The sequence below is a fragment of the Prionailurus viverrinus genome, chromosome B1, assembly GCF_022837055.1.
Source record: "Prionailurus viverrinus isolate Anna chromosome B1, UM_Priviv_1.0, whole genome shotgun sequence".
In the NCBI taxonomy this organism is placed as follows: Eukaryota; Metazoa; Chordata; class Mammalia; order Carnivora; family Felidae; genus Prionailurus; species Prionailurus viverrinus.
In genome coordinates, this window is record NC_062564.1 from 41027959 (window position 1) to 41314001 (window position 286043).

The following is a 286043-nucleotide window of genomic DNA, read 5'->3' on the forward strand; positions in this document are numbered from 1 at the left end:
AGGCACTGATCCTCCCCTGCACTCATCCTCCCCTGCACTGATCCTCCCCTGCAGAAAACCCTTTATGGTCTGGCCTCAGGGTAGATGCTGCTGACCTGGGAAGCGTCCCCAACAAGCTCCTTCTCCAGAAAAGGGCTCCATTCCCCCTCCCTCCTTCTTCTCTCCCCCTCTCCTTTCCCCTCCTTTCTCCACCTTCTCCCCTTTCACTCCACCCCACCTTCTCCTAGAAAGAGAACCAGTGCTCCCTTTTTTCTCCTCCCCCTCGTAGAGAAGGAAATCCAATGATGCAAATCTGACTTTCCTTGGCTAGGGCCCCTGGAAGACCAGTGTTTTACCCTCAAATTTAAATATAAGAGGAAGTTAATGTCCTTAGATTTCCACCTCTTACCTCAGAGTCTTTTAGAGATGATCAGAGATGTTACTGGCCCTTCCCCTCCCCCAGGCTGTCATTGTCCTCGTCACCACCGCCACCATCACCACTCGACCAGGTCTAGCACACAGCTGGCTCTAACCTGCCATTCCTGTCAAGCTGTGTAGCCACGTCCTGGCTCTTGGATGTAAGGTTACAGTGTTGGGTTAGGGGTTCAGGGAAGGAAGGTGAGAGAGTCAAAAGGGGTGGCGCAATAATGACTCAATCTTCCATGCTGGACTCCAGGAGGCATAAATTCAGACAAACTACCAGTGGCTCACAGCCATTCTGGAGGCAATATACTATTGTGCTTACAGGGAACAGCTGCGGAGTTAGACCCAGATTCATTCACTAGCTCTGTGACCTCAGTAAGCACCGCTCCTGCCTCAGTGACTTCATCACTAAAATGGGCATTCTGACAGTGCCTACCGCACCTATTGTTGGATTAATAAGTGAATAATGGATGTGAAGTATTTGGACTGTGTCTGTTTTCTCTACCATTGTGTACGTTGTAACATGCCTGGCACATAACAGGTACTTGGTGAGTAGTGAAGGAAAGAAAGAGAGAAGAAAGAAAGGGAAGGAGGGAGGAAGGGAGGGAGGAAGGAAGGAGAGAGAGAGAGGAGGAGGGGAGAGACTAAAGAGGGAAGGAGGAAAGAAGGAAGAAGGAAAGAAATAAAGAGTGAATGAATGAATGCATACACAAGTGCGTAGTAAGTGCTTAATAAATGCTATTATTATTATGGTCAAGTATTTAATTCTTCCAGCCCTCCTCTTAAAAGGATAAGAAGTACAGTTTTATTGATGTGAATTCGATGGCTTTTTCTCATGTCTCTTGGTGGTGAGACTGTCCGACTAAGACAAAGGTCAAATGCAGGCATAAACAAGGGACTTCTGAGGCAAAGAAGGGCCTGGAAGAGCCATCAGTTGGATCACCAGCACATAAAACCATCAGAAGTGGAGACGGTGGTGGTCTGCTACCTTAGAACATTGACTTGCTGCTCTTCCTCTTCCTTTTCTTGATCTTCCTTCTGGTTTTTCCCCCTGTAGTGGAAAGAGCAGGGGACTCAAGGAACGTTGCTCTGCAACAACCCTGGACAAATCCCATTCTGTCGGGGGCTGCAGTTTCCCTTCCACAATGAGGACACAGGAGTCCTCGTCCAGTCTCTCATCCTCTGGGGCCGTGAGTCTCAGCATCAGAGAATATTTGAGTGCCGAAATCTGCAGTTTCAAAGGACTCAGGGAGCACCCCCAGGTCTTTCCAGAGGTCCTGAGGCTAAGATTGTCCTCACTCTTACTAAGATGTCATTGGCCTTTCCCGTTCATTCTCTCATGGTGGAAAGAACATAAAAAGTTCAGTCGGTTAAGCGTCCAACTTGGCTCGGGTCATGAACTCACAGTTCCTGAGATCAAGCCCCATGTGGGTCTCTGTGCTGAGAGCATGGAGCCTGCTTGGGATTCTCTCTCTCTCCCTCTTTCTCTGCCCCTCCCCTGATTTGTGTGCATGTGTGTGCGCGTACTCTCTCTCTCTCCCTCTGAAAATAAAAAAACTTTAAAAAAAAGTTCATTGATATTCGATGCGATTCACATTGCAACTAACCTTAAGAGAAGACTGACTGAGTTTTGGTGTACTAAGAATGTACACAATTAATAGAAAACACTGTGAACACACCCTGCCCTTCCCTGACTACATATCTGAGTGAGGCCAGGTCCTTCCGGTACCTCAACCAAAACAACATATTGCAACACCTTAAATGCAGAAGCAGATATGAGAATTTAGCTGTCTTTTCTTAAGGTAGGCATTAAACAGATTTGCAAAAATGTAAACCAATAATCCCCTTCTTAGTAAATTTCTGTTTTGCTTTGGAAAATGTAGTTTTTTTCATAAAAATTTTATCTATGTTAATGTGAAATGGGCTATGTGAAATGCTATGTCCAAATGAATTAGTAAATATTAGTTTTTAAAACTCTCAATTTTAACTTCTTTATATCTATATATCTTTGTAATGTTTATTTTGAGAGAGAGAGAGAGAGAGTGCACATGCACATGCGGGCAGGGGAGGGGCAGAGAGAGAGGGAGAGAGAATCCCAAGCACTGACAGTGCAGAGTCTGACACGGGGCTTGATCCCATGAACTGTGAGATCACGACCTGAACTGAAACAGAGTCAGACACTCAACCCACTGAGCCACCCAGGCACCCCAAAAGAGTGGTGCTTTTTTTTTTTTAAGTAGGCTCCATGTCCCACATGGGGCTCGAATTCACTATCCTAAGATCAAGAGTCCTATGTTCTACCCACTGAGCCAGCCAGCTGCCTGCCCATTTTAATTTCTAATATAGTAAATATTGATAAACATAGCCCACATTTACAAAAAGCTCTGTGGGGTCCTCAATTATGTTTAAGAGGTAAAGGGCTCCTAAGACCAAAACGTTTGAGAGCTACTCTCCTAAATTTACCAGAATAGGTGGGAGTCTACCATTGGGTTATCTTTTATTAACTAAGTGCTTATTATTTAACCTCTTTCACCTTTCAATTCCCCCAACTCTTCATCCTGAACTGCTTGTTTAAAATAATGAGGTTGCTTCTCTATTTTACATTTTGCCTGAATGTGAGAATTTTCAGCACTTTAGGCCAGTGCTGAGTACATAAAGATGTGTGAGGTTTAAGAGAGTGAGAACAAAGTTTTCCTAGTCTGGAATATGTTCCCCAGATATTGATCTCTTAACAAGCTTGTAGCCTGAATACATGTATAACATTAAATCCAGCAAATCAGCAACCTCCCTCCCCGATAGTCACTAACTCTTTGAAAAAGACATGAGAACTAGATGATTTTGTAGGCAGCAATGAATGCCTCTCCTAGACAAACCATTGCAGAGGACACAAAAGAAAGAAAAGCTCCCCACCCCCAGCTCATTTATGAGTTTAGTGTAGATGGTAAGACAACCAAAGACAATATAAGAAAATAAAATAATAGGCCAATGCCATAGTTTTAAAATACGTCCACAAATTCTTTGATCCGCTTCCTTTGACCAATGCCCATGCCCTCAAGTGTGGGCTGGATTTTAGTGATTTGCTTCTAGGAAATAGAATATGGTAGAAGTGATGATGTGTGATGGCTTCCAGACTAGATCATCAATAGGCTTGTGGCTTCTGTCGTGCTCTCTTGAATCACTCTGGGGGAGGCCAGCTGCCATGTTATGAAGACACCTAAGTAGCCCTATGGATAGGTCCACGAGATGAGGAATTGAAGCTTTTTGCCAATAGCCATTTGAGTGAGCCATCTGAGGACTGTGGAAGTGGAGTCTGCAGTCCCAGTGAAGCAAGCAGATGACCGCAACCCTAGCTACAGGTTGACTGCAATTTCGTGAAAGACTCAGATAAGCTGGTCCTGAATTGCTGACCCCCAGAAGCTGTGAAGTACGAAATTTGTGTGATTTTACATTTCTAAAAGATTGGAGTAATTTGTCATGCAGCAGTACCAAATTAATACAACCAGTATGATTTATGAATGCAAAAATCTTATATAAAAGTCACAACTCGGGGCGCCTGGGTGGCTCAGTCGGTTAAGCATCCAACTTCAGCTCAGGTCACGATCTTGCGGTCCGTGAGTTCGAGCCCCGCGTCAGGCTCTGGGCTGATGGCTCAGAGCCTGGAGCCTGCTTCCGATTCTGTGTCTCCCTCTCTCTCTGCCCCTCCCCCGTTCATGCTCTGTCTCTCTCTCTCCCAAAAATAAATAAACGTTAAAAAAAAATTAAAAAAAAAATAAAAGTCACAACTCTAATCAGTGGTGCTATATTAAAAGTAATATATTATGGCCAAGAAGAGTTTAACTCAGGAATACAAGGATAGTTTAGCATTAGAAGAATCTATTAATGCAATGCAACACCTTCACAGAAAAGGAAAACAAAAACTTTAATTTCAACATTCAATCCTGATTAAAAGCTTTTAATAAACTGGAACTAGAAAGTACCCTCCTTAACTAATAAATGGTATCCACAAAAACCTACACATCATCATGCTTAATGGTGAAGCTTTAAAAGCAGCCACATTTAAGTCAGTGACTAGATAAATATGCTGCCATCACTGCTTCTGTTCAACAGTGCACTGGATGTCTTACCCAATGTAATAAAACAAGAAAAGAAAATAAGGGGTATAAAAAGAGCAAAAGGGACCAAAATGTCCTCATTTATGAATAATAACTGTCTATAGAGAAAAATCAAAGAGAATTATGGACAGAAACTATTAGAACTAATAAAAGAACTCAACAAAACTGCTGGTTACAAGTTCAAGATACAAATTGATAATATTCCTATACACGGTAATAATAAAATAAAAATAGAATAAGAGATCTCACTTTTAACAGCATTAAAATGACCAGATCCCAGGGAATAAACCTGAAAAAATGAGAAATATATTTTATGGAGAAAATTATAAGACATTAAAGACTTGAATGTGTATATAGATACACAGTATACAGAATTGAAAGATTCAATATCATAAAGTCACTTCTCTTGACATTGATAAACAAATTCTATGTAGTTGAAGTCAAAATCCCTAGAGAGTTTGTGTGTGTGTGTGTGTGTGTGTGTGTGTGTGTGGCATTTTCCTAAATGTATGTAGAAGAGCAAAGGGCCAAGAGAAGCTTTGATACTTTTAAAGAGGACTAAAGCAAGAAGACATTAAGACTTATTACGAACAATATTAAACTTAAGATAAAGCAATAGCAATGAAGACAGCATGATACTGGCAATGAGATAGATGCACAGGCCAGAGGGTAATAGGAGAGAGCCCCCAACAGACCCATGTACGTGGAGACACCACCATAATGGGCATGGTGCTGCACGTCAGTGGAGAAAGGACAGGTTATTCAATAAACGGTGCTAGGATAATCAAGGCTCTATAGGGAAAAAATAGAACTCTTAATTCATATTATGCACAAAAATAAGCCATGTGAGGGATGCCTGGGTGGCTCAGTTGGTTAAGCGTCCAACTTCCGCTCAGGCCATGATCTCATGGTTTGTGAGTTCAAGCCCTGCATGGGGCTCTGTGCTGACAGCTCAGAGCCTGGAGTCTGGTTCAGATTCTGTGTCTCCCTCTCTCTCGGCCCCTCCCCTGCTCGTGCTCTGTCTCTCAAAAATAAGTAAATGTTAAAAATTAAAAAAAAAAAGCCATGTGGATTGAAAGATCTAAATGTAACAATCAAAACTATAAAATATTTACAATACAGGAAAATGTGCTTATGAGCTCAGGTTCGGGATGGAGTTCTCTCTCTCTCTCTTTTTTAATGTTTATTTATTTTTGAGAGAGAGAGCACAAGCAGGGGAGGGGCAGAGAGAGGGGGGGGCAGAAGATCCAAAGCAGGCCCTGTGCCGATGGCAGAGTACGATGCGGGGCTCCAACTCACGAACTGTGAGATTGTGACCTGAGCTGAAGTCGGACACTCAACATGACTGAGCCACTTAGCTGCCCCTAGGGTTGGGTTTCTTAAACATGACAGAAAAAGCACCAGTCACAAAGGAAATGATTGTTATATTTAATTACATTAAAATTGACAACTTCTGTTCATTAAAAGATACTATTTTAAAAAGTAAAAAGATGAGCCACACACTGGGAGAAGATATTTATATGCATGTGATTAATAAATGATTCCTATCCAGACTATAGAAAGAACTCCTCCACGTCAATAAGAGAAAGACAAACAACAGAACAGAAAAATGGGCAAAGGGCTGCTTAACAGTAATTTTGCAGAAGAGGAAAATAAGTGGCCAATACACATGTGCAAAGCTGCCCAACCACCTTAGTAATTAGGGAAATGGAAATTAAAACTGTAACGACATACCATTTTACACCTGCCAGTTTCACAAAAGTTTAAAAGGCCAACAAACTTTAGGAGCAACGGCACCACCTGCTATTAGGAGTACAAATTGAGCAGCCAGTTTCAAAAACAGCTCGGCGTTATCCAGTAAAAGTGAAGATGTATGTACATTACAGGGAAGGGATTCTGCTCCTGCCCATGTGCGCACTAGACAAATCTTGCACACGTGCAGCACGAAGCTCTTACAAGGATGCTTGTGGCGGTAATGTTTTAATAGCGAAAAGCTGAAGACAGTTCAGATTCCATTAGCAGTAAAATGGATAAATAATTCCTTGTGTTTGCATACAATGGAATACTGTACAGCAGTGAAAATTAATAAACCACTCCTGGCTGAATCTCAGGAACATCATGTTGCATAAGAAATGAAAATAGCTGGAGAAACTATTCCATAATTCCACTTATTCAAAGTCAGAAAACATGCAAAATTAAACAATACATTGTTCAGAAGGATACATACAGAGGTGGCAAAACTAGAAAGAGGAGCAAGGGACTGATGAACACAAAGTTTGGGATGGTGTTGACAACTGTCTGGGGAGTGGTGGGGACATGAGGTAAAAGGAACCAGATGAAAGACTGTATGTTTTTCAATGAGGATGTCTTATTGGTTTCATAATAAAAACCTATTAAAACCTTTTTCTATTGACTTATTTATCATCTTTGAAAAATAGAACACCAACACAAGAAGGGCGCCTGGGTTGCTCAGTCGGTTGAACATCCTACTTGTTTGGCTCAGGTCGTGAGCTCACGGTTCGTGTTTTCGAGCCCTGCCTCAGGCTTTGCACTAACAGCGCAGAGACTGCTCAGGATTTCTCAGTCTCTCTCTGCCCCTGCCCTGCTCTTGCATTCTCTCTCTCTCAAAAATAAACATTACAGGGGAGCCTGGGTGGCTCAGTCGGTTGGGCGTCCGACTTCGGCTCAGGTCATGATCTCACAGTTCGTGGGTTAGAGCCCCGCGTCTGACTCTGTGCCGACAGTTCAGAGCCTGGAACCTGTTTCAGATTCTGTGTCTCCCTCTCTCTCTGCCCGTCCCCTGTTCACACTCTGTTTCTGTCTCAAGAATAAATACACATTTTTAAAAAATTAAAAAAAAATAAACATTAAAAAATACTTGCAAAACAACAATACTTGCAACATTCAACAGTTGTTGAATTTTTATAGTATATACTTATTAGTAATGGAATGAATATGTTAGTATTAAGAAAAATTAATTAATTGATAATTAATGAACAAAATATATTAATATTGATTAGTATGAAGGAAAATGGATTGGCAAACCATGAACAAAATTAAAGTGTTGATCCTAAAGCACAATAACCCAGTTGGGCTCCAGACCCTACATTCAGACTGCCTGGGCTGGAAGCTGGCTCTGCCTGTTCTTAAGTGGGTTTTTTGATTGCTCCATGCCTCAGTTTCCTCATCTATAAACTGGGCCTACTGATAGTAAATAATTCTTCACAAATGAATTGTAAGAATTATGTAAATGAATGTCAGGTGCTTGGAACAGTGCCTGCCACACAGTAAGCACTGGATATAAAGTCGTATGTAAATATATAAACCAAACAGAGAGAAGAGGGGCTTGTGAAAGACCCGGGGCGGGGGGTGGGGGGGGAGGGTGGTGCTGAATTTTCAAGGCATCCTCCCAATCTCGAAATAGCCTGGGCTTGCACATCACGCGCTGGGACAGCTTTGTGGCTCCCTTTGAGAGACTGAAGAAAGAAAAAGGTATTACATGGCAGAGAGCTTGTGAAAGTTCTTGAGAGAAGTCTGCTGACAAGGGAGTGACAATGTCACTTCAGCCCATATCACAAAAAGCACCCATCCCTGCCTGACTGACCCAGGGAACGCTGCTCCAGGGATGAATTCGGGGGGATCACGCATGTCGTGGGTCCACTTCTTTGAGACCCAGCTGCTGGCGTGGCGGGTCCTGATTCCTTGAGCCTGTTGTTAGTTTGCCCTACATGTGCCTGGCCTTCCCCCCAGCCCTTGGGGTATCCACGAGAGAAGAACCTTGGGTTGCCTGGGGGGGATGTGGTTCTGGGATTAAATTCTGAGGTGCCCCAGCTCCCCGAGTCACTCAGCTGCTGGAGCGTAGGGCTCAGAGACCTGTGGGGGACTGTCTTGCCACAGGAAGTACCACACGAGGACCTCACACAAAGCATCAAGCCTGCCTGATGGTCTACCCTTGCCAAAGATTTGACATTTGTTTCTACTTACAGGGCATTTTCTAAATTGTGTTATACTCCATGCTTCCCTGCTGGCCTTTTTTCCTCAGGGACTGGAAACTCTGAAGAGAAAAACAGTCTTTCCTCTTCTCTGGATGGTGAAATGGCTTCTTGCTCTTATCATGCTGCTGGTGACAACCATGGATTAATTCCTGAAACCTTTACTGAGAATGTGCAATGTACCAATCCACACACGATCGATTCCAAACCCATTCCTACACCTAAGTGAGGTGCCGGGCAACACTCTGCATGGTGGACTAGGCTAGCCCAATATTTGTTGGCAAGTAAGACCATTTGCCCTGTGGTAGAGTTGGTTGAAGTCATGCCTAACATGACCGGCTTCTTTCACATCTTTTAGGCTTCTGGGCCCCTTAAAAAACAAAAGCCATTGTTTCTTATTATATGCTTCAAAAGACATCTGTAAGGACTTGTTCTGTAATGATTGTGGTGGTTATTTTTAGTCAAAATGTGGCCCAGAACCTGCTCTGCCCTCCCCACACCACGTCAGGTGCTGGTCTGCTTGGAGACCAGCCTGCACTGGGGTGCTTTCCAGCTGCTGTGGAAAACAGAGGGTCATGGAGTGGCCCTCGGTCACGTTTTCCACGGCAGCTGTGCCCTCACAACAGGACCGTTTGGATCTGCAGAAAAGCTCCTAAGCCAGATGGTTGCCTGTCAGGGGACCTGGACCAGCCTCAGTCTAGTGGGAGGCTGAGAGGCATGTGAGCGAGGACAGAGTGAGCCTTCCTGGGCAGGACGACCACAGAGGTGTCAATATGCTTTTGAGAGGAAAACCAGGATACATCTCACATACATGGCAGCCCCATCTAGGTGAAGCCACTCCCAGGCCCCAGGGAGACTGCCATTCTCCAGGCCTTACAGCTCAGCTCCAATCCTTTGGGTCATCTGTCCCCTCTGCCAGCCACCAACTGCTACTCCAGGGCACAGTGTTCTCACGAATAAAGCCACTCTGGGACGATGCCACCTCATCCCACTGTGTGATGGACGGATGCTGCAAAAGAAGCCTTCCCAAGCGTCGCCTGCAGCAGCTTGGCCTGAGATGGGCCTCGCACCGGCTCTGTGGGCAGCCCCCGCCTCTTGGAAGCTGTGGTGTGGGGAGCTGCCTTGGCCCCCCTTCCCTCTAAGCGGCTGTTTGTGGTGACTCACCTCTGGTTCCCAGAAACCTTGTTATTTTGGGCCCTGATATTATTAAGGTTGTGCCCAGATTCCCTGCAAATCAGCAATTCAGGAACACCGGGGCCGTCCAGTGAAAGCATGTTAAAAACAGAGGGCCACAGCCGCAGGCCCCTGCCCACCAGGGGCTGGTTAGCACAGAAGGCCAGCGGCTCCCCCAAAGTCCTCTGCCCATGCACGGAACGCTGCCCCCTCCTGGGGTCTTTGTCTCCTGGAGCCTCCTCTGGGAGGCCTTGCCTCTGGAAGACCCGCGCGGCCCGCCGGCCGGCCCGTGAGGGAGAAGTGGCGAGCAGATCCTACTTCGCCTCCTCCCTCCGGCGCACCTTTCGGAAGGGGCTGTCCGTCCCGCTCGCGGCCTGGTGAGCTGGGCCCGGCGCCCAGGGTGGGGGAGCGGGAGCCGGCGAGGGTGCTGCCGTAATCTGCGAGCCCCAGGCGGGCTCCTCCCCTCCGCCCGAGAGCTGAGCTCCGGGGCAGCCCGATAGGGAGCCTCTGCTGCCGATAAGGCCGTCGGAGGGCCGCGCTCTGCGGCCACCTGGCTCCAGACGGCCCAGGCCCGGCACAGGCACGGCGCGTCCCGAAGCCCCAGCTGTTCCCACAGCCGACCGCGACGGACCCCCGGAGGGATCCTGGTTAGGGACCGGCATGTCCTTAACGAGAGGCTTCCTCAAAGTGAGTGCCGCAGCTCGAAAGGGAGGAGTGGTGCTTGGGAAGGGCGGGGAGCCGGCCAGGGGGTGCCAGAGAGCAGAGCCGTCTGTGTGCTCATCTACGGGCAACCCCCTGGGCTCCAGGCTTTGTAAGAGCGTCAGCACTCATTTGCTTGGTTGCTGATGGTGTCAGGTGGCCTCTGCTTGACTCAGTTAGTCCAGTTCATATGTTTTACAGCCCGAGATTTGCTGTCAAATTGAGTTCCACCTACCTGGTTCTCTGAATTATGTTCTGCCCGCATTAGGGGTTGGGAAGAATAATCTTCAGATTATATTCCTTCTTTGGTCTATTGAGATTCTAGAAGCTTTCCTTTGACTCTGCTGAGCAGTGTCTTTCAGGTGTGTTTTCACAGGCTGTGGCCCTGAAGGACAATAGGGGCACCTGAGAATGTGGGCTGCTCTGAGGGAAGTGGGGGTGGGGTTGGGTCACCCTCCTTGGGAAGGGGGCTTGCTTGTTTTCCTCAGTGACTCACAGAAGCCAGTCACCTCATTGTCACACGTTTATTGTTCTTGAAACACTGAACTTTGGATTTGTGTTGTTAACTTACTAGAGGGAGAAAAGCCTAAGAAAGAGGGGCAAAAGGCTTCAGAGTGGTTCTGGGAGCTAGGGTCTGATAGATACTCTTTAAACGGCAATGGAGCATTACAGGGAGCTATTCCCCCCCACCTCCAATTCTCCCTGTAGTGATAGGACATATCACCATCTAACAGCATGGCAGGTCTGCTGTCTTTAACGTGTCCTGTGTCACAGTGAGGTTGTTGGTTTTAGTGGGGGATTCAGAGGCCAGAGTTGGACCCTAGGCCACATCCTCAGAGGGAGCCCAGTATAATCGTCTGGGAGAACATGTCCCCTTCTAACTTGTGTAAGAGTCTTTGGGTACAAGGAAAACCATATTAAGTGGGAATATGTTTTTAGTGGTTGAGCATCTTTACAATTTGCCTTCCTGATGATAGATTTCCTTCCCCAGGAAGGGGAGGGTCTGTGGGGAACCAGGGGACTCCCACTTAGCCTCACCAGCAGCAAGCAGAAGCCAGGCCCAGTGCATCTGAGTCTTTTCCTTTCACTGGGCAACCCTAGACCACAGTTTCAAAGTGAGTCTTGGAGGCTGTTCCATAACAGACCTCAGAGCTTGGGGAGGTGACGGTGAGTGGTACATGAGCCGCAGGAACTGTCTTCAGACCCAAATGCGAGCACGGCGTCTTGCAGGATTAAGGAATGGGTTATGAACAAATGTTTGAAGGGAGCATGACTGCTTTCACCAACCAAATAGCCTTGGGAGAGCCACATTTTCTGTGTGTGTCAGTTTCTTTCTGGCTACTGGGTGGGCTGGGCAGCTGAATGTGAAAGCAGTAGGAAAGGAAACAAAAGCCTTGAGGGTTTTTATAAGCAGGGTCACATAAACTCAGCTGACCCTGGACTTCAGTGGTCAATTATAATTAGTTTCTAAACCCAGGTTGTCACCCCTTACCCCAAAATGATGTGGCCAGTGTCTTTGCAAAATCAGCTGACTTATTCTGAGTTTCATCTAAGTGAAGCGTATTTAGAAAGACAGGGTTTTTTGTTTTTTGTTTTTTGGGTTTTTTTGGGGTTGTTGTTGTTGCTGTTACCAAAAAAATAAAAGAGAAAGTAAGAAAGACAATAGGGTGCTTCCTAAAGGTAAAGTAACTGAAAATCTTTGTCCTCAAGGTCTGTTCAACATTTAATAAGCATTCATCAAGTACCTGCTTCTGTCAGGTGCTGTTGTCGGCACTGGGAATATAGCAGGGAACAGAATAGACACAAATCCCTGCCTTGTGGAGCTTACATTCCAGCCGCACAAGGAGACAGACTGAAAACAAAATAAATGAGTACTCCTTTACTGAAAGATGAGGAGTGCACGGGACAGGAACATGCAAGGGGATAGGAAGCCTGGGGAATTCTGCTGTGTAAATAAGGTGCTCAGAGAAAGTCTCAGTGAGGTTCATTTTGGCTGTTATGTTTCAAACTTAGATTCCACATGGCCATTAATAAGGATTCTAGTTTGATGTCAAGAATCTTAAATACTAAACTTTGTTGATTATGAGAAGCTACAAATTTTTGAGTTAACATTCTCACTGTTGAGACAGATTACCTGTAGAATCCAAGAGAATTCATGATACTCGGGTATGCAGTTATCTGTGTCAGATTCTTATGGTATTGAGTTGGACACTTTTCTTTCTGGCTGGCCAAGTTGGTTTGATGACATTTGAATCAGGCCTCTGCTGTTTGTGTGGCCAGCATTTCTTGTGTCAAACTGCTGATGATTGTATTTGTCCATTATGATTTGGGGGGGAAACTTTTGTAAAATGGCTAGTTAAATGTGTTATGGGCACTGACAAACATGATACTCTTGGCTAGCAGCATTCTTGAAAATAAAAAAATATTGTTTTTTGTATGTCCTTAAAAAAAAAGTCACTTGACCAAAGAATTGAAGGAGGTGGGGGAGAGAGAGCCATTCACAACTCTGGGGGAAATAGTAAATGCAAAGGTCCTGAGGCAGGCATGTGCCATGGGAAGAACCAGGAGACCAGTGTGGCTGGGGCAGAGGGAGGAGGGCACTCTGAAGGAGTGAGGTCAGAGAGGTGATAGGAGGGAGATATTAGTGAGGGGGCAGGGGTGCAGAACACCTAGGGTCTTGTATACATTGTAAGGACCTTATTTTTACTTTGAGACAAGAAGCATTACACAATCATGGGGGTAGACAAACAGTATGATTTGACTTCTTCCCCTACCTGTGACTTCCTAACGCCTTTGAAACCAAACTCCCAGGAATGGGCTATGAAACAGAACTAGAGTGTGGCAGCGGAGTTATCACTGACCTCTAGTGCACTTGTTCTCAGCCTTTTTTCCTCTGGGATACACAGGACTGCTTGTTGACATAGTTACACATGATATATTTCACAGCCATACCTGGGTATTGATAATCCCCTTCTCCCTTACACTCTCCAATTTAATGAGAAAATAAATAGTGCCACAGATGCTCTTTACTTAAAAAATTGCCATGGGTAAAATTAAATAGAAAATGGAAGCCTCTACAAAATCACAATTCATATGCAGTACAGTAATTTGTAATCACAGCTGCTGATCCTTCCCTATTTCCTTTGGACCTCCACACGGATAAAGCAGACGGTGGTTCTGGAACACTAGCTGTCAGGAAAGCTTATCGGGTGTGAGCATGTTGAAAGCATAGTAGCCACAGAGGGGGAAGTTTGCATTTGCTCTAAGTTTTAAGAAGTATGAATGAGGGACGCCTAGGTGACTCAGTTGGTTAAGCATCTCACTCTTGATTTCAGCTCAGGTCATGATCTCACGGTTTGTGAGATGGAGCCCCGAGTCGGGCTCTGCGCTAGCAGTGCTTGGGATTCTCTCTCTCCCCCTCTCTCTGCCCCTACCCCGCTGGTGCTCACCCGCACACGCTCTATCAAAATAAATAAATAAACATTTAAAAAATAAAAATTAGGGGCGCCTGGGTGGCTCAGTCGGGTGAGCATCTGACTTCGGCTCAGGTCATGATCTCACAGTCTGTGAGTTCGAGCCCCGCATCAGGCTCTGTGCTGATGGCTCAGAGCCTGGAGCCTGCTTCCGATTCTGTGTCTCCCTCTTTCTCTGCCCCTTCCCTGCTCATGCTCTGTCTCTCTCTGTCTCAAAAATAAATAAAAACATTAAGAAAAAAAAAATTTTTTTTTTAAATAAAAATTAAAAAAAGTACAAATGGTCTTCCTCCAGGGGTCTTGCCCTCCAGGACCCACCTTTTTTTTTTTTTTTTTAAATATTTTTATTTATTTTTTTAAGTTTCAATTTAATTTCTTAAATTTTTAAAAATTTTTTTTCGGGGCCCACCCTTTACACACAACCTAGGTGATTTTGTAGAAAGGCAAATATCATCGCGTCACTCCCCTGCTTTAAATCTTCAGGGGCTTCGTGGTTTTTGGGATAGAATCCAGACTCCTTCATGAGACCCCTCCTGTCCTGGCCTGCCCATCTTTGCCACTCTGCTTCCTACCTCTGACTCCATGAGAATTGCTCCAGGCACACCAAACAGGCTGCATGTGGAAATCTTCACATGATGTTCGTAAGCTTCTCCTGAGGGGCCTTGCATTTGTCTTGTTCACTGTCGCATCCTCGGCAGGTTGCACAGCACCTGGCAAGTAGTAGGTGCTCATTAAATGTTGGTTACATTTAATTACTTGCAAAACCCCTCACAGCCGAGTCCTTCCTACTAGTGTGGTTGGTCACAAACCTGCAATCCCAAATCACTGCCCTAGTGGTTTCTGTATTGACCTTAAAAAAAATTCACAAGATCGTTTCTCCTTCCTCAGAACTCTCCTTGCACTTTCTTGGAACCTCCCTTAAGGCCCTTCTCATTTTCTCTCTCTTTACGCTTATTTACCTCTCATCCCCTACAAGTGGGGCTGCCAGGAGAGGAGGAGCAGCCCCAGCTGAGTCATGTTTGAGTCACATCTCCGACTTTCCCTGGCATCAACCATGGCCTTGAACATGGGGCTGAACTTGTCCAAACCAGGAGTATCGACTGTTAGGAATATGTTGGGTCATTTATTTGGAAAACAAATCTCCAACAGGCCCTGTGAGAAGTCGGCAGCCCCAGTCTAATGCCCCAGCTGGCCAAGCGTCCCACTTCCTGGGACTGGCCCAGTGGGGACGGAGGCCTGTGTGAATCTGCTCAGGCCACATTTGGAGTTTGTCATCATTTTCTGACAGGCAGTGACAACCAATTAGAGATCTAGTGAGAAACAGAATTGTTTTCTCCCCTGCCTCCCGCTCACCCTTGACCACACCACCCCTCTGCGGCTTGCTCTCTGGGTAGAGGCTGATTTATCTCCCGAATTGACTGTCACGGCAAAGGAAGGAAGGCGTGTTAAGGGCGGAAGCGGTCCCACAGCTAATGGGCCTGGCCAACCAGCTGCTGAAATGAGCTTGGAGTGGAAAGTGGTCAGGGAAGGAGGCAGCAGAGATTGCTAGAAGGGAGGACTTGCTTAAGGACAAATTAGTACAAACAGAACAAGTAAACAACCCCACTCTCCCGCCTGGGGCTGGAACCCGAGCCCTCTCCTGAGAAAGCTGCAGGCACCAGTTGTCACTAGGACACGGAGGAGGCGGGCAATGGGGGTGGGGGGAGCCGGTCTCGCTCTCCCCAGGAAGATCGCTGTCGGAAAACCACCTAGCCCTTTCCAGGAGTGGATTCTGAAGCATTATTTTGTAAGAGAGAGCACCTGGTTTCAATTTCCTTCCGGAAATTGCAAGTAAAAGCTGAAAAGAAACTGGCTTTGGTCCAGTCCTGTCCTCTGATGGCCCAGCCATTGATTAAGGGTGATGATGATTTGCAGACAATGGAGCGGATTTCAGCTCCTCGGAAAAGCCTCCTGGGGCCCCACTCTCTTGCCCATTCTAGCCACCTCTCCTCCCAGTGGGATGGGGTAAGGTGGGGTCATGCACCCGTGGTTTTCCTTTTCTCCAAGGGTGGGGGAGGGCTAGGGGTGTGTCACCTGCAAGCTGCACCTTGGGGCAGGTGAATGTTTCTGTCTGGTGGTATGACCCGAAGGTACCAGCAGAATCCCTGTCTTCTAACACCATCACCCCAGGTCTGCAGTGAAGCCTGAAGTTCCAGCACTGGAGATTATTCGTTAGGTTCTTAAAAGGGGTTTTGAGCTCCACACCTTTTGTGTTAATTGCATACACTTAAGCCTTTGTAATAGGATCTTGAATGGTACAGATGCAGGGGAATAATTCTTATTTTCATGGGATTAGTTGAGGATTTAGGCAACAGCAAAGAGTGGGATTGAGGGCAGGCTCATGGAACAGGGGCCTGGAGAGGGGTGAGGTGCTGGAGGAGGGGGCATGAAGGAAGAAAAAGCTCACTCTCTTGCCTAGGACAGTGACTGGGCCCTAAGATTCCTTCCTAGGTATTTGTCTATCCCAAGATCTGGATCCAGGCAAGCTGCCCGTGACAATATGGAGTGTGCGAGTTGATGAGTGCTGTCGGGCTGAAAGTGGCCGTAGGCACTGGTGATGGAGTTGCCAGATGTGAATACCTTTCTCGTGCACGCGCCATCCAGGTGGCAATGGGGTCAGCCTGGGAGCTGGCCAGGCTTCTTGGAACCGGTGCCAGGGCTGATAAAACTGTTCCCTTCCCCTCGACTTTTCAAACACTGTGTGGAATTGATGCCAAACGTGGCTGGTGAGCTCTCTAAGCAATAGAAATCGACGAGAGGCCAAAGGAGAGTTCCAGACAAGGTTTTATTGGGGTCTGTGCACAAGGGAGGGACACAAAATGTCCTCAGGCTGACTCCCCGAGGCAAGGTCAGGGAGAGTTTCTTAAACTTAGATGGGGAAAGGATGGTGTTGAAGCATGTAGAGGTGGGGTTTTTCTTGGCACTGGCGTATGTTAGAGATCATGCTTGTCCATGTATGTCTCGTTAGCATGTTAAGTCTCCACCCTAGGCATGAACTTTAGCATTTCAATAAGGGAAAGGTAACTTGAGGGTACTCCTGGCGGTCACTGTGCATACTGTAGTGTCAGCTTCTGGGTCCATCTGCTGCAGACTGGTTTGATCTGGATCTCACTAGTTCTTTTGGGCGACTGGCTCCCTCTTTTAAGTTGATGTCCTGCTTTCTGCATTCCTATAGGATTTATTGCTCAAGAAACACAGATTCATGAGTTTACTTTTAAGGGAGTTTTTTCTTTATGGCATAGTTGCATTGCATTAGGGTTTGGGGAGAGGGCCCTGAGTCCTGTCCCTTTTCTCTCTCAGAATAATATCATTTTACAATATACCAAGTATAGCACTTTCTTTACATACTTTGTCTTAATGTGATATGCATATATTTTTTTTAAGATTATTTATTCATTTTGAGAGAGAGAGAGAGAGAGCGAACACATGTACCTGCTAGTGAGTAGAGCAGGGGCAGAGAGAGAGAGAGAGAGAGAGAGAGAGAGAGAAAATCTAAAGCAGGCTTCATGCTGGCAGCATGAGGGCTCAACATGAGGCTTGATCCTGGGAACCGTGAGATCATGACCTGAACCGAAATCAAGAGTTGGACTGAGCCACCCAGGTGCCCCTTAATGTGATATTGAAGTTACCCTGCAAAGTAGGCATTATTATTGTCACTTTCCAGATGAGAAAACAGAGGCTGAGCAGCAAATTAACTGGTCCAAGCATCACAGCTGGGTTCCCAACTTTTGTCTGTCCCCTAACACTCTGTAGGTGGATGCTGACAGGTGCACATCTTTCTCACCTCAAGGACTGGTCACACTGAAATTATTGTTTTATGTGCCTGTTTCTCCACCCCCCCACACACACACCCTAATCTGTATTCCCAGTGACCAACCTACATGGTGCAGGTGGTCTCACTCAAGCAGTGCTGAAGGCCTGTGGGCTCTACAGCCAGACCACCTAGGTTTGAATCCCTATTCTGCCACTTTCTAGCTGGTCCAAGGAGGCCAGCTATGAACCCTAATGCAACATGCTAAAAACTCTGGATATTTCTAGCTGGTCCAAGGAGGCCAGCTATGGTCCTTAATGCAACATGCTAAGAACTTCCTACCTTCAACACAGCTTCAATTCAGGTCAATAGAGTTTACAGAGTAGGAAACAGGAAAGGGTAAGTGCTCATTAGTGGATACTGGAATGGGGAAGAATTAATTCTGTTTGTCAGTTGAACAAGGGAGCTTGTCAGGGAAACTTCGTAGAGGGAGAGGACTTTGAATGGCCTTGAAAAATCTGTAGAATTTCACAAAGCAGGGTTTGGGAGGATGTTGGCTGCAGAGAAAGCATGGTCAAAAGTATGGAAGGTGTGGAGATACCACGTGTGTCTGGGAAAGGTGTGTGGTCCAAGTGTTCAGAGACAGGTGGATGGTGGGAGAAGAGGATGAAAGGTGGGCAGGGGCTAGACTGAGTTTCTGAACATCAGCCTGAGACTTTGGATTTTATTCTGCAGATGTTGGGGAATCAGCAAAGGGTTTTGAGCAGGAAAGTATCATTATCAGAACACTCCCTGTGGCAGGGTTCAGGAAGACGGGTCATTGGAGTGGCAGGGAGTGGAAACCAATTAGGAAAATACTGCTGCTCTCCAGGTGAGAATTGATGACATCCTAATTAAGGGGAGTGGCAGACAATTCACATTATCGAGTAGCTTCTGTGTACCAATCACCCTGCTATATTGTTTACACCCCTCCGCTCATTTAATGCTCACAGAAGCCACATAGGAATTACCACCCATGTTACAGATAAGGAAACTGAGTCTTGTTGCAGTCAGGAGAAGAAATAAGGTTGTTGTCTGGGGGTGTCGACAGGCTGCTCATATGTGTGCCCCTGTGGTTTGGGACCTGGTCCTCAGCTTGTAGGCCAGGTTACTTGACTTTGAGGCACAATCAGAGAGGCGGGTTTGGGAACTGACTTAATGCCAGTCCGACTCGTAGGACTCTGGTGTTGACGTCAGCCTGCCAGCTTTACAACGGGAGGTATGACGTCTCTGGTCCTCTGGTGTTCTTGTGTTCTTCTTTGTGTTCTCTGGTCAGTGAACTGCATCCCATTAAGAAATTCTACCCGGCAAGTCAGTTATAACAGTATTCTGGTAAGCACCAATCAGAGAAATCAGCTGGGGGTGGGGTGGGGGTGGGGGGGGATGATCTTGAAGAATAGGTCATCAAGACTGTGTTAAGGCCTGATGAGCCATTCATACCCCACAGCCGAGAGCATCACGTTTGTTATAAATTGCTCATTAAACAACATAGGAATAGAAAATGAGTCTCGTTGCCTGTGCCGACACACCAGTGATTGGAAGCAGCTGCCTGAAATGCTGTATTCAGAAAGATTCTGAAGCCACTTGTAGGCTGATGGGCAAGAGTGTGATACATTAGCAGCCTCTGCCAGGGCGCCAAGTTGGGGGGAGGGCTGATGTATTAGTGGGAGTGTTATTGTAGCCAGTATTGTTTGTCTTCTTTATGTCTCTCTCTCTCTCTCTTTTTTTTTCCACTTGAACTGCAATCAGATAAACTATGTTCTAATAGTTATTTGAGGGATACCCAGTCTTTCAAGACTTCTGAAGCTAACTAGTGCTCTGCATTATGTGTTGATTTTACTGGCTATCCCTCAGAAGGTAATATAGTATCACATATTAGAAAGTTCCTGGGGCGCCTGGGTGGCTCAGTCGATTAAGTGTGACTCTTGAGTTTGGCTCAGGTCATGATCTCATGCTTTGTGAGTTTGAGCCCCATGTCAGTGTGGAACCTGCTTGAGATTCTCTCTCCCCTATCTCTGCCCCTCCTCTGCTTGCATGCGTGTGCTGTCTCTCTCTCTACTCAAAATAAATAAATAAACTTAAAAAAAAAAAAAAAAGGAAGTTCCCCATCTCTCCTAGCTACCACTCTCAGGTTCTAGGGGGTTAAATTCAGGTCAGTGGCAGTGTGTACATTCAGACCTAGACTTGGAGGAGTGCAGCTCCTCCTCTCACACTGAAGTAGAGGCATTGTTGCTCTTTTCTTGGCCTAATGAGTGTGAATTGCTCCTCGGTATCACCTGTTGGACTGCAGCTTCCCAGCCCAACTTCTCCAAGCTTTTAATCGAATCACCAACAAACCAGGACTGTGTGCCCCTCAGGCCGGACCTGCCCCTCCATCCCTATCTCTCTGTGCCAATCCAAACACCACCCCTCCTTTGGGCCAGAGAAGGCCCACTGTCCTCTGCAGGTGTTGGTTCCCTCTGCCCTTGGCACCCCTTAAAGTCATGACCCTCATCTAGCAGTTGGTCTATCTCTCCTTCACAATGTCTCTGGCACTAAATAAATACTGTGGAGTTAAAACAAAAAAAAGAATGACCATTGAACTCTGACTTGTGTGTGTGTGTGTGTGTGTGTGTGTGTGTGTGTGTTGAAATGTGGAAATGTGGCAAGGTTGTTGCTTTGAATGATGGGTTAAATGGATTCTGCTCCAGCCCTGCCTTTATTCTTTTCCTTATGAAATCCCTTATAGAAACAGCCTTTTATTAGAACTGCAGTTTTTCTCAGATTTGGTTAAAACACATTTGCAGATGGAATGATGAGCTGACTGGTTGGGAGGTTTGGATATTCAGTCTCCATCTAAATTGTCTTCCTTTGGGGTTTTGAAAAATCACTTGTGAATGCCCTTGCTCCTCTACCTGAAAAAATGCAGACAGTAGCACTTAACACTGGCGACCACAAGGAGTTTGGTGTTGGGTGCTGAGTTAGTATTAGCAGGTTGTTCTGAATGCCTCAGGCACGAATTGTTATTTAAACAGGTGTTCCAGGATTAGGACAACTGTGGTACCCAGTCCTGTTTCCCTAACTCCATTCATTTGCTGCATGGCTGTTAGGAATTTTGTTTCTAGCCTTTGAATAGATGGGATTTTTGGAGCAAGAAGTGCATGGTGCAGAAAAAAAAAAAAGTGCATGGTGCAGCTTTAATTTGTTAATTAAGAGTCTTTGTTTGAATCTAATTTTGTTTGCATAAAATAAAAATGCATACAGATTAGGACCATCGCCTGATAACTGAACTGGGGGCGGGTTCCTGGAAGCTCTTTCAGGGCCCAGGGGCAGCAGGAGGGCTGCTTGAAGATCCCTTCCATGTTGCCTTTCACACAGGGAGGTCTTCCTCTGAAATGTTCCTAATTCCTTTAATCCCATCATGACTTGCTTTCACTCCTGTTCCTTCAGAGTCATGCCCCAGAGCATTCTCCAAGCTGATAAGTAATTACTGAGCACCTGAGATGGGATGGTCCTGTGGGGATGCAGACGTGAAATGAATGGGCTGTGGTGGCTGCCCTTAAAGCCCTCTCAGCCGGGAAGTAGGACACAAACCACTGTGATCCCAAGGAAGAAAGGAATCTACCGCCAGGGGTACAATGCTGTGGACATTCTAGGAGAGAATATTGCAAGCAGAGGCAATCGAGGGGAGGTCCATGAACATAGTGCCTTCAAGTGGGATGTAAGGGACAGACTTGATGCAGACAGTGGAGAATGGAGGAAGAGGGGAATGTGGAAGGGCGCCCCAGAGGAAGAAGCCACCGTGGGGAAAGATCCTGAGCGGTCAGTGGGTTTTTCTGTTAACCTGGGTAGAGAAAGAAGACAGGTATGAGATCAGGCTGGGAAGTTAGCTGGAAAGTAGATGAAGAAGGGCCCGCCAGGGTGTTCAAAGGACTTGGAGAACAGTGGGGAGGAGCGGAAGTGTTCTGAGCCGCAGGATCCTGGCTGTGGTTCAGGAAGCCGGCTCTTGCGGTACCGTGTAAAGTGGATGGGAGGGAGCCTGGCAGGGCGTGCTGAGTCGTCCAGGTGAGACGTAGTGAAGTTCTGGTCTCAGTTTATTAAAATGGAAAGCCACGGATGGATGGGAGAGAGCAAACTGAAGGAAGGAAAACAAAAGAGCCTCCTGAGCCCTGTGCCGGGTCCTGTTCTAAGAACCACACAGGTATTCACTCATTTAATCACTGTGGTGACCCCCTATGAATTGTTGCGTGTCATAGGTCAGGAAACTGAGGCACGGAGAGATTTAATTTGCTCAGGGCTACGTAGCTAGGAAGTGTTGGAACTGTGATATGAAGCCAAGAAAGCTGGCCCTCAGATCCTGACTCCTTAACCCGTTCCTTTTTCTGCTCTCATATGAGGAGACTCAGGAAGAAAAGTGGAGGCTGACTTCTCTCTTCCCTGACCACGTGGTGGCATCTCATGTGGGACTCCCAGGAGCGCACTCCCCAGATGCTTCACTCGGGGGTGTATTTGGCCCTGTGGCAGGATTGTGGCAGACCCACGATCCTTCATATCATTCTACCACTCTCCCCATTCCTTCAACAAAGCCTCACCGTTCTCAGGCTCTCCCTTGTACTTTAAAAAGTACAAAGTAGAACTATGTCAGTAAGTGTGCAGACATCTAGACCCCAAAACAGACGCATCGCAGGATGTTTAATTTACAAAATTAAAATTAAAACCATTGGGTTCTGGGGGGCGCCTGGGTGGCTCAGTAGGTTGAGCGTCCGGCTGTTGATTTTGGCTCAGGTCTTGATCTTGCAGGTTCGAGTGCCACTTCGGGCTCCACACTGACAGTGCAGAGCCTGCTTGGGATCCTCTCTCTCACCCTCTCTCTCTGCCCCTCCCCCCCCAATAAATAAATAAACTTAAAAAAAAAAGCGGGTCTTACTGAAGAGGTGAAACTGTAACATACCAAAGTTCACATGTACAAAACAGGAAAATTATGGAACTGGTTAATTATATCCCAAAAAGGTATCTTTCTTTAAGAAGGAATTCACTAACTACAGTTAGCTATTGCACTGAAGTTCTTCATGGGGTGAAAAAGAGTGGAGCAGAAAACTGTGAGGAAGTCTGGAAGGCTGAACAAGCTGGAGAGCAGTCAGAGTGAGAAAGACCAGCCTGTCCTCACGTGCTGTGTGGGAAAATAAAGAATTTTAGGGTCAGATACCACTGGGTCAGATATTAGTTGGTCAGGTTTTCTCCAAGACTGTTCAGAGTTCTAACACGATCCCTTGTTTTGAAACCCTCTAAGGATAGAATTTGTGTTTCCTTGCCCAGAGCACCCTTTGCGCAGGGCGGGTGGGGGGGGTGGGTGGTGACGTTGCACAGGGCTGGTGGTTCTGGGAACACACTTTGGGAAATGTAGAATCAGGCTACATTGAGAGGGTGGTGTTCAGATTGTCATTTTAGGGGAGACCCTTGGTAATTGGAGTACATTATATAGGCAGGCAATCACCAAGGAAAAGAGTCTGGAATGGTGTCTGGGAAGCCTTGAAGGAACAAGGAACAGAAAAGAACAGAGACTGGAAGAAAGTCCCTAATTGTCACAGGTGCCACTGGCAAGAGCAGAGACTCACCCCATGGTGTTTGCAAGGTCATTACCAGGTGAAAGGTGGGGTAGAGCCACAGGAAAGCAGATTCCAATCTTCCGTGAGGAAGGACTTACCAACAGTTGGAATTCTCCAGGGAGGGAAGTGATCAGAGGCCCGTCAAAATTTTCCAAGGAAGGACAGTGGTATGGACCAGGAATAGGGCTTAGATGTCCTTGGAAAGGATAGCCTTGAATGATGTGACTGCAAGACAAACCACACAAAGAGGAAATGGGGTTTGGTGAACTGAATGTGTTGTATTCACTTCGATGCACAGTTACTTTTCTGAGGGTTGACTTACCTAAACGTTGTCTAGTTTCTTTCTCCTCCTGGGTCTGTGGGGCCTTAATAATTTGCATGGTTGGTTTAATAGCTCTCTGTGGAAATGAGAAAATGATTCAATCAGGCGAAATGGATTCTGGATGAGCAAAGGAGCTTTTTCTGGTGTGGATATTTTGGGAATGCCTATACTGTTTAGTACATACAACAGAAATCTTGGGACTTTCTGATCAGCTGGTGTCTAATGGTCAAGGCAATGAAATACTTGAAATTTTATAGGCTGAATAGGATGGAATTCTTTCGTAATTTGGGACCCAGATTTGCATCTTGTTTACTTAGATTTGCATAGGTGATTAGAGATGCCCTAACTCTAAACGTGTCAGATGGAATAAGAATTAATATATGTAATGTATTCTATTTTGATTCAAATAAAAGGCTTATTGTCTGATTCACCAAGAATCCAAGACCACCTGAGATGGTTCTCATAGGTGTCAGGAAATACCTGGGGAGCAGTGGGGCCTTACAGATATTTAGAGACAGGCCTACAGGATACTGAACTGACTCACTCAGTACGATGCCCCCACTGGATATACGGTCTCATTTTGTGGAGGTGGAAACTGGTGAACGGGATGTTAGGTGACTTGCTTGCAATCACTCACTGGTTGGTGGCAAACAGCTAGAGATTGGCAGAGGAAGCCTGAAGAAAAAAGCAGCCTTTTTTTCTCCCAGTTGGAAAAATTTACCCAAGACACGGCGGGCACATCCTCAGCCGGCACAGATGAGCTTCCCTACAACACACCCAATTCCTTTTTGGCCCTACGTCTTGGCTTTGCAAGTTTGCATGTTTGATTTCACAGCTGTCTATGGAAATATTCCTTCTTCTGTTGGGCAGTCCCATAGCAGGGGTACACAGTCCCAGAACTGGGGTGCGCTGGGGGACAAAACATTGGAAAGAAGAGGGCAGGACAGGCAGGTCCCCTTGCTGAAGGGTTCCTGTACCCTTAGGCTGGTGCTGGGGGGAGGGGTGGGGAGAAGGATGGGTAGGCAGGCATATGAACAGTCCAATCTCTCTAAACTCAGAGAGTTTAAGGTCTCAGCAAGTAGTTACTAAGCTCCTGTTTTGTACCTAGCCGTTTAAAATCCCGTTGATTTAAATCCTTGGGTTTACTAGCTGTATTCCTAGTTTGGCCAGGGATTGTTTTGACTGCTCTGCCCTTGGCCTTAATTTAGATGGAGCCAGCCACCAGCCAGCAGCGTCAGGGAGGGAGTTGCAAACAGCCATGGATCCCTCCGCCCCTACTGAATTAGCTCCTTCACCCTCAGCACTTGTTCTTACCTCCCTAACCCTGGGCTCTGAGGTCAGACTTGAAGTTGACATCTGCCTCATGGCCTTGGAGACCTTCCGCCCTCCCCTGGCCCTCCACTCTCCTTCCTCCATTGGTTCTTGCCGTCTGTGTCCAGTAGGGGCAGGGAGAAGAGGCCACCCAAGCAGACTCCAGGGATGAGCTTACAGAATATGCTGGACTAGAAGACAGAGGACTGGTCTGTGATTCTACCTCTGCCATGACCTATAACCCTGAGCCAGCCACTTCATCCTTCCAGACCTGGAGATGAGGGGTTGTTCCCAGGCCCTGAAGTCTGTGCCTTTCTGGCTGTACTCAGAGCACACAGCTCTGAGTTCAGTTTCTGATTTCAATTTCTGTTGGGTTTGGGAATGACTGCGTGCTTCTTCTTTTGCAGAAGACAGCAGCAGTGTATGAGGGGAAATTGGAAGTGGACAGAGAGGTAGGAAGGGTGGTGAGATCAGTGTCTGAGCACCCAGGGCTCAGAGAGCCTGGGAAGGTGGGCCCTACTGAGCCCTCCACACCTGTGACCCATGGGATGTGGCACCCGAGCAGAAGGCACCTTGCACAGCTGCTGTGTGGGGGTGGCTCTTATGGGATCCATCTGAAAAGGGTCCCTCTGATTGCACAACACAGTGCCTTTTCAAGTAGGGGAGAGCCATGAGGCAGGGGTCTGCGGATGGTCCAAAGCTTGCTGACCATCTAGGAAAACTGCAGACGGCAGGGAAGGTTGAGGTGGCCGAGGAGATTTAGGGGTGAGGTACGAGGTCAGATGAATCCCCCTCCTCGTCACTGACAAAACATCTGACTGGTTTTCACTTCCTGTCTCACGCTTTCCAAATAGAGCCTCCAGTTCAGACCCAAAGTGGTGACTTTTTATTCCCAAAGAGGGAGACTTTCCACAAGAAGCAGAGGGCAGAGACAGTTCTCTTTAGCCTTTCTGGTTAAGGACTTCACCAGTTTCTTAGTGAGGCATGATTGCAAGTTCAATGTCAAACCACTCTGGATTTTTTTTTTGTATGTGGCGTATTCTCTCCCCTCCCCCAACTGCCTGCACCCTCTTTAAGTACTCTGTCTGGTAAACTAGAATGTACCTGCCGGGGCGCCTGGGTGGCTCAGTTGTTTGAGTGTCTGACTTCCGCTCAGGTCATGATCTCAAAGTTCATGAGTTTGAGCCCCACATCAGGCTCTTTGCTGTCAACACAGAGCCTGCTTGGGATCCACTGTTCTCCTCTCTCTGTCCCTCACCTGCTCACTCTCTCTCTCTCTCTCTCTCTCTCTCTCTCTCTCTGTCTCTCTGAAAAATAAACAACAACAAAAAAATAGAATACACCATCCTGCAGAAAAAACAGTGCCCTCAGCTGTCCCCTGCCCTCCTAACCATCCTCTCTCCTCCCCCGCCTCCAGCCCCAGAGTCTAATGCCCTTGTGTCCATTGTTTGTCTCAGTGTCTGAAGCTGCCCACACAGGGACTGTCCATGTGCACACACACACACACGCACACACACACACGCACACACACACACACAGGCTCCCTCAGAGTGACCTGAGCGAGTTCTGAAGCCAACCAGGCTTTGGGCTCCAGGAAAACCATTACCCTGTGAGCCCAACAAGCATCAATCTGCTTGGGTGGTAAGAATCTAGAAGGAGAGGAGTCTGCTCCTCTCCCCTCCCCACTGGGTGGGGTGTAGGAGGATGTCTCATCCCCCAGGAAGAGAGGAGAATAAGCTGAATGCTATAATAATGAGTCACTCAGGTTAACTCAACAAACTCCTACAGGCATTTGAAAAATGTTAATGCTATTTATGAATTCAGTCAGAGTCCAAGAGGAAATAATTGAAAGTTACTGGTTAAAAATCAAGAGGAGGTGAACTTGGGCCTCCTATCCGGTCTGATTAGCCAGCTGTATTCCAGGGCATCCCCAGGGAGGCCCCCGGGGTCTGTTTCAGCTGTCTGTGGCTTCAGCTTCCCTGATTGGCCTCGGCACAGGGGAGGCACTTAGCAAATGCTAAATAATAATTAGAGTAAGTGGCCTGGACAAAGCACCGCTGTGGAATGCACCTCGCTGCCATTATAGAACAGAGACCTTCCCTGGCTTTCTCTCCTCTCTCTCTCAGCCAGAACTGACGTCTCGTTTATTTATGGCTTCCTCAGAGTTCCTGGGCTTTTCTATCCTTCCACAGTCTCATTGTCCACTAAAGCAGATTGCTTGCAAGAACAGGTTTGGCTCCAAATTGCTGAGTTCAAATCCTGACCCTACCACTTATATGCTGTGTGACCTTGGGCAAGTTTGTTAACCTCTCTGTGCTTCTGTTTTCCACTCATAAAATAAGGCCAGTTAGAGCATATACCTTCTAAAGTTGCTGTGAGGATTAAATGAGCTAGCACTTGTAAGATACTTAGAACGATGCTTACCACATAGTAAGCACCCCCAAATGTTACCTGTTACTGTTTCTTTCTTTTGATTCTTCTACCAGTGAATGTTTCGAACTTCTTGTCCCATGGGTGTCAAAAGATGCATAGAATCTGTTGGTATAGAACAGTGCACTCCAGACCCAGCAAGAGGCGTGCCTCGGTGGTGGCAGAGACTCGGGTAGAGCACTAGAATATTCCTTGACTGTGTCAAGTGGACCTCTCACAACCTTTGCATTTCCAGATGCCACACACTCCATCTCTGTCTGCATTCAGGCCTCTGCTCCAGCATCACCTTCTCAGAGAGGCCTCCTATGTCTAACACTGTATCCCATCTTACTCTCTGTCCGTTTCCTTGTGTGATTGTCCTTTGTGGCCCTTATCACTTCCCTGTAGGATCAATATCTTATTGCTTGTCCATCCACTTGCTCTCTCTCCAGTTAGAAAGTAAGATCGTCGAGGGCAGGACATTTGTCTCTCTGTTCAATGCTGTATCCTAAAGAGTGTCTGGCATCTAACAATCAAACAGATATATACGTTTCTTTAAATAAGCTCTACACCCAATGTGGGGCTTGAACTCACAATTCCGAGATCAAGAGTCACGCACTCTACTGACTGAGCCAGTCAGGTACCCCAATACAGATATTTAAAAAAATTTTTTTAAGTTTATTTATTCATTTTGAGAGGGAGAGAGAGAGCACAAGTGGGGAAGAGGCAGAGAGAGAGGGAGAGAGAGAACCCCAAGCAAATTCTGCACCACCAGTACAGAACCCGATGTAGGGTTCAAGCTCACAAACCATGAGATCATGACCTGAGCCAAAGTCAGATGCTTAACTGAATGAGTCACCCAGGTGCCCCTAGATGTTTTTCAAACGAATGAGTCCAATAACCATCATCTCATTTTCATGTTTGGATAAAACCTTTGTGAGAGATGGCAGCTCCCTTCAACCTCATGACAAGAGATGTTTAAAACGTTAAAAGCTGTACTATCATTTGTAATTAATTATTCTTTTACGTAATATTCATAGAGTTCCCCAGAGTACGCATATTTATTTTGTTGCCTTACTTATATATTTATATTTACAAATGTTTGTTTCTGGATCTGTGTGTTCTGTCTTCTATAACCAAACACCTAGAGCACAGGCTCCAAATTGAAATTGATCCCCATGACTTTCTAAAAACCGGCTGTCCTTATGGTTGGTTCAAGTCTCACTGCTGGACAAAAGGTTGCCCTGAGTGCTGTGGCCTCCTCTGACCTCAGCCTCTCCTTTGAACTCCTGGCACTTCTTGTTGGAACCTCTTGTTTGGTTTTAACCGTGCCATGGGGGCATCTCTTACTGAATCTTTACCCCTTTTGTTGTTCTATTTATTTTCTATATAACTATATCTTTATCTCTACTATTTTGCCATCTTCCCAAGGGTAGCAACCATGGAATATACTTAATGTGTGTCTTCCACTGGGTTCTTGGATTGCACGTGGCAATTCAACAGTTCATATCTGAATGGAAGAATAAAGGAATGAGAAGCAGACCTATCGGCACCACCAAGTCTTTTGTTGATCATTTATCTCTGTTAGCCTCACCCTAAAAGCATTTTAGGGACCAAAGGCTGATATGGATATTGGCAATGATTTTCCTCTGGATGTGTTGATTGTCATCTTTGTATCTCATTTCAGAAATCCTGGAAACGTCTCTCTCTCTCTTTCTTTCTCTAAGAGGCTAAGAACTAGCTCAGTCATTACAGAAATGATAATGGGTTTTTTAGTGATACTTGGTTCACTGCCCATTTCTCTTATTCTTTCTCCAATACCTAATGTACCTTTATTTAGCAGTTCAAGGTCAGGGGTGCTGAGAAAGGTCATCTTGAAAAGCAGTTAATAGAAGAAGAAGTCAAGGTTGATTTTAGACTAGAAGTAGGGTATTCATAAAGTCATAAAATTTTAGATATGGAAAGCACATTAATGCTTCTATAACATTTTATTTCTTTAAAAAGATATGAAGCCAAAGTTTAGAAAAGGGACCATCTAGACATGCTTCATCACTGTACAGATTAGAAATGTCCAAATGAGTGACCTACCTTGGGATTCACCTACTGTAGGTGGGGATTTCTGCAGATAAGAGAGACAGAGAGAAATGCAGATGTGGCTGATGATTTGTAACTTATTTCCTCCTCTTTTATTTAAGTAATTATAAAGGGAGTGATATAAATACTGTATGAAAATATATCTCACAGAGAAGCCAGCCAGAATTCGCAAGAGGATTAAATAGAAAGATAATGGTCTCTATTCAATTATTAAGAATAATATGATGAGCCCCGTGTGAAATATTATGTGTGGCACCTGCTCTTATTGCCTTGGTAGGAGAGAGAAAAGAGGCCCCGGGAAGTAGAAGGCAGATACCAAGGTGTTCTTCAGTGTTAACTTCTAAGTGTCCTGTTGTGAAAGGAGCTTAAGAAGATCTTGCAGGAAGCTGTCGGGTTGTGAGGAATGGCAAAATTCAGGGGATGGTAGGCAGGCCAGGTACTGGTTTAATTGGGCTTAATTGCTTTGAAGTGTTTTGGCTCTAGGAAGAGAGAAGAAACTTCTTCAGTCAGCATTTGGCCAGCTGGGTCTGCCCCTGACCATCAGCGCCCTAAGGAAGGGGAAAGAAGTCAGTGCTACAGCAGGGGGTCCCTAAGGACTCCACCATCTCATTATCCCTCCCCAGGGCTAGCTGCAGAGGCTGTTTGCACCTGCTTCCTGGTGCTGCTTGCACCTGGTTCCAAGGTGGGTATTCCTGAAGTTACTGTGATAATTCTAGAGAACTCAGTGGGAGTAGACTGGGATTGTTTCAAGACTCTCCATTTCCCCAACCTTCTGGGAGAGACCATCTTGGCTCAGTCACCTGTCATTAATCCCTTTAGGGCCTAGGTCCTATAAACATTTCTGCATTGAACGTGCCTCTGATCGGTGGCTGGCCTCCCTTCTGACCAGCGGGAATGTCCAAAATAATAAAGAGGCTCTTGGTTGCACTCAAATTTCCAAGACTGAGCCATTCTTCCTGGAGAATACTGAATTTCACTTTTTTATCTACCCTAAAAATCCCTTAGCTCATATAATCAAGCAAAAACCAGAGTGACTCTCTTCCCTCGGCTTCATGCATGGCCCAAAGCATGTAGTGCTCTTGGGTGACTTTGGGCAAATTACTAAACGTTTTTGTGCCATACCTTGCCTTCTGTGAGATGGGAATACTTCCATGGCAGCTTCTTTCTAGGGTAGTTGTGAGGATTCAATGTGTAGACATCTAAAATACTTAGAACAGCACCTAGCTCTTAAATCTGAACTGTTATTATTTTCAGATTCTTTCCCCCTCCTGCTCTTTTCTCTGTACCTCATTGTCACCAGAGTGAAGTATGATGGGCCAGAGGGCAGGGAAGCGGGGTCACAGGGCATGATCTTCCCAGGCTCCAATTCCTAGTGGAATCAACTCTGCCTCCCCCAAGCTGGGGAATCCTTGCTCCAGAGGCCAGGCAAAATTTGGGGAGCACAGGCCCCTCTGGAATCCTTTAGGCAGGTCAGGCTGGTGACAGGCTACCCATTCTGGCTTTCTCTCCTTAGGGAGAATTGTTCAAATAAGGGAAAGGCCTGAGCAGATCTACTGGTCAGCCATGTAGGGCTCTCTGAACGGGCACTTGGACATCCTTTGGAAACTGAGCCATGGGGTTCGCTGCCAATAGCCAAGCCCATGTGAGCACGTCCAAATGTGAAGTGAGTTTTTTCTCCTAAGCAGCGGGCTGCAGAGGAAGGTTTCCATAATGTGTGGGAGCACTGGACAGAGTGTAGTAAACCAGGCCATTCTGGCAGCGTGTCTCGTACATGTTTTCCAAAATGTGTGTAATTTCCGCCCTGAGTCTGGGCTCCCCAGTCAGCAGCCAGGCAATATGTTCTGAAGTGTCGGTTCTGAGCACAGCCAGAGCCCCGCACGGTGGCAAAAATGAAACATGGCAACGGGACATGGGCCAGCACACTTGATGAGGGCGATGCCTTTAGAATTATATTCATGGACCCCATGACCTGTCAACACCCTCTCACCCACAGCAGAGAGATGGGATCTGTTAAGGACCTATCTGCATGACCGCCTTGGGAGTGAGGAAGCCAACTTGCTTGTTCGACCTGAGCTGGTAGTTTTGTGCTAATGGAAATTGGGGGGGAAAGCCTGGAGGTGCACACTGGGGTGCAGGATCCTTTCCTCCTGCACAACCCAGGGCTCTTCCCCGCCTATGAAGTGACTGGTTCCAAGGCTGTTTCCACAGGGGCCATGACAGCATGTGGGGAAATGAACAATTTGGCCAACAGCTTAGAACATCTGATTTTTTTTTTCATGGATGTGACTCATTTTAAAATCTGAATTGAATGAATTTCTTTGGATTCCAGTTGAGCCAACATTTCCTGAGCCTCTGGTGTGTGGTCTGTATCATGCTAACACTCATGTATGTTGTTTTGACCCAGCCATTTGGCCCACTTGAGGAACATAATCCTGTTCCACTCGAGAGACATGTATTCGTGCTGCTTTGTGCTGGGTGTAGAGATACTGAGATGAACAAATGTGAGGGGACCCCTCATCTCATACTTTTTTCCCTGCCTGGGTAGCCCTGAGTGGGTCCAGAACTGCTCGGCAGACAAAAGCCATTTGCTTATTTTTGAGGCATCGAGTTGTTTAGGAATTCCAGTTCTATTTCTTATCCAAAAACAGAAATGGATACTGAAGTTGAAATTTGTTATTGTACATAAAACATTCTGCTCTCTTCATCTGGTTATTGGCTGAAAGACAGTGACGTTTGGATGCCTGTTTGCTTCTTACTATTGGGAAAATAATCCTGTCCCTTGTAGACTTGCCACTGGGTCCTCTCCCCTCTTTTCCCTCCAGCACAGGGGCAGGGTTTCTGGGGCACTAGGCACAGAGACCACTGGGGAGGTCGGGCTTTGTTGGTCCTTCCCTTTGGCAAACTTGGCTTTGAGTTTGTCCATGTTGGGGGGGGGGGGGCGGAGGGAGAGCTCCAGAGCACATGATTTGAAAATCAGAGAGGGAGATAACAAATATACTCAAAAGCACGTTGGTTTTTTTTTCACACCAGGAGTGGGGATATACCCAAAAAATCTCAATACTGAAAAAGCAACCCAGAGTGTAAAACCGTTTTCCAAGTTGAGGGTTCGTGAGGAGTCCGGTTCCACTGAGGCCGTGTCAGAGTGGGCTTACAGCTAAAAAGATCCCTTTGGAAGGACAGCCATTATCCAGTCCCAGGAATGAGGGGAACCCCTGTGGGTATATGAAGAGAAAATCCTAGATTCAGCTTTGCTGTCCCCCGCCTCCCCTGCAGTGATCTCGGGTTTAATGCTGGCCCTCTCTGGATTCCCTGTAGCACCTTTCTCATGGGTTTAAAAATAGACTCCGGGCCTGCCAACCCTCTTAAAAGGAACATGATAGAGATCAGTGCCAGTGCTATGGGACCTGATACCCAGCTCTGATCACCTCCCTAAATAGACCCCACACTTGGGATCCCTTGCTCCAGTGAGGGGGGGTGCCCAGGGCTATCCAGCTGGCCACTGGGTGCTCTCCACACAAAATTAAATAGCAAAACAACCCAGACTGTCTTTTCTCCTTTCCCTTTCTTCTCTCACTATTGAAAAGCTTAAGAAGGAATTACAAGGTCTGAGGGGAGTCAGACTGGACTTCTCAGTCCACCCAGTGTAATAGCTGCAGCCCGTATTCTGTAAAGTTCCTTCCCAATTAATCAGTAGGTGGAGGGGGTGGGGCTAGTGCAGGGGGGTGCAATAGTGTCTGGATGAGGAATAACATTTTCCCAGCAGTGATGCTCTTGATGGTTTACACAGTCCCCAGGGTGGTTGATGGCTGGCTCCAGCAGCGATAAACGAGCCTGCCTTTCTCAGTAAAGGGTGGAGCTCCTGCTAGGCACCCTTATCCTCTGTGCCCAGAGTCTCCAGGAGCTGAGGCACCTCCCAGCGTGCATGAGGGGCTGGACAGATAGAAGAATGGTCGAGAGCAGAGTTGTACTTGTCAGCAGGCCGTGCTGCAGCCAGCAGCCAGGAAGCCGCAGGGGGAGCTGTCAGACCTGAGGCTCGGCTGTACACACGACTCGAGACTCATTTCTTCACTGCATTGAAATGGTGCATCAGAAGCCCAACTCCAGTCGTTGTAGCAGAGTGCTGGGGGCTCTTGGGGTCCTATTCACAGCTGTGAATGTTTGACCTTGGCTAAGCTGTAACAAGGCCCTAATTTTCCAGAATAGAAACAAGATCAGCAACACTCTGGGCGGTGGGAGGGGTTAACCATTGACGGAAGCTTTAGTTGAGAAGAAGGGGAGGGGAGGAGGAAAAGAAGGGATGTTAGTTGTCACTTATTGAGTACCTGCTGTGTGTCCTTGGTGGTGCTAGGCATTTACATTATTATTTTATTTTATTATATTATTGTTATTTTTTATTTTGAGAGAGAGAGACTACATGCAAGGAGGGGAGGGGCAGAGGGACAGGGAGGGAGAGAATCTTAAGCAGACTTCATCCTCAGCTCAGAGCCTGATGTGGGGTTTGATCCCATGACCCTGGGATCATGCCCTGAGCTGAAGTCAAGACTTGGACGTTTAACCAACTGAGCCACCCAGGTGCCCCTACATTATTTTCATAATACCTGGAGACGTGAGTCAAGTTATTTTTATTTTACTGAAGAAACCAATACTCAGAAAAGTTACTTCCCTTATCAAAATTTACACAGTGCAACTGCAGAGCAGCGGGCCTACTAACTTTGAGTGTTTGAAGGCTGCCCAGAGAGGCAAATAGTGCCATTGTTACTAAGTTAGTTCCATGTCTGAGTTGGAGGGGGATTAGACCAGAGGAGCAGGAGGGGCACATCTGTCCTTGAGTTAATTGAAGGGGAGAGCAGTAGCTGCTGCCCAGGGCGTGAGGTGACAGGAGGCCTTTCTCTGGAATCCCGGGTCTGCCCTGAATGTCAGCTCTCACATTCCTTTAGACGGGAGCCAGCTTGTGTCCTGGCTGGCCGCTGCCTGAAGCTGCCTGTTCCTGTCCCCCCAAAACGTTCTGGGGGAGGCACAGTCATCTGAGAATCCCATGCACCTGGGATCCTTTGCTCCAGGCTTTTGAGCAAAGAGACGTGTTCTCCCAGTTTGTGGAAGAGCTAGATTCTTGGAGGAATTCACTGCAGGGTCCCCATAGACTGTCCTGGGCTCCCACTCCACTCAGGGATTTTCTGTATTATACAATGAATTGCTTCCCTTTCTTCTCCTGCACTGTCTCCTCCTGACATAGCTGGATGTGGCCTAGAGGACAGGCTCCACAGCGGAAGCCTCTAGCATCTCATTATGCTCATCTGCCTAGGGAACTGCAGACAGTTGGTAAAGTATTTAGCAAGATTGGAAAAAACCTGTAGACCCTATGAACCTATAGGATGGAACAAGTGGTCTTGTGTCCTTCCTGAGAACCTCTGGTTTTTTCTTTAGCTAATCAGTTCCTTTCTGTTGCTTTACTTCGGTTTCAGTGACTGTCACTGGCAGATCTCCTGATACATTCAATACCTGCAATAAAAAGTGCAGCCTTGGGGTGGCTCGGTCAGTTAAGCGTCTGACTTCAGCTCAGGTCATGATCTCATGGTTCATGGGTTCAAGCCCCACATTGGGCTCTGTGCTGACAGCTCAGAGCCTGGAGCCTGCTTCCTGCTTCCGATTCTGTGTCTCCCTCTCTCTTTGCCCCTCCCCCGCTCATGTCCTGTCTCTCTCTGTCTCTCAAAAATGAATAGAAACGTTAAAAAGAATTTAAAAAAAAAAGTGCAGCCTTCAGGTATGGAAAAAAAAGGAAACTGGCAGGGAGCAGGATGGTTATTTGTCATCTAAAGGTGTGGTGGTGATGGAGGGTGGAGAAGGGACAGTCAGCTCATGGAGAAAATAATAATCCCTTATCTTTCTGAATGCCTAGAGCCCAAAGACACCATGACAAGTCATTTAGTTTATCCTGCTTCTATATGCCATATCAAATGGTGAGTTATCTGTCTCTGCTATCCTGAAGGATTCCCAGCAAAGATTCAGCCCTTTCTGAATAATGAGTTCTATTAAGTCATATCCCCAACAGCTGGAAAGTTCTTCCTGTCTAATGCCTAATGTAAATCTTCTCTACCTCAGTTTTCAACCCCATGACTTACCCTTTCCTTATGACGGTGGGTTTGCCCTTTTCACACATTGGTAAGCAAGCATTTATTGGGCACCACTGCCCAGCACTGTGCTAATCACACAGGGGAGCAGATGGGGAAGGCGAGGGGGAGGGATTGGGAATACAGAACATTTGAACCAAGCTGCCTCTGCCTGTGAGAAGCTCATAATGGAATCATGGTCACCTGGCTACCACACTTGACAGAGGCACCATATCATTAGGCCTGTGCTGGGGTTCTAGTGCCAGAAGGAGGACTTTACATCTGAAGGGCCAAATCCTTTATTCTCCTTAGTGCCAGTCACCTCAGCTCCTTCATGTCTGACATTGTTTCCTTTCTTCTCCTCTTGGGCCTTGCCTCTTTGCATATTTAAGTTGTAAATCCTCAACCTTAATGAGGTCATAGGTAACATCAAGAATTTGTAACAATCCTGGGGCACCTGGATGGCTCAGTCGGTTGAGCGTCCGACTTTGGCTCAGGTCACAATCTTGCCGTCCGTGAGTTTGAATGCTGCATGGGGCTCTGTGCTGATAGCTCAGAGCCTGGAGCCTGCTTCCGATTTGTGTCTCCTTCTCTCTCTGCCCCTCCCCTGCTCGCACTCTGTCTCTCTCTCTCAAAATTAAATAAACATTTAAAAAAATCTTTTTAAAGAATTCTTGCCAGTCCTGATCAGTTCCTCTGATAGTACCTCAGCATCTTTCTCATTACTCTCACAATGCTATGGATTGTATTCAGCTTCTGGTCCACTATAACTATCTCGTCCTTTTTCTTTGTGGTTGTGTAAAACCCATAGCATTGGACGGTACAAGGAACACTGGACTTAGGAGCTTTAATATCTGGTTACCAAAATTAGACTGGGGATGTTTTCCTATTTTAACTTTGAATATTTCACTTTACTTGCAAGGTCTTAGTTTATCTCACTTTTAAAACAGATATTCTGGGAGCGCCTGGGTGGCTCAATCGGTTAAGCGTGCGACTTCAACTCAGGTCATGATCTCACAGTTTGTGGGTTTGAACCCCATGTCAGGCTCTGCGCTGACAGCTCGGAGCCTGGAGCCTGCTTCCAATTTTGTGTCTCCCTCTCTCTTTGCTCCTCCCCCACTTGTGCTCACCCAGAAATAAAAAAAAAATAAAATAAAGTTACTCTGTATATAAAGAACTGTCAAAACTCAATAATAAAACAACCTGACTTAGAAATGGGCAAAAGGTTTGAACAGATATGATACCAAAGAAGATATGTGGATGGCAAGTAATCCTCTGAAAAGATGTTTAACACCATTAGCTATTAGACGAGTGCAAATGAAAGCCACAGTGAAATACTACTGCACATCTACTAGGATTTCTAAATTAAGATTGGCCATACCAAGTATTGGCAGGGATGTGGACCTACTGGCACAAGGGAGGGATCATGATGTAGGAGGAAATTTTTGGAGGTGATTCTGGAGGTTCATTATCATGACTGTATCATGATGGTTTTATGGGGGTATACCTATACCAAAACTTACCAAATTGTACATTTTAAATACACTGTTTATGGTATGGCAATCAAACCTTAATATAGCTGCTAAAAAAGTGGTGTTTCATGGTGCAGTCAGTTGTATCGGTTTTTGAAAGTAGTCTGCATATTCTTTATCTTCCATTTGAGTAGGGCGTTTTCTCTCTCTCTAAATATTAATGTTGAGTGGTGCTTTAGAATCCCTTGAGATACTACACGGGGCTATGATCAGGGCTGTTCCAGTAACCATAATTTATTAATTGAAGCTCTCTATGTAGAGGATTTTAGCATATCTGAGAGACAGTTTTAAGAGGCACGGGACAAGAGACCTGTAGGGACCTGTGTGTTAACAACGTGTGCATGGGGAGAGAAGGGCTGGGGTGACTTCCTATACTCAGACACCTTGCCCTTTGGTACAGCAGTGCAGGTGTTTTCCACCCCCCTTTCAGAGGTGGCCTATCCTGAAGTTCATCCTCTAATGATGTTGAGGGCCTCAGACCTAGAAAGTTCTGATGCTGCAGTCTTCAAATACCAGTTTTTTTTCCCACTCACATGGAGAGGATTTGGTTGCATTATACACTTCAGATCCCTCTGTTTTGACAACATATGGACCTTTTCTCTTGATCTTTATTTATCCCACTTGTTTGGGACTTTTCTTTAATTGTTGAATGGCTTTGAAGAGCACTTTACTTTGGAAAACACTCTCAGAGTTTTTTTCTAACCTTCAGGAGCATGCTGCACATTATCTATTCCTGGCCCTGAGTACACTTTTGTTAGGAATCTTGCCAGTGCTGTTAATGGAAGGGCTTTGGGTCAGCTGCACCCTCCATTTACTAGTGGGGACCATGGTCCTGACTCTACCTGTCTGGGCTCAGTTCCTTTACAAGCTAAAAGCATCGTCTACCTTATGGGGTGGCTGTGAAGATTAATTAAGGTAAGGCAATATGTCCATCACCTAATAGGTGCTCAGTGTGTTAATTCCTCACCAACACACACAGCTTGGCCATACCTATGTGTCAGGGCAGGAGGGGTGGAAAAAGAGCATTTAGTGTTAGTTGAAGAGAACATGAAGCCGGGCTCATGATATAAAACATCCATGGTCTGAACAAGCAATCTTGCCCAGGGGGGCCAATTACCTGGCATTGCTTTTGCTGACCACTTCTGTCAGCACCTGTTCTTAATAATCTGGCGTAGCCCCCAAGGCTTGGCCACCTCCCCTCCCCGCCCCGCCCCCCCCCCCCCCCACAGATGTTTTTGACATCTGCCCCTGAAATGACCTCAGGAAAAGGTGAAGATGGTCCCGGAACAGAAAACTGGGAGCTTACTCCAGCCGATGTTTCATTAACACCAGCAGACTTGAGGGATGAGGGAGATAGTAATAACAGATCTGTGTACTGCCTCTCAGCTTCATTTCGCATCGCGGCTCTCTGGCAGAATCTGGAATAGGCTGATTAGCTGGTATCTCAGGACACGATGTAAGAGCTCAAAACATGCAAATTGGTTATGGGGCATAAATAGACTTTGCTGAGCTCACCCTGGCCGTCTTTGCAGGCTCCGGGGCCCGTTCACTAGGGCAGTCGGGGCGGCAGGAGGCAGGGCGGGAGCGCCATGCAGCTTGGAGCTCCTCACCTCCATTGGACGTGTGTGCCTCCCTTCTGCAGCGGCAGGACGCTCGCTCCCCGCCCGGCCGGCCGGCACCTGCAGCTCGGGCCGCACCCCCACCCGCACCCTCCACGCACCCCCTCCTCCGGGCTTGGCAGCAGGTGCCTTCTCCCCGGAGATCGCTTCGCATTAACTTTCCCACCGGACATAATAATGGAGAGAAAATGAAGAGATCCCATTAGCGGCTGGCTGGCTGGCTGGCTGGAGGGCGGCCGGGCGGCCGGGCGCAGGGTCCGGGCGCCCGAGCCCGAGCCCGAGCCCGAACCCGAACCGAGCGGAGGGAGCCTGTATTTTTAGCCAGATGCCGCGTAACTTGCTGGCGCTCCCAGCGCCGCGGAGCAGATAACGGGGGAGGGGGAGCAGGGAGCCGGGCTCGGATTTCAGCGCGGGCGCCGGACGATGGCAGCGAGACAGGGCAGGTCCGGTCCAGACTCTGCGGTGAGTGGACGGCCTGCTCGCGGCCGCTCGGGCGGGGAGCTCGGCGCGCGTTGGGCGGCCGCCGTGCGGGGTCCGGGCCGCAGCGCCCCTGGCCGCCGGCTGCGGGTCCTGCCCGGCTTGGCGGGCGCCAACTTTCGGGCGGGTGCGGGGACGCGCCCCGGTGGCTCTTCTGCTGCCTCACGCCAGCCGGGCGCCGAGGCTTCTAGCAGGATCCAGAGGAAAATTCCTTTGGCCTGGAGGCTGCCGCTGCGCAGGGGCCGGTGGCGGGAGGCGGCCCCGACCTGTGGCCGGCCGGGGCGAGGCGGCGCACGCGGGAGCGCGGGGAGGAGACCGGGGCGCGCGGAGCCCTCGCCGAGGCCGTGTCCCCTCGCCCCGGAGGACAGTCCCTCCCAGCGGGTTCTGCTGCGGGGGGCGCCTCGCTGCCCCTCGCGGGGACCCACCCGCACCCGCGGGGATGCCACGGCCCTGGCCTCGGCCGGAGAAGCGGCCCCCTCGCCCTCCACACATCTGACCCCTCAACCTTAGAAACACTAGTGCCCGGAGGTCCAGAGCCAGCGGGAAATGAATGGGGACGAGAGCAATGTTGTGTGCTGGGGAGCCCCTGCTTTCCCTGTACCCTGTCATCCTCCGGCCTCCTGGGTGGCTGTGTAACATCCTTGTTTTGGCAATGGGAAAATTGAGGTCTGGGAACTTGTGTGAGGCATAGCATCAAGTGGCAGAGTGGGGCTCACGCCAGGTCTTCCCAACATCAGGGTCCACTCTGGCTGCTCACACATCACTGCATCACCCAGGCTGTAAGGTCGGCCTTAGGAAGTGCCCAGGAATGGGCAGTGTTCTTCCCAAGGCCTGGCCGTTGTGTTGGGAGATTATAAGGGAACCAGGAGCCCCTGCTTGCACATTTTATTTCCTTAATGACACCTTTAATATGTTCATTCTATCTTTGCCAATGGCAGTCTATCTGACTGGGGCTCCTGGAGACAGTTTGTGAGACTTTACCAGCACAACTTTTTGGAAAGAAAAATGAAAAACTTAATGAAAACACGCACTGTGGTCCAGGGTTCACTTCTGATGCTCCTAGTCAGGCCCAGGGTTCACATCTGATGCTCTGTAGTCAGTGGGATAAAGGCAGGGGCCACACAGGTGTGCGCACTGGCTGGTGCTGCCTTTTCTTCCTGAGAGGCCTAACAGGGGCCTAGGACTAGCCAGGTGCTGAGTAAGAAAGAACTGTCAGATGTGGAGGGCAATCCCCGAATACGAGCAGACAGCTCTGCATCTGGAACTTGGCCTCCCTTAGTCTTCTGGATGTGCTGCAGCAACCCCAGGAAAGGATCTAGAATCTGTTCCCAGGAGTCCTGACAGTGGCCTTGTTAAAGAAACTGCATTTTGCTCAAACAAAACCCCTGGGGAACGATCCGTTATCTATATTATCTTATCAATGTTTGCTGATAGTAGCTCAGTTTCCATTCATCTTTTTAGACATGAATGTTGTACTAAAAGGCCTTGAGAAAGTAATTCATGATTTGTTCTGGGGAACCTTGGGCCATCTCCAGCCCCAGGGAAGGTATAAAGAGGCCCTGGGACTCTCTTACTTAACCTGAAACTCCACTTTGCTTGGCCTCTGGTGTTTTTGAAGCCCTCACTGCTCATGTGTTACAGGCATGCTGACATTTAGCAGTGTGCTTCCGGCCTCTCCCTCCCAGGACACTGGAGCCCCCTCGGCTACTTATCTATTGCTATATTCGTATCACCCCACTCAGGAAGTGCAAGTTTAATAATAGTCTGGGTGTCTCAGGTAACCAAGGGTTCACCTCCCTTTTCCGAGCAGCCCTTGATGAGAACTCGAGTCCCTTCCTTTCCCCTCCATTACTTCCTCTGAAGTGAGGGCCAAAGTGGGCTCTGAGTGCAGGTGGAAGGCTTCTTTCCTCCAAAGCTGAACTTGAGAGGAACATTATGAGCACTAAAAATGATTGGCCCATGGGGCAGTATAGCACAGGGGTGAAGAGAAAGACCTTAGAGTGTGGCTACTTGGATTCAACCCCTGGCCAAGCCATGTATTAGCTGTGTGACTCTGGATAAGTTACTTAACTTCTCTGTGACTCAATCACCTCACCTGTGCAAAGGAGACAATAAGTACACCTGCCTCATGGGATTATTGGGAGGAGCAAATGAATTAGTTTATGTAAAGTGTCTAAAATGTAGTAAGGCCTTTAGAAAGGCAAACTTACTTTGTTATGAAAGGAAGTTCAGGGACATCACATGGATTAACCAGCATGGATGTGGGCTAAGGGCACAACAAAAACCCCTTCCTGCCCTCAATGCAGGCATGAGCAATTTTCTCACAGGTAAAATTAGCTTGAAATGAAACTCAAGATGAGGAAGGGGTGAAGACACAGCAGGCAGGTTTAGCGGGGTGCCCAGAGTTCCTTGGTGGTGATGCTGGGTTCAGGGCCCTTGTGGACTGGTTTTCTGGAACACGGTGAACAGCTTCTGCTAGGTCCTGTATCTAGTTCCCTCGAACAGAGAGGTCTCTCCGAGGCTGCCCCACATCCCAGGGACAGGTGGGACTTGGGGAGAGCCAGGAATTGTGCTCCAATTTATCAGAGCTCAGAGACAGTCTGGTTAGTATTTGGTCATTATCGCCATCATTATTTTCCTGGTTAGTATTTACACTGGTAAACATTCTAAATGGATCGTGTTGGATTCATTTGACTCTCTTTTCTGCCCTATTGGATTACACACACTGTTCCTGGATGCACCAGGAAATTGCACCTGGGACAGGTCATTGAATTGGAGGTAATTGAATTAGATGGATGAGCAGCGTGGGCTCAGAAGAACAAGATGGTGAGAATGGGCCTCATATTCCAACCCAGGGTCATTTGCTCTATAGGTTAAATATTCTCTGGCACCTGGGAAGTGTTCACTGAATGCTAGTGGAATGAATTAGTGAGTACGTGCATGCATGCATGAATGACCCCTTTATAACTCTGTTGTTTGTTTTTCAAATCATGAGGGCAGGGACCTATATTCTTATTTTTTATTCTATTTCTCTTTGCCCTAGCAGAATCCTGGACTTGAAATAGGACCTCAGCAAATATATTGTACAATTAAACTGAGTGATACACAGAGGGAGTGACACCATTATCTATAATTCACCTGTAAGATACCCTAAGGATCCTGCTAATGTCCTGACTACTCTATGCCATAGAAGACCAAACAGAAAATGAAAAGGCCTTAGCAATTGAACTTCACCTCTAACTGTATAGGTGACTTTAGCCAGTCACTTTATTCTCACCTTTGGTTTTATTATCCCCAAAAGGAAGGACTGGGACTAGATGATCCCATCCTAGAGGCCTGTCTTGGCCTTAAAACAGCCCTCAGGGTTAGAGCTGGGGCCTGCGTGGGACCCTTCCCCTGCCATGGATTAACTGTTTGATTGGCCAAGCCATGTGGTTCCTTCCAGCCCCTACAATCTGTCAGGGCTGCCTGGACACCCCTCAGGCTTGAGATTGCTGAGAGTGCATCTCGGGATCAAGGGCAGTGGAAGGGTGTGGGCTTTCATCAGGGAGTCCTGGGCTGAATCCCCGACAGTTAATTGCAGAACTTGGGCAAGTTATTAACCTTTCCAAACCTCAGCTTCATTACCTCTTAAATGGGGATGATAATTATACATACCTCACCGGTTGTGATAAGGATGGAAAGATACCCTGTTGATAAGACGCCAGCTCAATGACTGGTGTTAATGCTATAATTTCACTATTATGTCACACAAGCTATACAAACTACTTCACCTTCCTCAGCCTCGTCTGGATTGGGCTTCCCTTCCCCTCTATTTATCTGCTTCTCTGTCTGTAATAAATATTCTGCCTCACTTCCCAGAGACAGTACTCTGAACAAACAGTGTCATTAGTGATATTGCATTGCTCTTACCCATCATGCTCAGGTTTTCATCCAAAGTGCTGTTATTCTGCTGCAGAAGATAGTTTGGGGAGGTGGGCTAGGTGGGAGATGTGTCTCTCAAACATTCTCATTCTTAGGGAGTAATTTAGTATTTTTCCTAATAGTTGAATCCAGACAGACTTTCTGATTCAGCAGGCACAAGTAGACTTCTCTCTGAGCTATTAAACCTTGAGTCTGATTTCTCTGGGAATCCAGCTTATGGGGAACCAACAGAATGATCCTCACTTCTGAAATATTTCCCCTACCACAGATGCCTAGCTGAGGAACCCTGGGGACATTAGGTGCCTTGTGTTTTGGGCCAAGGGAGATCTTGGCCTAGTAGACCATGCTTTGAAGGATTTCCAAAGAGGTATAAGATTTGGTTCCTGTCCCCAAGAAGCAAAAATTTGGCTGGGGAGACAGAGAAAGGTATATTTAAAATACATTTTTAAAATACAAAACCAAACTCCTGGGGCACTTGGGTGGCCCAGTTGGTTAAACATCTGACCTCAGCTCACATCACGATCTCAGTTTGTGAGTTTGAGCCCCACATCGGGCTATCTGCTGTCAGCACAGAGCCCGCCTCAGATCCTCTGCCCACCACTGCCCCCCTCCCCCCGTCTCTGTCTCTCTCTCTCTCTCTCAAAAATAAATAAACAAAAATTTTTTTAATCAAGCTTCTATTTCTAGATTTAAAGATGGTAAATATTGAGCATCCAAGGACAGCATCATAGAGGAGATAGGAGCTGATTTGGACCTGAATTGGAATTAGCAAACGAGAGTGTCAAAGGGCTTCAGGGTCCCACGAATAATCTGGGTGTGGGCCTGGAAGCTGACAGACTGGGAATGCCATGGGAAGACAGAGGAGAGAAGAGCAAGGGGCTCTTCTGCTGGCTATGTTGGGGGACTGTGAAATCCAAGCGTGTGTATGTTGTGAGTAGGTGAACACAGAACTTGGGTTTGAATCTATAAGGGGGTAGGGTGGGGGCATGTGGGGTCCTGGAATGTGGGAGGGTTGGCAGAAAATGGCGAGGCAGGGGTGGAGTGGGGTTGGCTGAGGGTCAGAGAAAGGAAGCAAGTCCTGGAGGCCTGAGGAGGCAAGATGGGAGGGACGGGGACAGTCCCCCAGGGTAGAGGACCAGACCTATGGTGAAGGTAGTGTCTGTAAGGGTGGAGAGTCTTTTCTGCCATGGGTGAACTGTTTAATTGGCTAAGACATAGAGCCCTGATTTGGGGAGAGGATCAAGGTTTCATTGTAGAATATTGTGTGAGATCGTATTTAGGGTGAGCTTCAGTAGTGTGTGTATCAGTGCGCTGTGGCTGCTGTAACAAATCACCATAGACTTGCTGGCTTGAGACAGGTATTTCTTCTCTGGAAGCAAGAAGTCTGAAGTCAAGCTGACACAAGGCCATCCTCCTTCTGGAAACTTTTGGGGGAAATTGCCTCTTCCAGCTTCTGCCCGTTGGTGGCTTCCTTGGCTTGTGGCCACACCATTCTGACATCTGCTTCAGTCTTTCCATCAAGTTTTCTTGTGGGCGTGTGCGTCTCCTCTTGTATCTTTTAGAAGGATACTTGTCAGTAGATTTAGGGCCAACCTAGGTAATCTAGAACAGTCTTATCTCAAGACCCGTAACTTCATTGCATCTTCATAGCCTCTTTTTCCAAATAAGGTGACATTGCCAGGTTCCAGGGATTAGGGCACAGACATATCTGTTGGGGCCACCGTTCAATCCACTACAGCATGTGCTCTGAGGAGGGAGCATGAAGGAAGGAGACAGAGTACCCCCAAATGGAGAGGAAACCATGAGGTATGGGTGGGTCTCCTGGAGGACTGGCACCACGTGCTTCATGGATGGCCTGTCATGTGACAACACTTACACAATAAATTTGACCTGAGTGTGCACCGTGTGCCAAGCACAGAGCTCAGCACTTGTGCTGATGGGATAATTATAATAATCTATAATAATCCATATTATTTCCTTTCAGCTTCACAGCAAAGGTATGAGAGAGGCTGTTGGGCTCCTGCTCTGAGCCAGCCTCTCACCTTGACAGAGCTCTTGCTCTGCACTTGTCTGCACTCACTGACTTCATTTGTCCTCACCTCTCATGCTCTCTGGCTGTCATTCATCTTTAACACAAACAAATGTTCTGGTGGCGGGGTCTTGATGTGTGTGGGGTAGGTGGCCGGGCGACGGCTATGGCGGGGAACTGCTGTACTCTCACGCAGGAGAGCTCCTGAGAGACAACTGACAGCTAAAGCCCACGTTAAGTTGACAGCAGAAAAGGAGGTCGAGCTCATAGATTTCAGAGCCAGGCTGTGCTTCTTACCTGTCGTGTGACTTGGCCCAAGTCACTTCCGCTCTCTGTGCCTCGGTTCCTCGTCTGTAAAATGGGGACCACACTACCCGTTACTTCTTGGGGTTTTCAAAAATGATGATTAAATGCATGTCAATGTGGGTATGTAAATGTATATTAAGTGTGAAGTGCTGGGAGTGGTTCTTAGCGCAGGGTAAGTAAGTGCTATGTTACTTAACCAAAACCACAGAAGAGTGCCGAAATGCATGTGTTAGGTTCCTGTGATGCCAGCATCTGTGGCTCCCTGGGGTCAGGCGCTATGTGATACAGGTTCCTCTGTGAGGACGAGGAGCCCTTGGGAACACTGACACAGGCAGTGCTGAGCCTTCGATGTTGGAACTGGGTCTCTCTCAAAGACTGGTCTGTCCTAGGTCCTAGCCAGGAGTGCTTGCTTGTAAGGATACCAAAGAGAAGGGACGGTCGCCTCGAAGGCAGCCTCACGTTCCAGATCTGAGAGCATTCCAGACAGGGACTCTAGGCCCATCTTACAGCTGGGTGCCATGGTGGGCACCAGAGTGCCGTAACAGGAGGGTGCAGTGACCTTGGCCCTTCTCGCAGCCCTGGGCTTGAATGGGATCTTCAGGTTGTTACCACAGAGCATGCTCACAGCCGGCTGTTTTTCTTCACAGGCCGATGCGGCTACCAGCTTTCTGAGAGCAGCAAGATCGGGTAACTTGGACAAAGCTTTGGATCACCTGCGGAATGGCGTAGACATTAACACCTGTAACCAGGTAAGTGGGATGGGGGCAAGCACGTGGTCTCTGGAGAGAGGCTCTTGTCTGATGCCATTTTCTGACAGCTTTAATCTGCCTCTATTAACCTTTTCCCAGTGGCCATAAAATTCCCCAAGGGCTCTGCCTGCTGAAGGCCCTGACCTTGGTGTTCACATCCCAGACGCAGTCCAGGGCCCTGCAGAGAAGGACCTGATGCCTGAACAGTGTGGGCCGGGCCCAGCCTCCATCCCCTGCTGCCTCTTCCCTCAGAAGTTGCCTTGGTCCCTGCTGTGGTCTTAGAATATGTGGCCTTTGAAAAGGGGCAGGAGGAAGGGCCTTTGAAGGATGTTGTATCAGTGGTGACATTCAATCTCCTTTGTCCACTAGCGGCCTTTGTGGGTTCTCGCTGAGCTTAGAAGGAAATAGTGATGACGCCTCCCTTGCTCTGTCAGGTGTTGATAAAAGCGAGTCTGGCTCAGGCTGAGAGCCAACGTGGCTTGAATAGATTCTCTGGAGGTTCCCAGTGCTATGCAATGGGTTTGGTTTCAGGACGGGGTAGTATGGAAACTTAATGTGTTCAGGACAGATTGGAGGGCCAAAAATCAGGTTTTGGGCCAAATATTTAGGAATTGACTGAACAGAGAAGAAAGTATGGTCTAGAAAGAGAACAGGGGTACAGCTCGGGTATGTGGATTGGATGACTTTGGTGTGGTTTGTCTGGTTTGGCCAGCCAATTAAGTTGTTGGGGTACATGTGCTAATTCAGTTTCTAATGTAGAATAAATATATCAGTTTTATATATATATATATATATATATATATATTACCATTTTAACCATTAAATTGTTTTTAATTGTGGTGAAATGCACATAACATAGAATTGACCATCTTAACCATTTTTAAATGTACAGTTCAGTGGAACTGAGTGCGTTCACCTTGTGGTACAACCATGACCACCATCCATCCCCAGAACTCTCTTCATCTTGCAGAACAGAAACTCTGTATCTGTTAAACAGTAGCTTCCCATCCCTGCCTCCCCCAGACCCTCGCAGCCATGAATCTACCTTCTGTCTCTGTGAATTTGACTGCTCTAGGTCCCCCATGGAAGTGGCATCATGTGGTATTTGTCCTTTCATGACTGGCTCATTTGGTTAGCGTCTTCGAGGCTCATCGTGTTGCAGGGGGCTAGAGATGGCTTTTACAGGCCAGCAGGGCCAATTCTCAGGAGGCAGGTTAACTTTCCCAGGCCACGTGCCCCTCTCCCCCTGCCTTCTCAGCCGTTCTTCCCTGTCCCCTCCACCCTGCTTAAAATGCCATGTACCCCTTGCTCTTTCTCTCAGGGCAAGACCCCATTTGGATTCAGTTGGTTTTCTGTGGTATAAATTCATTAGCCACAAGATCGGAGGGTATGCAGCAGGTGGTGTGTGATGGGAAGCCAAAATAGGTGTGATATGGGGCGCCTGGGTGGCTCGATTGGATGAGTGGCCGACTTTGGTTCAGGTCATGACCTCACTGTTCATGGGCTCTCTGCTGTCAGCACAGACCCCACTTCAGATCCTCTGTCCCCCACCCTTTCCCCGCTAGTTCTCTCTCTATCTCAAAATAAATAAGCAAACAAACAAAACAGTAGGTGTGATATGAAGCCCATGGCAGTGAACTTCAGAGGGGAGAGGAGCATGTGCCCTGGACTTGAGTCTGTGGATGGGGGAGGGGCAGCAAGCCCTCCCCCTCTTCTCCCATCCCTCCACCAGAGTGTACTGGCACACACTGAGGACATCGGCGGTGACTCTAACCAAACACACAGAGCCCAGGCTTGGCCTTTGGAAAACAGACTGAAACTGCGAACCCATTTCTTTCAAGGGAAGAGGATGTAGGTACAAAAGTGTGGGGGCAGGGAACACATCCTGGGATCAGAGTGGCTCAGGAGAGGGGGCCCCTGTTTCAACACCACACCCTGGAAACAGCTGTAGCTGTGTTGCCCCAGCCCCTCCCCTCCCCTCCCATGGCCGAGGGGATTGCTCTCTCTCCCCACCTGGAAAGTTCTGAGGCTTTCTCTGTTCTGGCTGCAGCAGCAGAAACACAGAGGAGGGTTTCTCCGCAGTGCAGTCCTGCCTGAGGAGCACCAAACCTTCAGAGACCTTCCAAGGGTTAAGATGCCAGCTCTCAGAGGAATCTAGCTAGCAGAAATGGGGACAACTGGATGCTCATCAGCCTTGAGCCAGGGCTCATTTTCGGTGTGAAATTGGAAGATGTTGATGACACCCAGGAAATGGCTTTGTCCTGATTGGTCTCCTGCTGGTGAGGCCCTGGGCGTAACTGGCCTGTGCCCCTGCCGTCTCTTCTCAGAGTGCCTCCTGGGTTCATCTTGGGCTCGGAGAGCAGCCGGCCCTGAGGCATTGCACTTTACGGACACTATTTCAGATGGGCTCAGTGCCAGTGACAGGTAGCGCTTAGCCCCGTGAGGACTGAAGAGAAGGTCTAGTCTCAGACTGGTGTCTGCAGTCCTGGCTGTGCCCAGCCTCCCTGTTTCAAAGAGGAACCAGCTGCAGGCATGGAAGTGAATGTCAGAGAGGAGAAAAGGGGAGGATTCGTGGTCCTGCAAAGCCCCTCTTGGCTGGCCTGTCCCCAGGGCTCCTTTCCTCACTGCCCACATCCTGGACCCAGTAGGTCTTTGTCTCCTGCTGTGTGGCTGCCACAGAGGCAGGAGGTGCAGACAGTGGTCTCTGGGAAGTGCCTGTGCTGCCAGCCTCGTTCTGGCTTTAGCAGGCAGTTCGGCCTGTGCTCCTGAGTAAAGGACAGGGAGTGGGGGAAGGATAATAGTGGCCGAACTGCCACCCTCATTAAACACATTAGTACAGCTATGGGGACAGTGCTGTTGCTTTATATTGTGCACAGGGACAGCGTCGTGATGGGACTAGAGCATTCTTCTCCTCGAAACATGCATTCATTGTTTTGAGATGATAAAACAGGCTCTTGTCCTGGGGTCATGGCTTGAGGATATGCTTTTGCTTGAATCTTTTGAGCCGGTGGACTGTGATAGCAGTAATTCATCCAATGCTAATTCTTATATAAGTAACACACTTTCAAACAGTATGTTTTGTGGAAAGAAGTGCTGCTCGCCATAATAGGAAGTAATTACGCTAAGTAGTGTAAAAAGAGGAACTGGCTTATGTAAGAGACATCTGAGTATTCAGGGCAGTTTCCTTAATGCATGGATTACATCTCCTAATTTGTATCATCATCATCATTATATTTCTAGAAAAGAACAAATTCACACGTAAGGGCACTCATGTGTGCACACACACATCAGTATCTTGAGATGAAGGCCTGATTCTTTCACTTATCCAAGCATTTAGACCCACGTGGCCAGTGTCTTCCTGTACCTCTCTACATGTGTACAGGAGTGCCAGGCTTTAGAGATTTAATAGTACAAAAAAAAAAAAAGCCCTAGTCCTCATTTTCTCTGAATTGTAGTCTACTGGTAGTGAGAGCTATTAATCAATCACATAAATAGACAGGTGTGTTCAGAACTATAGAGGAATAGGATTTTTTTGAGAATATATGAGACTAGACCTAAAGTTGGAAGTCAGAGAAGACTACCATGAGGAAGAAAAAGTTGAGCTAAGGGATGAGTAGAAGTTAATGATGTGAAGGATCGTAGTGCTCCTCTGTAGAGAACAGCCTGTGCAAAGTCCCTGAGGCAGGAAAAAACGTGGAAAGTTTAAGGAAGGCCAGAGTGGCTGCAGCGCAGAGGCAGGAGGATCCAGATGAGGCTGGAGAGGTGACATTGGGATTGTGGTGGACCTTATAGGCAGGGGCAATAATCATAATAGCCAACAACTGGGACAGTGGGTCCCAGGGCCGGAGCAGTGTGTGTGTGTGTGTGTGTGTGTGTGTGTGTGTGTGTGTGTGTTAGCCTGCTGTGCCATGCTATAGTTGCTGATTGAGGAGAAGAATCTGGGGGAAGGGACAGAGTGGCCAGAGCAGCAGTGGTGGGAGGTACTTAAGAGCTTGAGACAATGACTAGTGGAGGTATTTCAGCTAGTTGAGAGGAATGGAGGTATTTCAGCTTTTTAACAACCCGGACAGCTGTTTCTGCACGTCCCGGGAGAACGTCCACCCTACTTACAGAAGCCATGTTAAGGATTCTGATATTTATCCCAAGAGCAGAGGGAAGCGAGCCACAGATTCAAGCACAGGGGTGACGTGATCAGAGGTGTGCTTTGAAGGATCACACTGGCTACTGTACAGAAGACAGATGGAAGGGCCCAGGGATGGAGTGGGGAGGCCAGTCATGAGACTGTCACACCCTTCTGGGAGAGAAATGTGAGTAGTTGCGATAAGGGTCAGGGCTGCGGAGACGGAACAAAGTGAGCAGGCCTGGGCAGTGAATGGTGTGGTCGAAAGCAGGGAAGGAGACTTGGAGAATGACCCTCAGATGTCTGCCTTGTGCAGGGGCTGAAGGGCGGCCCTGCTCACGGAGACCAGGAACACTGGGGTGGCCTCAGTGCATGGAAATAGGGCAGGACACAAGGTCAGGGCTGTGCAGAGATCCTGCTGAGGAGTCTTTAAGGAATCTGAGTGAAGATATATAGTAAGCAATTGGATATTTAAGCCTGGAGCTCAGATAAGAGATCCAACCCAAAGATAGATATTTGGAAGTCATTCAGCCTTCGAGGAAGTCAAATTCTGGCGTTGGCTGATGTAAACAGGGACAGGGAGACATGTTGAATATAATCCCACCAGAGTCTTTGTGGGGGTTATTCCATGTGTGTTTGTTAAACACCTACTTTGTTCCAGGTGCTATTCTAGGCACTTGAACACGATAGACAAACTAGACAAAGTCTGTGCTCTTGTGACATTTATATGCTGGTTAAAAAGAGTCACTAAGCAAGAAAATGAACAAATGTAGAATGTCTGCTAATGAGAGGTACCATGGAGGAGAAAAGTAAAGGTGCCTGTTTTAGATGGGGTCGTTAAGGAAGGCCTCGCTGAGGAGATGATTTTTGAGAAATTTAAAAGAAGGAGGAGAGAGTCACGTGGTTTCTGGGAAGAGCAGTCCTGGAAGAGGGGCAAAGAGGTACAAAGGCCCTGGGGGCAAGAGTAAGCTTGGTGTCTGGGGAACAGCAAAGACTGAATCTTGAAGGGCTTGAGGCCATCTTGAGGACTTGGATTTTCCTCCAAGGATGATGGGAAGCCATTGGAAGCTATTACATGAGAGACCCTCAATCCGATTTAGGTTTTTAAATGATCACCCTGGCTCCTGGGTGGAGAATAGACTTGAGGCACAGAGACCAAAGCAGGGAGGCTGGCCGGGAGTCCCATGCAATGGACCAGGTGGATCCACATGGTGGCTTGGAATAAGGGGAAGACAGGGGAGGTGTTGAAGCCAGAGGACTTGCCTCCCTAGCCTTGTGGAGTGTGGTTGCCCTGGTTTGTGGTCTCAGCGCATCAACACAGGGGCCTGTAAGAGCCAAGGCCCACCTGCTCAGCCTAGGATCACGTGCCAATGTCAGTTTCATATGTCCAATTTCCAGAATTATTACTTACAGCAAGTCAAAACCTTTTATTATAGAGGCCATAGCAATTACAAAACATCTTTTCTGGAATGAACTAATTGACTTTACATATTTACCAGTTAGCCAAATAAAAAGAAAACAAGAGGAGAGTGAGTCAGAGTCTGTGTTCTCCTGAATTCCTAGAATTGTTGGGTGAACATAGATGTACCACTGGGAACCACAAGCTGTAATTCCATAGGCAAAAAGCCTCACTGTTTGAGTTTTCTCTTCTGTTCTTATAACTCTAACAAACACTGGCTCCGTTGGCCTTCCTGATAGGAGAGAAAGTTACATGAGACCACAGGAGAAAGTTTCACACCCAAAAGAGAAGCCTTCTTGTCCACAGCACTGGCATAAGACAGCAAAGAGGTTTCCGGGAGCATTAGAGACAGCCTCTGTCCCCTTGACCTGTTTTATTTATCCCTGCGGTACTTAGTAACACCAGACTTACTATGCATCTACATGTCTCTTCATTTTTCCCTGTTTTCTCCACTAAAATGTAGGTACTCAAGGGGAGAGGACTTTGATTTACTTGGTGCTCCTTATCAAGATTCTGCCTGGAGTATAGTATGTGCTCTATAAATTCAGCCAGTAGATGTTAAATCTGCTGTATCCAGCAATGATTCAACCTATATATTTGACACTTAGCCCATCTGACTGCTGTCACTTTTAAGAGCATTGTGAAATAGTCATTCTTAGGGATAATGACTCCCTTGCACGATGATGGTTCAGATGCTGGCACCAGCCTCAACAGTTAAGTATGTGGCGATATTTGCTGAAGGATCAGAAGCAAGACCGTCTGAATGATCACAAAAACATAAACAAGTTCTAGTTCCCAAACACAGCCAACAAAAGCATGTGAAATCATGCTAGTTCCATTGGTGTTCTCTGAATTTCCACATGTACCTTCCACATGTACAAGGCGATGTCCCATCACTGCCGGGTACTGGTTTATCATGAAGGTAAAGGGTTTTAGGCGTTTCAAATAAATGGAGCACCTATACCAATAGTTTCTGCTACAGAGTGATCATTTCTACAGTAGCCACATGCCAAGTCTTTTGATCAGGATTTGTTGGACTCTGGTGATCGTGGTGATTACTACCTTTCTAAATTAAAGGGCCTTAGAGCTAGAAGGAGGTCATGGCATTCAGCTCTCATTTTGTAACTCAGAAAGCTGGGGTCCAGAGGTTACCTGGAACATCTTCTGGGCTTTATGAGTTTCGATTTGGTGAGTTGGTGGTAAGAAGACAACTTGAAGTTTCTCTGCAACTTCATTGATTCCACAAACATGTATTGAGCACTTACAACGAGCCAAGTTCCTTGCTGGAGGCTAAATTCATTCATCCCCTTCTGTCGAAGAACTCAGAGGCAGGTAAAGAAGTCCAGCTTGTAAATAGAAGGTTATGAATTCAGGGTCCTAGGTGCCAGCCAGAACAAGCACAGGATGTTTTCATTGTTATTCATGCACTGAGCAAACCTTTATTGAGCTTCTCTAACATGCCAGGTGCTGGCTTCTCAAAGGTGAGTGAGTCCCTGTGACTGCTGTCATTGTTGCCTCTGGTCTGGGGCAGAGACTAAAGTGCCAATGAGTTGGGGCGCCTGGGTGGCTCAGTCGGTTGTGTCCAACTCTTGATTTCGTCTCAGGCCATGATCTCACAGGTTTGTGAGATCAAGCCCCGAGTCAGGCTGTGCACTGACTGTGCAGAGCCTGCTTGGGACTCCCTCTCCCTCTCTCTCTGCCCCTTCCCCACTTGTACTTTCTCACTTTTTCTCAAAATAAATAAATAAACTTAAGACCAATGAGTGAAAGAAAGGCTTCGAAGAGAGAGTAGGAGTTTGCCAGGTAGAGAAGTGGAACGGGCAGTTGCAGTGTGAAGGAACAGCCAGGCAGCGGCAGGAGCGGTGGGGGGCACAGGGCAGCAGGGAGATCGGTGATGTTGGGGTAAATGAAATGAAAGAAGGTGAGGGTGGTGGTCGATCAGGCCAAGGGGGTTATGTCTAGATCAGTGTAGATACAGAGTCTGTTACTTTTCTCTTTCATCTTTTTCTTGCATTCAACTCCACAGTCCCCCAATGCTACAAGTAATCACCCCCAGTTCACACAGAGAGCCTTCCCATATGATGGTATGGGAATATCCAGCCTCTTAAAACTTGCCGCCAGGTTGCGGCTCTGGAATAGCAATGAAGAAAGGAAGAGAATATATGATCACAGCCCCCACATGGAGAAGTGGTGTTCCGCAGTGTGTGGTTGAGCAAGAGAAGCAACCTGATTCCCCTATTCCTTCTAGAAAAGGCATTCATGAAAGACAGGACTTGAAAACCCCACTCTCTGAGTTAATTTAAACAGCTAAATTCCCTTTGCATCTCAGCAGAAAGAAGCTATTTGATGTGCATCTGGGTAATTCTAATGACTAATTTGTAGTTTTAAAGTCAGTTGATTATCTGTCATGAGTCAGAGTGACCTACAGTGTTTAATAATCCCGGATCCCAGCTCTGCTGTGTCTTTGCTTTCCCTAGCCCTTTCCAACCCAGGACCTCACTTCTCCCTTGTGGGGTGGGCAGAGAGACAAAGAGGTGGAGAGTCTTCCTGGACTAGGGCCACGGTCTCCCAGCTCCCAGCCCCGGTATCTGCCCTTGCGCTTCCCATGTGGAGCTGAGCCGTTCAGCAGGGCTGGTTACTCCTCTGGGGAGACCTTCCCTGTGCTGGTTTCATTTTTAGTTTCCCTTTAGTTAAGGAAGAGTTAACCGACCAGTGACATTAACAGGTATATCTCTGGGATCCTAGAGACTAGGAAAAAGGTGAATGGCATCATTAAGAATGATCTAGAACGTATTTTAAGGAAAGTACACCCCCAAGCTCCACTTTAGGCTTTGATTGCCATAGATTTATGACGTGAAAAACAGTCGCGATATTCTTAGTCTTGAGAAACTGAGAGAAAAATGACAGCTCTGTGTGTGTGTCAGGTTGCATGAAGGGGTGTTCGATTCCACAAACCCTACAGAGCACACGCAGTGGCCAAGGCCCCATGCTGGGACCTGTGATCCAAAGGCAGGGAAACATCAGACCTCAGAATGTCCCACTTTGAGAGACACAGACACAAGAGCAGATAAAGGCAATTCCATGGGATGAGGGCTTTGATAGATTATTGTCCAGTGCCTTAGGAACGTGGCTTATTGAACAATTCACTTCTGAAGGGTTGGAAACAGGGCATGGTGTGGCAAAGAGAAAGGGACAGGGTAAGTCACAGAGAAAAATGACATTTGATCTGGGCCTCGAAGGAGGATTTGCCTCTCTGGTTATTACAGGAAATGCTAAATACAATCCCAGTTCTTTCTCATTGGAATAGACTATGCATGTGAATTTGCCTGGGATTATTTTCCTTTGATTATGAGCTTTTTACTATAAATGTTTATGTTGTTTTTGACAACTCGTATCCCTGATTTTCGTCGTAGTGTGATTTTTAATTTAGCAATACAATGAGTTCAGGGTAGCTGTTTCAAAATTTATGCTATACAGAAATATGTGAAGCCTTCTGTGAGGCTCCCCCCCTATTTCCCCACCTCCCCCCCAATCATTGTGAACAATTAGGTGTGAATCCTGTCATTCCTTTCTCTGTGCATCTCCCTACATGCATATCTTAACTGTTTTCTGAGAGCTGTTACATTGTTTTACTGCAGAATTGCCAGTTAAGAGGAAGCCAGGGCATCAGAGCAATTCTACCATTTTGAAAATATGTAGACTGAGGCCTGCGAAGTGAGGTGACACATCAGGAGGACAGTTTAGGGCTTCAACTCCTTCTTCAGTGCTCTGGCCTCTGGCCTTCCCACCTGTCCTGCGCCACCCCCCCCCCCCCCCCCGCCCACTGCCCTTTTTTGGAAGGTCTGGCTCTTTTTAACTTTTTAAAGGAATGCCAAGGTCTCTGGCATAGAAATTCTTTCTAGTCCACAGTAGATATTCTTAGCTACTGAGCTGAATTGCAGAGTCCCTTTCTCTCATTAACTTGAGCTCACACTTCCTCCTCCAGGCTCCCAGAGGGCCTTCAGCCCCTGCAGCGGATCTGCTGCAGAGCCACAGGGCTGCTCAGCGCGGGGGCTGTTTGCCTTGTGTCCCGGGAGTAGAGAGAAGGTGATCCGGGTTGACTCATCTCCTTGCAAGGCTCTGAGTAGTGTGGGTTTCTTTCTTTTCTTTTTCTTTCCATTTTTTTTTAAGATAATGAAAACCATTCAAGTGTTTTCCCTCCTCATGAATACCTATTTCACTGGATCACAGCTACCTGGGAGGAGAGCTAAATCTAGGCTGTAATGAAGCAGAGGAGGGGAAAGTGCTCAGAGCCAGTCTTGTTCCTTTCCATCTGTGCCACCTCTTTCTGAGTGTGCACCAGCCCTCAGTTTCTACTCCTAGTCTATCTTCCCTGTCCCAGGACAAGGACAGGTTGACAAAGGACAAAGGACATGGCAGTTGCTTCAGCCCTCTTTGGCTTCTGATTGATTACATTCCAGGATCCTATATTTTTAGCAGACCTTTCCCACCAAGCAGTCTCTTGGGAACCATTCGATATCTGGGTTAGACAGAGGCATCAGGTGGGGTGGCCCTGCCGGAAGTGATGCCTGCCCTCCGGAAGAGGCTTCCCCATCAGCTGGTTCCCATGTGGGGTTGCCATGGTTTGGCAGCACTCTGGGACTTCCATCTTGGAGTAATCTCAGACCTCCAGTAAAACTTGCTCCTCTTGGGTTCTTTAGAAACAGGAGGGTGTGTGCGCTCAGCTTCTAATGCGTCCACCACCCTCTCCCACCATGGCCAGAGCCCAGAGTTCCCACTGCGCTGGTCCCTCCTCCCACAGCTTTTTTTTCTACCACTACTCCCTCCTACCTCCTGCTTTTCTTTCTGAAATTTTAAATACTTTTGAACCTGTAAAAAAAAGTTACAAGAACAATACAAAGAACTCTCACATCTCTCTCACCTAGACTCTCTATTACCATTTTACTGCATTTGTTCTTCTTGTCTGTGTCTATCTATAGTATCTACTATATATGACATAATTCCCCATCATCCTAAACATTCCAGTGTGTGCCACCCAATAGTAAGGATACTTTCCCACATAACCACCCTCCAGGCCTTCAAATCAGGAAATCAGCATGGATGCCACACAACCATCTACAGACTCCATTAAAATTTTGCTGACTGCCCTCATAAGGAGAAATTGTTTTCCCTTTCCCTCACTCTTTTTCTCACCCTCCTCCCTGCTGCCTTCCTTCCTGACTTTCCCCCAGTCTTCTTCTTTCTCTCCTTCCCTTCCCGCCTGCCCCCAGTGTTCCCCTTCTCTTTCTCTGTTCTAAGAGTCTTTCCAGACTGTATTTAGATGTCATTTCTCACCAGCCTCCTTCAGTCTGGAATGCTTCTCAAGTCCTTGCCTGTCTTGCATGTTTTCGACAGTTTCCATTCTGTAGTTTGAACCTGTGTCTGCTGGTGTTTCCTTATGGCCAGACCAGGGTGACGCATTGTTGGCAGGAGTACCATAGAAATCATCCTCCCTTTCCATCCCTGGTGATGTTAACCTTAGTCATCTCTTGGTGTCATTGATTTTTCTGTTTGCAGTTGATCAGTATTTTGTGTGTATGTGTGTGGGGGGGGAGGGATATTCTGATATAATGCCAATATCCTGTTCTTCATCAAACTTCCAGCCACCAACCTTGGCATACATTGATACCTTCTACTTGTATCAGCTACCACTATGATGGTTCCAGAGAGTGCTTCTCCATCTCTATCATTTCTTCTACATTGATTAGCTGGTATTCTACTAAAGGTTAAGCTTTTCCTCCTCCCCTACTCCCTCACTGATTCTTTCCATTCTTTGTTTATACCTGTTCATACTCATGGGCTCCTATTTTATTTGATGGGTTATATGCCGATACTCTCATGGTTTACTTTGATGTTCAAATCTAAATGAGGCCAGTAGGAGTGCTTTCAATAGGCTGGCTTCTTTGTTCTTTAACATGTCCTCATCATGTCCTTCCTTTCTGGCACCTGTTTGTCCCAGGGTGATTTTGTACATCCCCTGCCCCAACCTTGGATCAGCCATTTTTCCAAGGTTCCTTTTAGTGGAGGATGGTATTTAGACACCAAAATCTGGTCATTTGATGCACTCATTGCTACTGGTTTCATGTGTCTGTATCTATACATCTATATCTAGTTCTGCATCTATCTATGTATATATATTTTTAAATCCATGAGATCATGTCAGTACTTCCAGGTTTAGTCCAACACCTCAGACTTCTATCTAGCCCTTCCTCTTCCCATGTTTGTAAATCCCTTCAGACAGTCAGGAACATGACTGCCACTAATTCCCATCATCCTCAGTCTGTTCACTCGTTTGCTCAGTGTAACAATCTTCCAATCACTCTAGCAGCCCCCTCCTCTTTCTCAGAGCAGACATGCTGCTATCAGCACATCTGTAAGGCACCCTTCTGGTTCACCGCCCTGCTTCCTCAGACAATGACATCTCTGAGCTGGGAGGGGAGGGAAGGGAAGAGGAAGAGAAGGGAAGGTAAGAAAACTCCCGTTCACTTTTGATCTCATTTCTGTTTTGGCTGAAAATTTAATGCAGGCACTTTGGGGAAAGGAATCAAAATTTATAGTGTTCTAGTGATCTTTTTTTGCCAGCAGCTTAATTCATTTCCTCATATAGTCAGACTATAGCAATAGTCACTCCCTCTTTCCCGTTCTACCACCTCTTTTTGGTCCTCATTGTCTCTGCCTTTGGTCTCCATAGTCTGCCTTTCTTTCTTCCCTTACTTGCTTTCTTATCAGTCTCAGGATTTGGAGTAGAAATGGCAACCATTTCAATCCTTTTTTCTTTCCACAAGCCCTGTTTAGATTCTTATTTCCTGTTCTGTTTCAGGGCGGCAGACTTGCAAATATATAATGTCAGTTATCTTGCTCCACAAATGGGGACCAATAATAGAGCAAAGAGTACAGGCTTGGTGTTATTTGGAGATTTAAACTTCTGTGACATAGAGTCTGATCCTAATCTCCTCTGGACAGATGTAGCAAAATCATAGAGAACCCAGACTGAATAGGACAGTGGGACATTAAGTATAAAAACCTAAGTGTATGACCTTCTACGTATACATCCTTGTCCTTATGGGCAAGATCTTCTGATTAGTTCCTCACTGACCATAAGAGTAAAGTGGAGTGTTACAGGAAGGCAATGTTACATAGAAGCCCCTCTCGCCTACCTCTCTTTTTGTTCTGGGGCCCTCAGACTTGTTGCCTTTCTCTGCCACTGCTCTTGGCTTGTTCTTCCCAAGATTCCAGTCCTTTCCTTCGCCATCAAAACTTTCCCTGGCCAGTGCTCCATTGCCTCTGGGCCTGGCTGGATGGCAGCTAAGTAATCTGATGAGCTGAACTAGTAGGTGTTCATGAATTTTTAAAAAATCATGCTTCCTGGATAGTATACATTAGCATGTTAGCTTAAGTCCTCTAGAAACACACTGCTTGGCTCAAAGAAAGAGGATGGGGGACTGAAACAGTAAGTTTCAGAACACATGGTGGGGTGGGGGGGGAGGTGGGCCTCAAAGTCCTCAGGACACAACTTGGGGCTGCCTGCTCTGGAGGGGCAGGGTCTAGCTATGTCTGTGGGTAAAATAAACAGCTGTGAGAAAAGGAGGTAGAAGGGTTGTGTGTCCACATGGGATAGTAAGCAGCCACTTTTGAGATGTTCTTGCAGTTTTAAAGAGATACAAGATCTCAGGACCCCACAGCTTTTCTATTTGAAACCACCTTCTGCATTGGACAGGATAAGAGTTAAATTTCTTGTGACATGTCTACTGTATTTGTACATTTAGAAATCAATTAGTGTAATTGGGGCAATCAGAGATGCTAAACAGAGGAACAATTTACTGAGAACAAATGTCTGGAATTGTGTATTTTGCCAATGGAATTTCCCACAGTTGGTAAAAGAAAAATACTCCAAATTAAATCATTCAAGCTCAATGTGACTTTTTTTTTCCCTTTTTCTTCTTGTTAAAAATGTTAAAAGAAACACAGCCTGGCTGAGATCTCCTCTCCCTCCTGTTGGACAGATTGCCTCTCAGAAAAATCCTCTAAGTTGACATTTTACCTGAAAAAGAGCAAAGGCACATGAAAAACTCCAGGTGTGTGTGCTTGGCATGAATATTTTTTTACCAAACAGGATCATAAAAGGGTTGTCTGCTCTATTAGGACCATGTGAAATGAGATCATAGGGGGCCGGGTAGTCTTAGAGACTTAGTAAAGGGAGTATGTAGGATGTAAAAAGCTTCAAAAAACATTGTTCCTACTCCTACAATGAGATAATCCTGGATAATCTACAAAATTATAATTTGTCCTGAGCCCATCAGAGGGCTGAGACCACACTGTGCAACCAAGTTAACTGAATTCCAAAGAGGGATAAGCCCCTCCAAGGAAAGGGCCACCATTTTAGCTGCGGCAGAGTACGGGAGAAAAAAGCAGCACTGTACAAGCCAAATGTTAACAAATTCTTAAAGGTCAGTGTGAACTGCAGTGGGTCTGGAACCACATGCCTCCAATGGGTGCTCATGAGAAATATTGGGGAAAGTCAGGAGACCAGAGAGAGTCTCCCTCAGTGACACAGGAATACAGGAGACACTAGGTGGCTCTGGAGGCAGGGGTAGAGGCAGGAACAGACAGGTAGAGGCAGGAACAGACAGGCAGGGGTAGAGGCAAGAACAGACACCTTCCCTCAGGTGAAGCAAAAACAAACCCTCTCATCTTCAGATAATGGGCAAAAATCCATTCGTTGTGCAGAGGAATTGAAACAAACTACCTCTGCTCCTGGGGAGAGGTAAGAATATTTCCTACATCACAGACCCAGTGGTGCCACAGGAAAGGTAGAGCCCAAACCCCTGTACTCCTGGGGGGAGGGCAGGAGACCATCATCCTGGCCCAGTAACTGTCATGTGCCAATAATGAACAGAGAGGTCTATTACTGCTGAAGGAGGAGCAAGAGACTCCCACCCAAGCCCAAGTATAAAGATATGGTGTGTCTTGCTGCCACAGACAGGAGGGGAAAGAGTACTTACTTAAAACAAGAATCCTACCTTTGAGATCCAGGTACAAGAGCTTTTGAGGTATTGGTTATAAGACTGGGGCTGGGCCAAGACGAAGGAGAACTTCCCTGCTGCCTCCCTGCCCCATGACAAGGAAAAGCATATTATTGCTTGGAGGGGGGCAGGAGCATGGAGAGAGACTCCAGCTGAGGTGCAGGCATGCAGGGCTGGCTGAGAGCTGAAGGGAAATCAGGAACTCAGGAATCCCTCCAACACCCCAGCTTCTACTCTAAGCTTAAGGTGACAGCAGCCTCCATCTAGAGGAATTTGAAGGCTGTGGTGCCCTGAAGGTAACAAGACTCAGACCTAAGTCAACTTCTGACTGATTGGCTCAGATCTCCCCACCCCATACTAACAACTTCACAGTAGAGGTAGGTCCACTTGAGGACCTTGAGGCATAAATGCTATTTACTTGAGCCTCTATTGCCTTTCTACACATAATGTCTGGCATTCAATTAAAAATTGCAACACACACACACACACACACACACACACACACACACACACACGAAAGAAACAAAGCCATTGTCAAGAGGCAAAGCAATAAACAGAACCAGACTCAGAGATGATCAGATGGCCTTTACAATAACTGTGATTAATATGTTAAAGGATCTCGTAGGGAAAGTGGATAGCATTCATGAAAAGATGAGGAATTAGAGAGATGGAAACTATAAGAAAGAATCAAATGAAATGCTAGAAATTTTAAAAGCCCCAGTGTTTTTGGCAGTAAGGCATTTCTTTAATAGAGTCATCAGTAGATTGGGCACAGATGAGGAAGGAATCAAAGAACTTGAAGATAAGTCCATAGAAATGATCAAAATAGACACAGAGAAAAAAGAATAGGCAAAGAAAAAAAAGAACTGAGCAGCCAAGAGCTGTGGGAGAATCTCAGTTAATCGAATGTACATGTAATTGGAGACCAAGAAGGAGGAATCTAAGAAGAGGAGTATGGCAAGCTGGTGTTTTCCCAAGGAAGGCATGTGGTTCAAAAATGGCCACAAGATGGGGCGCCTGGGTGGCTCAGTCGGTTGAGCATCTGACTTTGGCGCAGGTCATGATCTCAGTTTGTGAGTTCAAGCCCCCTGTTGGGCTCTGTGCTGACAGCTCAGAGCCTGGAGCCTGCTTTGGATTCTGTGTCTCCCTCTCTCTCTGCCCCTCCTCCACTCATGCTCTGTCTCTCTCTCTCTCTGTGTCAAAAATAAATGAACATTAAAAAAATTTTTTTTAAATGGCCACAAGAAGTTATTGCTTTTGCAATCCAGCTTCTAATTTAATTGAGGCATTTATTCTCATACTCTTCTACCCCCTTCTTGCTTATCTTCTACACTCAGTTACTTGGAGTATGAGATACACGTTTTTCTCCATCATCCCCCTCAGCAGTCTGTCTGCCATTCTGCGTCAAGAGGAGGGGCGTAGCTAAAGTAGTGAAAAGATGCAAGGCAAGATATAGCAGCCTGCCTTTTCCTTTTAGGAAACAACTTACACTTGATGTAACTAAAATAAAACACATGGATCCTGGTTTTGAAGAGCTGGTAGATTATGGCTCATCTCTGTCCATAGTTATAGCTACGAACAAATAGCTCGCATAATTTGTACCCCTACCCCTTTTGCATTTGAGCAACAAAAATAAATCTCTTTAAAGACAAAGAGTGTGTTGAGGCGCCTGGTGACTCAGTCAGCTAAGCATCCGACTCTTGATTAGGCTCAGGTCATGATCTCACAGTTTATGGGTTCAAACCTGAGTCAGGGTGTGTAGTGACAGCACAGAGTCTGCTTGGGATTCTCTCTTTCCCTCTCTCTCCGCCCTCCCCACTTGCATGAGCTCTCTATCAAAATAAATAAAGCTAATTAAAAAAAGTGTTAAATATAGTATTTATCCAGGAAACACTCTTTTGAAATACTGGAATTGATCTATATTGGCTAGTAATGTATTTAATAAGACAGTTATACAATTCCTTAGTGTTTATGTGCCATAATTTAGTTTTCAGGCATTCAGTGACTTCAGCTGCTAGATGGTGACCAGCTATCCACCTGCTAAGGCCAGTTGCTGGAGAAAGCTTGCCTCTGTGGGTCTGGGTGTTTGTGCATCTCTTGAATTCAGTGCTTCCTGGAAGATGGAGGAAGGCACTTGATGAGAAGGGCTGGGAGAATAGTCTCTAAAATGTTAGCTCCTGTGTTTAAAATGTAAATTCAGAGACAGCTTCTCATCTTGCCATTGTCGATGAACTTGTCACCCTGCCTGTGCACAGGCTGCCTTGCAAAGGCCTTTGGGAAAGCCTCATGACCCTCTTGGCAGAGCAACTCCTTTCTCCTCTGTGCTACTTCTAATCTCATGCCTGCCGTTTGGGGCATTTTCACATTATTTTGCATTTATTTTTTAGGCATCTATTTCCTCTAGTAAATTGAGATCTTCAAGGATAAGTGTCTGTGTCTTATTCATCTCTAGTGTGGTGCCAGGTACAGAATAGGTTCCCAGTAAATTTTTCCCAATTGGATTAAGTCAATGCTTGCATTAGGTAACTGCCGTGACTCTTATGTGTACTTGAGACAAATGTTTGGTCCAGCCATGTTCCATATGTGATCTTGTTCTGCGATCAATGCTGGGCCTTCTTGCACATCATATGTGCATGCCGTAGGCACCTTGCACATGACAGCTAGGCCAAGTGGGGCTAGGTTCTGTGGCTCTGATGAGGGCTTTGAGTTCAGATCACCACAATGATAGACTTGGACATAACTTAGGGTGATTATGTTGAAAGCAAACAAACAAAGTAAAAATAGAGTCAGAAAGCTACAAAGCCATAAAGAAGAAAGAGAACATTGAACCAGGATCTGGGGTAGAATCTAAGTAAACCAATTCAAGATACAGATCTATTCAGATGATCCCTTTTATGTGGTCACCTTCTGCCAAGAGTGTAGCTTTTGGAGGGGGGGGGGTGGCTATGATGCAGGGAGGGAAGCAGAGGGACTTTGTATGGACCAGGGCAATGAATAAAATCCTGGATATCAAAATATAGTGGCCATGTCCAGACCCTTATGGGTGATTGTGACTATTAGCTCTAAGCTGCCTGGTAATCAAAAAAAGGGGGGAAATGGGGACAGCTGTTAAGTGTCCTGCTCTTGATTTTGGCTCATGTTATGATCTCATGGTTCATGGGATTCAGCCCCACACTGGGTTCTGTGCTGACAGTGTGGAGCCTGCTTGGGATTCTTTCTCTCTCTTTCTCTCTGCCCCTCCCCTGCTCATGCTCTTTCTCTCTCTCTCAAAATAAATAAACAATTTTTTTTTAAAAAAGGAGAAATGTACTTTATCATCTGATAAAAAGAAACATACTAGTTCCTAGGGGCAAAAAGAACAAAACAAAACCCAAATCCTTTTTTGGTGGCGGGGGCAAGGGAGGAATCCAGATTTGTTCTATATGTGGCTGTGCCCTAGAAAGGTTGTGTGACTCTAGCTAGTCATTTGACTACTCTGGACCTTGATTTCCTGAGCATTCAGGGATCTCTGACATCCTTTTCCACTCCAGCATTCCCCGGGCAGACAGTACTTCTAGAATCTCTCTGGATTGCGATCCTGACACTGGGTCCAAAGGGCAGGGACAGCCACCCCAGAGCATTAGCAGTAAACTTACGTGTTTTCCTTGTAGACTTGCCAACTTCCCAGATTTGAGGTGTTCAGGATCAACGAATGCTCACGGAAAGGTACTTTGCTGCCCAAGTCAGCACTAAAACCACAGCGATCAGCACCGTGCTACCCTGGCTGCTGTCACAGCTGAGTCCCCTGCGGAAAGCTGACTGCAGCAGCTGCTGAGATTCCCACAGCCGCAAACACCATCACAGTTCCCGAGTGATCACTCGGGGAACCTTCCAGACACTGCTGGGTTTTTGGGAGGGGATTGCAGACCCCAGTGCTCCGGGAGGGAGGAGGGTGCAGACCTGCCCCAGGGCAGAGCTGAGGACACAGAGCTGAAGGGCGTGGCTCCAGGCTTCCAGAGCCCCAATCACTGGACGAATTGCTTTTTAGTAAATTTGTGTTTTGTACATTGATTTGAGGGGAACTGGTTTACTGCCACCCAGTGTTCTTCTCCCTCCCCCAGATTCCTGTTCTAACAGATTGCTGTCTCCCTTTCTGTTATCAAAACTGACTGGGACCCAGTCTTTATCTGATAAGCCCATTCACACCGGGGTGTGAATAATTAACACCACTCTGGACTCTGCATTTAATGGTGTACAAAATCTGCAAGAGGAAAGCATCCAACGGTGATTTCTAGGCATTTGCATGGGGAAATGTTTCGTGAAAGGGCCCTCCCATCACCCCCCACCCACACACACAGCTTGCCAAGGCTGGCAGTGCTAACGTGCAAAGATTTGGCCTACTTTGCTCTGCATGTCTGGGGTGTGGGGAGGGTCTGATTGAATGGAGATTAGACAAAGTTCCCTTTGGAGCCCACTTTCTCTTTTTTTTTTTTTTTGAGGCCTCGGGTACCTCTTGTATTTTCCCTGTTCAAGGCTCTGATGTAGAGTTTTAGATACCTTCCATTCTCCCATCATGAGATACCTGTCTTATGTCTCATTATTCCAGTATTTCCGCCTACTGCCTCTGCTAGTTTGAGCAACGCCAACAGAACTCACCTGTTAAGGATTAATGTGCTACCACTCCCAGATGGGATATTTGTATATTTAATAGGAATCTCCTGGTACTGACTGCGGGGACTCTGGTGCTAACGTGAGCAGCTGTGTTTTTTCCGTGAACATTCGCTGGTCCTGGATGCCCTGACACACAGGGAGAGTGGGGGTTTTGGAGACCCATGGTGGAGCTGTAGAGGTGTTTGGGGAGAAGTCACACCTTCAGGGGCCAAGTGCCTCCATCATGGTGGCAACGGTCTTTTTTTATTAGCTAAAGTCTGCAGTGGCTCTGGGGCATTCCCCTGAAAGGGAACATGGTAGAACAGAGTTGACTGAAACAGGAGACAGGAAGGAATGGGACAAGAGGGAGGGGTTGTGGGTGGGCAAGGAGGAAGAGAGAAAGAGAACACAAAAGTAGGGCATGGGGAGTGCTGATTGACTAACATCATTTTCCATATGGAGCCAAGATCTGCTCATCACCAGAAGTGAAATGAGTTCCATCATATTGTCAGAATTATTTGTGGTTCTAAGTAGCACTCTTTGAAGTCCGCTTTTGCCAAAAAGTACTCAGGCATCCAAGTGCAAGGATTGGAAGACAGGATGTGCAAGAATGCAAAGTAAAACCTGAGCTAGGCAGCTTTCTCTCAAACCTCACCAGGTACAGCGTAAACTTTCTGTGGTTGGTGAGAGATCTGCTTCCGTGGACGGACGATTGGGCATGGACAGTGTTGGTTCTTTTATTTTGTTTTCCCCCTACAATTGAACTGTCAGACCAGCTTTGGTCACATTTGAAATGGCAAGGTGGCCATGGGGCTATTTTACTACTGATTCTGATGTTGAAATCTTCTAGCTGGGTGACTGGCAGTATTTAGTTCTCAGAAGACCTCATTTCAGAGTTTGTTATTCTACCAAATATGTGTCTATCCTTACAAATGTCTAGGATGTACTGGTGTTGCCTCTTTGCCTTTACTGATTGCTGCCATGAAAATTAGCTGCATTGGGGGTTGAAGCTATATCACTTCAAGGAAGTGATTTCCTAAAGCCTGGCCAAGATCTAAACTTCAAGTAAGGTCACCCACTGGCTCTGTGAGAGTGTCTCCACACTTAATATGGATATGAATCTGGGGAGTGGTGGTCTCGCTCTTGCCCTGTTGTTCTGTCATCTGATGCTTCTATAGAAGAGTGCCCGGAGAGACTGGGCCGGCCCCGCTCAGGGCCGCCCCTTTTCTTCCCTTCTGGCTCTTCACACATCTCTTCACAGGGAAGGGGTGTCTGGAACAGAATGCATAGTCTCCTAACCACACTCTTCCTGCCTCTCTGCTCTTTACAGAATGGGCTGAACGGCTTGCACCTGGCCTCTAAAGAAGGCCATGTGAAGATGGTGGTTGAACTTCTGCACAAAGAAATCATTCTAGAAACGACAACCAAGGTACGTCTCTTAGGGAACGGGGAGCTTTTCATTGATAATTCAAATGTTCAGGTCCCTCGTGTATCATTCCAGACCCTGACATGGAAACCAGCCCTTCGTGAGAGAAAGCCAAGTGTGTTTCTGAATTTCTCTTGTGTTTCCAATCACTTCCTAGTTCTCTGAGTCCCCAAAGTCACCTGAAAGGCAGAGGACCCTGTTTCCACAAAAGTCAGTGGGCTTTTACTTTATTCTCATCATTAGGTTATAAATCTAGAAAGAGAACCCTTTTCGCTATGGCTTTATGTTTTCTTAGGGTCCTTGACTTGAGTGCAGGGTCTGAGAGCTCTAGCAGTTCTACAGTCAGGTGCCTTGGGTCCGGCTCCCAGCGGAGGCAATGCACTCTGTATCTGAACAAGTTAGTTGGTGAGAACTCTCCATTTCCTCATCTATAAAATGGGGACTGTAATACTTGGTTTCAGGATTCGTATGAAAATGAACTGAGATCGTGTGTGTCAAATGCCTGGCGCGAAGGAAGGAATCGGTAAATGTCGGTGACCGTGTTGCTATTGAGGCGTAGAGAAGAGAGCCAGACCCCTCTCATTTATCCTTCCCCAGTGAGTCTTCCTTGGTCAGCCGCACACTTACCTCCTCTCCTTACCAATTACCTTGAACAGCCTTCTTTTCTCCGAGGAGGCATTTGGCCAAGACTGACGTCACACCTCCCACGCCAGCATGCTCTTCCCATAGCCATAGATTAGAAGTGCCAGTGACTTAAGTCCAGAAACCACAGTCATGAAATTATGCATCTGTAGGTTGTAAAATCAATTTTAATTCTCACATACATCCGCCTTGTTTATTTATTGAACAAGGTGTTGCCAGCATTTCAAAACAAAACTAAACCAAAAAACTCACCTCTCTCTACTAACTTGAGCACAGCATTCTCTTCTCTTCCTTCCTGGTTACTTCCCATGGTTTTCCTCTTGGCTCTGTCTCTCCAGCCTCTTTCTTTTCGTTTGCTGTTTATTCAGCATGGTCTTATACCCAGCCTCGATTTCAGTTCTGTGCTGCAAACATTGGGCCTCCTCTCCAGCAGAGAACCAGAAGAACAATAAGTAGAGATATAATATGTAGTTGTGAAGTGCATTACCAAAATATTATGAAGGGACAATCATCCCTTGAGGTAAAATTCTGTAATTTTCATGTCACTTCCCGAAGGTGAAAAGATCTTGCTGGTAAAATAGGCTGAGTTGCTCTTTCTGAATGTATGTGGGGCATTTTTTTTCCCTAACCCCATGACGAGTACCAGTGGTTTCCACCCTTCTTTGTGGATGAAGGGGATGCAATTATTTTTCCTTCTTGTGCTCTCACATACCTGGCTGCAAGCAGTGCGCCATCTGACAGGCTCCGTGTGGGCTGGGGTGGCTTTTCTTCCCCTGGCGCGTCCTCAAGAGCTGTGCAAACATGACGCTTCAGCATTTTTGCGCTCTCCGCATTTCCCCCTTTGATTGTTATTTTGCAAGCGAATGCTTGGTGTGTCTTTGTTATTTATAGACGTTTTATAAGCCAGCGTGGTTCCTGAATGCTGTACAGAGGGAGGAAAAAAGGTGAAGCAGAAACCGTGGGCTGAGCAACAGTCATAGCAGATTGGGGAATTATAATGGGTCTTGCGAGCATGAGAAAGATTAAAAAAAGAAAAGAGTAAAAAGCCAAAACCAGTAGAGTTTCCTAAATGTGCTTAAATGTTTTTAAAGCACAAAACAAAAGCATCTGTCCCCATCCTCCCTTCTCTGCCTCTTAGAGGCCTGTGATCAGCATCAACGCAGGTAGTGAGGGAGAAAGCCCTAATCTCTCTGCTTGCATCTACCGGGCTCCTGCTTCAATGAAGCCCCCTCCCCCCGCTTCCAGGAGCTCTAGGACTCCCTGCAAATTGGAGAAGGTGGGTCTTTGTGGATCAGATGTAGCTAAGAAATTTTTCTTGCTTCTTCCAGGCCATGTTCTTTCATGCAGAGGGAGGGGTAGAAAAAATAGAGGCCCCAGCTCCTTGCCCTGTGCCCCTGACCCAAGGCCAGAGGCCTTGAAGTTCGCAGCGTGTGCACATGTGTCTAGGTGTGTGTGTTGGGGGGAGCGGTCTGGCTACCAGGGTCTCCCCTTTGCTCTTACCCCTCACCAGTGCTGCCCTCAGCCCAGATGCAGAAGGTGGCTTGGGCCAGGATCCACAGCCAGGGTTCCGCACGGGTCCAGCTGCCCCCCGATGCATTTCTATGGGGGAGAGCTCTGATGGAGTGTGATTTCGAGCAGAAAGAGGCAGATGGAAAGAAACAGTTGATGTTGCTTCTTGAGGTCAAGGAGCCCGAGTCTCAATCATCTCTGTACTCCCGTGCCAGGACCGGTGCCTGACACACATGTGCTCAGTGTGTAACAAACAAACGCATGAATGGGCACAGCACACTTGCTTCTAAATAGGGAGACTTGGAGTTCTGAGTCCTGATTTCTAGAGAAGGTTCTGTTGCCAACAGCCATGTTCCACTTAGTACAGTGAGTGAGTCGGACCCAGGTGCCAAGGCCTCTAAATGTAAGCTCTTTGGACTTCTATGAAAAATGATTAATTAGCCTCTATACATTCATTTCTGGCACTTATTGTCTGATGGATACTGGAGGAAGAACCCTTTTGTTTATCAAATGGGACTTCAGGAGAAATCAAAAAGACAACTTGGGAGGCAAGAAGCAGGTTACTCCTGCCTGATACGGGCCACACTTTGGAAACAGAGACCTGAGCCCCCTGAAGCCCCCAGGAGCTTTCAGTGGGGCTTCCTCACCCACCTGTGGGTGCTTGGGACAGTGGTGGCTGGGGGGCCCAGAGCTCGGTGCCCGTGCTGCTCAGTTCCGCCTGGGTGAGGACCCTTTTCTCCCAGTGACAGATGGCCCCAGTGCATAGATGGAGTTTGAAGTCCTGACTTGTTGGGGCTTGAGTTGTCTGAGATGGATTAGCAAGTGTTTCTGTAGTTTAGGTAAATTATATACCATATGAACTGCAAAAATACTGAGTTCATTTGAGGTCTCTGCTCCTTAAGTAGCAGGGGGGACAGATGGGCCCACATGGGTCCTGTTTTCTCCCACCTGCCTTATTTGACTGAAGCTGGCAGGTGGGGCCTGTCCTGCCTGCCACTCACTGAGCTGGGGGGCCAGTGGGGTCATGTAGGTGAGTCAGATATGTGCCTGTGTTCCAGCCCCAGGATATCCGGGAGGCAGGAAGGAGCCTGGCAGGAAGGCCGGCATCCTGAACAGAAGAAGCCTGCTAGACCTGAACCCCATCTAGCAATTGTTAAATACCTGGGATGAATCTGGACAAAGAAACCTCAGTATTCCAGTCACCTCCTCACAACCTGCCTGGTTTCTTAGTCCCTATTAAGGGTTTTAGCTTTGAAAAAGTTTACTTTACAATTTTTTTAATGTTTATTTTTATTGAGAGAGAGAGAGAGAGAGAGAGAGAGAGAGAGAGAGACAGAACATGAGCAGGGCCAGGGCAGAGAGAGAGGGAGACAGAGAATCTGAAGCAGGCTCCAGGCTCTGAGCTGTCAGCACAGAGCCTGACACGGGGCTCAAACTCACAAACCCTAAGATCATGACTTGGGCCAAAGTCGGATGCTTAACCAACTGAGCCATCCAGGTGCCCAAAAAAGTTGACTTTAAAACAATTGTGTACTATTCTCTCCTCGCTTTTGTCTCCTCTCTAATCTGGAGAAGCCCTGGCTCATTATATGTATTTTACTGATTAATATGTCAAATAGTCTTTTTTTGTTTTTGTTTTTTTGTAGTAAGAATTCATTCCTATTTATTTTCCCCCTTTTAATTCCATATTCTTCTTCCCTTCCCTAGATGCATTATATAGTTCATTTTATTACCCCCCCCCCCTTTACATATTGCTACCCTTAAATCTCTTTGCCTCTGCTCCCTCCGTCCCCAGGTTAAGGGTGCTGAGTCCACAGGTCCTGCTGGCCTCCTTCCCCAGAGCTCCAGGCCTCACGGCAGGGGGCTCTGTGTCATCCTGCAGAGTTACAGCTGGATGTGAGGAGCTGGAAGTCTGAGGAGGCCGGCTCGCCTGGCAAATCTGTCAGTGTGTGTCCTGAGGAATGCTGATGGGTCTGTCAGCTGATGACAGAATGCTACGTCTGCATGCAGCAGATTAGGTGTTGAGAAGTGGTTTTTTTTATCCATTAGCGTGAGGTGGTTTTTTTTGTTTTTTGTTTTTGTTTTTGGAGAGCAAGAGTTTTCCTCCTTGGGCTTTCAGTACCATTTCAAGGTGTATAATGGGTCAGGCACACTCATGTGTGTTGTTTACCCATTTTGGGTCTAAAGAAAGCCCACTGTCCCCCACCCCAACCAGCACCCTTGTTAGTATACCTTTAACAGCGACTTTACCTTTGATGGTCACAATATTGTTGGCAGCCTGGTGGGAAATCTCTGCTTCCTCTCCCCGTGTGTTTCAGAAAGGGAACACAGCTCTGCACATCGCCGCCCTCGCAGGTCAGGATGAGGTGGTCCGGGAGCTGGTCAACTATGGCGCCAATGTCAACGCCCAGTCGCAGGTGACGGCTCTCTCCCGGGTCCTGGGCCAGAGGGCATTGCCCTTCTTTTCCACCTGTATTTCTATTATGTAGTGGGTGCACTGAATAGCTTAATCGGCAATGTGTCTCTAAGCAATAACAAAGGCATCCCTTACTATTTGTTCATGCTTCTGTTATGCATTCTAAGCACGATGTGGTTGATCATTGTGGACCCCATCTCTGTTCAGTGAAACCAGCCAAATAATATATCTAGCTATGGCTCCTTTGGGGAGAGACACTGTGTTTAGGGGTGGGTAGGACATGGGACATAGGGGGTTCACAAAGAAGGGAGTGAAAATAGAGGGGGAGTGTGTTTGTAAGAGGCTGACTTCCATAGAATGTCAACCCCCAGTTTGGTGCCCTTTTGTAATAAATCCCGCTAAGCCATTTCTTTTTATTTTTTTTTTAATTTTTAAAATGTTTGTTTATTTTAAAAACATTTTTATTTTTTATTTTTGAGAGACAGAGACAGACAGAGCATGAGTGGGAAGGGGCAGAGAGAGAGGAAGACACAGGATGGGAAGCAGGCTCCAGGCTCTGAGCTGTCAGCACAGAGCCTGACGCAGGGCTTGAACTCATGAACCTCGAGATCATGACCTAAGCGGAAGTCGGACACTTAGCCTACTGAGCCACCCAGGCACCCCATAAATGTTTATTTATTTTTGAGAGAGAGAGAGACAGACAGACAGACGGACAGACAGAACATGAGCAGGGTGTGGGCAGAGAGAGAGGGAGACACAGAATCTGAAGCAGGCTCCAGGCTCCAAGCTGTCAGCACAGAGCCTGATGTGGGGCTTGAATCAAGAACCGTGATATCATGACCTGAGCCAAGGTCAGTTGCTTGACTAAGTGAGCCACCCAGGCTCAATGCCCCCCTTCCCCCCAACTAAGTCGTTTCAAAGTCGTCCGTGAGTTTTTACAACAGGAGATACTGGTGGGGACATGGCCCTGTGGGCTAGCTGAAAATACAACGAAGAGAGAGTTGTCCTCCAGTTATGAGGATTTTGCCCCAGTTTTAGCATGTCTCCCTAATTTTGTGGGTAAATTTTAATGACGTTTTCTCTTGGTTTACAGAAAGGCTTTACACCCTTGTACATGGCAGCACAAGAGAATCACTTGGAAGTGGTTAAGTTTTTACTGGAAAATGGAGCTAATCAGAATGTAGCCACAGAAGTAAGTACCTTGGGCAAATGGCCTCACTGTGGGACATCTCCAGAGACAGGACGTTGCCGGGGGCGTGCATTCCTCGGACAAGCTTAAGATGCTTCCTCAGTCACGATCCGCGTAAAGTGTCACAGAGTGCTCTCTACCTTCTGATCACTGCACTCATCCTGGGTGCCATCGGGCTCTTCAAGGGAGTGAGGGACAAAGTCATGGGTCTTGAAGAATGCCCAGACACATACCAGAGAAATGACGTCAGAGTCAAGCTTGTCCTTCCCACATTAAGCACCACTGAAGGCTGGACCTTAATGAGAAAGGATCCTGCCATAAACCATGAGTCATTTCAGCTCTGATCCTGAGTTTTGTCATTGATGAAGTGATGAAATTGAACTAGATAGAGCCAACAATTACATGACTTTGTTCTCATTCTGCTTTGCCAGTCCACGGGGTCCTGTGCCCCTTAGCACACAACTGAGGGGATTAATGACAGTAGCTCACAGTCAAATCCTCAGTGCCTGGCATAGTTTCTAGCATTTGGTAGGTGTTAATAATACTCATGAAATGAATAAATGAGTGATCTTCTGCCATGTTGAAGGCACTGGCCTGGCACCAGTGGATCGGGTGACAGAAAGGGTAGGCAGAGAAACAGAGGGCAGTGAAAAGCCCTCGGAGCATGCAGTGAGACTGGGAGCGAGTTACAAAGGAAAATTAGTGGCTGTAGGCTCTGTGGGATTACGGAGAAAGAAAGTGGGGCCAAGAAAGGCTTTAGGGACCAGGTGGCATTTAAACTGAGCTTGACAGATGAAGAGGGCTTTGAGTTGTAAGAAAGTCGTTTCAGGCTGAGGGCCCGTCATGAGCAAGAGCCCTGAGGTGTGAAAGCGTGGGTCCTGGCTTGAGGACAGCAAGTGGTCAGATACGGTCAGAGCAAATGCATCTTTCCTCCTTTCCTCTGGCCAGGACGGCTTCACTCCTCTAGCCGTGGCTCTGCAGCAAGGCCATGAGAACGTGGTGGCACACCTCATCAACTACGGGACAAAGGGCAAGGTGCGCCTCCCTGCCCTGCACATCGCAGCCCGTAATGATGACACCCGGACAGCTGCGGTGCTTCTGCAGAATGACCCCAACCCGGACGTGCTTTCCAAGGTGAGGGCAGCCAGGCCCAGGAGGACCAGGAGAATTCTAGTACCTGGACCACGGAGCCGTATGGGTTACAGAGGCACTGTTAACTCCCAGCATCTCCCCAAGAATGAGCCGAGGCCAGAGGTGCACACTGAACACCAGCTCCCACAGGGCCTTCAGATTCCTGCTGGGACCCGTAGGAGCTACAGTGGACAGCCTCACTTTAAACCCCTGGTGAACACCAGGAGAGATGTGCTTGGTGTGGAGCAGGAATGGTTCTTGTTGCTCTAGGTCATCCAGAGGAGTGTCCAGGGCAGCTTGGGTCTCTGGCCGGAGTGAAACTTGGGAATCTAGCGGGTGGTGTTCTAGAATTATACCCCTCTTTTCCTGGTTGGCCCCCAGTGGAGGAAGGGAAGTGTCCACACATGGGGAGATGAGGACTGGGAGGGCTCCCCAGGGGCCTGGATAGCTAGCTGTCTGATGTTTTGAGGCACTACTGATCCACTATCTGTAAGTTTGGGCTGTTAATTACTTCTCTTGCAGTGGGAGTGGATTGCACTGAGCTATTCACACGGTCCCTCCAGCCCACGGTCACTGAGTTTTGTCTGAAAACTGCTGACCGGATTAGGCATGGTCTCAGGTTATAGGACAGAATAATGACAATGACCCAGAAGGGGTCCAAGGGCTGCCTTTGGCCAGCAGCTGAGTCACAACACCCCTTTAGAGGGCTGAAACAATCTCTAGAGCTCAGATCGTGGACCCCGAAGCACTTTTCATTCATTCATTCAAATCACTTTGTAAATAACCATTCACGTGAGTGGGCCCTGCAGAGTTGGAGGTCATGCTAGTGCATGGTTTGTCCACGTGAACCACAGTACAAAGAACGTGGGTCCCTCAGAGGTAGGACCTAGTTTTGAATATGACTTGCCAGAAAGCATTCCTTGATCCCTTCAGCAAATGTTCTCATCAGTCAAAATCTTTCCACATCGGGTCCTCTGGCCCTGCCAACATTTCCAGAATCCCTGTGCTGATTCTGAGATGGAAAATGACAGTGCGAGGCTTGTGACAAGTTGTTTCTCCCTCTGTCATGCTTCAGACGGGATTCACCCCCCTCCACATCGCAGCTCACTACGAGAACCTCAACGTGGCCCAGTTACTCCTCAACAGGGGCGCCAGTGTCAACTTCACGCCACAGGTAAGGTGCTCCGGCAGACCCCGCACTCAGGCCAGGGGTTTGGGCTTGTCTGGCCTCTGGGCTTCTGCCTCTCGCTTTGACACCATGGATTTCCTCCTTATGGCACAAGTGACCATGGGTGGGACCACCTGGTGTTTATTGAGGCTGCTCATTGATGGGTTTCTTTTTTTTTTTTAATGTTTATCTATTTATTTTTGAGAGAGAAAGAGAGGCAGAGAGGGGGAGAGACAGAGGATCCCAAGCAAGCTCCCCACTGTCAGCATGGGGCCCATTGCGGGGCTTGATCTCACAAACTGTGAGATCAGGACCTGAGCCAAAATCCAGAGTCGGACGCTTAACCCACTGAGTCACCCAGGTGCCCCTCATGGATGGGCACCTGCATATCAGTTTCTGTTTGCCCATTCTCGAGGTGGCAAGCCTGGAGGGCAGGGCTTTCTTCCAATCTGTTACGATGACTCTGGGAGACATGGCTCAGATTGGTGAGATTAACCACCATGCTGTCACATCCTCATAGATTTTGAAACCTTTCTTAGGTGAGAAATGGACTAATGGTAGGCTTAGTGTGGCCACTTATGTTGCTGCCGCTGTCGAGCTGAGGCTGGGATCCAGGGGGAGTGGGGAGCATAGCAGCGGCATTAGAGGGGGAGGTGCCAAACCCTCACTGGTTCCTGTTCCTCCCTTCCAGAACGGCATCACGCCACTGCACATCGCCTCCCGCAGGGGGAACGTGATCATGGTGCGGCTCCTGCTAGACCGCGGGGCCCAGATAGAAACAAGGACCAAGGTGGGTGCCAGCGAGCTCCGTGGCAAGGCCCAGGGAGGGAGTTCTGCCTTCCAGAGTCACAGCTGGAGTGGTGGCTCTCAGGGACCAGCTAGTGATGGGCCTCCAGCATCCTGGACTAGCTCGCAGTGGGAGCCAGGATGCAGCAGGAGACATAGTGAGATGTGCTAAAGTTGAGGTGGTCTTTCAGGAAGCATCCCCGCTTCTGTGGCTGCAGTGATACTGTGGGCAGTTTTCCCTCCGGTGGCTCTGATAGGTGCCTTTGGGGCTTTCTCTTTTGGACCCTGTCTTTTAAAGGATGAATTGACACCTCTCCACTGTGCAGCTCGGAATGGGCACGTGCGAATCTCAGAGATCCTGCTGGACCACGGGGCACCCATCCAAGCTAAAACCAAGGTTTGTGCTTCCCTGCTTCCCTCCCATGAGGAACATCTTTTCCCTAGGGGTCCAGGTCAGGGGGACCCAGGATCAAATCCCACCTCTGAAAAACAGAGATGCTAATACTACTCGCAGAACCAGTGATGTGTGATGTGTACCCTGATGCCTGTCACACAGGAGACACTCAGTATAGCTCTAATTATTTTTTTAATGTTTATTTGATTTTATTTTTGAGAGAGAAAGCATGAGCCAGGGAGGGGCAGAGGGGGAAAGACAGAGGGAATCCCAAGCACGCTCCACATCACCAGCACAGAGCCCGATGTGGGGGCGGAACTCACAACTGTTGAGATCATAACCTGAGCCGAAATCAAGAATCGGATGCTTAAGTGACTGAGCCACCCAGGAGCCCCAGTATAGCTCTAACTATTATCTATCTCAGGCACGGCAAACTTTTTCCCTAAAGGGCCAGATAGACTTTGCAAGCCATGATCTCTGTTGCAATGATTCCACTCCGCCATTGTTGTAGGAAAGCAGCCATGGATAATATGCAAACTAGCAGTCATGTTCCAATAAAACTTTATTTACAAAGACAGGCAGCAGACCAGATTTGACCCACGGACTGTCATTTGGCTGCTACAGCTCTAGATTAACCCTTGTGTCTTTTATCTTGGCTCCAAGAAAAGACAGACTCTAAGCACCCCAAGAAGTCTTTAGAGCCTGGGCCAGACTGAAGTGAAGTTAAAAAAGAAAACAGAATAGCTCCTCTCAAGGTCCATGAAGGGCCAGAGCAAAGGCCCCTCCTTCAGCTCTTGAGTCTTCCTGGGGCTAAAGCTGTCAGACCGCCTCGTACTGCTTATACCTCCCCTAGGCCTTCTGCCCACTTCCTTGGGGTGAATTTGGAAGGGTGTCAGAATAGAACAAGGGAGAAACCAGGCCCATTCACAGCCTCCCCAGAGGTCTTGTGTGGGCAGTTGCAGATAGCCCATAACCATGAAAGCCGTCCGTTCTGTGACAGATCATCATGGGAGTCTTTCTACACAGGTACCTGTAATTTGGGTCATGACTCACAACACCAAGCTGGCTTTGTGTGTGTACGTGTGTGTATTGGTCGGGGGCTGGGGGTGAGGCAGGATGTATCCTCTCCTAAACTAGTTTATTTCTCATTTAAACCTCCATCCATGGCTGAGTTGCTGTGTGACTTTGAGTGTGTCCCTTAGTCTGTCTCTGCCTCTGTTTCCTCATCTGTAGAGCTCTACCCGTCTCTAGAGTCGTTGGGATGATCACATGAGATAATATAAAAGTAAAAATCCTCGGGTAAGTGAAGGTAGAACTGCTACCACCGATTCTGTTGTCAGATCAGGAAATTCTCAGCGTTTTCCCACAGGGGTCTTGTGTTTAAACTTACATAAAGGTTCCTAAATTGGTAATGATTTTATATTACCCAGATTATGAGGATGGGGCTTAAAAAGGCAGTCATGAAAATTCTTCACTGAGAACTTCTGACTCTTCAACTGGGAAATAAGTTAGGACCTCCGTAAAACTCACTAAGTGGCAACGAGCTGTGTTGGTTTGCTGTCACAAAGTGCCACACGGGCGCTAGGTGGCCTGAACAACAGAGGCCCATTGCCTGACGGTTCTGGAGGCTGGAAATCTGAGATCAGTGTCAGCAGGGCTGGTACCTTTGGGAGCTGTGAAGGGGAATCTGTTCCAGGCCTGTCTCCTGGCTTCCCGTGGTTGCTCACAGTCTTTGACATTCCTTGGCTTGTAGATGCATCGCCCTGACCTCTGCCTTCAGAGGCATTCTCTCTCTGTGTGAGGGGCCGTGTGCAAATTTCCCCCTTTTAAGAGGACACCAGTCATACTGGATCAGGGCCCACACTAACGACCTTATCTTAACTAACTACATCTGCAATGACCCAATTTCCAAATAAGATCATGTTCTGAGCTCCTGGGGTTAGGACTTCAACATGTGGATTTTTCTTTTCTTTTCTTTGCTTTGCTTTGCTTTGCTTTGCTTTCTTTCTTTCTTTCTTTCTTTCTCTCTCTCTTTTTCTTTCTTTCTTTCTTTCTTTCTTTCTTTCTTTCTTTCTTTCTTTCTTTCAGTTTATTTGTTTTGAGAGAGAGAGGGAGAGAGAGAATCCCAAGCCAATTCCATGCTCAGCATAGGGCCCAACACAGAACTCAATCTCACAAATGTGATATCATGAACTGAGCTGAAATCAAGAGTTGGCCATTCAACCAACTGAGCCACCCTGGCGCCACCAACATGTGGATTTTGAGGTGACACAGGGCAACCTAGTACACAAATACAAGCTGTCCTGCAGCCTGATTGTGTATCTCCCTTGCTGAAAATCCTCTTCTTAGAACTCACATCCCAGCTCCTGAGCTCATGGATTGTCATGATCCTGCCCCTCACCCAGCTCCGAGCCCCCATCACAATTTGTCCTCCTTTGGGATTTAACTGCATTGAGCTCCCTGAGTTCCCCAAGGATGGCTGCCTCTGTGGTATAGCTCACACTGCTCCCTTCGCTGGCGGATTCTTCCCCTTTTGTCTTCCTGGCCAAGTCCTAGCTCAGGACCACCTCCTCCTGAAAGCCGTCTCTCCCCATCCTCCCTGCTGTGGACCTCTGTGCTTTGATCTTGCCTTTCCTGATGTTACCACACTGAACAGCAACAATGTATCTGTTTCCACTCTTTTACCTGACAGACTATAAGCTTCTTTAGGCCAGGGATTATGTCTGTTCTCTTTTGTTTCCTTGTCACTTAACCCATACCTGGTGTTCATTGATTGCTTAATAAATATTTGTTGAATTAATCTGTGAGTGAATGAGTGAAGAGGCTCCTCTGTCTTTAATGTTTTTTAAAATAGATTGCCACCTAAGAAACCATGAGAGTCCTTAACAAAGTTTTTTAAGTGCTACAGATTTGTTAGGGGCAAAGAACAGAGGGATTTAGATGTGAGTTCCATGTTTTGCTCACTCATTCATTCATTCGTTCATAACCACATGAATTAAGGATCACTATGTGTGTTACATGCATATATGAGGATTGTGGGGCATATGAGAGATATGAAGCATAGTCACTGGTCTTAAGAGGCTGATAAGTAAGGAGAGAAGATACACACACCTGATAAGTTAGTTATAGACACAATTCAGCATATCTTATGAGTAAGGTCTGAGTGACAGGTAAGAAAAGCCCACGGAAGTCTAGGGTAGTCAAGGAAGGCTTCCTGGGAGAGGTGGGCCTGGCTGGAGCTGGCTTGGAGGATTTGATGAGGTAGAAAGGAGAGTGTAGTCAGAGACCAGCATGACCACAGGGGCCAGAGTGAACCAAACTCACTTAGGAGCTGCCTGGGAGCATCGTGTAGGGAAGAAGTAGGAAATGAGGTTGGAATTATCTCCTTGAATTTCTGTGTTCATTTCCTTTACAACTACTTCTCTTCCCTCTTCTCCCAGAATGGCCTGTCTCCAATTCACATGGCGGCTCAGGGAGACCACCTTGACTGTGTCCGACTTCTGTTGCAATACAACGCAGAGATAGACGACATCACCCTGGACCACCTGACCCCACTCCACGTGGCAGCCCACTGCGGCCATCACAGAGTAGCCAAGGTCCTTTTGGATAAAGGAGCCAAACCAAATTCCAGAGCCCTGGTGAGTGGGAGCCTATTGGAGAAGGTGCCAGAGAGTCAAAGGCTGAGGGAGGTGGGACTGAGCTGTGTGGCGGAGCTTGGTGGGAAGGGCACCAGTTGGTGCCTGGAGGTACCCCCGAGATTCGGGGTCTGGATAGTGGCAGTGCCTGCTAGGACCCAGGAGGCAGGATGGTAACCCCCACACTCCCTGCCACATTCAGCTGGGTATCGCCTTCTGCACCCCGATGACCATGGTCCTGGTGACAGGCTGAGGTCAGGGGTGGGTTTGGGTCCTGGAGATCTGACTAAGAAGCCGTGTCCGTGGTATGTATGTGGGTTGGGGGAGCCACTCCATCTGAGACAGCCCAATGCTGAGGAACAGTGACTGCCTATAGACTGCCTGCTTTGGGTGGGGGGTGAGTGCAATGGGCTGAGCTAAGCATCCTTCCTCTGCTGACGGACTTAGAGTTTTCACAGTGCTGGTGAAAGTTCTCGCCTAAAGCCAATTGCCCCCTGGGACTATGGCTCCTCTTCCTCTTTCCCCAGGCCTGGCACTTTGAGGACACAGCATCAGGGATCTGGTGGGGCCAGAGCTCTGCACAGAGCATGGCCTTGACCACCATGTCCTCTCTGCCCACTCCCAGAGGGGAGAATTTAGAAGGCAGGAGAGCTTCCAGTCTGACAAGGATGGCTCCTTCATTCATTCAGAAAGCTTTCATGGAGCTTTTACCACATGCCAGGGACTATTTGGGGGTACTTGGGGGATTTCTGTGCTTCAGCACTATTGACATTCTGGGTCTGATATTCCTTGTTGTGGGGGGCTGGCTTGTGCCTGGTAGGATGTTTGGCAGTGTCCTTGGCCCCCACCCTCTACGTGCTAATATCCTCCTCTGGTTGTGACAACAGCAGTGTCTCCAGATGTTGCCAAGTATCCCTGGGGTGGGTGGGAAAAACTCCCCTCCCCTCCCCTTACTTTGAGAACCACTGCCTAATAGAATAAAGCACTGGAAAAACAAACAAAAATAAACAAATAAAAATCCGTGCCCTTGTGGAATTTACATCTACAGTGGAGTTGCTATATGGAGATCCATTTTACTAAAAATGATTGGTGGTTTCAGGGGAGAGGGAACATGATTTGTTTCACAAAAGTACTCTTTATTGTCAGTCTCCCCTTAAGGAAATGTTAAACAGCAGGCTCTTTTTGTGCATTCAAAAATATGATTAAAATTTTTAAAAGGGTTGATAGACAACTTGTTCAGGAACATACGTGGTGCAGAAGGCGAGAGCCGCCTGCCTCTTGCGTGGTTCACAGTCACCGACGGTCCGGCCACTGGGAAACTGATGGGTGGTCTGGGTGCTCCTTGGGCCAGTGTTGTAAGTTCCTGCTTGTCTGTCTCCCTATGTGCGGGGCTGCAGAATGGCTTTACCCCCTTGCATATCGCCTGCAAGAAGAACCACATCCGTGTCATGGAGCTGCTGCTGAAGACGGGAGCTTCGATTGATGCTGTCACCGAGGTAGGAGAATTCTGCAGATGGGCACATAGTCTCTGCCCCTGGTCTTCATCCAGAAGCTGTCTTGAGACTCGTTGTTCTTAGCCACATGTGTGTACAATCCTGGGCTTCTTGAAGGGATCAGTTGGGTGACCAAATATAAGAGAACATGTGTAGAGTTTCAGGGACCTTTCCAAGATCAGATGCAATTTTTTTTTTTTTTTGAGTTGTAAAGCAGACAGAATGACCCTGCAGTGATTTTTTCTTCTGCCAGTCATTTTCCTGGAAGCAAACCCATCTCATTTAACTCCCCTTTCTTGGAAAACCATTCTGGAGCACCTAGAAGCAAGAAAGCATTAGATTCATCTGGCTCTCTTCTTTATAGGAGCAGAAAAGGCTCCTCTGTTCTCATTCCTCTCTTGTGTGTTCCAGTCTGGCTTGACACCTCTCCACGTGGCCTCCTTCATGGGGCACCTGCCCATTGTGAAGAACCTCTTGCAGCGGGGGGCATCACCCAATGTCTCCAACGTGGTAAGCCCATGGGGAGGGCAAGGGCTCTTTCCTCTGGACCGAGAGCTCAGAGAGGAGCTTAGCTAGTGATCCTAAGATCTCCTCTCTGAGGACAGAGCTAGAATTCTCAGAATAGGAGAGACTTCAGATTTGGGAAGAACATGTGTGTATATTGATGCGTTCCCAATTAAATTTATCACACATCTGTAAGTCCTAGGAGTTTTATGTTAGGCAGTAATTTTGGAACTTCCGTGTTATCTGGAAATACATTTATAATTTTTAACATTCATTAGCTCTGGGGTTTACCTTCAATTATACCTAGAAAACACACACACACACACACACACACACACACACACACACACACACACCAGTCATCAGCAGGCTAAAGGCCAACGGAGCTGCTTGCTAGGGCAACTCCACCTTTGGACAAAAGGCCACCAAGTTACTCCAGGCTGGCATTTTGGAACCGTGCATGTGTCCTTTTGGAAACTCAGCACATATGAACATTTCTATAACTCTGTTATTTTACAGAAAGTGGAGACCCCACTGCACATGGCAGCCAGAGCTGGGCACACGGAAGTGGCCAAATATTTGCTCCAGAACAAAGCCAAAGTCAATGCCAAGGCCAAGGTGAGTTTTGGAGGTGGGAAGGATTCTGGAATGTAAGTAATTCAAGTGGATTGAAGAGAAATCCATCCTTGTTAGAGGCCTGGCTGTACTGCTTGTGGCACAAAGACTCCTTGTCATTCCCACATTGTCTGTGCTAACTGTTCAGATTCTGCTTTGCAGGGGTTCTGAGAAGACCAGACCTATGTTTCTTTTTCTTTTTTAAAAAAATGTTTATTGGGGCGCCTGGGTGGCGCAGTCGGGTAAGCGTCCGACTTCAGCCAGGTCACGATCTCGCGGTCCGTGAGTTCGAGCCCCGCGTCAGGCTCTGGGCTGATGGCTCAGAGCCTGGAGCCTGTTTCTGATTCTGTGTCTCCCTCTCTCTCTGCCCCTCCCCCGTTCATGCTCTGTCTCTCTCTGTCCCAAAAATAAATAAAAACGTTGAAAAAAAAATTTAATAAAAATGTTTATTTATTTATTTTGAGAGAAAGAAAGAGAGGGAGTGTGTGGAGGGGCAGAGAGAGGGAGAGAGAGGGAGAGAGAATCCCAAGCAGGATCTACACACAGAGCCCGACACGGGGCTCGATCCCACAAACTATGAGATCATGACCTGAGCTGAAATCAAGAATCAGACTCTCAACCGACTGAACCAGATCTATGTTTCTTTAGGATAATGAAAGTCTAAAGAACATGGCTAGGTTGCAGAGTTTTTTGGGCTGAAAGAGTTTCATGTTGGTGACAGTTGTGGCGTAAGGAAAGAAACAACTTTTTAAAAATGTTTACTTATTTAATTTTGAGAGAGAGAGAGAGAGAGAGAGAGAGAGAGAGAGTGAGCACAAGTGGGGGAGGGGCAGAGAGAAAGGGAGACACAGAATCCGAATCAGGCTCCAGGCTCCAAGCTGTCAGCGCAGAGCCCAGCTAAAACTCGCCCAAACCATGAGATCATGACCTGAGCTGAAGTCGGACACTTAACCGACTGAACCACCCAGGCACCCCGAGAAGCAACTTTTTGGAGACTATGTTGCCAATAAAAATCAGTCGGGAATTACTTGATCTAAAAATGGAAGATTCCCCCTTGTTGTAAAAGGTATTCTCAAGGAATCAGCTGAATGAGAGAAAGAATTGCTACTGAATTTGCAAGGTGATTGGCTTTGACCGAGATGGGGCTTGCCTACATCCCAGAAGACAGCGGCTGTGTTTACAGTTGGAACAGTGGTTTGTGCTTGGGCCACACGAGGAGTCTCCCAAATGGGCCCAAGAGCACAGAGACCTCACCCTTGAACCCCTTCAGTATCAGGGGAGGAGGAGGAACAGGGGTGGGAAAAGAAAGTCATCTTTCCCCTTCAGCCATTTAGACTTTCCCATGACCTCTTTCAAACAGAAAGGCAAACATCCACTCAGACATGACTTGGAAGATGGTAAGAACAAGTACAACATACTGAGTGCGTGTTTTGTGCCAAACACTGTGCAAAACATTTTCTAGGCACTACCTGCTTGATCCTCGCCATAGCCCAAGAGGTAGATATTACTGTTCCCATTTTACAGATGGGAAGGCTGAGCCTTTGGGCAATTCAGTAGAAATAACAGCTAAGTTGAAGGGTAGTTGTGAGGAGTCCACAAGAGAGCATATTTATTTCTGTAACTCAGAGACTTGATTTGAATCCCAGCTCTTCATCATACTAGCTGTGTGGCCTTGAGAAAGTCACTTACCCCCTCTGGGTCTCACCTTCCTTCTCTGTAAAGTGAGAAGTTGGATTAAGAAGCCTTCCCTGTTCTTTGGTTTCACTTTGGGTTCCAGGATGACCAGACCCCACTTCACTGTGCAGCTCGCATTGGCCACACAAACATGGTGAAGCTCCTGCTGGAAAATAACGCCAATCCCAACCTGGCCACGACCGCTGGGCACACCCCCCTGCACATTGCAGCCCGAGAGGGCCATGTGGAAACAGTCCTGGCCCTCCTGGAAAAGGAAGCGTCCCAGGCATGCATGACCAAGGTACAGCCTTCCTCCTCCTGTTCTCTGGAGGCAGCTGGCTACGGCGGGCCTGGGGTGTGGGCTGGGCGTTCCCTCCTGTTCCTCTGTGTTGCCTTGATAATGCTGAAAGCAGCCGGGAGGACCAGCACCCCCAGCCTGGCTGCCATCTGTGAGCCTGATGTGTCATCCTTCCCCAGAAAGGTGGTAAACTGTAGTTTCTCATCCACCCACCCAGCCTTCATCCCTTTATCATGAAATAGCTGTTTGGTCTGAACAAATCTGGTTCTGGAATACAAGAAGGGCTAAGGCTCAACCCCTGCCCTCAACTTGCTAGTAGTCGAATAACAACAGCACAAGGTGGTTTTATGCTCCATCACGAGAGGTGCAGGTGCAATCAGAGGAAGCCTGCTAATTTCTGGGGCCTTGGCCTCTTGAAAGGATCAGAAATTGCTGTGTCCTTTATTTGATCAGCGTTTCCACTTAAGGCGGGATACCTCCTTTGCCATGGGCCCTTTCTCTGGAGGGTGTGGGGGAGACAGCTCTGATGCCCCCTGGTTCGGACAGCCTGTGTTTCTCCTCAGAAAGGATTTACCCCTCTCCATGTGGCTGCCAAGTATGGGAAGGTTAGGGTGGCCGAGGTGCTGCTGGAACGGGACGCACATCCAAATGCTGCTGGAAAAGTGAGTTTGAACTCCACCACCGCGCCCCCCCCCCCCCCGCCCCTCTCTCACCTGAGAGGCCAGAGCAAAGGATAAACTTTGCTACTTGGGAATGACCTCTCTTACCCATGCCTATTGTGTCCATCTTTTGAATGGGCCGCCATCTTGGGGGAAGGGGTTTTGGAAAGACTGTCTTTCTGACAAAGGCCTTGTCCCCTCAGGAAAACCTGGTGGCCTCCTCTGAGCGAGTGCGTTAATTGTGCTGCCCACCAGGCCCTGCAGGAACGGGGGGGGGGGGGGGGGGGGAGGGGGGGAGGGTAGGAGGGAGGGAGGGGTAGCCCCGGGTCTGGCTGGTCTCTCGGGTGACTTCAGATCAAGACTGGCTTTGGAATGACTTTTTAACCAGATTGTAACTCTGTAAAAGAAGTGATACACATCCCAAAACGGTACCTCCTGTAGCTAAAGGGATCACTAGTAGAAAGCCAGTTGAGTGAAGGCTGTTCTCTTTGTCCATCTTGCCCCCAGCAGAATGGCTTGACCCCTCTGCACGTGGCCGTCCATCACAACCACCTGGACATCGTCAGGCTGCTGCTTCCCCGGGGCGGCTCCCCACACAGCCCCGCTTGGGTAAGCCTGTCCGGGTCCGTATACTGGGAGCCCTGGCCCCGGACCTCCTCAGAGCCTGGGCCTCTGGAAGGCAGGCTGCCTGCCTCTCCTTCAGGAAGGGCTGTTCCAGGAGCAGCTGGAGGGTTTTCGTGTTTTGCTTTTATTTTTACCTCTGAAATCTCACCTCACTTACACAAATGTTACCTGCGGTAATTGCTACTATTTGGAGATCAGGAGTGGGGTGGAAAATGGGTAACACTTCTCAGCCACAGGTTCCCTCACAGAGGTGGGATTCGTTTTACACAACAAATGTGTTCCCCAAAGTGCTGCGTGTCAACTGAGTTTTGTCAGCTGGTGGTCACAAGTCAGCATGTCCAGGAATCTCCAGGAGCGGTGAGCCTTGTCAGGTTCTCACTCCATAAGTCCAGAGTGCAGGCCCCTGAAACATGCTGCTCAGAGTGGCAGGTTCACGGCCTCTCAAGGGAACCAAGTGAGGGACACTGAGCGGGCTCGCTTATGTAAGATCAGACTGGGGTGGGGGCAGGCAGTGCAAGGTGAAGGGATCAAGCTGGAAGTGAGGATCATTTTCGGGGACAGGCTGCCTGGTGTGGGACCAGAGGGTGCACAGTGTTTGTCTGTGAGGGGAGGGGGCTGATGGCCAAGAAGGGGAGGAGGGGAAACGAGTGGGGGGAGGGGCAGGGCTCTGCTACAAAGGACAAACAAACCTATCAGGTTGCTCACTGATAGGGCAGCCAGGACTCGGAAAACAGGACCGTTTCTGAGAGAGCACACCCCGCCCGCCCGATGCTCAGCCACCCGGCAGGAGGCTCAGCGCTGCCACGGTGGAGGGAGCCACGGCAGAGGGAGCCACCAGGGCGGGTTGGTGTGTGATTATAGCTGACACCTGCTGACTGCAGCGGGAACAGAGCCGAGTCCGGGAAAATCCGTGCGGGCCTCAGTTTGTCTTCCCTCCTCAGAATGGATGCTCATCTGAATTTTACAGCCTCCCTTCCCTGGAGACACAGCGTCTCCCAGACACCTCTGTCTCCTTGGGCTCCTGTCCCTGCCGCTGTTGTAGCGAGCCCACGTCACTGTGCAGACGGAGCATGCGGCCCCGCTAAGATGTGACTTACTCCTGCCTCTAAAAATAAAAAGCTGGACTCCCCGCCTCCTCACTCCCCTCCTTATATAAAAGAAATTGGAGCCAGGTTCATGGTATTTAAAGAGAGCCTTATCCAAGCACAAACCTTGTACAGATGGGGTTTGTTTCCATGGCAAAAAATAGTTTCCCAAGTAGTCTGGCAATTTTGTAGAATTTCACATGCAAATCTCTCTGCACCCAAACCAAACCCTCCCCCTTCTCATTTTGATGCTAATGTTGTTTTAACATTTAGGCAGATTTCTCTCCAGTGTGCATTCTTTTGGATGAGCTCATTTCCTTGGGAAAAAAAAGACCTTTCCGTGGCACATACTCCTCCCTAAACACTCCACCTAGCTGCCCCTTGTCCTTGTCACCTACAGAAGGTCATTCATCCCCCCTTAGTCTTGCTTTCTGGGAAGCCCAGAGGGCTAGTCTCTGTTCCGAGACTGCCAGCTGCCCTTGTACGTCGGGTTGAACCAGGGATCACCTGGCCTGAGCTGCTGCCAAAGTACGCATGACCTTTGCGAGGACAGGGTGCTGTGTTTGCCGGTATGGATGTGCCAAGCTGCCCAGGTGACCCGTACTCCTGATTAGACTGCCATGAGTATACTTCAACTTCCCTGGTACTGTCCTTTACCTATTGGAATTCCTAATAATTGTTGCTTTCCTGCTGTGAATACCTGCTATGGCCCGGGCCCTGGCTGGGTGTTCAGTTAGGTCATCCCACCCATCCTGGGGACGGCACTGAGAAGCAGACGTTCTCTGAGGCTCCCCTTATAGAGAACCATCTCCTGTGGGGATGGCTCCAGATCCCAAGCTCCATCTAGCAAACCACACCTCTTTCTTTGCTTTCTGTTGATACAACACAAAAAGAGTTTTATTTAATTAATATTATAATCAAAGTGTTGATCTTGTTGTGGGAACACAACCTAAAGCGGATGTATTCTCATAACATATTTTTTTTAAAAGGAACCCAGAAGTGAATTATCTTACATAATTATTCAATTGAATTGAATCTTTTTATTCAATTTAATTCTCTGGGTAAATTACAACTTCTCATTTTCCCCACGATAACCACCTTCCTAATGGCTCTTTCCCTGTCCTCCAATGTTAGGACCCTGGAATGTTACTATATTGTCAGCCCCCTTTTTTCCTCTTTCCTTTTCCTGATCAGTGATCCTGGCAGAATCAGAAATGTTGGTTTCCACAGTAAGGCAGTGGCTGGCGGGGAGGTTCAGATCTCTGGGAGAGACAGAGGAATGCTGGCCAAGGTGGGGAAACCGTATGTCTTATGCCATCTGCTCCGGGACTGGCAGGCATGTGCTAGGAAGTCATGGGTCCTGCTCAGAGGCCCTGAGGCCTGGCATCTCTTTTAGTCCTGAATGTGTGGAAGCCTTGCTACTCAAAGTGTGGTCCCTGGACCAGCAGCATCAGCATCATCTGGAAACTTGTTAGAAATGCAGACTTTGGGGCCTGCCAAGAACTTCTGAGTCAGAGTATACATTTTAAGAAGATCCCGAGTGCTTTGTGTATGCACCGTGGTTTGAGAAGCAATGTTCCAGATGAAAGGACCTGGGATCTGGAGTCTGAAGGCCAGCTTGGGTTATCTGTTGTTCATTTACTAGGTGACATTAGATAAGGCCCTTAACCTTGCCGAGAATTAACTTCTTTAAGCCACAAAATGAGACAATAATAAAAATGCCTGCCTTGTTTCCTGTACAAGGGATCATGTAGGTGAAAGTGGTTTCTAACAGTGATGACCAAAGTAGGCTGTCAGCTGTCTGCAGCAGGATAAGGCACTTGCTCCATCCAACAGCTGTGAGAAAAGAACAAGTTAGATGTTATTATCCACTTTAAACGGCTTCAAAAAATATAAAAGGATGTCTCACAGACATTGAATATCTTGCCCACCGTCACACAGCTAGTTCATGTGGAAAGAGGACTTGCCTCCCTGTCCTCAAGTTCCTTGCTGGGCTTGACCCTTCTTCCACCCCCTGCCTCAGCCCACAAGCCCCGGGGAGGGTGGGGGTAACAGACAGGAGCCTTTCATTTATTTACCTAGCTTTCTAGTTCTTCTGTGAGCTGCTGGCTTTTGTGGTGACAGAGCACCTCCAGCAGAGCACTTTGTCATGCTGGCTGGGGGTGGGGTGGGGGTGGGGGGCTCCAAATCAAAGGGATTTGGTTTGTTTGTTTGTTGACTTAAATCACTCTCCTTGGTGACACCAGCTCTGCTCACTGAGTGTCGCTGAGTGTCCGGCAGGCCAAGAACCTGGCCTAACTCTCCCTCAGAGGATTTAAAATCTAAGGCATGTGTTCATATTGTCAACTCAGCATTCTTGTAACCGGGCTCCGGGTGGCTTCTTCTGTTTCAGAATGGCTACACCCCTCTGCACATTGCTGCCAAGCAGAACCAGATTGAGGTGGCCCGCAGTCTGCTGCAGTACGGGGGGTCAGCAAATGCAGAGTCGGTGCAAGGTGTGACACCCCTTCACCTGGCCGCCCAAGAGGGTCACGCAGAGATGGTGGCTCTGCTACTTTCGAAACAAGCCAATGGCAATCTGGGGAACAAGGTAAATATGGCTTCTCCAGATTTGCCCTGTAGTCGCGGTAATGTTTTAGTGGTAACTACGTAGATATTCTATCTGAATATGGAGTGCCTGCTGGGTGCTCAGGCACTGAGTTTAGGTGTGTGTCTGTGTGTGTGTGTGTGTGTGTGCACGTGCCCATGCGTGAGCATGTAATCCTTGCCACAGCCCTGTGTAGGTTTTATCTCAGTTTTATAAATGAAAAAACAGATTCAGAAAAGTTGCTTGTTCCCAGGGTTGCATGACCCTGAGCCTACCTGACGCCAAAGCCTTTTCTAGATAGATTAGCTCAAGAATCTGCAAAAAGATCAATATTAAAATCCACAGTACACTTTCCCAAATATAGGCCAGTAGGTCTACATTCAGGAATGTAGTAAGTAATTTGGTACTAAACATTTGTTTTCTGTGGCAGAATATTTTTAAATGCCCACCCATACGTTAAACTAGCAGTTCTCCATCCCGACTATTGGTGGAAGAATCTGGGTCCTTCCAAGATTGTAGACAGCATTTTGAGAGGATGGGCATATGAGTGTATTTCTAGGTGAAGTCTTCATAGTTCTCAAAGGAGCTTCTCAAAAGGAACACATGACCCAAGAAAGACCAAGAATCACTTATTTTTAAAAAATCATAGTTTTATTGAAATACAATTTACATACAATAAAATTCAGCCTTTTGAACTGTACTATTCAGTGGTTGTTAGTATATGTACAGAATTGGGCCACCATCACCACTATCTAATTTCCAGAACATTCTTATCACCCCAAAAGAAGCCTCATACCCATTAATGGCCACTTCCCATTTCCCCCAAATATCTCAGTCCCCGGCAATCACTAATCTACGGTCTCTGAATTTGCATATTCTGGATGTTTCATATAGTGAAATCAATACAAAGAGCCACTCCTTTAGATGATAAAGGAACAGTTTCAGAAAGGCAAGCATTTTAAGGATAAACAGATTTGTTAAAAGATCCATTGGTTCTTTTTTGCACAAGTGTGGACAAGTGATCCCCAGTAGGGACCTGTTAGGGCAGGACCATTATACTGAGTGGATTCTTGGTTTCTGCCTTGTGCCATTTCAAGCAGGCTCTGTGAGGAGCCATAGGGTGGTGGTGATTCTCAGTACTGGAGTCATCCTCACTCATCCCACATGGCACTACATGGGGCAAATTACTGTGTTATCCTAAGAATCAGGCGAGCGCCTGGAGGCTTGTGACGGACGTAGGACCTCTCCATGTCACAGCCTGTACTCTCCACCGCCCCACCCGCCCACCTGCTCAGGCCTTGCTGCGAGGGTTACTGCTCCTGGGCCTCTGGGCAGCCTGCTGGGAAGTGCAGAAGGCAGAGGAGGACAAGTGGAGTCCCTGGAGAGGGGACAGGCCCTGCCCCTCTGCCTCTGGCTGCAGAGGAATCACAGCTCTGTGGGTCCCACAGTTAGCAAAGCATATTGAGTAGGGGAGAGGGGAGAGAAGACTTTCCTGGCATTTTTGTGTGAGTGTGCACATATGAGATGACCCCTCCAGTGCATCACTGTCCTGAGAAAGCTGTGCTGAGAACTCCCAAGAATATGGTGCTTTCGGACCCTGAAGGATCATCCATCCTTCGACAGTGCGGCATGGGCTGTGAGGTGCTAATAACATGCTACACTGAAGTGGCACGTCATGCTTTCCAGCGTGTTTTCATCAGTGTTTTCTCAACCTTACTTTGCCCTCAAGATATGTCAGTGATAACCCCTATTTTCCAGATAAGGAAACCAGATAGGTTTAGGGTCTAGATAGGTCTAGATAAGGACTCTGAAGCTTGTCCCAAATTATGGAAATAGGGAATGTTATAAGTGGAAAGTTCCATAAAGTTTCTCTAGTTCACAGGTCAGCAAACTACGGCCCATAGGCCAAAACTGGCCCACCACTTGTTGGTGTAAATTAAGTTTTATTGGAACATAGCCATGTCCGTTTGTTTCCATGTTGGCCATAGTTGCTTTCTCATTATAACTGACAGAGTTGGGAAGCTGTGACAGAGACATAAGCCTAAAATACTGACTATCTGGCCCTTAGCAGAAAACATTGTTAACCTCTACTTTAGTTAAGCCACCTCACTTTTCAGATAAGGATAGAGGCCCAGAGCTGGAAGAGCTTTGTCCAAGGTCACACACCTGTTCGGTGGCTACACAGCTAGGGTGGGCTCCCAAACCCCAGTGCTCTTTCTCTGTGGCTTGAAAATCTTTATTGGCTACAAGATGATGAACTTCTGTTTCCTTCCAGAGCGGACTCACCCCCCTCCATCTGGTAGCACAAGAAGGCCACGTTCCAGTGGCAGATGTGCTGATCAAACACGGTGTCATGGTGGATGCCACCACCCGGGTAAGGCAGGCAGTTAGTTTGTGCTTCTGCCCATGTGTGCTTCCCCACCCTTCTCCCCTATGTGCACCCCTAGCCCAGCCCCGAAGCCCTGCTGCTTACCCATTCTCACCTCTTGCTTTTCAGATGGGTTATACCCCACTCCACGTGGCCAGTCATTATGGAAATATCAAGCTGGTAAAGTTTCTGCTACAGCACCAGGCAGATGTCAATGCCAAGACGAAGGTACAGGAACACTTGAGAGCTGACTTCTATACTGTCACTTCTTAGGTGCCAAATTAGGGTGCAGTCAGAGTTAACCCTGGGGCACTTGGGGCTGTGCCACAATTTTAAGCTTTGACCCTAGAGGCGGAAATGGGGAAAATGCCTTTTTTGTCTTGCCCATAGAAGCCAGGCTGTATAATATGTGGGCAGTTCTCTCTCTCTCATAGCTAGTTAATCCTGCCAAAATGTTACCTTGCTTTACAGCAAGGATACAGTCCCTTGCACCAGGCGGCCCAACAGGGACATACAGACATCGTGACACTGCTTCTCAAAAATGGTGCTTCCCCAAATGAGGTCAGCTCGGTAAGTACCCACCAGTTTCCCAATTTCGGAGAAGTGGTCCCGATGGGCAGTCCCGTGAGACCCCTATACACCAGAGAGGCTCGGTCTACCCTTGCTGCACATCCAGGGCCTGGACCATAAAGTCACAGCTGCGTCAGTAGCCCAGGGCATGGGTGCTGTGATTGATTTCTCTTTCTGGTGAACTCTAGGTTATCCTCTAAATATCATTTACCCTCCCTCTTTACCTTTGTTTAAATAGTGCTGTTGAAACTCTCTCTGTGCATGTGTGACGCCACTTTTAGTAATAGTACAAGTAGCAAACCAAATGTCTTGCGTGGTTCATGATGTTTCAGGGCTTCGGGGTTGTCTTGAGCAATATGCTCAATCCTGAATAGGGGCTTCCTCATTTGACGATGGGCAGGCTTTCCTAGATTTTCTCCATGGCTGCTTCCAGCTCTGAAGGCATCTGGACCTTCGTAGATGTGGCTGCTAAACCTTAACTGGTTGGAGCTGAATGTGTATGGGGCCCAGAACACATCCCTGGGACTGGAGAACTTAAAAGAAAATAAAGCCTCGATATCTCTCTACTTCCACTTAGCTCTGTCTCTTCAAATCAAAGTAGAAAATATGCCCCTCCCCTGTTTCTGGTGGTGATTTGTGATTTCTAATTGGCCTAAACAGTTAACTGAAGTGTGTATACATTATTTTGATTATTTTAGCACTCAGTAACGGATACCCAAAGAACTGGTGTTGGGAGCAGTGAGCAGCACTGCCCTCCACTTTCCTATTCCAAAATTGCATATGGTGCCTTCCTGACCCATTCCTTCCAGTTGGTTTGGTTCCCTCTTGGCAGTTCTTGACTTGTCCTGGCAAGATTTCCTCTGTTCTCATTTCAAAACTCCCACATTCGGTGCTACAGACTTAAAGTATCACTGCCCTCCTCTCTCCCATACCCCATCTTTGCAAGCATTGTTCCTAACACCTGTCTGGGCTCACAAGTGTGCAGGGGTCTTGCTCTGGGCTCTGAGGTGCAGTGTGCCCACCTACACTCTTCTAAACAATTAGAATGTGAGCTTGGTCTACATAAAGGGGGCAGTGCTTTCCCCCCAGACGCCATTCCCTTATCTGATCTCACTCTGTCTCTGCTAATTTTCCCAGAATGGAACCACACCTCTGGCAATAGCCAAGCGCTTAGGCTACATCTCTGTAACAGACGTGCTCAAGGTTGTCACGGATGAAACCAGTTTTGTGGTATGTCGGCTTCTCCGCTGCACCATCCACCCCAGATACACACAGACTGACAGGGCGCCCCTGTGGGTTACTCTGGGAAGAGGAGCACATTCTGGGATGGGATAGGAAGCACAGCACCAGTGGCCGGCTGGGGCCACAGGAAGAGGGTGTTCTCCTCTATCAGGCGGAGTTGTACTGCCACCTAGTGGTGAAAAGAGTTAGGGCTGTGACCAGACCTAAGGGGGCAAATAGCAAGCTGGGTGCTGGGCGGAGACATGGCAATAGGAAGCTGGCATTTCCTGTTTATCCCCTTGCCAGACAGCTTTCAGGCGGAAGGGCCTCTCAGCTTTGATTCTCTTCCTTTAACACAAACCTCCTTTCCCACCTCCTTCCTGCTGAATCTGTGAAAGGGCCTACTGTTCTATTTGGGTTGAATTCTCTGCTTTTTCTTTTAGTTAGCCAGTGACAAGCACCGGTTGAGTTTCCCTGAGACGGTAGATGAGATCCTGGATGTCTCTGAAGATGAAGGTAATGTCTGGGATTAACAAAAAGTCTGGGGAAAGTCAGTCTGAAGGGAGCACACCTGGGAGCCCTCTGTCCCTGGGTGCCTCCTGGCACCTGCCATAGTGCATTCAAGGGCCCTTCTTGCACACAGACACACACATGCACACACGTGTTCTGCGGGGCTGTATCAAAGTCAGAGAGAACTGCTTTTTAATGATGTTTTCCGTTATCAAAAATATTCCTTTAGTGTAATTTTAGGAGCAGGAAAAAAACCTACGTCTCAGAGTTAAAATACAAAATGCCTTGAACTTTCCTAAATATATGTGTGTTTGTCCATTATACATGGAGTATGATTCTACTCAGATCAACTCTCAGAGCTGTTGAGAACTGCAATAAAATTCTGCCTGATACTTTCCTGTGCTTTGAACAAATAACAAGCTGTTTATTTAAAATCTGTAAGAATTCTTTTTTTAATTAAGCTACTCTTCTGACCACATAGTGGGTCAGTAAGTTTTGGGGTGCAACCATTATTATGAAATCACTATAGTTTCAACTTCTGTGAGCCAGGGAGTGCTTGTAGTATATTTCTTGCCCCACATAAGCCTGTCTCCTCACTTAGGTCTGAGGGGAGCCCTTGTGATGTAAAATCACGGGGTTGGTCTGGATTATCTCTCTAGTCCCTGGTGTCTTAACCATGTCAGCGAGGTGATTAAAGCTCCTTTGTGTCCCTGTTAATAATATGCCTCTTGCATTAACTGACTTCAGTCCTGCCCTTTCTTTTTTTTTTTTAATTTTTTTAATGTTTATTTATTTTTGAGAGAGACAGAGACAGAATGCGAGTGGGTTAGGGGCAGAGAGAGAGGAAGACACAGAATCCGAAGCAGGCTCCAGGCTCTGAGCTGTCAGCACAGAGCCCAATGTGGGGCTCAAACTCACGAGCTGTGAGAACATGACCTGAGCCTAAGTCAGATGCTCAACCGACTGAGCCACCCAGGTGCCCCTAAATAAGTGTTTGGTTTTTTTCTTTAAATTTATCCTGCCCTTTCTTAAACTTGGCTCTTCTTTGCTTTCCAGGAACTGCTCATATAACTATCATGGGTATGAAACACTTTCTGTTCCCTGTGGTCCTTTCTCACGAGTGCATTTCACCCTAAGCAATCCCAGCTCTCACTAATCCATTCCTGCTTTCCACCCTCCTCCAATGGCTAACAATCTGGAGCCAGGAGCTTCACTATAACAGGAGATTTACACCCATAAGATCCACGCCTGGGCAGGTAGCTCCTGCCTGTCCATTTCCATGTCTGTGCCCATGCCACTGTGTTTGTGATCATAACTGCATGAGCTGTTGTTATTCCATTCTGTCAGCTCCAGATCACAGAACCAGGATGCTCACTGCTAAGTGACAGTAAATGACACCGCAAGGTCGAGGGCTCCCGCTCAGTTCAAGCAAGGAAAGAGAAATAAAGAGGCAGTCGGGGCTGCAGACAGTTTGAACCACTTTGTAATGGACTTAGGAAATAATAAGGTTTCAGCTGCAATGATTATAAAAAAACGCTAGAGCCCTTCAAAATGAATGGGCTCAGTCCCATTGTAGTTTACTCTTCCATAGTGTGTGGTGTGGCAAAGGACAGAAACAACTCTTTTCTTTGGCGTCTGAGTCCCCAGCAAGAGCTGTTTTGAAGTGGAGCTTGTTCAGGCCAAAGAAGTCTCTTCTGGCTGTATTTTTTGTCTTCTGCAAAGGCTGGTATAGACTAAGCTGTTGGGAGCTGGCTGGCTTGCTCTGTGCCACCGGGCTGGAGGAACGGAACGGGGCTGGCCCAAGACATTGTTAGTGGTCCCCTTGGAGCAACAAGGGCCTTGCTCTGCCCCTCAGGGGCCAGCATTGAGAGGAGGAGCAAGAAAGCACTTTTTAAATAGAAAGAGGAAACCTCCATCGTGTCACTCATGTAGACTTGTGTGGTTTCAGGGGAAGAACTCGTCTCCAAGGCTGAGAAACAGGATTCCAGGGATATCGATGAAGAGAAGGAGCTGCTGGATTTTGTGCCGAAGCTAGACCAAGTGTAAGGAGCGTGCACACCGTGGATGGGCAGGCGGGCCCCGGAGCTCAGGGTGGAGGGGTTCCCCAGCAGGGAAAAGTCACAAGAAGTCCAGGCAGAGCGTGTTCTGTGGACAGGGAGAGAATGCTGATTGGCTGGATTGTGGGCCCGGTACTTTAGGATCAGTGAGCCCTGTCCCCTGACCGCCAGGCGGGGTCACGGGGGCCTCTCTCTGCCTCTGCCAGTGTCCCTGCTCCCTCTCTGTCTCCTCACAGCCCCTCCCTCTCCTGCACTCCCTGCTTATCACCAGAAAAGTCCACTGAGGAAGATTCACATTAACAACTGTTGCCAAGCTGAGCTCATGCACTGACCATGGCTGTCTGCCAGCACGGCACCTTAGAGAAACCCACAAAGGGTTTGTGTCTGCCTGTAACACATTCCTCCCCCCACCACCTTGGGGTGCTGTGAATTATTCCCATGTGGGTACATCAGCACACAGAGAGATTTGGTGAATAAATCTAAACGTGACAATTGTAGAAACACCTAGTCCTCAGGGTTTCTGAAAAGACAAACATGTGCCATCTTAGTCCCAGGGCTCATTCAAAACAGGGCAGTGGAACAGCAGGAAGTGAAGGCCCAAGAGTATTTCACCAGTGAGTATTCACTGTATAAGATATGAATCTCCAAACTCAAAATCATTACTATTTACTGCATAGCAGTTAGAAAGAAGTACAGGACTTGGCCTCTCATAAAGAACCTACCAATTTATTTGGTGGGATCAAAACATACTCCAGGGGGTGCCTGGGTGGCTCAGTCAGTTAGCATCCAACTTTGGCTCAGGTCATGATCTCATCGTTCCTGAGTTTGAGCCCCGTGTAGGGCTCTGTGCTGACAACTCAGAGCCTGGAGCCTGTTTCAGATTCTATGTCTCCCTCTCTCTCTCTCTCTCTCTCTCTCTCTCTCTCTGCCCCCCCCCCCAATACTCTCTATGTCTTTCTCTGTCTCTCTGTCTCAAAGATACATAAACATTTAAAACAATTAAAACACACACACACACACACACACACCAAGAGGTCACAGAGCAGTGCAGGATAAGATGTTAAGGCCAGAGCGAGGATCCTATCAACAAGGGCTCTGAGGCTGAGAAGCGGGTGGTAAGTGTGAGGGAAGGCTTCATGTGGGAGGCAGCCCCTTCATCTGGCTTGTGAAGGACAGCTGGGCCCGAGGAAAGGCTTTGAGGTGAGGGGAAGAGGCTGGTCAGTGTGTGACGCTGAATTGTATTTCTTGTGTGATGTGCATGTCGGATTGTGGCAAGGGGGGCAGGTAGGTTAGGTTATTATGGGGGTACGGAGGTGTTTCATTAGGCCTCCCATGGCAGCCAGGGGCTATTTAGAAGAATCATCCCTCTGATTTCCCCATGTTCTGGGTGTCTAGGGTGGAATCTCCAGCCATCCCGAGGATCCCATGTGTCACACCTGAGACAGTGGTGATTAGATCTGAGGAGCCAGAACAGGTAAGAAGCACCTTTTGTTTTTTTGTTCCCATCTGCAGAGAGTGGGTACCCCTGGGACAACGATGGTTTTGAAATGATCCACGGTATGATAGGAACTAAGAATTAAATGCCTGTAGCATTTACCAAGCCCTTCAATCCAGGCTTCCACGTGTACTTTGCAGTCCCCTGTGCTGCCAGAGTTCTTATTATCCCAGATATTAATGATACAAGTCTCAGAGAGCCCAAGGGTGTGTGAAATACCATTATGCTAGTCTGTCCAGTCACAAATGAGGCTGAGAACTGACGCCAGAAATTCTGGCCCCAAAGCCCGTGTCCTCATGGCCACACTCCCTGTGCACAGGCTCTCTGTGTGCCCGGGACAGTGGGTCACAGTGCTGGAGAGGGAGCTGAGGTTGAGCTGCGGGCCCAGTCACTGAACTCCTTTATTTCACATCCATTAGAGAGGGGGGACAGTTTCTGCCTCCCCTTCCTCCAGGGATTATCGAGAAGTTAAAATACCAACACAGAAAGGGATGTCAGAGAGAGCTGTTCCCAGGCGGCACTCTTGCTCATCATAGTCCCCTATTTTGTGGCTTCCCTGGGTGCCATCTGAATTTGTCCCAAAAAACGGTGGGATGGTTTCAAACAAGTTAATTCTCCTTAATTTAGTTTTATGCCATCTGGCACCCCCCCCACCACTACCGCCACCAAGGGAAGGAGATTTTCTAGGATAAAAAGCAGTGTGATGTTTGGAGGTTGGAAATGATTGCCCTGAGGCCTGATAACTGAACTGGGCCTGGCCTGTTTTCCAGCTAAGGCTGGTCTTTTCCTCTGCCACCAAAGGGCTAGATGTCTGAAAGCGGCAGCCATAGCCCTGGACCCCAAGGGTGGCATGCAGGGACAAGCCAGCTGTGAAGTTGTCCAATCAGCCATCCATGCTAGTGCTGTGATACTGGAGTCACTCACTGGGAGGCCTTTGGGAGATATGGTGAAATATGGTCCTGGTACAGATGTGGCATATTCCCTGGATGCTGCCAACAACAATGAGAAAGTCACCGTGTCAACCTGTGTCCTGTTGTTCCTTGACCAACCCATTCTCTTCAGCTCCTTGCTTAAGTCATGCACTCAAGACAGTGGGCATTCCTGGGTTCTTACTGTGAGCCCTGTAGGAGGACTGTGAGACCCAAGCCTGACCCCTAAGAGCAGACGGACCAGCTGGGAAGGGTGGGCTCAGATATGTGAAGCCAGTTCTCACAGGTTGCGGAAAGAATCAATGTCCCCCATGCCAGATCATGCTGTGTGAAGCCTTCTGGATTAGAGTAGTGGGAAAGCTTCATGTAGGAGGCAAGGTGTGACGGTGGGTAGAGCAGGCCAGTGAAGGAGAAGGACAGGGGTGTCAGGACCCATGGGAGCAAGAGGGGACTTGGGAGTAAACCCAGATTCAGACCCTGCTGGCTTTCATGGGTGCTTGTGATATGCAATGCCCCATGGGAGGCAGCCCCATGGCTCCGCAGCTATAGTGTCACTGAGGGGCAAGGACCATCCCTTTTGCAGATGAGGAAGGAAGTCCCCCAAGGTTAGGGTGTGCCCCGTTCACCTCCTGTACCTCAGATACCTGCAGGACTAGTCGCTGGCCCAGAGCTAAGCAGCTAGTAGGCGATGGTGCAGGGTTCCAGTACCAAGTCTGCGAAAACTGAGCTCCCTAGAGCAGAGGTTTCACACTGGAGAGGGGCTGGAGGAAAGAGCGGGTAGGTCTGCAGTTTGTGCGGTGGATGTTGGACCTAAAAGGAGCCAAGAAGCAGCCATGATGGTAGGAAGAAGTCTATGCCTCCTTTTAGACTCCAGAAAAGCCTTGTCCAGAAAGGGTCAGTAGTGAGTGTGCAGGATTTGGGTCGCTTGCTTTCTGGCAACAAGACGCTCCTGAGCCTCCCCAGCCCAGAACGACACCAACCTGGCCAAGACTAGCTCCTGTGACCCAGGAAGTGCTGGGACAATTGGCCTTTCTCTCCTCCTCAGGCGTCTAAGGAGTATGATGAAGACTCACTCATCCCCAGCAGCCCGGCCACAGAGACCTCAGACAACATCAGCCCAGTGGCCAGCCCCGTCCACACAGGGTGAGTGACCCCATGACTCACGGGTTATGGGCGTGAGTCTCACTCTCCCTGTCTCAGAGAAGGCGTATAGAAGCCCAACATGGATCTGCCTGTGCCTTAGGTTTTTGGTGAGCTTCATGGTGGATGCCCGGGGAGGCTCCATGAGGGGGAGCCGTCACAATGGCCTGAGGGTGGTGATCCCGCCCCGGACATGTGCCGCCCCTACTCGTATCACCTGCCGCCTGGTCAAGCCCCAGAAGCTGAGCACGCCGCCCCCACTGGCCGAGGAGGAGGGCCTTGCCAGCAGGATCATCGCGCTGGGACCCGCCGGGGCCCAGTTCTTAAGGTGAGAAGTCACTCACATGGGATGCGACACATGTCCTTAACCTGCCCCTGCCCCTGCCTCTGCCCCTGCCCCTGCTGGTCCGTCGCTGCCACCTCAGCATCAACCACCCAGAACCACCCCAGCCACAGGGAAGAGGAAATGCCAAGTCCCAGGGCCCCATGCAATCTTGTTTGTCTGCTGTCCTGACAGAGTAACAGAACCAGGAACTTTTAGTCCCTGTCTCCCAGATACACTGAGGAGTCCACAGCCCCAGGGTGGAGCTTACTCCTCTCAAATCTTGTATGATACTAGAGAGGGGACTGAAAAGACTGGGCTGGCTACCTTGGGGCCTTCAAGGGCTGAATTATTTAAGCTTTAAGATGGTATTTCTAAAAGACAGCCCTACAGCATTGCCCCCAAGGACAAGATTAGTGGGCTTGAGAGTGAAGCAGAGTGGGGTTCTACCTGAGCTTTGTTGGGACAGGTGTGTCCAGGGAGGCCTGGCCTTCTTGCCTTTGTCCTCTGCCTGTCCCCACCTCTGAGCTTCCATCCACCCCTGGAAAGCAGCCTGCAGAGTGCTTTTGTGTTGCTTTTCCTTTTTTTTTTTTTTTTTTAATTTTTTAACGTTTATTCATTTTTGAGAGACAGAGAGAGATGGAGCATGAGTGGGGGAGGGGCAGAGAGAGAGGAAGACAGAATCCGAAGCAGGCTCCAGGCTCTGAGCTGTCAGCACAGAGCCCAATGCGGGGCTTGAACTCACGAACCGCAAGATCATGACCTGAGCCGAAGTCGGACGCTCAACCGACTGAGCCACCCAGGCGCCCCGATTTTCCTTTTTAAATGTAGTCATCAAAGCCTCCCTCTGAAGGAAGTGGCTTTATCACCATTGGATAGAAGAGAAAGCTAAGGCTTGGTCCCCTGCCTAGAGATATCTAGGAATGGCTGGCGGGTTCTCAGGATCAGGTCCAAGGGCTGGGTTACTCAGGTGAGCGTCCACTACATGGCCATGGCAGGAGATCCCCCTGTGAGGTGAGATTGGGTCCTGGTTGCTTACTGTTCCTCCGGGGCCTGGCAGTGAGTGAGGGACCCTCGGAGCGTCTCAGGAACTCAAGGAGGGTCTGTTCCCCATCCGGACCTGCCCCGAGGTGGGGCCTCGCTCTGGCTGCAGGATCCCATCTTTCTCCAAGCAGGGACCGACTTCCCCCCCTTTCCCTGTTCTTTCCTCCCTGTGCACAGCCACCCGCCCACAGGCACCCACGCCCACATCTACACACCTTGCCCACCATCTGCTCTGTCCCCTCAGCCCTGTGATCGTGGAGATCCCCCACTTTGCCTCCCAAGGCCGTGGGGACCGTGAACTCGTGGTGCTGCGCAGTGAAAACGGCTCCGTGTGGAAGGAACACAAGAGCCGCTATGGAGAAAGCTACCTGGATCAGATCCTCAATGGGATGGACGAAGGTAACTGAGCCCCAGGGATCCCAGAGCAGGGTGCCCTCCTTCTGGAAGGTGGGACTTGAGCTTGCAATTTTGGGTGGGTTGTTAGGACCGCCTGGAGTTTGGCGATAGATAGGCCAGATAGACTGGGGATGGCCCCATCAGGTCCAGTCCCAGGTGCCTGGGGCACCTGAGGGGTGCTGCTAGGTGCCTGGGGAGGGGACAAACATCGGGAGCCAGGGATGAGGAGGTTCTGGGGACACAGTGGTTGAGCCTGCATCTGGCACGACGGCATGACCGGGGTGGGTGGCATCATGCCATGTGATTACAGAGCTGGGGAGTCTGGAGGAGCTGGAGAAGAAGAGGGTCTGCCGCATCATCACCACCGACTTCCCCTTGTATTTCGTGATCATGTCACGGCTCTGCCAGGACTACGACACCATCGGCCCTGAAGGGGGCTTTCTGAAGAGCAAGCTGGTCCCCCTGGTGCAGGCAACGTTCCCAGAAAACGCTGTCACCAAGAGAGTGAAGCTGGCTCTGCAGGTGACACAGCCCTCCCTCCTCACCAGTTGCCCCCCCCCACTCCGTCCAACTCAGAGTTTATGGAAGGTGGGAGGAATTCAAGGCCCCCAGGAAGACTTCCCCAGCACATCCCCCACTTTTGTCCAATGCCTTAAAATCCCAGTTAGAGATGTGACCTTAAAGCTCAGAAGTTGGGTGAGTGGGGTAGGGCAGGCGCTCCCTGGTAAGTTGCAGAAAGCCCCAGATTACGCATTAAACCACGATGCCAGCATGCTCACGTGCTCGACGTGAGAGAATTCCACGGGGCATCCTGGAGAGGTAACTAATGGTGAGCAAGGGTGGTGCCATCCACGGAATGGGAGCAGCAGGAGAGGGGGAGAAAGGGCTCTGGAAAGAGAGCTGAGCAGTGATATCAGCCCCAGGATGGGCTCCATGCCCAGCAAAACAGATCTGTGTGGTGCAACAGTGGAAGGACCGCTGCACCCCCTGGGAGCCTTTGCCCTCTGTATAAACAGCCTGCTCTCCCTCTGGGGACGTGCTGGCCCTCATGAACAAGTCCCCCCTGCTGCTGGAGGCTCAGTGCCTGCCTTTGCTACCTTGCAGGCCCAGCCTGTACCAGATGAGCTTGTCACCAAACTCCTGGGCAACCAGGCCACGTTCAGCCCCATCGTCACCGTGGAGCCACGGCGCCGGAAGTTCTATCGCCCCATTGGCCTTCGGATCCCACTCCCTCCTTCCTGGACGGACAACCCGAGGGACAGCGGGGAGGGGGACACCACCAGTCTGCGCCTACTCTGCAGTGTCACTGGTGAGAGGTGCCCCTGTCCCATCTTCTGGGCAGCAGCAGCTCCTTCTGGCCACATGAAGGAGACAGAAGGGGAAGCCGGCCATCACCTTGCTTCGGCTTCCCTAGGCGATGTGCTCTTTGAAGGGAGGGAGGGGCAGTCCGTCTGACTAGAGCCTCCATGGAATAGCTCGAGGAGGGGGAGGGCATGAGAGAAGAGATGTGCTCAGGGCCACACAGATGTGCCCATCTCCGCCCTTTCATGCTCAGCCCTTGGCAGCTCGGCAAGCCGTGTGTGTGCCACCTGAACACTGTCCCCCAGCCCACCTGTGTTCCTGTTGCAGGAGGAACAGACCAAGCCCAGTGGGAAGACATAACGGGGACGACCAAGCTCGTGTATGCCAACGAGTGTGCCGCCTTCACCACCAACGTCTCTGCCAGGTGAGCCCAGAAACCCCGGGCCCTGCACCGAGTGGTCAGCGCTGCCCTGATCATGGCTTATCCCCAGGCCTTGACCTGCTCACCCCGTGCTTAGGGCCCCCCGTTTCCCCTTTCCACACAGAAGCCCCCACCCTGACCACCAGGCTTTCTAGAGCAGCCATCCCCATGGCTTATGGGCTCCTTCTGTTTGGACAGACATGAAGCGCTCCATCTGGCCCATAGAAACGTGCTTATAATCAGCCCTCTCTTTTTAGGTTTTGGCTGTCAGACTGTCCTCGCACTGCTGAAGCTGTGAACTTCGCCACCCTGCTGTACAAGGAGCTCACTGCGGTGCCCTACATGGCCAAGTTCGTCATTTTTGCCAAGATGAATGACCCCCGGGAAGGGCGTCTGCGCTGCTACTGCATGACAGACGATAAAGTGGACAAGACCCTGGAGCAGCATGAGAACTTCATTGAGGTGGCTCGGAGCAGGGACATAGAGGTACCGTGGCTGGACGTAGTGTGAAAGTGCTTGACTAGCATCATCTCCCTTGATCCTCATACCCGCGTGTGCTTTTATCATCCCCAGTTTACAGATGTGGGCACTGAGGCTGAGAGAGGTTAAGTAGTCTGCCCAAGGTCACATGACTAAGTAGAGGGTAGAGAAAAGATTTGTCCAAGTAGTCTGACACCAGAGCCCACAGTTTAACCCACTATGCCAGGGTTCTGGGGACGCCCCGATGCGGCAGGGAGGGCGGCTGGACAAATGAGGTGAGGAACAGGGACTAGATTTGAACCTATTACTGACCCTAGGAGACTCATCATGTTAAGACAAGTAAGAAGCCAGGACCTTTCCAAAAGTCTGGCCTTGGAGTCTGTTCTGAGCCTTCTTGGGGGCTGAGGGCCCAGAAGGAAAAGCACAAGGCCGGAACTATGGAGCCCTACCCCTAATCCTGATTCAAGGACAAACTAGACAAAGGACTTACTCTCTTTGGGCCTCAATTTCCTTACTTATCAAATGGCGTCATGATAACTTCTCAGTCGAAAGCATTATATACACAATAGGGATTCTTATAATAATGGGTGAGATTATGCTATAACATGGTCCTTCTAACACTTCTCATAAACTAAACGTTGCAGAACAAGTGTGAAAAGAGATTCAGCTTTTGGGGGGAAGCCATATTTTGATACTTCAGTGGAGTTCTAGAGTACTCTGATAGCAACCCTGATCAGCCACCCAGGGATAGGTAAAGATTCCTGCTTGTTGTAAAATCCTCTGAAGTAAGGGGGCACCTGGGTGGCTCAGTTGGTTGAGTGTCCAACTTTGGGTCAGGTCATGATTTCTCAGTCCATGAGTTCAATCCCCACGTCGGGCTCTGTGCTGACAGCTCAGAGCCTGGACCCTGCTTCGGATTCTGTGTCTCTCTGCCCCTCCCCCGCTCATGCTCTGCCTCTCTCTCTCTCTCTCTCTCTCAAAAATAAATAAACATTGGGGCGCCTGGGTGGCGCAGTCGGTTAAGCGTCCGACTTCAGCCAGGTCACGATCTCGCGGTCCGTGAGTTCGAGCCCCGCGTCGGGCTGTGGGCTGATGGCTCAGAGCCTGGAGCCTGTTTCCGATTCTGTGTCTCCCTCTCTCTCTGCCCCTCCCCCGTTCATGCTCTGTCTCTCTGTCCCAAAAATAAATAAAAACGTTGAGAAAAAAAAAAATTTAAAAATAAAAAAAATAAAAAATAAAAAAATAAAAAAAATAAATAAACATTTAAAAAAATTCCTCTGATGTAAGGAAGCATGCCTCCCTCATTTCAGCCTTGGGAACAAAACCTTTTTCAACGTTTATTTATTTTTGGGACAGAGAGAGACAGAGCATGAACGGACCGTGAGATCGTGACCTGGCTGAAGTCGGACGCTTAACCGACTGCGCCACCCAGGCACCCCCCGGGAACAAAACCTTTTTCAAAACAAATGGCGGGTTGTGTCTCATGCTGTAGAATGAGTATGATCTGGCAAAGAGATGACCAAAGCTGAAGGCAGGACATGACATTTGCTTTTCTCCTACAGGTTTTGGAAGGAATGCCCCTTTTCGCGGAACTCTTTGGGAACCTGGTGCCCGTCAAAAAAGCTGCCCAGCAACGGAGTTTCCTCTTCCAGTCGTTTCGGGAGAACCGTTTGGCCATACCTGTAAAGGTGCCAATCTCTCCTCTGGGTCTACAAGGTTCTGGGAGGCAGAAGTCTCTAAGCCAACCAGCCTGGTGGCCTCTGGAACAGCACCCCCCCGAATCTTGCTTTTGTGTGATTGAATTTAGGTGAGGGACAGCAGTCGAGAACCAGCAGGGTCCTTGTCATTTCTGCGCAAGGCGATGAAGTATGAGGACACCCAGCACATTCTCTGTCACCTGAACATCACCATGCCCCCCTGTACCAAGGTGAGCTGCCCTCCGATGAGGACCCTCACCAGAGATGGGGTTCCCTGAGGAGGTCCCGAAACAGACGCAAGGTCGCGTGCTTCCCAAGGACCTCTTACCATCACAAAGCAGCCTTTGAAGGCTCTTTGCCGTCTTCTGGACAGTTGACGGTGGCCTGGCAGGGAGAGTGTGCCCTGGCCCTTTCTGCAAAGCTAGGACCAGATGCCAGTGTCAGACAGTGGTCTGCATGTTCTTACTGTGGGCCTTGAGCCCTCTAGGATGTTCCTTCTCGAAGGCTAGAAGGAGCCCAAAAGATGTCTACCTGAGTACCCCTCGTCTGGGCTCTCTGAGGCTTAGAACTGGGTGTCACATTGCTCAAGGTGACCCAGCTGTTTGATAGGCTTTTTCAGGCCTCCTTTTCATATACTTGCTTATCTTCCCCAGGGTGCCAGGCCCTCAGAGAAGGGAGCCCTGGTGTCTCAGCCACTGCAAACACCCAGATTTTTGAGCTCAGCAAAAGCGTCTTGACCAAGTATGTTGATTTATCCATACCTGTAAGAGCATCCGAGTCACCACTGCGCAAGGGACTTTGGAGGGATCATATGTCTCCATGTTCTTGTTGGTGTCGTTTGGCTGCTGCCATCGTTGTAATTGTCAGCCTTCCGTGCCCAACTAGGGAGAAAGCAAGGTTACATCCATATGTCGTGGCTCGATTTCTCTTTACTGTCTGGGGAGAGTATGAGTGCACTTCTCTTTCAAAAGAGGATTTCCTGCACCCAGAGCTAGCATCTGGGTGCTTCTCTGTAGGGCTGGAGTGCTAAGCCTCGGACTGGTGCCAAAAATAGGTCTTTTGAGTATAAAGGAACCCAGAAAGAAACACTGGTTTTTAAGTTCAAACCCCAGCTCCGCCACTCATTAGCTGAGCTGCCTTGGGCAAGTTACTTAACCCCTCTAGGCCTCAGTGTCCTCATGGATGAGATGGGAATAGTAATTGTACCTGCCCAGGGGCTGTTGTGTGCATCAAACAGGGCCTGTCATGTGGTAAAGGCCACGTGAGCTTGCCATTACTATTAGTGATAAAGTGTGTGACTCTCATCACTCCCTCTGGACCCCCACCTCTTCGCACACATCTGCTCTTTGTGTTGCGGCTCCAGAGACACAGACCTACTTACTGTTGGCTGGGATTGGCGTCATGCCCACCCCATAGCCCCCGGGCTCCGAGCACCTTCCCACCAAGGGGGTAACCCCAAGCCCAAAGCACCCTTTCCTCATCTTTCTTCTGCAGGGGAGCGGAGCTGATGACAGGAAGAGGACGTTGACTCCCCTGGCCCTGAGATACAGCATTCTCAGCGAATCGTCACTGGGTATGAACCCCTTTGTGATATGTGCTCACTGCCTTCCCAGGAGGTTGTGGGTCACATCACTCCCCCTCACTCCTGCAAGAGCTCTGTGTTGATGTGATTTCCTTAGCTTGTTATGAGCACAGCATGCGGAGCCTTTGGCCCTGGTCCCCACGGAATGCTTGCAGGCCAGCATACAGAGGTCCGCCGGGGGCCAGAACATCCATCTGAGGTCATTTACCCATACCTGCCCATTCTGTGTCCTGCCAAGGCTGCTAAATGAAACCCGATGCTTCTCCCAAGGTTTTCTCAGTGGGACCGACCGAGCAGATATGAAGATGGCTATTATATCAGAGCACCTTGGCCTCAGCTGGGCGGGTAAGTCGGGGACTTGGGGGCAAAAGGCACCTTGCCAGTCTACACGTACCCCTCCAGCTTCTTGCCTCTACCTCTTCCTACTGTCCTCGGTGCATCTGATGTGTGATTGTCTTGTGCAAGTCTGTTGCCCAAGCAGTGCCTTTGGGTATACCCATTGAAAGTAAGCTCCCACCCTCCTCCATTCCTGCCCGGTTTTTCTTTTTTTTCTGCCTGGGTTTACTTTATAAGAAAGAATTAACTTTTGAAATTACGAGAGACCTTAGAATTGATCTGGTTCACCTCATTTTACAGATGGGAAAATTGAGATCCAGCTGAATAGAGTGGCTCTAATTAGTGACAGAGCCCTGGAAAACCAGCCAACAAATAAGCACAGAAACAAAAAACTATGTCTCTATGACTGCCTATCTCTTCCTCCCTGTACTCACATTGCCCTTTCTCAAAGGCTGAGGAAGGAAAGGAAGGAAAGGCTGTTGAAGGAAAGGAAGGAAGAAAAGGAGATGGCTCAAAATTGTTCACTTGTAACCTCTGGCTGTACCTGAGGTCTACCAGAAGTCCCACAACAAAAGGGTAGATCACATCTGAAGTGACACTGTGTGTGGGAAAATACAAGTGAAAGCTCAAAATGCGTTTTATTCAGTCACAGGACCTATAACTTAACCACCCCCCCCCACCTTGTTATGTTAGCTTTTATATGAATGGACTGCCTTTACTCAGTCACCCTGTGGAGAGGACTTCAGAGAAACTCAGAAGCCTTAGCAATAAGGCTTGCTGAAAGGCTCTGTGACAAAAATTTACAACAGAAATTCAGGAGCTGTTCGTTCTTAAGCCAAAAAAGAATGCCTACTGCTGCTTCTTGGGGAGTGTGTGTGTGTGTGTGTACCTGTGCATTCTGATCCTTACCATCACTGTCCCCTCTGGTCTTCCTCATCCTTGAAATTAGACTCTGAGGCTGTTCTCCCTTCCAAAGCACCTGTGAGAAATAACAATAAAAATAATAAGAGGGTGGGGCACCTGGGTGACTCAGTCGGTTGAGCGTCCGACTCAGCTCAGGTCATGACCTCATGGTCCACGGGTTTGAGCCCTGTGTCAGGCTCTGTGCTGACAGTTCTGAGCCTGGAGCCTGCTTCGGATTCTGTGTCTCCCTCTCTCCTGCCCCTCCCCCATTCATGCTCTGTCTCAGAAATAAATAAACATTAAAAAAATAATAATAACGGGAGGGAGAAAGCTAACATTCTGTGTTATTGCCTTGCATTTAGATGGGAGCTTATATTTTCATTTTAAATGTAATTAGTGCCTTTCCCTGAAGAAACGTAAATACAGAAAAGCATTCCCATGATAACTGCTTCCTGGTGGAAAGTTAGTGGCACAGACGGCACTGGAGTGGGCGTCCGCAGGCTCAGCCTGCTCCTGGCTCTGGTCTTAGCTTGTGCCATGACCTTGCATAAGCGTTAACCTTGCTGAGAGGCTCAGCCTTGTCCTCTAATAATATGTGAATTGACGAAAGAAAGGAAAGATATTCCTTCATTCGTTCATTCAATACCAAGTTTTTAAGCATTCCTATCCCTGCCCTATTTTCTGGATGTCGGAAGATGTAGGTGTCTGTGTTCCCCTAGTTGCTTCCTGGTAAGAAGGAATACCAAAACCCAGGGGGCACTGTTCCTTGATTCCCGGTACTCCCTGCCAGACGCAAGGCACAGCACCTGCTGGGGGGACCAGAGGCGGGCTCACACCCAGTCTTGCTTCTCTGCCTGCAGAGCTGGCTCGGGAGCTTCAGTTCAGCGTGGAAGACATCAACAGGATCCGTGTGGAAAACCCCAACTCCTTGCTGGAGCAGAGTGCAGCCTTGTTGAATCTCTGGGTCACCCGCGAAGGCAAAAATGCAAAGAGTCAGTACCGTTAAGCTAAGGAAGCGTCCTCTGTCCAAAGCCCATGCAGGACCTCCCCTTCACCAGAGCCTTTCTGCCTTCCAGCTCCAGTTGCTGTCTTTGCCTTGGAGCCAATCCCTTTTGCTGTCTCTGTCTCTCTGCCCCTCACACACACACCTGTCAGGGTCCTGGGGTCCTCGGGGAGTCCTATCATAAGAGGATAGGATGGTCTTGGCCTTGGCCTTTTTCCCATCCCCCGAATAAGACAAGAGCCACACCAGAACGAGATGACAGCACAGGTGTAGGGTGTGTGACTTCTCACTGAGTTTCTCAAACAAATGAGGACTGTCCTCTCAGAACAGAGCAAATCCTGCCTGATGCAGGAACATCTTTTCCTCCAACCTGGAGGGAAGATCCATCACCCTGTTTTCAGCCCTTTCTCAACTAAATTCCCATACTCAGAAACACTAAGAGGAAATTGGGTGTCTGCATTTGGATCTCAAATCAACTGGCGAGGACCAAGGATCTCAAAAGGACAGTATCCTCTTCTCCTCACTCTCATTTCTTGCAGAATTCCTCTCAGATTAGAAAAAAACAGTCTTCCCATGCTTTGCAGTTGACCACCCTTAGGGTTTGGAAAAGATCTGTCAGAGGATAACAAAAGCTTCCCTCCCACCCCCCAGAGGCAGGTAGTTTTGATTCTGACAAAGGAGGGGTGCTGAGAAAACAAATCATCCCCCACTTCCCTCCCTTCTCTACACCCCACAACATTCCCACACTGTCTATGAGGATTGGAACCCCCTTGGCCAGCACCCCTTCTTCCCTTCTCCCCCTGCAGTGGACAATCTGTATGCAGCCCTGCGCAACATTGACCGGAGTGAGATCGTGAACATGCTGGAGGGCTCTGGCAGACAGAGCCGCAATCTGAAACCCGACCGGAGACACAGGGACCGGGACTACTCTTCGTCACCCTCCCAGATGAATGGTGAGTGTCTCCTGGAAGGAGGTAGGGCTGCGCTGGGCGCCACCTTCCAGGCACTAGCACAGGACACTTCCTGAAACCATCTTTCCCTTTGGTGGGAGGTTTGGTCTCCTCGAACTCCCTCCCTGGTGGTGCTGAGAGCAGAGGCAAGCAAGAGAGACGGGAGCACTCCTGTGCAGAGAGGCTCCCGGATGCTCCCCTAGGCTCCAGGCTCCTGCTGCAGTCCAGGGAAGAGCTGGAGTCACCGCTGCATGTTGCAGAGGCTCTACATGGTTCTGTGCCACCAGTGGCCCCACCTCTTGGGGCCTGTGTCCCCATCTGTAAAACAGTCAGTGGTAGAGAAGCAAAGGGCATGGAGATTCTGGCCCAAGATCTGATGTGGTGAAGCTGGCAGGTGTTTTAGAAGTCCTATGAGGCTAAGTGGGCTTCTTTCCTTTGAGTCTAGTCTCTCTGTTTCTCTCCCTCCCTTTTTTCTCACCCCATCTCTTTCCTCTCATCCTTTTTAATGTGCTTCAGCATGGCACAGACCCCCAGTGTGACCAGGCCCTAGGGGAGGAAGCCCGGAGGCCCCTGACCTTTGCCCCCAGTACCCACACAGCAGCCTCCTGTGCACCAGTGTCCTTGCAGCAGCAGTGAAATTAGCCACCTGCATGAAGGAGAGGGGATTGGGGGTCCCCCACCCCTTCCCCCTCACCTGCCCTCTCTCCAGCCACTGGGCACAGAAACAGCAGAGGCCCCGCTCTTTGGAGCTAATCCTCTTCTTTAGAGTCAGCAGGTTAGATCAGATTCCCAAGATTCCTTACAGACCTTGAAGAAACAATTTTAAGTCTATGAACTTTCTTCTTGTGGTGCCTAAATATGTCACCCTAGGCGGCGACATCGTGCTGTCTGTGCTTCCCAAGCGGCTAGTTTACTGGCCATCCCTGGCCACACACTCACGTGCATGCTGGGCAGGTGCCCGTGGCACAGGGGGGGACCTGCCATGAGCTGGTAAGTTCTAGGTCAGTCTGGGCAGGGGGCCTCCTTTTGCCAGGTGGGGCCTGTGCATGCCAAGCCCCTTACACGTTTCTCTCTCCCGTGTCCTGTGTCTCCTGAAACATGCTGGGTGCAGGGCTCCTCTGTTGATCACGTCCTGTCATCTTTCTCTTCTGCCTCTGACCTCACCTGGACCTCTAGTCCGCTCATTCTCTTGCACTGCCTATCTCCACTGTCTCCACCTCGGCCGGGTGTTCAGGAGCCGTCCGCCTCCACAGATGCATGTCGTGAAAGACTTCTAGCCCTTCCTCCCCACCAGTCTCATGGCCGTGTGCAAGGGCGTGTGGGTGCGCGTGCACGAGGGCCTGCGAGTGCCTGAGGAGTTGTCTCTCACTCTTCAGACCTGGCATAAAGGCTTCAAGGCCGTGGTCCCCTCCCATGTCCCTTGGGGACCTGGCCGGAGCATTGTGGGGACTGCTGAGTAGACCAGCTCCCTTTCACAGAGGGAGAAAGGGAGGGCAGTTGAGGAAATGCTGAAAGCTTCAGGAAATCCAAGTGACAAAATGCGTCTCCTTTTCTCTGTGATATCTGATCACTTGGTTGGGTTTCTTAATATTCCCAGTGCTGTTTCTATGAAGTCAAATCTGCAAGTTTTTGTTTCTCTGTGCCCCGGTTATGTACCTAGAGGACACAGGCCCGTAGAATTACATGAGTCTAAACAAGGAAGTTATGAGCATTAAAAATACGTTAAGAAGGTGGATCCTCTGTTAAGTGTTCTTACTGCAGTTAAAAAAAGAATCTCCCACTGGCCACAGGACTTACAACTCCAGTCAGGCCTAGAGAGCCCAATGCCTAACCAGAGTTCAGAATCCCTCTGTGGGACTGACTGGGTCTCTACATGCTCTGTGACAGGTGGAAGGGGCTCTGTTTTAGTTGGTCTGCTCATTTAGCAAGTACTTTTTGAGCACCTACCACAGGCCAGGCGCTGGTCTAGGCAGGGGAGATAAATCAGTTCTCAAGCACACACACACAAATCTCCCTTAACGCCCTGCCCTCGTGGAACTTACCTTCTGTTTGGAGAGTCAAGCAACTGCATAACTTGTGAGGGAAGCATCTAAAGTGCTAGCAGGGGGCGGGAGCAGGAGCAGAGGTCAGAGGCCAGTTCTTACAGGCTACCCTAAGGACATTGGGTTTACTGGTAGCAAGCCGGAGAGCCACTGGAGGCCCTGGAGGGAAAGAGTAACATAATGTAACTTAAGTTTTCAAAGGATTCCTCTCCCTGCTTTGTTGATTTTTAGACCGTCACAAACTGAATGCTTCTGTGCTTCCTGGCTTCTCTGTGTGGCCCTGTCACCCCTTCAGAGACCCCCCTCCAACAGGTCTGCTGATGAACACAGGCTGTGTGCCCTGCGTGCATGCTCCCCACCATGGCCCAAGCAGACACTCATTAGCAGATGCCTAGCTCGGTCTACTCTTCCTTTTCTGGCACTAGAAATGGCTTCTATGTGTTTATCCTGCCCTCTTCTCTGTCCTGGGAAGACAGTTCTGGCCTGGAAAGAAGGAGCAGGAGGGACAAAAGGTAGAAGGGTAGGGAGGCAATAGCCTTCCATGGTTCCTCCAGTGTTCTCCTGGGCAGGGGCCCATGCTGGCTTGTCTGGGTGCCTGCCCAGCCCTCTGCACTGACGTCACAGCTGTACCTGGCCTTCTCTGCACCTGACCTCGCTTCTCTGCTTCTCTGAGCCTCCTGATGAAGCCATGGGGATGAAGGACAGTGCTTGAGTGCTCTGTGCTGTCAGGGAAACAGAAACTTGAGGTCTGTTTTCCTTCCTTCTTGACTCTTCCTGCCATATACACCTGGCTGGCCTGGTCAGAGCATAAGGGGGCTTAAGTTCAAAGGCCAGTTTTCTTCCCCTACACAAGAGGGAACTGCCCTGGGCCCTTGGGTAATATACATAAAGAAAAAAATTGCCTATAAAGCAAAAAAAAAAAAAAAAAAAAAAGAAAAAAAAAAAAAGAAAGAAAGAATGAATGAAAAAGATGTTTCTAAAAGAGAAATCAGATTTCTCATATAAAAGGAAAAAAATGGACATCTCACATCCACACTTGTCAGGTCCATTGGTTTGATAAATTGGACACATAATAATGTCTTCTTAGAAAGAAAATGTGTTTTACTTCTGTCAGCTCCTGATCACAACTAGTGAGTATGGCTTTTGTCTGAGGCCAGGTTGGCTGCCCCTCCTTGTCTAGCTGGCTACTAACATTAAATTATGAGGGTGATCATTATGTCTTGGTTAGCAGAGACCCAGCAGGATAACCTGAGATGGAGACTTAGGGAGGAACTGCTGGCCTGTGCTCTGCCCCAAAGCAGTATGTATAGTTGCCTCTTACCTGATTTCCCCAAAATGCAACTCTGGAGAGGAGAGCTCTAGACTGAAGGGTGCGCTGGTGGCTCCCATGTGGCAGAGCCACGTGTGACTGTGAGAAAGACAGGCACTTCTAAAATTCAACTAGGGGACACAGCAGACCTTATTATAGTCTGATCCATCCCAGATCTTGTGAGATAATCCTCATGACGATGTGCTCAGGCCTTATGAACATTGTTCTGACTTAATAGTAATCACCACTGGCACTGAGTATGACCATCTATGGTCTCAGATCCAAGCTTGTGAGGATGTGGATAGATCAGTGGGTGTCCTCTGGAGACTGAGAGGGAGAAGCAAGGCATACACCCTAAACATTATTACTAGAGGAGAGGCCCCAGAATAAAGAAAAGTCAGGAAGTCCTGGGAGCGGATGTGCATGCATTTTCTTCGTGGACACATTTCATTTGTGTGACATTCCATGAAGTGACCACCATGGAAGTTTTAAGGAGGATAAGTCCCAAAGGATACCCAAGAATGAGCCTCCAGTATTCTGTGGCCAGTAGAGCTACCCTCTCCTGGTCCTTATCAGGTCTTACTGAGATTCCCAAAAGTTACAGAATACTCACTTGGCTATTATTTGAGGGGCTATTTAAGATGCATTCCACTTCTGGGGTACCTGGCTGGCTCAATCAGTGGAGTGTGTGACTCTTGATCTCGGGGTCATGATTTCAAGCCCCACCGAGGGTGCTGAGGTTACTTAAATGAATTTTTAAAAAAGACGATGCATTCCACTGCTGGCCAAAATGAAGTATTAAGGACTGAATATACCCTCCTGCTTAAAACAGCCAAAAAAAAAAAAAGGGGGGGCCAAATATAGGAAATAATGGTTTTCAAGACTTTAGACACAGTAAAAAAAAGGCAGTGATCTATGGGACCTAGGAAATAATTGAGGGAAACTCTGTAATTGCTAGTTTCTAGGTCATGACATAGGGCAGAGAAATCCAAGAAGCTTCCCTGGGTTGAGGAGACATTGAGAATCCAGAGAGAAAGGAGCAGCTAGAGTTGCCAAGATATATATACAGTGCCAGAGAAAACATAGCTGCTTGAAGAATCCTGGAGCTCTTCAGAGGGTCCCCTGCAAGTTTTGGTTGAGTATTAATCAGCTATTCCTGACAGTCAGATGGATCATTCAGAAACATTGCATAGGAAACAAAAAAGGGCCTTACCTGGAAATGGAGAGTAACTAGTCCTACATTGATCAATGCTCCAGCCCTATCTAATCAACCTTGAAAGCAAACCTCAAAAGGATCAGACTGTTTCCAAGTTACTTAACTGCATAACAGAACAAAGCTCAAGAATGTTTATAGGAATACAGAAATATCCAACACCCACCAAGGTAAAATTTACAATGTCTGACATCCAGTTAAAGATTACCAGACATACAGAGAGACAGGAAAGTGTGACCCGTAATAAAGAGAAAATCAATCGACACTAACTCTAAACTGAAACAGCATACAAGAATGTTAAAACAGTTATTATAACTGTATTTAAGGTGTCCAAAAAGTTAAGGAAAGACAGAAAATATTTTTAAAAGATTCAAACCAGTCTTCTAGAGATGAAACTATAATGTGTAGGATGAAAAATACACTGAATGAGATTTGACATTACAGAAGAAAAGATTAAGGAATCTGACAACATAGCAATAAAAACTCTTCAAAATGAAACACAGAAAGAAAAGAATTTTTTTTTAATCTTTATTTTTGAGAGAAAGAGACAGAGCATGAGCAGGGGAGGGGCGGACAGAGAGGGAGACACAGAATCCAAAGCAGCTCCGGGCTCTGAGCTTTCAGCACAGAGCCCGATGTGGACCTCAAACCCACGAACCATGAGATCATGACCCGAGCCGAAGCTGGATGCTCAACCAACTGAGCCACCCAAGTGCCCCAAGAAAAAAATTTTAAAGCATCAGTGAGCTATGGGACACTTTCAAGTGGCCTTATATATGTGGAAATAGTTTCCAACAGAGAATGGGTGAAAAAACATTTGAATAAATAAGGGTTGAAAAATGTCCAAATTTGTCAAAAACTAACTAATCCAAGATTACACAAATCCAAGAAGTTCAGTGAACCACATGTACAAGAAAAATGGACACAATGATGCCAAGGCATATTTTAAGCAAATTGGTCAAACTAGTGATAGAGAAAGTCTTGAAAGCAGCCAAAGAAAAAGGGACATATGAAAGAACAAAAGATAAGGATGACATCAGTGGTGCCTGGGTGGCTCAGTCAGTTGAGCATCTGACTCTTGATTTTGACCCAGGTCATGATCTCATGTTTGTGGGATTGAGACCTGTGTTGGACTTCATGCTGATGGCTTAGAGCCTGCTTGGGATTCTCTCCCTCCCTCTCTCTCTGCCCTTTCACTGCTCGCACTCTGTCTCTCAATAAATAAACGTAAAAAAGACTTTTTAAAAAGATAAGAATGACATCAAACTTCTTGTTGGAAACAATGCAAGTGCAAAGACAGTGGAGCAACATCTTTAAAGTAGACTAAATCTTTAAAGAGCATCTCTGACCTATAACTCTACGCCTAGCAAAAGTAGCTTTCAAAAATGAAAGCAAATTCATCCCCAGGAGACCCATGCTTCAAGCAATATTAAAAAAGAAACAATAGGGGCATGTGGGTGGCTCAGTCAGTTAAGCATCCATCCAGCTCTTGATCTTAACTCCGATCTTGAGCTCAGGGTTGTGAGTTTGAGCCCCACATTGGGCTCCATCCTGGACATGAAGACTACTTTAAAAATAAATAAACAAATAAATAAATAAAATAATAAAAGTCTTTCAGGCCAAAGGAAAATGATATCAGACAGAAATATGGATCTACAAGAAGGAATTAACAATGCCAAAAACATTAACTGCAAGGATAAATACATAATTTTCTAATTAGTTACATTATTTCCTCATTATTGAAATCTCTTTAAAAGATAACTGTGTAAACAAAAATAACAATGATATAATGTTGGGTTCATAACACATGTGAAAGTGAAATGTATGACAACAATAGTACAAAAGTCAAAAAGTCAAGAGGGGAAAAATAGAAGTGTACTATTGTAAGGTGCTAATACTATATACCAAGTGGTATAATTTCACTTCAAAATAGACTATGATAGGTCAAGGATGTATATTATAAGCCTTAAAGCAACTATTTAAATAATAAAACAAAGAATTGTACCTAATAATTCATCCAAGTAGATCAGATGGAGTCATAATAAATTTCAATTAATTCAAAAAACATAAAGGAAGAAAAAAGAGAAGAACAGATGGGACAAAGAAAGTAGAAATTAGCAAGTAATAGATTTAAACCTAAACACATTTTTAAATAAAGTTTATTTATATATTTTGAGAGAGAGAACATGTGCACACAGGTGAGGGAGGGGCAGAGAGGGGGAGAAAGAGAATCCCAAGCAGGCTCCACACTGTCAGTGTAGAGCCCGACATGGGGCTTGATCTCATGAACCGCAAGATTACAACCTGAGCCACAATCAAGAGTTGGATGCATAACCAACTGAGTCACCCAGGCACCCCTAAACCTAACCATACTAACAATCTCATTAAGTGTAAATGGTCTGAATACCCCAATGAGAAGGCATAGATAGTCATAATGAATATATAAGTAAATCTCAACTATCCTCTTCAAACACAAAGTCCTTAAAAGGATGAGAAAAGATAAACTGTGCTAACACTAATCAAAAGACAACTGGAATGGCTGTATTAATATCAAACAAGTGGGTTTTAGAACAAAGAGTATTACCAGAGATGAAGAAAATAATTTCATAAGTAGTTCAAGCACATAACAATCCTAAATACTTATGTACCTAGTAAGATAGCTTTCAAATACATGAAGCAAAACCTGGGAAAACTGCAATGACAAGTAGACAAAACCACAGTTATAATGGAGACTTTAGTACCCCTGTCTTAATAATTGATAGAACAAGTAGAAAAATCAGTAAACATATAGAAGATTTGAAAAACACTACCATCCAGCATAACCTTTATTGCTGACAGTTATAAATATTCCACTCCATAACAGTAGCATGCATATTCTTTTCAGTTGCATCTGGAACTTACACTAACATGGACCATATTATAGACCATAAAGTAAGTCTTAGACTTAAAAGCATTTGAGGTATACAAAACATGTTCTCTGACCACAGTGAAATTAAATTAGAAAACAATAACAAAAAATCTGGAAAATCTTAAATATTTGGAAACCAAATAATACACTTCTAAATAACTCATGGGTCAAACAAGAGAGTAAAAGAGAAATTAGAACATATTCTGAAATGAATGTAAAGAAAAACACAAGATATCAAAATTTATAGGATTCCAGTTCTTGTGTGTTGGACTCAGCCTATCAATAGCTAATATTGTGGCTGGACCGGCCCATGTGGTTCTTGTTATGACTGCAAGATACCTGTTAGCAATAACCACCAGGAAACTTCAGGGGGAAAAAATTTATTAGTTACAGAACCTGAAAATTACACAGCATACTTAGGGCCACACAGCACAGTTGTCAGGGGAAAAAAAGAGAGAAGAGAACAAGCTCAGGGCTAGGGTTCTCTATTTAGGGGGTTGAAAGTGGAGGCCTAGGGTTTCATGGGCTCACTCTTTATTGGTAAATTTAAAACATAAGAGTGGGAATTTAAAGCATGAGAAAAGAAAAATCAAGTGGCCCAAATGGTCAGTCATTGAAATCAACTGAGGTCTCCATAACAAGGGAGATTCAGTGGGGAAGGGTGGCCTGGCCCTTTATCTAGTCATGTGGTTGGCAATGTGTTTATTTGAGGTAGCCATCTTTGAAGGGGAAATATAGGCAATCAAAGCTTAGGTCAGACACTTGCATTATAAAAAGGAAAAAAAAAAAGAAACAAAACCCACCAGTCAGGGCTTATCCTACACCAGTAAGGCAGTACTTAGGGGGGAATTTATGTCACTAACTGTCCACAAAAGAAAGGAGAAACATTCTCAAATCAATGACCTCAGCTTCTACCTTAAGACATTAGAAAGAGGGGCGCCTGGGTGGCGCAGTCGGTTAAGCGTCCGACTTCAGCCAGGTCACGATCTCGCAGTCCGTGAGTTCGAGCCCTGCGTCAGGCTCTGGGCTGATGGCTCGGAGCCTGGAGCCTGTTTCCGATTCTGTGTCTCCCTCTCTCTCTGCCCCTCCCCGTTCATGCTCTGTCTCTCTCTGTCCCAAAAATAAATAAACGTTGAAAAAAAAATTAAAAAAAAAAAGACATTAGAAAGAGAAGAACAAATTAAACCCAAAATGACCAGAAGAAAGGAAATAATAAAGGTCAGAGTAGATATCTCTGAAACTGAAAACAGAAAACAAACAAAAAACTAGGGAAAATCAATAAAATCAAACGTTGGTTCTTTGAAAAGATTGATAAAATTGACAGACCTTTAGCCAAACTGGTTAAGAAAAAGAGAAGACAAAAATTACCAATATCAGGAATAAGAGAGGTCATGTCACTACAAATTCTATAGATAGTAAAAAGATGATAAGGGATGGTTATGACAGTTTTATGCCAATAACTGAAAGCATAGATGAAATTGACAAATCTTTGAAAGATATGTTATCAAAGCTCATAGAAAGAAATAGGTGACCCTAATAGCCCTATATATATTAAACTAAATTAATACTTAAAATTTCTACAAAGAAAACAGCAAGCCTAGATGGCATCACTGGTAAAATCCACCAAACATCTAAGGAAGAAATAATTCATGTAGAAAATGTAAAAGAATATAATACTTGCCCACTCATTCTATGAGGCCAGCATTACTGTAATATTAGGGGGGGAAATATTATTAGAAAGCTATAGACCAATATCCTTCATGAACATTTATGCAAAAAATTTAAATTTTATCAAGTCAAATCCAACAGGATATGTAAAAGGATAATACATTATGACCAAGTGGGGTTTATCCAAGGAATGCAAGGGTGGTTTAACATTCTAAGATATATCAATATCTGCTTCTCCATGTAATGAGCTTGGAAGCTGCCACTCTGTATGTACTAATAAGTAAGAAGCTGAATAGACTGAAACGTCAATTCTTCTAGGATCTGTAAGAGAGGTAAGGGCACAAGGCAAATTTGCTGCCCCCAAAACTGGAGAGTCTGACGGGGGGATATGGAGAATATGAATTTACCAGAGCAGGGACTCATGAGTGGAAACCACCTCAGGAGCCCATGCTGGGGTAGGAAAACCAGAACTACAACTGACAAATTGCTGGAGGCTCAGTGTAGACAACTCTGAGAGTTTAAAAACTTCAGGGGGACTTGGTCTGGGGTGGGGGGCGGTGCATAATTTTGTGAGATTTACCTCCAGGAGTTTCAACCAGTTTCCCACAATAAATTATCAGGAAAATCCCCTTGTGCTTCCAGCAGGGGGAGGAGAAAAGGAGCTATTTTTAATTATACCAGAGCACTGTTGTTCTTAACAAGGCCTGCCTTCAGAGGAAACTACTTAAGGAGAGCTTAACACCCTGGGGTTACTCTTAGAGCCTAACTGATCTGGGGGGAGGGAACTACCCAACTCCAGTCAGCTAGCCTTCCTCTTGGAAGAAAGAAAATAAAATACCTAACTCCAGCCCATGCTAGCCATCTTTTCCCATCTAAAGGGAAATTTTTGTAATACTTGTCAAGTTCACAGTCCAGAGGCATAGGCTTACTAAAGGTCTGAGACTTAATCATAGGACTATAGAATGCTTCCCCTTCCCCCACACTTCACCACTGCATTACTAAAGGCCTATTTACAGCAGTTCCTTTATCCAGGATATCATATCTGGATTTCAAGGAAAAGGTGTAAGATGTACTAAAAGGCAAAAAAAAACACAGTTTGAAGAGACAGAGCAAGCGTTAGAACCAGACATGGCAAGGGGTGTTGGAATTACCAGACTGGGAATTTAAAACAACTATGATTGGGGTGCCTGGGTGGCTCAGTCGATTAAGTGTCTGACTTTGGCTTAGGTCATGATCTTATGGTACGTGAGTTCAAACCCTGTGTCAGGCTCTGGGCAGACAGCTCAGAGCTAGGAACCTGCTTCACATTCTGTGTCTCCCTTTCTCTCTGCCCTCCCCTGCTCATGCTCTATCTCTCTCTCAAAAAAAATAAATAAACATTTTTAAAAATAGGAAAAACCCCTGTGATGAATATGCTAGAGCTCTAATGGGTAAAGTAGACAGCATGTAGGAACAGATGGGCTGAATGATAGAAATCCTAAAAAAGAACCAGCAAGAAATACTAGAGATAGCACTGTAACAGAAATGAAGAATGCCTTTGATGGGCTTACTAGTGCACTGGACACAGCTGAGGAAAGGATCTCCGAGCTTGAGGCTCTGTCAACAGGAACCTCCAAAACCAAAAAGTAAAGAGAACAACGACAAAAAAAAAAAAAAAAGAATAGAATATACAAGGAGTTTGGGGCAACTACAGAAGGTATAACATATGTATAATGGCAATACCAGATGGGGAAGAAAGAAAGGAATGAATAAATATTTGAAAAAATAATAATGACTGAGAATTTACCCCAAATTAGTATCAGACACCAACCCACAGATCCAGAAAGCTCAGAGAATACAGTAGGATAAATGCCCAAAACTATACTTTTCAACCTCATTTTCAAATCACACAAAGTCAAAGAGAAAGGAAAAAAATTCTGAGGGGGGGGGATAGTGAAAAAAACCACCTTACCTATAAAGGAACAAAGATAATATTACATCTGACTTCTCCTAGAAGCCATGCAGACAAGAAGACAGTGGAGTGAAATATTTAGTGTTGAGAGGAAAAAACACCAACATAGAATTCTGTATCCTATAAAATTATACTTCAAAAGTGAAAGAGAAATAGACTTCCCAGACAACCAAAAATTGAGGGAATTTGTTGCCAGCAGACCTGTCTTGCAAAAAGTATTAAAAGAAGTTCTTTAGAGAGAAGGAAAACAATATAGGTGAGAAACCTGAACGTACATAAAGTTAGGAAGAGCATCAAAGAAAGATTAAGTGAAAATTAAATAAAAATTTAAGTTTTCTTGCTCTTAGTTGATCTACAGTTTGTTTAATAGCAATAATGTATTCAATTATGTATGCTTCTGTACGTATCTTATGCATGTACACATACACACACGCACATATATATGTGCTTATACATAAGTGAAATGAACAACAAGTGATAGCACAGCAATGGTAGAAGGGATGAGAGGGAGGAATTAATATCATTTTGTTGTAAGGAACTCACACTACCTGTGCTATACTGCTATTTGAAAGTGGACTATAGAAGTGTATATTGCAAATTCTAGGACAACCACTAAAAAATTTTTTAAAGAAGCATAAATAATATGCTAAGAAAGGAGAAAAGATAGAATAATATAAAATGCTCAATTAAAACCACAAAAGGCAGAAAAAGAGTAGAAGACAAAAATAGGAACAAAGAACAAGGGCAACAAATAGAAAACAGTAATATTATAGATATTAATCCAACTATCAGTAAACACTTTGAGAGTCAGTGGTCTAAGTGTACCAATTAAAATACTGTGAGAATGGATCAAAAAATACATCTTGTCTACATGAAACCCACTTTAAATATAAAGACACATGTAGATTAAAAGTAAATACATGGACAAAAATACATCATGTTAACACTAATCAAAAGAGTGTAGGAGAAGCTAGATTAATTTCATACAGAGCAGACTTCAGAGCAAAGAAAATCATCAGAGATAATGAGCATTACATAATGATAAAGGGATCAATTCTCCAAGAAGACCTAATAATCCTTAACATGTATGTGCCTAACAACAGAGCATCAAACTATGAGAGGCAAAAACTGAGAGAGCAAGAAGGAGCAATAGATGAATCCACTATCAGAGTTGGAAACTTCAACAACCCTGTATCAGAAATGGACAGACCCAGTAGGCAGAAAATTGGTCAACACCACCATCATCAGCTGGATGTAACTGGCATCTGTAGACTACTTCATCCAACAACAGCAGAATACACATTCTCCTCAAGCTCACATGGTACATTCACCAAAGTAGGCCATAATCTGGGCCATAAAACACACCTTAACAAATTTAAAAGAATATAAATGACAAATCAATGTAATTCATCAGATTAATAAACTAAAAAAGAAAAAGTATATGATTACAATAGATGCAGAAAAAGTATTTAACAATTCCAACATACATTCCTTGTTAGAAAACAAACAAAAAGCTCCTAGCAAAGTAGGAATAGAAAGGAATTCATTCAACCTGATAAATCATATCTATAAAAAACCTAAAGCTAACATTACATTAATGGTAAGAGACTCAATGCTTATGAATTGATGAACTGAATGTTACGTAGTAACAAGACAATGATGCCTACTCTCACTGCTTTTGTTCAACATTAGGGATGCTAACCTCTTTGGCCTCAGCCACAGCAACTTCTTACTAGATATGTCTCCAGAGGCAAGGGAAATAAAAGCAAACATGAACTATTGGGACCTCCTCAAGATAAAAACTTCTGCATAGCAAAGGAAATAACCAACAGAGCTAAAAGGCAACCAAATGGAAATGGGAGATGATATTTGCAAATGACATATCAGATAAAGGGTTAGTATCCAAAATCTATATAGAACTTATCAAACCCACACCTGAAAAAACAAATAATCCAGTGAAGAAATGAGCAAAAGACGGGAACAGACACTTTTCCAAAGAAGACATCCAGATGGCTCACAGACACATGAAAAGATGCTCAACATCACTCATCATCAGGAAAATACAAATCAAAACCACAATGAGATACCACCTCACACCTGTCAGAATGGCTAAAATTAACAACTCAGGAAACAACAGATGTTGGCAAGGATGCAGAGAAAGAGGAACACTTTTGCACTGCTGGTGGGAATGCAATCTAGTGCAGCCACTCTGGAAAACGGTATGGAGGTTTCTCAAAAAATTAAAAATAGAGCTTCCCTATGACTCAGCAATGGCACTACCGGGTTTTTATCCAAAAGATACAAAAATGCTGAATTGAAGGGTCATATGCATCCCAATGTTTATAGCAGTACCATCAACAATAGCCAAATTATGGAAAGAGCCCAAATTTCCATCGACTGATGAATGGATAAAGAAGATGTGGTACACACACACACACACACACACGAATATTATTTGGTGATGAAAAAAATGAAATCTTGCCATTTGCAACAATGTGGATAGAGCTAGAATGTATTATGTTAAACAAAACAAGTCAGAGAAAGATAAATATATGATTCAGAGAAATTGTATTTTTCAGACAAAAATAAATATATGTGGAATTTAAGAAACAAAATAGATGAACATAGGAGAAGGAAAGGAAAAATAATATAAAAACAAGGAGGCAAACCATAGGAGACTCTTAAAATACAAAGAACAAACTGAGGGTTGCTTGAGGGGTGTTGGGTGGGGGGATGAGATAAATGGGTGATGGACATTAAGGAGGGCATTTGTTGGGATGAGCACTGGGTATTATATGCAAGCAATGAATCACTAAATTCTACTCCTGAAACCATTATTGCACTATATGTTAACTAACTTGGATTTAAGTAAAATTTTAAAAAAATACAGATGCTAGCCAGTACAATAAGCAAGAGAAATATAAAGCAACCAGATTGGAAAGATAGAAGTAAACTGTCTCTATTCACAGACAATAAGATCACCAATATAAAAAAATCTAATGGCATCTACAAAAAGTGATTAATAAGTGTGTTTAGTAAGGTTGCAGGATACAAGTTCAGTATCTAAAATCAATTGAATTTCTATATTCTTTATCCTAGCAGTGAACAATTTTAAATTGAAATTTTGAAAAGAATATCATTTACAATAACATTGAAAACATTGAAATACTTGGAGAAAAATCTGATAAAATGAAAGACTTATGCATTGGAAACTACAAAACATTGCTGAAAGCAGTTGAAGAAGACCTAAATACATGTAGAGGTGCACCTTGTTAATGGGTCAGAAGACTTGATATTGTCAGTTCTCCTTTAACGGATCTGTATGTTTGATGCAATCCCGATCAAAACCCCTGTAGGCTTTTTTTGTAAACAGAGTCGTTCTAAAATTCGTATGTAAAGGACCTAGAATATCCAAGACAACTTTGAAAATGAACAAAATTGGAGGACTCACACTACCTGACTTCAAGACTCATTACAAAGCTACAGTAATTATTACAGTTGTGGTACTGTCATAAAGATGAATGAATTAGTGGAACAGAATGGAGTCCAGAAACAGATCCATATATATATATGAACAACTGATTTTCAACAAAAGTACAAAGGCAGTTTGGTGGATAAAGGATAATTTTTACAAGTGGGGCTGGAACAATTGGATATTCATAAGCAAAAATGAACTTGGGTTCCTACCTTGTATCAGCATATACAAAATTTAACTCAAAAAGGATGGTAGACTAAATGTAAAACTGAACATAAAAACTTCTAAAAATAAACATAGAACTATAAAACTTCTAGAAGAAAACATGAAAGAAAACCTTAGAAATCTCAGGCAAGGCAAAGATTTCTTAGCCCCAACTCCATAAGTACAATCTGTAAAAGAACAAATTGGTAAATTGGGCTTCATCAGAAACAAAAACCTCCTTTTCAAAATACACTATTGTGAAAGTGAAAAGATAAGCTACGGTTTGGGAAAAAATACTGGAAATAATCATCTGATATAAGACTTGTATCCAGAATATGTAAAGAACTCTCAAAACTCAATAATAAGAAAACAAACAACCCAGTTTTTAGCAGAGCAGATTTGAACAGTTAACCCCGAAGATACAAAGATGGCAAAGAAACACATAAAAAGGTGTTCAACACTAATACCATTAGGGAAATACAAGGAGATACCACTACACCCCTGTCAGAATGGCTAAAATGAAAAAGGTTGAGCATACCAGGTGTCACTGAGGATAGGGAGGAACTGGCACTCTCATAACATTGCTGGTGGGAATGTAAAATGAAACAGCCAATTTGGAAAGCACTTTTGTTTCTTAAGACGTTAAAGTACACCTATCATATGATCCAGCCACGCTACTCCTAGGTGTGTATCCTAAAGAAACAAAGCATATGTTCACATAGACAAGCAGCTTTATTTGTAACAGCCCCGGACTGGAAGCAACTCAAATGTCGATTAATAGGTAAATGAATAAACTGTGGTGCATCTAATGGAATACAGCTCAGCAGTAACAATGGATAAATCATCAATACATCCAACAGCAAGGATGATACCCAAATAGGCCAAGTGAAAGAAGCCAGATTAAAAAAAAAAAAGTACATACTGTCTAATTCCATTTATGTAAAGTTCTGGGAAATGCAAACTAATGTATAGTGTCAGAAAGCAGATCAGTGGTTACCTGGGAACACGGACACAGAAGGAAGGATTATAAAGCATGAAGACACCTTTCAAGGGTGATGAATATCCCTCTTTTCATTGTGGTGATGGTTTCATGAAACTCATCAAATTATCTGCTTTAAATATGCGCACTTACTGTATGTCAACTATACCTCAATAAAGCAATTTTAAAAGATACTAATGGCAAAATCTAGTAGACCAGACCACTCTTACTATGTGCCCTGAGCTAGTTGCTGTACCTCTAGTTCCCTAATCTATAAAGTAGGAGTGATATTGCCTTACTCGTAGGGTTGTTGTGACAATTAAAAATAACATATTTGATATGTTCTATACAAAATGGATGCTCAATTAGTAACTGCAATAATACGATAATGCCTTCAAGAATAAGAAGAGAATAATCATTTGACTCTAAAATGTTCGGCTCACATATATTCCAGAGAGATTACTGTGGATGGTTTGAAGGCCCTTGGCCCTGGTTTCCCAATGGGTCATGGTTTCACATACAGTCACTTTGACTTAACATGGGAAGATCTGTTCTGCCCATTTTTCCTACTTTCCCACCTCCTCTTTGTTCCTCCTCTTTTGGCCAGAGCTGAAAGGGGAGTCCTTTAGTCTTGGCAAACGCAGCCCTGCCCTCCCAGCCACCCCACCACCTGATGGTCTCTTCGTCCTCCTTCTCATTTTGGGACCTGGAATCACATAGACTTGTAGAGATCGGTCAGCGAGAGAACTCTCCTGGGAAGATTAAGGGAGGCTGTATGTCAATCACACAGCATGGCTCCTGGCTCCTGGAACACATCTTTAAGTCAGCAGTTGTGGTTTGGCTAAATATGGCTGAGGTCATCCACTCTGGCTCCTGTACCCTCCTCACACTCTGGAGCGCTCTGGCCAACGGATTCCCAAGCCTGTTCTAAGAAAGTGGGAGGAGGAGGGAGACACCACCCCTGCCCTCAAAGGGTGTACAGTCCCATGACCCACCTCAGTGAGGGAACCTAGGATGGGCTCAGAGATTGCCAAAACAAGGTGAGCTGAAGTCTCAGGGAAAACGTCATGAAAAAAGAGGATGACGGGAGCCTGTCTTGTTTGTGTGCGTTGGTGTGTTTGTAATCCTCAGCCCTTCACACGGTACCTGGCACGTAAGCGGGCCTCAGTTCACACCTTTTGGTTGAACAAGTGAGTTAATGAGGAGAGCAGCAGGTGGTATTGTGTCAAGTAGAGAAGAACTGGGAGAGCAGGAGCTGAGTTCCAGACTTGGGATAGGAGGGTCCATGTGGCCAGAAGAAAGGCCAGGCCCTGGGAAGAGCTGGATGTGGGGTGGTGAGGGGTGAATGGCGGGATGGAGAGTCAGGTTAGGGGCCTCTCTGGCACAAGGAGGTCCTTAGAGACGCTGTAGGGGCGGCCTCGCCCATCCCCAGGGGTCCTGCTCTAAACCCCGGTTCCCCAGACGAGCTGAGCTGACTGGAGAAGCTTGTGTTCCGGTCCCTTCTCCCACCCACAGATGGGTACCAGCTCTGAAGGGGAGGCAGAGGCCCTCTTTGCCCTATCCATGGACCCCCACTCCTGGCTGGAGGAGAGCAGAGGGGCCAACTGACAGAACGTGCCCTTTCAGCTCGCACTCAGATTCCTCATACACGTACACGTGCCACTCACCCAGGCTCCTAGTTGCTGCTGAACGTCAGGGAGCCAGTGCCAGAGCCAACCAGAAGACCAGCAGGGCCTCTTGTCTGAGCCAGTCTCAAGGAGCAGCCAGAGGAACAGGCTGTGGTGACCCTCAGGCCATGCATGCAGCGGCCTGAGCTGGCTGACTGCTGACCTGGAGCTGGTGTGAACTGAGCAGGGCCAGGAGCATCAGGGCAGATGTGCCGGGGCCTCCTGCTGCCCTCTGACCTGGCCTCCTATTTTGAATGCTTAGAACTCTCCCTTGTGCCACTTTAGAGCACTCAGCATTTCCAGAACCAGTCTGCAACTTGAGGAAAAGTTACTTCATCTGGAACCAAACGGTTTGCCATTTGACCAGCGCTCGGAGGGTGGGTGTTCGGTGCACCCCGTTAGACCCTCCAAGGCAGCTTGGTTATTGCCCCCAGACCTGGGTGGGCAGTACCCTCCCTTGAAGGTACATTCCTGACTGATACCCCAAGGACTGTGCTAAAGGAATGTTTCAAGCAAAGAAAGAGCAACATTTCTTTCTGCCCAGACATCAAGAAGTGGGCTTTCCTCTGGTTAGACAGATTGGAGCACAAATCCTTTGACTCAAGGCTTCTTGATCTAGCGCTCTGAACTGGACAAGAAAGAATTCCAATCTCTTCTCTTTGCCATTCAGCAAAGGATCCCTCGTCTCCACCCCCTACTTCCTGGCTGTCCCCCACAGAGCCTTGTTTCTCCTGCCCTGGTGCCCCGGGCAGCAGCCACAAGCCTGAGCATTGGACACGGAGCTTGGAAAGCCCCCTCCCCGGAATGTGCATGCATTTTCAATGGCTGTGCCTGTGTGTGTGTGTGTGTGTGTGTGCGTGTGTGTGGATTTGCAAGTAAGTGTGTGTGACAAAAATCGCTTCTGGAGCATGTTGCCCTCTGTTTGCCCATCCAGGTTACTCCTCGCTGCAGGACGAGCTGCTGTCCCCTGCCTCCCTGCAGTACGCACTTCCCTCTCCGCTGCGTGCAGACCAGTACTGGAACGAGGTGGCCGTCATAGATGCCATCCCATTGGCGGCCACGGAGCATGACACCATGCTGGAGATGTCTGACATGCAGGTGTGGTCTGCGGGCCTCACACCCTCCCTGGTCACTGCTGAGGACTCCTCTCTGGAGTGCAGCAAGGCCGAGGACTCTGACGCCACCGGCCATGAGTGGAAGCTGGAAGGGGTGCTCTCCGAGGGACCCCAGGGCCCCATGCTGGGCTCTCTGGACCTTGTGGAGGATGACACAGTGGATTCAGATGCCACAAATGGCCTTATCGATTTGCTTGACCAGGAAGAAGGTCAGAGGTCAGAAGAGAAGCTGCCAGGTCATAAGAGTCAGGAGGACTCCACAGGTGTAGGTCAAGACTCAGAGAATGAAGTGTCTCTTGTTTCAGGCCAGCAGAGGGTGCAAGCCCACATCACAGAATCCCCCAGCGTGAGTCGGGTGATGGAGACCAGCCAGGACAGGTAAGGGCCAGGCTGCCATGACAGGATACGTTTCGTCTTCCTGGGGTTCGGGTGAGATGGTGCCTGACAGTGAGTACAGAGGGAATGCTCAGGTGCTGCCGCTGACCTTGACCCTGCGCTCTAACTGCCCAGGAACAAAGCAGCTCAGCGTGGTGCCGGCTGGCCTGTGAAGTCACCCAGCCCTCGCTCAGCCCTCTGTCCTGTAGGAGTGGAGCAGTGATCTGTAAAGGCCAGTCCTCGCCCAGGACGCCCCTGGGTGTGGCCAGCAGGGGAGAGGCCGGGGCGTTGGGAACAGGGAAGGGTGCTAGGAGAGAGAGATTGTAAGGCTTGGTAGAGCCACCTCTCCAAAGTGCAGCTGAGGGTAGGTGCCCTGGGCCCTTTCTGTTGGGTGCTTGCTGTTGAAGACCATATTTAGAAACCCAGAAGCAGCAGGGCCCAGGGAAGTTATTCAGGCAGTCTCACACCCTGCATGTGACCGAGCTGATAATGGCGCCCCCTTTGAAACTGTCCCCCTTTGAAAGTGTGAGGCTGGTGGGCTTATTGGGGCAGGACGGAGCTTTCATCTACTGAGAGATGGGTGATTCTCCTGGGCTGCTCCTGTGCCTGTAGCGGGACAGCAGCTTGGATGGTTCAGGCAGAAGGGCCTTCTGCAGATGCTGTAGAAGCCACAGGCCCGACTCACATCCATGGCAGTGGGCCCACCATACCCTAGGGCTGGGCAGAATGTGGAGGGTCACTTTGGCCTTCCTGGACTGGCATAGGAACTGGGCCACAGTGGCCCTTTCCTCCATATCACTTCCTAGATTTTCCCTAAAGCAAGGAGAGAGTTCACATGCTCCCTGAAGGCTGTGCACAGCCAGGACACCCAGGTTGCTCAGGTCTGGCCAGGCCGTGGGAAATCTGTTCTCACTTCCTCTTCCCACCCACATCCCCCCTCAGACCCTCTCAGAAGCCCAGTCTGACCGGGTCCACTCAGTGTGACCCAAGTACCGACGTAGGAGGGATGAGAAAGCCATTTACAAGAGGAGACAGCAGGGATTTATTTTGTTTGGGTTTTGTTTCCTAAACGAATCCTTTGTTTAGTGGGGAGAATTAGACAGACTGAGTAGAGTGAAATACTGGCATGCCTGTGACAGAGGCCATCACCCAACAACCTGTGGTAACCATTCATTCAGCAGGCATTGAGGGCACACTATGTGCCAGCCGCTGCACCACTGTCCCAGCAGGGCCACCAAATGGGCAACCGGAAGGCCTGGTGCCAGTGCAGGGTGTGGTACAGCTTGGCTCTCTGTCCTTGGTCAGCCCTCCGGTGGGGACAAATGAATGTCATTCACTCACCCAACAGTATGTATTGCGTGCCTACTGTGTGCCAGGCACCTATAAACGTGCCTCGGTGCTGGAGATCTGGCATTGAACAAAACACAGAAAAGTCTCCCATCTGCAGAAAGTGAGTGGTCTAGTGAGGAAATGGACAATAAATGAGATAAAGCCAAATAAATGGAAAGTATTTTAAAGGGAAAAGTTAGATGATAGTGCTAAAAAGGAAAATAAAGGAGGGAAGAGTGTGGGATGCACATACCTGTGTGGAGAGGGGATGGCCAAAATGAGGGATTGGGTAGCAGGGGAGGCCTGAGTCTGTGACGTTGGAGTGAAGACCAGAAGGAATTAAGGGGTGAACCATATGAATACCAGAGGGGACATATCCAGCAGAAGACCCAGCCAGTGCAAAGGTCTTGTGGTAGAACATGCATGGCCTAGTTGAGGACCAGTGAGAAGGTCACCGATCACAGCAGAGTGATGGAAGGAGCTAATGGGGCCAGACACGTCCAGCCTTGAGTTCCTAGAAAGACTTTGGCATTCATTGGGTGGGATGGTGAGCCACTGGAGGGTTTTGAGCAGAGGGAGTGAGGTGATGTGGCAGCTGCCTTGAGAACAGCCTGACAGGGCCAGGGGTCAGGCAGAGGCAGGGAGATGAGCCAGGAGGTAAGAGTTGCTACTAGTATGGACCAAGATGGCAGCAGTGCTGGTGGTAAGAAATGATTGTGTTCAGGTTATATGCTTGAAAGTTGAACAAACAAGAGGTTTGCTGACAAATAAGACATGGAGTGTGAGAGAGAGAAGTCTAAGAGTTCCCTAGTGTCCTTGACCTGACAACTGGAAGGATGAAGAGGCTATGTAGTGCAGGGTGGGGAAGACTGGGCAGAACAGTGGGTGGGGGGGGGAGTCAGGAGTATGGATTTGATCGTGCTATCCCTGAGATGCCTGTTAGAGCCCCCCAGAGCAAAGACGTTCAGGAGGCAGCTGGGCATATACATCTGCAGCTTGAGGAAGAGATTCTGTGTGCACACCTGGGCATCATGAGGACACAGGTGGGATGTGAAGCCATGGATTGAACGAGCTCACTTAGGAAGTAGATGTAGGTAGAGATGAGGTCTGAGAACTGAGCCCTGAGGTGGCCCAGTGCTCAGAAGTCAGAGAAATTAGGAGAAACTGACAAAGGACACTGAGAAGTGGTAGCCAGAGAGAGGGGAAAACCAGGCAAATGTGGTATCCAGAAGCCATAGAAGATTGTGTTTCCATGGGGAGAGAGTGGTCGCCTTATTGGATGAGCACTGGGATAAGGACTGTGAAGTGCAGGTGGCCTGGAGGGCTGGAGGGAGGCAGAGGAGGTGATGGGCATGGAGACCTGGGTGACAGCCATCAGTGTGAGCCAAGTGCCTCAGGAGCCCAGGGTGAAGAGCCAGCCACTTAAAGGGATGGGCCAGTGGCACTGGTACCCGTGGCCCTCTCCACCTGGACAGCAGGAACGGGCCACTTGTGCCTCTCTGGACAGGGCAGTCAGCTATGTGCTGACCATGTGTAATTGCTCATGCAGTACCGTCCCTTGGGTGTGCAGTATGGGATGTGGAGCCAGCGCTCTGGAGGGGGAGGGTATCTGAGCGGCCAGAGACTGAAGGGCGACCCAGTGCCCTTTCTCTCTTCCTGGACCCCAGATTGCAGGACTGGGAGGAAGAAGGCTCCATTGTCTCATACCTACAAGATGCTGCACAAAGTTCCTGGCAAGAGGAGGTCGTACGTGGCCCACACTCATTCCAGAGTACGGTCACCACTATCAAAGAGCTGGAGCCCAGTGGGTCTCAGGAGTATGAGAAGGTCCTGATGTCTGCAACTGAGCACATTTGGGAGGAGCAACCAGAGGCTGAGAGCCTGCAGGCCGACAGGGAACGGAGACGACAAAGCCACCAGGAGTGGGTGCAGGAGGCTCGGAGCACTTTCTCCCAGATGGCAGAGGTGAGACGCCCACAGAGGCACCTGCTGACGCCTGCCAGCACTGGAGGGGCCTGAGGCCCAGGGCAGCCTCTCATTCCATCAAGCCCCGGGCCAAGCATGCTTCCTTTCTTTAAAAGTTGTGGCTGTGACTTCACTTTCTCTAGAAGCAAGGATACAAAGCCCCGGTCTCTGCTGAGGGAAGGAAGTAACATTCACGGGGCATCCCAGGCACACAGCCTATGATGTCATGCTCACACTGCCTCGGGTCTCTGTTGTCATTCCCATGTGGCAGCTGACGGTCGAGCCGCTTGTCCAAGGTCACAGGATGAGAGGCAGGCTTTGCAGTTAGGTCTGGCTGATTCCCAAGCCATGGTTTTTGTTTGTTTTCTTTTTCCGTGGTGTGTTTTAGGAAGGGTGTAGAGCAGAGAGACCTGAGTGTTAGACTGACTCTGGTCCCACCATGGTCAGTGTGGCCACGGACAAGCCACTCTCTTCTCGGCATCTGGGTTTCCTCATTGGTAAAAGAGGAGTGAATGGATTACCACCAAAGTGCACTGGCTCAGGAGTTCTGTGATCCTGTGGGGGGCTCCGCAGGTGGACCAGGAGAGGCCTGCTGGCCTTGCTCCTGACTTCTGGTCTCTGCCTACCTCAGGCCGCCCTCCTCTGTTTGGGTTTGCCCTGCTGTACTTATTATCTGTTTGCTTTAGCTTCACTCCCCTTTCACATTCTCTTGCCCCCCAACATTCCCACTCCCGTAGACATCCATTTTAATGTGTTTTTGGAAAAATTTTTTATTTTGAAAAATCGCAAATAAATACAAAAACAGAATAGCATATTAATTTCCATGCACACTCCACCCAGGCTGTACAATTACCCAGTTATGACCAATCTTGTTTCATCTATACCTTCTCCACTTTTCTCTCCCCCAACGTATTATTTTGAAACAAAATACCCAGATACCTTACTAAGCTGTGCCTTTTTAATGTATGCTCTTTTATAAAATCTGCATGGCCATTCCGTGCATATGCATTTTTAGCGTGTGCATAAATGATGTGTTCTGCGTCTCATTTGGTTTCTTATGGTTCAGTCAGCACTGTTTCCTCATTTGGGAGCCCTTTCCTCTTCTCTCTCCCCTCTGCTGCTTTCTCTTCTCTCTCTGCCCTACCTGAACCTGAGCCCTAGCAGGCACCTTGGGGCCCCCACGACCAGGTTAGCTGCACAATAGTGCTGGGCTGCTGGCTGCAAAGAACTGCTAGGAATCCAATATGGTTTTATTTAGATACTTCCCTCCAAGTATGTGACTTGGACAAGATAGGCAGCTGTGTCCATTTTTAACCCCAGACCACCCTGTGCATTCTTGGCCATCAGGCTAGCCTTTGGCACTTCTACTGCTCCTAATAGCAAGCACTGGGCTGAGAGCATGGGTGCTCTTAACCGGGTCTATGATCCTGAATCCTTGGGAAAGAGAAGGACGCCAGGAGCCTTCTTATGCATGGCCCCTCTGCAGTCAGCCTTTGGTCATGGGAGGACTGGGGAAAAAGCAAGGGCACTCTAGGGGGTCATGAGAAAAACCTTCTAGGTCATAGGGTCCAACTGCCTCATTTATCATTGAGGAAACTGAGGTTCCAGAGAAGCTTCTTCAGGGTCACACAGTGAACCAGTGTCAGGGCCAGGGGAGTCCGGATCCCGTTTCCCAGTCGGAATGAGTGGCTATGAAGGGCCCCCAGGCCTAATGCCTTCCAAATCTAGGACAGGATTGGATATTGTGGGTGAGCTGTTGTCCTCGTCATCTGATGGGACCCCAGAGATGATAATGAGGCCCATTGAAGGCAAGGGTTTCCAAAGAGCCCATTTACTAGTATTTCCAGTAAGTCTCTGGAAACACTGATAGAGAGATGCCCTCCAATTTGGAGCCAGGAAGGCAAGCCTGAGATGACTGTAGGACATTCTCCTCTGAGACCCCAGATGGAAATATCTGAAGTTGGACTCTTATCTGGGCTAACAGTGAATGCTCTCCAGTGCCCAGCTCCTTTGCATGTGCCATGGGCTTTTATTTTTTCCAGGTGCTTCCTTGTTGAAACAAGGCAGTATTGTGTAGTGATGGGAATTTGAAACTTGAGTCATTTCCTTACTCTTTGACCAGGCAAGTTATTTAACCTCTCTGTGCCTCTATTTCCTCTGTGTAAAATGGAAAAATGGCAGGGTCGTCGGAAGGCTTAACTGGGTTAGTGTATGAAATGCACGTAGAATCCTGCCTGCCAGCAGTACTCACTCCTAGTCGTCCCTGTTTTACAGAAGGAGGAAACTGAGGCCCAGAGAAGGTACCCAGGTTTCCCAAGCCCTTACAGTGAGTGAGTTGCAGGGTCAGCTGGCTGTGTCCCAGATCTTTGTTCCCTGTTACTCAAAGAGGAACAGCTTGATCCCGAAAGTGAAATTCCTTTCTGCGGCAGCTGCTGCCCGCTGCATTTGTGAATCAGCTCTGTAAAGACAAGCTTAAAGCGCATGGTTCCTGCTCGTGGGCGTTGACAGCCCGGCATGGGAAGAGCCTTTGAGGACAGGCCTTAAATAGACACACCAGTTACACGCTTACGTTTAGGGTTGCTGTGCCCGGTAAAGGGGGTGGGGAGTGCAGAGGGCCCTCGGGGCTGATGGGAACTGCAAGGGCTTCCAGGGGGCCCCACCACCAGTGTGGACCCCACTGGGCTAATTTGGCTAGGCCTGAGCAAATCACTCATCCCAGGGCTATTTTTGAAAGAAACCCCTAACTGTCTGTCCAGGGTATTAGCCAGTCCCACCCCTGCGCATGGGGGTGAACTCTGTTCTCATCACGGCAGTAACAGCCCAGGGAAACACACAAGTAGCCACATTCTCGAACAGCTTTCCTGGAGTCCCTGAAAGGGAACATGTTCCTGGGCAGCACTGCCTGTAGTTCCCATAGGCCTGGAGGGCAAGAGCACAGGGCGGGGCACCAGTCACTCACAGAGTGACTTTGACATGCGCTTTCAGTGCCCAGGACAGGCGCACCTGCCAGCTCCCTTCTAGCCCAGTTGGACAGCCCCAGCAGCTGGTTTGGGGAGCTAAAATTATCGAGGCCTGATGTCACCCAGGCGTGAGGGCAGAGCCTAGGGCAGCTCAGCAGGAGGGCACTCAGCGGGGCAGTTGTGGTGAGGGGCCGTCCAGTCTCCTGCGGAGAGAGAATGGAAGGGGCCCCAGGGACACTCAGGAGTCCCAGAGGAGAATGAGAGACTGGACCCCCACAGCGGCCGGACCCCTAGTCCTGCTAGTCCCTGGAGGGCCCAGCTGCTGAGGAGGTGAGGATGTGGACTTTCATCACCCAGCTCCTGGTCACCCTAGTACTCCTGGGCTTCTTTCTGGTCAGCTGTCAGAACGTGATGCACATTGTCAAGGGCTCCCTGTGCTTTGTGCTGAAGCACATCCACCAGGAGCTGGACAAGGAGCTGGGGGAGAGCGAGGGCGTGAGTGACGACGAGGAGACCATCTCCACCAGGGTGGTCCGGCGTCGGGTTTTCCTGAAGGTAACCACCAGGCAGGAGGCAGGGCTGAGGGCACGGTACTGCCATGTGTGCGGGCAGCAGCTGGGGGGCGGTGCGGGACCCCACGTCAGGGGACGGGTGCGGATTCTGCACAGCCCACTGCGCCGCGGTTGCACTGGAGGCTCAGCTCCCGGACTTGGGAGGCCACACTCCCACCCTCAGTGTCTGTGGAAGGGCTTTCTACACTGGAAAGTGCTGTCGAAATCGAAATTAGGTGCCTCGCTTCCCGCCTCAGGGCCTCCTCTGTAAAACTTATGTAACCAGCCCGGTTTTGCCTGCTCCCTGTTGAGGGTATCAATCTCGAAAGCTTGGGGCTCCATCCCATCTTCGGGCCCCACGGCCCCCAGGGGCACCGCTCGCGCTTGGAGCTCTCGGTTTGTGTGCCACGACTTGCTGAGTTGGAGTTTCCTGCCGCGGTGGGGATTTGTCTGTCTGTGGCTGCTGGCTCCCACTCTTTTCTTCATCCGCCACCTCTTTCCCAGACTACCTGCTTACTAATACTGAATTTTCTCCTTTTCTCCAATCCTAGGGGAATGAGTTTCAGAGTATTCCAGGGGAGCAGGTGACAGAGGAACAGTTCACAGATGAGCAGGGCAACATTGTCACCAAGAAGGTGGGTGCACAGAGTCCTCCTGTGCTGGAGAGACACAGGGGGGCTAGATGGTGCTGGACTCACCTCCCAGCTTCTCGCTGCTACCCTAACAGAGGGTAAACATGGCTACAAAGAGACAGGTTCAGGTGCCAGGAGCTCTGGTCTTCTGAGGTCCGGCATGACATTCCTCAAAGCTACTTTACTGATTCAGCCTGAATTCAGCTCCTGCTACTTGTTCCAGAAGGACCAGGCTCCATGGAACAGCCCAAACCTAGTCCAGCAACGTCTAGCCCTGAAAACAGCTGTAAGACAGAAAGGTGGTGGCCCCCGAACTACCATGGGCCTGCGAAACCAAAAGGGCTGTGGAGGTGCATTGAATGGGTAGCAGATTTTAGTTCAGTAGACCTGATTTTGCCTGTCAGGTTTTGGGCACCGTAACAGGCATGGGCAGAAGGGAGAGGAGGAGCAAAGGGAAGACCTTGTATGGGTTTCCACTGTGGTGCTGCTCCCGCTATTGAAGCAAGACCACTCAGGTGGCCATCTTTCCTCTTACAAAGTGTGCTTCATGCAGACAGGGACTGTGTCTTATTTTGTTTTCATCTCCCAGTCCCAGTACATGGGAGGTGCAGAGGAAACAGTGTTGGAATATTCAGGTGACTGAATAAGGGAACATAATTGCATGGAATACCATAGATGAAAAGGAAATACGCTTTGCCCTCAGGAGCTCACAATGCACGGAAGACAGAGTGACCTTCCAACAATATGAAGAGGCAAACTCTGATCATTAATGAAATCGGCTAAGACCCATTTGCAAATTCTAGCCCCTCTGAGGCTGCCCAGAGCCTGTTTTCCACACAGTGATGGGGGGAGGGGTGGTGGTCACAGACCAGTCCCCATTCTTGGCCACTCATGGAAGGGCACCTTAGGACAAAGGACAAAGGCTGCCTGTCCCCCAGATCTCACTCCCGGGGACCTGCTCTTCTCATCCTCTGTTTCAATGGCTTCACGGGCCTTTTCTCCCTTCCCTCTCTCTTCCAGATCATTCGCAAAGTTGTTCGGCAGATAGACTCATCTGGTGCTGATGACACCCAGGAGCATGAGGAGGTGATTGCTGATGGGCCCCTGGAGAACCCTAGTGAGATGGAAGCTGATATTGATTACTTTATGACACATGCCAAGGTACTGCGGCGGCTGCAGCCTCCCAGAGGCTCTCGCCCTTCTGAGCGCCTGTCACCTCTCCCAACTACTCACCTGTGCACCCGCCCTCTCTGGGCTCCAGTCTGCACCATGCTCACCTCCTCTGGTCTCCCCTGTGCCTCTGTCCTCCATGGCAGGCAGGGTTTCCACGGCTGCCGGAAGTGCTGTCGTTCTCATGTCTACTTTCTGCCTGTCTCTCTGTGTGATCTGTCCTGCGTTCTGTCTCTGCTGCTGTCTCCAGGTGGAACTGAGAGGGAGTAGCCTGCAGCCGGACCTGATAGAGAGCAGGAAGGGGGCTCAGATAGTGAAGCGGGCCAGCCTGAAAAGGGGCAAGCAGTGATCTCTAGCCCCTCCCCTCAAATGGCCTCTTTGGAGGTAACACCGTCTTTCTGCATCCTTTCTGCATGGCCTGGTCCTCGTGGAGTGGCTGGTCCTGAGAATGGCTGCTCACCTGCTCATGTCTCCCCCTTCAGCAGGGGAGCTCACCCCTCGGCCACCCCCAGAACAGTGGTGCTGTGGCCTTGAGACACAGATTCTCATTTCCCAACCTACTAACTGTGTCTCTGAATCCCTATCCTCCTCAAGAAAACAGCAAACAATACCATCTGCTGATTACCTCTCTGGGGGTGCAAAAAATACAGATTTGAAAAGATGCCTTGATGAGTGAAAGCACTCAGTAAATCTCAGTAGCTGATATTATCCTGAAAGCCAAGCTATGGGGATCTGGAGGAGGGGGGACAGGTCTCGGGGAGCACAGCAGAGTCTGCCTAGGCTATGCCATTTCAACGCAAGTCTGCAGGAAGAGCTCCAGCAGTGATAGACCTAGAACAACATTGACTCTTGAACCTGGAACCCGTCAAAAATCCTGTGAACCCAAGGCACCAGTTCTCTGTGATGTTTCTTGAGACACGTCGCTCTGTTGCTTTCTAGGAAAGGGTGAAGCAAACAGGCCTGGGGGGTGGATGGTGATCTCCCAGCCAGTTAGGAGGGCTGTCAGGGATGGGTGCATGGCGTGTGTGAGCATGCGTGGCCAAGGAGCAGGGGTGTGCAGTGATTTGCCATGAGGGAGGACCGTGAAGACGCTGCAGCGAAGGCTCTCCAGTGGGCCCGTGCGGTGCTGGGGGCTTCAGCGGCCAGCTCTGACCTCCGTCCTCCCTGAGGGATCCTGTACTGAGCTGCCCCGAGGCCGTTTGCTGTGCCCAGCTCGGGGCAGCTCAGTACAGGATGCATCGGGGTGGGAGTCGGCAGGAAGCAAGGAAGCATTCTGGCCCCAGCACAGCACTAACCAGCCTCTTGCCATTTCAACCCCCAGGGTGTGGTGGCTCTGGGCCAAGAGGAAAGCAGGCTCTGGCTTTCTGCATTCAGCAAAAAGCAGGGCCACTGCCTCCCAAGCTGCCAGAAGTGCTGGCTCTGGGCTTCCCAACACACCTCAGCACTTGGGCAAAAAAAGAGGACTACGGATCCAGTTATAGGATAAAATTAGACCTGACTCCTCAGCAGCTTAAGGAGGTCACAGTGTTAACCCTGGCCCTGCCAAGGGGGTCCCACCAGGCTGCTGGCTTAGTGGATTAACTGTGATGAGCCCCGGAAAGGATACAAAAGTACAAATAATTTGAAGGAGCGGAGAGTGGAAGGAAAAGTGTCCTCTTGCGCCTTGTTTTCTCTATGGTAGTGGCGGCAGCAGCGGCCTTACCTTTCAGCTTCTGTTTGGCTCCGGTTTTTAGGGGGAGGGGAGGAGCCTAAGATTTCTTCATTTCAATTTTCTGTACATGATCTGCAAGGGTGGCTGAAACTCCCAAAGGAGATACAGTTCTGTACCACTGCACGTGGGTGTCAGGAGACCCGGGCAGCCTGGCTCCAGCACAGTGCCAGGGCCTCTGCTAAGAACGGAGGGAAGTTTGGGTGGGAACAGTGGGGAGGGAGCCAGTGTGGAGGCAGGCTCCTGCCCAGGTCCCAAGTGGCCTGCAGTGCCCCGCCACCCCCCCCCCTACCCGGCCCCAGCAAGACTAGGGCTGCAGAGCAGACGTTGAAGGGCAGATGGTCCTCTGACCCTCAGTACTTACTGCCACCCACTCACATGCATGTACCGTCAGCCCTTGGGACTCGTGGATTCCACACTGGCAAATTTGCCTCCTGGCGAATATTTATGGCAACCCCCAAGCCCACAGTCATGGTGCTTTCACGGTCGCTCACAGACACACACACCGTGGCAAGAAATTGGAGTCGCCCTGGCGCACGTTCCCAGCTGAGGGCAAACAAGACTCCAGTCTGCCCCCCTAATGGAGCTCATGCTATGAACGGGTTTCCTTTTTGCAGGCTGTTGTTGAGTGCCATGTTTTTTGCATTTTTGTGCTTGTTGTTGATTTTGCTGTTTAAAATGGCTCCTAAGAGCTGTTTAAAATGGTCTTCCTAAGAGCAAGAAGGCTGCGATGTGCCCTACAGGGACAAAGACGTACGTTAGATAGGATTCACTGGCCATGAGTTAGAGCACTGTTTTGGTGGTGGGTTCAACGTTAAGGAATCAACAATATGTATTAAATAAGGTGCCTATACAGAAGCATAAATCAAGGTTACGTATTCATTGTCTAACAAAGATGTGGCCACTAGAGGTTCACAGGAACCTAACTAGGCATTTTCCTTGAGAGCGGTGGATCGGTATTGGCAACTTTCTGGAACATAACCACTGCAAATGGCAAGAACTGACTCTTTGTTTCAGAGAGAGTGAACGCTGGGACTTAGGAGTCTAGATTCACGGCCTGACTCATCCTTTTTCTCCAGATCTGATACCTTGCATTAGTCATTTGACTGTCCTGAGCCTCCACCCCGTGAGGGAGATTGCACATAGTCCCTTTCACCTCAGTAGAAAGGTTTAGAAATAGTCATGGCAACTGGGCAGGCTGTCGTGAAGGGTGAAGGACACCTGCGCTCAGTCAGCGCAGACGGGACCGTAGCATGACGTAGCAGGTCAGCCAGTCTCGCCACGCCTTGGCTTCCTTAGCCATAGCATAGTAGTGATGCCACTCTTCTCTCATAGGATGGTGACCATGATGGAGGGGGCTTTTCATGTTTGTGAAAGGTCATATACATTGTCAAATGTGCACCCAACCGTGTCTCAAAGTGTCATCGACATCCTGCGTCACCATCATCCGAGAGGCAGGTTAAAAGGCGCATTCCCAGTCCTGCCCCTGACCTACTGAATTAAAATCCTGGAACTCAGGATTCTGCGTTAAGCTTCTCAAGTAATTTTTATGTGTATGGAAGAATGAGATCTGACCAATTTTGGTGTTCCTTCCAAACCTCCTAGAGGTGATGCAGCACAGTTGTAGGTATGATATTGAAAAATGGGCCGAAAGGAATGATGGTTTATAGTTTGTTCAAAGATAGCAGAACACCCCATTCCAGGTGAGACCTGAATCAACCCCCCTTACCCGTCTGATTCCTCCCAGTCACTCCCATCTTGAGAAGGATTCTGTATCTAAGGCCTGGCAGGTGGAGGGGGCTGCTTCCTGGAGGTGGGTAAGAAGCCACAGAACTGCTGTGGAGTTAAGGCCTGACTGTGCGTGACAGTAGCAGCTAGTGGGTTTTGCTTTGTGCCCAAGTATGTAGGTCTAAGAATTGGGTGTCAGTTGTGCGAGAGCAACAGTGTGGTATGGGTGGCTGGAAGGCTGTGCGGGGGCAGCCCGTAGCACTCTGGGCTGCCCACATCCTGGGCAGGCACCGGGCCTTGGCATTCCTCTGTGTCTGTGTGGCTCTAGCTTCTGGGACTCTCAGGAAGCTGTGGCACATGGCTGCTGCTTTTTCTTGTTTTCCTTTTTTTTTTTTTTTTAAGCTTATTCATTTTTGAGAGAGTCAGCAGGGGAGGGGCAGAGAGAAAGGGAGAGAGAGAGAATCCCAGGCAGGCTCTGCACTGTCAGCACAGAGCCCGATGCAGGGCTCGAACCCACAAACAGATCATGACCAGAGCAGAAATCAAGAGTCGGATGCTTCACCGGCTGAGCCACCCAGGCTCCCCTCTTGTCTTCTTTTTTAAGAGACGCTTTCCATTCAGACACTGTGGTTGCAAGAACTTGTGTTAGCTCTGACAGTGGAGTGTTTTAGGAAGTTTAAAAGTTAAGCAATTAGTAATCTCAATGGCCAAAGGGGCAGGAAGGCAAGGGGTCATGTTTCATTTTGCTGTTTAATTTACAGTCCACCCTACTCCCTAGCCATTGCAGGGGTATGAGTCTGGGGCTGGGGAAGCTGGAGGGGAGGGCCACAGACACTGGGTAGGGTGGGGGCAGATGGACTGGGACAGGCACTGAGCAGCACTGTCACTGGGAGTGGGCAGGGGCTGTTTTCTGCGCTCTAGAAGGTGAAACCTTTCCCTGGGGCACCCCTGGAACAAGAGGTGCAGGGTAGTGGAAGGTCCAGGGCAGTCAGGAGACTTGCCTTCCAGTCCTACCGCCTGCCACCACTGGGTACTCCCACTCGCCCCCTCACTGCTCCTCCCGGAGTCTCAGTTTACCCAAAGATGAGACGAGCATTTGCCATAGAATCATCTCTAAGGCCTCACCTGTCTCCTCTGCTCTGTGTCTGGGCAGAAAAGCGGAAGTGGTAAGCTCTTTTCCCTAGGCTCAAGACTTTAAGATGTCTCTTGTTTGAGGCGTGCTTAGCACTGGGGTGATGCTAGGGGACGAACCACTGGGAAGGGTAAGGCCTGGCCTTTATCCTCAGAGTGTTTCTACCCCAGCCAGGGAGATGCTGCAGTTGTGACCCAGGAAAGAGCACGAAGACGGCAGCATTTCCAGAGAGCCTAGTCAGGGTTGACATCCACATACACTGTCCCAAGCATTTTGTAGCTCTTTGAAACATCACCACAATCTAATGAGGTACATCCTATTATTGCCCTCATTTTATAGCAGAGGAAACTGAGTCACAGAGAGTGCAAGTAACATGACCAAGGAAATTGGCAGAGACAGGATATGAACTCAGGCAGCCTGGCTGGCTTCAAAGTTCCTGCTCTTAACCACTACACCCTGTGATCTCTGAATAAAAGGTAGCAGAGGCAGCGGGGAACTTCCAGAGCTGAGGGGAGAGAAATGAGAAGGAGCTGGAGTTATCAGGGAGGCTCCCTGGAGGAGAGGTCTTGAAGGCGGTGAGCAGAGCTTCAGCAGAGAGGGAACTGGATGGCATCCATGAGCCTCGAACTAGGCAGGAAGCTGCAGGGCACTGTAGGTTTGGAAGGCTCCGAGGAGACCAGCTTGGCCGACAGGGAAGCCCAGGCAGTGATGGAAGAGTCTTGCCCTCCAGGGTGACAGCGCTTTTGAGCCACAGCATTAGAAGGCCTGCTGTTCCGCTTTGTAGCAGCCTCTGGCATGGAACCTAGCACCACCCTCCCATCCCTGGAGAACCACTCAGGGTTGAGTTCACCTTGACCGCCTCCAGCTTCCTTCCTAACCACATCACCTGTAGGGCCCAGGGCAGCTCCCTGTCTGGGGACAGCTCTGCCGCAGAATGAGTTTCTGCCTTTCTCTGTCACTTCCTACCCTGCCCAGGAGATGGTCAGCTCCACCTTATGTGTGCTCCTTTTTGCCATCCATCCCAAGGTCCCGCAGACAGAATCCTGAGTGGCCAGTCTTGGAAACACAGAGTTCTCACCCCAGGTTGGAGGAGGAGGCGCCATGGGGTGGCAGGAGTGGTGTCTCCTTGTGAATCCCGGGCTGTGGAATTGGGACTTCACTCTGCAGGCAGAGCTGCTGTCCACCAGCCTAAGATACATGATATCCTAGGGAGAACGCACCTGTTTTTTCAAAGATCTCTTTTGCCGCTGCAGAGTTGGTCCATCCAAGGGGCATGGGGAGTAGAGCCAGAGGCACCTGACAGTGAGAGCTTGTAGACTGTCGTCCCTTGGGGCCGTGAGCTCCTGAGGCTCACGTCTGCTCCATCTCTGGGTCCCCAGGACTGGCACTTACAGACATCAATGCGTGTTGGCTAAACTGAAAAAATGGAGGGCACGGCTCACTACCGTCTTTAGCAGAAGCCCTGGCTTATTAATTTGGCCCCTTTCCTAGGGACAAGGATCTACTCATGGGGATTTCTCCCCAGGCGACTGTGAGCATGGGAGCCTTCTGCCTCCTCTCCGAGGCACAGAGCACACACACAGGAGGGCTTTCTGGGGAGGTCGCCCACTTGGCAGGGGACCAGGGCAGGCTTGGGCAACCGCGCCTAAGAGGCAGCCTCTGGGCTGGGGAGTGGGAGTAGGCAGGCTGGTATTTCAGGAAGGTCAGGGGCTCTGAGCTCAATGCCTTTCACCGCATTGCCTTGCTGGGGGAGGCTGGCCGCTTCTCCTGAATCTGACCCTGCCTAAGCAGCCAGCACAATATTCAGCATTTGGGGGTTTTGCTGGGAGCTGCATCTTTACATTCTAAGTAACTCTTTCTCTCTTTGTGTCCCTCAGGATCACACCTCGACACCCAACCCTTGAACTTCACACACACTCTGCCATGCACACAAGAGGAGAGCTGGAGCAGAGGGCTGCAGGAGTGGCGCACTGTTCCTCTAGGCTAACGGCATGATCTCTGTAAGGGACTTCCTTTAGTCTCCTATTCGCATGAACGGCCGACTGTAGACGCATGACCTACAGTCCTCAATCCTGCCTCTAGCAACGATGGATCTCTGTTGGGAATCAGGACAAATGCCTCAAGAAGGGGGGGAGAGAGAGAGAGTGATAGAAAACGAGCTCGAGAGAGCACATGAACGCAAAAGTGAACAAGGGCTCTTTTGTGGCTGGGGATGATATATATTTTTAAATCATTTTAATTTTGACTTGTTACAGGGTACTTTTTTTTTTCAACCTTATCTGTAGGAAATCCATGTGGGCTTCCTGGAAAGAAAAAAAAAAAAAGGCACAAAATCAGTTTGGCACCTTAATCCCATGTCCCCACCTGCCAGCCTTCCCCACCGCCACACACCTCCATTCCATTTGTGACGTCCCCTCCGCCTCCCCAGGGGGCCGCTCCTCCCAGAAAGCTCTATATGACATTCAGGACACACACATAGGCACACGCACACACGCACACAAGCACCTCTTCCCTCTCCTCAGTATACACACAGATTTTACTGTGACGTCCGAAGCTGTATAGACTCTCCTGTGGATAAACTGGAATTTTTTTTATGTTGTCTCTCTCTCTCTCTCTGCCAGTCTCAGTATTAATCATCTTCCAATGGAAAATCATTAATTTAAGAGTGCATTCAGGGTTCCTTGTGTTAGGGACTTAAGAATCAGAGGCGAGGACCCCCAGGCTTAGCTGTAGGGCTCACAGGGAGCCAGTGCCCCATCTGCAAGGGTCTTCTCTCTCAGCTGGGGGCGGGCCGGTGGCTGTCCCAGGATTGCACCAGCATGTTCAATAGAGAGGAGGTTTTCTATATCTTCAAGCACTTATATCATAGTCTGTGTTCAAAGTGTAAACTGTACAGTAATCAGCCTTGTGTATATGAAAAACAATAAATACTATGCAAACCAATAGAAACACTTTAGCAGTATGTACAAAGCACTAACAGCTCAGCTCCTGAGGACTTCTCCAGGCTGCAGGAGAAGGAGCTACAGCCTGTCTTTCAGTGAAAGAGGAAGGGAGTAGGGCTAGTTGAATGTATCTGCCAGTTCTTAGAAGTCAGCCACCACCCCCAAGGTCTCCCAGAGCCAACTTGGTGCTCTAAGTCCAGGCAGCCCACAGGATGGGGGGCCTAGGCCGGACAGCCTCAGTGCCCCCACTCTGACCAAGCCCCTCTGCCCCACTCGGAGAGGTGGGCGAGGGGCCCACTCCTGACCACAGGCCCAGGGGGAGGAGAGCCGGAGGAGGAGAGAGCAGCTGGCCACCTGGAGGCCCCGGGCTAGAACGGAGCCCCTAGGTCAGAGCAGGAAGGAAGCAGACAGCTGGCTGTTCCTCGCCTCGGTGCCACCAGGGAAGAGCCTTAAAGATACACTAGAGCCTCTGGCAGAGCGAGGCCCGAATCAGCACAATCCGCCCCGCCCTGCGCGGCGGGCGCCCTCTAGGGCCCGGAGAGAGACTGGCAGGCTCTTCTCGCTCAGAAGAGCCTTTGTTTGTGGACGTCCTGTCACCTTCCTCCCTGCCTCTCCTCTGAGGTGTCCTCAGACACATCAAACCTTCCAAGTAGCACAGAAGCTCCCTCACGACCGAGCCCCCACGGCCCTGGTGCCTGTCACCAGCGCACAGGTCTCCCGGCGGAGGCCGCAGGCCCCACGCGCCCGGGGCCGGCCGAGGCGCTCCGCTTGGACCGGGCGGCTTGCGCTTTGCTTTCGGAAGGGGGGGTGGGGGGCGGCCCGGGCGCAGGGGGCGCCAAGCGTGCTCCGAGGGCTGTGTCCCGGGAGGCGCGGCCCCGGCCCCCCCACGCCTTTCGACCCCGCGGCAGGGCGCAGGAGCGCGGCGCTTCTCCGCGTCGGCCGGGCGCCCGCCCGCCCCGGGAAGACAGGCGCAGGGCTCGCCTCCCGTCCTCGATCCCGCGCCGTCCCCCGCAGGCCGCCGTCCCCCGTCCCCCGCCCCCCGTGGCCCCTCGTAGAGCCCAGCGTGGGCCCCGCGGCTCCAGGCTATGCTTTGGCACCTTCCGCTGCGTCTGGCATGGCTGCTTGGCCCGCCGGCCCCAGGCCCTCGGCGGCATGGCTGCGCGCTCCAGTTGCTAGTAGGAGCTGTTAGGGGAGGAGTTTGGGGTCTCCACACGATGCCTAGAGAATGCTGCAGTCTGCACATTAGACGCTTTTTAGAAGTTTTGGAATTACCTTGATTTTTTTAATTGTTATGAAAATGACTCTTTTCTTGATTCCCTCCCAAATGCTCTGTTATGGGGAGAGAACCCCCCCCCCCCTCTGATGTATAGACCATTCTCCCTACACCAGCTGAACAAATGTCAAAATTAATAAAGAAATTGACTCATGGCACAGGGCTCCATCTCTCCTTCCCGGTCGTCCTGGGGGAATTTGAGGTGCTGGGACAGGAGTGAAGCCTGGGTTGGGGCCCCGAAGGAGTCTGGGGGTGGGATCAGTCATCAGGGAGACCTGCATCTCGGGGAGGTGCCCACTCCCCGGATACCTGGGCAGCCCCTCCATCAGAACCGCCCACTCTGGGAGAAGCCCGGAGGCTTCAAACCCCTGGGGCTGAAAGAACAGAATTCTGTCTCCTAAGCATTACCCTGAGATGGGGGCAAGTCCAAGGTAGATGGAGGCGGGTACCACAAACTCCCAGGGTGCATGGCTGGCATACACTAAGGGGGACTCCCCCAGGACCCCCCTGTGAAGGGGTCTGGCCCCTGCCCTCAATGCCACCAAAGTTCAAGAGCTTTTAAGAAAATCGTCCTGTTCCTAACTAGTTCCTAACACTTCAAGCAAGGTTGGTCACCAAGCTGGCCTCAGTTTTCTCATCTGTCAAATGGGGGAATGGATTAAAAAAATTGCTAAAGTCTCTTCATTTTGTCATCCTGGGATTCCCAAACATGAAGCCTTTGGCAAGCTTGGCAGTAAATAAGGATCAAATCGTTTGCTGTAGCTTTTCTTCCTCATACGTTCCCATCATTAGGGGGTGACCAAGTCACAGTCACGGGGTCCTAGGAGCACTGCCAGCCCTCGCTCTGAATCTGTAGCTTCTCTCTCAGTATCAGAAAAGCCACCCAGGCCAAGGGACCAGCCGACTGTGCCACCGCATCATCCAGAGGGTTTTCAAAATCACATTTTCAGGATCACGGTTGTCTGGGTGGGGCCAGGCGGCAACGCTGGGAATGGGAATTAAAGTTTCCCTGAACTCCAGGCAGCTTGGTAACACAGCCAACTCAGATGAATAAGAACCTTGTTTCTTGTTTTTAGTGTAAACTTCCAGAGAAATAACCTCCACAGCCTGTGTGAGGTCTTTCTCGCATTAACCTACATCATTTACACTACAGAGAACATGGCCCAGAGCAGCCAGTTCTACCGGAGCAGATAACAGCAGCTCAGGGAGAGTGTGGCTCTGTGTGAGAGGAGAACACCACCACCCGGAGTTGGTCCAGGAAAAGGCCCTCGTAGGCAGGTCCCACCTGCCAAAGTGGGACCAGGGGGTGGTGAGAGAACCAAGGAGCCCACGGCCTGATCAGGAAAGGATTTGGAACTGCCAGGCAGAGAAGGGACAGAAGTCTAATCTATCTGGCAATCACTATTTTCCTGTCATTTTAAATGTTCAGACCAGTGGCATGTTAGTTTCTACTAAAAACAAACAAAAAACAAAACAACCACCACAAGGACCACAAGAAAGGATGCTGCCCCATACAGAAACAACTGGGTATTTACCCTGGTTTCCCTGTTTGTACAATGCATGATAGCCCCCAGTAGAGCCTTGTGTATTATAAAAATTCATTAGAATAAAAGACATATGGGTGCTCTGCAACTCAACCTAGTCCCATCCATCCAATAGTGACTGAGCACTAACAAAGTGCCTGCAACGGAGACCCGCCACTGAATCAACAGCCATCTCAGCCACCAAAGCTTTCCAACCCAGGTGCCAAGCCAGACAGAACATGGCCATAGCTCCAGCAGATGCACAGGTGATTCCTCAGAGGAGGAAGATGGGATGACAGAGGGAATCAGGGAAGGCTGCTCGGAGGCAGAGGTGGGAAGAGAATACACATGCAGTGCTGCTCCACTCCCACCGCCTTCCCCAATCTGCCTGGCAGACCCCCACTGCCAGGCTCTCAGGCGGGCCACAGAGCTTCACACCCCCACCCCCCACCACCCCAGAGCCCAGCCTCCCCACTTACCCGTTCCAGCTCAGAGGAGGGAAGAGAAGCATCCACGCTCAGACTCCACACTCCGCAGTGGCTTGGGCATCTGCATGTATAGGGGCCTGTGCACCCCAGGACAGCGACCCCTGAGCCTGGCCTCCTCACCCTCAGGGGAGCAGCTGCTGGAACTGGGATTTCCAGCTGCCTCAGGAGCCCCAGGCCCCCCACAGCCACTTTTTCCTAGAAGCTGGACTTGGGGGACCAGGAGCTGACTTGGGGGATCAGGAGCAGAAAGACCCTCTGAGAATGAACAGAGCTTCCAGAGCTCATTCTCTCTCTCTCTCTCTCTCTCTCACACACACACACACACACACACACCCTGGCTGATTTTACAGTCAATCTTTCAAAGTGCAATTTGTCTTGGAAAAGCCAATGTGAGGCCCGTGTGGGTTTCGACCAATGGCGCCGCGCCTCTCATAGCTCAGCCAGTCTCCGGTCTGTATTCTAATGGGCCATATCTTTATCAGGGAAATGTTGCTTCTCTGAACTTAAAACTTCTCATGGAGGGTCCCCAGACTCAGAGGCAGAGAAGGGGTCTGAGCTGAGGCGTGGGGAGCCGCCTTTCTCCAGGACAGACAGAGAGGGAAGGGGCGCTGGTGAGGCCTCTCACCTGCCCCAGAAGCACCTGACTTCCGAGGAGCTGACGCAGGTGCCAGGTCCCCAGGCCAGGGCTGGGCCGGATATCTTAGGTGGGAGGGCAATCTGGGGCTCGGCCGCTTTTGACCCTTCAAACCTGCCATGGGCTTCTGGGTCAGAGCTTGGGGTCTCTGGCTTTAGGGGCCTGGATTTGGGCTTCTCACCTCCCCTCACCCCAACCCGAAGATCATGGAGTCCAACCTGCAGGGCACATTCCTGCTGAACAACACGCCACTGGCCCAGTTCTCGGAGATGAAGGCCCCCGTGTGCCAGTACTCGGTGCAGAACTCCTTCTACAAGCTCAGCCCTCCGGGGCTGGGCCCCCAGCTGGCCGCCGGGACCCCCCATGGGATCACAGACATCCTGAGCAGACCTGTGGCCACGCCGAACAGCGGCCTCCTCTCCAGCTACCCTCACGTGGCAGGCTTTGGTGGACTTGGCTCCCAGGGGGTCTACTATGGACCCCAGGTGGGGAATTTTCCCAAAGCTGGCAATGAGTACCCTACCCGGACCCGGAACTGCTGGGCGGACACGGGCCAGGACTGGCGAGGCGGGCGGCAGTGCGGCAACAGTGAGTACAGGGCAAGGCTCCACCCCCACCCCGGGCAGGCAGGCGGTGGGCACTGCAGGATCAGGGCAGGAGGAGGTGTGAGCAGGGAACACTCACGGGGTGGTCCATACCTGCCGTCCACCTCTCAGCCGTCAGACACCTGGATCCACGTCCCAGCTCAGTGCAGGAATGACTTGTCCCCTCCCTGGCCCACCCCCTCCGGGCAGGTGCCACACCCCTCACCCCCCACCCTTACCAGCTGCTGTCTCAGCCGCCCTCCTAGGGAACCTGGGGGTCTCCAAGTTTGGAGAAGGCCAGATAGCCTACATTTGCCCTGTGCAGGGTCTGGCTGGTAGCTCATCTTCCTTCTCCCACTGGGAGCCCATGTCACTTCTTCATCCAAAGCAAGCAAGTGCAGTCCCCAGTGAGAAGCTGCTGCAGCATCACCTTCCCAGAGAGCCCACGCATGCCCTGACACCATTCAGGGACACAGGCTGCACTCTGACCCCATCTTGGTCTTGCCTGTGTTCAAGGAGGCCGGCTTCCCACCGTCCTCCACAGGGCTTATGTCAACAGGAGCAGCGACAACAGCCCAGACTCCAGGAACAGCCGCTGAGTCAAGCTAGACTTGGCTGTAGTTGTTGTGGGGGGTCTCCTTGCCCTGCCATCCGCAGACCTGTTTTCAGAGGACTGGTGCAGGGCCCCCGCGATGTCAGTCAGGGCCAGGAGGGGGTGGCAGGTCGTGCACAGGCAGGTGAGGCTCACCTGAGAGGCAGGGAGGGTGACGGTGGCTGAAGGAGCCATCTTTGGGCCACGGAGGCCCAGCCAGGATCAGGCAGGGGCAGAGGTGGAGGGAACCTGCACTTCTCTCTAACGCCGGGGCTGCCCCACTGCAGTAGAAGCTTGGGGCCCACCAAGGAACCCCCCTCCCCACCAAAGGGCACTGGCCTCCCCATCTGCTATGCCTCTCCAGGCGGTCACACTGCCTGACCGCCCACCGCTGACTCAACCTGAAACATGGAGAGTTCCATGCGGGCGAAGACCTCATCTCTTGGAAGTGGTTTCGGGGATACTTTAGGCCTCCGTCCCTCACACCTCCATCGTCCCCTCCCCCCACCACACACTCTCTCTCCACATCCCTACTCTTCAATCCCAAGTGCATAGCCCCACACAGGAAAATATCTGAGTCAGTGGTTGAATTAACACAAAAGAAGAGAGAACTGCAGACGATGGTCTCTTGGGAGGTCTCTTCCCCTTTTGGTGCCTCAGTTTCCCCACCTGTAACATGAGGAGACGTGACATGGGCTGTCAGGCTGCACTGAACAAGGCCTGACAGGTGGGCCTTCTGCTTCCCCTGAGCCCCGAAGCCCTCCAGCCCAGCTCCTGCCTGAACAGCTGCCCTAGCTAGGTGGGGTCAGGGGCTTGAGCCTCCTTACAAACTCTTCAGGTGTGGTTGAGGCCACATGACTTCTAGGCCTGGTAACAAGGGAGAGCAGTAACTTGGGGCTTAAGGCTTTGGTTTTCTCAGAAACCTAGAAAATGGGATCTCTAGAGCAGGGAATTAGGGAGTGAGGAATTCCCAGACCCCCTGGGGCCCGATTGTTGGTGGAAGGTGCCTGGTCTCTTTCCTGGTGTCGCTGAGACTGGGAAGAAAGTCCTATTGAGTAGTGAAAACATTACACAGCAAGGAATGAGACCAGGGCAGGTTTTAAGCTCCCTCTGTCCCCTAAGATGCTAGAGACTGGGGCAGGTGCCCTCTGGAGGTCCCTCTCCATCCAGACACAGCAGAGGCCACAGTCACTACTGTCAGAATGCCAGGAATGCTGCTTGGTTAGTGGTGTCACGACGCCCCCACAATCTCAGTGGCTTCTCTGCGAAGGAGCTTGCCCAGTGGGAGATTCAGGACAGGGCTGGGACCCCTCCTCATCCCGCTAACCACATACTTTCTCCCTCCCGCCAGCCCCGGACCCCCTGAGCGACAGCATCCACAAGAAAAAGCACACCCGGCCCACCTTCACGGGACATCAGATCTTTGCCCTGGAGAAGACCTTTGAACAGACCAAGTACCTGGCTGGCCCTGAGAGGGCACGGCTGGCATACTCACTGGGGATGACCGAGTCGCAGGTCAAGGTGAGTCTGTGCGGGAGAAGGTGTCTGCCTTGCAGGGAGCAGCCTGCCAGGACAGGATGCCACAGAGTGGAAGAGAGGCAGCCTCACTCTCCCAGCAACTCCTGGCTCTCCTGCTGTTTGGGCACTGCCTGCCCACCTAACCCTGGAGATGGTGATAATCACCATCACCAAAAAAAAAAAAAAAAAAAAAAAAAGGCTGTCAATACTGCTCTCTGTTATGAGAGCCTTGAGTATAGGACCCCATTTAATCCATAAAGCACCCTTGATGTAGGTTTTCTTACCCACTTTACACATGAAGAAACTATCTCAGCTGAGCCTCTTGCTCAAGGTCACCTGGCTGTTAAGTGCAGAGTTGGGGATCAAGCCCAGATCCGAGGGGCGCCAACCTAATGCTTTCCCCTCCTCTGCACTGCATTGACCAGAAGAAATTTCAAGAGCTGATGGCAGCCTCTGGCCCAGATCAGGAGTCAGCCTCTGAGCCATGTGAGGGCTGGATTTGGTCTTGCTGCATTGGCCAGCAGAAGGAGCTGGCCTTGGTTTGCCAATAAAGATAACGCCTCCTCCCAGGGCCACCCAAATGAAGCTCGGATAGGATATCTGGTGTAGGAAGCCTCCAAGCCGGATGCAGTGGCCATGCTCACAATATGTGCCACAGAGTCTGAAGTCAGCAAACAGGCTCCTGCCACCAGGCTCCCAGAGGGCAACTTTGATGTTAGATCTCTCCTGAGAGACTTTGGGTGGGGGCCCCCCCAAAAAGAAAGCTTTGAGGTATGTCACAACTGCTCCACGCTGACGAATTCAAGGGTAGAGGAGGGAAGTACAGGGGCAGGTTGGGCCCCAGGTCTGGGTTCCACTAGCATCTCCAGTCACCTACTTCCGCAGCCTCCTGGTCTGTTGAATGGAAGTGGAGAGAAAAATGTGGTCTTCTTGCGCATTTTTCTGCTTCTGTAGGTACTTTTTTGCACTCTTCAACTATTGTAAGCAATGAAAATATGTTATTTTTGTAATTAGAGAGAAATTATTCAGGAAGTTCAGTGAGGGTCTATGAAACTGAAGAAGGGATGACTTTTGAGCACCTACTGAATGCCTGGCCATTTCGGCTTCTTCCATCCAAGTGCCCCGCGTGGCAAAGGAGAAGGAAAATACACCGCAGGGAGGGCTAGAGCTTAGCAGAAAGGGCTGCTGCACTTACATTTTTTATTTTACCCTCTCCCCCAGAAAACGGTGTGAATATTACAACCTGTTCTTTTACTGAGCCATTTATTTTACTATACTATAAAAATAAGGATCGAGTGTCCTTGCCGCTGAGTGGAGTCACCTCCTGGAGGGGGACCCTGTGTGTGCTGTGTGCGCACGACGCTCGGGCTCCTTCTCCTCCCAGGTGTGGTTCCAGAACCGAAGGACCAAGTGGCGGAAGAAGAGCGCGCTGGAGCCCTCGTCCTCCACGCCTCGGGCCCCGGGCGGTGCAGGCGCGGGCGGGGAGCGCGCGGCCTCGGAGAACGATGACGACGAGTACAACAAGCCGCTAGACCCCGACTCGGACGACGAGAAGATCCGGCTGCTGCTGCGCAAGCACCGTGCCGCCTTCTCGGTGCTCAGCCTGGGCGCGCACAGCGTGTGACGCCCCCCTCGCCCGCCCCCACCCCCGTGTCTCAGCAGAAGCCCGACCGCAGCCCCTCCCCTGCCCTGCGGGTGGGGTGGGGGGTCCCAGGGCCAAGGGCTCCCCCGGCGTCGATGTGGAGGGAGGGGGGGGAGGGAGAGAAGGGGGAGGACCGGGGGCGGAGGTGGTGGTGAAGGGGCCGGTCTAGCTGAGGGAGGAGGGAGGTACAAACGCGGCCCGAGCCCTGGCACCTCTGGGCCTTTCTGCACCTCTGGGGGGCCAGGCCTTGACCTGCCAGCCCCGCAAACTCGTGAGCGCACAGGTGGATGGAAGCGACCTGGCTCCAGAGCCAGGAAACTGGCTGTGGGGTCCCAGACGTGCCACTGTGATTTGGGTGGCGGGACGGGGGGGGGGGGGCACCCCCAGGGAGGCAGTCGGCCTGGGCAGAGGTCTCCCTTCCACCCTCGGAGTTGGGAGACCAGGGTGCTGGGTCCAGATGGGCTACTGGCCGACTGCAGAAGAAAAGATAGCACGTCCGGGTTCCCTCCTCAGACCTTGGCACAGGAAGGATCCCACTTGAGAGGCCAGAACTAAATACAGGACCTGGACTGGAGGAAATCCACCTCCGGGAGGGGAAGTGGGTCCCAGCGAAGAAGAAACGCCTCTGACATCCTAACTCAAGGATCACACCCCTGGAGGGAAAGGTTCTCCTGGTCTCCTTTCTCCACTTTGCCCTCAGCGGGGATTCCCCCAGAAGAGGGAGCGACTAGAACCCCACCCCCCACCCCACCCCCACCACCCCGGCTGGGAAAGAGAGAGGAAGAGGCAGAGAAAAGTTGAGAGAATCCTAGGGGTCGGTGCTGCACCCCAGAGCCGCCCCCTTGGGCTGCCCTCGGTGCTGATACAAGGGCAAGATCACCCGGGGAGAGGGAAGGGATGGCAGGGCTAGAAGGGACTTCAGAACCCCCGGCTTCTCCAACTGGGGTACCCCACGCAGGAAGGGAGAGGCCCCTGCAGGGAGGGGCTGCAGGACCCCCACCTCTCCCCGGCCCCGGGCCCTTCCTTTCCTGAGACCGCCCCGCGGCAGGCGCTGGAGCCTGCGCAGTGGAGGGCACTGTCCAGCGGGGTGGTGTTTTTCAGCCCAGGTGATGCTGAGCAGCCGGCAGGTGGGAGGGGCTGGGGGGAGGCGGGCGGGGAAGAGTGCAGCCCAAAAGGGACCGAGCGTTTGCCCATCTTTACTGGCTTTTAAAAAATAAAGAGTAAAAATTAAAGTCCCGGAAACCTCCCCGTGGCTCGTGTGCTTCTGTGAAACCGGCCGCGGAGTCCCAGCCAAGCCAACTGTGAGGGGCCCTCCTCCCTGAAGGCAGGGCTGCCTGCTCCATTGCACAACACCGGTCAATTGGGAATCTCATTGGTCAATGCCAGGCACTGTCATAGGTGCGGGGGTGGGGGGGGGGAACCCAAGACTTTAATGGAGTTCCTGGCCTCCTGGAATTCATAGCCTCTCGGGGAGAAATGAACTGTTTGAGGAACTAGGTTCCATGAGGAAAAGATCAAGGGGAAGAGAACAGAAGCACTGACATTAACTGAACACCTACCTACTAATTTCTCCCACATCGAAGGCCCGATTACATCATTTGCCCTCACAAGAAACCCAGGAGGTAGGCATTAGCGTAGCCTCATTACATGAATGAGGAAACTGAGGCTCAGAAGTGATCTAAGCCAAGTCACAGAAGGGGGACAAAGCAACCTGAGAGTTGATTCTAAGGCTGCCCCAGGCGCAGCCCTTCAAAGCCTTTTCCTTCACAAAGCCTGTAACGTGAGAGACTAAAACGAGGTGGGCTTTCAGGCCCCTTCCAACTTTAATGATCCATGCAAACACCCACAACTGCTCGGGTAGCTAGTCATCTGCCCCTCTGCAGTCCCAAGTCCCTTGGCCCCCCGGGGCCAGAGACTCTGGTTAGTGGAATCAGCTTGGAGTGGGAACGAGAATAGGAGGAAGATCTCAGCTAGGACCTCTGGGAAACTGAGGCTCTAACCTTTTGTAGTAACCCTAATGGACCCAGAGACCGGGCGTTACTGACAAGAACATGAACATGATGCTTTTAAGCTCTAACCCTCAGTCCAGAATGATGCCCACGCTCAGTGTCCCTCGACATAAGGTGGGAAGGAAGCAAGGCAGCTTCTAAGAACTGAGCACCATCTCTGTGTGCTCCTGGCCACAGGCTGCGTTGAGGAGCCCTCCACTGGCACATGTGTCCTGAGTGGGGCCCTGCAGCCAGGCTGCGGCAGCACGATGGCACCCTGGGAGGACCCAAGGATTCACTCAGCACAGACCCCAAAACGAAAACTGCCGCGGACCCCAGGAGCCAGGCACTACACAGTTTCCTGAGCACTTTGAGGAGAGTGCGGGGCCTGCAGGCTGGAAGTGGCCGCCAACCTAATCCTGCTGCGAAGTCATGAAGCAGGTGGGGAGGAAGAAGCCAGTGACCCAAAACATTGTGCTGGTTTGCTTTTTTTGGTAAGCAAATTATAATCCTAATGGCTCTCTGATCGCTGTAATTCTTTCATGTCTGTTTCAAATTGTCTGGGTTCAGTATTAAGTCAAGCCTGGGGAATGTGTTCCCTCCCTACCGCCCACCCCACCCTGCCCCTGCCGCCCCGGGAGACATTTGCTGAGCTAATCAAAATCTTCTCCAATCTCAAAGTTCTGGGACGTCTGCCATTGGAACTTTCTAGCTCAAAGCCTCCATCATCCCAGCCGTCTCCCCTACCTCATTCCTGCTGCCGTGGGCCACCTGAGCACGGGCACCAAGCCAGGCAGAGGTACTGCCTCCCATTGCCTTGAAATGGGAGAATAGCCCAAGCTGGATGGCCCGGATTCCTGAGGGGAATTTGGAATAAGTCTTGTCCTCTGCAGGTGTGTGTGTGTGTGTGTTGTGTGTGCGCTTGTGTGCACATGCCCACGCATGTGTCTTGCTGGGGAGAACTCAAGGCTGTGGTACTTCATGTATCATAAAGAAATCCTAAGCCCTAGACATGTGATACCCAGTTACAAAATGGATTTCTTGAACATCCTGAGTTAAACAAAAATCCAGTTATTTTAGAAACTCGTGCTTCTTGCATCAACATCACAAACTCTTCAGGGATGAGACAAGGAGAAAGAAATTAAATCCTATGCTCCCAATAGCCACAGAGCCCTGCTCTGATGGGCAGCCCAGTAGGTTCTAACAGGCAGGCACAGATTCTGCCACAGCCCTCCTACCTGTGGTCCCCAAAGTTAGAAGGACACATACAGGACATGTCTCAGCCGGGCTGGGTACAAGTAGCAGGGTGAGAGTGTCTTACCAGGTTGAGAATGGCCACATCCTGATCACTGTGATTAAAAATGAGACGGGGCCCTGGAATCCCACTCCTGGTAACCCCTCTTCATACTCCTGCCACCTGTGGGGCTGAGGCTGGACACCAGTTGACCTGACTCTTTTCTTGCAGCATAGCATAGGGGACTGTGTTCAGTTACATCTGGGCCCACATGCTGGCTCCACCACTCAATGTCATGGGGTGAGATGCTCAGCTTCTGGGCCTCTGTATACTCTCTGTGAGACAGGAATGATCATGCAGACCTTGCAGGGGCTCTGTGAGATCAGAGCTGATGAGTGTGACTCAACAGTACATGTTACATTATCCAAAGAGGGCTTTGGAAGCTGACGGTCCCCATGTCACCAACCAGTAGGTAGGTCATTGTGACCGAGTTAGTTAACCTCTTGAAACCCAGTTTCCTCATCTGTAAGGTGAGGCTGACAACCCACTCTGCAAGGCTGAGGAGATGATTAGAGGAAATCACGTACAATGCACAGGACAGCCTGGGCACTGAAATAGGAGTCTGCTCATGCTCTCTCCTTCCTCCTCAAATTCATGCCTCCAGGGAGAGCCAGAGCCATCGCTAAGCAGGTCTTCTCAACAAGGGACCAGCTACATACTCCTGTCAGTCATCCAGCCCCAGCCGGTCACCTGCTATCTGGGCAGCTATGGAAGGACTCGTGTGTGATTAGATTCATTTACTGGCAAACTGCCTGAGATCTGGACTTCCGGGAAGGGTGCTACCGGAAGTGGAGGGCCAAATTCAGTTTGCAGATAGATGTGTTTCTTCAGGGACAGACAATGCTTTTAGAGAAATGTTAGCTGGCCTCTAGGCAGAGCAAGCCTGGTGGAGTGAGGGATTCCCACCGCTTCCCAGGGCTTCTATGTGCCTGGGCTCCTGGTTACCTGGCCTGCCTATCTCCTGATGGGTCTGGATCTGTCAGTTCTGCTGGAAAGCCTTGCTCCTCTAAGACATGGTCTGAGCACCAGCAGCGGCCTCCCCTGGGAACTTGTTAGAAATGCAGACCCCTTCCAGAATCTGCATCTTTTCCAGATCCCCATATCTGGCTCCTATACACACCATGCTCGCCACAGTGTGAGAAGGTCCAGAGTGGGTATGACTGTGGAATGTGTGTGCATAACACTTCTCTTCCCAGAGCAGAGTCTGGTCCAAATTGGGTGCTCCATAAAAGGTTGTTCAATGGATGTGGAGGAGTCTGGGTACAGTCACAGCACTTGTGACCCGATTGGGAGCAAAACTTTTCCGAAGTTCCAAGGACAAGGAAGTAGCTACCTGCAGGGGCTACCACCACCCTCCCAGGCAGGGCAGGAGCCCCTCAGCTGCATGACTAGAGCCGAGATGCAGGCTGGCAACTGTGAGAGCAGCTGACAAGGAGACACGGGATTTCAGAGCAGAGCCCTGTGTGGGCATTAAACCCGACTTAGGTCCCAGGTCTTAGAAGACAGCACTGTGGTTCATGTTCATAACGATGTCCCAGAGCCATCAGAAGGATTAAGCTGTGTCCTTCTTGTTCTGCAGAATGTGGCCAGAAGAGCAGAATATTTTAGAAGAATTTTCACCGGGAAATTATTTTGCTTAGAACAGTTCACTCTCTGATGATGCTCGGATAAACAAAATGGTATCAAATAAAGATGTGCTGTTCTGATTATTGGATCATGTCTTTTCAAGTTGGTTCAGAGGGTGGGTTGGGAGTTTAAGGAGGAGTTTAGTACAAACCTGTGGTAGGAAGGACTTCTGTCATTCAGGAGGCAGAAGTCATGGGAATGAGGCTAAAGAAACCCCTGTAATCACCTTGTCCCCAGGCCAAGAGCATTGGCATCACACCAGGATGCCAAAGAGACATTTGTTTGTTCCCTATTCTGCAGAAGACTCCAGCACCTTCTATGAAAGGGACCCATTCTAAATGCTTTACTCACATCCCCTCATTTGTCTCCAACAGCCATGTATAATTTAGCATCCCCATTTTCCAGATGAAGAAACTGAGGCAGAGAAATGAACTGATAGATCCCAAGTCCATGGATACTCAGTAGTGATTCTACTCAATGTCAGCATCATGCTCTGCCTCTCACTGCACTGACCACATCCACCACCGCTCCCACGGTTGCTTCCTGCTAACATTCATTAAACATTCATGGTTCCATGAGCTGTTCCAGGGGCTTCTCTCATTTCATTGTCAAAAAACCAAACAAACAAAAACCCTCACATGAAATTAACACTGTTACTGTACCCATTTTATAGCCAAGGACATTGGGACCCAGAGAAGTTAAGTAACTTGCCCTAGGTTACACAACGTAAGGCAGTCAGACTGACTCTGGAGCTTCCACTCTTAACTAACATAAAAGGGGAAAGAGAGAGGGGCCATTTGAATTAAGTCTGGGCTGTGAACTGCTTAAAAAGAAAACTAGGATTACGTGTGTTATAAATTAAAGTCCATAAAGTAAACATTTGAGATCTGCTTTTTGCCTGGCACTGGGTTTGTTGCTGGGAATCCCAACAGGGGACAAGCCCCCTAGCCTCCTGATGCTCAGTCTAGAAGGAGACCAGCTGCTGAGAAAGAAAGGGAACGCAATGCTTTAGTGGTGTGAGGAATGTCTTCAAAGGAAAGAGGGACCCTGAGGAGGCAGCAGTTAAGGATTAGAGAGAGTTTACTTATTTATTTATTAAAAAAAATTTTATTATGTTTATTTATTTTGAGAGAGAGAGAGAGAGAGAGAGGGAGAGAGAGAGAGAGAGACCGGGTGCGAGCGGGGGAGGGGCAGAGAGAGAGGGAGACACAGAATCCGAAGCAGGCTCCAGGCTCTGAGCTATCAGCACAGAGCCTGATGTGGGGCTCCAACTCAGGAGTGTGAGATCATGACCTGAGCTGAAGTTGGATGCTCAACCAACTGAGCCGGCCAGGTGTCCCAGAGAGAATTTAATTAATGGCAATGTACATTAACAATAATGCAATTCTCTGTTGACCCATGAGACACCATATCTCATCAAAAGCATTATATCTTTTATCATATAAGGAGCCCTAGAGGGGCATCTGAGTGGCTTAGTCAGTTGAGTGTCCCACTCTTGATTTTGGCTCAGGTCGTGATCCCAAGATCTTGGGACTGGCCCATGTGGGGTTCTGCATGGAGCATGGAGCCTGCTTCAGATTCCCCTCCCCTCTTCCTCTGCCCCCCTCCCCTCCACGTGCTGTCTCTCTCTTTCTAAAAAAAAAAAATTTTTTTTTTTTAAAGAATCACTAGAATAAAGGCAACCCTCATTGGTAAGAATCACTCACTGAAACTATATGACCTAAAAATTAGAATTTATAGAATTTGAAAGGAAAACAATAACTGAATCCCCATTTGAAACAATAATACAATAATATCAAACTCACTATGGCATTCCATACAGTTGCACATACATTATTTCATTTGATTCTCTGATAGACTGGCCATCAGATTTTATCCCCATTTTGCATATGAGGAAATTGAGATCTATTCAAGATCAAAACTTCTTGTCTTCTAAGTGCAGGCTGTGTCTCCTCCTCAGTGTGTAAAGACCTGAAATCTATAGAGGACACAAAAGGACCAGATGAAGTCCTCTAATCAAAGACACACTGATCAAATGCATTGTAGTACACAACTACAGCAAACATCATTTTTCTTGGGGTGGTTTCTGCTGCTTCGCAATTGACTGCCAGTGCCTCTAGAAGGGGCAGATATGACACAGCCAGGGAAGATGTTCACTGAAGCAGTTTCCCAAGCTTGCCTGACATAGGATTTGTCAGGCATACAGATTCCCAGGACCCTTCTGGATCTTCTGACTCTGTTGGGAGAGGTGTGTCCCTGGGATGTGTCTGGAGAACAAATGCCCTGGGGCACTGGAGTGGACAAATTTGACAGATAGTGGTTTCAGAAGCCCAACTCGATTTAAACCCACATTTCAGCTCTCCCTACCCGCTTTGGAGTTATTCATAATGATCTGCATTGGGTTCTGTCGCGTTTCCTCTTTCCCAGTGACAAAGATTCAAATAGCCGGAGGCGGCAGGGATGGAAGGAAAGCTGTAAAGGGTCTGGATCTTCTTCACAACGAAAGAGGGAGAGATGGCAGGACCCGTCAGGCCTCCTGCTGCCGAATCGTTTCTGTGGCTGTGATACTTGCGAGAAGGTCTGACGTAATCAAACCGTCAAGGGCTCCTGGGAGAGACCCGGCTCTAACAAATTTCCTAAACCATTGCTGCTGTGTTCTGGAAAAGAAAGCTTGCAGTTCTAACACTGCTTTAGCTGGGGCCATCACATGCCAAGGTGGGAAGATCCAGGGCAAGAGTGGTCGGTCGGCCAGGTGCAGGATAGCTGTAAAGCTCCGTGAATGGCAGCGTCTACGCTCACTGCCAGAAGTAAAAGGGCACAGCACTTCTGTGGTTTGGGCTTGCCTGGCACTGATCCTTGCCTTTTTCTGGTACTGTTTTCTGATGTTACTGCGGAAAAACAACCGTCCTGCCTTGTTTGATTGATCTAGTGTGGGCGGGCTGACCACACCTCCATCACCAGGCTCATGTATATGAGTGACACAGTCCTAAGCCAATCAGTGAAGGCCACCTCTCTGGTCATGTGATAGATTGGTTCCGGGATGGGCCTGAGGCTCAGTCCCAGCCAATGAGTAGGGACCCAGGTTGTTCTCAGATCTACCTGTCTCACCTCCCTACCTGGAGCTGTTTCTGGCTGCTGCGGCCATCTTGCCTCTGTGAGGGGGCACCCGCCTGAGAAGGGAGCCAACCCGGGGGGAGAACTAGGGCTGAGAGTTGGCGGGAGAGCAGGACTGAATGGGTTTCACTGCGTCAGGCCCAAACTCAGCCAGGCCTCATCTGCCCCTAGCCTTTTCAGGAGACAATACGCTTTTGTCTTGAGTCTGGTTGAATTGGGTTTCTATAATTTATAACAGAAAGAAGACTAACAGAGTGAAAAAAAATTTTTTTTCTTTTAATCCTGTGGTTTGCTTATAGGTTGGTCCTGCCAGAGGGCTGGCAACATGGACAAAGGGAGCTGCCTGGGTTCGAACTCTCGAGTTCCTTCCCTCTCACCTGTGGCCTGAGAGCTGGGTCCTACCCTTTTCCTCCCTTTCCTCCACAGCTTCCCCGTCTCAGCTCAGATGGCCATGCTGCAGTGAATGGACCATCCTTAGTGACAGTACGGACTGGATTAAGCGATTCCTCTTCTCCTCAGTGTTTTTTAGTTCTGAGTCTTGCTCAAATTCCAGAAGAGAGCAGCACCTGGCTCTCACAGGGACTGCCTCTCCCGCTTCTTGGAGGGTGAGTGGGCCAGGCTGCCTTAGTAGAGATGGACTGGTCTGCCCGCCCCACCCACAATGGTGAGGAAGTCTCCAGAGCCCCTGACAGTGCACGGATCTGCAGCAGCTTGGACAGGAGTGGCTCCACCCCAGCAGCCCCCCACGTCCACCCCCCGCCCCCATCTGCCTCGGCCTGCTGCCCAGAAGGGTCGAGCTGTAGGGCTCCTTCTTGCCCTATTTAAGCTGTGCTGAGTCTGCAGAGTCTCAGACAGAAGCTGCTCAGTTCCAGTCTAGTTACCACATCACTTACACAGCTCCCCTCGCGTCATCAGGCATCCTCTGTTGTCCTGATGCTCCTGTGCCTGCGGCCCCACCTCAGAGGCCCTGTCCTGTCCTGTACTATTTGTTACTCTTCAGAGCAATGAGCCAAAGGCTGACCCTCCCTTTGACGACCCCCTTGGGTACAAATGGGGCAAGTGAGAAGAGAGCTTCAGGTGAAAGGCAGGGGAGGGGTGGGCTGACCCCAGACCCATGTGCAGGTCTGTTGAGAAGGTCTCCTTGTCAGTAATAACCCCATGACACAAATAGTTCCCATTTTTTAAGCAATAATTTGCTCACCCCGTTTCTTCCAGGGGAAGGCACCAACACCCGGACAGGGACAACGATGCTGGATGTGGTGGAAGAGGCCGGATCATGCCTCTTTCCCCACAGCCAACCCAGAAGGCATGCGTTCCAAAGCCCCTCATTAGGGCCTCCCAGCAGGCAAACAAACATCATTAATCTTGGCAAAGTGAGTGAAAGCACATTCACCTGTCCAAGCCAGAGAATTAATGTTGTGTCAATAGGAAATTAGTGTTTACCTCTGGCCTTTACCTCTTCCCTTTGCTACAAAGAGCCCAGGGTGGACCAGCCCAAATGCAGGACCATAGTCAGAGGAAAGAAAAACAAAACCTCGAAACACAGGTGCCGGCCTGGGGCTGTGCTGGATGGGATGCCGGGTGACAGAAGAAGCCCAGCTGAGAGTGAGTTCTCAGGTGCAGGGAGAGCACAGGAGACGTTCCCAGCCTCAGACAAGGTGAGTGGTGACAGCAGTGCTTTGGCGGCAGAGATTCTCACAGGACTGTGAGCCTTACTGGACATGCTTCCCTCACCCTGCATGGATGAAGGCGGCCACAGGTGACTCCGTTTTCTCTCCCGTACACTGGGCTATGATCTCTCACACCAGGCAGTCAGTGCATGTAGGTTGAAGGGTGCAATGTTATTGGTCAAGGAGCTGCTGTTTATTGAGCACCTACTAAGTGCCAGCTACTGTGTGTGGTGATTGACAGAGATTCTCTAAGAATCCTACAAAGAAGCTATTTTGCCTTTTTCTCAGATAAAAATGATACTGCAATGCAGAAAAATTCAATAGGCTAGCCTCAAGGTCACATGATACAGGGAAGGGGCGAGGCAGATTTGAACCTGGGTCTGACTCCAAAGCCAGCGTTTTCCCTAATAATGGTCACGCACACTTTCACACCAGGCACTGCACGTGAGGTCAAGTGTAAAGACAGGAAATCTCTGAGAAAGCCTTCTGGGTCACTCTGTGTTCCTCCTATCCCCCAGGAATGCCTCACTGCTGGGGGGTGGGTCAGGGAGAGGCCGGGTTGGGCCGGGCCAACTGGAGAGTGTGAGGGTGTGTGCGTGCCTGTGTGCCCCAGGAAAAGGAACCAAACAAGCCGATAAGATCTCTTGTTTCCAGAGCAAAGCACCAATTAAACACAAGGCAGATGTGAGCAAATAAAGCTGTGGCGTCCAGAGAGAAAATCAATACTAGATTATATGCCCTAGTCCAATCATATACCAATTAATACAGAGCGGGTGGGGCTGGGTGCTGGGGGAAGATAAGGCGGGGGGGCCAGCATGCAGGGGCTGACTGTGCCTGCCCCCACCGTCCCCACAACTTGGGGCTCATGCCCCTTCCCTCCTCAGGTGGGGGCTGCCGGCCCTGATTCTAAAGGGCTGTGCCTGAGGTCTCTGGGGGGCAGCTCGTGTGAGCGGTGCAGCGTGGGGAAGTGGGGGAGGGTAAAATGAGATGCCCTTTAGTCTCGGCGACTCGGAAGGAAGGAAGAAGAGCATAGAGATGCTTCTGGAGGGTGGCACCCACTGGGAAGGCACAGACAATTTGGAGCATGCAGACAGGCTGTTTGATGTTTGGTTTGCCACATAAAAAAATAAGGCACTCACTTTTGGAAAGTGATAGAAAATCAAGCCAAAACGGGAAAACTGGAAACCAAATTTATATCCCTAAGAAATGATATTGAAGCTCCTGGTTATTCTGTCCATGTTTTTATTTAATTCAGAAAGTACAGCCGAGAAGTTAATAAATGATTTTCAAGAGGGGTGATAAAAGATAAATGCCAAGGGTTTGCAGCACAGGACCAGGTGACTGTGGGGGTGGGGTTGTCTAGAACATTCCATGGAAAGACTTCACGTTCATCACCAGGGTGCCAGGGACAAGGCAGCGTGACACACAGAGCCACCTGCCAATGGAGAGTTTATCAAGTTTAGCAGGCCCCCTGCCTCAGGGAGGTGGCTTTGGCAACATCGGAAGGACAAATCAAAGGTGCCGACATCCCAGGGAGAGGAAATCTGGCTGTGGGCGGGTGCCTGGCTGCAAGGACAGTCACAGACCGTGAATTCCTGCCCTTGTCGGGGTCAAGACACATGGCTGCAGAGCAAGTGCGCCCTTCCACAAAAATCCCCAGTGCTCTTGGGGAAAGGAGACCCAATGTTGTGTGGAAAGCAGAAAGCAGAAGTGGAAGGAAAGGTGACAAATTAGTGTTGAAAAGGGCACCTGCTTCCATTTCTCCTGTAGGAAGCCCCTCTGGCCAGCATCCCTCCTGTTCCCTGAATACTCAGGGACACAAGCCCCAGAGGCAAGGGTCCTTTGCAAGTGGGAGTTCTGTGGGCCAAGGACTGTTGCATGCCAAAGAAAAACGAAATTTGCTAGCCGAATATTTTTTTAGACATTTTGCAAGATGCACGGCCTCCCTGACAATTTTTAATGTACTAACTGCCTGGTCCAGTGAGCTGATTAATTGGTGCTGGAGAGATCAATAAAAAACAGAAAATTAAAACAATTTTAAAGTGATTAAGTAGTTTAACACCTGTCTCCCGTCACGTCAGCGCAGGAAGAAAAATAAAGCAGGTGTCGAAGGGGCCTCCTGAAGCAAGAGAAAACAGCGCCTGCCTCGGAGAAATGACAAATCACAGCTGGCGGATCAATCTGAGTGCAGGCAGCCCTTCCCCAAGCCCACCTCGGCGGCAGGAACCAGAGACCCCCAGGAGGCTGGCACCTCCCCTGGTGGCTCCTTCAGAGCCACTTCTCAGCTAGGGAGGAACAAGTCTGTCCAGACCCTGAAAACAGGGCAGGAGGGAGTGAGGGGAGCTGAGGAACATCTTGGCCTAGAACTCTGGATGGGATGAGGTGAGAAGGCACCAGCTAACCTTCTCCTGACCTCCCTTCCAGCCAGTCAGAGCTGAGTCTGTGCTATGTGGAGGGGTTCAAAGGCAACGAAAATGCATTTGGAGAGCTGTGGGGTCAAGACAGGGAAACGCACAGTCAAAGCTCTCTAGGATTAGCTTCAGGGCTCCACCCTTACTCCCTCCAACCTCCACCTTCCCCTGGCCATATCTACAGGTGTGCAGATACCTGCTCTGATGGCTCAAATGTCCCTTGTAACTCCTCCGTGCCAGCCTCACTCTCTTTGCCCCTGTCAGCAGCTTCAATGGAAGCTGAGTCACTCCTATCCCATAGTTTACTGTATTTGACTCCGAATCACCAGAAATAAATTCACGGAGCTCAAGAAACCCTAAGATGGTTCTTCTCCAACTTCCCCACCAAAGTCCTAACAGCAGAGTAGAAAGAACGTGGACAGGAAAGTGAGGGGGAATTCACAAGTGGAGAGGTAAGCCCCCAAGCGAAACATTTCACAAGTCTCCTGTTTTACCTTGAAAGTGGACTTGAATTTTGCACACCCAAAATGCAGAATATACTAAATGATACTCGTGTTCTGGCACACCACTACACCTCCCTGGAGGTTGGGCTCAAGCCTTAGGCTCAGGCTGTGAGCTCCTTGGGAGGGGAGCTAGACCAGCCTCCAGCACTTGGGGGCGGGATGGGCCACGCCCCTAAAAACCCACATTATTCTCACCTGCTTGCTGGGATGGTCACACGTTTGTTTTCTGCTCTCTAGCTTCCTGTTCGCCTTCAAGGTTCCCTTGAAGCTTTCCCCACCAAGACCAGGATGGAAAAGGAACTCGAAGCAACAAGAGAAACCTTGCAGCACGTTCAAAACATTAAGTTTTAAACATGTTTAAGAGTGTGATCTAAACATTAAGTAACATAAAATGTTTAAGAACATCAAAGCCCTCAGCTGAACTTCTTACTAGCAATTCCCACTTTGTAAGCCTCCCTATTAACACCTGTCACACTAAATAGGAATGGAAAAGGAGTCACAGCAGTTAGAGGCCAGGGTCAAGGAGTTCCAACTGTGAGTTTTAAAGTGTTTTACTAGCCAGATTTTCCTCCTTTCCCCTACTTCCTTTTGGGCTGGGAGCTCTGCTTCTGTATTCAGTGTTTGGGCCTCTCTGTACACAACAATCCATTTGGGGCCTCTCTGTACACAACAATCCGTTTGGAGCTGTCTTAGTCTCGAAGAAAACTTGTCAAACGCTATACAGCAAATTTTATGCCAATGACAAGTCCACACAAAGAGATTTCCAGTTGCTTCGGCTATTGGCCCGCTTTTAAAAATCATCCATACAGCCAAGATCTCCACAAGATATAAACTATCTCTCGGCACTTCCTGCCACACGCTGTGACTCTGGAGACTGGGCCGGGGATGGAAGCGAACAGTCCCCACCATCCAACTCTTCTCACAGATCCCAGATGCCTGCTTGCCAAGGGGGCACACACCCTCCGGGTGTGGCTCTCAGCCGGAAGGGCCGAGTGCAGGGCCGGCCTGCGACACCGCCCAGGCTCCGTGCTACCCACAATGCCAGTGAAGGGCCCAGCCCAGGTACCTCACTGCTCTCGGAAGCAAGCACAAAGTTCTTGACGAGGCGCCCTCGGGCCTGCGGCTGCTCCCTGTAGAGTAAGGATCAGACTGACGAAGATAAAGTTTCCCCGGGCCCAAGTTCCAAACTCGGCTGTTTTGTTTCTGTTAAAATGCAATTGTTTTTCTCTGGAGTGTGCGGTGACTGCTCGGCGTCAGGAAGATGTATGAAAACCTCCACTTCAATTCAGCATCCCTTTTCTCCCAGACAAACACGGTCGGATTTTAATAAATCAAAGAGCCACACTGTTTAATAAAAATTTATTGACTTACAAGTGATTATTTATCAAAAGACCATTAATAGCAGGTGCTGAAATGATGTGTTACTGGGTGGTGCTGGGGAGACTAATAGGAAATCAATGCAGCTGGCCGGCCAGAATGCATATGAGAAGCCCACCCCCCCATCGGCTAGCGCAATTTCACCGGCAAAATACACCAGACGCTACCCCTGGTGCAATGAAAAGTTCCCCCTTTTTATTTATCGTTTACAAATGAAATGATCAATACTTTTAATCTAGAGCAAAATTTATTAACTTTCCCATCGGAGAGAGACATATTGACTGGGGGGAGAGGAGGTGTTAGTGCAGTGGAAGATGGATGGCTGGATGGTCGTCTCTTAGCCTGTCCAAGAGCCAGTGTGCACGCAGCTGCCCTTCCAGCCCACAGGTCCCAGGCCACACGGGGCAAATGCGACTGGAGAAATCGAGTCTGGCCACCAAAGAGGCACGGCGGGCAGGCATGACCCGTGACACAGTGGACTCGCTCACATGTCACGGATGTGGGAAGCACCTGTCCCACAGACCACTGAGTTTCTGTGGTCAGTTTCGGAGAGGAACAGCAGGGTCTGCAGACCCAGAACACTTCTGCAGCACAGCAGGGTGAGATGCTGCTGTGAAGGGCTGGCACAGGATGGTGCCCGAGGACTGGTCGCTGGGCTGGGCTGGGCATTCAGGGCTCTGTGGAGCGCTCCCTGCCACCTCACAGCCAGCCTTTTTTAATCTCTGAAGCGCTGCAATAGCGAGGGGTGGGGAGCTGACACAGTGAAGAACCAAGTTCCGAAAAGTTGGTTCTATCGTCCACGAGGTTGCCATCCCAAACCGCCCCATCAAGCTGAGCTTGCTATCTCCGGCGTGGCTGGCAGCCTTCTCCTGAGCTTCCTCTGACAGGGGAATTTTACTTGCCTGTTTTGAAAACTCCTTCTCTAACTAGCCGGGCGAGGGGGCGGGGGTATCTCATATTTGAGTGAAAACAGCTGATCTCCACATTCAAACCTGCCCGGCCTCGCTTCACCCGGACACAGGGGCCCCTCTGATGGAGTCAAGTTTCACCAGCCCTGATGTTTTGGAGAAATCAAGTGGATACAAACGGACATATTTCTGAATTCGATGGCTTTAGAACTTAGAGCTAAAGTTTGAGCCATGGGTTTAAAAGTTACAGACACTTGAGGTGGGAAGAGCTTTGGAGGCCATCTAGCCCAAGCCCTTAACTGTGGATCAGGAACGCAAGAAAAAGACAACGGCAAATGAGTAGCAGGTTAGGAAGTGGGATTAGAAGCTGGCCTGTGCTTACCCCACTAATTGATGCCGTTAGTTTTATGCCAGGGTCATCCTCATTGTTGCTAGGATCCTGAGGGCAAGAGTATTCTGGACTTGACATTGCCTTACATGTTCTTCCTAGGTGGTGTGAGGTTTTGCAACTCAAGACCCGGCCAGCCATCCCAGATGGAACTCCTTCCTGCCTTATGGATAATGCAGGGCCTGCAGGTCCCCAGTTAAAGAGGATGGTGTAGCCTGAGGACTCTCCATGCTTGTGACAAGCACTAAATAAAGTTTCAGAGAGTGCTTTTTTTGAGGTGTAATGCACATCTCTGCTCCTAGTAAAACAGTAGACTAATCCTAGCTTAGTTCCTGCTAGTATTTCTTTTACACAGCAGTGACTCTAACCCCAGCTTTTGTAACACTCCGCCGTGCCATCAGCAACAGATAGGCCTGTTTTAGTAGTTTCTTATTTTCTCTCATTGTTTTCAGCACACCGATTAAAACCATGATGTAAACGTACTGAACAGCAGACAGCTTTTAAAAAAATAACTTTTAAAAAGGGAACTTGATCTTCAAGACCAATTTTAAAGATCATCCCAGATGGTTGTTAAACACGAAACACTATAAATATCGCCTCCTCTAAAGGCTGAAAACCACTGTTTACTCTTGGTAAAACAGTTCATAAGAGGCTGTTCCCTACAGTCAAAACAGTGTTTTTATTTGAGAGAAAAATAATCTTTCACTGGCTAGCGAGGTGAAAGGTAAGAGGAAAGGGGAGGCTAGGAAGGGAGATAAAGGAACAGGAAGTAGGTAGGGCCAGAGTCAGACTAAGGGCAGAAAAGACAAAGTGCTATCACGTCAGTGGCTCAAGAGCAGGGCTGCCCTTCCACATCATCCCGTCACAGGCCAGAGGGTGGCCTCAGAGAGGCACAGCTTACCACAGCTGGTGCAAATCCTGAAAGGTGTCATGACCATGCTGGGGGGGCCAGGGGAGGGAGTGGGGATGGATGGATGGATGGATGGATGGATGGATGGGTGAATGCTGGGGATGAGGCAACTCTCTCTCTCGTTAGGTATATGAAATTGGTAGACCCTAGAAGCCAGAACTGGTGAGGGTTGCTAGGCTTCAGACCTGCCCTCACAGTGACCGTGGGTGGATGCAGGGACGGCATATGAGGCCTGCGGCTCTCCTCTGGCTGTGTGGGAGCCCACACGCAGCCAGAACCCACCTGGCCCCCTCACTAACCCTTCCAGAACCTCCGTTCCTTCCTTGCCCCCATAGGTCCTTGTTGCTTTCCACCGTCCTTCCATCCAGACTGCCTGCCTCATCTGCTTTGTCCCCAACCCCAACAAACAGCGCCTCTTCATACGCCTCTAATCCCACTGCACCTATCCGCGCAGAAATCCACAGCTCATCTGTGCTAGAAATTCCAAGTTAACCAGACAGATATGCAAATATCCAATAGGAGCAGTAGCTCCTTCTGAATAATACTATTCCTCAGTCCAGAAGTCAGGTGGATCCCCTACAGTCTTGGGGTTATGGCCAAGTCAGAGACCTGTAACTGCTGTTAAGAGACATGTTACTTAGGGCTGCAGCCAGGGGAGACAGAGGGAAGGGAAAAACCCCTCGGATCATTGACCATCAGAGACAATTTTATTGACTCACAGAAACAAACCCAAAGCCCTCTGCAGCAGCTCTGAGCTCAGACCTTGTCCTGCCACGTTTCATGGACCTACATTTGTAACACTGAGCAACTTGTCCTTCAAAGTAGCACTTCAATCCCCACAACAACCCTGTGAGGTAGGTATCACCACCCTTCCCCTCCTGAGCCAGGTTACAGATGGGGAAACTGAGGCACGAGTTAACAGAGAGCAAGTCACATGGGAGTTCAGGGTCAGCACTGGAGCTGGAACACAAAATGACTCTTGGTTCCCACCACATGCTAGTCACCGATCACCTTGCTTCTCACCGTCCCCTCTGGTGACTGCCCGTGGCAGCAGCACAGGAATGAAACCCCGCTTTGCTGAGAGCCCCTGCAGACAACAGTTTTCTTTCCATCCAGTCTGCAGAGCTCCAGGGTAGGGGTGATGTTCAGGCCAAAGCAGGCCGCACCGCCTCGGTGCTGTCTCCTTGCGCACGGGTGGACCCCTTCCCCAGCAGAGCCCCTGGCACGTGGCACCCACAACAGACCGAACACGGGCCCACGGCCGATTCTTCCCGACCACTCAGTCCCACATGTGTGCAGGTGGAGAGGGGACTTTAATGGCATTCCTCCAATGGACTCAAGAAGACAAGAAGGGTGTCCCATCCCGGGCAGCGGCCCCCAGCGGCGTCTGCTTCCGATGGCAAGCCCAGGGGTTCCCGGGGCGGTCCTGAAGAAGCTGGAGTCCTGGGCTCCAGGGCGGCCTGAGGAGCCCTGCAGGTGGCAAGGACGCAGCAGTGGGGGTGGCAGGGGGCGGTGGCAGCTCCAGCTGGCTCGCGGGTCAGGCCCGCGAGTGGTGGCTCCAGCCAGCGCGAGGCGCGGGCTCAGGACCGGCTCCTGTCCTCATGGTTCCCAACGATCATCTTGCTGTACAGCTTCTGCTGCTCCTCTTTGAACGTGTCCTTCACCTTCTCCCTCTTCAGACCACCATCCCTGATGGGAGAAAGGCTGGTGTAAGAGCAAAGGAGGCCTCCCGCCCACCCAGTCACAGCCAGCAGCAACACGCTGCTCCAAACCCAAGAAGAACCTGTCAGAAACAAAAGTATCCCATGGCTCTCTCCATCCCGAGGTGCTGTCAGTAGTGAGGCTGCACGCCCCAACTCCACCGTTTCTATTATAGCTCTCACTCTTGCCCTGGGGTCAGAACTCCCCACTCATGTTCAAGGCACTTTGTAATCACTTCAACCTACCAAGGAGTTTACAATTCTTTCTGCCAATTTGCCCTCACCTTACAAAGGATACAGGAGGTATTCTGGGATCATGGAACGTGAGCCAAGCTTTAAGAAATACTGAGACTATAATGAATCCGCACATCTGATCTGTGGGATAAAATCTGTAAATTCAGACCCAGGGATTCTGCAAATTCATGCCAACAACAAACAAAGGGAGCTGCCACTCCTGACTTCTTCTGTGCGTGAGGGACAGTGCTGCAAAGGAAACCAAGTCACTCTCAGGGTCCTGGGCTGACGACCCTGGCACCGCTCTCTAATATCTCCCAATCAATTCCTTATACTTGGATTTGCTTCTTCAAAGTCCCACTCCCATTCGTCACCCCAACTGCTCGCCTACACCCTAGAAGGAGCATCTCTCACCTTCAACAACTAACGGAAGCCCAAGTCCACCTTCAGGCTTTCCACTACAGCTTTTTTCCCCTTTGAGTTATGGAGGTGGCCGTGGCAGAGAAAGTCTGGATGGACCTTACGCTGATGCCCTTACCATCTGCTGCCCATGACAAGCCATGGCAAAGGCAGTCACGCTGGTCGTTCTTAGGCCTTGTGGACAGGGCATGCGGGCAGTGGCAAACACTCCAGCTCCAGCAGCCTGTCAGACCGGAGTTCAAAGTCTGGCTCCACTGCTTGCTCTGTGACTCTGAAAACGGTTACCTGACCTCTCTGAGTGCGGGTGTCCTGTTTGTAAGATGGGAGTAACAATGCTCATACTGCAGGCACCTGCTCTGAGGACAGAGTGAGCTCGGCACCTAGAGCAGCCTCAGCACAGCGTCTGGCTGATGAGGAGTGTTCGATAAGGGAAGCAATTTTTAAAAGGCCATACCTGAGAGCCATGCCATCACCTAAGAATCCACATGTCAGTATCAAATTTGAATTTCTACATTCTTTCCCCGTAATGCCCACTTTAGTCAAATGCCCTATAGAACTCACCCTTGTGCTTAAAACAAAGGGTCCTAGGGCATGGAATGATTTCCCTGAACCAGCATTCCTCCCGATCACAGTCCTGTAATTTGGAGGCTAACTATCGCATATTCTGGCATAAGGGTCCACAACTATGGCCTGTGGGCTGAATGCAGCCTGGTAACTGTCCTGATAAAGTCTTACTGGAACACAGGCATGCTCCTTTGTTCACACAGTCTCTGGTTGCCGCCACACTATGATGGCACACTTAAGCTGTTACAATGGAGACCACATGATCCACAAAGTAAAAAATTTACTGACTCTACAGAGAAAGTTTGCCAACTGCTGCTCTAATAGGTAACAAGCCAAATACAATAAAGGAAACTTCTGTCTTTCCAAGGATAGTCCAGTTTTGCCAAATGTACAAGATCAGAGAGCCTAGTGCTTCTATGAAGTTTCCAGACCAGCATCAGGCCGGCCCTTCTGAAGGACCAGGACTGCCTGGTGTTCTGGTAGACTAACACAAACCCAGAAGGTACGCAGAATCGACTGCTTCAGTCTAGTCATGCTGGGCTCTGTGTTCCCCAAAGTTAGGGCGGCATGGACTACTTCTGAGTTGACACCAGGAGAAAGGAGTCAAACTGTTCACTCTCCAAGGCTGACATGCTGAATTCTCTACAACAGGGAGAAGGCGGATTCTTTGTAAATGGAGTCAGCAATTCAGCTTCTGCTTCAGAAATTCCCATCCTGCTACACTCAGCTGATAAAACCCGGCTCTGACTCACCAAAGCAGGTCCACGAGCCCTCCCTGCCTGGCAATGGCCGATTTCACCCTATTTGCAAACTGGACGGCATCTTCATCAGTCTGTGAGAAAGAATAAATGAGACCACTCAACACAGGCTGATGTCACACAGATAGAAGTGAAGACTTCTGCATGGTGTGGGGACCCACCTCTCTGGTCATGGGAGGCAGGTACCAAACACTGCAGACAATGGCCCAGCTGGTCATCATTCTCAGCAGGTACGTTACCATCCCATATTTGCTGCTGTTCCAGAAGGCATCACCAAACTGAGGGTCATACTGAAAAAGAGTGGAAAATTGGATGGTAAGAAGTCAGTAGTTCAAACGAGGTGGGTTGTCAACAGCAACTTTTGTGAATACATCACCTGGGGCAGTATCAGTACCAGAAAGCCACACTCAGACCCCTCCATGAACACTTCTGAAATGATTCTACACCTGGGCACTATGACCTTTAGCAACACGAACCCCCTGATTGACTCAGATTTTGCTGTGGATCATTAGGGAGGACTCCCTGAACCGCCTTCCCCCAACAAACGTCCTCCTTCTCTTTGATCCATTTCAGGTTTTACTCATTCATGGGTGTATGTAGTTATTAACATGTTTAAGCAGATCCAAAACCAGAGAAGAGGATTAGACACTCCCATATCTCCACTCCCCAGATTCAACCATTACCAACATCCCACCATCCCGCACCCGCTCACAAACCCTATCTCCAACAATGGTGTCCTTCACTCCTCAATGCTTCTACATGTGCCTCACTCAAACAGAGATACCTTCTCACATCATTGCCAAGTTTTTAAGATCATTTCTGGTGCTCCGGACCAAGGAGAAGACAATTACAAAGCTTACGCTATGCTTCTGTAATTGTACCTCTAACAAAGCTAATGATCTGTTTAAGCGGGAGGCTCTGCTCTGATCATCACATCGCCAGCATTCTAGAGGGAACAGGGGTGCGACGGCTCACGAGGCCACCACACGCGTGCTGCCCTCCCTGCCAAGCGGCAGGCTCAACAGAGACTTTCTTTTGCCAATGACTCTAGTGGAGGCTAAGGCTGTACTCCAGTGGTATCTCGTGGGAAAAGTGGCTGACACCATGACCCGCAGTCTCACCAACAGAAGAAGAATTTAAGCAGCAGGTAAGCAGGGTTGGGAGAGCTGTGCAAGCTATCAAAGCAGCAGCAAAAGGAACACAGTCTTTGAAGACAATGACTGAACCGAGTGTCCTGCAACTGCCAGCACGTGTCTGAAGGGCTCTCACAGACATGACACCAGACTGTAATTATAGTGCAAAGACGGGGACCAGAATGGGGAAAATTAGAAAGAGGCAGAATCTCAAGAGTTCTCCCACAGGACCTAGTTGCCACTGTGTCAGAAATGCCCTTTCTCTGCAGAAGCTCAAGAAGGAACACCAGCAGGGACGCTGTGGAGACTAAGGCACTTGACAGGCTGGGGCAGGATTTGAACTACACAATCTTTTTTAAGGCTCTCCAAGCCACTTTATGATTCTCAGAACAGAAATTGGATAATTATGCCTAGTTGTGGACCTGACTACAGGAAGGAAGACATTTAGATTAAATTACAGACTCAACTAAGAAATTCAAATTTATAGAAAGCTTTGTGAGTTTATAGTATAATAGCAAAGGGAAATAAAGGAGAAGAACGAGTTTTAAATAGAAGCTAATGTTGAAAAACTGCACAGAGAAACGAAACTGTTCAAGCATAATTTTTTCCTACATTTGAAACTGGCATCCCTTTGTATGGCCATCCCTGATCTATTACTTATGGCTTGCAATTTATAAACAGAAAGAGTTACAAACCCCTGTTAGAATCTCTCTGCAGCACTATCACCAACAGCCAAATTAAGGAAAGAGCCCAAATGTCCTTCGACAGATAAATGGATGAAGAAGATGTGGTGTATACATATAATGGGGTACTCCTCGCAATCAAAAAGAATGAAATCTTGCTAATCTGCAACATTGTGGATGGAATTAGAGGGTATTATTCTAAGCAAAATAAGTCAGAGAAAAGACAAATAGCATATGGTTTCATTCATGTTTGGAATTTAAGAAACACACCAGATGAACAGAGGGAAGGGAAGGGAAGGAAAAATAAGATAAAAACAGAGAGGGAGGAAAAATAAGAGACTCTTAAATACAGAGAACAAACTGAGGGTTGCTGGCGGGGTGGTGGTGGGGGATGGGCTAAAGAGCTGATGGGCATTAAGGAGGGCACTTGTTGGGATGAGCACTGGGTGTTACATGGAAGTTATGAGTCACTGGGTTCTACTCCTGAAACCAATACTACACTGTATATTAACTAACTTGAATATAAATAAGTTTTTAAAAAAACAAAAAAAGAGAAGCTAATGTTTATGTTTTGAAGAAAGTGGTGTTACATTTTATAAGCACTATATGGATAAAATAGTTGATGTTATGTGTGCCAGCACTTTGTTTAGAGTTGATTTTCTGTTCCATGCTGGGCAGACACTGTTGAGAGAAAAACAAAGCAAAAACTCAAAATAGTAATAAATTTCTCAAAGTCAAATAATGGTTTAATTTTGGTGCAAATGTAGTAAGAGCCTTGAAATTGCTAAGATTGTCCAAATTTGATTACCAATGAAGGCTTTATAACAACTAGCAAAGTTTTAGAGCAAAAGGTTTTTTTTTTTTTCTGTTTTTTGTTTTATTTGAGAGAGGAAGAAAGCTTGAGTTGGAGAGGGGCAGAGGAAGAGAGAATCTTAAACAGGCTCTACGCTCAGTGGGGAGCCCAACACGGGGGATCCATCCCACAAACCTGAGTTCATGACCTAAGCCAAAATCAAGTCGGATGCTCAAAGGACTCAGGCACCCCAAGCAGAAGTTTTTAATCATAAGTGTTTGTTAATAAATTTGGGGAGGGAATGAAATTATATGTAAAATTTACATGCCTTTTGGGGCACCTGAGTGGCCCAGTCGGTTAAGTGTCCGACTTCAGCTTGGGTCATGATCTTGCAGTTTGTGGGTTCGAGCCCTACACTGGGCTCACTGCTGTCTGCACAGAGCCCGCTTTGGATCCTCTGTCCCCCTCTCTCTGCCCCTGCCCCATTTGTGCGCTCTCAAAAAATAAAAGTTAAAAAAAAATTTTTTTTTTTTAATTTACATGCCTTTTTCTTTGGAGAAGAGCCATAACTGCCCAAAGGGTCCAGGTACCCAAACTTGTTAAGAACCACTGCTCCACAGCAGGGTTCCCGAACCAGTGCATCAGCAGCACCCAGAATGGGTTAGAAATGCAAGCTCAGAAACACCCAGCAATCTGCATTTTCCCAGTCCTCCCAGGTGATGTTGACGAAGCTGTAAAGAACCGATGTTCCGGAGTGAGCAGGGACAGTGAGGAAGGGCCTCCTCTAGGAATTTGTTTCTTACGAGCATGTACAGAGCAGCCCAGGATCCCTAGTACATTCAAATGCAGGACGGCATACACATGACACAAACACCGCTCCCCAGGTTCTTCCCCATAGCAGACACAGCTAATGGACTGTTTTCTTTCTTGAGTTCCCAGAGACAGCACCCTCAACAGGTGGCTTACGCAGCCCTGACCCATGGATCAGTTAGTTAGTTACCCTACAGCCACTGTTCATGTGCCATTCCTGCACTGGAGCTCTGCCTCCCTAGTCAAGGGGAGGGCTGGTGAGTGTTCGCTTACCCAGGAGAAACCCCTCTTCCTCAACTGCGCGAGCTGTGCTGGCAAAGTGACAGTGATTCTTTCAAAAGAATGCTCTGCACACAACAAGCAGACCCTTGCAAAAGTATAGAGACTAAATTCTAAGTATAACTGACACAGATTTACTCATTGTTTCACCCTGATCTGAGATTTCAACGTCAATACTTTAAACATACTGACAACAGCCTGTGGTGTTTAGAAACCACAGTATTCTTTTAGAAATAGTACAATGTAAGTATTTATAAAATCAGATGGACGTGATGGGGGGGCAGGAAGGAGAAAAACGAGAAACTGACTGAATTCTATCCTCCCAGGTAAGTCTGAGCAGTTAGAGGTACAAGCACCCGCAAGGTGGGGGAGCAGCCTAGACGAGCTCTTCGGGTGCATTTCATTTTCATAAGCTGTTCCTGGTACAGAAAATGACACCACAGCCCAAGCTGTGGAGCTGTCTCTTCCTTCAGTGTTAAGAACACATCTGTAGCCATCCGTGCTGGCCTCTCCACCAACTGTACAAATCCAGCCAGGCCACACCCTCAACTCCCTGCGGCAAGCCTCCTCTTCGAGTGGAGTACCTTGCATTCTGGGTAGGTTTAGGAAAGAAAGATGTGATAAGTGGGGGGGGAGGGTGGCGACAAGCAAAGCTTGTGAAGGGTCCCCCACCTGCTGAATCTGGTGGTGGCAGCGAGGTGTGGGCTCCAATTGGCTGTTCCTCATTCAGCCCCTCCCCTGCCCCTTCTAATGGGCTGGAGACTGTGAACAATCCCACGGTCTCCTCCTTCAGCACACTCTACCCACACTAGCCAAGCCCAAGCTGCTCCACTGGAGGATCAACCCACGAACCAGTGACACCAGCTTCTTCCTCCCCTTTCTCTTGCTGTGTCCCATTCATGGCATCTGCGGTAACAACCACATGTCCCCTCAGAGGTCTTGCTTATACCTTGATAGCAACAGGGTAAACTGTGGCTCCAATCTCAAAACTTCCTTTTTTGAACATCATCACTGATGTATTATTGATGCAGGTTCCTAAAATGCAGAAGAGAATAAAATGCTATTTCTTTTGGTCCTTTACCTCAGAGACTAGGAGTTTAAGGACTAAATACAATAATAAAACCTCTTCTAATGGCTTTTCAAACAGGATAAATCTGTCATCTCCATAGCTTATGGATGAACACCTAAAAGGGATAAGCAAGACACTGTACTGTTTCTTACTCTAGTACAAGATCATTTTCCCAATTAACACACCCAGATTAGATAAAAGGCCAGAGCCACTCAGTGGACTTGGGAGGTCTCAGTTAGAATCTACATGAAGCTGAGATCCCACTGACAATACTATAGAGGGGATTCCTGCATTGGGAAAGGTCACACTATGGCCCTCAGTCCAAATTCTGAACTTTCCTGAGTGTTCAGTCCCACAACAAATTTTGAGGGGAACTGAACATTATTCGGTGAAAACAGAGAACCCCTGCAAGGGTTGGGGGACTTGGTCTGGGGTGACAGCAGAGTCAACATCCTGCATGGCCTTCCCACCCTCCCCAACCAGAAACTCTTTGCAGTGATCGACCCCTTCTTACCCTCTGGGAAGATGAGGATGGGTAGCTTGCTTTTATCCTGCACATGCTCAGTCAGTCTTTAGAAGAGACAAATAGAACAAAGGTTCAGACAGCCTTATGTCCATCATCACCAAATGCACTTATAAAACAACCTATGCAGATGTCACAGGGGATGTCGTATATGAGTTAACAAATACGACTATCTTTTACAGACCCACAGTCTAAATTGTATAAAGACAAAACTTATGAAGACACAGAAAATCAGATGACTACTATTTAACTCCTACAACTATCGAATGCAGTCTTAACATCTATGTAGAGGACACTGCTCAAACTTGGGGCTACTAAAAGAATGTGCCTGCCACAGGGCCTTGAGGACAGCACCCTCAATAAACACCTGTTACTGGACTTCTGGACTTCCTAACAGCCATGCTGGGTTGGACCTACAGTCCACCTGGCTTTACACCATCCCTGAGAGATGCGGTAAAGGGAGTCCAATGGCAGGTCCATTTGCCCTGTGGAATACCGCCTCACCTGAGTCTTGCTGCTCTCCATTCCCTGCAAAGCTCTCACCATTGCTTACACCACATCTACCTTTCTTTCAAACTTGAAAACAGAGAAGCACTTGGTTCCATTGCCTTAAGTTGGTTTTTATTTGTGATAATGAATTCACCTTGAGATTTCAGATAGCGTTAAAAGTTCACATGTTTAGGGGCACCTGGGTGGCTCAGTCGGTTAAGTGTCTGACTTCCGCTCAGGTCATGATCTTATAGTTGGTGGGTTGGAACCCCGCATTGGGCTCTGAGCTGTCAGCACAGAGCCTGCTTTGGATTCTGTGTTTCCCTCTTTCTCTGCCCTTCCCTTTCTCATGCTCTGTCTCTGTCTCTCAAAAAATGAATAAACATTAAAAAAAATTTTTTTTAAAGTTCATACGTTTATCACAAGGAATAAAAAAGGTTAATTAATAGACGTTACTAACTTGACAAATGATACTAGGCTTTCTATACTTTTTATATTCCGTATTTTAGGGAAAAAATGTTTTACTATGAAAGCAGTCTAGGCTCAGTGTAGAAGACACTGTAATTCCACTGTGGAGGGATAACTACCCCTAAAATGCATACATTCTAACTGGTCTCACGGAGCAATGGCATTTCATTGATTTACCTTTTAGCCACCAGGTGGCGATCTTTCACTTCAGAACGCTCGAACCAGACGTGCGGGCAGGCCTTCACCATGGCTCTCTGAATCACACCCATGAGTCCCCCGTGCACTTGACCCACCTAACCTCACACAAAGGAATAACTGGGAGTGAAACCATCCTCACACAAATCCCCCACTCTGTGGAGAAAGCCCCAGATCCCAAAAGGAAAGAACCACAACCTCTCACCCTCTAACATTTTATTGATCGACACGTTTCTCACTCTCACTATAAAGACACCATTGTTAGACTCCCTGAATCTTGCATTTGCCTTTTAATCAGCTAAAGCAAAAATATGTAATTGAAAACACAGCTGAAAGCCCTAAAAAGAATGGAGCTGAGCAATACCTCGTGTAAAAATGCTTTCCCTGGGCAGATTGTCCAATGCCCTTGAACCCAGTCCTTTCAAATCCTTCCCTGTCCTTCACCCCTTTCCGTGGTCTACCTAAACATCCAAAGTCTAATCTCCAACCGCACTCAGTTACTCTGCTCAGAATACTTCCTATCAAAGTACCGAGGAGTTCTCAAAGCAATAGAAACAAAGGCTACAATCTATGTTGGGGCCCACATGTAAAAACATGGCTCCATGTTTACACCCTTAGGTAAGAGCTCTATGAAGGGACCAGAAGCGTCCTAGTCCTGAGCATTCTAAAGTTCTTACTTGCCCAAGAAAGCAACAGAAGAAGGTCTTACCATGGCATAGTAGCCATCACTGGCCAAAATGATGACATCAATGGGAGAGGTGTGATTGGCCACGCAGATGCCACCGTTTCGAGGCCTGTTTTCCCTGGGTTTAAAACATATGCAAAGCAACAAAAATTCATGGGAAACCATTCATGTGGAGCCTGCTGCCCCCTCCTCACCAGCTCCATCAGCTCTGAGAGCTCAGAAGAGCCCCCCGTGGGCCGGCTGCAGGTAGGTTGTGTTTTGCCAGTGCCATTTCCCTCCACATCATACCAAGTGACCTCACCTGTCATGGTAGGTAATGATGGCTGTCAGGGCTCGCACGCAGATCCGGTAACACATTAAGTGAACATGTTTACTCAGGAACTCCTTAAACCTGATACAACAGGACAAAGATTTTTGTTTTTATTTTACGCACGGGAAGGCAGGAAAGTTACTGACTCTAAAAATGTAATTATCACTGCCTACAGTCCTTTATGACTGCTAAGTATTTTTATAAGTATTGGTGGATATGATAAAACTACAATGTAATAGTGTCTTTATGCCTGCATATGAGGACACAAAGAAATGAGGAGAATTGCTTAAATTCACCTAAGTTAATGGGTTTAGAATTTATAGCTCTCAAATGTCCACCACAGGTGAGTCTCCTCAATTCTCTTCCTTCCCAGCCAACACCTAGAGGCAGGGCAAAGGACAGAGGGTCTGACCTCACCAGCCCAGGGAAGAAGAGAGCCAGCTCTTGAACTTTCAGATGAAACAAATTTCTCTTCAAAAAAAAAAAAAAAAAAAAAAACAACAAAAACACGAAAAAGCCCTACCTATATTTCTTATCCTCTTACCAATTTATCAACACAGCAGAATGCTCAAAAGTAAACAATGTGCTGTAAAATCTGCTGGCACTGAACTCCACGGCTGTGAGGTTCCTCCCTTCAACACTCTTCCCAGAGTGTGTCAGAGGGCAAAAGAACACAGTCACAGATCAAGACTGGTGAAAAAAAACAAAAAAACCCCACAACCTTCATGCTGATGCCACTGTTATCACTGGCTTATCTTATCTATCGAAGATGCTGTGGATGTGGCTGTCCCCAAAGGAGTGGCCTGGCTGGAGCCACCATTTGTGGACATGGACTCACCTCCCGTTTGGCAGGTATCCCACCACGGTTGTGCCTACCACCAGAAGGCTAATCCCAGTGAAAGCAAGAGCTATCCTGTAAAGAAGAAGACCCATGAGAACACAGCACACAAATCTTTGCACTAAGGACAGAATCAAGAATGTGAAAATGAAAGTGGGCATCACAAAACCACCCCCAAGACCTGATCACCCAGGACCCATCTAGATAAGAGCTCCATCTAGAAAAGTGAGCAGGCCTATCACCAGAGAGCATCTGAATTCCAAGCTGCCAGTGAACTGTGGATTTGGCTCTCAGCTGACACGACCTCCTCAGGCATCAGGCTGCCAGAACTACGATGGAAAAGCCTACTGTTGGCTGCTGTGCCCTCAGGCACCTGCTGTCCTGCTGTCTTACCCTTCCCTTTGGCTCTGCACCCTGGCAGAAGCACAGCTTCTCTGTAGAGCAACAGGAAGTAGAGCCCGAAGGTACCAGGAGCCAGCAAGGCGTAGTACTCAGAATAGTACACGGTACAGAAAAACAGAGAGATCAATGTTGCCTCTGTATTAGAGAGGCACGCTTATAGGAAAGAATTGGCCGTGCCCAGGGAGCAGTAATCAGAGTACACCACGTTCCCTGGCCCTGTGTTTAGGCCACGTAGGCAAGCAGTTTGATTTTAAGAAACCCAACTATTTCTGTCTGATATGCAGAGAATCCAAGGGCCTCTAAAGGATAATCACCAGTGTACCCTTCCAAGGGTCGGACAGACCGGCCAGTGACAGAATCAGACCATGATCCTTTCTAAAATGGGAAAGCAAAGCAGGGCGACCCAGGTAGGTCAGTCACGCCTCGGGCTTAGAGGCAGCGGCTCAGGCCTTTTGTCCCCATGAGGCCTGCCCTCACCTGAGTGGCAGAAGGAAGCAATATCGAATCAGCACTCCTAATCCCCATAAGACTGTGAGCCGAAGGCTGATGTACTGGAAGTTATAGTTGGTTCTGCTCAGCAGGTTCCAGGACTCCAATTCCTCTGCTGAGAATCTCTTTGTCACCTCATCATCCATAATGGTCTCCATTCCTTTCCGGCAAAAGTAGAAGATGTCAGAGAGCTCAAACTCTGGAGTATTATCCAGAGCCTTACTACTACCACTTCGGCGGATTTCTTTGATCTCTTCTTCCAGCGAAGTGGGATCTTTTGCAATGATTCCTGCAAAAGAGAACACCCCTGTCAAGCAGCATGTTGGGAGGGAGCACGTTAAAAACATTCGGAGTCCACATCCTCCCTCTGATACAGTGAAGAGTATGTGTGGAATTACAAGCACTCAGGAACATAGACGGTTTGGGATAAGGAGTGAGAGCCAGGCTTACCGTTCGTATAGGGCTTGTAAAGTTGGTGGTTCTTTTCCTTGGCGCCTCTCTCCATTCTCAAGGTGGCCCACTGTGGGGGGAAATGGCAACACAAGGAATGAGACCCTTCTTCACACAGTGAATGCCGCCATTTCCATCCTGGAAAGTCCCCATCCTGGTCACCTGAGATGGGACTGTGGCTGAGGAAGCACCCGCTCTATAAGGAAAGTCAAAGCCTTCTCCTTCTAGAGCAGGCCCCTCCTTGATAACAAGGAGACAAAAGTTATCTATAGCAAAGGCCTGAGGACACCTGGGTCTGTTTCTCAGGCCTAGGTTCTCTCTGAATCTTTGTCTCCAGGATACTGAAAGAATTCACCAACTGCTGGTACACAGACCTCTTGCATTTCCTTGTCACTGCCAAACAGCAGCTATTCACAAACAGCAAAATCAAGCATCCTTTAAGCGACTGCCTACCACCTGATGCTACCTACCTCCCAAATTATTCCAAAAGCCACAGTTTTCGTTTTTGAATATTAAAAAAATCTGTACGTCTAGACTGTCCATCCACCTCTAAGTAGCCTTTTAATAGAAGGACCCCAAGACCTGACATAGAAGGGCCTGAGAGTGGTTTAGTATTAAACAAAATCACACAAAAACACTATTTGGAGGGGCGCTTGGGTGGCTCAGTCAGTTAAGTGACCGACTCTTGATTTCGGCTCGAGTCATGATGTGAGTTCGAGCCCCATGTCAGGCCCCCTGTTAACAGTGTGGAGCCTGCTTGGGATTCTCTCTCTCTCCTCTCTCTATGCTCCTCCCTCTCTCTCTCAAAATAAATAAATATACATTAAAAACAACAACAAAAACAACACTGCTTGGAGGTTTAAAGAAAATCTAGTTTGACACCTCTGCTAAGTCCTTTAATCACCTCACTCCAACACTCTTTTCCATCTACAAAATAGGACTGATAGGATGTCAACCTCCTGCTTCATGGGGTCACTGGGATCAGATGAGATCAGGTATATGACAGAGGTTGGGAAACTGCAGACCACCCTAACTGTCCTCATTGCTACTGAAATAATAGTGGAGTCCAGAAACGATCTAAAAAAGAAGCCTCTTCCTAGAGCCTCCCTTCTTTAACATCCATCTAGCCAAAGTCAGCGAGCCAGGGTCTCTCCTGCCACCCTCATAACGAGAAGTGGCAACAAGCTCACTCTCCCTGCCTGGAATGTTAGTGCTACACAGAAAGCTATGCCCATGACCAAAGAAATAGAACAGATATTTTAAAAGGTGTCTTTTCAAACTTCAGTTTCCTCAGTTACGCAAGCTATCGTTCTGTGACACAGCAAAACCCACACGGCCTACAGCGCCTGGTGCAGACTCTGCTGGCAGAGCCACGCGTAGTAGGAAGGCTGTGCCGCACGGTCTAGCAGAGCCAAAGGCAGGACACGAGTTTCTTCGGTGATCTGACCTCATGTGGAAACTTCTTAGACAGCTTAGAGTCACCCACTCAAAGAGGGGTCTAAGGCAAGAAAACCCACATTACCCATTTTCTATACATCAGGTATTTAAATAGCACTGATGTTTTCTGGCTCTACGCAAGGATGATCTTTTCTAGAAGAAAATGTAAACGAAGCTCCTAAAATGGAGGAAGGTGGATTCCACCTGTGAAGTCCATCTAGGGAGGAGGCGAATAGGGGCAAGAGAGCTTAGAACAAGCCTGACATATACAGACACAGGTTGCTCAACCAGAATTTAGGCTTTTCCATTTTGGTCAAGACTGCATGAGCACAGCAAACACAGAATCAGAAAAACTTGGTTCTATAGGACAACTTTGGTATTTAGACAAGGTTGCAACAGGCAGGTAATATATGACATCAAGCCTCTTGAGCACTAGAATTGAAGTCTGTGAGGACTGCTTCACTATGCAAAATTCAAGATTTCTGTGGTGTTTTAATGGGAAAGGTACAGGTCAAATGAGACTCTATGTCTCCCAGCTCTATCACAGAGCTGTCCTAAATATCGCCTTGCCCTCCTGCTTTGTACCTGTAGCTTTGCTTTGTCACACTTCAGGTACATTACAAAATGCTTCTGGGTTTAGAAGGGAACTGTGCCGTCACAAGAGTAGGAGGAAGGAGGGCAGGGCTAGAGGAACCTGGTTGTCGGCAGCGAAAAGCCTGTCACGGAGTGGGCCAATCCGTGAACTGGACTGCGTCAGCCTGGTGCAGAAGACTGAATGTAAGGGGTGACGCACAGGAGCAATGTCTGACAACCACACATCTGGCTTCTATGAGCTGTCACCTTATTAAAGAAGTACAGTGTTCAGAGACCCAGAATAAAACGGAGAATCCTAGGTTCAGAGTTCATTCCTATGAACCTCCTCTCCTTCCCCTGATGTGAGATGCCATCTACCGTGCTACTCAGTATCAGATTACCAAATCATTCCCTTCTCAGCTTCTCCCAGAGAAGAGACCATGTGAGGGCATTAACAATGCCACACACTCAGGTAACATTAAACCCAAGGCAGACCTTGGCAGGTGAGGAGGTGCAGGCCCAGTCCCTAAAAAGGCAGACGGTTCCCTGGTGCATTTTTGCTAGTTGCTCCGTCTACCGAATGCTACAATTTAGGAATTAATCACAAGTAACGTCTAATAGTCTTAGCAACACTAATCTCAGCAGTCAGCCCCCACTGCATTTTTCCACATATATATCCAAAGAATGAGGCCCTTAGAAAAACCAGGCTCCCATCATCCAGCACCTTTATTCTCCTGCAAACACTACCTCTTTTAATGTCTCTTTTCTTTCCCTGCTTCAGCTGTAACCTCCAAGTAGCTACTAGCAAATCTGCAAATCTTTACTTCACAGAAGTGCCAACCTCTATTCCTAATCATCTGCTGGTCATCTCCACATTCAAGTCCAGCTGGCTCTTAACAGCATGTGGTGAACTCAAAACAGCATACCTCCTCCCAACCCCAAAAGTGCTCCCCTCCCTGTGGCCCCAGGATCACTATCTCTCTGGTCATGCAAGCTTTCAAGCTTCCCATCTGTCACCAAGTCATAGCAATCCTCCCCTGAAATGGCACCCTTCCACAGCTGCCTCTTGTGTGATGTCATTCATCACCTTTGTCCCTAGCCTATTCTCTTGCCTGTATTAATGCAAAGGCGATTCAATTGCTCTTTCCTCCCTTCATGCCACCCAAACACATGCTGCCAGTCTGATCATGTCACTTCCTTGCTCAAAAACCTTCAATCGTTCTCCAATAGATAAAGAAACACTTAGTTTTGGGGTGCCTGGCTGGCTCAGTCGGTTAAGCATCCGACTTCGGCTCAGATCATGATGTCACAGTTCGTGGGCTTGAGCCCTGCATCGGGCTCTGTGCTGACAGCTCAGAGCCTGGAGCCTACTTCCAATTCTGGGTTTCCCTCTCTGCCCTTCCCCGCTCACGCTCTCTCTCCCTCGCTCTCTCTCTCTCTCTCTCTCTAATAAACACTGAAAAAAAAAAAAAAGAAACACTTGGTTTTATAATCCACCTCACTCCCTCTGTGCATCCAATGTTTTTACTCCACTAAACTATGTACTGTCTGCACTTCTAGAATGCTTTTGCCTTTTTAAGATCCAGTTCAAATGCCAACCCTTATACAAAATATTAGTTAATTCCTGTGGAGTTCATCTCTGCCTGTGTATTTTAATTGGCATCTAATTGTAAATTGGTTCTGTATGCATATACTTGTCTTTTGTAGACTATGAACACCTTGAGGGGCGGGAGCCAGAACCTACCCATGTTCTCACTCCAGCAGAGTCTGACAGAGGAGAGGGCCCCGCACGTAGTAGGCAGTCAATAAGGGCTGTATTTAATTAATCAACTCCCAGGATTTCTCTTCATCAAGGTCTCCGCATGAAAAGATGAGGGATGAAACCTAAAACTACTTCCCATCATCTTCCCCACCACAGTCACCTTCTCACCTCGTTCAGCTCATCCTTTTAGCCACTCAGGGTTATGTTACAATCACCCTTCTCACTGGGGTTGGGAGGGCAGACCTGACTGACACGACCTCGTTCACTATAGGCACATAAGGACCTGTTACTCCTTCTGCTCTGTAGATGAGGAAGCACGTGGGAAAGCCTGATGACTGAAGTCAAGTTGCAGAGCTCGTGAGAAGAATTCTGAATTTCAAGCTAAGGGCCACTGGACTGGAAAGCTCATGCCCATCCCACTACAATCCCACTGTACAGCCTCTTGGGTTTCCTCACAACCACCACTTGCTTTCTAGCACTCTCTGTCAGCCACTTCGGCTTTGGACTTCAATGTTAGATTACAACAGTCTCTGACCTGACCTGATAAATCTCTAGCCTATGAGGGAAAATAACTCCAGTCATTTCTTTCCATCTATTTCTATACTTTCTACTTTCTCCTTTCCCAAATCATCTTCAACTCAGTGGGAAGTCCACTCCCAGGACTTCTACCCCAAATAATACCATCATCACTGTGTTTAGGGTGTATGTGAAGCACCAACATTAAAACAAAACCACTTTTAAAGAACACTGCTGCCCTCTGCGCACGAAGACCTTCTGCAACTCAGCACTGACAAGACCTACACTGAGTTAAGTCTTCCAGGACAGGGAACAGAGAAGGCACTGGCCCACCCATATTCTCCCCTTGGCAGGTATACCAACATTCTTTTACAGACAAGGATGTACTAATTGTGGGAAACTACCTGTTAAGCCAGGGCTTACTTCGTTCTGCCAAAAGCACAGGTATCGCTACAGTATGGACCATGAGATATGCAGTTTTAATAATCCTTATGAAGATTACCCAGTAAAAGTGGCTGATAAAATCCCAAAACATGGATACAAAGTTATATACATATATATATAAATATGTATTATATGTATAACATATGTAATATACAATATATATTACACATATTGTACGTATATTACGTATATTATACATATAATACATATATATAGTATTAACCACAACATATGAACGCAGTTGCCAAAGACTAAAAGGTAACACACGTACAAAACGTTAAAGGTACTATAAACTGGGTAAACATCAACAAATGTTTAAAATTCTTTAATATTATATTATTTGTCTGGTTATCTACTGCTACATAACAAACCACCCCATAACTCAGAGGCTTAAAACACCACCACCAATTATTTTGCTCATGAATCTGCAAATTGTACCAGGTTTGACATCGGCTGGGTGGCTCAAAGGCTGAGGGCTGGGATCCTCTGCTGACTTGCTCACTCCTGTGTGTGGTAGTTGATGATGGTTGTCAGGGCCTCCTTGGGACTGAGAGCTGGAATACCTAATACACGGCCTGGCCTGGGCTTCCTCACAACATGGCAGCTAACTTCCAGGGACAAACATCCCAAGAGTCAGACAGAAGGTATATTGCCATTTTTAACCTAATCTCACATGTTACAAAGTAGAATTAACATCCACTACCTTCTATTTGTTAGAAACGAGTCATAAAGCATGCCCCTATTCATAAGGAAGTCAATCAGAATTCTACCTTTTGATGGCAGACATCAGAATCACTCGGGGAGTTTAAAAATACCCATCCAGACCAACTGAATCAGAATGTCTGGGAAGATTCTAGTACTCCCAAATAAGTAGTACTTTTAAAATGCTTCCCTAGGTAACTCAAATGTATAGTTGGGAGACTGAACCACAGAATTAAGATGATCTCAGAGCTTCCTTCCAGTTCCAAAATTCTAGATTATCAGCCCAATGTAAGAAAGGATGAAGGAGCTAAAAAAGGTAAAATAAAAAGTCTATTAAAAAAAAAAAAAAACCAGGGGCGCCTGGGTGGCTCAGTCGGTTAAGCGGTTCAGGTCATGATCTCGTGGTCCGTGAGTTCGAGCCCTGTGTGGGGCTCTGTGCTGACAGCTCAGAGCCTGTTTTAGATTCTGTGTCTCCCTCTTTCTCTCTCCTCCCCCACTCATGCTCTGTCTCTCTCTTCTCAAAAATAAATAAACATTAAAAAAAAATAAAAAAAAAAACCACAAGCACAGATGTATTTTTAGATGTATACATGGATACACACATGTATACTTTCCAAGATCTATAACCAGTTTGGCCAAATCCAACTTGTGTCTAATACTAATGCTGATAAATACAGCATTCAGTTCTTACTGTCCATTAAGGTCAACTCCGAACAGTAATAGTGAGACAAGACCAGATACTCTTGCAGAGCCACCTATAACCTTGCTGGAATTTAGCAGGCCTTTCTAGCCCACCTGACTCTAGCTCACAGCCAATTTGTAATTACCCACATAGCTCCACAGGACAGTGCCAAGAGCACCCAGAGCCCTCTCAGCCCCTGGTACTACTGCTAGGAAATAAGAAGTGCAAATCTAGTTCCTGAAATCCTCAATCTTGAGGTCAAAACTGGATATACCTAAATATACACACATTATTTCCAGAAGCACTTCTAAATCACTGTGCCTCAAACTAGTGATTTTCAAGATGTGGTCAGCAAAGAAAGTTTCTGATGGCCAAGATTATCTATCCCATGGATTGGCCCAACAATATATATCTAATGAATTTTCCACTGTGTAATTATTATCTACATTAAAGTCACAAAAGCATACATTTAAAAATATAGTCACAATTAGAATGATTTTAATTGGCTATGAACTTTTAATATATTAATTTTGGGGGACATATTCAAATGGAAAAGGGAATATGTACAGATCCTAGGTCAGTTTAAAGTGGTTAATTTTATGTCAATCTCACCTCAAAATTTTTTAATGTAAAATCATAATTCTTACAGGAATATTAAATACTAAATCCCAATATTCAATAATATACATAAAAATATTTCCCACTATAAAGTAACATTTCATACAGCTTGCTTAATCTTTCAGAGTCTCTATTTTCCACTGATAAAATGTAGATGCCCTGTCCACTGAAGAATAAGTAACCAAAGGAAAATGACTGAATTTTTTATGAACCGTAAGATACCAGATGAACAAATAATTTCTCAAATTTTGCATTTCTCAAATTATATATGGTTTCAGATATGAAAAAGAATACCTGAAGATTTGGTGACGACTGAAAACAGATATTGCTAACAAGTTATCAACTCTTTGGATAGATATTAAAAGTCCTGTGGCACAGATCAACTTTAGGAAATACTACTTCTCACCCATTTCCTTTACATTGTGGCCACTTTTGTTCAGGGTATAATTGGCTAGGTTCTGACATATGTTAAGAAATTTACTGTCCTTCTCTTCTATCTTTAGGAAAATAAACCAATTCATCAAATGACCTGCCATGTTAATTCTTTCTGTCCGAAATGCAAGAACCTACGGAAGATAAATGTAAGATAAATGTTTGAACTAGAGAAAGGTCTCTCCCACACGTATCAGTGAGGAAATACCTTAACAGGAGCTCTGTGTTTCAATATCTGTTACATAAGAAGAGGCAGAGTCTGGCAGTGATTTTTAATCCTAAACTCCTCTTTTTTAAATAAATAGGCAAGGTGTGGAGATACGGAAGGTTCCTTTGCTCAGAGGAATCAAACATTCAAGTACTTCAGCTGGAAAAGAAAGTTTGCTGAAGGCTTTCACAAGTACACATTTTTTTTTTTTAACTCAAAATGCCACTTCCCAGTCTCTCAACTTTCTCTGTATGCAACAGAGAGATAATAATCTGCCAGACAAGAACAACTCTTTGCTAACAGCATTTCTTCCCTCCTCTGTGAAGCAACTGTTTGTAAACGGCACAACTTACCGCAAAGATTTTTAACAAGGTTTTCATGTAGAGCTTTCGGATACCAAAGGAGACTCCAAAAATGGCAGGGACTATGATGAAAACGAGGAGGAGGGTGAAGAGGACGGTCAGGGAGATGCCCAGAAGGTTGACAATCAGGCTGTCAAAGGGGAGCAACAGGAACATGGTGGAGGATCCAGGCAGGGCCAGTGCCCTCCTCCCCAAGAACAAACCACTGTCTTCGGATGGTCCTATCAGATAGCACCAGCCTGGGAGAGAAAGCAAGTCCCCATAGGATAGCAAACCCTGTTCCAAGTTCACATCATTCGACTGCCTGGGGGCAGGAGGACCGTAAAAAAAGGCCGTAGGGGACAGCCCAAAAATGCCAGCTCTCTCCAGAACAGATGGACTCTGGAGGTGAATGAGGCAGGAGCGATCTTCAGCACAACCATCTGAGTCCGGGAGCAGTTTCTGTGAAAGTGAGTAGCATGGGAGGGATCTCTGCTCTGCTCCCCTTATGCTCCTTTCCTTCTAGAAGTTTTACTTTTTCTTTCCTGCTCAAGAGCATTTAGCAAATAAATCTGTCCCGAAGATCTGTCATTGCCAGAAGTACCAAGAAGAGTTCAACTTGGTGCCAGAATAATCCTGATAACTTCTGTGGAGGGGGGTGACTGCTGGCACCTCACACAGAAGGCTATTATTGAACTTGAATATGTGGAAATTAAATAATTGTTTTACTTAAAACTCCTTCATAAGCTGAAAATTGTGTTCATTGTAGAAAGTTCATATCTGGCCCCATTCTTCCTCTGGAGAGACTCCTGGTGCGTGCTGCGTCCAGGACCCTCCAACCTGGAGAGCTACAGTCTTGGCCAGCAGGACACAGATGCTGGCACGGAATGTATCATGCTGCTTGCGCGGAGTGCAACTCCAGACGCGTCTGGCATCGGTTTCCTCTGGATATTCTTCTCCCTGAGGCCCCCTTCTCAGCGGTGACCTGGGTTCTTGGCAAGAAGTTGCTTACATGCTGCCAAAGCTGGGGGTGGAAACAGAAACACCATCAGTCACACAAATCAAGAGGAGAAACATCGATATGCTTTGGCGGGGAGGGGAGCTGTTTTAGAGTAAGCCTAGATTCAGTGCCAGCTTCTCAAGTCATCAAGGTCAAAGGGAGTGGGCAGAAAAACAGGTAGCAGACACACGTGGAATGAAAGCACAGAGATGTTCCATATAAGCTTTCAATTTCAATAATATCTGTGGCCAACTTTCTGAATAGAAAGTATATGGATATATGACACATTCTCAAAGAGGGGATACTGTGAAAAGTGTATTTCCCTCCTACTTGTCCCCCAGCTACCCAGAGTTCTTATCTGCAGAGGCAACCATGTTATCGGCCTCATATTCTTCCCAAGGAATTCTACGCTTATACAAGGAAATCACAATTGATCTTTTCTGCTCACCCCCCCCTCAATCTGGCAACAATAATGATGCCATACTCAGCACACTGTTCTTCAACTTGGGTTTTTTTTTGTTTTGTGTCTTTAGCTTATTATATCTTGCAAGAATATTCCATCAGTGCATACAGGGCTCCCTCACTCTTCACAGGTGCACAGTTTTCAACTACTGTACCATAAGTTAGTTAACTGGTTTCCTGAGGTTGGACACTACATTTTTGTTGTTATAAATAATGTAATGAATAACCACGTGCATATGTGATTTAGCACACAAAATGCACATGCAAATACAAATATAAATATACTTTCAAGATAAATTCCTAGAAATGGAATTGCAGGGGAAAAGGAAGCAGAGTTTTAATTTTATAAGACATCATCCCAGGGTGCCTGGGTGGATCAGTCACTTGAGCATCCAACTTCGGCTCAGGTTATAATGTCAGGGTTTGTGGGTTTGAGCCCTGCGTCAGGCTCTGTGCTGACAGTGCAGAGACCGCTTCAGAATCTCCATCTCCCTCTCTTGGCCCCTCCCCTGCTCACGCCTTCTCTCTCTCAAATATAAACATTTAAAAAAGAAAAAAAAAAAGATACTCTCTGTTTTCTCCAAGGAGATTAAACTCCTCTCTCTAGCTGTCTATCTCCCCACATTGGTCATTCTCTTTTGTTTTAAAGACTTCTTTGTAGACCAGTTTTGGGTTCATAGCAAAACTGAAAGGAAGATACAGAGATTTCCCATGTACCCTGTCCCTACATATATACAGCCACCCCCATTATTAACATCCCCACCAGAAAAGTGCATTTGTTACAAGTGTTGCTGAACCTACACTGACACATTATAGTCACCCCAAGCGCACACTTACATCAGGGTTCACCCTTGGTGCTGTATGCTTTAGAAGCCTGCACAAATGCAAAGCACATGTATCCATCATTATACTATCACACAGTAGTTTTTCACTGCCCTAAAATCCCCTGTGCTCCAATTACTCATCCTTCCCTTTCCCGAACCCCTGGCCACCACTGATCTTTTACTGTCTCCATAGTTTTGCCTTTTCCAGAATGTCTTATAATTGGAATTATATTTTCGGATTGGCTTCTTCCACTTAACATGGCCACTCATAAACTCCACTATTTTAAATATCTTAACAAAAGTATTTCAGTTTTAGGTTTCTTATTCCTTTAAAACAGTTTTTTTAATGTTCTTATTTATTTTTGAGAGAGAGAATGTGAGTGAGGGAAGGGGCAAAGAGAAAGGGAGACAGAATCTTAAGCAGGCTCTGAGCTGTCAGCACAGAGCCCAACGTGGGACTCGAACTCAGGAACCGTGAGATCAAGACCTGGATGGAAGTTGGACGCTTAACTGACTGAGCCACCCGGGCGTCCCTTACATTACTTACTCCTAACCACAAGTTACCAGTGCAAGCCCTGCACTTGGGAGCACCTTTTCAAATCTCTGGCACACACCGGGGCTTTGCACCAGTCACCTCTGGCTCTGTTCCTATGCATTTACACGTTCAAGAAACTGAACAGACAGCAGGTTACAACCTTCACCTTAAACTGTGTCCAGTGCCTTTCTGCACAGAACTCTCAAAACCTTTCACGTTCTCTCAGAACTTGTCAACAGTATTATTTCCACATCACCCATCATGAAATAAGCAAGACACAGACAGATCCCCCTCTTCTGACTCCTAACCCAGTACTGCTCCCAGTACAGTCCTGTACGTTTGGTGATTAAATGAAAAAGACATGCCATTTTGTGGCACCAAGTCACAAATACTAGTTCCTGTTTGGGATCCTCCAGTTCTTCCACTTTTGCACTATCATTATCACTGCTAACATACTGAATGCAACGTGACAAAAACATTTTACATACCCTACCCTCACTTACGTCTCACAACAGCCCTGTGGTGGAGTTCTTATCATCACTGCTATTTTACAAAGGAGGAAATCAAGGCTTAGAGGATCATGTAAGTTAAGGGAATCATACAGCTACTAAGTATCGGAGCACGAATTTGCACCAGTGGATCTGTCTCCTAGCCCAAGCTCTTTAACCATGCCCTCCTACCTCCCAAACTACCACATTGCAATGAATGAACACTTCCTTCATGGCAGAGCTGCTCTACAGAACTTCTTGTGGTCAGAGAAAAACCACAAGGTGAATCTGGATTCATGTATCAGAATTTGGAGTTCTCAGAATCCAAGGTACAAACCTGCTCTTTCATTTTTATAAACTGGCTAAACTGACTGTACATGCCAGATTTTTAACAGCACACCAACAGAGGTTGAGGAAATTAGATATATTTCTGAGACTTCATTTAATTTGCTGAGTCACTGTATTCTTTAAACCTGTCTCATTCCAGCCTAATTCTAGGGCCACATCTCTGTTCCACTCTTCTGTCCTTGTTCCCCTTGTCTAGCACTCCCATGGGAAAGAAGGAACAAAACCCCTGTGCCCCACTGGTCAAGGTTACCCTGGGTTCCATGGACCCAAGATGACTGACACCAGGGTCCTTTGACTTCCCATGCCAGAGTTTAGATCTCTTTTCCTTGAATCACAATCAACTGAGAATTCCCAAGGTTATTCTGGGCTCATGTCCCCAAAACATTAAACACATTTAGCAATAAACTAATTTCTTCAGGGGTTGATGAACCATAGCCCAAAGGCCAAATCTGGCTTTGGCCTGTTTTTCTAAGCCAGGAGTGAGCTAGGAATGGTTTTTACATCTTTAAAGAGTTGTAAAAAATGAAGAATAATATATGGCACAGACCACAGCAAAACCTATTTACTATCTGACCCTACACAGTTTGCCAACCCATGACCCAGCTGCTCCTTTTTCCTCTGAGAGGCACTGAACTCACGCCCCATCCCATGGTTCCACCCCACCCCTCGAGTTCATGTTTATGGGTGCCAGACTCCAGAACAGAGAACAGTAACATAGCCAAACAAGTTATCTGGCCAAGACTAAACAATCCCCATGTAGATTCTCAGAAGTAAAGAGAAAGAACAAGCAAACCACAGTTATCAAACAGAGTCCCAAATATCTTGCTGGATCAGCAGAGCAGCCATTAAATCCGGAAGACTGGTTGGTGTCTTAGGCCCCATAACACAAACTTTGATCTCTGGAAATAGTATCAGAAAATCAGTCACTTCAGAGCTCTACCACACAATTTCCAGATGACTGTTCACTTAAGAGAAGATATCACTTTGCTTCACGTAAATATAACCATGACTCCACAAGCATGAGGTATTTACTCATTCTCCTGACTTCCACAGCTTTCAGCCAGACTCACTGAGAGTAATTTGGACCAAAGTTGCCCCAGGAGCCCAAATGGTCCAGAGAAAAACAGAAGAACCAAGTAGTTCTGAGCCTTTTAGGAGGGAGGGTGGCTTCATCCTAGGAATGTGACAGAGCCCATCACTAAGTTACCTAAACTCTTCAAGCCATTGAATGGGAAATCTGGGACTTTAAGCCCCCAAATGACCCAATTTCCAGGGCTCCTCAGATCTGAGAGTGATGAGTTCATTCATTCAACAAATACTCAATGGGCACATTACTATGTCTCACACATTATGTCAGGCATTATTTAGTGCCTAGCGACAAGTGTTAAGCAAATAAGCATACACAAAGTCATAATTTCACACTTTGATAATTGTTAGCAAGGCAAAGATAATTCTGGGAAAGAAAATAACAGAGGTAACTTAATTTAATATAGGTCATCTTAACCAATTTTGATCCAATCACAAGTCAGAGACTATTATGATTCCTAACTGCAAAACCAAATACAGCTGAAACTGGAATAACAATATGGGTTTGAACTACATGGGTCCACTTACATGTGGATTATTTTCTGATACAATACTGTATTTTCACTTATGATTTTCCTAATAACATTTTCTTTTTCTAGCTTACTTTTTTCTTTAAAAAAAAATTTTTAATGCTTATTTTATTTTTGAGAGGGAGAGAGAGAGAGACAGAGTGTGAGCGGGGAAGGGGCATGGGGAGAGGGAGACACAGAATCCGAAGCAGGCTCCAGGCTCTGAGCTGTCAGCACAGAGCCCAATGTAGGGCTTGAACTCATGATCTGTGAGATCATGACTGGAGCCAAAGTCGGATGCCTGACTAAGCCACCCAGATGCCCCTAGCTTACTTTTTAATAAGAATAGAGTACATGATACATGAACAAAATATATATCAATCAACTATTTATCAGTAAGGCTTCAGGTCAACAGTAGGCTGTAAGTTTGGGGAAGGTCGAAGTTACATGCAGATTTTGTCAGCGCCTCTATTGCCCAGGTTGTTCAAGGGTCAAGTGCACCACGAAACTTCCTACTTCAGGAGACCATGACTACCAGAATATATCCAGAGGGATGCCACCACATATCAACTCAAAGGAAAAAAACACAGGGTTAATGCATTTTTCAAGCACAATGTCTGTCACATATTAGATTTCAATAAATGGTACATACTACCATTCCATTAGGGTCAGAAGAAACCCAGAGTATTGTCTTCGGTTACAAATGCTAAACTTTAAGAGGGCTACAGAGAGGAAAGCATTTCAAAGTATGTCCTAAAACCCACATGCCAAAAAATACTACCTGCCTAGCAAGAGCTAGGCGCTTAATAAAAAGGTTAGCTGTAAAGCATAGAAATGGGAATTAAAACTAGTGAGATGGCCAAAAAAACCCTCCAAAAAACAAAACCAAAAAAAAAAACCCAATTTCTTTTGTAAACCACTGTATTGGTGAAAATGAGAAATTACCCTCAAATACTGCTTGTTGGGAGTGTAAACATGGTACATCCTCTATGGAGAACAACTCAGAAAATGCGATGAGAATTTTACACGCACATAACCTTAGCTCCAGCAATTCTACTTCTGAAAATTTATCCTCAAGATAAATTAGAACAGTAGTTCTCACCCAAAGGCCATTTTACACCTGACCACCTTCTCCCTCCCCCAAACATTTGGTTCCCGTGCAGACATTTTTAGTTGTCACAACTTGGGATAGGCAGCTACTGGCAACTAGTACAGAGAGGTCAGGGATGCTGCTAAACATCCTGTAATGCACAGATCACCTCCTATGGGAAAGAATGATCCAGCCCCAAATGACAATGGTGCCAAGGTTGAGAAACCCTGTACTGATGCATATACAAAATGATGTGTGCAAGGTTACTGACTATAGCACTGTTTGTAATATCAAAAGAAATGCCCAAGTCCATTAACAGAAGATACAATGGAACACTATTCATCTGTTAAAAGAAGAAAGACATTTACTTGTGTACAGATAAGAAACAATCTGTTAGATGCAGAACAATGTTCAGAGTAAATACCAACTGTGAGAGAGGAAAAGGAAAAAATACATAGTTTGTATGTATTTGCAAAGATACAGATCTCTGGAAACATACACACAAAATGGCTACAGTTGCCGCCTCTAGGAGTGGAAGGGAGAGGTCACTTTATCTTTGTGCTATTTTTAAAATTGTATTTATCAGGGCGCCTGGGTGGCTCAAGTGAGCCACCGACTCTGCATTTCGACTCTGGATTTCAGCTCAGGTCATGATCTCACGGTTCTGAGAATGAGCTCTGTGCTATCAGAGCAGAACGTGCTTGGGATTCTCTCTCCTCTCTCTGCCCCTCCCCCACTCATGTGCGAGCTCGCACTCTCGCCCTCTCTCAAAATTAACAAACTTAAAAAATGAAAAAAACTTACAAAAAATAAAAATAAGATTGTATTTATCATTTTAAACAGGTAATAGTGCTGTGTGAATTTAATGTCAAATGTATTAGAGTAGTGGAGTACAAGAAATTTGCTTGAATAGTAAACTAGGGCCTAGGAGGAAATGTACAGTGTTTCTAAGGAAATAGGGCAGCGCTCAGAGCCACTATGCTGAAGTGAACCTGAAGTGCTAAAAAACCAAGAATACACATACAGCAAGACATTAATCCTAGATAAAATAAATGATTCAAAACAAAGCCAAGATACAGTTAAAGGATAACTCAATTCACTAGAAAGAAGACAGTAATATATGGTCAGTTTCAGGGTCTTGGTCTTAAGTAAAGTTGTTATGACCTTAAGTACTTTCCCCTTGCCTACAAAGGGCTAACTTGAGTTGGAAATGGGTAACAAGTAACATCCTACCAAGTTCTCCCAAGGCAACATTAAGTCTTCCAAGCTGGAAAAGAAAAAAAAAAAAAAAAAAAGAACAAAGGACACAGGATATTTTGATATTCTGGGGCAATCAGCCTAAGAAAGAACAATGTGATTTGCTGGGGTTTTATGACCAAGACGTCTCAGAACACTGCTCTGGGAGCTCATTTCAGAAATGGCACTTTTACATTTGAGTATTGTGTATGTAACTGGAAGCAACTTCCTTGCCTTTTGTTTTTTAAATCTTTTTGTCTGGTTTATTTCACTAGGCATAATTATTCTGAGGAATCACTCATGTTGCTGCACACATCAACATGTGTGCAGCAACATTCCTTTTTACTGCTGAGCAACAGTCCAATGTATGGCTATACCACATTTGTTTATCCATTCACCTAATGACAGGGTTGTTCCCGTTTGGGACTGTCACAAATAAAGCTGCTATCTACAAGTCTTTGTATGGATACACATTGTAATTTCTCTTAGTAAATAACCTAGGAGTCGAATGACTGAGTCTCAAGTAGGTGTGTATTTAGCTGCCAAACTGCTTTCTAAGCTGGCTGTACCATTTTGCACCCTCACCAGCCATGTATGAAAGTTCCATTTGCTCCACAACCTTACCCATACTTGATAGGATCAGTCTTTTTAATTTTAGACATACTAATGGATGTGAGGTGGTAACTCATAACTTTAATTTGCCCTAAGGACCAATGACACTGAACATCTTTTGTGCTTATTTACCATCCATCTACCTTGGTGAAGTGTTGAATCTTTTGCCTATTTTTTATTAGGTTATTTTATTACTAAGTTTTGCTATGGGCTATTTTTTTAAAAAACCAAGCTTTCCCCACCCCTCACCCCCAAAAACTAAACAGTGTTATTTGAAATTAGAAAGCATTACTACCGGACTACACACTTAAACATTGTGAAGATGGTTTTAAAAAAAGAGAGAGAAGTTTGATCCCACAGACAAAAAATAAATAAAAAAAATAAAAATAAATAAAAAGAGAGAAAGCGTTTCATCACAAAGGTACAAAATTTGTGGACTGGCAGACTTCTGTGTTCAATGTGCCACAAATTTGAAGCAATCCTAACTACACTAAAACATGAAACAAAAAAACGAATGACCACAACCACAAACTCTATTTTAACCTCAGAACAGAGTATTACTAAGAACCTAAAATGCTCCTTTCTCTTTATGTTCAGCTGACAGTGATCTGCACTGTCCCACACAGCAGCCACTAACCACACAGAACTCTTGAGCTCTTGAAATGTGGGTAGTCCAAACTGAAATGTGCTGTAAAGTACACACTAGATTTAAATGACTATGAAAAAAAAAATGAATGTAAATGACCTCATTAATAATCTGTATATTGATTATACATTGAAATGATATTCTGGATCATTTTGGTTAAATAAAATATATGATTATAATGATTTTCATGTGTTTCTTTGTCCTTTTTTTTAAAGTGGCTACTACAAAATTTAAAATTATGGGGGCGCCTGGGTGGCTCAGTCTGTAAAGCATCCAACTTTGGCTCAGGTCATGATCTCACAGTTCATGGGTCTGAGCCCCGCACTGGGCTCTGTGCTGACAGCTAGAGCCTGGAGCCTGTTTCGGATTCTGTCTCCCTCTCCCTGCCCCTCCCCTGCTCATGCTCTCCCTCAAAAAAAACACAAAAAATGGGGCGCCTGGGTGGCGCAGTCGGTTAAGCGCCCGACTTCAGCCAGGTCACGATCTCGCGGTCGGTGAGTTCGAGCCCCGCGTCAGGCTCTGGGCTGATGGCTCCGAGCCTGGAGCCTGTTTCCGATTCTGTGTCTCCCTCTCTCTCTGCCCCTCCCCCGTTCATGCTCTGTCTCTCTCGGTCCCAAAAATAAATAAAAAATGTTGAAAAAAAAAATTAAAAAAAAAACAAAAAAAACCCCACAAAAAACATTTAAAAAATAATGCATGTGGTGTGTATTTTACTGGATAGCACTGATCAAAAACTTTTAAGCAGACCCTGAAAATAAAATATGTCTAACTGGCAAAGAAAAAAATATATATACATATAATATTTTTTCCTTCCCCATTGCTTTGTGGTGTGAAGAAAATGGTAGAGTGGAGGAGCTTAGAATTGGAACTCAGGAGTCTTTCTGGCTAAGGGTTCAGGCACAGCTGTTACTATCTGGTCTGTAACTCATTCAGCTTCCGTGGATTTAAATTTCCTCACCAGTTTTTTGGTATTTTAATTCAAAACGTCAACAGAAATTTATTAGGCTCCTTCTTACAAAGCATTATTGTAATACTGCAGATCTTAGGCTTACAGTCTAAAAGGAAGTGCAATCCAAATACACTAACAACTACTCCAGAAGGCAAATTAAAAGAGTGCCCAATGAAAGGAGACAAAACCCTGTGACTGGGTGACAGGTGTATATGTGTGCCTGTGTTTTAAAGGAGAGACAGCACCTTTAAAGAGTTAGGAAAAACTCCAATCTTCGTAACATTCCTACCAACTCTAAACTTCTGTGCTTTTAAAAAGCATTCTTCATGCTATAGTAAGTATTTTGTAGTTTAGTGATAACATGGAATTGATGATATTTGGTCAAGTCCTCCCTTGAGCATAATGATACAGAAAGAAGTAAATGACAGGCTATAATCAGGTTCTACTTTACTTGAAGAAACAATTTTACAATATATTTCAACCAGGGTCAAATCATCTCTAGCTTCTATCTCCAGAAAGCAAGAAATCTATAATAAGATGTAACATTTTGTGATGTGCACATAGATAAATGTTTTTTTCTTCAGCAAAAACCATTTTTTACCAGGCTAGAATCCTAACTAACCACTGCACAAACACAAAAAAACCCCACACAAAACATAAGATTTCTCCCCACACCCATGTCTTTATGGGTAATGATTTACCAACACACCCAGATACTGCTATTTAACCGGTTATTTCCAAAAGCTGGATGAGCATGACAACCACTGCATTTAGGTCACAAACTAACAAAAGTCCATCCTGAAAATAATTTATAAATAACGATGTCACATTACAGAACCTAAATTTATAAGCAAACTCTATATGACCTCTAAATACAAAGATTCCTTTATTCACAACATTCTTTGGAGGTACAATATCCCCTCCAACTTTAAGGGTGGAGATTGGGGTACAAGTACTGAGTTTACCAGTCTTTCTGGAGATAAGATAACTTAACTGCACAGAGTGTGCTAAGAAATGCATACCATTGTTTTATTTATAAAAACAAAAACCAAAACCAAAAAAAGTGCCTAATCCATGTTAGATCCAGCCTAGGATTCTTATCTGTTAATAGCAAGAAAGGATGCTTCCTGGAAGGGTGCTATCTTCTCTTTGTCATCAAGAGCAAAATTTCAGGATCGAATACCGAATCATCCCAGTTCCCCTTAATTACCCTTTACTTAAATAGCTGTGAATGTTGTCTACATCTTTTTTAAGCTTGTTTGTACTCTTAGTCTGGTATTCCCCTTCTAAGGTCAGAATTTTCCCATGCTTCCTAAAAGCTGTGATTAGAATTTCTCATCTGTCCCATATCTAAAGAAGTATTTACGTTTATTTATTTATTTATTTGGAGAGAGAGAGACAGAGAGAAGGAGAGAGAGAGAAGACTCCCAAGCAGGCTCCATGCTGTCAGCACGGAGTCCAATGTGGGGCTAGAACACACAAACCATGAGATCACAACCTGAGCTGAAACCAAGAGTCAGCCGCTCAACTAACTCAGCCACCCAGGTGCCCCTAGTTTAAGAAATATTTTAAGACAGATCCCCTAGTTTCATTATTCTGGAATTTGATGGAAAAGTTCATATTAACCCATCCAAACCCTTCATTGTAAGAGTTTTCAGTTACAGCCCTTCTACACGTTTTCCTCTCCTGAAAGATACAACTTTTAAAGGCAAGGACTATGGTACAGGAAAAAGGAGACTGAATGTGGAGTTGGGAGAGGTTTCCAGACTCAGGACTCTTATTCCTGTAGATCTGGACAAGTCACTGCACCTTTATGGACTTTGAGGTGGCATCAGAAATGAAGAAGTTAGACAACATGATCTGGAAGTTCTCATCCAGATCTGAAAGACTTTTTGTTTCAACCTGTCCTCCAGCAGCTTCATCATTTTAGATACTCTTTTTTGGCCCCTCTCCAATGCTTATGTATTTCTTAGTCAAAGGACTTCCAATAGAATACGTCCCTAAAAAGTACATTATGACTTTATACAACAGTAAGAGTTTTATTTTGAATCCCAAACTACTTTTGACATCAAGGATTTATCCCAGAGCTTGCCAGGTGCGGGGGGGATGGATAGGGATGTGGATGGGACAGACTTAACGTAAAGATCAACTGTTGGGGCTGGATGATGAAAACATGCTGGTTTATTATTCAGCTATTTTTGTATGTCTGAAATTCTCCATAATACAAAGTTGGAAAAAAAAATCACTATCAAAGTGAGAGAAGAATGCCATTATTACAGAACTCTTTCCTACAGTCTCTGGCATAGGGTAACTGCTTTCACACCATTTCCCTTGGGTTGAGACAGAATCGACAGGATACGAAACTAAGCAGAGAGGCACTCAAAGTTCAGCCAAAATTAAGGAAAATGAACCAGAAAGGAATTGTTCTCAAGAAGGTTATCACTGAGAAGATCCATGGCACGGAGGGCACGAGCAGTGACAGGCACTTAGATCTAGCACAGTAATGAACTTGTTTCCACAAAGCTATACCATATGTTTCATGCGGGAGATTTTCCCTAAACTTTTAAACAGCGAAAGTTAAAACCCTATGTGAAACGGAAGTGAGGAAATAAACCCTCTGGTAGGAGGATGCCTTGCAGGACATGAAATCAAAAGGGAAAGGCAAGGGATTTCGGGAGTTAGGGAATTCTAAAGAAAGAAAAATGGGTTCCTTTGGAGAACAAGCGAGGAGAATATCAATCCCGGGGAAGCCAAAGTACCTAAGAAAAGAAATCACAGGTGAAGGCGCTTCCTCGTGATCTCTACTACCCCCCACCCCCCTTCAGCCCTCCCAGGCTCCACTCCTCCACGCTCGGGGTGCGGACTGCGGAGCACCTGGGATGCGGGCGAACTCCGAAGAGCCCATTCGGAGAGGAGCCTGCCGGAGCAGGGAGTGGAGGGACCAGCCCAGCACCGGCCTCTGGGAGGGCTGGGCACGGGCTCCGGGGCGCTGTGGCGGGACAGCAGGGCGGCGCGGCCAGCGCCCGGGGAGGGGCGCGGACTGTTCCACTGCGGGCGAGGGGGCGGAACGTTCCGACCGGCTGGGAAACCCCAGGAAGCGGCAATGGTGCCTCCTGACGCCGGAGCGGCGTAGGGAGGGTGTACCCGGCCCTCAGGCCCCTCGCTGGGCTCCTCGCCCCGAACCCTCCGGCCCGTTGTCGGCTCCCCTGGTGCCATTGACCTTCAGGACGGGGGATAATTCGGTCATACTCACCGACCGCGAGGCTCCGGGGCTCCCAGTCCCTCTGTGAACGATCCCTCCCGCCCTTGGCCGCCGCCGCCGGCCGAGGCGTGCGTAAAGACGTGCGCGCGCCCGCCCTTTGTCTACGCCGCTTTGACGTGACCCCTCGCGTCCCATCCCCACCCCTCCCGCCGTTTAATCTCTCGCCCGGCACCCGAGCGCCGGGCGCGCGCCGAGCGGGGGCCCCGAGAGGCGGGGCGGGGGACAGGGCGCCTCGTCACCTGCCCAGGGCCGGGCGAGCCCGGGACCGACAGAGGCGCCCCCTGGCGGGCCAGCTGCCGTTACCTCGGGCTGGCCCGGAGCCGCGGAGGCTGGTACTGTGCTTCCAGGGTCCTGGTCGCCTGCCCCTCATTGTGGCGCGCATCCCCCAGGATTCCTGCTCTGATAAGGGTCTGCGCTTCCTAAAAGGGAGTCTCCACGTTTCTGAGCTGTGCCCGGGCCTGAATACTGGCTACTTCATTTCCCCGAGGTGCGCTCGTATAGATTCTAAAGAGAGTGAAATCAGCCCTGATCAGCAAGAAGAGGCTTGAGTCACTAAATTATCTTGTCATCTTGGGGCTGTTGGGAGTATTCGGTGAGATACAGTTCTGGATGTAAAGAACGTAGCCCGAGGCCTGGAATGCTCAAGAAACATTAGCTGCCATTACCGTCACTGCCACCACCACCATCATCATCATCATCATCATCATCATCGCCATCATCAGTATCATCCCTGAGTCTCATCTGTCTTACTAGTGAAGCCAGGGAGTTCAAGGGGTTTGTAAGGACGATTTCCGTGTTCCCTCGCAGGTGTGACTCTCCAACGTCTACTTCAATTCGGAAGGGATCTCTCCGCTGAAGTCTAGCTCGTGCCTGCTGGACTTTGCCTGTGTATTTCAAACCATCTCTTGGACTTCAAATGCCTAACCCAAGTGTATCATCTTCCCTAAAGTGGATTCTTCTTAGAAAAAAAAAATTAACCCTTCTTCTTTTTGTTCTTAAAATACATTTTTGCCTCCAAAAGCAGCCCTCCCTCCCCCGCCCCCTTCATTCTTTATACTATTGTCAGATTGCCATTCCCTGCTAAATAACCTGATAATAAATCTTGAGGATAAAGTCCACATCCTTAGACCTCAAAATCTGACTGTAAGAATGATGGCTGTGCTCCAAAAACACTCATCCCCACACCTGTTTGGGTCTTATCACATATTTGTGAACTCAATCATTTATCTGTTCATTTAACATACCTTCATTTGAGCCCTTCCTATATGGCCAGTTTTTGCCAGGGCCCCAATGATACAAAGTTGAATAATGTATGGCCATGTCAAATCTTCCACTAGATTAAATTCCATAAAAGAATACTGGACATCATACATTTTTGTGTCCTCCTCAGTGCCAGGGCTAGAGTTGTAAAGTGCCCACCACCATCTTAAGTGCTCTTGGGTTCTTATATCTGGTCTCCTTTCCTGCCCCCAGAACCGGTCGAAACTTGGAAGTAGTCTGTTATTTGTTCTGCTTTTGTGTATTCATGTTTACATTTTCTTACAATTCTTGCCATATATTACAGTTCTTTCTATACAATAATTTTGAAATTAAAAAATGTTTCACACATTTTAGAGGCTCAACACAAATGGTATTGATTGATTCTTTGCCCAGCCAAATAGTAGACTCAGTTGTATCAACACACAAGAGCATGCACATATTCACTGGCACGTTCTTTAAACTTCAGTGCAGGAAGGCAATCAAACCTCCTTTTGAAGAGGGAGCCAATAAGAACTGGGTTAATATGGTTTCCTCAGTCTCCAGAGTTTTTTGCAGAGGTCAATGATCTGGGCACATCTCTATCTTACTCATTTCTAGGCAGAAGAGTACAAATGGGAGAGAGAAAATGAGCAAGTAATGCTTGAAGAGTTAGACACAAAGTAGGTTTATCTATATGGAAAGCCCATTGCCTATACCATGACTAGACTTACATCCAACACTAAATTACTTGTCATGGTGAATTTGGACTATCTTTAGATTGTTGAGGTATTTACTAGAATGAAAATAGTCTTTTAATACAAAAACTAGGTGAGTAATCTTAAAAGCCTGATGAAGCTTGATAGTCCATTCAAACAGAGGGACTACAGTATTCAAGTTTTCAGTGAGAGTTTTAACAACCCCCGTGTCATTCTGACTTTGAGCTAATTTCCCAATATGTGGGACTTTTGATTTCAGCGCAGGTCATGATCTCACGGTTCGTGAGATCAAGTCCTACATTAGGGTCTGCACTGACAACATGGAGCCTGCTTGGGATCTCTCTTCCTCTCTCTTCACTCCTCCCCTGTTTGCACTCTTTCCCCCCAGTAGAATAATCCCATAAGTGTGCTGTATAACTTCTCTCCCTTCCATGGATACCTTTTCATGTAAAAGCCTTTGACATTAAGAGGTGAAACACAAACATTTACTAAACAATCAGCAAAATCAGTGCTCATTTCCAAGCACCAAGAGAAAAAGACAAATTAAGCAAAAGGTGTTTTCTTTTTAAAATTTGTTTTTAATCATAAAATACACCTAAAATATACCATCTTAACCATTTCTAAATGTCCAGTTCAGTAGTGTTAAGTATATTCACATTATTGTACAACCAATCTTTGCAAATTTTTCATCCTGAAAAACCAAAAATTATATCCATTATACAAAAACTCCCATTCCCTCTCTGCCCCAGCCCTAGGCAACCACCATTCTACTTCTGTTTCTGAGTTTGATTACTCATACCTCATACTCCTATCTAAGTGAAATCATACAATATTTGTCTTTTTGTGACTGGCATATTTTGCTTAGCATAATGCCTTTCAGGTTCATCCATGTGCATCAAAATTTCCTTTTTTTTTTTTTTTAAGTATTCAACCTTAAATGTCCTGTTGTATGTATATACAACATTTACTTTACCCATTCATCCATTGATGGGCATTTGAGTTGCTTCCACCTTTTGGCTATTATGAATAATGCTGCTGTGAATAAGAATGTAAAAATATCTGAGATGCTGCCTTCAATTCTTTTGGACCTATTCCCTGAAGTGGGATTGCCAGATCATGTTGTAATTCTATTTTTAATTTTTGGGGGAACCACTACTTGTGATGCCCTTCTTTGCTATAGGAGTTGTGAAGTTGGGAGGAGAGATCCAGTGATATAAATCTGAGAGTCATCAGAATATGGCTGATACACATGCTGGATTAGATCAATACAAGAACATTCTGACTTAGGAAGCAGGGACTTTGCAGTTATGAAAGCAAAATGAAGAAGAAAGAAGTTTTTCAGTCTGCGTCCACACTGTGGTCCTCAGCTTGAAAATTCACAGACCCAATGTTGCCAGTTCACAGCAAGATAATCTGGTTCTGGGAACTGATTTGTGATAATCAAAGCTACAGGAGACACTGATGAAAGTGGCTCATTTATTAACTAGGTGGATAATTGAAAATGCCAAATTTACTGGAATAATAGAATCCATAGGTCAGTTCATACCCTTAGCAGTAGCACCGTCTACTTGGGAGACCAAATCAACATCAATAGGTTGATGATAAAGTTTTTTGAAAAAGGAAAAAGGAAATGTATTACTTTAAAGTCTTTAGTGACATTATATATCCCCAAAGTTGTACTTGTATAGAGTTCTATCTGCCAAGCAACCGAAAACAGTTGGCCAAGCAGAACATCTCCTCCTCTTTGCCCAGCTCTCCATTTTCTAAAATCCACTCCCACTGGCCATTATCACCTCCATTAAAACAATGGCTACCGGGGCACCTGAGTGGCTCGGTCGGTCGGTCGGTCGGTTGAGGTTGAGCTTCCGACTTCTGCACAGGTCCATAATCTCACAGTTCCTGAGTTTGAGCCCCACATCGAGCTCACTGCTGTCAGTGCAGAGCCCACTTCAGATCCTCTGTCCCCCTCTTTCTCTGCTCCTCTCTCGTTCATACTGTCTCTCTCAAAAATAAACATTTAAAGAGAAAAAACAAAAAAAATAAAAACAAAATAAAAACAACAAACAAACAAACAAAACAATGGCTGCCTTCCTGAGCCTCCCAGGGAAAGAAAATGGGAGTTGCCAATTACTGTAACAATAATTCAAAAGCCTAGTGGAAATCGCATATATAAACAAGACCACTCAAGCTAACTGAAATGTAATTTTTGGCAAACCTCTAATCTTTTAGGTCCTCTCTTTAAAGGTGAATTCCAATAAGATGCTTTCTCTGATCTCTCCCTAGGGGCTCATTCTCCGTGTGTGTGTGTGTGTGTGTGTGTGTGTGTGTTTCCTTTTTTTCCCCTTCACATGTTTCTAACACTATCTGGGTGCCTCTAACAGTATTTATTTTTATTGATTATCTGTATGTCTGGTTCCACTCACAGGACTGTGACTTTTGTTTTACTCATCTCTTTATCCCCACAAATTAACATGATGTCTGGCACATAGTGGTTGCTCAATAAATGTTTGCTGAATGAGTAAAAACTACATGATGACTACTATAAACTCAACAAATTATGCATGTGTGTAATAAAATCATGAAATGAATGAAGTAGTACTTAACACATGGAATTTGGTAGACAATACAGGGTGTGTGTGAGAAAAACAGTAAAATGGGGCACTGAATGGAAAAATTACCAACATAGGAAACGTTATCATAAATCAAACCAGTTTATGTTAGTCTGGATGTTTGAAAGGGCGAAAGAGTCCTGGGCCATTTTTGTTTTTCTGAGATTATCGTTACAAAAAAACCAAAAAACCAAAAAAAACCCCCAAAAAACAAAAAAACAAAACAAAAAACCTTACCGGATTACAATTGTAGCATATAGTACATGTGTGTATTTCCAAAATTAACAATTTTAAAGAAAAAGGGGCAAAAAACCAGTTATGCTTTTTGTAAGATATGGTTTTATAAAAATATCAAATATTAATTCAGTAGAGTACTTGGTGATCTGGCAATGAAAGATCTGATCAGCATCTTTTTTTCAATCCTGTTAGCTGTCTCTGTGGTTGCAGGAGTAACAGCATTGGAGCTAATATCAAAAGTCTAGATTCCAGGCCCCCTACACTGTGAGAGACCTGACCCATCTGGTCCTCCAAGACTTCCCTACTCCAGGGGTAGACCCTGACTTCAGTTGTATTTTCTTAAAGGCTCATCAATAAGATTCCAGAAACCCTAGTTTCATGGGAACTATATTACAACACATTCAAGGGGTAAGTCACCTTTATAGCTGACTACTCATTTTTTCTGTTGATTCTTACCAGCTTTAATTTCAGAGACCCACCCCCAGTCTTGACAGCATACCCTGTGCGGATGGCCCACCCTCTTTGTGATCATCTCTTAATAAGCCAGACATAGAAGCCTGGGTATGGAGGGGGAGGAAACAGTGTCAATAGCGTCCCTTATCAGATGAGGAAGCTGCAGCTGTGTTCTCATTGCCCCAGGAAGCTTGGGGGTTGGCTCCTTCTATCTTTACCCCTTTAACCTCCTGGCTGGTTAAAAAAAAATTTTTTTTTAATGTTTTATTTATTTTTGAGACAGAGAGAGTCCGAGCATGAGCAGGGGAGGGGCAGAGAGAGAGAGCGAGACACAGAATCTGAAGCAGGCTCCAGGCTCTGAGCTGTCAGCACAGAGCCCGACGCAGGGCTCAAATTCAGAGACTCAGGGCTGGAACTCACAGATGCGGGGCTCCAACTCACAGAGCGAGAGATCATGACCTGAGCGGAAGTTGGATGCTCACCTGACTGAGCCACCCAGGCGCCCCAGACCACCTGGCTGTTTTACACGGAGGGATTGGGGTTGGGGGAGGACCTCTAGGGACCAAAATAAACAAAGTCAATGTTGCTTGTTCAACCAAGAAGTCAAGGACAAAGGAGATAAAGATTTAAAAAAAAAAAAGCAACACTTTTATTTAAAATTTGTCATCTATGAATGATAATCTGAGAGAATGAACAATCTCTGAAAAGAGGGTAAAATCTTTCAAAGACTAAGGATCTCAGAACATTATGTAATGAAGCTGGGAACATACTTGGCACAAATATTCATTATTTCAACCCATATGTCTTGAGTGTCTCAGGGGTGGCCAACAATGTACCTGGCAGTCCTATCCCAGCCTTCCCAGGCCCTGAGGGAAGCAAGCAGTTCAGTAAGCAGCTTCAATACAGGGGGATAAAATACAACAGGGAAAGTGTGTGTGTAAGGGGGGTGGAGGCAAATAGGAACAAAAGTCTGGCAACTGGGTCTAGGTAAATTACACTTTAAAAATGTACTGAATAGTTCATAATGTCTGTTTTTTCAGTACATTTATTTTGAGGTAGACAGAGTTTCCCCAGACTCTTATCTGCTGGAGAGGGGGAAAGGTCAGGTGTTTAAGCAATGAACTGCGAAGATGCTTTAGCAAACATTTTTTTGGGGGGGGGGCAAAAGTTGAAGTTGCAAGACGATTTTGAGTTACCAGGAAAATAGCCACTTCTAGAATGAGAGAAAGTAAAAGCATATTTCTGTGCTGCATCTCTATCTTCAAGGTAAAGAACTCCTCCTGACCTCACCCACACACCCACGCAGTCCTTACAGACCCTCTCTGCCAGGCCTTTTAAAGAATTACATGTAAAAGGTTTATGTACGTTAATTCTGTTCCACACTCCAAAGGTTTTCTTCCCAGCAAAGGGTAAAGGGTGCCTTTGCCAGCATCTTCCTGAAGGAAATATCACTTCTGTGAGAAGTGAGCCTGCCAGGAGAGAAGGATACAAAGCATTCAAGGCCTGGGACAGGGGGAGGAGAAGGGAGGGCTAGGATTTGCCGCGGTCCTGTTTCCCCACTATGAATTCGGAAGTAAACACAGTCTGGGTAAAGATCCTGGAGGGAGAGGAAACGCTCACAACCTGGGCAACAAAACCAAGCTTTGCCTGTGCAGAAAAAGTAATCGAGAGGGCTCAGCCTGTGGGCCCTCGGAGAGTTCAGCTTCATTCTGAGGAGCAGGACTGGGAACTAGGCACCAAGCAATGGTTTTGGCCTTGGTTCTTGTCCCCCAAGAGCTTCCGAGCAAGCTCTAAGGAGAAGCAGACCCGGAGAGTGCCCTCAGGGCCCGGGGATCCAGCGGCCTCGCCATCTGGAAGGCGAAGCTGTCCTTCTGGCATCTGCAAGGACCTGTCGTGTGAACACAGGACGCTTCTTGGAAGGAGTCCCAGGCGTCAAAAGTGCTGCTCACCTGCACTGGAAAGCCAGCGCGCGCGCGCACCGTGCCTCCCGGCAGCCCCTCGCCCCTTGCCCTGCGCCTGGCTCCCCGCACTCGCTCCCGGCCTGCGGGCGCCTCCGGAAGCTCCGAGAGCCGCCCAGGCGCGCGGAGGCGTGGGGGGGCGGGGTGCTCAGGTGATTGGGGGCAGTGCGGGGCGCGGGAAGCTGGTGGCGCCACACGAACCCTCCTCGGAGTCTCCGCCTACAGGGTCCTCAAACACGAGCACGGATGTCAACGAAAGCCCCGCCGTGTCCGCAAACACCACTTGCTTCTTGGGGCTCTGCGGTTTAGGAGGTCTTGCCAGACAGGAGCGGAGGGACCGCGGGGGCCGCAGGGGCCGCAGGGGCCGCTGCTGGGAGGTGCTGTGGCTGAGGCCGAGGTGCATGGGGGCGGTACGCAGAAGCCAGGCCTGCCGCGCGGGGACCTTTGGCAAACCGGGAAGGACGTTCTGAGGACGGGGCAGAAGGCCCTGGCGTTCTCCACGGCAGCCCAGCCCGCCCTTCCTCCTCCCTGCCACGTCACTGCACCTCTTCTCCCTCGGGGTCCCCTGCCTGCAGATGTCTGCAGAAACCGGGTCGAAAGCAACACCGGCAAGCAGTGGCAGTGGGCTGGGCGCCGAGGGAGAGCCGGTCGGTTCCTGGAGACAGGGGCACTTACCCTGCGTAGCTCCAGGCAGCAGCTCCTTTTCTCTGAGACCACTTTCCCGGCAGGAGCTATTTATGTGCCCTTGACCCCTAGCGAGCCAGCAGGCCGGGGTGCACTGGCCCCTGGGAGGCAACCAATCAGAAAGGCCTTTCACGTGGGACCCACTGGGGGAAATGAAAAGGATGTGACAAGAAGTGTGACTCAGGCACTTTGCCCTGGGCCGCCAGCCCTCTGCCCCTGACCGGGCACCCTTAGGCGTAACGTCACGCTTGGGTTGTCTGTAGTTGTGGTCTGCGCTGAGGAGAGGCCGACCAGGAAGCAGACATACTCCAGGGAAGAGAGGGTTCCCACACGCTGCATGTCGTTTCCCCAGGGGGGTGGGGGTGGGAACAGACTGTGCCTCTCCCTCCGCACCTCTATGCAGTGACATACTGCCCACTTTGTGGCCTCTCTTAGCCCCACGTCATGGTTTCTTCCCAGCCACACTTCTGCCACTGCCTTCTTTCTGTGTTTCTGTTTCTGTGTTCATTTACTGCTCTGTACCCCTGTGGGGTGTGTGTGTGTGTGTGTGTGTGTGTGTGTGTGATCCAGAGAGAGGAGGGTCACTGGGTGGGGCACTCATTGGCCAATATAGCTCCTACAGGGCCCTTGGGCTCAGACCTCTGGTTGGGTCAGTTGTGGACAGAGTGACAGGGTCACAGGACACAAAGCACCTCCATAAGGAATCCCACCTGGTGTGCGTCCATGGCACTCCGGTGCTGGTCGCGTTCCTGTTGTCTCAGGTGATGGACAGCTTTCCTCGTGTTCTTACCCCTAGCATCCTGCTCAGTCTCCTTTGCAGACCACTGTATTCTCTCTATCCCTTAAATCTTTTTTTTCAAAAAATTTAAAATGTTTATTTATTTTTGAGAGAGAGCAAGAGAGAGAGAGAGAGAGAGAGCATGAGCCAGGGAGGAGCAGAGAGAGAGGGAGACACAGAATCCGAGGCAGACTCCAGGGTCCGTGCTCTGAACTGGCAGCCCAGAGCCGGCAGCAGGGCAGAACCCACCAACTGTGAGATCATGACCTGAGTGGAAGTCGGAGGCCCAACCCACTGGGCAAGCCAGGTGCCCCTCTATCCCTTAAATCTTAATTCACCCCAAGTCCTCAGCCCTCTGCATTTTCACTTTCCATAAAACCTTGGATTGTGAGTAACTTGTTCTGCGAGTGTTCCTCAAGATGAGTAAACATTTCTAATAAATTTTAACATGATAAACGAGCAATGTCTTGCAGTACAAGTGGTACCTGACGCGGAAGTCCCATGATCACAACCGAGCCAATGGTTCTTGAAATTTGCTTTGATATGCAAGTGCTTTGGATTATAAGTATGTTTCTGGAACAAATTATGCTCACAAAGCAAGGTTTTACTGTATACTTTTTCCTTGGAGATCTTCATCCAATTTTGACAGTTATTCAATTACTTTCATATGCTAAATACCACATCTGTATATAGCTTAGACTCCCCCCACCCCTGTACACCAGACTCCTAGATAATGGTTCTACTTTTGATCTGGGTGGTGGGACCACAGGTGAGTTCCCTGTGTAATTTTCTGTACCTATATTCCACTTCAATCAAACGTAATAAAAAAAAAACTTCAAGAAGGTAAATTGTTAATTATATGGTGGTTTGGAGATTTGGTTCTTTCAAAAATGGCCTCGGAATGAATATATATAAAGGCAACATGTATTTTTCACTTAATATATACGGCAGTGAACCTGTTTTCATATTATAGATGTGACTCATTTTTCATCCATGGTACATGGTATTCCATTGTATGGGTCCACCATACTCTACTACACACATTTAGGTGATTCTCAATTTTTTTTTTTTTGCTAATAAAATGGTGCAGTTAAAACTCTTGCATACATACATTTGTGTACATGTGTGAGAATTTCTCCATGACAGATACTTAGAATGAGGACTGTTAGTTCAGAGGGTGCGTGCATTTAAAATTCTGCTGGTACCACCAAACTGCCTCCAGAAAGGCTGTGTAAGTTTCTAATTTTACCAGTAACCTTCAAGAGTTGCCCTATTTCCATATCTCCGCCATCACTAAAATGATCACATTTTAAAATATTTTTCAATATGATAGGTGAAAAACAATATGTCATGATTGTTTTGATATTTTTAAAAGAAAATGACATGTAGTATTTTCATATATTTACTTGCCATTTCCAGTTCTTCTCAGTTAAGTGCATAGTCAAATCTTTTGCCAATTTTTACAGTAAGCCATTTGTATATTTTAAAATGAAGTAGTAGTTCTTGGGTTAATAACATTGGCACCGTGGGCTATCTATCTGGAAGAAAATAAAGGTAGACCGCTACTCCACACCAAACTAACTGAAGACGTTAATTTAAAAGTGATATAGGGGCGCCTTGGTGGCTCAGTTGGTTAAGCCTCTGACTCTTGGTTTCTGCTCAGGTCATGATCTCACAGTTTCAGGAATTGGAGCCCCGTATTCAGCTCCCTGCTGATAGCACAGAGCCTGCTGGAGAGTCTGTCTCTTCCCTCTCTGCCCCTCCCCCATTCATACTGTCTCTGTCTCTCTCAAAATAAATAAACATAAAAAATTAAAAAGAGGGCTATAAATTATAAGGAAGAGTTATAGGAGAGTATTGGTATATTTTGGGTAGGAGACATTCTGCATGGTTAAGCCATAAGCAAAATCAACAAACAAGAGATTGGGAAAGTGTTTGTAAATATTGGACCACCCAAGGTCATGTTACTCCTTGTCTCAATTTTGATCATTTGTATTTTCTTTAAAAATCAGCCATTTCCTCTAAACTTGAAATTTAACAACATGAAGTTAAGCACGGTGTTCTCTCAATTTTTAAAAAACCTCCATGTTGTCTACAGTTCTTTTATTATTCCTAATACTCTGGTTGTGTTTTCTATTTTTTTCACGGTAAACCTGAGGTTTTCTTTAGTTTGTTTGGCATATTGATTTTCTTGTTGTCTAGTCCATTATTTTCTGTTTTCACAGTATGGTTTCCCCCTTTTGTTTTTCCCCTTTATGTTTGTGCCTTTTTCAGTGGAATGCTTTTATTTCATTTATTTTCAATCTCTTGTGTTCTCTAAGAAATGGATTTAAGGGGCGCGTGGGTGCTCAGTCAGTTAAGTGTCCGACTTCGGCTCAGGTCATTATCTCACGGTCCATGAGTTGGAGGCCTGCGTTGGGCTCTGTGCTGACAGCTCAGAGCCTGGAGCCTGCTTCAGATCTCCCTCTCTCTCTGACCCTCCCCCGTTCATGCTCTGTCTCTCTCTGTCTCAAAAATAAATAAACATTAAAAAAAAATTCTTTTTAAGAAATGCATTTAAGATCATACCTTTTCCACAAAGAAAACCCATATGCTTTTATACACAGTGCTCTTATTGTCATTTATTTCTAAATAGGTTCCAGTTTTTATTTTAGTTTTCTCTTTGGTGCAAGACTTATTATTATTATTTTTAAGATTTTGTTTTTAAGCAATCTCTACACCTGTCGTGGGGCTTAAACTTACAACCTTGAGATCAAAAGTCATATGCTACCGCTCTACCAACTGAGTCAGCCAGGCACCCCTGATATGAGAATTATTCTTAAGTGTGTTATTGAAATTTCTAAAGGATGATACTGGGGGAGGGTATGTTTTTCATCCTTTCTCCCTTATGCAATCAATACTCTGGATCCCTACAACGTGGTAAGTGATGTGTTAGGTGCTGAGGTACAAAGGTGAACAGAAATAGCAAGGTTGCTGACCACATGGTTGTTTAATTCGGAAAATGTTGTCTTTATTACCTTTATTTTGGGGAATTTATTGAGATTTGTTTTGTTGACTAATATGTGATCCAATTTTCTAAAAAAAAAAAAAAGTGTTTTCTCATTTTGTTAAATTAAAGTCCTTCCACTTGAATTTCAAATACCGAGAAATGAGTGTTCAAGTCTTCTATGATTGCATTTTTCTCAAATTCGTATATTCTCTGACAACTATGTTATATATTATTGTAATACTACCTTGTTTGGTGCGTGAAAGCTCAGTGCTATTGTATCTTCTTAGTGAGTCCTGAGCTGAAATCAAGAGTTGGATGCTCAACCAACTGAGATGTCCAGGTGCCCCTGGACTGTTTTTTTTAGATTTCTCTTCTTTTCATCTTGTTGGTCCTTTCAATAAGCTCTAGGTTGGAAGAACATATTGAAACAAAGTTGGAAGTGGAAAAGATCTACCACAAGCTAAGCAAGCTTGCTACCTAACACAGAACACAGAAAGTGGGCAGTGGGGTAGGCATTGCCTATGTCAGTGCTCTCTGAAGAGCTCAGAGCTAGAACAGATTCCTACTGGCCAAGCAGTGTGGGGTCAGGAAAGAGAACTGGCTTTCTGAGTCTGAAGTGCAAGGTTCCCATCTTGGATAAATCATTTCCTGGAAATTATGAGCAGCCATGACAGTCTACAAATGGTATAGGGATCTCTGTCCACATTAATGTATTGTAGAAGAAGACAACAATAAATGAACAATTTACATATGATTAATATTTTAGAATTTTCCAAACCCTTTGAACACCTTTATTTCACTTTTTCCTTGCAACAACCCTGTAGGTTGGTGTTACCATTCTCCTTATTTTACAGATAAGGAAGTGATTTCTCCAAGGTTCCTGAGTTAGTAAAAATTCAGATTCAGGACTTGAACCTAGTTTTGACTTCAAATTTCAGCATCATCTCCTGGTAACCTGTTACTTGTGAAAACATTTTGAAAACCAGAAAGCACCTTGAAAATGTAGATTTAATGTTAATTTTCTGAAAGAGGCACTTGTGGGACTGTGCATAAATCTGCAGAAGGCTGCTGGGCTGTAGGCAGATTGAAAACTGGAGGGCAACTTGAGAGATTTTCTAGTCCAATCCTTTGCAGGTGTGAGGCAGGTAATATTGAAAACTTACAGGAGCATAAAAGTATCTATGACTCTTTTTGAATGTCCAAGACCATAGCTTCTACAACCTTCTTTGGTAGACCCTTTCAGTGTTTTGTTACCTGCATGACAAAAAGCCTTCTCTTCATGACACCGTGTAGGTCTCTTTCCTCTTTGTAAAAAGTTCTAGGTTTGGCTTTCCTTGTCATTTGTCACTTTTCTGATTCTTTTTTCTTTATATATGCTTCTGAATGTGCTGACTTATACTTTAGAAAAACAGCTTGATTTTTACAAGACTCCATTTCTTTTCCATTGTTTTCCTCCTGCTAATCATAGTATTAGAGAATTTTGGTCCCCTTAACTTCATTTTTTTTTTAAACTGCTTAATTCCTTCCTTCTTCCTTTCAATTAAATAATTCCCTAACCATTTTCTCCTGCATTTTTTATCCCATAAAACTAATTGTCCCTTAAAAACCAAGATCAAATTAGTCATCAGGTCGAGTTTATGCCTCTAATTACCACATGCAAATTGATGGCTTCATCATTAGTCATCATGTCTAAACTACTATTTGTTCTGTTTAATTCACTAAAATTAAGCAGTTTCATTTAAAAAATTAATTCCAGTATAATTAACACACAGTGTTATATTAGTTTCAGGTGTACAGTATAGTGATTCAACAATTGTATACATTACTCAGTGCTCATCATGATAAGTGTACTCCTTAATCCCCATCACCTGTTTCACCCATCCCTCCATCCACCTCCCCTCTGGTAACCATCAGTTTGTTCTCTATAGTTAACAATCTGTTTTTTCGTTTGTCCCTTTTTTTCTTTGCTCTTTGTTTTTTTCTGTGTTTTGTTTCTTAAATTTCACACATGAGCGAAAGCATACGGCATTTATCTTAATCTGATTGACTTATTTCACTTAGTATTGTACCCTGTAGATCTATCCATATTGTTGCAAATAGCAAGATTTCATTCTTTTTGTGTTTGGGTAATATTTCATTGTGTGTATATATATATATATATATAACCTCTTCTTTGTCCATTCATCTATAGATGAACACTTGGGTTGCTTCCATAATTTGGTGATTGTAAATAATGCTGTTCTAAACATAGAGGTGCATATATCTTTAAAAATTTTTTCTTTAATTTTTATTATTTATTTTTGATAGAGATAGACGGAGCGCAAGCAGAAGAGGGGCAGAGAGAAAGGAAGACACAGAAGCTGAAGCAGGCTTCAGGCTCTGAGCTGTCAGCACAGAGCCCAACGCGGGGCTCGAACCCATGAAACATGAGATCATGACCCGAGCCGAAGTCGGATGCTTAACCGACTGAGCCACCCAGGCGCCCCCATATATCTTTTTGAATTCGTGTTTTCATATTCTTTGGGTAAGTACCCAGTAGTGGAATTACTGGATCATATGGTAATTCTATTTTTAATATTTCGAGGAACTCTATACTGTTTTCTGCAGTAGCTACACCAGTTTGCATTCCACCAACAGTGCACAAGCGTTCCTTTTCCTCCACATCCTCACCAACACTACTTTCTTGTGGTTTCGATTTTAGCCATTCTTACAGGTGTGAGGTGATATCTCATTGTGGTTTTGATTTGTATTTCCATGATGGTGAGTGATGTACAGCATCTTTTTATGTACCTGACCCATCTTTATGTCTTTGAAAAATGTCTGGGGGAGCCCGGGTGGCTCAGCCGGTTGAGCGTCCAACTTCGGCTCAGGTCATGATCTCACGGTCCGTGAGTTCGAGCCCCGCGTTGGGCTCTGTGCTGACAGCTCGGAGCCTGGAGCCTGTTTCAGATTCTGTGTCTCCTTCTCTCTCTCTGACCCTCCCCCATTCATGCTCTGTCTCTCTCGGTCCCAAAAATAAATAAACTTAAAACAAAAAAAAAAAAATTAAAAAAAAAAAAAGAAAAGAAAAATGTCTGTTCATGTCTTCTGCCCATTTGTTAATTGGATTATTTGGATTTTTTTTTGGTGTTGAGTTGTACAAGTTCTTTATATATTTTAGATACTAATCCTTTATCAGATATGTCATTTGCAAATATCTTCTCTCATTCAGTAGGTTGTCTTTTAGTTTTGTTGATTGTTTCCTTTGCTGTGTGGAAGCTTTTTATTTTGATGTAATCCCAATAGTTTATTTTTTAAAATTTTTCTTTAAAAATTTTTTTAATGCTTATTTATTTATTTATTTATTTTGAGAGAGAGTGAGAGCGCACAAGCAGGGGAGGGGCAGAGAGAGAGAGAGGGAGAGGAAAATCCCAAACAGGCTCTGCACTATCAGCAAGGAGCCCAATGAGGGGATCATGAGATCATGACCTGAGCTGAAATTAAGAGTCAGATGCTTAACTGGCTGAGCCACCCAGGTGCCCCAAAAAGTTTCATTTTAACTTAATGCTTTAACTGGAGTCTAAAGCATTTTGGTTGGCTATGAATCACAAGAAGTAAGGAAGTCTCAATTTCCCATTGACAGAGGACAGAGCTATTCCTTTCCCAGAGACTCTCAGGGATGAAAATTCCATGGTACTTTCGCTTGCTGTCTTAGTTCAGGCTGCTATAGAAAAATACCATCATCTGGGTGGTTTAAAAAATAGACTATTTCTCACAGGTCTGGGTCAAGATGCCAGCATGGATGGATTCTGGTGAGAACCCACTTCCTAACTTGTAGTTGGCTACCTCCTTGCTGTGTCCTCACATGGTGGAAAGGGAGGTATCTCTGATCTCCTCTACTCATAAGGGCACTAATCCCATCATTGAGCCCTCATCCTCATGACCTCACCTACACCTTATTACCTTTCAAAACCCCACCTCCAAATACCATCATCTTGGGGGATGGGACTTTAACACATGAATTCGTTAATTTGGAGTGGAGTAACATGAAGCCACCTGGAGCTCTGTTTCCTGCCTTGAGGGGAAAACCCATCTGTAGGAGAGAATAAGGCCACAGGATATAGAGAAGCAGGAGAAAAGATAGAGACTGGGATAAACACACACACACACACACACACACACACACACACAACACACACACACACACACACACACACACACACACCTCTCAAAGTAGTGTTGGAATGACCTACTGGATCATTGGGGACCAGCTACCACTTTCAGTTACAGGAGCCAGTAAATTCCTTTTCCTGAAGGTGACTCAGGTGGAGTTTCATCTCTCGCAACCAGAATCCCTGATCTACAGAGCTCTCTTCATACCCTCTACACTTGTCCTTTGGTTATCTCATCTGCTCTTAGGACTTCAACTTCACCTGAGTACTGATGACTTCCTTGTTATATTCCATACCACACCTCCTTCCTGAGCTCCAGCCAGATTCCTGCAGGAATTTCCACTTTCATGGCCCATGAATACATTAAGCTCTGTAAGTCCATGACATCATCATTTTCTTTGCTTTGCTTCCAACTAACAAAATTCTTCTACATTCTCCTATACCAATTGATATGATTAGTGTTTTCACAGTTACCCAGATTGAATGTCATTCTAGACTTCTCTCTCTTCTACTGTAATTTGCACCCACCTCCAATCTAAGTGGTCATCCCCTTCTTTCAGACTTGCTCATTACTAACCTTTTGTTTTTCAAATCCACAATATTGTTTTATATTGCTTATAGTTCCTCACTGATGTTTGAGTTCATCTTTTATCCCCATGAATATGGTTGTTTTACAGCCTGTGCCTATTAATTCCACCTTTTGGAATACCTTACTTTCTGTTATCTGTTGCTTCTATTGCTTCTCATTCTTTTTCTCCTTATGTGCCTAGTTAACTTTATGCTGGACATTTTATTTGAAAATTATTTCTAGAAATCATTTGAGGCCTGGGGAGTCCTCTTTCTTCAGAGATGATTTTAGTTCTGTCCACCAGCAGTCTGGATTGCTTTAATCCAATTTACAAGCTTGAAATTTTCAGAATCATCCACATGATTAGAGGCTGACCTAAAATCTGTATGTGAGGGCTTGGTTTACTTCTAATTCTTTTTTACTCCCAGAGTCCTGACCCTAAAGGAGGGTGGTTTACCAGAACTCTCAACCTTCACAGTCATTGGACTCCAACTTTTGTGCCACTGGTTCCACCAGGCAAGAGATGTTTAACCATTTTTGTCTGTTGGCAGTCTTATGGGTCTATGGACTCCTCAGAACAATGTTTTTAAAATCATAAAATAGGGGCGCCTGGGTGGCGCAGTCGGTTAAGCGTCCGACTTCAGCCAGGTCACGATCTCGCGGTCCGTGAGTTCGAGCCCCGCGTCGGGCTCTGGGCTGATGGCTCAGAGCCTGGAGCCTGTTTCCGATTCTGTGTCTCCCTCTCTCTCTGCCCCTCCCCCGTTCATGCTCTGTCTCTCTCTCTGTCCCAAAAATAAATAAACATTGAAAAAAAAAATTTTAAAATCATAAAATAAATAGGTTTACAAAGGAAACCTATTATATTGAAATAAAGTCAGCAAAACACTGATTAAAAATTTGTGATACAGTGGCAGCCGCGTGGTTCACCCGGTTGGCTGCCTGATTCCTGATTTTGGCTCTGGTCGTGATCCCAGGGTGATCCCACTGAGCAGGGAGCTGCTTAAGATTTTCTCTCTCTCTCTCTCTGTCTCTGTCTCTGTCTCTCTCTCTTTCTGCCCCTTTCCTCTGCTTGTACTCTCTCTAAAATAAAATAAAAAGTTAATGGGGCCCCTGGGTGGCTCATTCAGTTGAATGTCTGACTTCAGCTCAGGTCCCAATCTCATGGTTCGTGAGTTCGAGCCCCGCATCAGGCTTGCTGCTGTCAGCACAGAGCCTTCTTTGGATCCTCTGTCTATCTCTCTCTCTGCCCCTACCCTGTTTGCACACACTCTCTCAAAAATAAGTAAACCTTTAAAACGATAAAATAAAATAACTTAAAAAAATGTGTGACACAGTAATGCATGTGCTTCTTTGTTAATGTGTTAGATAGAAAGTTCTAGCAGCAGGTCTAATACAAACTGTAATGTAGAATTACAGCACAGAGCCCGATGAGGGACTCGAACTCACAAACCATGAGTCCATGACCTGAGCCGAAGTTGGACACTGAGCCACCCAGGCACCCTCTTATTTTTTTTTAAGTTTATTTATTTATTTTTGAGAAAGAGAGAAAATGTGAATGGGGAAGGGGCGGAGAGAGAGAGGGAGGGAGAGAGAGAATCCCAAGCAGGATCCACACTGTCAATGCAGAGCCTGATGTGGGGCTCGATCATGAGATCATGACCTGAGCCAAAGTCGGACACTTAACTGAACTGAGCCACCCAGATTCCCAAGATGTAATTTTTTCTTAATCAATGTCATAGTCCCCCCCACCCCCCGAATTGAATCACTTTTAGGATTTAGGATCCCAGATTTAGGATCACTGCATTTGGCTATTGGCAGTACCATTCAGTCTCTTGGCTAGCATCTGGACTAGCCAATGCTGGACTCATTTCTCTGGACTTCCGAGGTCTTGTTGACCTTGGTGTAACAATTCATCACTAGCTTGTTAGCAATTTGATGTCTTCAGAAAAATGTTTTTATATTTTATCCAATTTTTAAATTGTCTTCACTGTGAATTGACCCAAATTACTGGTTCTGCCATTACAGGAAGGAGAGTTGCCTGCCCATTGCCACGTCATCCGCACCTTTGTGTGCTACAGGCTCCTTATTTCTTCTCACTTGGATTGCCAGCACAGCCACTGATTTCAAATCTTGTAGTGAGGCCTCCATTCTCCACAGTCACCAGAAGGATTTTTCTAAATGCAAATTAGATTTTAAAATGTAAATCTAATCATTTCAGATCTTAGCTTCAAGTCCTCCAGTGGCTCCCAGATGTCTTCTAGGGGACCCTGTAAAGACAGGAAGCTGCCCTCCTCCCACACCCCACTCTCATCCTATGATCTTGCCATGCCCAGCTCCTTGGAGTGCCCACGATGCTGTATGTGCCCCATGGCTCTGTGCCTTTGCTCATGGTATTTCTACCCAAAATAGCCATCTTCTCTTTCCTCCTCAGCCTGGCTAATTTCTCTAGTGTTTCAAGTCTTGGCTAGGCCACCCTTTCCAGGAAGCTTTTGTGATTTCTTGTCTTTGGATTCCTTCCTGTGTTCTTTTGTACCACTCCATGCCCATTCCTACTTTTAAGAAAAGCATATTATTCCATGATTGTGTTCTTGTTCATCCCCCTTACTGGATGATACACTTTCTTCCTCTGATGCACGAGTTACATACAAGTTACACACCACAGTGTCTGACCTTAGAAGTTTGTTTACCAAATGGAGTGGAGTTATACTTGGCATACTACTATTTTTTTATTTTAATTTTTTAAACTTCACATCTTTTTTACTATTGAATTTAAATGAAGCGCGCGGCATACTACTATTTTGTGTTGTGTAATGTATATGATCTGTTCACTCTCTGTCAAGTTCTAGAGTGACAGGACACTACAACTCTTGCCTTCATTACCTGTTTTGCTTATGTTCCTCACCTAGCAATTTGTATTTCATGAAATGGCTCATTCCTAGATGTTTTAAATACTGGGAACAGCAGGTTACTGGTATATGCCTAAGTTACTACTATGTACTACTCATTCATTCTTAATTCTCCTCAAGATTTGGGGTAGCTTTTTAAATTAAGACAAAATAGTAAAGTTATAGGTATAAAAAGATCAGAAACTATTTAAGGAAAGACCCAAGGCAATGTTACGGGAAACCGTGGCGAGGCAATGAATACAGTAATTGGTTCTGAGCTCCATGGTAGGAAGGCTAAAAATGGGAACCAATAGGACTCCTCTGTCTGATACAATGAATCATAGAAGTCTGAAGAGGCACACTTTTACTTGTACTAAATCCTGAGAAAAATTTCTTACATGGATTCTTATAAATAAAACAATAGGTAATATAGTTGAGAAAGTCCTCAACATTACTTTTTGGAAGACATGGAGGTGCGATTCACATGGCCATTTCGCTAAAATCAAGGAACAAATACATTCCCATTAGTCCAGGAGTACTGCCTTCTGGGATCAAGTTTGATGCAGAAATAAAAGTTGTGGGAACCAAGAGAAAGAGACTGATATGGCTTTTAGTATCTCTCTTGTTTCGTTTACTAAGCTGTTGACGGGCCATGGTTAGCAGTCTATTCTTCATGACTGAGTTCACCCAAGGGTCCACATGTGATCTTGTTGATGGAGATCAGAAAGCTTCAGATGCCGGGAGATGGCACAGTTGGTGCTCTGTTATAAAAATGGAGGAGGTGGGCTGCAGTCTCCCCCAGACTGAGGACCAGCTGCCATGTCTGGAGGATGAGGGCAGCCATGCCTGCAAATGCAGCCAAGTGGGTGTGCACGCACCGTGTGTGCTAACGAATGAAGTTAAATGAGGCATATGCCATTTTGCATTGTATTATTTTCATGATCTATTCAGGAAATTAGATTGCAGTCATGCCTAAGTCATCTTGTTTGTTCCAGTGTTCCTAATAGAAAATTCTTTATACCTCCCTTAATTCCCCACAGAATTTTGGTGGGATGTTAATAAACATAAAATAGTAAAACTGTAAGCATAAAAAGAAGATTAGAAGCCATTTAGAGAAAGAGAAAGAGCAATTTAAGCAGGAAGACCCGAGAGGGTTGTTATGAGGATTACACAACGTAATTTGTGGAGAGCAATTCGTACACTGTCTTCACCCCAGATGCACACAAAAATATTAACCTCCTTTACCCCCTTCCTTTTCTGTAGGCAGGGGGTAGCCACTGAAGCTTTTTGAGAGAGGCAATGAAATGGTCAGAATTATACTTAAGGAAAATTGCACCTTCAAAGATAACAGAAGCAGCAATTTGAAGCTTTAAAAAGTTCACATTTGAGCTGGGAACAACTTTGGATACCCCACTCAAGAGGCTTAAAACATCCTCTGATAGACAAAGCTTTGAATCCAAGCAAATCATTTTTTTTCAACCATCAGAGTCCTGGCTCTTAAGAATTTTTTTCCCTGAGTTAAATAATCCTGTATTTTCAGATTTACACTTAGGGGGTTCTCTTAGGATTCATTGTAAATTCCTCAGGGATAGAAATTGTCATTCACTTTTATTCTTTTTTTTTTTTAATATTTATTTATTTTTGAGAGAGACAGAGACAGACTGCGAGTAGGTTAGGGGCAGAGAGAGAGAGGGAGACACAGAATCCGAAGCAGTCTCCAGGCTCCATGCTGTCAGCACAGAGCCTGACGCAGGGCTCGAACCCACAAACCATGAGATCATGACCTGAAGTCTGACGCTCAACCGACTGAGCCACCCAGGGGCTCCAATTCTTATTCTCATAGAACCTAGTAGAGCTGGACACGAAGCAAGGCTTGGGTAATTGTGTGAATTTATTTTGAATAGCTTTCCTTAACAAGTTAGAAGAATTTGTCAGCATTGTGATATGCAGAACAAGATCTGCTTAAAGCAGAGAGCACTCCTATGTTAAGGAAAATGCCACTTCCTCTAAAACAATGTGAATGGCAGTGGTTACTCCCTCAAGGGCGTCTTTTTGGAAGACGTGAACTTCAGTACAGCTATCATTTCTCAAAACATTTTCGGATCTTCTTTCCTTTTGTGGAGACGGTACTGCAAGGTATTAAGGGGCTGGACTCTGGTGCTCTAGGCTCACTGGGTTTTGAATCCATATCCTCTAATAGCTATGCGGCCTTCGCAGATTAGTGTGCTTTCTCATCTATCCAATGGGACTATCAGTGTTACCTATCTTATAGTAAAAAAATTAAAATATGTTAACAGGTATAAGGTAGGGACTGTTGCCTCTCAGACAGATGTAAAACAAACATATGGCAAAGGTTTTCTTTAACTCACTATTTAATGAGAGGACCAGGAAAATGTTAAAATCAGTTCAAGTGAGGATTTGACACTCTACAGGACAAAATTCATTTGCACTGCCATGGATAAGAATTCTTTGCTTCAACAGTCAGGAGATATTCACATTATCAGTTCTCTATAAATTAACTTCTACCTTCACAGAGTTGTAAAATAGCCCAAAGACATGGGCACACACTCTACGTACATCAGATATCCCACTTGCAGGATATCCAAGAATGTCTTTTGCTCATTTCAAAAATCTCAAATTTTTCTTTTCAAAAGTTGCCGTGAAGATTTACAAATTTATCCACTTAACATATAGAATAGTATGACTCATAGTAAATACTTGATAAACATATTATTATCATTGCGTTCAGAATCTATACTACATTTCTTTGAATACCCCGTTAATCTTAAAAAAGTAAAAATAGTTATTTTACCAGCAAAAATGGGTTTACTCAGGAATGACAAGAGAATTATCATTTGGAACATGCACTCTATGGGAAAACCATAGGCATGTCCGACAAAGAAAGGAGAGGAATGTGGTATTATGGAGAAGGAGAAAGCTGGAAGGGGTTGTTTTGAACGAAAGTCTATTGGAGAAAAGCAAGAGTTCAGGGTGATGACAGTTCTTCGTCGGCTGAGTTGCAGGGGTAGATTTCTTGTGGGAGATGCAGTGTCCATCTTTCCCTATTGGAACTTGGAATTGATGATTCTTGCCTGTTGGGGACTCTTCTGTTGGTGTCTATAATTGATGTTACATGGTACTGCTCTTTTTCCTGGCCTCCCAACTCTGCTTCAGTGAGGTTTTCCTTTATTAATTTTCACAACACTCAGTAGTTGTTTTTCAGCCATGGGAGGGATATTCACTTGAAACAGCTATGTTATTTGAAACCAAGCTGTTAAGTAAAGAATACTGATTTTGGTTTTAAAAAAATGAAGTTGTTTTGACAAGTGAGGGTATTTTCAGAACTAGTTTATTAGATACATTTAAAGAAATCAATCCTCAGAGCATTTCTGGGAAGATCGTGAAGTAGGAAGTACCAGGAAACTGTCTCTCTGCCTAGACAACTATTGCATGGGCAGAATGGGTCTTTTGTAACTATTTGGAACTCTGGGGACTATTGAAGGCTTGCAACTTTCAGGAGAAGACTCGGATGGTAAACTGCAGTTGATTTTGGTCAGTTTCAGTTCTTAGCTCAGTAGCAGCTACCCATCCTTCCCTCCTAGTCACATGGTAGGTGGCTGTACAAGTGTCCCTGGAGCAGCTTGCACTCAGCTGATGGGAGCTAGGATGAGCAAAAAGGGCCCTGAAATCTAAATATAGGGGGCTCTGTGCTCTGATGGTGATTGGTTCTTCTGATCCCAGAGGTACAAAGAGGCAGGCAGCCATTACAGAACCTCCCCACATTGTTGCAAGCCCCTTTCCCTCTGGTTGAGGTGACTTTCCAGGGATTTAAAGGGCTGATACCTTTTCTTTCCCCTTTTATTTTTCACTTTTTCCCTGTTAAGGAGCCAGACTTAAAGACTAGGGCATTAAAAACTAATTGCATATACAGGGAAGATTAGAAAGTGACCACACATGCCCAGGGGAAGGTTCAGAAAAGACCTGAGAAGACCTAAAGTTTACACCCCAGGCTGCTCCCTGGCACTGAGACAGCCTAAAACAAACAGAAAAGCAAAACCTATAAAAACAAACAATAACAAAACTAGCAAACCTTGGGGAAAAGAGAGTCTGATTTACAGAGATACCACATCTTTAGTTTCAAATGTCCAGTGTTCAACATGAAATCACAAGGTATACAAAGAAACAGGAAAGTATGACATATTCAAAGGAAAAAATAAGTTAACAGAAACTGTCCCTGAAAAAGACCTAATGATAATCTAGCCAAAGACTTTAAAATTGTCTTAAAGGTGCTCAGAGAACTAGAAGAAGATGTGTGGAAAGTCAAGAAATGATGTGTAAACAAAATGGAAATATCAGAGAAACAGAAAACTTAAAAAGAAGGGTGCCTGGGTGGCTCAGTTGGTTAAGCCTCTGACTTTGGCTTAGGTCGTGATATCATGGTTCGTGAGTTTAGCCCTGTGTCGGGCTCTGTGCTGACAGCTCAGAGCCTGGAGCCTACTTTGGATTATGTGTCTCCCTCTCTCTCTGTCCCTTCCCCACTTGTGCTCTGTCTCTCTCTCTCTTTTAAAAATAAATAAACTTAAAAAAAAAAAAAGAAAAGAAAACCTAAAAGGAAGCCAAAAAGAAACTCTGGAGCTGAAAATTTCAATAACTAAAACGAAAAATTAACTGGCAGATTCAAAGGCAGATTTGAACAGCAGAAGAAAGATTCAGTGAATTGAAGACAGGCCAATGGAAATTATTGAGGCCGAGGAAGAGGAAAAAAATTGAAGGAAAGTGAACAAAACCTAAGGGACCTGTGGGACATGATGCCATTGAGAGGACCAATGTACATATCATGGGCATCCCAGAAAAAAAGAGACTGAAATGGAGAGAACATTTGAAGAAATAATGGCTGAAAACTCCCCAAATTTGATGAAAGGCATAAATATCAATATCCAAGAAGGTCAACAAACTCCAAGTAAGATGAATTTAAAGAGGCCCACACTAAGACTCATTCTAATTAAACTTTCAAAGGCCAAAGACAGAGAATCTTGAGAGGTGCAAAAGAGAAGCAAATCATATAACAAGGGATCTTCAATAAGATTATGAGTAGATTTCTCATCAGAAATTTCAGAGCCAGAAGACAGTGGGTCAACATATTTAAAATGCTAAAAGAAAAAAAAATGTCAACCAATCCTATATCCAGCAAAACTGTTCTTCAAAAGTGAGGGAGAAATTGTGACACTCCCAGGTAAGCAAAAGCTGAGGGAGTTTGTGACCTCTAGACCTGCCCTCTAAGAAATGCTCAAGGGAGTCCTGCAAGGTGAAATGAAAGGACACTAGATAGTAACTCAAAGCCACATGGAGAGATAAAAATCTAATAAAGGAAACATGGGCAATTATAAAAGCAGTATTATTGTGATAATGGTTTATAACTGTACATTTTGTTTTCTACATGATATAAGAGATATATTTTAAGAGAAAACCTAAGTTAGGGGTGCCTGGGTGGCTCAGTTAAGCGTCCAACTTCAGCTCAGGTCATGATCTCACGGTTCATGAGTTCAAGTCTCATGTTAGGCTCTGTGCTGACAGCTCAGAGCCTGGAGCCTGCTTCAGATTTTGTGTGTCCCCCTCTCTCTGCCCCTCCCATGTTCATGCTCTGCCTCTAAATAAATAAATGTTAAAAAAAAAATTAAAAAACCCCTAGTTCTAGTGTAAAAGCCAGTATTACTGTAACTTTGGTTTGTATCAACAAATCTTGCTTCCTACATAATTTAGGAGACTAACGTATTTATTTATTTATTTATTTTTTAATTTTTTTTTAATGAAATTTATTGACAAATTGGTTTCCATACAACACCCAGTGCTCATCCCAAAAGGTGCCCTCCTCAATACCCATCACCCACCCTCTCCTCCCTCCCACCCCCCATCAACCCTCAGTTTGTTCTCAGTTTTTAACAGTCTCTTATGCTTTGGCTCTCTCCCATTCTAACCTCTTTTTTTTTTTTTTTCCTTCCCCTCCCCCAAGGGTTCCTGTTAAGTTTCTCAGGATCCACATAAGAGTGAAACCATATGGTATCTGTCTTTCTCTGTATGGCTTATTTCACTTAGCATCACACTCTCCAGTTCCATCCACGTTGCTACAAAAGGCCATATTTCATTTTTTCTCATTGCCACGTAATATTCCATTGTGTATATAAACCACAATTTCTTTATCCATTCATCAGTTGATGGACATTTAGGCTCTTTCCATAATTTGGCTATTGTTGAGAGTGCTGCTATAAACATTGGGGTACAAGTGGCCCTATGCATCAGTACTCCTGTATCCCTTGGATAAATTCCTAGCAGTGCTATTGCTGGGTCATAGGGTAGGTCTATTTTTAATTTTCTGAGGAACCTCCACACTGCTTTCCAGAGCGGCTGCACCAATTTGCATTCCCACCAACAGTGCAAGAGGGTTCCCGTTTCTCCACATCCTCTCCAGCATCTATAGTCTCCTGATTTGTTCATTTTGGCCACTCTGACTGGCGTGAGGTGATACCTGAGTGTGGTTTTGATTTGTATTTCCCTGATAAGGAGCGACGCTGAACATCTTTTCATGTGCCTGTTGGCCATCTGGATGTCTTCTTTAGAGAAGTGTCTATTCATGTTTTCTGCCCATTTCTTCACTGGGTTATTTGTTTTTTGGGTGTGGAGTTTGGTGAGCTCTTTATAGATTTTGGATACTAGCCCTTTGTCCGATATGTCATTTGCAAATATCTTTTCCCATTCCATTGGTTGCCTTTTAGTTTTGTTGGTTGTTTCCTTTGCTGTGCAGAAGCTTTTTATCTTCGTAAGGTCCCAGTAATTCACTTTTGCTTTTAATTCCCTTGCCTTTGGGGATGTGTCGAGTAAGAGATTGCTACGGCTGAGGTCAGAGAGGTCTTTTCCTGCTTTCTCCTCTAAGGTTTTGATGGTTTCCTGTCTCACATTTAGGTCCTTTATCCATTTGGAGTTTATTTTTGTGAATGGTGTGAGAAAGTGGTCTAGTTTCAACCTTCTGCATGTTGCTGTCTAGTTCTCCCAGCACCATTTGTTAAAGAGGCTGTCTTTTTTCCATTGGATGTTCTTTCCTGCTTTGTCAAAGATGAGTTGGCCATATGTTTGTGGGTCTAGTTCTGGGGTTTCTTTTCTATTCCATTGGTCTATGTGTCTGTTTTTGTGCCAATACCATGCTGTCTTGATGATGACAGCTTTGTAGTAGAGGCTAAAGTCTGGATTGTGATGCCTCCTGCTTTGGTCTTCTTCTTCAAAATTCCTTTGGCTATTCGGGGCCTTTTGTGGTTCCATATGAATTTTAGGATTGCTTGTTCTAGTTTCGACAAGAATGCTGGTGCAATTTTGATTGGGATTGCATTGAATGTGTAGATAGCTTTGGGTAGTATTGACATTTTGACAATATTTATTTTTCCAATCCATGAGCAGGGAATGTCTTTCCATTTCTTTAAATCTTCTTCAATTTCCTTCATAAGCTTTCTATAGTTTTCAGCATACAGATCCTTTACATCTTTGGTTAGATTTATTCCTAGGTATTTTATGCTTCTTGGTGCAATTGTGAATGGGATCAGTTTCTTTATTTGTCTTTCTGTTGCTTCATTGTTAGTGTATAAGAATGCAACTGATTTCTGTACATTGATTTTGTATCCTGCAACTTTGCTGAATTCATGGATCAGTTCTAGCAGACTTTTGGTGGAGTCTATCGGATTTTCCATGTATAATATCATGTCATCTGCAAAAAGCGAAAGCTTGACTTCATCTTTGCCAATTTTGATGCCTTTGATTTCCTTTTGTTGTCTGATTGCTGATGCTAGAACTTCCAGCACTATGTTAAACAGCAGCGGTGAGAGTGGGCATCCTTGTCGTGTTCCTGATCTCAGGGGAAAAGCTCTCAGTTTTTCCCCGTTGAGGATGATGTTAGCTGTGGGCTTTTCATAAATGGCTTTTATGATCTTTAAGTATGTTCCTTCTATCCCGACTTTCTCAAGGGTTTTTATTAAGAAAGGGTGCTGGATTTTGTCGAAGGCCTTTTCTGCATCGATTGACAGGATCATATGGTTCTTCTCTTTTTTTTGTTAATGTGATGTATCACGTTGATAGATTTGCGAATGTTGAACCAGCCCTGCATCCCAGGAATGAATCCCACTTGATCATGGTGAATAATTCTTTTTATATGCCGTTGAATTCGATTTGCTAGTATCTTATTGAGAATTTTTGCATCCATATTCATCAGGGATATTGGCCTGTAGTTCTCTTTTTTTACTGGGTCTCTGTCTGGTTTAGGAATCAAAGTAATACTGGCTTCATAGAATGAGTCTGGAAGTTTTCCTTCCCTTTCTATTTCTTGGAATAGCTTGAGAAGGATAGGTATTATCTCTGCTTTAAACGTCTGGTAGAACTCCCCTGGGAAGCCATCTGGTCCTGGACTCTTATTTGTTGGGAGATTTTTGATAACCGATTCAATTTCTTCGCTGGTTATGGGTCTGTTCAAGCTTTCTATTTCTTCCTGATTGAGTTTTGGAAGAGTGTGGGTGTTCAGGAATTTGTCCATTTCTTCCAGGTTGTCCAATTTGTTGGCATATAATTTTTCATAGTATTCCCTGATAATTGTTTGTATCTCTGAGGGATTGGTTGTAATAATTCCATTTTCATTCATGATTTTATCTATTTGGGTCATCTCCCTTTTCTTTTGGAGAAGCCTGGCTAGAGGTTTGTCAATTTTGTTTATTTTTTCAAAAAACCAACTCTTGGTTTCGTTGATCTGCTCTACAGTTTTTTTAGATTCTATATTGTTTATTTCTGCTCTGATCTTTATTATTTCTCTTCTTCTGCTGGGTTTAGGCTGCCTTTGCTGTTCTGCTTCTAGTTCCTTTAGGTGTGCTGTTAGATTTTGTATTTGGGATTTTTCTTGTTTCTTCAGATAGGCCTGGATTGCAATGTATTTTCCTCTCAGGACTGCCTTTGCTGCGTCCCAAAGCGTTTGGATTGTTGTATTTTCATTTTCGTTTGTTTCCATATATTTTTTAATTTCTTCTCTAATTGCCTGGTTGACCCACTCATTCGTTAGTAGGGTGTTCTTTAACCTCCATGCTTTTGGAGGTTTTCCAGACTTCTTTCTGTGGTTGATTTCAAGCTTCATAGCATTGTGGTCTGAAAGTAAGCATGGTATAATTTCAATTCTTGTAAACTTATGAAGGGCTGTTTTGTGACCCAGTATATGATCTACCTTGGAGAATGTTCCATGTGCACTCGAGAAGAAAGTATATTCTGTTGCTTCGGATGCAGAGTTCTAAATATATCTGTCAAGTCCATCTAATCCAATGTCTCATTCAGGGCCCTTGTTTCTTTATTGACCGTGTGTCTAGATGATCTATCCATTTCTGTAAGTGGGGTGTTAAAGTCCCCTGCAATTACCACATTCTTATCAATAAGGTTGCTTATGTTTATGAGTAATTGTTTTATATATTTGGGGGCTCCGGTATTCGGCGCATAGACATTTATAATTGTTAGCTCTTCCTGATGGATAGACCCTGTAACTATTATATAATGCCCTTCTTCATCTCTTGTTACAGCCTTTAATTTAAAGTCTAGTTTGTCTGATATAAGTATGGCTACTCCAGCTTTCTTTTGGCTTCCCGTCGCATGATAAATAGTTCTCCATCCCCTCACTCTCAATCTAAAGGTGTCCTCAGGTCTAAAATGAGTCTCTTGTAGACAGCAAATAGATGGGTCTTGTTTTTTTATCCATTCTGATACCCTATGTCTTTTGGTTGGCGCATTTAATCCATTTACATTCAGTGTTATTATAGAAAGATACGGGTTTAGAGTCATTGTGATGTCTGTATGTTTTATGCTTGTAGTGATGTCTCTGGGACTTTGTCTCACAGGGTCCCCCTTAGGATCTCTTGTAGGGCTGGTTTAGTGGTGACAAATTCCTTCAGTTTTTGTTTGTTTGGGAAGACCTTTATCTCTCCTTCTATTCTAAATGACAGACTTGCTGGATAAAGGATTCTTGGCTGCATATTTTTTCTGTCTAGCACCCTGAAAATCTCGTGCCAATTCTTTCTGGCCTGCCAAGTTTCAAAAGAGAGATCAGTCACGAGTCTTAGAGGTCTCCCTTTATATGTGAGGGCACGTTTACCCCTTGCTGCTTTCAGAATTTTCTCTTTATCCTTGTATTTAGCCAGTTTCACTATGATATGTCGTGCAGAAGATCGATTCAAGTTACGTCTGAAGGGAGTTCTCTGTGCCTCTTGGATTTCAATGCCTTTTCCCTTCCCCAGTTCAGGGAAGTTCTCAGCTATTACTTCTTCAAGTACCCCTTCAGCACCTTTCCCTCTCTCTTCCTCCTCTGGGATACCAATTATGTGTATATTATTTCTTTGTAGTGTATCAGTTCTCTAATTTTCCCCTCATACTCCTGGATTTTTTTATCTCTCTTTTTCTCAGCTTCCTCTTTTTCCATAACTTTATCTTCTAGTTCACCTATTCTCTCCTCTGCCTCTTCAAGCCGAGCTGTGGTGGTTTCCATTTTGTTATGCATTTCGTTTAAAGCATTTTTCAGCTCCTCGTGACTGTTCCTTAGTCCCTTGATCTCTGTAGCAAGAGATTCTCTGCTGTCCTGTATACTGTTTTCAAGCCCAGCGATTAATTTTATGACTATTATTCTGAATTCACTTTCTGTTATATTATTTAAATCCTTTTTGATCAGCTCATTAGCTGTTGTTATTTCCTGGAGATTCTTCTGAGAGGAATTCTTCCGCTTGGTCATTTTGGATAGTCCCTGGCATGGTGAGGACCTGCAGGGCACTTCCCCTGTGCTGTGGTGTATAAGTGGAGTTGGTGGGCGGGGCCGCAGTCAGACCTGATGTCTGCCCCCAGCCCACCGCTGGGGCCACAGTCAGACTGGTGTGTGCCTTCTCTTCCCCTCTCCTAGGGGCGGGATTCACTGTGGGGTGGTGTGGCCCGTCTGGGCTACTTGCACCCTGCCAGGCTTGTGATGCTGGGGATCTGGCGTATTAGCTGGGGTGGGTAGGCAAGGTGCATGGGGGCAGGAGGGGCAGGCTTAGATCGCTTCTCCTTAGGTGATCCACTTCAGGAGGGGCCCTGTGGCAGCGGGAGGGAGTCAGATCCGCTGCCGGAGGTTTGGCTCCACAGAAGCGCAGAGTTGGGTGTTTGCGCGGAGCGGAGCGAGCAAGTTCCCTGGCAGGAACTGGTTCTCTTTGGGATTTTGGCTGGGGGATGGGCGGGGGAGATGGCGCTGGCGAGCGCCTTTGTTCCCCACCAAACTGAGCTCTGTTGTCGGGGGGCTCAGCAGCTCTCCCTCCCTTTGTCCTCCAGCCTTCCCGCTTTCTGAGCAGAGCTGTTAACTTATGACCTCCCAGACGCTAAGTCGCGCTTGTTGTGGGAACACAGTCCGTCAGGCCCCTCCGCTTTTGCCAGCCAGACTCGGGGGCTCTGCTTGGCCGGCGAGCCGCCCCTCCGCCCCGGCTCCCTCCCGCCAGTCCGTGGAGCGCGCACCGCCTCGCCGCCCTTCCTACCCTCTTCCGTGGGCCTCTCGTCTGCGTTTGGCTCCGGCGACTCCGTTCTGCTAATCCTCTGGTGGTTTTCTGGGTTATTTAGGCAGGTGTAGATGGAATCTAAGTGATCAGCAGGACGTGCGGTGAGCCCAGCGTCCTCCTAAGCCGCCATCTTGCCTCTTTTTCCGAGACTAACGAATTTAAATGAATTATGAGTTTATGTTTTTTGGCACACAGTGTATAAAGATGTAATTCTGTGACACCAACAGCTGAAAGGGACGAGACAGAGCTGCAAATAAGCAAAGTTTTTATGTTATTGAAGTTAAACTGGTATGAATTAAAATTAGAGTATTTTAACTCTTGGATATTAAATGTAATCCACATGATGACCACAAAGTAGCTATAGAATACACACAAAAGGAAATAATAAAAGAATTTATTTGTTTTCAATGTTTATTTATGAGAGAGAGAGAGAGAGAGAGAGAGAGACAGAGCATGAGTAGGGGAGGGGCAGAGAGAGAGGGAGACAGAATCCAAAGCAGGTTCCAGGCTCTGAGCTGTCAGCACAGAGCCCGATGCAGGGCTCAAACTCACAAACCACGAGATCATGACCTGAGCTGAAGTCGGATGCTTAACTGACTGAGCCACCCAGGTGCCCCTAAAGGAATTCAAACATTTCATTGCAAAAAAAAAAAAAAAAAAAAAAAAAAAAAAAAAAAAAAAAAAATCAACTAAACACAAAAGGACAGGAAATAAAGGACAAAATGGCTGCAGGGCATAGAGAAAACAAACAGCACAATGATAGAACTAATTAGTAATTACTTTAAATTTGTAAATAGATTAAAACCTCCAATTGAAAGATTGGCAGAATGGATAAAAACACATGACCCCCAACTATATGCTGTCCAAGAGAAGCTCACTTGAGGTTCAAAGACATGAACAGGCTGGAAGGATAAGGATGGAAAAAGATATTCCATGTGAATACTAATCAAAAGGGAGCACAGGTGGCGATGGCAGTATCAGACAAAATAGAGTATTTTTATATTTTTTGAGAGAGAGCACATACATACACACAAGTCGGGGAGGGGGAAAGGGAGAGGGAGAAAGAGACTCTTAAGCAGGTTCTATGCTGGGCATGGAGCCTGACATGGGACTTGATCTCATGACCATGAGATCATGACCTGAACTGAAATCAAGAGCTGGACGCTTAATAGACTGAACCACCCAGGTGCCTCAAGAAAAAACAGACTTTAAATCACAAAAGTTTATGAGAGACAAAGAAGAACATTATATATTAATAAAAGGTTCAATACAGCAAGAAGATGTAACAGTTAAAAATATTTGTACATCTAATGACTGACCATGAAAAATATATGAAGCAAGAATTGAAGGGAGAAATAGACAGTTTTACAATAACGGCTGAAGACTTCAGTGCCTCCCCCCACAATAATGAACAGAACAAACAGAAGTTATGTAAGGAAACAGAGGACTTAAACACAATAAACCAACTGGATCTAACAGACATATACAGAACACTCTACCCAACAGTAGCATACATATTCTTCTCAAGTACACATGAACATTTTCCAGAATAGACCACATTTTAGGCCACCAATTAAGTCTCATTAGATGTAAAAAGATGGATACCATAGAAAGCATTTTCTCTGACCACAACAGGATAAAGTTATAAATCAATAACAAAAGTGAAGCTGAGGGGAGCCTGGGTGGCTCAGTCAGTTAAGCGGCCAACTCTTGACTTCAGCTCAGGTCATGATCTTATGGTTCTTGAGTTCAAGCCCTGCATTAGGCTCTGTGCTGTGAGACTCGGATCCTCTGTCTCCCTCTCTCCGCCCTTCTTGCACTCGCATTCTCTCTCTCTCTCTCTTTCTCTCAAAAATAAGTAAATGTTGAAAAGAAATTTTTTTTAAAGTAAAGCTGAAAATTTCACAAAATTGTATAAGTTAAACAATACATGATTAAACAACAAATGGCTCAAATTAAAAATCATAAAGGAAATTAGAAAACAGATATAAGTGAAAAGTGAAAACACAACATACCAAAATTTATGAGATGTAGCAAGAGAAGTGCTAATGGGAAAATTTATAGCCATAAATGTTTACATTAAAAAAAAAAGTTCTCAAATCAAAAACCTAACTTTACAACCTAGGAAACTAGGAAAAGAAGAACAAACTAAACCCAAAGCTGGCAAAAGGAAGGAAATAGTAAGGACTGGAGAAGAGAGAAATTAAATATAGAATAGAAAAACAACAGAGGAAATCAATAGAGCCAAAAGTAGGTTCTTCAAAAAGATCAATAAAATTGACAAATCTTTGCCTAGATGAGAGAGAGAGAGAGAGAAAAGACTCAGATTACTAAAATCAGAAAAAGAAGTGGGGACATTACTACCGATTCTAGAAAAATAAAAAGGATTATAAGAGAGTACCTGAATAATTGTACACCAAAATTGGATAACCCAGATGAAATGGACACATTCTTAGAAACACAAAATCTACCAAGACTAAATCATGACGAAATAGAAAATCTGAACCAACTTATAACTGGTAAGGTGACTGAATATGTAATAAAAAATCTTCAAATCAGAAAAAGTCCTGAACTTGATGGCTTCACTGGTGATTCCTACCAAACAATTAAAGAAAAATTAATACTGGGGTGCCTAGGTGTCTCAGTTGGTTGAGCATCTGACTTCGGCTCGGGTCATAATCTCGTGGTTCATGAGTTCAAGCCCCGCAGAGGGCTCTGTGCTCAGAGCCTGGAGCCTGCTTCAGATTCTGTCTCCCTCTCCCTCTGTCCCTCCCCTGCTCATGCTCTCTCTCTCTCTGTCTCTCAAAAAAAAAAAAAAAAAAGTAATACCAATCTTTACCAAATTTTTCCAAAATATGGAGGAGGAGAGAACATTTCCTTATTCATTGAGGCTAGCATAACCCAGACAAAGACACTACAAGAAAAGACAGACAAAGACACTACAAGACACTACAAGACAAAGACAGCCAGAAAAGACACTACAAGAAAAGTACAGACAAATGCTCCTTACAAACCCTGATGCAAAAAGGATTATATACAATGACCAAGTGGAATTTATTCCTGGGATACAGGAATGGGTCAATATATGAACTTGATCATTGTAATAGGCCACACCAACAAAATGAAGGAAAAAAGCCATAAGATCATCTCAATTAATACAGAAAAAGCATTTGACAAAATTCAACACCCCTTCTGGATAAAAACACTCAACAAAACAGGAAGAGAAGTAAACTACCTCTGCATAATAAAAGCCACAGCAAACACCATATTAAATGGTGAAAGAGTGAAAGCTTTTCCTCTAAGATCAGGAACTAGACAAGGATGACCGCTTCTACCACTTGTATTTAACACAGTACTGGAAGTTCTAGCTGGAGCAATTAGGCAAGAAAAAGAAATAAATAAAAGATAGCCAAATTGGAAAGGAAGAAGTCAAATGATCTCTCTTTGCAGATAATATGATATTATATGTAGAAAACCTTAGACTTCGCAAAAAAGCTGTTAGAACTGATACATGAATTCAGCAAAGTGCAGGATACAAAGTCAGACACACAAAAACCAGTCACATTTCTATACACAGACAATGAAAAGTTATAAAGACAGTTCCATTTACAATAGCATCATAAAGAATACAATACTTAGGAATTAACCAAGGAGATGAGAACCTTGTGTAATGAAAACTAAACAGCATTGCTGCAAGAAATTAAAGACATAAGTAAATGAAAACACACTCCACATTCATGGACTTGAAGACTTAATATTGTTAAAATGTTAATACTACCTAACGTGATCTACAGATTCAATATAATCTCTATCAAAATCCCAACATTTTTTGCAAAAATAGAAAAAATACATCCAAAACTCATATGTAATCTCAAGAAAACCCCAAATAATGAAAACAGTCTTGAAAAAGAACAAAACTGAAGGATTCACACTTCTTTGATGTCTAAACTTACTATAAAGCTGTAGTAATCAAAATAGTGTGGTATTGGCATAAAGCCAGACATATAGACCAGTGGAACAGAATACAGAGCCCGGAAATCGACCCTCACATATATGGTCAAATGATTTTTTCCATTCAATGGGAAAAGGACAGTCTTTTCAATAAATGGTGGGGGGAAAACTGGATATCCACAAGCAAAAAAAAAAAAAAAAAAAAAAGAAGTTGAACCCTTACCTAACTCCATATATAGAAAATTGACTCAAAATAAATCAAGGACCTAAACATAATCCCTAAAACAATAAAACTCTGAAAACATACAAGAAAATCTTCATGACATTGGATTTCACAATGATTTCTTGTATGTGACACCAAAGGCACAGGTAACAAAAGAAAAAATTGACAAAGTAGACCTCATGAAAAATTTAAAACTGTGTGCATCAAAAGACATTATTCACAGAGTAAAAAGGCAACCCATAGAATGGGAGAAAAAGTTTGCAAATCATATGTCTGATAAGGGGTTAATATCCAGAATACATAGAGAACTCCTAAAACTCAGCAACAAAAAAACCAACAACCCAATTAAAAAATGGGTGAAGAGGGGTGCCTGGGTGGCTCATTTGGTTGAGAATCCAACCCTTGATTTTGGCTCAGGTCATGATCTCATGGTTTGTGGGTTTGAGCCCCCCGTCAAGCTCCATGCTGACAGTGCCAGCCTGCTTAGGATTCTCTCTCTCTCTCCCTCTCTCTCAAAATAAATAAATAAACTTAAAAAGTAAACTAAAAATAAATGGGTAGAGAACTTGAATAGCCATTTCTCTAGAGAAGATACAGGAATAGTACATGAAAAGATGCTCAACATCAACAACAATTAGGGAAATGCAAATCAAAACTATGAGATACCACTGCACACCAATTTGAATGGCCATTATAAAACAAAAATGGAGTGGTGCCCGGATGGCTCAGTCGTTTAAATGTCACACTCTTTGTTTCAGCTCAGGGCATGATCTAGTGGCTCAAAGCCCCTCATCGGGCTCCACGCAGACAGTGTGGAGCTTGTTTGGGATTCTCTCTCTCTCTCTGCCCCTCCCCTGCTTGTTCTCTTTCTCTTTCTCTCCCTCTCTCAAAATAAACTTAAAAAGATAAAAAATAAAACAAAAATGGAAAACAGCGTGAGGATGTAGAGAAAGTGGAAGTCTTCCACACTGTTGGTGGGAATGTAAAATAGTACAGCTGGTCTGGAAAGCAGCATAACATTTCCAAAGTGTTAAATAGAATTACCATATGATCCAGCAATTCAACTTCTGGGTATACAGAATTAAAAACAGGGTCTCAAAGAGATTAAAGAAAAAATTTTTAATGGTTATTTTTGAGAGAGAGAGAGAGGGAGAGAGACAGAGTGTGAACGGGGGAGGGGCAGAAAGGGAGAGAGAGACACAGAATCCGAAGCAGGCTCCAGGGTCTGAGCTGTCAGCACAGAGCCTGACATGGGGCTTGAGCTCATGAACCGCGAGATCATGACCTGAGCCGAAGTCAGACGCTTAACCAACTGAACCACCCAGTCACCCCTCAAAGAGATATTTGTACATCCGTGTTGTACAAATTGGCACAAAGTATAATGCAAAGTAGTACAAAGTAGAACGGTGGTTTTCAGGGGCTGGGGGGGAGGGGATAACAGGGAGCTATTGTTAAATAGGTATAGAGGTCCAGGTTTACAAGATAAAAAGTTAGAGATGAGCAGTGGTGATGGCTGGAGAATATAAATGGATTTAATGCACTGAGTGGTACACTTACAAATAGCTAAGATGAGGGGCGCCTGGGTGGTGCAGTCGGTTAAGCGTCCGACTTCAGCCAGGTCACGATCTCGCGGTCCGTGAGTTCGAGCCCCGCGTCAGGCTCTGGGCTGATGGCTCGGAGCCTGGAGCCTGTTTCCGATTCTGTGTCTCCCTCTCTCTCTGCCCCTCCCCCGTTCATGCTCTGTCTCTCTCTGTCCCAAAAATAAATAAACGTTGAAAAAAAAAAAAAAGAAATAGCTAAGATGGGAAATTGAATGTGTATTTTACAATATAGAAAAAAAGTGAATTTCTGAGGAAATCTAGATATTTGGAATTTTAGCCTCCCATGAAAAATTATATTAAAATTGCTATATAAGGTGCTTGCCTAACAATGTGCTCTGAAAGCTCTATGGTCAACTCGTGTACATCACAGAAGGAAGTTTGATGCATACGAGGATGGCACTAAAGTCACGTTGCTGGCTGGGGCCTGCACACAGAGTAAATACAGCTGACCTCGTTGCAAGGTCACAGCTGAAGCATGAGTATTGCTGGCAAACTGGCTTTTCCCGAGAAGTGCCTGCAGATCTGTAGACACTTCTCGGGAAAAGCCAGTTTGCTAACAACAAGCTTAGGATGAGGTATGATGCAATTATTTGAAGAAAACACGTCATGCGTCCATGATGAGTTTTTATCAATAGAGCAAAATACGAAGTGGAAAAGTTGAAGTCAATGTCACACTAAGCCACTTCACTTCCTTTGCTACTTGGTTTTGAAACCGAACTTCCCTTTACCTTCAAATGACTGATTTAAACCAGTCTTCCTTTAAAGAGGGGGCCTAGGAAATGGAGCAATTCACTCTGCGGCTTTCGTTCAGACCTTGAACTCCTCTGTGTGGCCTGGCACGTTCAGGGCAGGAGCCGGTGATGACGTAGAGCCCTGCTACTCAAAAGCGCAGCTCCTGGATCAGTAGCAAGAGCATAGCCTGTGAGCTGCTCAGGAAGGCAGAACTCCAGCCCCACCCCAGTCTTCCTGAATCGGAGTTGGCATCTAAAACGATCTCTGGGCAATTGGCGTTCATATTAAGGCTCTGGAGGCACTGTTCTGGCTAATAGTGTCATAGCCCACATCCCTCTGTAGGCTGCTCAGTGCAAGGCAGGCCATGGGGAGTGAGCCTGTACATGTGATCAGGAGGGGCACATGGGTTCTAGTCTCAGACTTACCACTGAACATCCACTTTCCACCTATGACTTACTACCAGCCCAGTCTCCTTCTCAGGACTGCTGTGAGGGCCAACAGGGATCCCTGCTAACAAAGCCCTACATGATCTGGGCCTAGCCTGCTCCTCAGACCCTCCTGTGTACCATTTTCCATTTTGCCCATTGTGTTCTGGGCACACTGACTGCAGCCAGAGCTCATTTCTGCCTCAGGGCTTTTGTACAATCTATTTTCTCTGCTGGGAATGACCTTCCTTTTGATCTGCGTGTCTGGCTCCTTCTTGGTGTTCAGGTCTCAGCCTAATTCAGTGAGATTCACTGAATTCGGTGAGAACCTCTTAACCCCAATCTAGTTACTCTCTAGGGAGTCACCCTGTTCCAATCCTCTGCAAAGCACTTACCCCATGTGAACAGTGACAGTGACTGTCTTATTCTGGGTTGGAGCCTCAGTGCCTTGAACTGTGCTGGCACACTGTATGCTCAATACATATTTGTTTTATACATGGCTGAAGAGGGTAAAGTCACTGTGGAAAAAACAAAGCACTGCATGAAATAGAAAATTTTTTTATTAATGAATAAAACCTTCCTTGCTTCCACTTTGTGATTTCTCTTGGAAATGATAACCATATTACATCGATTACTCTAAAAGCCTACATCATATAAATGAAAATCTGCTGCCTTCTCGTCAGCAAGGAAGGACTGGAATGCAGGTTCCTTTTTCTCATGTTTCAAGGAAAAGACGATTCATTCACTGTCTCTACATCCTCCCTTCAGGTATCCCTGTGATACTCACCCCTCATATTAGTTTAATTTCATCCACTTCCCTTGAGAAAGTAGAGCTAAAAACAGAAACGCTGCTGAGGTCACAAGATAGGATAGTTAATGTTGCTGTTAACATTCCTGGCCAAGAATGGCCAGATGGCCTGGAGGGTGGCTTGGCCAAGCTGCCTGAGATTCAGGGAAGGGTTGCAGCTTAGCAGCAGGGAGAACATCCTTCATTAGGCTACAAAATGAGAACTGCCCCGAGGCTCCTTCTGCCACAAAACAGACTTAATAATGGTTTATTGGTTTAGTTGTGATTCTCAGTTAGCCAGGACAGAAACTATTATAAGTCCAATATGAGAGGTTTCAGAAGGTTACTTCACACAATCTAGTGAGATACCCTAGAAGATATTTTATCTTCTGTTGGAACAGGCGCATAAAGGGAGAATCTCCAGGTCCCTGCCCAGCACGTGGAATCAGCAGAGCGATGGCTCCATCTACTGACTGTGGCTAAAACAGCAGTCAGGTTGTGTGGCCAGGGAGGTCCTTGAGCTCCTTCTCAATGCCCAAGGGATCCACAGCACTGCGGAGGAGATCTGCTGTCCTGAGAGACAAAGTGGGAAAAAGTTTCTAAATATTTCCTTTAAGGTTCCAGCCCATCATTCTTGTTTATTTATTTTTGATTTTAAATCAACTGAACAGCTCCAGAAGCCACCAGAGGTGCAATGGTTTTATAACGGATCAAGTGCTGTGAGCCTTCCTCCAAGTCAATCACATAGTCCCTGAAAAAGAAGGAAAAAAATGTATCCACAGAGCTGAGCTGGTGCCCCAATGGAGTAAGATTTCCCATGGTCAAGGACTCACCTCTGCTCGTCTGTTTCTGGTTCTACCAGTATGTTTTCCTGTCGTTCTTTCACTCTCAGAAACACGTATGAATCTAGATCTGGTTTGGGAACTGCCAGAGAAATGATAATGGAGTCAGAAAATGTTCAGCAGCTCACAAGATCAATACGGGAAAGTTGCTGGGATTAACTATCCCGAGCACTAAGGGACCCCTGATGTGAAAGCATTTTGGGGGAGGGGTAACTTTGAGGAGACATCTGGCTCTTTATGGAAACAGCACGCTTCCCATCCATGGTTTCACACAGCAACAGCTCGTGCAATAGATGACAATATGTAAAATGTGCTGGGAATCCCGCCACACACCATGGAAGACACAAGCAAGCGTAACACGTGGTCTCTTTGGAAAGGGCTACCAGCAGCATCTGATAAAGCCTCACAGTGGTGGCACATTCACTCAGGGAAGTGGGGAGAAAGGAGTCAATGCAGACTTAATGAGGGAAAGTGAGCCTGGGAGGTAATACCAAGGGCCAAGGTAGAAATATACATGACGTTCTGGGAGGACAGAGTGTATAAATCTAGTGAGCAATATTTTTATACAAGGGAGTGGGAGGAGGGAGAATGAAAAAGACTGGGTGATGGGATAGTCTTGAATGTCAGACTACGGAATACAGGCTTTCACTGTAAGTGGTCCTTCACTGGCTGATTACAGGGTAAGAGGCTGTTGCCTCTTCCACCATCAGCCAACATTTCACGTAAGGAGGTGCCCTGTGCTGGGTCACTCGACAGCTCTTCACTTCCCAGAGCTCCATGTGTGCCCAGAGGACTCCCATCAGCTGCAGGTTCTGAGAACCTACTGGATAACTCTCAGTTCTAAGAGGCTAGCTCAGCATTCATGTTGCCCTTGATTCCCTCACCCACAGGTGGGGGTTCAGGATAATTGGCTCAAAGGTGTAAGGGGGTTCCCCGGGCCGCTCCACAGTTTGGGGCCTGCCAAAGAGACTCCAACTTCACAGGGTCAGTTGCCCCCACTGAGCAGCTACTCATTCTAGGGAACCCAGCTTAGATTTCAAAATACCTTCCCCCACTCTGCCAGTGGGGTCTACGGTACTCCAGAGGTCTGAGGGGGACTCAGGGCACCTGGGCTAACTAAGCACGACTGATTTCACTGGGGCAGGCGGATCCCCCTGCAAGCTTCCAATTCCAGGGGGCCTGGTTCTAGTCCTTGGAAGGGATCTGGGGCAAGTGGCATGTGAGTGTTTTAGAATGTGTCCGCCAGCAGTGAGTAGAATTCAGTTCAAGTCAGTTTCAGGAATTCAGAAGCATGCTCATGGCTGTTTGAATCAACCAGATGCGATAGCACTGGGCAATGATTAGGGATACGGTCCTTGCTTCATTCCTATTCTTCCAAGGTGCAGACAAAAGTGACCGAACTGGACACGGACTGGAGCTTTTGTTTTCCTCAGGCAGGTCCACCAACTGACCACTTCAGAGTTCCACAAATCTGCTATGGGTCTGCCTTGCTCCTGGTGTCATAGGCTGCACTGTGTCCCCTCAACACTCATTTGTTGAAGCCCTAAGCCCAGTCCTTCAGAATGGGAATGTATTTGGAAACAGCCTTTAAAGAGGTAATTAAGCTGAAATGAGACCATTAGGGTAGGCCTAGTCCAGGCTGACTGGTGTCCTTATAAGAAGAGGAGGAGACATGAGGGGTTTGTGTGCACAGAGCGGCAGCCATGGAGGAGGCCCCAGAGGAAACCAAGCCTGCTAGCACCCCAATCGCAGGCTTCTGGCCTAGAGAAAATAAATGTTTTTTAAGCCCTCCAGTCTTCGTACTTCATTATAGCAGCCTGAGCTGACTGAGACGCCCGGGCAACCATCCTCCTGCCACAGGGCTCACAGAGTGGCCCCCAGCACAGGATGTGTGGGAGATGAATTCCCAGGGCTCAGTTGTACTTGAACTTGTGGACTCAGCACATTACATGCAGGTTGTGAACAAGGTGGATCCCAGAGAACGGTTCATTTGGCCTGGCAATTTTGCTGGATGAGGTTCTGCTGGGATATGTCAAGCTGCCAACAGCTGAGGGCCATGGACTTTAACCTACACGTCAGGGGTCCCCAACTGGCTGATCCAGGGTTGAGCGTGACTACCGTAACTCCCTTCCCTTGGCTCAGCAGGATGTTTGGGGGACTGTGCGAGATGGGCACAAAGGTAGCTTTGGCTGGGTTTCTCTTCTCCTGGCTGCCTTCCCTTTCTCCTCTCGCTCTCAGCCCTGCTCCCCTTTCCATGAGACACCCCACACAACAAAAAATACTGGAAGCCCTTCCTCTGGGTGGCTGGGAAGTGAGTGGCAATCACTGAAGGTCTGTTTAGCCTATTTAACTCCTCCTTGGTAGCTAGGGAGTCCCTGCATGGGTTGGAATCTGTGGAAAAGTACGAGCCCCTTGAATGTAGAGACCTTTGCCTCCTCAGTCTCAGAAAAGTGTAGCATGCTGTGGATGCCCAGCAGATACCGACTGAAGGAATGAATGACTGAACATGAGCAAGTCTACATTTTTAATGGCAGTCATAAGAATTTCAGCCTAAGCTGAAGACCACAAAAGTCATGCTGAAATGGCTACCCTTACACCTGCTTTTAATGATTTGTTTTTAACGCACAACACTTCCTCTCTTCCCTCTTCTGCTTATCTACAATACTTACTTTTCCAGGCTTGAGAGTAAACATGAAGATCTTATTCCAAGGCACCTGAAGCTATGTCTGAAAAGAGAGCGTTCTGCTCACCTGACCTCAAGAGGTCCACCATCTGTAAGTTAGGAGGCATATGCTTTAAGGCAACATTCTTGAGGTACGTCTCTGTGTTAGCCATGTACCTGAAAGACAGGAATCCAAATTGCTGTGACCACATGACTGGCAGGAGCTGCCGGGTTGGTGGACGCACACCAGTGGCCCAGCCATCGGATCCATGGAGACAACCACCAAAACTCATGCTCACAAGCCAGGGAAAGAAAGCAGTCCCCCTGTGTCCTGCTTACTCACTGTTTGGCAAAGACCAGCTCCTCTGGAGAAAGGCTAGATAGCTCCCCTTCGTGGGCTGTTTTCTCCTTTTCGAGGATATGAGGGAAAAACTTCTCTATCTGAGGATAAATAAAAATCGTGAAAATGTGTCAGGATTCAAGAGTCAAATATACTAGTTTTCTGAAATGGGTTGAGGTTAATCTAGAATTGACTTCAAAAAATGGCAAGTCTTGGGGCGCCTGGGTGGCTCAGTCGGTTAAGCATCTGGACTTCAGCTCAGGTCATGATCCTGTGGTTCGTGAGTTTGAGCCCCATGTTGGGCTCTCACGCCGTCAGCACAGAGCCCACTTCAGATCCTCTGTCCCCCTCTCTTTCTGCCCCTCCCCTGCTCACTCTCTCAAAAAATCAAATAAACATTTAAAAAAAAAAAAAAAGCAAGTCTTCATGGTCATGACCCTTTCTAGACTTTCAAGATTTCAAGAAGGCAGGTTTCAAAGAATTCCGAGCAAAGATAAGTGCTCTAAAAAGGAAGACCATTTAAAAAGGATGAGAGGAGGGGTGCCTGCGTGGCTCAGTCGGTTAAGCATACGACTTTGGCTCAGGTCATGATCTCGCGGTCCGTGAGTTCGAGCCCCGCATCGGGCTCTGTGCTGATAGCTCAGAGCCTGGAGCCTGCTTCGGATTCTGTGTCTCCCTCTCTCTCTGCCCCTCCCCTGTTCATGCTCTGTCTCTCTCTGTCTCAAAAATAATAAATAAACATTAAAAAAATAAATAAAAATAAATTAAAAGGATGAGAGGCTTTCATGAAAGAAAATATGAAAATACAGCTGTAAATGATATTTATGAGGGAGACAGGGGATATCACTTAACATTTCTAGGTAACTGTAAAGGTTGTTTTCTATGAGATAGAACATAAAAAAGCTGGAAAGATGAATACAGAATGCACAAGCAGACAGAATAGTGACTCTTAATTATAAGAATATAACTAGCAAGGATGAAGTCCACAATGAGGCAAGCTTGGAAAAAATGTGGAAGGAAATGCAAGTAGGGAAATGACAATGGGAAGGACCTGGAGCCGAGATAAATGAGCGCTTATCTGTTAAAAGGAGTTTAAGTTTTGCAATTTCATTGCAAAGTTAGACGACCTCAGAACTATAGCTGAATGTCAAGTTATCAGGGTCAATTTGACACTGGCGACAAGATGGGTACAAAATAATTTCTGAAACTGGTTTTCCTTTGGTCATTATTCCCTGGCCAACTGATGCAAACGACTCTGCAGGACTGCCATGTTGTAATTCAACGGGGCACCATCCACACAGCTGATAAACAGACTATAAATGTGTTCTCAGAAGTGTGCAACACATGTTCCATTCATGCTTCTCCAGAATAATCTTTTGTCCTCTTTACTCTTTAGCTACCCTGATATTGGTTTTTGCAGCACCTTCAGGCCCTGGATTCTCCCAGGCCCCAGCCCAACTTCTCCCCCAAGACACTCAATCTATATTACAAACTGCACTGCCTTAACACCCACAGGCATCTCCATGTCAAACCTTCATGAGCCGACATCGCAAGTAGCTGCTAAGGACATAGCGGATCCTCTCCATCTCCATTCGATGGATACTGACCTTCAGGTCCCCTTTCTTGGCTCTCCTGAGATTTTCTTCCTGTTAAAAGAGAAAATGAAGTGTATAAAAAACATGATATTCAGACTAAGGACCTTCTTTGTTTAATCTGCACAATTCCACAGGGACTATCATCCCTGGCAGTGTTGAGGACTCAAAGACTACATTTAGGTCAAAGGAGAACCAAAAAACTCCTGAGAGTTCTCATTTGCATACACAAATAATATAGATGTGACTACAGCCTCATTATAACAAGTTCAAACAATTCTCATTTACTTTTAGAAAACAACCATCTGAATTAAATCTGAATATGGTCAGTCAGAAGGGCCTAGAAGAATTCTGGTCTAATTGTAAAGGAGAGAGTATAGCAGAAAAAATGTCCAAGAGCAGTGTTAAATCACCAGTTGAGAAATGATAAAATACCAATGTTTTAAAGGTACTCTGAGGCTGATAAGGACTTAAGCTCAGCTCATGAAAGCCAAGGGCCACAAACTCAAGTGTCTGTGGGGGTCAGGCAGGCAAGGTATCTGAGAAAGGTGGGCAGTTAGGGACTGTGGGGAGCAGATAGCACATGAAAAGGGGGGGGTTGCCCTTACCCAGCTCTGGTCAGCTGTTCTCATATAGAAATGTGGGTCTGGTATTGACAGGGTTTTAGACTTTTCAGGGAGAGCTGATGTCTAGATATTCAAAGGAACACTCATGCTTTATAAATGTAGGTAACCAACTCAATATTAAAAACAAAACAAAACAAAACAAAACAAAACAAAACAAGGCTGGGCCAAACAAAAAAGACTACAAACAAAACAGGTTACAACCTCTCACTATGCTGACAAACCCTTTTAAAGTTCTCTTCCTTTGTAACCCTGACATAAGCAATTCTTACCATGTGGTCTAGCTGTTCCATGACACATTCTACAATTTCAGACTTGCTTTCCAGCAGCTCGGGGGCAAACTTTTCATTCATCCAGGCCTAAAAAACAATGCCCCCCCCCCATATATATCAGTATCATTCACAATGGAGCAAAATACCCTGTGAGTCTGTACATATCCCATGAAAACCACAGCTATTTCCGACAAAGAAAACTGTTTGCCTGTGAGTTGGAAATACTGGAAATGCTTTCAAAACAAGCTACGTTTATGATAGCTTTTCTATTTTTTTAGTAGGTAGGCTGTGTTTACAATCTTATAGTTAACCGACATTACAAAAAAAGAAAAATCACTTCATTCCAAAAATGTTGTCAGTATGATACCTACTACTGAGAGTAACACCACCTGGTGTTCAAACTGTACCTTTCACCAAATAACAACACATTTCTACTTCTTCACCTGCTACTTCCCACCAGGGGGCACCAGCACCATTCTATTGTAAGAGATGAAGTAACACATAAATCCACACATCTCCTCATTCTTGAAGCTTAGAGCCAATTTACAAATACTTTTTCATTCATCACTATACCATCTGAGAGGAAATGGATACAGTTATCCTTATCTTATTAACGAGAAAACACAGATTATTTACTAACTGCCTAAAAGTATAGAGGATCACAATATAAAAGGATATTCATCTATTAAATAGTTTTGGAACAAGAGGTTAAATCCTTAATTTATGTATGACTCAGGCCCAGATGCTTGGTACATTTCAGAAATTACCAAGGCTTAGAGAACTGAAATATCCACAAGTGACTGAGGAAAACTAATCTTCTCTTTCAATTACAGGAAATTTAGTTTCAGCATAGCTCAGAATTACATGCCAATCAGGCTCACTTTATTCCTTTTGATGTCCTTGAGTCTCTGCATCTCCAATTATCACCATGAAGACACATTATTAAATACTAGGTACTGGTACTATCATAAAAATGTTTCTCACATGCTCAAGCACCTGCAACCAGTCTGTATTTTCTTTTTAAAAAAAATTTTTTTTTAACGTTTATTTATTTTTGAGACAGAGAGAGACAGAGCATGAACGGGGGAGGGTCAGAGCGAGGGAGACACAGAATCTGAAACAGGCTCCAGGCTCTGAGCTGTCAGCACAGAGCCCGACGTGGGGCTCGAACTCACGGACTGCGAGATCATGACCTGAGCTGAAGTCAGACGCTTAACCGACTGAGCCACCCAGGCTCCCCGACAGTCTGTATTTTCAAGTAGCATTATACGTGAGGAAAGCCCAAATTGTCATACAGGACTAATAAAGCAGGAGTTTTTCTTTTTAACTGATTTTATTAAATACTGAATAGGTACAGTAATATTTAGTACATACAACAGGAATGGAAATATAAATGCCTGTGTGCACAGAACTTCATTAACACGTATTATCATTACTTTAAAAGTCTCTGTGGCTCCCTCCCTCTTCAAAGGTATTCGTTAGCCTGACCTTAGTATTTAATTTTCTCCACAGTGTCACTACATTTGTTTGTATCTCTACATAACAATTCCCAATGATTTCAAAGAAAATGAAAGCACTTTCTGGGTATACACTGGGGTGAAATGGGGTAGATATGAGGGAGATTTCTCATTGACATTATGAAATTATTTTGATAAAAATGTATAAAACATTAGGAGAAAATCTATAGAAGTGTAAAACCTTCAAAAAAAAGTTTTTAATATATTTAGTGAGAAACTTACATTTAAATCCATGGGCTTTTTTTTAACAATCAGGTTCTATGTTTGAAATAGCTGTATCTGGTTCCTGATCAAAAATTTTAATGACAAGCTGTTCATCATTATGGACTAAATTGTGTCCCCAATCCATATGTTCAAGTCCTAACTCCTAGCACCTCTGAATGTGCCTGTATTTGGAAATAAGGTCTTTACAGAGATAATCAAGTTAAAATGAGGTCATTAGGTGAGCCCTAATCCAGTGACCTATGTCCTTACAAGAGGAGGAACTCTGAACACAGACACACATGGCAGATCATGTGAAAACACAGGGAGAAGATGGCCATCTACAGGCCCAGGAGAGAAGCTGCAGAAGAAACATACAGTGCCATCACCTTGATTTCAGACTTCTGGCCTCCAGAGATGAGAAAATACAGGTCTGTTATTTAATCCACCCAATCTGTGGCGCTTCATTATACAGCTTTAGCAAACTAATACAATCATTAAAATGAGAAAATCTGCACTGTAGGCAATAACTTTTAAATCATTTTTTTAACAGGTATTCATGAGTATCCTATACATGATTCCGGAGCTGTGTTTATCAATGGCCCGTCAGGCTGCTCCTCAGGCCATGCTGTGCAGCCTCTGAGTCTGTGTCCGGCTCCGGCAGCTGTCCAGGTGGTGGACCCATGCCATGGCATACTCGGGGCACTGCAACGGAGCTTCAGGCCTGAGACGTGAGGCATACTCACCTTCCGCCAACCGGGGCTGTGTTGTCAGACCCCACTATCCTCAGGCTTCCTTCCAAGGAGCCCCTCGTACCCAAAAGAGGCAACCAGCCTGGGTTGCCTCTGGCTGTCCCAGAGGGTAGATGGTCAACATGATGAGGCACGGCAGTGCACCAGTGTGTGCCACAAGCTCGGCCTCAAACAATAGTTTTGGAAATGGTGGAGCTTAACATAAATCGTTTCTTCAAAAACTTACTTTTTATTGTTCTACATTATTCTCTTGAGAGTGACCCATGTTGTCGCAGGAGCTACCTTTCACTCATTTTATTGCTGGTTTTTTTCCTGCTGTGTGTGTGTGTGTGTGTGTGTGTGTGTGTGTGTGTACACACACATATCTCATGATTTTTATTCATTCTATTGTTGACGGATATTTGGGCTATTTTTGGTTTTTAACTTTTGCAAGCAATACTATTAACGTTTTGTGCATGTCTCCTGGAAGTTTTCTCTAGGGTTGTCCCTGGGAGTAGAATGATTAGGACACAAGATATGTATGCTTTCAACCTGACAATACAAGAACAAATTATTTTCCAAAGTGCACCAATTCACCACAGTATATACAGGTGTGCAAATGGCCCTACGTCCTTGCTTTATATTATTCACCTTTTTCATTTCTGCCTATCTGATGGGTATGAAATGGTATCTCCTTGGGATTTAAATCTTCATGTTCCTGATCACTAAAAAGATTGAACATCTTTTTCAAGGTATTACTGGCCCTCCGGGTTTCCACTTCTGGGAGATGCCTGTTCGGACTTCATTTTTTCTATTGAGTAGTTTGTAAAGTTTGTTTAGATACTGTGGATACTAATATTGTGAACAATTTTCTCCCAGTTTTGCAGCATGTCTTTTTACTGTCATCAAGATGTAAAAAAAAAAAAAAAAGTTTTTAATTTTAATGCAGTTGAATGTATCTGTTTTTTCCTTTATGCTTTGTGCTTTTGGACTTTTGTTTAATGAATCCTTTCCTAACAAACAGGGGCTCTTAAACTAGGTGAGCAGATTTCAGGGTGTCTGTGAATCTCCTGAAATTATATGTAAAATTTCTGCATGTGTGTGTATGCATATATTATTCTGGACAAAAGAGCCAGTTTTCACCAGATTTTCAAAAAGGTCTGTGATATAAAAACAAATTAAGAATTACTCCTTAATTATCATCACAGATTATCATATAAGGATACAGTTTTAAAATTATCCTTCTTTTGTCACTCATAACATGCATGGTAGGACAGAATGAATACTAAAGTAACAAACATGAGGCAGTTCTGGAAAGGGGCTGTTAAAGGGAGAAGACAAGAATAAGGCAACGAGTGTAGTAGTTGAAGAGCACACATTTTGGAGTCAAAGAGACTTGATTCACATTGGACAGTAACACCTACATTATTGGATTATTGTAAGAATTATTACTACTCACAGCTAACATTGAGTGCTTATCTTGTGTCAAACAATATACTAAGTGTTTTACATATATCATTTCATTTAACCCTCACAGCAACTCTATGAAATAACCACCTTTATTAATGCGTACCTGCTCCAGGCTTTCAATGAGCTCTGCAGGAGTCAGGACCACCTCTTCACTACCCCCATCAGAGTCCTGTGCTGTGGGGTCCAGTTCCTCTGTCATCTTCTCTGAAACCAGGAACCTAATGGGAATAAAAGAACCAATACCCTGCAATGTGTTTTCCATATATTTGCAATAATATGCAACTGTATATCTACAACTGGTGTTACAGAGGCTCCTTGGCAGTGGCTAGTCAATTCACAGGCTTTGAATTTTTCCAACTCTTTGCCTCTTCTTTTGAACCTTAAGTCAGGTATCAGTTCCCCAAAGAGGTCACCCCTTAAAAAGTGTTTCCAGGTACATCTCGAATCAAGCATCTATCACACCAGGCAGTAACTGTTTGTCTTCCTGGTAGAAGTCCTTTCCTTGCGGGCTGTGTTCACTTCAGTTCAAATATAAATCACGCATCTGCTTTGTCCCCGGCACTTGTAAGTACTGGGACATCATTACCTGTGTACTCCTGCGCTTGGCGCCGTGCTTAACTCACAGCAGACACTTAAACCTGTTGGAAGAACTAATGAATGCTTAATTTCCTAGAGCCACAAGGCCCAGCAACATCAGACCAGTGATCCCAAAGGCTAAGAAGGTGGGTGGCGGGGACGAGAGGATGCCCTCGGAGAATCCGGGAAAGTGAGCATGTTCCTCTCGTCTCTCGGTGCCACAGGAGCACAGTTATCCCCTCCTCCAACACACACACACACACACACACACACACACACACACACACCCACACACACACCCAGATGTCCCACTCGCCCACTTGGATGCTCACCTGGGCACCGGGGAGGCAGAGAGGCACTCTGAGGTAGCAGGCGGTACTGGAAAATCTTGGGGAGCTGCCCCAGATTCCCAAGGAGCAACTGGCGGCGGAACGACAATCTCAAGGCCTTTCCCGGATGTAGCCGACCCTTCTCAACTCCCGCGCTCTTCTCCCAAACTTACCGCCCCCGCACGACGTCACCACGCTCGGGTGGCGCTGACCAATCACGGCCGGGGGCGGGGACTCGGCTCTCCGCGTCTAGCGCGCCCTGCGGCCTCAGGAAAGGAGGTGAGCCCAGCCCACCTCGCTCGGCCGCCTTCCTGTGCGTTCGCGTCTGACACCGCCCAGGGAAGGTCTGGAGGGGGCGCCTCGTGACTGCGGGAGTGCGTCGGAGGCAGCCTTCGGGTCCCTGGGATGCAATGCCCCGAGAGCGCGCCCTGGCCAGCAGGGAGGCCATCAACAGAAATGGGCTTTGTTAAAATCAGGCCACTTCCGTCTCTTGGGTCATCTTCTCTGCCCACCGCTCTTGTGGCTCTCTGGTTCCTTCATTCTTGCCAGGGCTTCACTGTGGCCACTACGTCCAGGTCTAAAAACCTTGAGGCTAGTGGTTCTTAAAGGGTGGTACCAGACCACAAGCAGCAACATTGCCGGGAAACCCGTGAGAAATGCACATTCTCAGGCCTGACCTAGACCTACTGAGTCAGAAATTCTGGGGGTGTTTCAACAGGCTCTCCAAGCAAAACTAACGCAGGTGAGGTTGGAGAACGCTGCTTTAGGCTATGCTTCTATCCTAGCTGCTTCACTCTCCAGGTTTTGACATTTACTGTACTGCTATGCCTTCTACATTTTTTAAAATGGTTATTTATTTATTTTGAGAGAGAGAGAGAGAGCACTCAGGGAGGGGCAGAGAAAGAATCCCAAGCAGGCTCCACGCTGTCAGTGCAGAGCCCAACATAGGGTTCAATCCCACCAAGGGTGAGATCATGACTTGACCCGAAATCAACAGTCCGTTCCTTAACCTGCTGAGACACCCAGGCGCCCCATCTACCTTTAATGTAGGACAAAAGCATATGTATGTATATATATTTTTTCTTTGCGTGATGTCAGGTTTTCTCTGAATTGCTGATTCTGTCCCTCTGCTCTGTTTTCTGTGCAAAGTGCCAGTCGCTGCTCCCCTGAAGTGTCACTTCCCCAGCAGTCAGAAGACTCTTTTCCTTGTGATGTTTCCTATGCCATACTCATATTAGAAAAAGAAGTTTGGCTAATTGACAGGTGGGTAGTACCTGCCTGATTACAACCATATTTTGAAAATGGAATATACTGATTGGAAGAGTGGGAGTATTTACAAAGGGCTATAGAAGCTGGGGGGACATCAAAGAGGGATTCCAAAAGGAAGGGACATTTACATTTGAGCTTGTCTTCTCAGAATGAGTTTTGTTAGTGACAAATGGATGGCCTTTTCAAGGTCCCTTTCAACTCTGTTTCAATGGTTTGGTAGTCCAGTGGTTTTCAGTCATTGTCGTTATGTTTTCCAAAGACAGATGCTCTGGTATAGATCTCATCCCATATACTCTTCTTACGATGTTGATGCTCTTCCACCGAGAGGTGGGGGTCTGTGTTCTTGCCTCTTAAATCTGGGAAGACCTTCTGAGACCACTATAGAAATGTAAAGATGGATGGAAATCAAGATGTAAACCCTTCAGCAAGGCTTGACTTTCAACTGAACAAATTTTTCTTTTCCTAATTCTTGAAGCCTTCTCCTCCCCTTCACTTGTTTTTCTGTAGAATCCTTTGTTCCAGGAACTTGGTATTGATGCTGACATCTCACTGATCTCAGTGCATACTCAGAAATGAGACTGGGATGGCCAGTGCCAGTGCTAGTCATGAGACCAGCTTGAGGGCATAATGAAGGTGGCTGGCAGCATGTACCAGATTCCTATTGAAACTACCTTGATCCTGTATTTTCTTGTGAAACCCTTCAGCCTTTTACTGTGGGTGGGCTTGCAGTCCTGGGGGACATTAGCCTGCTGCAGCCTCTATTCCCTGGCAGAGTAATAAACTATCTTCCTTCTTTGTACCCAAACTCTGTATTCATGTTACATATTTTGGCTCTGGAGCCAAGAGGTCAGTTTTTGACAACACTTTGTAATTGGCTTGATCAGGAGAATGTGGCAGAAGTGATGCTGAATGACCTCCAGAGTTAAGTCACATATGGTTGTGCAGGCTCCACATGATTCTCTTTCTTGAGCTACATCTCTTGGGAGCAATGAGCTGATACACAAGCTTGGGTCTCCTGTAGCTGCCATGCTGAAAGGTCCACATGGAAAGGTCACATGGAGATAGAGACTGCTGTCTGACGAGCCACAGCAGTCCCATGTTCTGTCCTCCAGATGCCTGAGTTGAGTGACCCTTGAGATGATTCTAACTCTCAGACTGTGAGCAATCCCAGCTAACATGGAGAGATGAGCTGTCCCTGCAGAACTCTGCCTGGATTGCAGATTTGTGAGCCAAATATTGTTTTCAGCTCCTAAGTTTTGGGGTGGTTTATTGTGCAGATTTAGATGATTAAAACATTAGTCTTTGAGCTCAATCCCATTTTTCCATAATTTTCATTACTGCATAGCTTTTTAGTGTCATTACTAATATTCTTAAGTGTTGTAGATTTGAGTCCAAGCCCTGATAACTTTTCCACACAAGTACCAATTAATTAATTTACTGACCCAGAGACTTCCCTTCTCTGGTGCCAACTGCCTTGTCCAGTCTCCCTCTTCTCCTTAACTGGGGAGCAGGGGTCCAATTCCTGCTTCCTTACTCGGTAGAGGTGTAGCCATAAGCAAGTCACTTCTCTGGGCTTTAATTGCGCTGCCTGTTAAGTGAGAACAATAGGTGTCTTCCTGAAGTCACAGGGATAGATAAAAAATCGAGGGGCCCTCTTTCACTTCTAAGATCTTTGACTCCAACTAACATGCATCAGACAAAACCACATTAGTAAAATGAGTTTTCAGAGAAAGATTTATACTGCATCAAAAAGGAGAATTTAAGATGTCCAAAAAAGAATATATAGAACTACCTGGGGAGAAGCAGCATAAACAATGATGAAACCGTTGGTCACATGGCAATGTCAAGTTCAGGAAGGCGGGAGAAAAGACACGTCTTAAGTTACATTATGGACAATGAAGACAGCAATCAGGAACACCTGGTTCGTGTGCACCCACTGTCAAGAAATTAAAAAAAAAATGACTACATAACCATATAAATGGAATGCCATTCATTAAAACAATCACATGCAGAAGAGAATCACAGAGGCTATGATAGCAGTTGGGTGCAGTTTGATAAATGCAAGGCAAGTTCTGATGATTGAAGGGATTGAAGATGCACACACTAACCTGGATTCAGACAAGTTCAACATGAAGCCACAAACATGGCAAAAGAAGGGAAAAGCTACTGCCCAAAGGTCCAGAAAATAGGACCCTGTACAACTGAAGAAACTGAAAAGTCCATGTAGTTTCTGGGTGTTGCTTAGTGAAGAAATTAGTTGCAGGTATAGACACAGCAAATAGAAATAGCCAAAATATTTGTGGATCGCTATGGAAATACACATTAATAAGTATGAATCTACTTTTTTTCAATCACCAAGGATAAGAGACAAAATATACATAATCAATACTATATGGCAAACCTTTTAGAGTCGGTTGCTTAACTGACAGAGCCACTCAGGTGCCCTGTTGTGTCTCTTGTTGAGTTCAACCATTCTGACAGGTGTGAGGTGATACCTCATTGTGGTTTTTATTTGCATTTCCCTGACGGTAAGTGATGACGAGCATCTTTTCACATGTCAGTGGCTTCTGCATGTCTTTTTTGGAAAAATGTCTGTTCATATCTTCTGCCATTTTTAAATTGGATTATTTGTTTTTTGGGTGTTGAGTTGTCTCAGTTCTTTATGTATTTTGAATACTAACCCTTTATTGTATATGTCATTTGCAAATACTTTCTCCCATTCATAGGTTGCCTTTTATTATTATCATTATTTTCTTTTGAGAGAGAGGGAAAGAGAGTGCGTGCACATGTGCAAGTGCAAGTGGAGGAGGGGCAGAGAGAGAGGGAGACAGAATCCCAAGCAGGCTCTGTGCTCTGCACAGAGCCCGATGTGGGGCTCGATCCTATGACCATGATATTATGACCTAAGCCCAAATCAAGAGTCTGATGCTTGACTGAGCCACCCGGGTGCCCTTTATAGGTTGTCTTTTAGTTTTATTGATTGTTTCCTTTGCTGTGCAGAAGCTCCTTATTTTGGTGTAGTCCCAATAGTTTATTTTTGCTTCAGTTTCCCTTTCTCTACAGATATATCTGGAAAGAAGTTGCTACGGCTGATGTCAAAGAAGTTATTGCCTGTACTCTTTTCTATAATCTTTATAGTTTCAGGTCTCACATTTAGGTCTTTAATCCATTTTGAATTTATTTTTGTGTGTGGTGACAGAAAGTTGTCCAGTTTCATTCTTTTCCAAGTGGCCATCTGATTTTCCCAGCACCATTTGTTGAAGAGACTTTTTCCCATTGCATATTCTTTCCTGCTTTGCTAAAGATTAACTGACCATAAAATTGTGAGTTTATTTCTAGGTTTCCTATTCTGCTATTTTACATGGTTGACATTTTCCTTAGAGGAGAGTGAACGGAACACCTGTAAGGCCAGCACCTCCTTGTGCTTAGGCCTAGACTCCCGCACTGGAGCAGGCTGTTGGAGGACAAAGTAGACTCCCTTGAGAGAAGTAGGGAGGCTAGGAGGTGCTGGTGTGATTTTAGTCATTCTCTTGGAAAACAGTGCTGCTGATTTTCTTGTAGGATAGGTCTTCCTCCCTTACACCCTCTTTGCTCCAGTCCTGTTGAACTACTCAAGGACACGAGGGATTTTGTCTCCTTTCTTTGCACATGCTGTTCCCTCTTTCCAGACTTTTCTCTTTTTATTTAACCTTGTCTGATGAACTCCTGTGCATCCTTCAAGACTCAGCCAAAGTAACTCTTCCTCTGTGACTGCATTCCTAACCTATCCACCCCTTCTTCAGGTCACCAATATACCTTATACTATTCTGGTATTACATTTATCATGCTACATTGCAGATTTAACATGTGTGTTTCTTCCAGTAGATTGTGAACTCCCCGAAGGTAGCCCTCAAATCCAGCACAGTGCCCATCATTCATGCATGCATTAGTTTCTTCATTCAACAAATATTTATTGAGCATCTAGTGATATCTGAGTATCTGCTGTCAGGCTCTGTGTAGGTACTAAAGAAAAAGCAGTGAATAGGAAACACAGACTCTATGGTGGAAGACAGTAAACAAACAATTATTTGTCAGGTGGTATAAAATAAAGCTGGGTAGCAGAACGTTGAGGGTGGGAACATTTAAGAAGGTTGGAGTAGGCATCTGTTTCAGTCCATTTGGGCTGCTGTAATAAATTGCCATAGGTTATGTGGCTTATAAATAGCAGTGATTTGTTTTTCATAGTTCTGGAGACTGGGATGTCCAAGATCATGGTGCCCACAGAGTCAGTGTCTGGTGAGGGCCCACTTTCTTGAAAGCTGTCTTTTCACTGTAACCTCACATGGTAGATCAGGCAAAGGAGCTCTCTGGGCTGCTTTTATAAGGGCACTATTCTCATTCATGAGGGCTCTGAATTAGGGGTTAGGATTTCAATATGAATTTTGAATTTTAAGGGGACACAATCATTTAGCCTATAGCAGCTTCCCCGAGGAGGTAGCATGTGACACAGTTTGCAGAAAGAATGAATAAATTCTGAGAGGGATGAATGGGAAACACTGTGGTGAGATATAAAAACAGTACTGTCACGTGCTCATTGCAGAATACACAATGACCATGCCTTTTCCTTTCTTTATTTTATTTTTTATTAAAGTTTATTTATTTTGAGAGAGAGAGAGAGAAGGAGAGAGAGAGAGGCAGAGAGAGGAAGAGAGAGAGAGAATCCCAGGCAGGCTCCACACCATCAGCGCAGAGCCCAACCTGGGGCTCAAACTCATGAACCATGAAATTGTGACCTGAGCCGAAGGTGGATGCTTAACTGGGCCACCCAGGTGTCCCACCTTTGCCTTTTTTTTTTTTAAGCGATTTATCTGCTGAAAAATTATGGCCAATATACTACTTATCAGGTTACATAAAACTATTTTCTAAATTTCTGGATAAGAGTCTGCAAAGAGAAATGTCATCTTTCCATCAAAAAATTCATGTGATTTTAGGTCACGGGCATCTGATGAGAAGCTCATATGTCTAAGTGCTGTCAGGTCCTCATGTTTATTAGGGTCTATGTAATTAATTAATTAATTTATTTATTTATTTGTTACGAAATTTATTGTCAAATTGGTTTCCATACAACACCCAGTGCTCGTCCCAACAGGTGCCCTCCTCAATGCCCATCACCCACTTTCCCCTCCCTCCTACCCCCATCAGCCTTCAGTTTATTCTCAGTTTTTAAGAGTCACTTGTGGTTTGCCTCCTTCCCTCTCTGTAACTTTTTTTTTTTTCCTCTTCCCCTTCCCCATGGTCTTCTGTTAAGTTTCTCAGGATCCACATAAGAGTGAAAACATATGGTATCTGTCTTTCTCTGTATGACTTATTTCACTTAGTGTAACACTTTCCAGTTCCATCCATGTTGCTACAAAAGGCCATATTTCATTCTTTCTCATTGCCAAGTAGTATTCCATTGTATATATAAACCACAACTTCTTTATCCATTCATCAGTTGATGGACATTTAGGCTCTTTCCATAATTTGGCTATTGTTGAAAGTGCTTCCATAAACATTGGGGTAAAAGTGTCCCTTTGCATCAGCACTCCTGTATCCCTTGGGTAAAGTCCTAGCAGTGCTTTTCTGGGTCATAGGGTAGATCTATTTTTAATTTTTTGAGAAACCTCTACACTGTTTTCCAGAGTGGCTGCACAAGTTTGCATTCTCACCAACAGTGCAAGAGGGTTCCCATTTCTCCACATCCTCTCCAGCATCTATAGTCTCCTGATTTGTTCATTTTAGCCACTCTGACTGGCATGAGGTGATATTTCAGTGTGGTTTTGATTTGTAGTTCCCTGATGAGGAGTGATGTTGAGCATCTTTTCATGTGCCTGTTGGCCATCTGGATGTCTTCTTTAGAGAAGTGTCTATTCTAGGGTCTATGTATTTAGTGAATTATCTTTAGGTCTAAATGAAAACTAGGCCAAACTCAGTATTTTTAAATATTTACAGCTTAGGACAGTGCACTTTTGTTTTTGTTTTTGTTTTTGTTTTTAAGTACGTAGCCATAGGTAAAGGTTTGATGATAGTCATAGGAAGAGGTTTAAAAGGTAGCTTTGCTCAAGTGCACCTTGTATCAAAGTTCCGTTCATTGGTTTTTATTTGAATGCCTTACTTTTTTGCATGTTAGTGGATTATGGACATGGTACCATTTTGAGAACTTCATATGACTAATGAAATGGGTCATTCCACTTCAGAGTAAAGTTTATTGAAGTAATTTTTCTGTGTAGGGACAACTTTTAGAATACAAGTGAGACTCATCTGTATATATGTAATGGTTTTCCTGAGCTGACAAAATACATTAAGATTTATTTAAAAAAATTTTTTAAGTTCCAAACTTTCTAGTTAGAGCTACAGAGATGAAGTTTTATTGCCATTATTACCATTTTATTTTATTAGTACATGGAACATTAATATTACACATCTCTGCAGATGTCAGTGCTTGAAATAATAAGGAATAAGAGCCTAGATAAATATAAAAGTGTGAAATTAAAAAATTTGTGACATCTTACAAACCTCTGGTATATGTCTAGGTTTCTTCATTTAAACACTTCTTATAGGGGTGCCTGGGTGGCTCAATTGGTTAAGCGTCTGACTTCAGCTCAGGTCATGATCTCATGGTTTGTGAATTCGAGCCCTGCATTGGACTCTGTGCTGACATCTCAGAGCCTGGAGCCTGCTTCAGATTCTGTGTCTCCCTCTCTCTCTGCCCCTCCCCTGTTTGCACTCTGTCTCTCTGAAAAATAAATAAGCATTAAAAAAAGTTAAAAAACCCCACTTACAGGTTTCTTGTTGGAGCACTAAAGATTTTAATTGAGTTTTCATTAATTGAGTGTTCATCCTCTATCAGAAGGCTAAAGAATAGTGATTAACTGTATTCCATATCACAGAACATTATCTGGGTATTTTACTATTAAATTAGCTAGCAAAGATAATGTAACAACTCCACCTTTAGAATAGTATCTCAAAGTGACAAAAACTGTTAAAATTTTCAGTTTCTGTTAGATCCAGTTCAGTTATAAATATTATCAGCTGAAAATACTGAAGTCTGGTCATGAAATTGTGTTAACTGTTGATATTAAAAATTCTTTTAAGTGTTTATTTAGAGAGAGAGAGGCAGAATGTGAGAAGGGGAGGGGCAGAGAGAGAGGGAGACACAGAACCCAAAGAAGGTTCCAGGTTTTGAGCTGTCAGCACAGAGCCCCATGCAGGGGTTTGAACTCATGAACCCTGAGATTATGACTTGAGTTGAAGTCGGATGCTTAACCAGCTGAGCTACCCAGGCGCCCCAATGTTGATATTTTCTGAAACAAGACCCAGAAGCTTTGGGTCACTTGGTCTATTGCAGCTGGTGTTGCTGTGAGCACTGTCCTATGAGCTGCTAACTTGTTAGAATCAGTAGGCTTTGGATGTGACCCATGGAGCTCTGGGAAGGCTGCAGTGACTTTGGACTTGTCCCTCTTTATGGGGAAGTGAGATCATAAGTTTCCTCATCAGCCTCTCTTTCTTTCATCTTAGACATGTTTACATGAGAAATTCAGCTTAACCCTGAACTTCCTCAGCTATATACTGCTTCTAGGCTGGAAGTTTAATTCATTTATTTTAAAGAGCTCTTTACCTGTCTGTAAGCAGGAAAAAGCCATTTGTCCATACTTTTCACTTTTTGGAGGGGTATAATTAGAAGTAGCAGAACTCAGAGGCCTGTGCTTCTTGACAATGAGACCAACAAGACAAATATGCTAGAATGTTTAGAGAAAATTGAAAATAGAGACCTAAGTGAAATCCCAGGGGGTGGTGGGTATTGTGTCCGAATTATCAAAGCCCATGGTGATATGAGGATGTTAGCTTGTGTGTATACATAGTCATTTGTATTGACAAATACATGTGGTTGTTTTTGTAATAAAATTTACAAAATTTGTAAACGTATAGAAAATAATAAGCCATTTCACATTACAAATTCAATCTAAGCCCTATGCTCCTTTTTCATACCCCATTATCTTTCCTCCCTCTCTGTGGGTAACCACCAGCTTCAGTCAACTTAGTGTTTATTGTTCCCAGGCATATGGACATATTTTACCATATATGTGTGTATCCAAAAATAACATGGTAATAATGCATGAATTGTGTGTACATATATCAATTAGCATAACCTATGGAATGTCAGCATAAAGCAACTTTACTTTTGTCTCCAATATTATTTTTGTGCCTTTACATTGATTTGTTGGGTAAAGTTCTTCCCCTGCCCATGGATGAAAACTGAAGAAGGTCCATGATTACTCTTGTCACTTTTGGTTGAAAAAAAAAAAATCCCATGATCATTATAAGTCACAAAACACAATCCCAATTCAGTAATTAAAATGTCTAGGGGACACCTGGGTGGCTCAGTCGGTTGACATCTGACTCTCGTTTTCGGTCAGGTTGTGGGATCAAGCCCCATGTCGGGCTCTGCACCGAGTGTGGAGCCTGCTTAAGATTCTTTTTCTCTCTCCCTCTGCCCCTCCTCCCCATCTGAAAAAAAAAAAAAAAAGTCCAGTTTGTTATTATCAGAACCCCCTCTGGAGAATAGTGCCCTGTTTGGGGCTTAGCATTGACCTCTGTTTGCCATTCAGGCACTCAGCAGTGGCAGTACCCAGATCAGTCACAATGAGAGGAAGTCTGTGTTGTTGAGTCATAGGTAACTTCCACCTGTGCCGCCACGATTAGTTTACATGGTCCCATGGTCCCAGGGGGCTGGGAAGAGGCTGACTGCCACCAAAGGACTCTCCACTTCCACAGTGAGAACCTCTTTGCGGTGGATGCTATATCTAGTGGGCATTTACATGGCATATGGATTTCTTCACACTCTGAGACCTTTCCTAGAGGTTCTTCCAGAGTGTTCCTCTACTCACCAGCCTTCCACTTTTGTCTTCCTACATCCCCAAGCAGCTGGCCAGGTAGCCACCCCCACAAACCAGTGAACCATGCTCAGATTTCCTGCTCATTCATTCCTCTCATTGGAAGCCAAGAGAGCCGGGCTGATGCAGTCCACAGGGATCAGTTTTCTAGAATATAAAGGAGCACAAGGAGGAGAAAGAATCTAGAAGGGCAAAAGGAGACTCTCCAGCCCACCACACATGCTTGAGTCTGCATCTGGGTCTCTATTCTGTTCCATTGTTCTGTGAGTTTATGCTTGTAACAGTGCCCCATGCTAAGTACTGCAACTAATAGATCTTGCTAGTTGTAGGGGATGTCTCACATTTTCTAGAACCAGCATGTCAAGTCCCATAAAAAAATCGTATTAGAACTTTGCCAGGCAAATAATTCTTTAAGTTCTTAATAAGCCTATCTTTGGAATGAATTGATTAGGCTAAATTTGTCCCTAAGTGCTCCCTCTAGTCCCAGAGGCATTTTTCCTTTCTGTCTTTAACTGTTCCATATAGTTAATATGCAGCTGCATTGTTATCCTGACACCACACATTTCCTTGATAAATAGAAAGATTGTGGTGAATTCCAAGTCTACATAGAACTTGGGAATAGAAATCCGTGTATACAAGCAACTTTTTTTCCCTCCTCAGAGTTTTCTCACAGAATCTCTATCAAGGATGATATTTTTAATATGTAGCTCTTGCCGGCAGGGTTTGGTGAAGTTTCTGTCAATATGGTTTCTGTTTGGAATTCTGGTTCCTTAAAAGGTGATTTCCACTATCCTGATGTAGTCCCTCCATATCATTAGACATTAAGTGAAGATCTTTTTCTGCAGTGTTGAAAATGCCCACAACATGCTGTTAGGCCTTTCCTAATGGTTTAACTGAAGCATCACTCATTTTAAAAGTAGACAGCAACATCTATAATCATTTGCTTTTTCAAGCACATAATCCTAAGAAATTAGGAATTAGACTAAGTACAACATTTGTACATTGAATGAGATACACAGAGATATGCAAATGTGCACACCAATCCTTTAATTGGAAAGAAAAGGTCACATTACATCTGTTTTTGAGTCCTTATATATCACAGAATCTAAGACTCTACGGTTATGTTGTTTGGCATTTGGCTGTTCTCAGAAGACTAATTGCCAAAACGTTTTGAATACAAATTACGATGTTCATTTCCTAGCAATAAATGGCTCTGTGAAAATATGGGGTAAGAACATATATACATGGACAGAAACATTAAGATCAAGAGCAGATCTGGCAGCCAATGGACTAATTTTTTAGCTCCCCCCTGCCCACCTTCTTTTTTAAAAAAGAACTCTTTGTAATTGAAACAAAAAAATTCTTCAAAGACAGGTGATTTACGATTCTGAAGATTAAAGATTTCACTACCAAAGCAAAAAGTGGCAGTACAAAGTTAAATAAGTTTTTATAAGGCCAGTAAATACTTCTATTGCTCAGATGCTACTTTAAAAAATCAGAAAATTCTGCTGGCGTAAATTCATTTTAACTTGACAGTGACTCTTAACCAAAAATCATTGGTTGTGCCTGATTTATAAAATTGTTTCTTTTTGCACAGTAGAGGCTTTTTTTTTTTTTTTAAAGCAGACATTCAATTCCTACAGGCCTTCCTGGTTGTAGGTAGAATTTCATAGAACTTCACATCTGCACCATTTGAGATATATGGGAAGAACTTATGATACAATACAGAAGAGCTATAACCTTTATTAATAATTCTGTTTACTCATTTTGAAGCTAACGATCCTAGAACTTAGGTGGTTAAAGAACCTACCTTTTGGCATTTATAATTCACAGCCCATGTTTGCTACCCTGTACACATTTCCAAGTTTTGAGTACTGTGGAGTACTGTTGTAAAACCACTTACCACAGCTTTGGTGGGAGGAAGAATAAAATCCCTGACACCTTACACATTTGCAGATTAAAGTTGGTTTTTGTGTAACGCTTATATTGTTTATCCTCCAACCAAACACAGATGAGGACGAGGATCACTTATTGGCATCGTCAATGATACACAGAATAATAAAAAGGACAAAGTAGAGTTGGTGGCTTATTCATTATTTACATACCAATGTACTTCAGATTTTTTTGAATGTAATTCCTTTCCTTTCCCTGGGAATTCTTATCTACAGGACACTGGAATCCTCAAGAGTAGTTATCTCTATGCAAGTCTACTCTAGTGGAGTTTAAACCGCAGAGATCTTTCCAGTCTTAGAACTTTACAAGGGGAGTATACAAATCACTATATTATCAAGTCAAACACCTTACTAATCAAGATGTAGTGAAGTAACTCTGCTAATGACCAGTCAGCCTGTATCTTACTCACTTAACAAACGTGTTAAATAGGTGTAACACCGTGCATGATGATGCGTGGTTAGGGATAGATCCAAGGGTAGGTAGAAACCACTTCTGCCCTCATGGAGTCTGAAGGGTTAGGGTGGGGCAGGGAAGAGCAGTGTATAAATGAAATCTAGCACCAACACTCTGACCTCCCTTATATGGACTTAAAACAACAAAACAGGAAACAAAGCGTGTTACAAACTATGACTTTAGGCTAGGAGCCAGGGCCAAGTGGAATACAGAAGGAACTTAATTCAGGTCTAATGACCTCCTATCTGAATACTGGCTACCTGAGTACTATTTACTATTTATTAGTGTAATTGGGAAGCTGAAAATCTTATAAAGAAAAATAATTTCACAAAAATCAGAATATGGACTATATAAGCAGTTATTCTCTACAAATGCACTTCATTTTAAAAACAGTCATCAGATGATCCAAGATAGCTAACAATACTGATTTTTTCCTAATGAAACATCCTAATCTTTAAATTTTTTAAATGTTTATTTAATTTTGAGAGAGGGAGAGAGAGAGAGAGAGAGTGGAGTGGAGGAGGGGCAGAGAGAGAGAGCGAGAGAGAGAGAGAGAGAGAGATACAGAATCCGAAGAAGGCTCCAGGCTCTGAGCTGTCAGCACAGAGCCCAACGTGGCGCTTGAACCCATGAACTGTGAGATCATGACCTGAGCCGAAGTTGGATGCTCAATCGACTGAGCCACCCAGGCACCCCAAACATCCTAATCTTTTATTTCCTTAATCGAATACATTTTTTACTATTAGGGACTATTTCTTGGTGTTTATATTTAGCTGAAATATCTGCCTCTTATGAGATAAAGCATATAAACTGAAAAGTGTGATGAATGTAAGGTGTTTAAAAATTGTCTACACAGATTCTACAAGTATTATTTATCTGCCAAATTTAATACCGTATCACTTTACCAAATCACAAGAAATATGACACAGAGACAATTTGTTTAAGAAAAGTTTTACTAATGTGTTATTATTTCAGCAAAGTTATTGCAACAGGTTTAAAAGGCAGAGAGATACACTATCACAGGCTATAAACAAAGGAATTTTATACAATTAAAATATTACACAGACTGATGGGATTTACTGAATAACAGATCCATAAAAGAAACTAAATCTGAAAGATTAAATCCAGTATTAGCACCTACAGTATCTCTGAAAGTAAAACTTTTAACTGTTTCATTCTTTCCTAATATATTTCTTAACTTTCTTGCAAATACAGTGCTCTCAAAACCCCGAAGATGAATGAAGGGCATAAGAAACCCTGACACTAAGAACATACAGCCAGAAGAACTATAAACACGAACTCGGACTTGAGAGTTTTAGTTGGAAATCACTGAACTTACTGTACTTGAACCAATCCTAAGATTTCTGTGCACTGAATACTGTATATGAGGAAAAGTCTATGAATCATAAGGTTTGCCAGTAGGGACAGTTAAAAATTAGCAATATACGGTATTATTCCTATCAAATTTTTTTCTCATAAGTTATATTTATAACAAAACTATAATTAAAATATTTATTATACTTGCTTATTACACATTCAGGGACACAGCAGGGACATTTATGTGTTTGATGGTTTAGCATCCACTTTATTGTGCTTACTTATTTTTGTAAGGAACACGCAACACATACTACATCTTCCCAACATTCAAGGTAATGCAATAACAAAATTCTCCAAAGAAAAATAACTGGAAATTGCATTAAATACTGTTTTAATTAGGAATAACTGTTATAATAGAACAAGTAACATTATACATTGTTTTTCCAATGAGCTTCCGTTGGAGAAACTGAACAGCAGAAATAGATCTTTAAGATTTTGGCCATGGCAAAACTGGTAGGTCTATGAGATCTGGGAGATGCGTTAGCAAAACCACAGACACGGCCTACCTTTCACCAAAATCCCGGAGAAAAGCATTTTCTGAATTTGGGGGAAATAAGACTGAACACTGGCTAAGATGGGACTCACTGAAGTCTCAAGCCACCTAGGAAGCTGGCCCCAGGAATGAGAGAACCACTGTCCTGGTGGCAGGTAAGAAATGAATTTTGTGTTGGGCTGACCAACGGCTTATTTTATTAACGGCTTTGAATAAAAAAAGTGAAATGCTTCATTGTGTTTTCTCAGAAACTAATCAAGAGATTACAGAGTCCTACACAATTTGGAGACACAAAGTGGATGCTGAGTGACCAGAGGTCACTCCAGGTGTGGAATTTTAGAAAGTTAGTCCTTGGAGTAAATGGCACCGTGGCTCTGGCAGCAGATACAAAGGAATGATGCTCTGGAGAGGAGGTAGGGGACACTCTGCGATCGGCCAGTGGATAGATGAGGGTCCCAGCTGGAGGAGGGATCTGTAGTTAGGAAAAGGAGGAGTTTTAGAAAGGGATGCTAAAAATAACCTCTAAAATAAGTCTCTCACACCAACTGATCAGAGGTCCTAATAAGTGCGCTACGGTCTATCTAACAGAATACTTGGATCTGGACTAATTGACTAAGCAAGTACATAGCCCAGCAGTCCAGAAATGCAAGCCCTGTATATTTCTTATTCTTTAAGAAGGATGATTCTTTTTATTTATTTTGAGAGAGAGAGAGAGAGAGAGGGAGAGAGAGAGAGAGAGAGAGAGAAAACGAATGAACATGAATGGGGCAGAAAGCAAGGGAAAAAGAGAATCCCAAGCAGGCTCTGCACTGTTAGCATGGAGCCTGACATGGGGCTCGAACTCATGAACTGTGAGATCATGACCTGAGCCGAAACCAAGAGGCAGAAGCCTAATCAATTGAGTCACCCAGGCACCCCAAGCCCTCTATATTTCAATCTCTGACCAATCACACCATAAAATATAGTACAGCACAGGGTGAAGTAGCAAATCTGGGGCCAGGCTGCCTCAACTGCTGCCTACTAGTTTTTAGCTTTAGATAAGTAACTTAAGTTCTCTGTGCCTGAGTTTCCTCATCTGAAAAAACTGGGATAATACTACCTACTTTGTAGTGTTGTTGTGATGATTAAAATTAAGCATTTAGAATAGTGCAGGCACATAATAAACACCAACAAAAGTTAGCTATTTTTATCATCACTAATTTATTGTGACAGAATGATACATTCCAATTTTTTAAATAAAGAAGATAATCCAAAGAGAAAACACCATCAATCTTTAATAAAGATATTTTAAGTGTTTTTTTAATAAAGGCCATCTCCATGATTTGTGTATTTTCTTTTTTTTGTTGTTGTTAAAATCATTAGCTCTCATATAATGCTTCAACCTACAGAAAACTTAGAGACTTAAGAAAAATGGCAGAATCGAATTAATTATTCTTACAGTTTCTCCCCCTCCTCCAAGACCTCAGCCCATGCTAGATCCTGGCCTGAGGAACACACAGCTCTAAAAACTAAATTGAACAAAAATATTTGCATTCATGAAACTATCCAGAAGTTCCTAAAGTAAATCTTTCCCATTTCAAAATTTCACAGTTGCCTAACTATTGATAGATTAGTCTCTGGTGTGTAATTGCTCAAAACCCCACACCACCTCAGAAAGACATTATATTTAGCAATAATAGCTGCAAAACGAGTCATGACAAATGGGTTGTGCCAAGTCAACACAGCTGCAATTGATAAAATAAACTTATTCCAATGGCACATAACAAAAACCACACTTTAAGGTTCCCGGTTGCTCAACTGAGAAATGCCAGTTTGGAAATTGTACACGAGAAAGTGTATGAACAAGTAACACTAAGTGTTCCCAAACAAGTCCTTTTTAAAAGAAATGAAACACATGGCAGAGGATGTCATTATTTAGATTTTCGGCTTTCAAAGTCAAAGAATTCAGGTGACAATTTCACTAGTGCTAAAAGGTGGCAGCCTTGGAATGCTGGTTGGTTTATAGGGTTTGATAAATTGTGCAGGGGCAGACAAAATGTATTTTTAAAGAAAGTCTTGAAAAAGAAAAGGGGAAGATAAACAATAATCTGATGAACTCTTCCCTTTCCCCATGTTTCTGCTGCTGCAAGTACTTGTACGAAGTATGGTGTAAAAACTGGTTTTCCGGTCAATCAGGCTTGGGTTCATATCCCAAAACGTGTTAAACTGAATGATTTTGAGAACACCATTTAATCTATTTGTACCTTGGTTTGCTCATCTGTGAAATGGAGAAAATACTTTGCAGAATTCTTATAAGAATGAGAAATACCATTTGTATAATACCTGGCACAGAGCAGGTGCTCTCAAAGTGGCAGTTATTATTGTTGTTGCCCTGGAAGGAAGAGTATGTCTGCTTTGGTAGCATCTGTTTCTGTGCTGTGAGTTAGTGACACATACCTGCAAATGGCCAATCAGGAAAGTACGGTAGCAGAGCACTGTAGAAAGTGTATGTGACTGAAATCAGCAGAAACCATGAGGTACGATTTTCTGTTACTTAGAAGGCTATGCTCATGTACTATGGCTTCCATGTGATTTGCTTACAGACTCCCATCAGTATTAACTAATGTATTTCTCACTTATTCAGAGTCATTATATGGATATAGAAGAACATAAATATTCTAAACAAAAGAATTACATTTATGGTTCTACCCACTAGGGGTATGGTTTCTTCTACAGGGCAATGAAGCCACTTAAATAAATGAAATATTCAGAATCTCCCCCTCCACTCTGAAATGTTTCTTTGGTTATTAAAGTCATTCATCATATGGGCAGGGCAATCGCTGAAATGATTTTTATATGCAAAATCCAACTATTTGAATGTCTAGGATTGCCTTGAAATACTAAAACAAGAAACCCTCCCCCCCAAAAAAAACAAAACGTGCCCTAAAACAAAGTAAGAAAACCAGTCTGAAAATAGTACAGGGGGAAAAAAATCAGGATTAAATTCTAGATCACCAAACGGAATTTGGGCTAAATACACATTTTAAATATAAAGCCAATACAGGGAATATGCCATAATCTAAAGATTTATTTACCATGCAGGAAAGAAAATTCACGCATGCTACAAATGATAAAAACTGCATATACATCATATAATTTTATTTTTACCTTTAATTCGATGGTTTATCTCCCACTGCTCATGCCTCTGTCTTCATAAATGGTGATTTCAATCTAAACAGCATGGCTGTTAAGAAAACACACTGTAGAGTGGAACATATAAAAGGGGACCATGGCAAGATGGTGTGTGTGATCTGTGCACTTTGCTGTCAATTCGCTTTGCTCATTTTTAAATTATTAAGGATTTCTCCTACCCAAGTTAAACATGATGCTTTCTCCATCTTGCCAAAAACTTCAAGAAATGTAACTGCCTGCAGTACTCCACATGTCCTCCCTCTCAAACACTGATTATTTATTTTTTGAAGAAAGAAAAAAAAAATTCTGGAAAAAGATGCTATAGTGTAGAAGCTAGAGGGTTCTTGGCTGAGAACTGAAGGAGGTAATGAATTCAGGGGTTCAAAATGCCCTGAAATTATTTGCTAACTTTTTCCTGGGAGAGGGTTCATGACCTCTAAAAGTTTAAGAACCACTGCTGTGGAAGATAATAAAACTGCTGAAATTATTATCAGCTGGAAGGCCTGGGATTATCTGACCCAGGTTTTTAAAAAAATTTATTTTACTCATTACTCCAGTTATCAAGTTAAATTAGTTTTCTTGCAATTTTATTTACCAAATTCACTTAGTGAGTTTCAAAGCTTACTGACTCTAAAAATATGCACAGTATGTCAAAGGTAATGAAATGATACATCTGGCAGCTGTAACTGATTTCAACTAGTCAGATGAACCCCCATGGAACTGCAATTCATTTGGATGACAAGTCTCACCACACATTATGAGTTTATGCATTTCAAAGAGGCTATAGGTTCAGAGTTTCTGCAGCTGAAATGCATTACTCATACCACCCCCCATTATTACTACAAGATGCCCTCAGAACCACCAAGAAAGACGGTAACCAGAATATTAAACAATCCAGAGACCTGCACAATTGCAAAGGAAGGAGACTTGCTTTAAGAAAAATGTTGGAGACAAGAGGCTTATGGTAGGTATGCAATTCACACAGAAGATTCCTAGGGCAAATAAATACATGAGAAAGGAGTTAAATTCTCTCCAGGTGATGCCCAAGAGTACTGTCAAAATTTTCTTTTTATAGATATTTAGACCTTATGACCTGGACTAAAAAGATACAACTCGAAGTCCTCTCTCAATGGGATCTGTCAGGAGGAGGCCTTGGGGAGCATATATCTTCTCATTCTGCTCTTGAATGTATTTGGACACTTTCTTCAGAACCTGACAGAAAAGAAACACCACAGCTTTTTATGTCATCATCAGATTTTACCTTAGGTAGCAGCTGGATCTCCAAATACTCAGGCAGTGGAATTAGTTTTCAAAACCAGAAATAGATATTCATATGGAGGGATACAGCTCTGAGTATGTGGCACACACCAGTTGTACACAACATTCAGCACAGTTTGATGGACTCGGCGAGTCACAAGTTATCTTCAATACGGTGAAAGTGCAAATGCACACAAAAGCATGAGTGCCGGCCCCTCCTCCCTGCCCCCTGTCGTCTCAAGCCTGGATACAGAGAAATAAGTGGATGCTCACATACACAAAAGTTAGTTGTACTTTTCCCTTTCCCACTCATAATGTGTTGTCAGTGTGATACCTTCTAATACCAAGAGTAGTTCTTGGCCTTCCGTCCCCTTTAACACTGAAGAACTGCTGTTTCTCTTGTTTGTATGTTTTCATCAATTGTAAGTAATGATACAAAGTTGGCCCATAACAAAAGATAGAAGATAGCCCAGTTAGTTTAAAACGGAAAAGTTTATTTCCTTTGTAAAGCACGTGACTGTCAGTGGCTATGGAGTTTCTGATGACAAGTGTCTTCCATCATTTCCGTGTCTGCATATAGTGCTACTCTGTAGTTTGCTCTTGTGTCCTCGATGGGAACTTCAATTTATAAGTTTAGCATTAAGGTTGTAAAAGTCAAAGCAAATGCAGACAAAAACCAGATAGGATACAAAGGAACTTCTGGAAATCGCCAAATCTCCAGCTTTAATAAGGGCAATTTTGAGACCGATAAGCTAGGGGAAATAAATCTTAAAAGTTATATACAAAATCAAAGAGTTACATGTTTTATTTCAGATTCAAAGTCATCATAATAACCCTTTTTTTGGCTCTAATGTTCAAAAAGGCTTTGATCCAGTTCTTTAATTACTATATATTTTCTTAAATTCATACTACCAGAATACAATAAAGTCACATATAAGCACAATCACAACATAAAGGGGAAAAAGAACTGTATGAAAATAGTTGGAAATTAAGAAACAATTTAAGAGTGGGTCTACAATGCACCGGGGCAAACTAACAAAATTAGGATGCTACAATTTAGGTACTTTCGTATAAATTGATTTAGAATTTAAAACACTAGGTAGTCTGTATAGTGGATTTTCTTACTGAAGGAAAGTGAAATTTAAATAAATTCATTCAAGTTACATCTTTGGGAACACTACAATCTCATGTTCTAAAAGAGCATGATATCGTCTACGGCCATACCACCCTGAACGCGCCCGATCTCGTCTAAAAGAGCATGATATCATTAAAAGAGCAGTCTGCAGGGTTAAGTAGTGAATTAAGAATACCACCACTTCTGGGGCAGCTGGGTGGCTCAGTCGGTTAAGTGTCTGACTTCGGTTCAGGTCATGATCTTGCAGTTTGTGGGTTCGAGCCCTGCATCTGGCTCTGTGCTGACAACTCAGAGCCTGAAGCCTGCTTCACATTCTGTCTCCCTCGCTCTCTGCCCCTCCACAACTCATGCTCTCTCTCAAAAAATAAATAAAAGAAAAAACTTAAAAAATACCACTTCTAAAGAATTTTTTTTTTTTTACCTAATTACCTGAAGTAATACAAATATCATTCTATTTTCAACTCACAAAGAACCTGAGTAATGCTTGGTCTTTATGGGCAAAAAAAAATCTTAGGTACTTTTTATCAGTTTATCAATCATGCTAAAATAACAAATGTAAGGAAGTAGCCCATAAAGGTGACCAAGTCAGGACTCTCAATCTTCTGTCCAATTTCTTTCCCAGCTTATCTGACAGAACTGGAAATTGGAGAGTCGGTGTACCCTCACTCCAGTACCTTTACACTAGGGGGGGGCAGTCAGAAAAGCGTCTGCATGGCTGGTTGCAAAGAAAGGATTCCTTCAGAACAGCTTTCCTCCCTCACTCCTTGGGCACAGGTTACGGGCAAAGAAATAGCATGCCTTTATTTGATTCAAGCATTAACTTTGATGTGCAAAGTTTTTACTTAAATTTTAATAACATTCATGTGCACTTAGGTATCAGTTCAGAAACAAAACAATGTCTTCTTTTTGCATAAGCTCCAAATCCTCTTAATATTGCTCTGGGGAAGGCAGGACTGTCTTAGTCTCTTCAGCAACAAGAAAGCTTTAACATGAGTAAACTCACACTGCGTCCCAGGCAGGACAAATCAGCATGCTCACTCCTAGGAAGCTTTATGTTGACATTTTGCTCACAGTTTATTATTTTTGGTAAATCAATGTCAAAACAAACAAGAATATTGGACAAAATTATGTTATCCTCAAACCCTCAACAAAACCTCAATCTGTGTAATATTTACAAAGCTGAAGACAATCCAACCTCAGCAAAGACTATTTATTATCCTCCTTGAGAATATGAAACTGGAGAAAGCCTCAAGAAGAAATACAGACCTTTAAGAAAAACTATCCTAAGTGCGGCTAAGCAAGAACAGCAGGATCTTAGTATTTTCAGAAAATATCTAAGTTCCTTCTAATTTGTTCCTTTTACAGATTACAGCACATAAGCAGAAAGGATGTTATGAACCAGGCAGACAGCTACCGCGAGGAGAAGCTTCTACAAGCCCATTTGTTCCCCAATTATAATGGGCAGCAACAATAGAGAAATAACACTGAAGTCTTTATCTTCATTTTAAATCAATAAATAGCACATTACAGGGGAAAAAAAGCATGATTGTTCTAGTGAGTTTTAAAAGGCTTATTTACAATTTCAAAAAATTTAACCCACATGACAAAGCGTAAGTAGTATTATATTAGGCTTTCTGTTTGTAGGTTAAAAATTTTATTCTTTAAAACAATACAGACTAAATGACTCAAGCCTGTCCTTTCATAAAGTAGAAAATAATAGCACAGAAATTCCTAAGGGACAAACTGGAGGGAGGGAGAAGGCAGCTTTTCTTACACTTTTATCATTTTATCAAAACTACAAATATACATTTAAAATTTTTCTTTTGAAAGTATAAATACATTATATCTTAATTAGGACCATTCCAGCTGTTCACTTTGCGTGATCTAGTTATTCATTGTCCAGTAAAATCACCTACTTAAAACATGTAGCCACACTTTAAATTTTGGTTTCTTGACTAATTTTATTTGGTCTTTACTTGCTTTATAAAACCCCGTAAAAAGAAACTTTGGTTAGACATATAAAGTAGTGCCTTCTATATTGCCTATGAACCTAAGTGAAAACATATATTAGGATCAATATATTTCCACTTTATTTCTGATACTGAGAACTGCCTTTCAAGACTAGTAATTAAAGGGATATATATATATTTTTTAATTTTAATTAATTAATTAATTTTTAGTAGGCTCTGCACGCAATGTGGGACTTGAACTCACAACCCTGAGATCAAGAGTTGCATGCTCTACCAACTGAGCCAGGCAGGTGCCCCCAAAGGGATTTTAATTAAAAGCTACCAAATGTTTTAGCAGCTAAATAAGCCAGCAGCTGCTAAAAAAGATTACTCATATTTGAAAAAAAATTGTATATGAGTTCACAAATACCTGATTAAATCATGTATGAGTGTATATATGTAAACACTTAAGTTAGTGTATGTGTATATATGTAGATACACTAAATTCTCACTTATTTTAAAATTTTATTTTTATAATATCTCTATTTTTATTTTATTTTAGAGATAGAGAGCACATGCACACACTTGTGCAAGGGAGAGGGCCACAGGGAGAGAGGGAGAGAGAGAAAGAGAGAGAGAATGAGAGAATCTTAAGCCGACTCCACGTTCAGTGCAGAGCTCAATGTGGGGCTCGATCCCACAACCCTAGGATCATGGTCTAGGCCAAAATCCAGAGTCAGATGCTCAACCGAGTCACCCGGGCACCTCTTAAAGATTTTATTTTTAAGTAATCTTCACACCCAACGTGGAGCTTGAACTCGCAGCCCCAAGATCAAGAGTCGTTCGCTCTACTGACTGATCCAGCCAGGAGCCCCTTATATTTATCTTAAGAAAACACTATTTATTATTAAGCATCTACCATATGTAAGACAATACATTAATTCTAATACCCATTTTATAGTTGAAAGAATTCAGATTAATTTGTCCATGATCCTATAATTAGTGAATGACTTGGCTGGAACCCAATTACCCATTTCTTTTTACAACTGACATTAGAAGGAGGTTTCTGTATCTATTTCAGTAAATGAACATGGATAAATAAAAGTTAACTGAAATCGTATCAACAAATATGAAATGTAGTGAAATGACAACTCTACTAGGCTTGAACAAAATACTCTCTCTGGAGGATGTAATTCTACTTTAAATTGGCAATATTACATACTTCTTTAAATGACCATCCCCGGATGACCTAGTTTCTATCCATATGAATTCAGCCTTACCCTCCCCTCCTACATCCAGCTTCTCATTCAATCTTGGTTCTACTATCAACATATTCCTTGAATTTGTTCACTTCCTTCTATCTCTACTGCTCTGTTCCCTGTCCAAGCTATCGTCATCTCTTGTCTGGATTTCTATGGAGCATTGTACCTGGTTTCCCTACTTCCACTTTTGTATCTTTTTTTCCCTCCAGAGCAAAGAAATTGCTTTAAAATGAAAATCTGATCATATCACTCTCCCGCTTAAGACCTTGAAATAGCTTCCCCCCTGCACTGAAAATAAAGTCTGAACATCTTTCCATGGACTACACACTCCTACATGACACAGCTCCTTCCTTACCTCTCCAAATTCACCTACAGCCCCTCTCTTCCACACTGGCCTTCTTACAATTCCCAGGACCCATCATGCTCTCTGGGCCTTTTTATTTACCATCTCTCTGCCTGAATGGTCTGGACGATTTGTAGCCTTCACTTAGCAGCTTAAATGTTACCATTTCAGTGGCTTTTTCTGACCACACAATCTAAATTAGGTCTCTCCTATTATTTTCTATCATGGGAAAGTTTGTTTTCTTCAAGACATTTATTGCCATTAATAATTTAGTTGGTTTTGTTTCCTTAACATCAGTTGTTACCACTAAATTATAAATACTACAAGGTCAGTAACCATGTTTGTCCTATTCCATTATATCCCCTGTGCATTGTTTAGCACATAGTAGGCTTTCGATAAATATTTATCAAATGAATGAAACCCTTGTCCCTTCACTCAGCAAGTGTACTATTAAAGAGAAGCTGCTAAGATAAAACACAGACTGAAAGCTGATACTGATCCTTTACAACTTCTGATTTTGAATATTAAACAGGAATGAAAGTTGGCTGCTTCTCTGTATAATATGGAGAAAAATATAACAAATAATTTAGTTATTTAGATATACCCTTTTTAGTAACACTAACACAATTCATGTCAGGATGCTAATGAATATGGCAGCATCTCCAGCCAGTAACTCACAAAAATAATTTAGCTGCAACTCTCTGCTCTCTACTACACAGAGTGCAAGACAATCACGGGGACAGTTCTGTTGTGTGGGGTATAGTACAGATACCTGTATAGCATTTCAGTTGCTAAACATGCTCAAAATTAAATGATGTATTAGGGGTTTACTCTGATTGACTTACATTCATTCAATACATATTCAGTGAGCACCTAATGCACCCAGGGCATGGTGTTATGCACGAAGAGGGACACAAAACAGTTAAGGCACTGTCCTTGACCTCAAGAAAAATACATACTTAAAGGGCAAATAAGAAAGCAAACTGCTACATTCAAAAGTCCAGAGAGGTAAGTGCCAGGAAAAGAGACATAAATAAAATGCGGGGATACATAGGTCAGAAAGATACTAATTAGAAGAGTAAGGAAAGGTTACAGGACAGAGGCACCTAAGGATTTGGTGAGACTTGAACACAGGGAGAGTGGCACTATAGGTGGAGGAAAACCTAGGAGGGTATGCTTGGTGCCCAGCGAGGAAGCGGGTGTGGCCAAAAGATACAGTGAGAAAGGGGCGGGAGAAAGCTGGAAAGGGAGGCCTGAGGTCAGCTGGAGAAAGGGCTTGAGCTTTACTCACTGGCAGTGAATGGGAAGCCAGGAGAGGCCTCCGAATTTATAGGAGTGCTAGAGGAAGAAATGCAGTGTCCATGAAGGCAGCAATAGATGGTTTGGACAAGTGAAAGAATGGAAGAAATGAAACTCATCACACTATTTCGACAGTCTAAGAGGTAATAAGGGCGTACATTAGAAAAGTGGCAGAAGAAATCATGAAAAGTTAATGAACGGGAAAATGGCAGATATTTCAGTCTTTGACAACTGATAAATTTTTCCCTCTTCTTCATCCCCCACACCTAAAGATGGTACTGAAAAAGGAAGGGTGTTATTAAACAAAATGGGGAGGCGTGAGGTTTGCCTTTTGGACATCTACATTGAGAAGCTGGCACCTCCAGGTCTAGCAGGCAGTTGCAAAGAGAAGAGAAGAACTCAAGCTGGAGGATAAGACTGAAGACAGAGACTTGGGGAAAAAAGTAAAAGGATTCTCAAAAAGCTAGATAGAATGAGAATACAGATCTTCTACAATCTTAAGCGTAAGTCAATTTGAACATTGGTATGTCAACTCTATGTTAACAGATTAATTTTGACTGGTTTCTGAAGACTCAGGAATCTCTACTATATGCTCTCTACACAGGAGCCATGACAGAATTTGAATTATTATTATAAATGCCCCTTGAAATTTTATGGCAACTGTTACCATGTAAACATGAATATATCAATTCACCTTTTTTATGATTTTAAGAGATTTTGTGAAAACAAAGGTTGGCTCACCTTCTCATAATGAGTTTCCATGCATAAGAAGATGGTGTAGGCTGTTAGGCAAGCCAAACAGCCTTCAAGATATGATTGGCCCCCAAGCTTCTCTGCTTCTGCATAAAGGTTATTTAGAGTTCGAACTGTTTCTTCAAACTGCTGCCTATCAATCTGTATGGAAAAAAGAATTTAAAGTAAGTTTTGGAAAAAAGATCAGCCACTCACTAATGCTGGCTATCACTAATTGATTCTGCTGTTCTGTCAACATTCTTATCTAATAGTTGGCAAACCTCCTGGATGATTAAATCAGGACCTATGTTACTGAAACTGCTTAGTTTTTTTTGTTTTTTTTTTTTTTAAATCTTATCCCTCTTATGGACACTGGATATCTTCAAGGCTCAGTATGGTGTCTCTTTATTCTCTATACTGAGTTTCAAGTAACTTAATAAAATTATACAATCCTTCCATTTTCCATTCACTTATATTCACATTTACTGAGCACCTATCATCAGATGTTAGGACAGGCCTTTGAGGAAGATGAACAAGACACTCAGTCCTCCAGGAGTTGACAAGTCATGTAAGCAGAACAGGTATGTAAACATAAAGACATAATAAATTGACAAAGTAATACAGTGGGCACATATATAAAGTATGGCGGGAGCACAAAAGGAAGGAGAAGTTCTCTTTATCTGGAAAGGACAGGTAATCTTTTTATTGTTTTAAAGTTTTTTTTAATCTAAATTCCAGTTAGTTAACATACAACGTAATATTAGTTTCTGGTGTACAACATAGTGATTCAACACTTCCATACATCACTTGGTGCTCATCACAAGTGCATTCCTTACTCTCCATCACCTGTAAGTTGGTTTGCCTCTCTAAGAGCAGGTAATCTTAAATTGAGTCCCTAAACACTGGAATTTACTAAAAGCTCACACTGAACAAGGCAAAATCTCAAACTATCACACAATTCTTCACACCAAGTCATTTCTGTTACCCTTCTATTCAGTGACACCATTATCCCACATTGACCCTAATACTACCATTGTCTTCCATTTTCACTCTAATCATCTGCTTTCACTTTCTTCTGCTAACAGTACTTTCACATCTCAGTGCTCTACCCTAGGATTTTCATCCCATTAGTAGAGTATTTCATGCCACACTATCATTCTTGGCAACAAAGGACAACTTATCTGTCCTTACTATAGGGCCCCTCTCACACAAACTCCCTTATTCCTGAAACGAGTAGAGTAACTCCTTACATATGAATTCTCTCCTTTATGAAGTCTATACATATAGACTCAGAAAAAAGTCAAAGGACTTCAATATACAGTTTGAGACAAAACAGTCCCACGAACATAATTTTTTAAAATGTAAAACAATTTATGGTCATCATCCTTAAGCTATTAAAACCCTTTAGGTTAGAGGCAGTTGTGATCATTGTTTTGTTCTGCGTGTGGAAAAACTGTGAGGATGCGGTGAGCCAACGGCATGAAAAACTTTAATGTGAACTTTAAAGTGGTGGTGGCTCTCCTGCTTTTTCAATAGGAACTACTTTTAATTTCCTAGAATGTTAAGAGTTTCTGAAAAGGGCTGGATGGGCAGAGATGGTGCGGGAAGCCGCCACTTGAAGAGCGGTCATTTGGAGAATTGACGTCAGAGTTCTCATTCCCTGAAAATGAATTCTATTCACTCTACAAACAAATATTTGTAACAAATTGTTATCTTTACCTAATTATGCCTAAAATAACACCTTCAGTTTGTCACATCAGCAAATCCACAAAAGTCTAAATAATTTCAAACACTCACAATTGATTTACTTAAATGTTATGATCTGATAAGGAAGGTTCCATGAATTATTTACATTTCTTTGGCTTTGTGATTCAAAACCATGGGCTCCAACCCAGAAACATCTTCTTTCAGATCAGAATTACTGATCATACTAGAAACATGAATTCTTAAAAAAAGCTATTCCAAGACAGTAATGCTTTATAGGATGGAAACAAATCATAGATCATTAAAGAAAAACAAACAAACCAACCCACCAACATGAAGGACTTTTTTAAAAGGTTAAAAAAGAAATTTAAAAAGTCAAGAATTTCTTTGAAAGATTACTAAAAAAGAAAAGGGGAAAAAAGGTAAACAGCATGGTAGACAGCAGCAAGGGCAAAGGACCCAACATATGAGGGTTCAACAGAACAAATGTGGGCATTTTTCTTTCACTCCCTTCACTATGAAAAATACCTTTCAGTATTCTCTCTTGAGTACCTTAAGACTGATATAGATGCTATGACAAAATTGGGAGATTTGTGAAGTGGGAGCCCAACATAAATTTGGACTAATAAACATTGAAAATCAGAACGGAAATAGGAATCTGGGAAACTCCTTTTCCCAGAAATTTTGTTTCTTGTTGAATGATGTGGTAGAAAGCATGGGGCTGAAGCTTAAAGTGATCACAAGTCAAAGGTAATTTCTATGAACCAGATGCAGACACATATTTTAAAGGTATGTAGGGGAACAAATGCTTCAATTGTAGTTTACTCATTTCTCTCCTACCCAGACCCAGGGTGTCTAGATGTCTGTATTTTGGCTAAAGTGAGACTAAGGCTTTCTTTAAGAATTGTCCTGGCAACAAAGTACTTAAGCATCAAAGTATTACATTCTAACAGGCAACGGAAAAAGTAAACTTGTTAACAGGCAGAACGTGCCCTCACTCTCAGATTAAAGGGTACAAATGACTGCGCGTGTGTGTGTGTGTGTGTGTGTGTGTGTGTGTTGCTTTAAAGTAATACAAAACATTGTATATTAGTTTCTTCCTCTATTAAATTGCCAAGTGTGATGTTCTCACAAAAGGAAAATCAGCCCCAGTGGCAGAGCAATCAGTACAATTTCTAGGGTAAGGAGTAGAGAAACAAAGACAGAAACCTTCCAATTTTCCATCAAACAAAGCAAGGAAAATTTAAACCTGTAATTTAAATTTGATTTCAACACATTAAAAGAAAAATCAAAAGCTCTCCCAAGCAGTTTAAAGCATAAACTAGTGTTTTAACCCAAACATTTAAAAAGAAAAAAAGAAGAAAAATCCCTCAAAGACACAATTGAACAGCACCAAATAACACTCGGTATAGTACTCAGAGTCATAAGCAGTTCTGGTCTATAATCTGAAGTCAAAGAAGTAAAAAGGCCTCCAGAATTTAGAAACATCAATTTTCTACAAAAATCAGTGGAGTACTGTGACTACATTGTGTTTCTGTATTCAGACTATAAAATAAAGGCTCTACCACACAGAGTGGAAGGCTAATGTGTTTCTGCATACATATATTTGGCTTAGTTATGAGTTAGAAGTTTGACTTTAAAACCTTTAAACAAAGAAATCTTGTAACATCCAAGTAAGTGTATAGTTTACACTCTGATTTGAAAGTACATAAATAGTGTACATCAGACTTTCCATAAAAGGCTTGCAAATAAAACATTTGATCCATTTCATACAAACCCTAACACAGAAAACATGTATGTTAACTGTGATGTTAAATTATTTAAAGAAAAAAAAAAAAAATTTGGTAGCTCTAGCCAGCAGGCATTGTGCTCAATTTCTACCTCTTCAAACCACAGTGGAAATGTCCAGCCAGGTGTCAAGCTGAGTTAACTCATAACATCGCAATGATAAACTGTAGCATTTATGTGGCATTTCACAGACAAACTAATATGAAACCTTCTTTAAAAGGCATATCTGATCTGGGGCAGCTGGGTGGCTCAGTCTTATTAAGCGTCCTACTGCAGCTCAGGTCATATCTCGCAGTTTGTGGGTTCAAGCCCCGTGTGGGCCTCTGTGCAGACAGCTCAGAGCCTGGAAGCCAGGTTCCCATTTTGTGTCTCCCTCTCTCTCTCTCTGCCCCTCCTCTGCTCATGCTCTGTTTCTCTCTCTCTCTCTCAAAAATAAATAAACATTCAAAAAAAAAAAAAAAAAAGAAAGAAAGAAAGAAAGAAAGAAAGAAAGAAAAGAAAAGCTTATCTGATCTTTCATTTGCATTTAAAGAAACATACTTGGGTCACTAACTTGACCACAGTGTTGAAAGACACTATAATTGATACACATTGATTTCCCAAACTTGGCAATCAGGTAGAACAACCTACCTTGTTACAAGCTGATTTTAAAGGACTGCCACACATTTCTCTAGCACAGACTCATCTACACCCACTTATCCCATGACCAGTATTTCTTACACCCACACCCACAGCACACCTCATCACCTCAGTCGCTCACTTCCCAATCAAGGAGAAAAGAGCACAAAACTCTGCTCCCATCTTACCAGAAACTGACCTCTGAAAAGCAAACTGAATGTAAGGTAACATGGCTCAAGACCAAAAGATCTTTCTTTGGGTAGGTGAGCACATGCGGGCCCAAGAAAACACAGTCACATATGCTCACTTCATTGTACTTTTAAAATAAAATTCACTGATTTTTTTCCCCCTAACTCTTAAGAAAGAGGAAACAGTGCCTTCTTCCATTTCTGTGTGCAGAGTTGTCTGAGGGACCTATATCCTGAGGACAGTTTCAATATGCAAGCATCACAACGCAGGTGGCTCCCAGTGATCTTAACTGGGAACAACAAGTTGAAGGCCTTGTTCGGAGATATTTCCCTGTCCAGGCCGATCTACTGTTCTAGGTTTTTCAGGTTCCAAGAAAGCCTGTCTGTAACTGTCTGGCACAGCATTTAATAAACCCTTTCTGCTGAGCAGTGCGACCAGCACAATGGCCACAAACGCCAGTCACAAGAATGATGATGATTACTCTTGCGTGGCGAAGTAGGAGGTCACAGTTTACAACATGCTGAGTTAGGTGGCTTGGAACCTCAGGAATTAGTTCCTCATCACTGTTGTCAATAACCCGGGAGGAGGTGTGGAGACGGCTGGGTAAGAAGACAGCTGGCTGGGTACAGACTCCCGGCACTCGGCACCACCGAGTTCTATAAGGCCATCACACTCAGGGGCTTGGCTTTATTCGTCCTCCTCCAAACACCGCATCTTGCTTAGTGGCCCTCCTTTGACCAAGGCACCTCCTTTGCCTGCCCCTCCTCAGAACCGCGAGGCAGGCATCAAACGGGTCTGGTGTCGGCCCATACTCCCTCCCGTCCCTGAAGAGCCCCCTCCCTCGCCCCAGAGCAGGTGTGGGGAGCCAGTCTGCGTACCCGGTTCTCCAGCTCCGCGGGGAACTTGGTCTGGAACTGGCAGCGTGTGCCACTGCTGTAGTCTCGCTGAATGAATACCTTCCCGGACACCGGCGCCTGCTGCGGCCTCATGGCGAGGACAGGACGGGCGCGCTGCGGGTTCGGGGAGACACCAACCACGGGTCAGATCCCCGGCCTGGACCAAAGACAGCCCCCCCCCCCCCCCCACCGGCCAAAGCAGCCCAAGGCCTCTTCCGCCCCACTCCCCTTCACCCATGCTGTAACCGCGGGCCTTTAGCTACAGCCCCGGCCCAGGCCCCGCGCCCCCCACAGCCCGGTTCGGCCCGGGAAACACGAACCCGCCTCCTCTGCCCTCCAGCTGCAGTCGCACCGCCTACGCCGTCACTTACGTCTTGCCGCAAAAGACCTCTTTCCCCGCCCCTCAGCTCGGCGTCCTGCCTCGAGGCGAGGACCCACCCTCTCCTCGGCCGTAAAGCGACTCTGGTGAGGCTGCGCGCTGCGGGGTGGAGGCGCGCTCAGCGGGCGGGGCCCAGGCTGACTCCGCCTCCCGCCCCTCCCGGAGGAGTCAATAAGGAAGGAAAAGCCTGGGCGGGGCGGGGAAGGGGAGAACTTTGGAGGGCGGTGTCTTGCCGACGGTTGCTGAGGTCTAAAACTCGGGATTTTCCCCGTTGTGTCATTTCCTTGTCACATTGTGTCATTTCTCTATTGATCGTCCAGGTAGTTTTTGATCACTGTAGTAAGGTGTTATTTTCACTCTTGATTGGATGTCCTAGCTTGCACGTGAGACACCACCCAACTCAATAGCAAATAAACTGCTCACACAAATTTGTAAACAGAAAACAGAAGCCTAGCGACCCTTTTGGCAAAGGGGTGGGAGGAAGAGAGGACAAAGAACCTGCTTGGGCTTTGTCATCCAGCATCCTTCCTCCAATTCTCTGAGGTGTTACTGATCCTCCTACCCCAAGATTTTCATCCAGTACTACAGTCTACATCCCTCAGGTGGCCCGAGAGGACCAGCAGTTCTCATTTCCTTGACCACTGGGGCTCTCACTTAACTCAGCATACTTTTGCAAGGCAGCCAAGGAAACCCCACCTTAAACTTGTCTGCTGGTGCTGGCTGATGTAACTTGTTAGCACCACTATCTCATCCTGAATTTTATATATTTTAAGAATATTCTCTTACTGTATTTTTAAAAGTTTTATGGAAATATAAATAGCATACAATAAACGCAATGTATTTGAAGTGGACAATGTAATAAATTCTGACATATATATACAACCATGAAATCATCATCTCATCATATCAATCAAGATTGTGAACATTTATCTCCCTCAAAATTTGAGATTCCTTATGCTCCTTTGTAATCCCTCTGCCCTATCCTTACCCAGCTCCTTTTCCCCAGGCACTGATCTGCTTTCTGTCACTATATGTTAGTTTGCATTTCCTTGAATCTTATGTAAAATGAATCATACCATTTGCTGTCTTTCACATAGACAGTATTTTGAGATTCATCTGTTGTGTTATTATGAATTCATTCATTTTTGTTGCTGGATAGTATTGCATTGTATGGATTTCCTATTGTTTGTTTATTCATTCATCTGTTGATGGACTTTTGAGTTGCTTCCAGTTTGGGGCTATTACAAATAAAGCTGCTATTGGACATTCATATTCAAGTCTTTGTATGGACATATGATTTCATTTCTCTTGGCTAAATATCTAGTGTTTAACTTTTTAGGAAACTGTCGAATTATTTTCCAAAGTGGTTGTACCATTTTACATTCACACCAATAGTATATGAGGGTTGCCCCATGTTTGTATAGAGATATCCTCTTGTAGTTATACATTTCATTTTTCTATGACTAATGATTTTGAACATCTTTTCATGTACTTATTTGCCATTCCTATATCTTCTTTGATGAAGTATTTGCTCTAGTTTTTTTGCAATTTGTGTTTGTTTTCCAATTATTGAGTTTTGAGAGTTTTGTTGTATATTCTAGAGAATAGTCCTGTATCAGATACACAATTTGCAATCTTCCCCGCCCCCC

General features: G+C 46.0%; 5 protein-coding genes and 2 long non-coding RNA genes across 20 annotated transcripts; 2 read left to right on the forward strand and 5 right to left on the reverse strand.

The window, feature by feature from the left end:
• Nucleotides 1-1190: 1190 nt before the first annotated feature.
• LOC125163406 (uncharacterized) lies at nucleotides 1191-9963 on the reverse strand. The gene is made up of 3 exons (XR_007151450.1): nucleotides 9671-9963; nucleotides 8499-8631; nucleotides 1191-1453 (listed from the first exon to the last, which is right to left on the reverse strand). It is a non-coding gene; the product is annotated as an uncharacterized LOC125163406 (long non-coding RNA).
• Nucleotides 9964-10205: 242 nt separating this feature from the next.
• ANK1 (ankyrin 1) lies at nucleotides 10206-146426 on the forward strand. 10 transcript variants are annotated; one of them, XM_047855053.1, is made up of 42 exons: nucleotides 10206-10366; nucleotides 46043-46144; nucleotides 66745-66843; nucleotides 71310-71408; nucleotides 72501-72599; nucleotides 73545-73730; nucleotides 74803-74901; nucleotides 75587-75685; nucleotides 75980-76078; nucleotides 79516-79713; nucleotides 81108-81206; nucleotides 81615-81713; nucleotides 82227-82325; nucleotides 84100-84297; nucleotides 84858-84956; nucleotides 85461-85562; nucleotides 89055-89252; nucleotides 91525-91623; nucleotides 91747-91845; nucleotides 92089-92187; nucleotides 93325-93417; nucleotides 93852-93924; nucleotides 95867-95960; nucleotides 97371-97449; nucleotides 99445-99542; nucleotides 99643-99867; nucleotides 101150-101304; nucleotides 101612-101823; nucleotides 102406-102610; nucleotides 102931-103027; nucleotides 103282-103510; nucleotides 105067-105192; nucleotides 105312-105431; nucleotides 106696-106774; nucleotides 107054-107128; nucleotides 108883-109014; nucleotides 109832-109978; nucleotides 128326-128884; nucleotides 131878-132175; nucleotides 136238-136321; nucleotides 137339-137479; nucleotides 143934-146426. In XM_047855053.1, exons 1-42 carry the CDS (start codon nucleotides 10340-10342, stop codon nucleotides 143958-143960), a joined length of 5646 nt encoding a protein of 1881 aa, XP_047711009.1. In that variant the 5' UTR covers nucleotides 10206-10339; the 3' UTR covers nucleotides 143961-146426. The 10 variants fall into 10 exon arrangements, 9 of the variants coding, with proteins under 9 accessions (XP_047711009.1, XP_047711007.1, XP_047711010.1 ...); XM_047855051.1 differs by lacking the exon at nucleotides 10206-10366 and adding an exon at nucleotides 38579-39121; XM_047855054.1 differs by lacking the exon at nucleotides 10206-10366 and adding an exon at nucleotides 38579-39121 and having other exon boundaries at nucleotides 137339-137404.
• A 1242-nt stretch (nucleotides 146427-147668) lies between these two features.
• On the forward strand, nucleotides 147669-153234 carry NKX6-3 (NK6 homeobox 3). The gene is made up of 3 exons (XM_047855061.1): nucleotides 147669-149504; nucleotides 151444-151613; nucleotides 152995-153234. The coding sequence occupies exons 1-3, from the start codon at nucleotides 149123-149125 to the stop codon at nucleotides 153232-153234; spliced, it is 792 nt and encodes a 263-aa protein (XP_047711017.1). The 5' UTR covers nucleotides 147669-149122.
• On the reverse strand, nucleotides 150662-156802 carry LOC125163405 (uncharacterized). 3 transcript variants are annotated; one of them, XR_007151449.1, is made up of 5 exons: nucleotides 156562-156802; nucleotides 152488-152585; nucleotides 151895-151950; nucleotides 151588-151755; nucleotides 150662-150761 (listed from the first exon to the last, which is right to left on the reverse strand). It is a non-coding gene; the product is annotated as an uncharacterized LOC125163405 (long non-coding RNA). The 3 variants fall into 3 exon arrangements; XR_007151448.1 differs by lacking the exon at nucleotides 151895-151950; XR_007151447.1 differs by having other exon boundaries at nucleotides 151895-152585.
• A 13324-nt stretch (nucleotides 156803-170126) lies between these two features.
• GPAT4 (glycerol-3-phosphate acyltransferase 4) lies at nucleotides 170127-190967 on the reverse strand. The gene is made up of 12 exons (XM_047856416.1): nucleotides 190461-190967; nucleotides 182734-182803; nucleotides 182272-182572; nucleotides 181393-181467; nucleotides 180546-180635; nucleotides 180269-180362; nucleotides 179542-179657; nucleotides 178399-178454; nucleotides 177765-177850; nucleotides 173279-173407; nucleotides 173112-173191; nucleotides 170127-171130 (listed from the first exon to the last, which is right to left on the reverse strand). The coding sequence occupies exons 1-12, from the start codon at nucleotides 190623-190625 to the stop codon at nucleotides 171022-171024; spliced, it is 1371 nt and encodes a 456-aa protein (XP_047712372.1). The 5' UTR covers nucleotides 190626-190967; the 3' UTR covers nucleotides 170127-171021.
• A 50848-nt stretch (nucleotides 190968-241815) lies between these two features.
• GINS4 (GINS complex subunit 4) lies at nucleotides 241816-253522 on the reverse strand. 2 transcript variants are annotated; one of them, XM_047857012.1, is made up of 8 exons: nucleotides 253219-253517; nucleotides 252414-252528; nucleotides 248392-248478; nucleotides 247437-247550; nucleotides 245908-246005; nucleotides 245653-245741; nucleotides 242894-242984; nucleotides 241816-242811 (listed from the first exon to the last, which is right to left on the reverse strand). In XM_047857012.1, the coding sequence occupies exons 2-8, from the start codon at nucleotides 252507-252509 to the stop codon at nucleotides 242715-242717; spliced, it is 672 nt and encodes a 223-aa protein (XP_047712968.1). In that variant the 5' UTR covers nucleotides 252510-252528; nucleotides 253219-253517; the 3' UTR covers nucleotides 241816-242714. The 2 variants fall into 2 exon arrangements, with proteins under 2 accessions (XP_047712968.1, XP_047712970.1); XM_047857014.1 differs by lacking the exon at nucleotides 248392-248478 and having other exon boundaries at nucleotides 253219-253522.
• Nucleotides 253523-266737: 13215 nt separating this feature from the next.
• Nucleotides 266738-284386, reverse strand: GOLGA7 (golgin A7). 2 transcript variants are annotated; one of them, XM_047857020.1, is made up of 6 exons: nucleotides 284336-284386; nucleotides 283998-284129; nucleotides 278830-278982; nucleotides 271954-272055; nucleotides 270820-270882; nucleotides 266738-268144 (listed from the first exon to the last, which is right to left on the reverse strand). In XM_047857020.1, the coding sequence occupies exons 2-5, from the start codon at nucleotides 284106-284108 to the stop codon at nucleotides 270835-270837; spliced, it is 414 nt and encodes a 137-aa protein (XP_047712976.1). In that variant the 5' UTR covers nucleotides 284109-284129; nucleotides 284336-284386; the 3' UTR covers nucleotides 266738-268144; nucleotides 270820-270834. The 2 variants fall into 2 exon arrangements, with proteins under 2 accessions (XP_047712976.1, XP_047712977.1); XM_047857021.1 differs by having other exon boundaries at nucleotides 270820-270887.
• Nucleotides 284387-286043: the final 1657 nt, after the last annotated feature.

What these genes read in the sequence shown, in the direction of transcription:
- ANK1 (XM_047855051.1), top strand. Translation starts at nt 39,083, where the DNA reads ATGGCAGCGAGACAGGGCAGGTCCGGTCCAGACTCTGCG. An exon ending in CGGATGAAACCAGTTTTGTG is followed by an intron (nt 93,418 to 93,851) that starts GTATGTCGGCTT and finishes TTTTTCTTTTAG; the next exon opens with TTAGCCAGTGACAAGCACCG. An exon ending in CCTACTCTGCAGTGTCACTG is followed by an intron (nt 102,611 to 102,930) that starts GTGAGAGGTGCC and finishes TTCCTGTTGCAG; the next exon opens with GAGGAACAGACCAAGCCCAG.
- NKX6-3 (XM_047855061.1), top strand. Translation starts at nt 149,123, where the DNA reads ATGGAGTCCAACCTGCAGGGCACATTCCTGCTGAACAACACGCCACTG. An exon ending in CGGGCGGCAGTGCGGCAACA is followed by an intron (nt 149,505 to 151,443) that starts GTGAGTACAGGG and finishes CCCTCCCGCCAG; the next exon opens with CCCCGGACCCCCTGAGCGAC. An exon ending in TGACCGAGTCGCAGGTCAAG is followed by an intron (nt 151,614 to 152,994) that starts GTGAGTCTGTGC and finishes TTCTCCTCCCAG; the next exon opens with GTGTGGTTCCAGAACCGAAG.
- GPAT4 (XM_047856416.1), bottom strand. Translation starts at nt 190,625, where the DNA reads ATGTTCCTGTTGCTCCCCTTTGACAGCCTGATTGTCAACCTTCTGGGC. An exon ending in CGCCACCTGGTGGCTAAAAG is followed by an intron (nt 178,455 to 179,541) that starts GTAAATCAATGA and finishes TCTCTTCTAAAG; the next exon opens with ACTGACTGAGCATGTGCAGG. An exon ending in CATCCTCATCTTCCCAGAGG is followed by an intron (nt 177,851 to 178,398) that starts GTAAGAAGGGGT and finishes TCTGCATTTTAG; the next exon opens with GAACCTGCATCAATAATACA.
- GINS4 (XM_047857012.1), bottom strand. Translation starts at nt 252,509, where the DNA reads ATGACAGAGGAACTGGACCCCACAGCACAGGACTCTGATGGGGGTAGT. An exon ending in TCATTGAAAGCCTGGAGCAG is followed by an intron (nt 248,479 to 252,413) that starts GTACGCATTAAT and finishes ATTGTTTTTTAG; the next exon opens with GCCTGGATGAATGAAAAGTT. An exon ending in TGCGATGTCGGCTCATGAAG is followed by an intron (nt 246,006 to 247,436) that starts GTTTGACATGGA and finishes ATTTATCCTCAG; the next exon opens with ATAGAGAAGTTTTTCCCTCA.
- GOLGA7 (XM_047857020.1), bottom strand. Translation starts at nt 284,108, where the DNA reads ATGAGGCCGCAGCAGGCGCCGGTGTCCGGGAAGGTATTCATTCAGCGA. An exon ending in CCGCGGAGCTGGAGAACCGG is followed by an intron (nt 278,983 to 283,997) that starts GTACGCAGACTG and finishes TTTTCCATACAG; the next exon opens with ATTGATAGGCAGCAGTTTGA. An exon ending in TTGAGAGAGGACTTCGAGTT is followed by an intron (nt 270,883 to 271,953) that starts GTATCTTTTTAG and finishes CATGCTGTTTAG; the next exon opens with ATTGAAATCACCATTTATGA.